Source organism: Desmodus rotundus, chromosome 6, assembly GCF_022682495.2.
Source record: "Desmodus rotundus isolate HL8 chromosome 6, HLdesRot8A.1, whole genome shotgun sequence".
NCBI lineage: Eukaryota > Metazoa > Chordata > Mammalia > Chiroptera > Phyllostomidae > Desmodus > Desmodus rotundus.
Genome location: NC_071392.1, coordinates 118,511,442 through 118,799,799, shown reverse-complemented (window position 1 = coordinate 118,799,799; position 288,358 = coordinate 118,511,442). Strand labels below are relative to the sequence as shown.

The window sequence follows — 288,358 nt, the reverse complement described above, 5'->3', positions numbered from 1 at the left end:
GTGCCGAGGTGAGGCCAAGCTGTGAACTAAGACCTGTGAATCCATCGGCGAAAATGTTGATGTGAATGTTATTCCCCACCCTCTCTATCCTTCCTGCCTGGCAAATAAGAGAATCACTTGAGTATATGCTCCTTTTGCTTTTCTTTTTGAAGCAGGGAAAAGAGACAAACAATACTATGGACTTTGGTGTCAGATGGACTTGGATTTAAATCGACACTTTCCACCCTATGTGACTTTGGAAAAATTAGAAGGCAGGGTAATGTTGGAGGCAAGATAAACATGAGTTCTGGTTCTTGGCCAATGTCTTGACTCTCTTTCTACCAGGACAAACGAGAGTGCATATATAACGTTCACTTTGTCAAAAGAATTTAGGCTCTTAAGAGCAGTGGAGCCTAAACTGCCGGTTGCTAGTATGTCCTCACAGCCCAGAGCTCCAACACACTGCATCTGAGAGGCCTGAATTCACGGGCTAGAAAACATCATTGTTGCTTGCAGACAATAACAGTTTTCTTTGTTTTCAGCCTGTAGCTGTGTCAGCGTGTATGATGCCATCTCGTACTAACCTGGCTACTGGAATCCCCAGTAGTAAAGTGAAATACTCAAGGCTCTCCAGCACAGATGATGGCTACATTGACCTTCAGGTAAGGGCAGAAAGGAGCTGATGAGCGTGGCTGGCTCTGTCTGATGAATTAGCAGGAAGGCCTTCCAGGTGGAGGTTTTGCTAACTGTCCCTGGGGATTAGAGGAAAGAAACCCAGCTCCTTTCAGCCATAGCTGCAGAAGGAGGGACCTTGGTGGAGCTGTTTCAAACCAGTATAAATACTGCTCCTTTCTAAGAATTTTTAGTTGTAACGTCAGAGCCCAGCAATTGCAAATTTTATTTAGTTTACCTGAAAAATAATCAGATTGTGTTGTGTTAGGTAGAGTTTTTTTTAAGGACTGTGTCATTGGTTTGTTTACAATTTAGTCGAAGCCAGTTCATCTTTTAAGGGAGAAACTAACTGCTAAAGCCAGTACATTATGGAAATCTTCCTTCTTTCCTGATGTCACGAGATCCAATTTATTAAAGGTATTCTTTGTGACAAACAGTAAGTAAAATAGAGTATTTATTAAATTTGTGTTCTACCCTAATCATTTCTTATAAAATACTGAATGGCGTAGCATCTCCTTTTGCCCATTTCTCCTTAGAGCAGGATATTTTAGGTGGAACCAGGGCCAAGGAGGAAGTAGAAGGAGTCATCCTTTTAAATATAAACAAATCAATTATTCTTTCTGGTCCTTGGACCCACACTTGAAGGACAGAGATTTTCTTTTTTTTAAAGCACACCTGGAAAGCTTCTAGCCAGTTAGGTCAGATACAACCATGACCCAAACCTCCGAAAGTTTGTTTTTGAATCTTAACCTTGAATTGAACTTGTTAATAAGGCAGGTTACTTGCTCCATGGGGCAGGCAGCTAATGCTTTAAAGAAAGCTGTTTCTAAAACTTTTGACTGTATGCTGACTTAACTTTGAGAGTCAGAAATCACTTATTTTCTTTACTTCCCCCGAGTGTGATGTTCAGTCTTGAATCCCTGTAGATTAGGACAGTCTTCCATGGGCCAGGAGCTTAACAAATACATGTCTAATCAGTGAATCACTATAAAGTGTCTTTTTATTTGTAGGAAAATAGTTTTTTATGGTCTGTGGAAGGAAACTAGAACTCGAAAGAATAACATTCTGCTGGGACTCCTTGGTAGAGAAATAACTAGAGCTTCGTCCCCTGCCTGTTCCTTTCCTTTCTCTCCCAGAGCTGCAATGGGTGGTAAGAGTTACTTCAAGACGCATGAAGCCTTCAGAGTAGTTCTGATTTTCCTCCCTGCTTTAAAGTGTCTGAGCCCTGGTATTGTCATAATGCTCTTCCTTGTCTTTGTTTCTCTTCCAGTTTAAGAAAAGCCCTCCTAAGATCCCATATAAGGCCATCGCGCTCGCTACAGTGCTGTTTTTGATTGGTACCTTTCTCATTATCATAGGCTCCCTGCTGCTGGCAGGCTACATCAGCAAAGGGGTAAGTTGAAGGGTTTGTGGGAATTTGCCATCAGATCTTTAAAATGTGAACCGGGGCTCTATTGTTTTCTATTTGTATCTAGTACAGCAGATTGCACCAGGAAGAAGAGAAGGGTTTGGGGTTGTTTTTTTTTTAAGACTTTGTTCTGTGCTAACAAAACATGTGTTTCTTCCTGTGAACAACAACAAACTTCTCCCACAGTTCCTCTGAGGTAGGTGGTGGCAGGTCAGCAAATTTTCCCTCTGAGATGGGGGGCCTTTTCCTTACTCTCAGAGTTTGGAGCAGCAAAGCAACGCCTGGCATCGAGGACTCCTGAATGGTAGAGGCTCTAAAAGGAGTAGTGTGCTATCGTTGGGGCTTTGCAGTGCTACAGACATACGAGTCTGGGGAGAAGCAGTGAGGCTTATGAAAATCTGGAACCACTGACCAAGCCAGGACTTTTGTCCCATGAATCAGAGGCTTCTTATACTGGGTTTGGTTGCAGTTCCTTTTGGGCTTCATTGTGATACTTTAGAAACCTGAGTGGTGTTTGGTGGGTTTTGGGCTGCATACAGACACTTAAACAATGTCTAAGTTGTTTTGAACTAGTATTGATCATAATTCATGTTTGTTTTTCAACACACACCAGGTGAGGGGATCTGTGGGCATGATTTTTGGAATTGGCAGTAGTTGCAATGTCATAATAAATGGCTGTTTATGGGTTTTAAGAAATGTATCTAATTTGCCTTACTCCTTAGCTATTTAAAACAATTATGTGGCTACATAGGTTTACTTGGTGTGCAGTCTAAGTTTGAACACCTGACTTCAGGACCATGCCTTCAGTTAACTTTGATTGTGTTATGCAGCATAAATCCCAAGGGTATAGTAAGGAGTCTATTCATGATATAGCTTTTAGCTTTCAGCTCAGAGGAGGCAAAAGTGCAACTTTCTTCTGTCATCCCTATCCGAAGTTCATCCAACATGAGCAACCTCCACCATGCCACTGAAATTTGACCCCAACGAGATCAAAGTCGTATACCTGAGGTGCACTGGTGGGGAAGTCAGTGCCACGTCTGCCCTGGCTCCCAGGATCGGCCCCCTGGGTCTGTCTCCAAAAAATGGTTGGTGATGACATCACCAAAGCAACCAGGGACTGGAAGGGTCTGAGGATTATAGTGAAACTGACCATTCAGGAGAGACAGGCCCAGATTGAGGCAGTGCCTTCTGCCTCTGCCCTGATCATCAAAACCCTCAAAGATCCACCATGAGACAGAAAGAAGCAAAAAACCATTAAGCACAGTGGAAATACCACTTTAGATGAGATTGTCAACATTGCCTGACAGATGCGGCCCCGATCTTTAGCTAGAGAACTCTTTAGAACCATTACAGAGATCTGGGGACGGCCCGGTCTGTGGGCTGCAATGAAGATGGCCCCCACCCTCATGACATCACAGATGACAACCACAGTGGTGCAGGGGAGTGCCCGGCTAGTTAAAAATGACAAAGGAAGATATTTCGATTAAAGATCATTTGACAACCAAAAAAAATGATATTATAAAAATTGAAAGTGGAAATGAGATCCACATGCAACAAATACCATTTTACTTTGTGTGGCTGATAAAGACTACTCGATAAATAAGAATAAGATGTTGATTTAAAAAAATCGCTAAGCCCTCGCCAGGTGGCTTAGTTGGTCGAAGTAACATCCTGTATACCTGTAAAAGGTTGCGGGTTCAATTTCTGGTCAGGGCACATATCTAGGTTGCAGGTGTGATCCCCAGTCAGGGTGCGTACAGGAGGCAACCAATCGACATATCTTCCTCACATTGATATTTCACTATCTCCCTCTCTCCCTCTCTCCCTCTCTCTTTAAAATCAGTATCATATACTTGGGTGAGGATTAACAAAAAAAGAAGAAGAAGATCAGTAATAGGTTTTGTTTTGGTTTTTGGTTTGGATTTTTTTCACATTTTATTACAGACATTTCAAATAAAACAGAAGTAGATGGAATAATATAACTTACCTCCATGTGTCCGCCATGCACCATCAACAGTTATAAAAATTTATTTCATCTACCCCTTCCAACTTTTTTCATGTGTATTAAAGCGAACACCAGATTTCCATTTTGCTGGTAATTCTTTTTCTTTTTTTTAATCCTCACCCAAGAACATGCTTACTGATTTTATGCAGCAAGAAGGGAGGGAGAAAGAGAGTGAGAGAAACATTGATATGATGGAGAAACATCAATTAGTTGTCTCACATTCGCCCCAACTGGGATCAGACGAATCCACAACCATGTGCCCTGATCAGGAATTGAACCTGCAACCTTGTGGCACCATGCTCCAACCAACTGAGCCACATCAGCCAAGGCTGGTGGGTAAATTCTTAGGTGTTCATCTTCAGTATGCGTTTCTAACAGTTTTTACATAAATCTAGGGATGCTGTCTTAATATTATTTTCTTGTAAACTGTTAGATTTAAGGACTTCCTTAGATTTGGATTTAATTTAGTTTAATTTTGTTTTAGAAAGAGTATTTCATAAGACATGTTTACTATAGCACATTGATTCTCAAACTTCATTGTCAATCAGAATTACCTTGCAGATTTATTAACACACAGATTTCTTGCTCTCACTCCCAAAGATTTCAGTTCTGTAGGACTAGAGTGGAGTGTGAGAATTTGCATTTTTTAACAAGTTCCCAGGAAATGCTGGTGGTCTAAGGGCTACATTTTGATAACATTGCCATAACATTATGCCCTGGCTAGTGTGGCTCAGTGGATGGAGCATGGACTGTGAAGCAAAGGGTCGCTGGTTCGATTCCCAGTTAAGGCACATGCCTGGGTTTCGGGCCAGATCCCCAGTAGGGGGCGCACGAGAGGCAAGCACACATTGAAGTTTCTCTCCCCTCCTTTCTCCCTCCCTCCCCCTCTCTCTAAAAATAAATAAATAAAATATTTTTTAAAAATTGCCATAACATTACATTAAGAGACATGCGATTATCCTAATTTTTAGTTGATATTAAGATTGATTCCTAGGTTCAAATGTTTTCAGCTAAATTCATTTACAGTTATTTATTTATTTATTGATTGATTGATTTTTAAAGAAGGGAAGGGAGGGACAAAGAGGGAGAGTTGAGAGAAACATCAATGTGTGGTTGTCTCTCACGCACCCCCTACTGAGGACCTGGCCTGCAACCCAGGCATGTGCCCTGACTAGGAATCAAACTGGCAACGCTTTGATTCTCAGGCCTGCACTCAATCCACTGAGCCATACCAGCCAGGGTAAATTCATTTATTATAAACTTCCCCATCACCCTTTACACTTACGAATCTAGTTTTTTCATTTTCTGCATCTATCAGATGGAATACTTCTATAAAGAACTTTGTCAGATTTGCTATTTGGTTACCCTGAAATCCAATGTGTATAGTGAAGTTAGGAAAAATGTTTGATTATTTCTCTATTTTAATTTTGATTTAAATGCATCTAGCAACCTCAACAGGTGACCAAAGAATTATTAGTATCATTATAAACTCATCATTTTTTAAAGTATTTTTGCTTTGATTAATTGTAGTCTATATACTTTTAACATATAAATCATCCCAAATTGGGTCAGTAGGAGCCCATTCAGTTCGCTCTTGTGACTTTAAACCTGACCCGGGTAGCCTTTGATAGCTTTCTTGCTTTCCAGTGCCCCGGGTTGCATACTTCCTGCCCCCTAGCTTGTGAACAGCCATATCTCTAAGGAGCCCTGATTTAGAGACCACAAACTGGGCTTTAATAGTGCTCAGTGCTAGTGGTTTTCATTGTTTCTAGGTCTTTTCTGTGACAGAATTAGGAAATAGGTATCTTTTAGAAAACAAGGGAAAATAATATATAGCTATAGGGAGAGAGATACCATGTAGATATAAAAATACAGATATTTCCAATGCAAACATTTTTGTAAAGATTTTATTTTATTTTTTAGAGAGGGGAAGGTAGGGAGAAAGAGAGGGAGAGAAACATCAATGTGTGGTTGCCTCTCGGACGCCCCGCACTGGGGGCCTGGCCTGAAACCCAGGCGTGTGCCCTAGACCAGGAATCTAGCTGGTGACATCAGATTGAGAGGCTTTTCTAACCTTCCCTCTGTCTTGTTTCTTCTTTGGAACCAAGATAGTTTCCCTGCTAAAAGAGCTAAGGCATGTCCACCGAACAGGCTAGGTGGACATGCCTTCATTCAGTGCTTTCAAATTCTCATTACATAACACCTTCACTGTTATGGCTGTGTGCCAGTTGTCTTATTATTTGCTTCACATTATTCTTTAATTCAGCTCATTCTTAATTTATTCTTTTAATCTTAAGCAATAATATATAACAACTAATGAGTTTGGTGTGTTCATTATATATTTCTTTTCATAATTCACATTGTGCTAAATAAATACCCATTCAAATATTTTTTGAATGTTCCACTTGGTACCATTTAAAATAATCTTGTACACCATATGTAGTGGTCAAGATTCAGGCAGGACAACTGCACACGTTTATTTCTGTGGCATTTTTTAAACAGTATGGGAGAACTAAAAATGCAAAAAGGGTACACTTGAGTTAGCACAGAAATAGTAATTGTATGAAGCAGTTACCCTCCTGAAGGAACAGAGGGAAGAATATGGGGTTACTAGAACCTAGAAGCTTGAAAGAAGAGCCCTTCGGAGGTTAAAACTCTGAGGAGGAGAGTATGCCCAGGCCATGCTGGTCTCTCTGGGGGCCTCCTGAGGCTGGTTATGCAAGCATGGGTGTAGAAATGGGGAACTGTGACGACTGCTAGCGTAAGTTACTTTCCCGCCAAGGTCTGGGACCACTGCTGGAGTGACGCTAACTGGGAGAGCAAGCAAATCGGAGGAAAAGTGTCCCTTCTCCTCCCTCCCTTCCAGTCTCCCTGCTGACAGAATGCCCAGCCGCCATGTGCCCTAGACTGGGAATCTAACCGGTGACCCCTTGATTCACAGGCCGGCGCTCAACCACTGAGCCACACCAGCCAAGGCTCTAATGCAAATTTAAGATTAAAATTTTTATATGTGTATGTCTATCGTAGTGATGTTTTATTAATCACTTGCCTTATTCTCTATATAATTGCTTCAAAATAATGATAGTAGTATTAAATTATAAATATAGGAAGGCTGAATCGTGCAAAGTAAGCTTTCATGCACAGGTAAGTTTTCTTTGCTATTCTTTGAGTCCTTAGGATATATGTCATTAGGGATGTAGTCAAAATCCTTTGAAAGATAAAAGAAGGAGAGAAAAGTAGAAAATGTAAAGTAAGATAACAGACATAACACCAAGCATGTGCAATTGTGAGAGTTGTAGACTTTATTCTTTTTTATTTTCAAATAGTTCATCTTTGGCCTGAGGGAGCCCCCTTCAAGTCCTCTTTCCTTATGTTTAAAGGAGATTTATAGATTGATTTAATTCTTTGGGTGAAGGAAATCTTCCTAAACTTACAAACAATGGGAAAAGTCACAAAGAAAGAGGAGGATAAGTTAAACTATAAAACATTTAAAACTGCCTGTAAAAAACCAAGTCAGACAAAGCAGTTTTGTAAAGGTGAAGTCATTCAGCACATCTGTTGAGCCTCTTTTATATGTTGGGCACATCTGGGGATACAGGGATGGACAAAGTCCCTGTCCTAATGGAATTCCCCCAAAAGTTGAAGCCCTACTGATAAAAAGAGACTAAACACCATTCCTCCGTTTTTGACCTACGAATCATGTTCATGGGATAAGGAAATAATCTGGAAGGCCAAGAAAAACACTGAAGTTAGTGTGGTGTTCTGTACAGTCACAGGAAGTGAGAGACAACTAAAATATCCAGCAGCCCCGGGTGGTGGGGTGGATGCATCCATTACAACTGTGGTACATCCATTACAGTGGAATGCTGCACACCATCAGTTGACGTCTGTTAGTTTTGGCCTGGCACAGCATGACCTGTGGCCATGGGACCCACGCCACTGCGGAGGTGTCTGCAATAAGATGAAGCTCATCATCCTGGACCACTATTCTCGGGCTGGTGAGTGCGCCGCCAAATACATCAGGAACCGCATCATTGACTTTAACCCGGGACCAGGCAAGTACTTCACTGGGGAGCACCCCACCTGGCTGCTACAAGAAGCTGATTGAATACTGTAAGAATGGAGACCTGTGCTTCAAACATGTGAAGACCGCCAACGTGGGCAAGTATGTGGATCTTCCTTGAGACCATCCAGAGAGTTACCACTTTTTTATGTGGAGAAACTTCTTCAAGCACAATGACATTCACCCAGAAAACATGGACATTCTGGATGGTAATGCAGCTGACCAGCAGCCTGATAGTGACGCCTTTGAAGAGAAGACCAAGGCTGTAGATGGGATTGAGCTGTTGGAGGAATCAGCCCAGATGGACACATTGCCTTCAATGAGCTGGTCTCCAGTTTGGTGTCCAGGACCCATGTGAATACACTGGACATAAAAACCATGCCGGCCAGGGCTGGATTCTTAGATGAAGATCTCGCCAAGGTGCCCACCATGGCACTGATGACAGGTGTGGGTGCTGTCGTGGATGCTAGAGAGGTGATGACCCCCATCACAGGTGCTCACAGGGCGTTTGTACAAAGCCATCAAGGAAGGAGAGTGAACTATGTGTGGACTGTGCCATGTCTGCCTTCCAGCAGCATCCCCACAGCATGACTGTGTGTGATGAGGATGCCACCCTGGACCTGAAAGTGAAGACCATCAAGTATTTCAAAGGTTTAGTGCTTGTTCACAACAAGTTGGTAGACCCTGTGTACAGTATCGAAGAGGAAGAAACAGAGAAAAGCCAGTTCTAAGAAACCGTGCAGTGATTGGCCTGTGCTAATCCTTGGGCCAGGTACCCCATTGGGACAGGCTGGTCTTTCTGGAAATTGTCTTAAGGAAGACAGAGTTGCATTTCTCTGATCCACTCAGATTGCTCCAGACAAATGGGTGGACGAATATGCAGCGTGGAGCCTCGTCGTGGAGTTTAGCAACAGGAGAAATGACTTGTTTGTAACTAACTCTTAATCAGAAAAAGTAGTTTTGGGGTTTTTAGCTTTTTTCAGCCTCTGACACTGTTCACATGTACAACCCACCGCTGTTAAGAATTTCTGTCGTTGTGTGCAGGTTCTCAGTTGGGAGGAATAGGGGCTTGTTGTATTTGACAAAGCGTCTTTAGAGAGGCCTGAGAGCCCCTTTTCAGCAGGCCTGCCCCATATTTGAGAATCACCGCCACAGACTAAAGAACAAGCTCTGGATGTCTAAAATGAGCATAAGGAGGCAGTCTCTCTGGTCAGTAACAAGTGACACGGAAAGAAAACTGCCCCGTTTCTTTTTTTTTTTCCTCAGTCGGCCTTCCCATGAACTCTGAGGACTCCTTGGGGGAGGATTTGGGAGGGTAGGGCTGAAGAGAAGGCTTTGCTGATGAACTCAGAACCTCCAGGGACCCAGCAAGGTCAAACTCGTCTCCCTCAGGGACCCTCCAGCACGGGGAGGAAGGTGGAAATCCTTTTCCCACCAGAGCCCTGTGTTTTTGTTCCAAGGTCTCCCTGTGGCTCCCCTTTTACACACTCATTGAAAGTAGACAGACCACTGGGACAGTGGACACTGGCACAACTGCAGTGTGGTGTTCAGCCAGAGTGATGGGGCCAGCAGCTCACTTAGGAGTTTAGTCACAACACGTGAGCGACTGTTCTGCTTCCCCAGGAGCTGAGTGTCAAGACAATATGCAAATGATTCTCAAGGTGCCTCCCCTGCCCACCAGCATAAAATACCCCACCCTTCTAACCCTCTCCCAGTGTGTGGTGTGCTCTGGTATTCAGGAAATACAACTCTCTTGTCCCTTTATCCTTCATCCCTATTCACAAAATGAGTCTATTTCACTGCCTTCTTTTACTTAAGGCTCCTCCTTCCTGTTTCAAGTGGCTGCTGCCTCTGTTTCTGAAGATCTTTCAGAGCCTGGCTCAGTCCTCTAAGTACTGTGTTTGCTCCCAGCATGTGGCCTTTACCTCTTTTTCTTCTTTTAAAGATTTTTATTTATTTTTAGACAGAGGGGAAGGGAAGGAGAAAGAGAAGGAGAGAAACATCAATGTGTGGTTGCCTCTCATGCACCCCCTTCTGGGGACCTAGCCCACAACCCTGGCTTGTGCCCTGACTGGGAATTGAACCAGCGACACTTGGGTTCACAGTCCAGCGCTCAATCCACTGAGCCACACCAGCCAGGGCTGCCTTTAGCTTTCATACATGGTTGTGCTGTCAGTCTGTTTTAAGATAATAGATCAGTGGGCTTGTTTGCAGTGTGATGTTTTCTGTTAAATCCAATGTTTAAACAATAGCAACAAAAAAAACCCATTATGACCCTGCCCAGGTGGCTCATTTGGTTGGAGCATTGTCCTAATACACCAATGTTATGGGTTTGATCCCTGGTCAGGGCACATACAAGAATCAACTAAAGGATGCATATAATAAGGGGAACAACAAATTGATGTTTCTCCCTCCTCTCCCTCTCTAAAATCAATAAATAAATGTAAAAACCCATTATATTAGTTTCATGTGTACAACATGATTCAAAATTTGTACTTACTGCAAAATATCACCACCATAAGTCCAGTTAACGTCCATCACCACACATAGTTACACATTTTTTTGTGTGATGAGAATTTTTAAGACCGACTCTTTCATCAACTTTTGGACATACAGCACCGCATTCTTAACTGTGGTCACCATGCTCTACATTACATCTCCAGGGTCTCTTCATTTCATAACTGGAGTTTTGTGCCTTTGACCACTTCACCCATTCCTCCTACCTCCATACCCCACAGTGAAAAGCTTTTAGTCATATTTTGGCAAGATCTTGTTATCAGAGACAAAGAATAAGCCACAGAGTGTGTTCACAACTAAAAATGTTAAATAAGGAATAGAAGCCAGTAAGCCAAAATCTCTGAATGAACATGGATAATATATTTTCCTTATAATTTTAGGTACTTTGCAGGTTTTTTAAAAATTTTATTTATTGATTGGAGAGAGAGAAGCACCAATTCATTGTTCCACTTATTTATGCATTTATTGTTGCTTCTTGTATGTGCTCTGACCCCGGTATCAAACCTACAACCCTTGCGTAGCAGGGTGATGCTCTAACCAACTGAACTACCCTGCCAGGGCAGTCCTTTGCAGTTTTTCTACAATTGATAATCAGGGGAAAAAAAGATGTAAACCTTTGCGCTAGATAGTGTGCTACCCAAAGAAAATACTCTGAAAAGTCTAACATACTGATCTATGGATGGGACCCATGTGTTATTTTATTTTAAAATGCATAACTTATGTGGTACTAATGCATTTGCCTCTTTCTTCCACCAGGGGGCAGACCGGGCTGTTCCTGTCCTGATCATTGGCATCCTAGTGTTCCTGCCAGGATTTTACCACCTGCGCATCGCCTACTATGCATCCAAAGGCTACCGGGGTTACTCCTACGATGACATTCCGGACTTTGATGACTGAGCTCGGCTCTAAGATACTCAGCAGAAACTATGGCTAAAGGCTAAGGAATTCTGCAGTTTGCAGATGTTTAACAAAACCATAGGCAGGTTTATGGGTCCATCCTAAAGACTTAACTGAGCTTACAGTTAGCTAATTAGGGCATGCTCTATTGTTCATCTCCCGGCCCTGACGAAAAGCTGACGGGTTTTTCCACAGGATCCTGTCTGTGTCATGGGAGAATAGCAATGTTAATTGTATGGAAAAACAGGAGGTTATTCTGTAGTAGAAAGTGTTACTGCCGCCACCCTTTTTGGAGCCAACATTTCTTATAAATAGCCTTTATTGTCAATTTGTTCTTGTGGCACATGGAAAAATGCAGTATGTCAAACTTCTCTCTACTAAGTAGTTTATTTTAAAAATATCTAAATATCTCATCCCCTGTGTTCTAACTTCATATTAATGGAAGACCTTGGCAAAATCAAACATTAGTGTGGATGCATTGTGATATTACGAGCAATCAGGAATTTTTTTAAATCTCCGAGCAAGTTTTCAAAATGTAAAGGCTTCCCCTGTTCACCACTCCTTGGCCAGCTCTCGTCTGGTTCACCAACACGTTGGGCACCATATAGTTTGGGTAATTCTATCCTTTACAGATTGAGACATTCTGTATATCATGCCTTTAAGGACTGGACTTATGGCTGTTTTCTAAGGAAAAAGGTAGATACATGGTTGTTATTTAGAGTTTATAACCCCGTTGTTAGCACCTTGTATTATGATGTCATTCTGCTGAAAGTTGCAAGATTTGGCCTGGATCCTTAGGGGCTACATTGCCTTAGTTTGATTCTGTTACCTAGCTTGTAAAAAGTGACTTATGTTCAAAAGAAATTAAAATGTCAAAATCTAAATCCTATACTCAAATGAGTTAACTTCAAACATATTTCAGAAAAGATTTTAATGACTATATGATATCACAGATGCCAATACCCAGGACTGCTTGCATTTGTAGATAACTACTTTCATTTGTCAGACTGCTTTCAGTCATGCTTCTACTCTGGAGTTGTGGGTTGCTCAACCAGAGGCCTGGAAGTGCCGTTAGCTGCGATTTAGACGGCTGTGGATAGAGCAAGTTTACTGGGGAAGGTGAGTTCAGCTTTGGATGTGTTAAGATTTTTCCTAGATTGTATTTACTTATTCTTAGAGAGAGAAGAGAAAGAGAGAGGGAGAGAAAAACATCAATGTGTGGTTGCCTCTTGCACGCCCCCTTCTGGGGACCTGGCCCACAACCCAGGCATGTGCCCTGACGAGGGATTGAACCAGTTACCCTTCAGTTCACAGGCCCGTGCTCAATCCACTGAGCTACGCCAGCCAGGGCAAGGATGTGTTAAGTTCTAGATGTCTGCTCGAAATCCAAGTGGAGCTGTTGACTAGGCAATTGCAATGTGCAAGTTTGGAGTTCGGAAAGGGAGTCTAAGCTGGAGGTAGAAATTTGGGAGTCAGTGTTGGGATAATATCTAAGAACCATGGGACTGGATGAGATCTCCCGCAGAGTGAGTGCACATGGGAAAAAAAACACTAAGACTCAGGAAATGAGGGACGAAAAAAGGGACCTGAAGCAGCCTCCAAAACTAGGAATGTTTGTTAATGGGAGGATAGGCTGGGGAGTCCGGCAGACTAATGAAAGTCCTTGGGTCTTGGCAGTGAAGACGTGAGGAAATATATAAAGCTTTATTCTGGGCAGTGTTTGCAAAGCAAAGCTCAGGCCAGAAGGTTTTGGCCAAACCAGATTACTTGGTCCTTTTTATAAGGTTAATCTTGCCAGTGGTAAGGGGGTGGGGGGAGTGGACACAAGGGTACACAGTGAAAAGTAGGCATTTGGTTGGTATGAGTAAACATTTGCTCCCCCAGCCCATTCCCCAAGGTTCTCTAATTAAGTTTCTTATATACCCTTCCACCCTTCCAGAAATATTCTAAGTGTGTGTCCTTAAAAAACAAAAACAAAAAAACTTGGGGTCCCATTATATAGTTTTAAAATTTCTTTTTTCCCCCCTATTTTGTTTTGTATAACTTTCCATACCCAGAGAGATCAGCCACATTTTCTACATTTAAATTACAAGTACAGTTTTTCATGCTGTGCACGTAGTCACTGGGTCCTAAGAGCAGAGACCGTAGAAGTCAGGTGCCTAGGGCAGGAAGTCTCTCTTGGGTGTCCCCTGAGGAACAGCCCTTGCTGTTCTGTTGGAACATTGAGGCTTATACTCTCATTGCATTCAGGATTGTTATAGGAGTATTGTTTATTAATCAAAATCAGAATCCCTATAACTAGGCATTGACAACTATTGCATATTCCGGTGCTTTATAGAAAATATCCAAATCTCCATAATAATAGTGAATGTTCCTTTAACCCTTTGCCCAATTTTGTGCCAAGCACTTTCATTATTGTATTGTATTTCATTTTATTCCTTGCAAAAACCCCAAGTTGGGTAAGCTTCTTAGGTAATAGGTTGGATATTTGCAATCAAAATTTAGGAAAACCCTGAATTTACTCTTACCAGGTATGAAAGCCAAATGCCTTTAGGGCTGGGTAGGTAAAGAAAAGGGAGTGGGACATGGACTGGCGTAGTAGGGATGAATGTATGTTTTACCTAAAAGCGGCTTCCTCCCCCTCCCCTCTACCCCTGGCCTTTATAGTGTTGGTCAAATCACGCGCCCTAGCCTTGTGAACGTTTTCTTATTTGCAACAACTATTATGCCACTCAAGTCCAAAAGTCCTCCCCAGTTACATCAGCTGTTCTACATGTGATGGCAAGTCCACACCCGTTGCCTCTGGATAAACTTGACCAGATCGATGTACCAGAAGCATATTGACTGCTTCCGTTCTACCAGGAATCGTCAGGTGCCAAAGGTAAACAGGAAAAGATAGGATTTGGTTAGTGAGGAGCAGCGTTTTCAAACTAGTGGCCACAGATGTTGGCCTGCATTTTTTAAAAAAATATTTATTTATGTATTTATTTTATTTTTAGAGAGAGGGGAATGGATGGAGAAAGAGACGGAGAGAAACATCAATGTGTGGTTGCCTCTCGTGTGCCCCCCACTGGGGACCTGGCCTGCAACCCAGGCACGTGCCCTGACCGGGAATCAAACCAGTGACCCTTTGGTTTTTAGACTGGCACTCAATCCACTGAGCCACACCAGCCAAGGCTGCATTTTGTTTTTAAAAAACAGGAAGGTTCACATGATCTTGATTTTTGTCTTTCTTCGTTATTGAGGGGCTATACCCAACTGGAGCAAGGGGGTAAAGCAGCTTTAGCTGGGCAGAATTCTCTAGTTCACTGCAGTCGCCACCACTGCTTATTTACTTTTATACACAACCTGCTAATTTTCTTCACAAGGACAGAGAGTGTCTGATGGGCCCACAGAGTTTAGCACAGTGCTGGGGGTCACTTAGGTGTATTGAATGAAGAACCAGAGTGGGGTGCATTTCCACCCCAGACACTTCCTTTGGGACGTGAACAGGTGGGCTGGTACCATTCGATTCAGACTTTCCTGAATGGCCCTCTATCACCTGCCCGGCAGTCCAGCTACTCTTTAGAGTTGGTGCTACCCAGTGAGTCAAGTCCAGTGAACCCAGTTCACAACCACCTGGGAGTCCCCTCCTCTGAGGTCCTGCGATGTCCCTGCTAGCTGGCACAGAAGGACCTGTTATCGGTGTGCTGAGGGAAGCTGGTAGAGGGACAATCATAGCCTTGACTTTTTGCTGGCCTTCAAAGACTCATAAACCAAATTAAGCTGCCTTAGTTACCTTGCTCTGTCATCTAAATTCCTGTCCTGAGGCTTCTCTCCTAGATTCAGTCCCACAGATTGGTGACCTCACAGGTGTGCAGTTCAATCAGGGTTTAGTGCTGTGGTGGGAAGGCACAGACTACTTTGTAGTAGCTATGAGATACGAGGCAAATTACCTCTGGAGCCTCAGGTATCTTAATAGAGTGGGATACACTTCACAGGGTAATTGTGGGGATTAAAACAACGTGGAGGGTGCTCTTTGAGAAAGTGAAGGTCACACTTTGACCTCAAGGAGTAGTGCCTGGAGTGAAGCTTAGGAAGAGGGGAGAGCCCGTCAGTTATTCCCGAGGCCACACTGAGGAACCTGCTGTTCCATGGAGAAACTATTCCAGAGCTAGGGGCCCGAACCAGCCAAGGCAGGGCTGCCATCCTTGACAGAACCACCTGCCAGAAGGTGTGAGGAGCTCACCAGCCCCTGGACTTCCTCCTCCTCTGTGCAAATGGGCCTGGGACCTGTGCACTCCAGTCCTTCTCTGGAACAAGAGGGGATCAAGGAGAACCAAAGCACTCCATTGTAGCCAATACGTGGGCCACAGAGGTCCCTGCCCCAGGAAACCCTGCAGGGAAGGCCGTGAAGACGAGGTGATGCCACTGGAGCTCCATCAGACCAGCTCTCCCTGGACCTTGTTCTTCCCTCTCTGTTCTCTCCGTGGTTCCCATTTTTACCTTTTTCTGCACTTCCTCTCCTCAGTCTTGCCCCGTTGCTTTCAAAGTGTGGTCTGTGGACCAGCGGCATCAACATCACCTGGGAACTTCTTAGAAATGCGGAATCTTGGGCCTGCCCCAGCTCTGCTCAGTCAGAAACTGCACTCAAACAAAACCTCCAGAGAGTGGTCCATTGCATGTCACTGTCTGAGAAGTACTGGTCTGGGGTGCCCTGCACCTCCTAGTCCATTTCCTCACTTTGGACCTCCTGGCAATGCCCGTGGCCAAGGGTGGGAGGCACCCTGAAAGTCCCTAGAAGGTATACCCCCTCCTCCATCTACCTGTACTGTCCAGCTAAAACAGTAACTCTTGGGGTCTTGAGGAAGTGTCACAGAAATGGTGAGGAAACAATGCAGGGAGCTTTATGAAGATCGTTTTTGTGAGCAGTGAGAAATCAAAACAGAAGCCGCACCAGCAAGGAAGGCCCATGGCCGGACTAGAAGCACACTTCGGTGCTCTGAAGGCCAGGGGAAGGGAACAATGTGTCGTTTATGACCCAGGGAAAGGCAGGATATCGTTTCTCTTGGTTTCTGTGGGAGGCAGGTCTGGTGGCTCAGGAGTTTAGCTCACACACTGGAGGTGCTGGCTTCCCTCCCTGTCTGACTCTCTGCCGCCTCCCTTTGCTCATTTCTCTCACTAGAAGAGCCAGCTAGAAAATACCCCAGTCTGAAGGATCAAGTTTCTTGGCCAAGATGCTAATCCTTCAAGAGGGTTTTCTATAGGATTAATACCTGCAGAGCTGACACTGAGACCACCACCCACATGGCCAATATCCGCGCCCCCATAACTGAAAAGATGACAGCAACAGAATAACCAACACAGGAGGGGGTGCGGCCTGGCAGAGTTGAGAAAATGACTTGCACCAGGTGAGAGGAGTGGCCGTGACGAGCTGGGGTAAGTCCAATCTGTCCCTGGAGCTGTGATCTGAACATTTTAAGATCTACTGACAAAGGACTTGCTGAGAGTTCAAGTTTCCCCTTCCTGAGGATGTCAGAAAATGCCAAGTGTTTTCCCCATATAATGGTGAATGAAACCACAGTGAGACCAGAGGAGCCATGGACTGATGCTGGCCCAAGATCAAGGACTCCTGCTCATTCTGAACACCGGCTGGAAGTAAGTCTTCTATTGTATTTTGCTCCCAGGTGTTTGCATCCCACCTCCAGCAAGGGACCAGGGAGTTTTCCCTCTCCTTTGGTCTTATCTCATCCATTGGCAATAAAAGGAGTTAATCTGTCAAAGGACAGAGATTAGGGTTTTGCAATCTAGAAAAACAAAGCAGGCACAAAGTCTATAAAGTCACATAGGGTGTTGGCAGTGGGGACCCGCATTTACTTACAAAGGCCCAGGACACCAAAACTTGACACTAGAGAGCACTTTGGGGGCAAACTATCTCTTTATTAAAACAAGCCAACTTAAACATTAACCAAAAAGGTAGACCACAGAGATTTGGAAGCAGCTCTATCTTGGTACAATTAGGTCCTCCACATGTCCTAACATTATCAATAGCAGCTTTCATCTAACCTTGGTCTTATGTTTAGACTTTGATCTTAATTTGTCTGGTATTTCACCTTGAATTCTACTTTTAAGTTCATCCGCGAAACATTTTTGGGGCACCTATTCTAGACACAGCACTTTGCTGGGTATCAAACAGGAATCATCCACTTGCCCCAGAAGTTTGTAACTTACTTGAGGAGAAAGATCCATACTGAACTCGCTAAACAAATGTAATAAGTGATATTAATAAATGAGTAACTTAGGAAATTGTTGCTCTCCTGAGTGGACTGGAGAGGAATGGAGGATTAGCAGGCTCTGGAAAGGTCTGGCTGAGACAGGGCTGGAGGGGGAGGGGTGCGGAACCTGGGCTGGCCCCAAACTGGTAATGGGGTGCTGTGGTCTGGGCACCCCCAGGCTGGGCATTGAGAGTTGGCGATTACGGTTTCCTAGGTGACAAGTCCTAGGTGCCTGGGTCCCTCACATCTCCCATAACTCACATACTGACAGCCCCTCCATTTTCTCCATAGAATTGGGTCATTTTAATTGGGTCAATATTAAATGTTGGCATTACTAAGAATTTATATAAACCCTACTGGCAGCTAAGCCAGACATATACCGTGACTTACTTCTCACTTCTGGCACAACTTGTAGTTTTCCCTGGAATGAACAATCTTGTTTTGTTTGTTTGCATGGTTTTCTGTGTACCCATCACTAGTTCAAACTGCGGCCAATTGTCTGTCTCCCAGTATTCCACCCACTGCATCCTGCAGCTCTCTCTCCAGGGCCTGCCGCCCTGCTCTCTCTCTGCTCATCGTCCCTGAGAAGTGAGGATGTGATGGCAGTGCCTTCAGGCTTCCCTGTGATGTCTGTGGAGATGCTTGGTGCCACTCTGCAGGTTTTTCATTTTACTATTAGTTTTGTCTAGATGCTTATAGGAGTTTCTTCAGTGTCCTGAAATTGCACAGTGACGTGTCTTATTGTTGCCCTGTTTTTACTTAGCACCCATTACCCATTTTGCCAGGTACTCTGGGTCTTCTCAGTCTGGAAACTCATGCCTTTTGGTGTTAGGGGATTTTCTGAAACTAATGTCAGTGATAATTTCCTTCACTCAAACATCTCTGTTTTCTATAACCTGAATTTTTGTTTTAAATTTATTATTTAAAATTTTTTTTAAAATTTGAAAAAAGATTTTATTTATTTATTGTTAGAGAGAGGGGAGGGAAGGAGAAGAGAGGGAGACAAACATCAATGTGTGGTTGCCTCTCCAATGCCCCCTACTGGGGACCTGGCCTGCAACCTAGGCATGTGCCCTGACTGGGAATCAAACCAGCAGCTATTTTGTTTGTAGGCCTGTGCTCAATCCACTGAGCTACACCAGCCAGGGCTTGAAAATCTAACTCTTAAATTGACTTTAAGCAAATCTACTCCTGCATATTTCCCCTCTACCCCCACTTTTAGAGGTACTGGGCATCGCCAGCTTTTTGAGTTTTAGCTGGAGTAGTTCTATATTATAAAACCATGTTGCTTCTATGCTTCTCCTCTGCAACCAGGATTCATCATCCTCTAGTGTTTCAGAGCAAGGTCAGAGTGGGGAGGGTCGGCCCAGTGTACTTGTCACTGAGCAGATGAACTGATCTCCTAGGACTGTGCGGGTCCTACAGTCTGTATTGGTCCTGGGTGAAAGGGTCCTAGCTGTCAATGCCACAGCAAAGCAATACACAAATGGTCTTTTCTCTTTGCATCTGTGTCACAAATAGGATGGAAAGGTGAGTTATGACTTCAGTATCTGAGCCCTGATCGTGTTCTCTTGCTTCACCCAGTCTTGTTTTGGCCTTGTTTTCATAGATCTCCTTTCTGCTCTCCTGCATAGATCCCCAGCACAGGCTCTTTGCTGGTACCCATGTTCCCTTCTCCCCTAAACTCTTCCAGGGCCTAGATTCTGCTGAATTCCCACCACCCATATTTAGATGAGCTTGTATCATCAATAGTGTCATTCCACTTGCTACTTAACCTTCGATGACCAGTGCCCTCTCTCAGGTATTACACCTGGTTCTTTGCTCACACTTCTGCTGACCTAGCCAAGTTAGGAGACCCAGGCACTACCTCACTAATTGACTCATGTACCAAAAGTGCTGGATAAATACATTAAGTCCAATTGCTCTTGAGGTTCTTAGAAAGCCCCTGGAATGTGCAGAGTCAGACCTGGCAAAAATTAGGTCCTGAGTTCAAAACCCTGTGAGTGATGGACAGTCTGCAATGAGGGTAGAAGACAACAGGTCAAGGCATGGTTGTCGGTGGTCCATGAAGAGAAAACTGCATGTTGAAATATCTCTGGACATAGCCAAGGCTGTGAGAGTGTCTCTGGTCACTGGGGGTCAGCCCAGGGTTTTCCTGCTACCTGGTCATTTCCCAGGCCTTGAAAATGAATAATTTAATTTATTAAATATGGAATTATATTAAGATTAAAATCCCCCCCAATAACAGTTTGCCATTATATTCTTCCAGGAAAAAATGCATAAATAAAAACATACATAGATACTTTCTGAACCCTTTTCAGTGTAAAATATGATACCTATACAGAAAAGTACATAAAACATACATGTATGGCTTAAATAATTATCATAAAAGTGAAAAGTCAAGAAAGGACCTCCCAAGACATGGGCATCTTGGAGAGATGGGGCAGCACGGGCAGCATGGTGAGCGGTGACAAAGCAGTTGTGGCCTGAGAACTGGCTGACCTCTCTATGGCTGGTAGGTTGTAAAAGGAGGGCCTGAGGAGAGAATGTAGGCAGGTAAGATCTTGGAGAGCCCTCTGTGCCACAGGAGAGAGTCTAGCCTATTGGGGCCCCAGCCCTTCTCTTCACTCTCTACTCATTCTCTAAATCTGGTTAATAAGTCCAGAGATAGGATGACTTCTCTTCTCTGTGACTCGAAGATTACAAAGGAAATCTTCCCCAGTCTTTGATCAAGCCCATGAAACCCCTGAAACAGGACAAAAGCGGACTCCTCTGGGTAAAGATGAGAAGAAGCACTTGGATCATAAAAAGATTCAGGGGGAAAAGGGACAATGGGGGAAAATAGGAGAAGGCCCATCAAGGAACATTTATAAAGGACACATGGACAAAGCCAAAGGGGGTGCATTTGAGGGTGGGAGGTGGAGATGGGTGGAGCAGGGGGGAGTAGTGGGGTGAAAATGGAGACAACTGTACTTGAGCAACAATAAAAAAAGATTCAGGAACATAAAAAAAAATTGAGCAGGAGAATTGGAGGAGAGTTGCTTCCAGTAACAGGGGAAATTTGTACAAAAAAAGATTCATATTCATGATGAGATTGGAGGGGGCCACCTGGAGTCTGAGAATACTACTTTCAGATGAAATTTAGGATTCGGGGTAGACACTCAGAATAGATTATTAGCTACAACATTATGTGAAAATCTAAAGCATGAGAAAAGTTTAGAAGTATCATTATATATTTTATAAATCTACTATAACCCCCATATAAAAGCTTGTCCAAATGAATGGGGTTTTTCAAATCCTCACCCGAGGGCATGCTCATTGATTTTAGAGAGAGGGGAAGGGGGAGGGAGAGAGAGGAAGAGAAACATCAGTGCAAGAGAGAAACATTGGTTTGTTGCCTCCCATACCAGGGACCGAACCCACAACTTGGGCATGTGCCCTGACCTGGGATGGAACCCGTGGCCTTTCATTTTATGGGACGATGCTCCAACCAACTGAGCCACCCAGGCCAGGGCTCCAAATGAATATTTTAAAAAGCACACACCAAATTTACTTATGAATATTGATCTTAAAATTGAGAATAAATTCTAAGATCAAATACATCTGTGGATTAAATACAGGCAAAGTCAAAGGTATATTAAGAAAATCTGTTGTGTATTCATTATCTTAATAAGTTAAAGGAGAAAAACTATATGACCCTCTTGATAGATGCCAAAAAGACATTACATAAAATTCAACATCTATTTCTGATTTAATAACAAAATGAATTAAATCTCTCTAGCCAACTTCATACAGCTAGATCTTAACATAAAAAAAAAATGAAGAATCAATAGCAAATGCCAGTAAAATACCAGATGCATTTCCATTAAAATCAGCAAAAAGGTAAAGGTGCTCCCTAACATTCGTCATTCTGGTTAAACAAAGCAAAAGCAGACATCACTCTCAGTTCGTAGATTCAAGTTTGGAAAAAGTAAGGTGTTCCAATTTTTTCTGCTCTTTAAAATAATCCCTCTGAATTTCAGTCATGATCATCATTCTATTAGGAGATTGAAACGAACTCTCTGTCATTATGAGTGTTCCTGTCCTCCCAGTTTGCCATCTCTGTTGGAGAAGGGGATCCAATAGTTTCAAGGCCTCCAGGGAGGGGAAGCATCTGGCTATTGTGTGTCCACACTGGCATTTTCTGAGATGTACTTTTTTTTGTCTAGACTTCAGGGGTTGGTCCATACAGGGAGCTGTGGTGTTGTCCCTTATTTTCAGTGGCACATTTTCATAAGGTGTCTCTCAGCCCCTTTTGCACCCCATTTGGACATATGAGAGCATGAGGTGGCCCTTATGCCTGCCTGCTGGGAGTGTCCAGAGTTCTTTACTGCCTTTGGGCTCCTTCTGGACACTTAGGAAATTATTCTGCTGCTCCCCGGCCCATGATGGGGCATGTGGGAAATGTGTGGGCTGTCTCCAATTCAGCTGTCCAGTCTGCTTATCATAGCCTTTTCATTTCTCAAAGAAATGATAGGATCTTGCTGCTTCCCAGGCTCTACTTAGAAAAAAGGCAGTTTCCCAGTCCGTCAAGGATATCGCTTGTTCTCCTGCTGGCAGCTTTTCCCTCCCATCCCCCACCCTCCATTTATGGTGATGCTCAGGCTCGGAGGGGAAGGGGCACAGGATGCAGGGACAAGCTGAAGTTTTCAACCAGCTTGCTTCCTTCTAACTCTTCTCTTTTCTCTAAATCCAGAGCCTTTTAGTTAATCTAAAGAAGCACCAAACCAAAGCACATTAACTTAAAAAGTTAGCCTAAAGATCAAACAATCTGTGGTGAGGATCCTTTTGTTTTACTTTCAATTGTCATGGATTAATATTTTTGGTCTATATGCTGTTCAGTGAGATGAGTCTGCCAATTGTGCATTTGGATATTGTGGCAACATCAGTTTGCTTTCAAAGTTTCTAAATTCTTGCTCTCAGTATCTGTCCTTAACTCATGAGCCAGTGACAAAGAGCTCACAGACCAGCAGTGGTCCAGAGGTCACACTGAGTAACCTGATATAAAGGCTCAGTCACTTCCTCATCCGCTCTTCTAAATCTGATAAAGACATTCGAAAGTAAACATGCCAAGAACTTGACTTTCTTTTCCTGTGCATTCTTCTGCGTCATTCTCCCTTAAGGCACCAATAGGCACAGAATACTCTAGCTGCTGCCAGACTGGAGGGAAGTGGTCTTGTGGTCAAAGAAAAGAGTGGAAATGAAAATTGTAACAGTTAACACAGCAGGTTTCACTCTTGCTGCAGAAATGGGAAGTATAAAATTGCTTTTTAAAAAAGGAAGAGTGTGAGACACTAATTATAATTTGTAAATAAATAGAAATTATTTACAAAAAGCCAAGAGATTTCTAGTAAGAGAGTTCAGTTGGATAAATAGTAACAAAGTCAAGAGCCCTTCTACTCTACTAGAATAATGATTAGAAAACATAATAAAATAAGGGTCTCATTCATAATAACTATGAAACGAACGACTTGGCTCTCAAATTAATAGGAAGTTACTGAGTAAATTTGAAGAAAATCATAAAACCTTACTGAGACACTTGACTTAAAAGATTTTATCAAACTCGGTCTCATGGTGTAAAGAGGTGTAAATTTGTCTACAAATACAATCGCATTCTGATCAAAATCACACAGGAAGGGTGAGGAGGACTCGACAAAGTGATTCTCTCAAGTTTATCTAGAAAGTAAAGGGATAATAATAGCTAGAAAACGTTTCAAGGGAGACTCTTGAAGGAGTACTTACCCTCTTTGATATTAAGTGGCATTATAAAGCTACAGAAATTAAAACAGGGCTATTCTATACAGGTGTTCAAAGGGAAATCAGTGGAACAGAAAACTGGCCCAAAAGAGGGCTAAAAATCAGTAAAATTTTAGTATGTGATATATGGGCAATTAAAATCAGTAGAGGAAGGATGGGCTGTTTAATAATAAGTGGTATTAGAACAACTGATTGACAAGTGCGCCCAGTTCTCCCAGGATTCCGTTTGTATCGTACTTCCTCATCCCTTCATGCTGGATGACACTGGATGACTCTCACTGGCCAATGAAAAGAGTTCGAGTGATGTGTCACATCTGAGAAGAAACTGTAAGATTCAGACCAAGGAGCTGGGCTCTTGTACTGCCATTCCAGTCTTTGGCTACTGACCAGGGGAAGGGGAACTTCAAAACTTCCAAATACTTCCAGCCCTCCAAGCAGTCCTGTAGGCTCCTGTGTCCAAGGTCAGTCTTCTGAAGGTTGCTGGTGTCAGCCGTCCACAGCAAGGCTGCTGGGAGATGGGTACAAAGAGCTGGTCAAAGGTGGGCCTTCAACAGAGTCCACTGCAGGGGCAGGCATGACCAGGATCTGCTGGGGAAACTGGTGCTAGATGGGCCGGCCCAGGAGGCCCAAGAGCTGGGCAGGGGGAAAGCATTCTACCTTGAAGGGAGCTGCTGCCAGAAGTGCCACACAAAGGAGTAGGCCACAGGTGTGGCACAAGGAATACTCTACTACAAGCCAGGGAGAATGTAGCTGTGGAAATAAGAGCAAAATGTGGTGTTGAGGGAGTCAAGGAAGCCCTTTTCCAGCTTCCCTCATCTTAGTGTGTAAGCCTCCAACAACCCAAGCCTCAGACTGGCCTTGGGCTTGCCTGTCTCTGAGCTGGCAGCCTGATCATCTGGGGTCTGTGAGATGCTCTTCACCCGGGCCTCAGCATAGTCACTGGTGTCAGGCCTCAGCCTGAACCTGGCTCCAGTTCCGTCTCTCCAGCAGCGCCTTGACAGCACCCTGGAGCCTACAGTCTGAGCCACTCAGGCAAGGCCCAAGGAAGGAAGCAGAAGGCCCTCTAAGCTGGCTCCATCTGTGTCCTCTGCCTCCCTCTACAGTCCAGGCGTGTCCAACCTGTGGTCCACAGGCTGCACGCAGCCCAGGATGCCTATGAATGCAGCCCAACACAAAATTTAAATTTACTTAAAACCATTTTTTTGCTCGTAAGTTTTTTTTGATATTTGTATATTGAATGTGTGGCCCAAGACAACTCTTCTTTTTCAGTGTGGCCAAAAATGCCAAAAGGTTGGACACCCCTGGCAGTAGTTGCTGTCAGCACTGTATCCAGACCCTCTCATTGGGTATGTGTGCCCAGGCCTGGCACTTCCCATTCCTTCCCTTGCCTGTGGCTTTCCTGGGAAGACTGTCCTGGAGCACCTGGAGCTGTTCTGGAAACAATGGACTTTACATTCACTTAGTAATGAGTGACAGGAGCCCTGGCTGGTGTAGCTCAGTGGATTGAGCGTGGGCTGCTCAAAGGGCTGTCGGTTCAATTCCCGGTCAGGGCACATGCCTGGGTTGCAGGCTAGGTCCCCAGTAAAGGCCACAAGAGAAGCAACCACACATTGGTGTTTCTCTCCCTCTCTTTCTTCCTCCCTTCCCCTCTCTCTAAAAATAAATAAATAAAAATGTTTAAAAAATGGATGGCTGATATCATTTTAAAAAAATGAGTGATAGTATGGGAGCAGGAAAATCCGGTCCTCTTGCCTGGAGGCAGAGTAACACGGGTAGAAACTAGCAGCAGAGAAGTACGTTATTTAAAATTGTTATAATTACTTAAAATGTTAAGGTTACTTAACATTGTTTTAATAATTTCTCTGTGTGTTGAAAAGAACACAGTTGTTTTTTCAAGTGGGGCATTTGGTCCATCTTGAGCTGCATATTTCATGCCTGTAATAGCCACAATTCTAGAGAAGGAGTCCCTCCAACCAAGATTCTCATCCCCAGGTTAGTCAATCAGACACTAACTGAGGTGCTGCTGTAAAAGCATCTTGTAATTATAATTTAAGTTACTGATCCATATGCATTAAAATACGAGGTTACCTGGGTAGGCCTGATTTAATCACAGGAGCCCTGTACAAAGCAGCAGAAGGAAGCAGAAGAAAGCAGAAGAAAAAGAGAGATTCATAGCATGAGAATGACTTGACAGGCCATTCCAGGTTTGAAGGAATGTGGGTGGCATTAAGGAACTGAGAGAGTGGCTCCTGGTGACAGCCAGTGAGGAACAAGCCCTCAGTCCTACAACAGCTAGGAATTGAATTTTACCAACACCTGAAGCAGCTTGGAAGGGTCCAATAGAACCTCCAGAGAGGACTGTAGCCTGGCCTACACCTTGATTTCAACCTTGTGAGATCTTGAGCAGAAGACCCAGGCCAGCCTGCCCAGATGTCTGATTACAGATGACTGCAAGGCGTTCTTTTAAGCTCTAAGTTTATGGTAATTTTTACGCAGCAACAGCAAACTAATAAAGGCCTCTTCTAAACTTATCTTAGTCCTCACACATGGTTAGCAATACCTTTTTTAAAGGGTATTTATTTATTTATTTTTAGAGAGAGGGGAAGGGAATGAGAGAGGGAGAGAAACATCAATGCAAGAGAGGAACATGGAGTGGTTGCCTCCCACACTTACAGCCAGGAAGAACCTGCAACTGACGTTTTGCTCTGAGGAACCACGCCCAACCAACTGAGCCACACCGGTCAGGGCAGTTAGCAGTAACTTTTGAGCCTTAGGTGTTCACCAGGGCAGGGCAATCAGGTGTGCCAAGACAAAAGAAAATGGCCCAAATGAAAGAACAGTTAAAAGCTCCAGAAAAAATACAACTCAGTGACGAAGAGATAGCCAACCTATCAGATGCACAGTTCAAAACACTGGTAATAGGGATGCTCACAGAATTGGTTCAGTATGGTCACAAAATAGAGGAAAAAATGAAAGCTATGAAAAGTGAAATAAAGGAAAAGGTACAGGGAACCAACAGTGACGGAAAGGAAACCAGGACTCAAATAAACGGTTTGGAGCAGAAGGAAGAAATAAACAGTCAACCAGAACAGAATGAAGAAACAAGAATTCAAAAATACGAGGAGAGGCTTAGGAACCTCCAGGACAACTTTAAATGTTCCAACATCCAAATCATAGGGGTGCCAGGAGGAGAAAAGGAAAAGCAAGAAATTGAAAACTTATTTGAAAACATAATGAAGGAGAAATTCCCCAATCTGGCAGAAGAAATAGACTTCCAGGAAGTCCAGGAAGCTCAGAGACTCCCAAAGAAGTTGGGTCCAAGGAAGCACACACCAAGGCACATCATAATTACATTACCCAAGATTAAAGAGAAGGAGAAAATCTTAAAAGCAGCAAGAGAAAAGGAGACAATTACCTACAAAGGAGTTCCCATAAGACTGTCAGCTGATTTCTCAAAAGAAACCTTTCAGGCAAGTAGGGGCTGGAAAGAAGTATTCGAAGTCATGAAAGGCAAGGACCTGCATCCAAGATTACTCTATCTAGCAAAGCTTTCATTTCGAATGGAAGGGCAGATAAAGTACTTCCCAGATAAGGTCAAGTTAAAGGAGTTTATCATCACCAAGCCCTTATTATATGAAATGTTAAAGGGACTTATCTAAGAAGAAGATAAAAAATATGAACAGTAAAATGTCAACAAAGTCACTACTATTAACAACTGAACCTAAAAAAAACCCAAAAACCAACTAAGCAAACAGGTAGAACAGGAACAGAATCACAGAAATAGAGATCACGTGGAGGGTTATTAGTGGGGGTAGTGGGAGGGGGAGAGAGGGGGAAAAGTTACAGGGAATAAGTAGCATAAATGGTAGGTAGAAAACAGACAGGGGAAGGTTAAGAATAGTATGGGAAATGGAGAAGCCAAAGAACTTATATGTACAACCCATGGACATGAACTAAAAGGGGGGAAGGTGGGTGGGAGGCAGTGTGCAGGGCAGAAGGGAATAAAGGGGGTGAAATGGGACAACTGTAATAGCATAATCAATAAAGTATATCTTAAAAAATAAAATAAATTATACGCTTTCTGTCAAAAAGGATAACTTTTAATGCTTGGAGGGGGTATTTCAAATACCCCCTTGAATGATGATAATGAGATGAGTCCATTTAATGATGGACCTATTCAGATGTGATCAATTATATAAAGGATGTGCCACAGGTTATGAAAGCAATGTGCATGTAAAAAGTGTTTTTGGCTCTGGCTGTTGTTGAGTGCCAGCCTGCAAACCAAAGGGTCACCAGTTCAATTCCCAGTCAGGGCACATGCCTGGGTTGCAGGCCAGGTCCCCAGCGGAGGGGTGTGTGAGAGGCAACCACACATTGATGTTTCTCTCCCTTTCTCCCTCCTTTCCCCTCTCTCTAACAATAAATAAATAAAATCTTAAAAAAAAAAAAGAAGCTTTTTTTGTATCAGGAACACCCGTCAAGAATCAGTACTGTATTCCTGAAGCAGCTTGGTTGAAAACTGGATATTCATCATGAGCTGTCATTTATCGGTAGTAAACTATTACACAGAAATAAAACATAAATAGGTACATTATTAGCTGTTTTGGACCAAGACATAGCTTTGACATTTTCCCAGGGTATTCAATGCCCCCTTTTTCCTGATGCTGGAAGCCCTGTATTTGCCTCAACGCCTTAACTAGATGGGCAATAACTGAATCTATTTGCTAGTCCAAAGCCTTTCCTAAAAACTGTTTTATACTTTCTCTATAACTTTATTTTTCATAAGAAAATAACTTTCCTTTTGAACAAATGATCTAACTTCATTTCAGGAAAAGTAGAATATATTAAAAAAGCAAAAAGGAAAAACATCTACCTGCAATCTCACCATACATAGAGCAATAAACTCTCATGTATAAAAAACACCTTCTTTATATTTCTTTATATCTTCTTCTAAATGAACATATTGCTTATATTCATTTTGTGATATATATATATATCCCCTGTATAAATCTATATATCCTTATGTACATGTTCATGTCCCTTTCTCCATCTCCCTATGTCCACATATCCGTTCCTGAGTCGCATCTGTCTGTGTATTTGTGTGTTCTTAACTTGCCCCTGCTCTGCCGTGAGCCCCGCATAGCCCCGTGATGCGTACTTCCTGAGCCGATGGTCACTAATGGCTGGAGTCAAATATACTCCCACTTTCAATTCTTACCGTCATTTCTGAGGCATCTGAGACTTTTGAGTACCTCCCTGACAACCACTTTGTTCCACTCTCCTGAAAGCAGAGCATCGTCAGCTCCTAGCAAAGAAGGAAAAATAAACAATCAAAAAATCCCATACATCTTCTGAAAGGCTTTTTCTCTTCCTCTGCCACTCTTGCTCCAGAGCAACCAACAACAATGACAAGGAAAACCTGCTATTGTTGTTTGTCCACACAGGACAAAAATCCTTTTATGCAGATATTTGTTGAGTCTTGTCCCACTCACTAGTTAAATACCGCTTTCCACCTGGATGAGTGGAACAACTGTAGTGGAAGAGTGCCACCTGTCACCTGCCACAGCCCTCAGCTCACCTGGAACAGGAACGTGGCAGAGTGGGTGAGGTGGGCTGTGCTCTCACAGTGAGATTGCAGGTGATCAAGATCTTTAGATTCTCTTCCTTCCCTGCATCACTTCCCCACTTTCAGCGGGGGCACCCAGAAGCTTTAAACAGGGGCTCAGATCTGTATCGTTTGTGGCTGAGGACTCTAGAGGTAGGGGCAGGAGATAGGAAACAAAGGGGTCAGTGGGTAGATGAGTAAGTTCATGTCTGCAAGGGGTAGTGAGAGCTGACCCAGGTCAGTGATGTTCTGTCTGAGCCCAGAAACATTCAGAGTGTAAACCAGTGAGTCCCAGGTGCGAGTAAAAAGGAAGGTGGTTCTTTGGGTATGTCTGGGGTTTTGACGTTTTTGTTTTTAAAGAAATGCTCTTTTATGTGCTTCCTGGTTTTACCTTTTCTGGGATTCTCCTGAACTCTAGGAGGACAAAGAAGCATTTCACATCCTTCATCAAGGAAGGCAGTGTCCGCCAACAATGACTCCACCCTGACTGGCTGGTGGAATGGCCCAAGGCCAGTCCCAGCACAGTCAGAAGGAGGCCTGCCAGTGTGGCAATGTGGCAATGATGTGTCATCTACTTCGTTTACTGCCCATGACTCGCCTGACTATTCCTGGGCAGGGCTGTGAGGTTTCCCAGCCTAGGCCTGTGTGGGTGTATGGGCAGAATAGAGCTGGGGCTGAGGGCAGAGACTGAGCAGAATGCCAAAGCTGGGAAACTTTGTGGGCTCTTTCCACTAGATGGTGGCTCCCCTCCCCTCTTGCTCAGGTCAGCACCTGCTTCTCCACTCCGCACAGGGACAGGGGTTCCCGGTGCATCCCACCCACCATCACGGCACTGCCTATTTCCAGGGCAGCTTCAAGCTGACCTACAGTTGTGGCATCTGGCATGAGAGGGGCATGGCCTGTACCCCACACAACTGGTGAGTCACAGCCATGTGGTCCAGACTGTGGGCTGCTCACTTCCTTTCTGTACCAGAGTTTTGCCCCAGAACCCAGTCATTAGACAGGCCCTGAGTTCTAATTTGAGCCCACTTATTCCAGAAGCATCTCCACATGTGTCCAGGGAAACTGGAAAGATGCTGGTGTTAAGGGGCCTCTGCTCTGGCTTCCTGGTCTCCTCTAGGCCCAGACAAACAGGTCATACCCACTGACCCTCCTCTGCCCCCTCATCTCTAAGAGATCATCAAAGCAGCTATGCTGCCTGTAGCGACAAGGGCCATTGGTAACAATGACAAACAGCTAAGGGAGGTGGGTCATGAAAATCAAAGAAATAGAGAATGCTTTGTTCCAGTGCCCCAGAAGCACCAGCCTTGTTGCTTCCGACAGCTGGCCCACCTCTCAGCCAGTGTCTGAGCCTGTGATGCTCCCTTCCTTAGCAGGCCATCTATCTCATTCTGGGGTCATCTCAGTTGGCTAAGAAATTATTCCTCATAATGAAACCAAACTTGCTTTCCTATAATGTTTTCCATCTTTTCATATGTTTACTGGGTATTTGTATTTCATTCACAAATGTTATACCTATTTGTCTAAATTTTTGAATGCATTGCTATAAAGCTGTGCCTAGTATTTTTTTTTTTTCTGGTGATATCTGTACATTGTTCTTCTTACTGCAAATGCAGTTGGGTTGTCCAAAAAGTCTGTTTAGTTTTTTCCATAAAATAAATGACATATTTTTCATTTTTACCAATAACTTTATTGATTTGGATATTGTGAGTATGCCGGCTATATCCTGCTATTGGCTACTAGTGGGTAGAGGTCAGGGGTGTTGCTAAACATTTTCCAATGCATAAGACAGCCCTACAGCAAATAATTATTTAGCTGAAATGTCAATTGTACCAAGAAAATTCACAAATCACTTTTGACATGTTCAATCACTCACAGCACCTTCTCCATACACTGCACGAATCTCTTTTTTTGCATTTCAGTTGAGGTTTTACCTTTCTTGAAATAATAAAGCACAATACACTGAAAATGCTGCATATTTTCTTCCATCTTCAGCATTAAAATGGCTGCGCAAAAATTCACCAATTTTGATAAGTTTTTTACATGCACATTGATATGACAGCTGTCACAATACAATCTAACAGAATTGTTTCAGATGAAGTTAAAGACAACTAAGCACTACTAGAGTCACCATTTGGAAACACTAAACAAACTTGTTGGTTAACCCAATATTTTTATCGTTTCCTTTTTATTATTTGATAATGCTTTTAAAAAATATCCATTTTAGCCCTGGCTGGGTGGCACAGTTGTTTGGAGCATCATCCCAAACAAAAGTTTGAGATTCAATTCCCAGGCATGGCACATACCTAGGTTGTGGGTTCAATTCCTGGTCAGGATGTAAATGGGAGGCAACTGATTGATGTTTCTTTCTCTCACATCAATGTTTCTTTCATTCTCTCTCTCCCTTCCTCTCTCTAGAATAAATAAAAAACATATCCTCAAGTGAGGATTAAAAAAATAATAATTTTAAAAGTCCATTTTATTGTTTTTCTTTCAATGAATTAGCATTTGGTTTGATTGGTCAAATTTATTATTGGGCTTTATTTGTTTCATTTTATTTATTTCTGCTTTTATCTTTAGTCATTTCCGCTTAGATTTCCTTTGGATTTACTGTACAATTCACTTGCTAGTTTCTTAGGTTGAAAAAAGTTCACCTTGTGTCAGTCTTTCTCGTTTTGTTACCAGTGCACCTGTGGATATGTAGCTCTCTAATTATGGTTTGTTTCTGAATATTTTGTAACTTGTTTTTTATTTCCTTTTGAAACCAAATATCATTTAGAAAACTTTTATTAAAGTTTTTAAGTCAGCCCTGACCTGTGTGACTCCATTGGGTGGGCATTGTCGCGCAAAGCGAAAGGTCAATGTTTCGATTTCTGGTCAGGGCACGTGCCTGGGTGGCAGGTTCATAGGCGAGGCAGCCAATCTACGTTTCTGTCTCACACCGATGTTCCTCTCCCTCTCTTTCTCCCTCCCTTCCCCTCTCTCTCTAAAAATAAATAAAACTTTTAAAAACTTTTAAGTTAACAAGTGTTTGGTTAAATTTTTGTTATTAATTTTAAATTCTATTTCCTTGTAGTCAAAGAATACGGTCTATAACTTTTCATTTTTCTATTGAGACGGGAAAGGAAAATCTGCTCTAAGTTCAACATTATGAAGTCAGACCTATGAAGCCAGCATGATGCTCATCAGACTGCAGGGAGCTGGGCACCTCCTCCCTTTTGCCCTGGAGATTGTCATTTTCTTTACATGTCTCAAAGATAGCTTTGCTTTTTCATAGGCCAGGCCCTAAGTTAAAGCCCCAAGCCAGTGTTCCCATACTGTGTTCTATAGAGCACCAGTTCTGTAGATAATAACGGGTGATGTACAGGAAGGGCTCTGCTTGGGGACTGCTGACTCAAACAGAACTGACTACATTTGGTACGTCAGAACCTCCGTATTTTTTAGTGCGTTGATTGACTTTACAAGAGGAGGAGAAAGCACAGTTGTGTTTCTTGAACTAATATGGAATGCAACCCTTCTGTGGGACACAAGGTTAATGTTCCAAAAACAGACACTGTATGCCATGCTGCCCGAAGCCCTATTTTCAAATATACTCCTATGAAGTTGTTTGTCTTGGTCAAATTTTATTTAGCTCAATGGTTAGGGTCATTCCTTAATTCCACCCTCTCAGTGTACTTGTATCCTGAATCTATAATCCAGAGAGTCTGCCATCCCTCTGGTATTCTTACTGTGGCAGGTCAGATCAGCCTGCCTCCTGTGTTCTCCTGTGATGCACCGATAAGCACTTGGAAAGGACAGGACCAAGGACAGAGCCTTGCACTGTGCCTCTGGAATGGCTTACACACATTCCATCCGTGGAATGACTTTGATAGTAGAAGCTGCCTAAGCCAGCACTTGTCAAACTTCCTTGTACAGGTGAATCACCTGGGAATGTTCCTAAAATCCAGATTCTGATCGAATGAGTTTGGAGTTTCTGCATTTGGAGTTTCTGAGATTCTGCATTTGCAACAAGCTCCCTGTTGCTGCCAGTCCTAGGGCTATGTTTCTAGTATAAGGTATTAGAGCACTGTGTTGAGAAGGAATCTGAGGCAACATTTCTGCTCAGTGAGAAAGTGTGCCATGATCCATTAGTAATGTCTGCCGTGGGCAGAGGAGCAAGTTATGAATACATGCCACCTTTACCCTACAAGTCTCCATGTTGAAAATGATTCAAGACGGTAAAGAAAAAAAGTAAGTTACTCACATCATAGAATGTTATGCAAGCATGATCTACATATTCTAGAAGGCATCAATTCCAAGATATAATGTTATATTATTTAAAAAGCAAGGTTGGAGAATAAACTGTACACACTCTCCTATTTGTGTGAAATAATCAATAATCATATATTCTGACAATACCAAGAGTTGATAAAGCTGTAGAAAATGAGAACATCCTGACACTGCTGGTGAGAATGTAAACAGGTATAATCACTTTGGAACGCTGGCATTATTACTATACTTGAAGATGCTGTACTCTATAACCCGGTGATTCTCCTCTGGGTACGCACATGAGAGAAACTCATGGATTTCTCCACCAAGTCTCATGGACAAGAATATTCACAGCAGCATTTTTTTTTTACATTTTATTTATTTATTTTTAGACAGAGGGGAAGGGTGGGAAAAAGAGACGGAGAGAAACATCAATGTGTGGTTGCCTCTTGCGTGTCCCTTCTTAGGGACCTGGCCCACAACCCAGGCAAGTGTCCTGACTGGGAATCAAACTAGCAGCCTTTTGGTTTGGAGGCTGGAGCTCAATTCACGAGCCACACCAGCCAGGGCCACAGCACCATTTTGATGTAATAGTCCCAAATTGAAAAGGACTCAAATGTTCCTCAAGAGGAAAATAGATAAATTGTGGTAAATTCCTAATGAAATGGTACACAATAATAAATGAGAAAACTATGACTATATGTGGTTGAATTTCAAAGCCAGTGCCCTGGGTGGTGTGGCTCAGTGGATTGAGTGCTGGCCTGCAAACCAAAGGGTCACCAGTTCAATCCCCAGCCTAGGGCACATGCCTGGATTGCGGGCCAGGTCCCCAGTAGGGGGCGTGTGAGAGGCAACCACACACTGTTGTTTCTTTGCCTTTCTCCTTCCATTCCCCTCTCTGAAATTAAATAAATAAAATCATTTAAAAAATAGGAAAAGATCAATTATATCACTTAGGGATAGAAATGCAGGGGATAAAGCTTTTTTTGTTTTGTTTTGTTTTAAAGAGAGGGAGAGAAACATCAACTCCCTCTACAGGGGATCAGGCCTGCAACCCAGGCATGTGCCCTAGGCTGGGAATCAAACTGGCGAACTTTGGTTCGCAGGCTGGCACTCAATCTACTGAGCTACATCAGCCAGGCTAAAGCTTTTTTTCTTTAAGGCAAGGAAATAACTATCAAAAGAGTAAGAATTATGGGCACCTAACGGATGAGATTGTTATGACCAGGGAGGGGGACACAGGGAACTTTGGGGAGGCAGCTTCTCATTTCTATTCCTTCACCTAAGTGTTGGTTAGATTTTTGTTAAGCTCCATCCACATACAAAGTTAAAAAAAATTTTCTATATGCTAATATAATATATGCTATATACAACAAATTCATGTATAAATACGTGTGATTGTCATGGAGAATTTTGGGAAGGAGACACAGGAAACTGGTAATCATGATTACCTTATAAAGGAGAACTGGGGTCCTGGCTGGTGTGGCTCAGTGGACTGATCTCCAGCCTGTGAACTGAAAGGTTGCTGGTTCAAATCCCAGTCAGGACATATGCCTGTGTTGCAGGCCAGGTTCCCAGTTGGGGGCCTTGTGAGAGGCAACTGATATCTTACACACTGACGTCTCTCTCCCTCTCTTTCTCCCTCCTTTCCCCTGTCTCTAAAAAGGCAATAAAATCTTTTTCTTAAAAAAAAAAAAAAGGAGAACTGGGGGTTGGAGTATCCAGACAACAGGTTTACTTTTCATTTTATATCTTTAGATCAGTTTGAATGTCTTTAGCAGCTCTATTAAAAACAGATCATTGAAAACCAGCATCTCTCATTGCCTGCCTGTCCTGCAGTTCCATAAATTAAAAAGTAGCATCATTCTACTTATACATGGAAACTTTAACAGAGATTATTCCATCTAATTCTCCTCATGTCTTGGCATAGGGAAGGATTCCATTTCCCATTAAAGTTACACATAACCACGTGACTTGATTTTGCTAATGAAATATGAATGGAGGTGACATGTCTCATATGTGGGGAGAAGCAGTTAACAGTCAGTGTATCCCCTGTTTTCCTTTCCCTCTGTGGTGATGACCAAGAGTGTGACTGATGGGGAATCCCCCATTAACTTAGGTTTCCTAATTCAATGTACATGTAATGTGAGTGAAAAATAAATTTTTACAGTTTTGAGCCACTTCAATTTTAGCATTATTTGTTATTGTAGCATTACCTAATCTGTACTGACTAAAACAGAGCCCTTGTTTTCCCACGCACAGTTTTGTGAGGGCTTGAGCTCCAAGGTCATTTTCCCTTTGATGACCATACTGACATACCTACCTTTTAAGCTATTTTCTCTAGGGCAAGATAAATTAATGATAAATAATCATGGTGGGTTTTTAGGTATCTAAAAGATGAAAGTCAGATTCCTCTGAAGTTTAAATCAAGTCCAAATGGATCGTCATCTGCAGAAAGGACTGTCTTACACGTTTTCCCATGGGTGAACTCTTAGGTGGGGAGTGTGTCTTCTTGGGTGGAGGAAGAGAGTGGAGGTTAGAAGAGGAACAAAGGATGCTAGTGAGACCTACTTAGCCATGAAGAGATTTTTTTTTTCTTGCCTCCTTGGGGGTGAGGTCGCTCTGTGTGGCTCACAGACCTAAAAATCTCCCACCTCAATATTTTTCAAACTTACCAGATGATTATTAAAAACTCATTCCTGAAAATTACTTTGCTTTTTGTTTATTTGTTTGTTTTTGTTGTTTTGGTGCAGGGAAGAGGACAAATGCAGTCCCCCACTACCACAACTTATGCAGTTGAGTTTCCCACATTGGGGAAATTTTAGGGGTCAGCACATCCAGTGTGCAGGGGGTAAGCCTCGTCCTGGGAAAAACCACCTTTGTAATCAAGGGATCTCCCCTGCAAGGTGAGTTGGAACCTACTTTGAACCTGGTATTCAAAAAGCAGTAAAGAAGAAAAATCAACAGGCCTAAGAAAAATAAAACTGGAAAAGGGGAATGACTTTGAGGAGACTCAGAAAGAGCCCAACTGGAAATAGATGCGTGATTCACCAGCAGCTCTATTTGTGTTACACGTCGCTCTCCTGGTTGTAAACTTGAGCAGCTTAAGAAAGAAGAATGATTTTTCCTTGGCATCTGGCTTAATTTATTCATGCCCAGTGAGGCCCTCCAGCAGTTTTCAATAGAAACTTAAGTATATTATAGTAATATTAAATTCAACCACATAAAACAAAGATGAGGAATATATTTTTTAAGTAATTTCTTAATTTGTGGATGCAATGACATGATTTCTGGCCTTTGTTTTACAATAACTCAGTGGGGGAAGACTATATGTAAAACAGAATTGACCCTGAATTAATAATGTTAGAGATGGATAATGGGGGCTCATTAAGTTATTCTCTTCATTTAAGAACAAAAACCTCACCACTTTTATCTATTCATATGATGCTACTCATTCACTGAGAGCTGCCTTCTAAAGGAAATGACCATAGAATCTGATGATGTAATGTGTAAGTAATTTTCACTAAAATTGGCCATCACTATACATAACTGCAAAAAGCATATCAAAAAAAAATCCTTACCTCATTCTACACTGCCCTTCCATACACCTCTGTACTTTATAAAGTAAATAGGAATTAATAAATAAAAACAGTTGTTTAAATGCTAAGTTAAAGAAATATTCATAGATTAATATCAATACAACATAAATAGTAAGCATTGGTGTTGTAGTCAAACCTATACTGTATAGTATTTGGGTCAAATACATTTAAGAAAGTTTAGTGCTGGCTGGTGTGGCTCAGTTGGTTGGAGTGTTGTACCATAACCAAAGGGCTGCAGGTTTAATTTCCAGTCAGGGCACATGCTCAGGTTGTGGGCTCATTCCCCAGTTGGGGTGTGTGCAGGAGGTGACCAATCAGGATTGGTGTTTCTCTCTCTTTCTCTCTCCAATTAATGTTTCTCTCTCTCTCTCTTTGTCCCTTCCCTTCTCTCTCAAATAAGAATAAAATAAAACTTAAAAAAAAGAAAGAGAGGTCCTGGCTGGTGTGACTTAGTGGACTGAGCACCAGCCTGAGAACTGAAGGATTGCCAGTTCAACTACCAGTCAGGGGACATGCTTGGGTTGCAGGCTAGGTCCCCAGTAGGGGGCACGGGAGATGCAACCACACATTGATATTTGTCTCCCTCTCTTCCTCCCTCCCTTCACCTCTGCCTAATTATAAATAAATAATCTTTAAAAAAAATTTTTTTAAAAGAAAGTTTACACCTTGGGTAGCTACAACTATTTCTTTAAATGTTAATTGATATAAATATTTTACGCTTTTTCATTGAATCCTAGTAAAAGTGTTACATATAATTCAGTGCATAAACATTCAAGTATTAATTATTTTAGTATTAAGTATTTAATTATTAAGTATTTAATTAATACTTTTTTAATGGATTTTTTAAGAAATAAAAGGAAGAGGGAGAGAGAGAAAAACATCAATTTGTTGTTCCACTTATTTATGCATTCATTGGTTGATTTTTATATGTGCCCTGACCAGAGATCAAACCTGCAACCTTACCACATTGGGATGATGTTCTAACCCAGGGGAGTCCAACCTGTGGCCCTGGATGGCTGTGAATGCAGCCCAACATAAAAATCATAAATTTACTTAAAATATGATGAAATTTGTTTTGTGAAACAACACTACAGTGGATGAAGCCTAGAATCAAATCAATGATTTGGCATTTTACAGTGGAATTTTACAAGGAACCTTCAGATTGAGCTTTAATCAGCCTCTCAGGGCAAAGAAGCCAAGCCACATAGTTGCCATCTGTCTTTGTCTGAAGTACCTATAAGTTTGGGTGGATTCCTCAAGTTCTTGAGGTCCTCATAATGTCATGAGCTTCCTTCATTGCCGTCTCTTAGGGAAGCAACCTTTGTTCCTTACCTGGAAAGACTAGTGTGAAGCATGTGACCAAGCAAGCTACCAGGCCGTTTCTCCAAGGGGCTCTTATTTGCTTCAAAAGTCAATCTTAATTCCTTAAGGCTTTTTGGTGGCATCCAGAGTCCAGGCATGACTCTTTCAATTATGACACTCTAGAAACCACATTTGGAAACTGGTGCTATTATAAAGAGAACAGATTCTTACTGGGTTTATGCAAATGAACACATTGCCAAGAAAATAATACTCATAAAGAGTTGCTGAATTCTGGAAGGATTAGGTAGGGAGAAAAATAGAAATGTTTCAGTATTCGTATGCGAGTATCACTTACAAATTGTTCCAGGGAAAAATCAAGTTTTCTTATATCAGTCGTTGGTCGTGAAGATGGGTGAGGAGGAGGCTTTGCGCAGAGTCTGGAGAGATAGAGGAGGATTGGAATCCTCTCTCCAAACCTCACAAAGACAGAGTTAGAGGGTTAGCGCAGGTCAACATTCCGCTGCCCACTGCTCCTCTAGTTACAAGTCTCAGAATGCCAGAGAAGAGGGAGAAATAGAGTGTTCCATGTATGGGCCACCAAAATGTTAGGGCAGTTGGTGACAAGGGCTGTGACAGAATTCACAAAGAGAAGAAAGTGTTGAGAGTAAAGATTTTATTCTACTCTCCAAGAAACGAGAGGGGCATAGCATGGAGAGATACACCAGCCAAGGTAAATTTTGTTCTTATTGTTATTTACACATGAAGAAATTGAAGCACAGAGAAGTTCAGCTACAGGCCCAAGGCTCCACAGCTAGTAGGCATGGAGGTGTAACAGGGAATATTGCAGTCCCCCAAAATGGGGAAGTTCCCCCACTAACCTGGTTGGGGGGAGAGGAAGTAGAACAGAGTCACTGAGAGTTACTTTGCATATCTAAAGAACTTGGCCAGTGTTTTAGTAACGTTAAATAGCTGTGCCTGCTCTCAGCAGGGAGATGGGCATGACTCTAACCCATGATGCCATGTAGCAGAGGGGCTTTCTGCACCCACTCAGGTGGCTTGGAGGCAGTTCTTATGTCAAGGGGAGATGCCTGCCTAGACTAACAATGGCAGCTGAGAAAGGTGGAAGAGGCCAGACTACTGGCAGGTGTAACCCAGTGTGGGAGGAGTTGGAAATGGCCTTATGGAGGAAGATCCGCATGGGGTTTTAAACCTAGGTACGGGGACAGCCAGGCTGGAGCTCTGGACCATGTGGGAAGGAGAGTAGGGGAACCATGAGAGGCTCTCCCTCTCATACACTCTTGACCACACAGCTTATAAAGGAGCAGAAAAGCAGGATGTAGCAGCTGTGCAGGGTCTTGCAAGGATGTGGAAGGACCCCCACCAGCCAACCATGAGAATTGGGTTTTGGATTAAGCGCAGGATCCTAGCTCGCAAGAGCACAGACAACTGGAAGCAGCCAGAATACAGATGGGAATCTGCCCAACTAAGCTACAGACTTCTATTTCTTTTCCAGAGAGATGGTACCTCTGACTGGCCTGGTTTGGCAAGGGGAGGCAGGACTGTGTGTTTGTTGGTGTTTTTTTTTAAATAAAGAACATGGGATTTAATGGCAGAATTTGGCCATTGTTCTAAGCCATGTTCTAAGACCTTTTGAATGAATAGTTCCTTTCCTTTACATAAGACTCCAGCATTGGGAGTTATAGTTCTTATCAGCGGCAGGCAATAGAACCCAGGGGTTCTGTTACAGAGACAGAAATTGAACTCAGGCAACCTGGTACCAAAATCTAGCTGTCAACTAGGATATACCACTGCGTCCATGGGGCATTGAAACAAACAGGAGTAAATCAAGAGTTAGAGATAAGGAAACCTGGATGGAGTGGCTCAGTGGAATGAGTACCGGCCTGTGAACCAAAGGGTAGCTGGTTTGATTCCCAGTCAGGGCACATTCCTGGGTTTTGGGCAAGGTCCCCAATAGGGGGTGTGCAATAGGCAACCACGCACTGATATTTCTCTCCCTTTCGTTCTCCCTCCCTTCCCTTCTCTCTAAAAAATAAAGAAATACAATCTTTAAAAAAAGGAATATAAAGGAAGTCTTTTTTTCTATTGACTTTATTTGGGTGGCATTGGTTAATAAAATTATATAGGTTTCAGGTGTACAATTCTATAACACATCACCTATATATTGTATTGTGTGTTCACCATACCATGTCAGGTCTCCTTCCATCACCATTTATCCCCCCATACTCTCCTCTACCTCCCCTTCACCCCCTTTCCTTCTGTTGTCTGCCTATGAGGGTTTTTTTTTGGTTTTTTTGCTTAATCCCTTCACCTTTTTCACTCGACCCCGACAGCTGCCAATCTGTTCCCTGTATCTATGAGTCTGTTTCTATTTTGTTAATTAATTTTGTTAAGGGAAAAACTTTTAGAGCAAGAAAAAGAAAAGCAGGGAGAGGAAGAGAGAAAGTCAGTGAAAATAAAGGAATAAGGTAGATCAATAAATGGCAATGTTTTAAAATGGAAGCCATAGAAGGCAAGAATTAAAAGCAGAAGATTATAGCTTAAATTTCTGCAAAGTAAGATTAAGGGTTTTAAAAAGAGCTATGGCTGGTGTGGCTCAGTGGATTGAGCGCCAACCTGCAAACCAAAGGGTCACCATGCCTGGGTTGTGGGCCAGGTACCCAGTATGGGACACATGAGAGGCAACAACACATTGATGTTTATTTCCTCCTCTTTCTTCTTCCCTTCCCCTCTCTCTAAAAAACATATATATATATTTATATATATTTTTATATATGTATATAAAATCTTAAAAAATAAATTACACAACTTTAAAAAAAGTTTTAAAAAGAACAATCAGTCAAAAAAAAAAATCAGGGGAGAGCGCAAAGCTATAGCACAGTGAAAGAAGGTTTACAAGGGTAGAGAAAAACAGGAACCAGACCCAAGCCTAAAAGATACTCAGCGAGGAGGTCAAGGATGGAGAGAGGGTAGAAAGTCTTGCTAGAGGCAGCTGAGGAGGGACTGAAAGAGGGTTTTGTGGATGAAAAGAGACCACGTACCAAACTTGGCAGGGTCAGGGGAGGCCTGCAAACTCAGAGACCTAAAGTAACCACATAGGATGGTCTGAAATTAAAAACTATTTTTTACTAAAAGCAGGTCAGGAGGAGCAGTCATTGTCTTAGGCTAGAATCTTCCCCGACAAAGTCCATCTTTACCTTGAATGAGCCTGTTTGTTGTCTTTTTGCCTCAATGATAACATTCCTTTCGAATGTCAAGGTAACTTTCCAAGCCCCTGGGGCACAACCACCACACCAGAGCAGAGACCACGAATCCTCTCATTGTTGTTCATTGTTGACTGTTCACTACCCTGTACCCACCTGTGCAAGAGAAGCCTGAGTCTATCATTTTACTTTTTATCCAATCCCAGACATTTCCCTGCTTTGCTTTCTCCTGCCTCTCTAATCTATCACCAGTGTATTTCATGTCACCTACTTACATCTCCTCTTTTGATTGTAGTATAAAAAATAAAGTGCAAAACTGCCATTTTCCGGAGCATTTCCTCAATCCATTGAGGTCTTGCTTACCTGCAATTGCCCTCAGTTTGGCTCAAATAAAGTCACAAAAACTCTCTGCAGGTTCAAATGTCTCTTACATTGCCGATGTTTAGGACACGTCAAGCTCCTAACCTGTCCTAAAGTAGATAGGAAAGCTTCAGGAACTCTCCTCATCTGCTGTCTCCATTCTCTGGGGCTCCAGTCCCCTTAGCTGAGCCTCTTACTTCCACCTCAGGAGGCCTGGGACAGAGTTCTCTAGAACACTGCTTCTCACAGTGGGGTCCTTGAACCAGCGACATCTCACCACTGAAGCTTGTTAGAATGCATAGTCTCAGGCCTCACCTTGGGCCCTCTGACTGATTCAGCATCTGCATTTTAACAAGATCCCAGGGGATCTGCGTGTCCATTAACATTGGCAAAGTGCTGCTTTACAAGAAATAGCACGTTTCTTTCTTTGATTCTTAATTCATGACATTTTAAATATTCAAAGAAGTATAAGAATAATGCAGCAAATTCTTAGGAACTTACACCTCAGATATTACAACTGTTAGCATTTCGACAAATTTACTTCAGATCTACCTTTTTTTCTTAAAACAGTAGAGGTGTACTTGACTGGTGTGGCTCAGCAGCTTGAGCACTGGCCTGGGAATTGAAAAGGTCGCTGGTTCGATTCCCAGTCAGGGCACATGCCTGGGTTGCAGGCCAGGTCCCCAGTTGGGGGCACGTGAGAGGCTACTGATGACTGTATCTCTTGCATGTTTCTCTCCCTCTCTTTCTCACTCTTTTCCCCTCTCTCTGAAAGTAAATAAATAAAATCTTTAAAAAATAAAATAAAATTTTATCCAATGCTGCTTCCCGCTCTCACTGCCCCCTCAGTTCTTTTTCCTTCCCTGGAGACGGCTGCTGCTATGAAGTTGGTATGTTTCCTTCCTTCCCTGTATTTGCATCTTTATTGCAAATGATAGAACCCATAAACACAGAATTGTTCTGTGTCATTTCATCTTCTATAAATAGTATCATACCCTATAGATCTTTTTGCAACTTCCCTCTTTAACTCAGCATTGAGTGTGAAAGATTTAGTCATTGTGGATGTGTACAGGCTGAGTTCCCTCATTTTAATAGCTGTATGGAATTCCTTTGGCTGCATTTTTTAAAATGTATTAATCAGTTCTTCTTTTGAGTAACATTTAGTCTGTTCCCATTTTTTTTTTTTTTTGCTATTACAACAAGAAAAAAAACAAGCTGAAATGGACATTTTAGGTCTCTGTGCACACACATGAGAGTTTCACAACTGCAAACATCTAGGAGAGGGTAATAGGTTACCCCGTATTTAGATTCACTGGATATTGTCAATTGCTTTCCAAAACGGTTGAGCCAAATTACTCCTGCCAACCATGTGCAAACTTTCTTCCATTTTCAAATCTTCATCCACACTTGATTGTGTTGGTGTTTTAAACACTGTGGGCCGACTAACCAAATACCCATTCTAACCCTTTCTGTGTGGATTTCTTCTATTACAGATATTGGAAAACTAATGTTGATGTGAGAACATCCAAACTGGTAGAGAATTTTTGTAAGAGTTTATTTGAGCCACTCTGACTACAATTGCCAGGAAGCAGGATCTCAAATGCTTCCAAGAAATGACAACATGCAGTTTTTTTAAATGCATTTGGAACTAAGGACTGAATTTCGGGAAGATTATGTGAAGATGGGAGAAAGCAAGGTGGGGATTGGATTACAGGATGGTTAACAGATTATATGCTCCCTGGAGGATGGTTATGCCTCAGCCTCCTAGGGGTCTGAAAAAGAGGATTACTCTGGCAATTTCAAAGGTGTGTTAACCTAGAAGCAGAAGAACAATGGACAGGGCTTGCTTAAAAACCTTTCACTAAAGGTATCATCCTGAGGTGTGACTACCCACAACGACCTGCCAAGTTAGGATTTCTGATCAGATCACCCTGTGAGGTTACTTTCAGTTTGATTTATTACAGCACCCCATTTTTATCCACTCTATTTCCTTTAATCTGGGGTGACCATGTAACAGTTCTGGACACACTCTCTTTCATGCTTTATTAAAGAAAAAATTAGAAGCAAAATTGGCCAAATATCAATGTTACTGAAACCAGAAAAACTGGTGTTTGTGCTGCCTGTCACCTACCAGACCCAATAAGCAGACACAGGGACTGAATCTTTATGGGCACTTTATTCAGATGGTCAGGGATCTGAGAAGACAATGGGTTTGTACCCTAATAGACCATCTTAAATTCCACTTAAAAATGGCCCTTTTATAAGGAGAACAAAGAGTAGGTAAATGGTTTGGAATTCAGGGGAAAGTTATTTGGATAAAAAAACTGCAGCATTCTCACCCTGAGTGGTGGTCATCTCACCTGGAGTACAATGCCTCAGGTACCATCTTGAACTGCTTGCAGTCCTCCTGAGGGACAGAGGTGGAGCTGCTTGTGGTCTCCTGGAGTCAGGGTGGGTCACATCTTCAGTTTCTGGAACAATAGCTTTTACACACATTGACTACTAAGTTAATTAGCTATTAGTTAAACTAAAATTTTCCAACTTTTGAGTCTCCCATCATTATGAATTGATTGTACATACTCGCACATAAATGTTGAGTTATATCATTTTCTGATGTTTGAAATACTTTGTAAGGCAAAATTTGGCTGGAAGGATTTTAAAGCTTTTGCTTTTCTGACCAAGACAATCAGTGCATTCGCTTTGATCTTTCTCCCCTGATTTTGGCTTTAAAACTTGGTGAGATGCAGGAAGGCTTATCAGCTACTTTGCAATCATGTGGTTGAGCTATTGAACTGAAGCCCAGTCACCTCCAGACCTCCAGACTTCTTGTTTTGTGAGAAAAAGAATCTTGTGTCTGTGAGTCATTGTTACTTAGGTCTTCTGTTACTTGTCGCCTAATGCTTAAAATATCCAGGTTTGCTAATTTTGTCAGTCTGATGGATGCAAATGGTTATCTCCTCCTTTTAATATGCATTTCCCTGCTTACTAAAGATGAGCTTCATTTTATATGTTTATATGTTTCACATGTTTATTGGTTATAGAAATCATTCCTTTGCCTATTTTCTTTTTTAGGTTGTGTGTCTTTTCCTCATTTTTTGTGGATTTTAAAAATATTTTGGATACCTATTATTATTCATGAAATACATTTCAAATTGTATCTCCCAATGTGTAATTTCTCTTTTTTGGGTTTTAAGGAGAAATAATTAATATATATCACTGTATACATTTAAAGCATACAGCATGGTGGTTTGATTTGCCGATAATGTGAAATGATTACCATAATAGGTGCCGCTAACGTGAAAGTAATCATAAACATAATTCAGATGTTCAGCTAACATGTAAATAATCCTCCAAGCTTGCTCTCCTTCCTGGGAGCAGGGCCACATCTTTCTTTCCTTTCAGGCACGCATCTTCTAAACTGTAAGCGTCCCCATGAGACTTGCAACCAGGGGAGCAGTAGGCAGCGGCAGCTCACCCGCAGCTAACCCCTGAACCTGTCTCCAAGGTCCCCTTTTCTCTGACTTTCTAGTGAGCCTCTGGCTTCTTCTATTCTAAGCCCTTTCTCATTTCACTGTCTGGAGCTTTAATAAACATATTCTCAAGACAAAATATTAAAAAAGAGATAATCCTCCAATATTTTCTTTTGAAAGTTTACTTTTAATATTAATTTGCAATTAATTTTAATATTTAAGCCTTTGAACCACTTGGAATTTGTTTTGGGTGTGCTATGAGCTAGGGATCTGATTTGTCCACTCCTTTTTCTATATATTTGGAACTTGGCTCTTTTACATACTGTGGTAGGTAGCCTCTTAATGGACCCTCCAATGATCTTGCCTTCTGGTATTCAGGTTATTGTGTAGCATAGCTTTCCCCCTTGTGGATGGACTAGACCTAGTGACTCACTTTGAAGGAATGGAATATGGTAGTACTGGGGCTTATGTCACTTTTGAGATTGGACTATTATGAAAAGATTGTGACTTCCATCTTGGGCTTTCTGTCTCTCTCCCTTTCCATATCACTCACTCTGGGGTAAACCAGCTGCCATGTCGTGTAAGCAGCCCCATCTATGCACAACCCCCCATAGTGAAAAACCGAAGACTTGCCAATGGCCAGGAGAGGGAGTTCAAAAGTGCATTTTCCTCCCTTCATATTACTGCAGCCTTGGCCAACGACTTGCCTACAATCTCATGACAGACCCTGAGCCAGAACCATTCTGCCACTTCTCGACCCCTAATCTTCACAAAGTGTGTGAGATAAATGTTTGTTGTTTTTGCCTGCTAAAATTTGGGATGACTTGTTATACAGCATTACTAACTAATCATTCCATATGGTAAAATTCTCCAGGGTTTTCCCTGAAAACAATGATAACATCTGCAGGTAATGACAGGTTTTTGTTTTGTCTTCTTTCCAAGTCTTTCACTTTTCTTCAAATACTTTCTTGTTTCAAACAAAAGTACGGACAGGCCATTCTTGTTTCTGTCTTTAAAGAGAATACTTCTAACAATTCACCACTAAGAATGAGAGTTTGTTTTGTTTTTGGTAAAAAAATTTTTTTTAAGATTTTATTTATTTATTTATTTATTTTTAGATAGACGGGCAGGGAGTGAGTAGGAGAGAGAAATATCAGTGTGTAGTTGCCTCTCACGCGCCCTCTACTGGGGACCTGGCATGTGCCCTGATTAGGAATCGAACTGGTTACCCTTTGGTTCACAGGCCCATGCTCAATCCACTGAGCCACAGCAGCCAGCATGTTTTTGGTAAAACTCCTAACAACAAAAAGTGGGTTAAAGGAATTCTCTCCTATTTCGAGTGTGTTGAGTATGCCCTTCCCATATCTTTGACCATTCTGGGTAACTGGGCCCACATTCAAATGCCTACTCTGTGTCTCTACACCTGAGGCCTCCCCAGACCCTTTCAAAACCTGGGCAGTCTGCTTTGCCCCAGTGAAGGGAAGGCTGGATGTGCTTGGGAACCATAGCTCCAGGATCAGTTCTCAAGCTATGACTTTCTCTAGGCAAGTGGAGTACAGATCCCGCAGCTCCCTCACCCCTCTGGTGGGATAATTGTGAGGGTCTGCTTCCAAGGGAACCCAAACAAGAAGTCTAAGTGTTTTCACAAAATGGTTGCTGAATTTGAACTTATCATTTGTTTGTTTCTGAGCCTATTGAGATGACCGTTGGTTTTTGCTTCTTTAATCTTCAGCTGAGTAAATTATATTGCTGTTTTCTAGTGGTCAAATGAATGATATCCTTGTCTTCCTGAGATAAACACTGCTTGGTAGTATTTGTTTTCAATGTGATATCAATAACATTGCTGCCATTGTTTAGCTAATGGTTTATTCATAATCATTACATCTATATTAGTGAAACTGAGCTATCAGTTTCCTTTCACTGTCCTTTCTTGCTTGGGGTCAGGGTTACACTAGCAGTAGCTAGTGTCTAGCCTCTTACAAATTACTGAATCTTGTTTCTTGGTTTGGGTCATATAGAGGTTTTCTCTTTCTTGAAGGTGATAAAAGTGCCTGTGAGGATAACTGGGCTTGGTGAAGTAATCTGTGGCTAAAATTTCTTATTCTAATTCAATTTCTTTATTTTTTTAAGATTGTATTTTTTTTTTGACAGAGGGGAAAGGAGAGAGAAAGAGAGGGAGAGAGACATCGACATGTGAGAGAAATATTGATTGGTTGCCTCCCCAAGCCTCCGACTGGGCACGTGCCCTTTGGTCTGCAGGCCAGTGTTCAATCCCCTGAGCCACCCCAGCCAGGGTATGAAATTCAATTTCTTTAATGTATAGTAAGTCTATTTGGGTTTTTTATTTTGTGAGCAATTTTTGGTAGTTGTTATTTTCCAGATAATTTTCTACTTTATGACATTTTCCAAACATATAGTTTAACATACAGAGTTCAAAGCTTCAAAGGAGAGCTGCTCATCTGTCCTCCTATGTCAGAACTGAGCAGACATGGAAAAGTGCAAAGAAAAAAGATGCTTTTATTTGCCTCCAATGAGCCCCAACTTCAAAAAGACACAGGGGAGGAGTTAGTCATTTCTTAAATACTCCTAGTTACACTCATTAAAGACTTTTCATCATAACTTTTTAAAAAGTATATTTTATTGATTATGCTATTACAGTTGTCCCATTTTTTCCTCCCCTTTTTTACCCTTTGCCCTGCACCCACCATCCCACCAGCATTCCCTCCACTTAGTTCATGTCAATGAGTTGTATATATAAGTTCTTTGCTTTCTCCATTTCCTATACAATTCTTTTGTTTTAAATATTTAATTAATTTATTTTTAGACAGAGGGGAAGGGAGGGAGAAAGAGAGGGAGAGAAACATCATGTGCAAGAGATACATCAATCAGCAGCCTCTCACATGCCCCCAACTGGAGACCTGGCCCCACAACCCAGGCATTTGCCCTGATTGGGAATCGAACCAGCAAACTTTTGGTTAGCAGGCTGGCACTCAATTCACTGAGCCACACCAGCCAGGGTCCTAAATTATTCTTAACTTCCCCGTTTCTATTTTGTACCTACCTTTTATGCTTCTTATTCCCTGTACTTTCCCCACCATCCTCCCTCCTCTCCTTCCCCGCTGATAACCCTCCGTGTGATCTTCATTTCTGTGATTCTGTTCCTGTTCTAGTTGTTTGCTTAGTTTGCTTTTGTTTTTGTTTTAGGTTCGGTTGTTAATAACTGTGAGTTTGTTGTCATTTTAGTGTTCATAGTTTCCATCTTCTTTTTCTTAGATAAGTCCCTTTAACATTTCATATAATAAGGGCTTGGTGATAATGAACTCCTTTAACTTGACCTTATCTGAGAAGCACTTTATCTGCCTTTCCCTTCTAAATGATAGCTTTGCTGGATAGGGTAATCTCGGATGTAGGTCCTTGCCTTTCATGACTTCAAATACTTCTCTCCAGCCCCTGCTTGCCTGAAAGGTTTCTTTTGAGAAATCATCTGACAGTCTTACGGGAACTCCTTTATAGGTAACTGTGTCCTTTTCTCTTGCTGCTTTTAAGATTCTCTCCTTATCTTTAATCTTGGGTAATGTAATTATGATGTGTCTTGGTATGTGCTTCCTTCGGCCCAACTTCTTTGGGACTCTCTGGGCTTCTTGGACTTTCTGGAAGTCTATTTGCTTTGCTAGATTACGGAAGTTCTCCTTCATTATGTTTTCAAATAAGTTTTCAATTTCTTGCTCTTCCTCTTCTCCTACTGGCACCTCTATGATTTGGATGTTGGAACATTTAAAGTTGTCCTGGAGTTTCCCAAGCCTTTCCTGATTTTTCTGAATTCTTGTTTCTTCATTCTGTTCTTGTTGACTGTTTCTTTCTTCCTTCTGGTCCAAACCGTTGATTTGAGTCTTGGTTTCCTTCCTGTCGCTGTTGGTTCCCTGTATATTTTTCTTTATTTCACTTTGCATTGCCTTTACTTTTTCTTCTATTTTGCAACTGTACTCAAACATTTCTGTGAGCATCCTGATTATCAGTGTTTTGAACTGTGCATCTGATAGGTTGTCTATCTTTTCGATGCTTAGTTGTTTTTTTGGAGTTTTGATCTGTTCTTTCATTTGGACCATTTTCTTTGTCTCAGTGCACCTGTTACATTGTAAGGGGAAGAGCTTTAGGTATTCACCAGGGTGTGGCAACCCAGGTCACTGCGTTGTTACCTAGTCTGGGTGAATATTTCTTCTTTAACTGCTTGGTTGTCAGACTTCCATACAGTTCAATTTTCTGGGAGTTCTGGTTGTTTTTGTTTTTAAATTTGTTGTTATCCTTTGGTTGTGCAAGGAGGCACAGTATATCTACCTACATCTCCATCTTGGTCAGAAGTCTCCAAGACTTTTCATTGTAACTTTTAAAAAGCTCATTAAATAGCACAGATGTTCTGAACAAGTGATCAAAGGTCCTCAGGCCAGACAGGAGCACCAAAGACGATTTTAGGCAAAGGTAACACCAGGTAGGCAGAGCGGAGGTTTTGGGGGCTGGGCTCATAGATAGGGCAGGATGCTCACCTGGCACCAAGGCCAAGGCCAAGTGATGGAGACCTGTAGTCAAGGAGGTAGAATTTTATCCTGCAGATACCTGATCTTCAACTCTTGGTCAAATGTACCATTTTGGAGACAATTATAGGGCAGAGGAGGAGGAAGAGACATAAACATTTTCTTACTCTTTTTTTTTTTTTTGTACATCCTTCCCAGAAGTACTGCTTACTGGGTCAATGTGTGGAGTGGACTCAGCAAGCTCCTATGCCACCTCCCTGCTCCAAAAATCCATTTCATATGTTGTCTTCAGATAGAGGATGTACCAGATATTATACTGATAAGAACAAATACTACGCTTGATCTTAGCCAAAAGGCTGAGGAGAGATTCTTGCTACTTTTAAGCCCTGTTTTACAAGGTTGCTTGGGAGTAAAGGAGAAGCAAGGACAAGGAAAGGCAGTAGGAACAGTGTCCCTGGAGAACCTGAGGCTCAAGTATGACCAGGGCATGGAAAGCCTGCAGTTAAGTGGAGGCTTTGGCTTGGGTGTTGGGAGGAAAGGGTGTGAATGTGGCATTGAACCAGAATACCTAGGAGGTTTGGGGAATTCAGGACTTGGCAGCTCTGTGGCCTCCGGCAAATTACTTAATTCTGAAAGCCTTGGAATACCAGAATGTGGCATCTGATTTTCAGTTGAGTTCTGTGGAGTTTTAAATTCCTATGGCTTGGCCGTGAGACCTGGGGATCAGTTGGTAGAGGGAAACTTAAGGGTCCTATCTCCCAAAGACCCTTCTTCAACTTCAGTAGCACCCCTGTTCTGTCTCACTTGTATCCTGTGCATGGGTGATCCCAGCAATAGCACTGTGTTTGGGAAACTGAAAGATTCTGTAGTTGAGAAAGTTAAACAGCAAAAACGAGCCGCCGTGGGTATTCAACAAACAATGGCATTTCTTAAACAGGAGTCTTCCTTAGCATTCTAGAAAAATAAAGGCCCAATGATGTGTAAAATGAATTGGGGGGCGGGGGAGAGACTAAAACTTCTCTCAAGGAATGGTCTGTAGATCAAGAATATTAGCATCACCTGGAAGCTGATGAGAAAGGCAGACTCCGGAACTGCACTTAGTTCTTCAGTTCTGCTGAACCAGAATGAATATTTTTTTTAAAGATTTTATTTTTTTTATTTTTAGAGAGAGGGGAAGAGAGGGAGAAAGAAAGGAGGAGAAACATCAGTGTGTGAGAGAAACATCAGTTTCTCAGAAACATCATCTTGCACGTCAGTTTGTTGTCTCTCACATACCACCAACCAGGGACCTGGCCTGCAACCCAGGCACATGTCCTGACCGGGAATTGAACCGGTGACCTTTCGGTTTGTGGGATGACATCCAAACCACTGAGCCACATCAGTCAGGGCAGAATTAGCATTTTAACATTAGGCAATTTAAGAATACTTCAATGAGGGCCCAAATCAAGAGTTTCAAAATTCAGTCACCTGCTAGGACCAAGGAGGACTTAAATTAATAAATGAATGAAGGGTCTCCTGTATGGGATTGGCAAAGGGCAGAATGGCCCAACCCCTGACCCCTGTGAGGGTGAGACCCTCAGCTCCAGCCCTGAAGATTCTGGTCATGCCAGAACAGAGGCATTGCCAGGACTTCTGATTTTTCAAGGGAAGCATGAAATCCAGATTCTAATGTGAAATCTCCTTTTTAATCTTGACAACATTTTGTTTTCCAGCATCCAAAATCTTTTTAATAACAAGGTAGGATCTGGGGTTAGATTTTGTAGCCGCTCTGGCCTGTCAGCCTCCAGTGGCCTCGAATTTCCAGCCCTTGGAGTGCAGGTAGGGTTTGGTGTGGTTATGAGGGGTTCCTTGGGCCTTGCAGAAGCCTATACACACCTTTCAGCTCTTTCAAGGACCAGAAAGCAGGACTGTGCCAGGGACAGTGTGGGCACCTTCTACCTGTGCATGTCATTGATTATAGTCCCCACAAACACAGTGATTTTGCCCTCTGGCCAGAAAGCTTTACCTTCTGGGTCATCCAGAAAAGGGTCAGAGGCAGCCAGTGGGTGCAACGCATAAACAACTCTTCAGCCCCACTTGTTTGAAGGTGGAGTTGTCTCGGCTGGCTAAAAAACTGTACAGTGTGACCTGTACTGTTTGTCATGGCTCTTGTGCTCCTCGCACCAAACCTTTTGGTCTTTGAGGTGGTGGATGTAGACTCCCATGATGGCACCTCCTGCTTCACCAGGTCTAGAAATTAAAAACCAATTTTTTTAATTGGGCTTAATTCTGAGATAAAGATTTGGGTGAAAGTAGTTTGTTTGAGAAGTGAGCTTGGGAAGCACTGAGAAGGGAGTGAGGGAGTGAGAGAGGGAAAGTAGACAGCCAGGAATGGGTGGTTCATTCTACTGCGGGCACCTGCAGCCAAATCCCGCTGAGAAGCTCTGGGAACCAGCAAAGAACTCACACCCCTGAGTTATCCCACTGGAAGGAGAAGGATGGGTGGGGAGTTGGGATGTTAAGATAGCCCCTCTAGAGAGTCTTGGGTGGGGCCAGCTCCTGGGTGGCAGTAATCACCCCTGCAGGGCCTGTGGCTAGAGCTTCCAGCATTCTTCCCCATCTGCCAGGTCCTCAGGCATGGAACCACACTGGCGGGCTGGGGAGTCTGTAGGAGCACACTGAAAAGAATCGGTCCAAGGGATGCAGACATTTAACCCTTTCAACAATCTTGAGACAGGTACTAGCTATGGGACTTCAGGCAAGTTACCCTTTCTGAGCTTCAGAGTCTTCACCTGTCACATAGGGACAGTAATTGTGTCTATGTCATAGGTTTGAGGGTTAAGAGTAACAACTGTAAAGTTTTTGGAACAGTCAGCACCTTCATCACAGTAAAGTGCCCAATAAATGTTACTATTATTTTTCACTATTATTACAATTGACCCATTTCACAGGTTAAGGTATCTGATGCTCAGAGAGGATGATTTTATGTTTGCAAACATTAAATAGTAAAAAGGAACTGCCATGGATATTCTACCTCTTCCAAGCTCACATAGCTGGTTTTTTCCAGTCTGGTGGTATGGTAGAAGGTTATGTTTTTTTCTTGTCTGTCTCCACTGCCATAGCATAAATCTATCACTCTTTTCCAGACTTTTTCATTACTTTCTAAGTAGTCTTCTTCCCAAGCATCTCATTTCCCACCTCCCTATCCTCTACACTTAGTTGCAGTGAGCTTTATAAGAAATATCTTAAATGCCTATGTGGGATATTATGGACACAATCAGTGCCACCCCTCCCCCACCCCAGATGCCCAGGGTCCCACTGACCATTTTTGAAAAAATTAATTTAGTTTTCTTGGAAAAAACAATAAAGCAAAAAAAACCCTGAAAATATATATACATTTAAATATTTTATTTATTTATTTTTAGAGATGGGGAAGGGAGAGAGAAAGAGAGGGAAACATCAATGTGTGGTTGCCTTTCGTGCGCCCCCTACCGGGGAACTGGCCTGCAACCCAGGCATGTGCCCGGAGTGGGAATCAAACTGGTGACCCTTTAGTTCACAGGCCGGTGCTCAATCCACTGAGCTACACCAGCTGGAGCTGAAAATATATATAGTTTTGTTTTTATGTGACTTTATTTCACCCAAAGGACTTCAAGCTTCTTTCATTACCATTGGTTATTTCTGCACATCACTCACCTGGCTTCCTGTGCTTTTGCTTCCAGTGACATACATCTACATTTTCTTTAGAGGACTGTCCTATGTATGTCTCTTTGGGCCACTGGAGCTGCTCTGCCTAAAAGCACAGAGAGGACAGGAGGTTTTTTTTTCTTAAACTCTTTTCTTAAAAAAGATTTTATCTATTTATTTTTAGAGAGAGGGGAAGAAGGGAGAAAGAAAGGGAGAGAAACAATGATGTGAGAGAGAAACATTGATCTTGCATGCACTCCAGTGTGGGACCAAGCCCACAACACAGGCATGTGTCCTGACCAGGAATGTGCCCTGACCGGGAATTGAACCAGTGACCTTTTGCTTTGCAGAAGGATGCCCAACCAACTGAGCCACACTGGTTGGAGCTTATTTCTTAACTGACAGGTGCTGGAGTATGAGTACTCAGTTCCTGTGCTTTGAGTAGGAACCAACTTAGAGATATAATTTATGCTCCAGAACTCCCCTATGGGATCAGGCTGAGTCCTAAAATCACCTTTCTCTTAGGTCCTGCTCCTTTTTTACTAGTTTCTCCTGGGAGTCTTTCCTTTTTATCTGAGGTCTGCTTCTGGGAAATCTGTTCAAAGACATTGGGTCCTAGAGACTGATACACCAGGCTCTCAGGAGTTTGGTCTGACTTCTTTAGTATTGTGGTGCTTGGGAATGAACTATGCATATATTAGTCTTGTGGATTCCTTGGAGAAGAGCAAATTTAACACCAAGTGAGACATCACAGTGTAGAGCAGCCAAGAAACTCATAGTATGGTGCATGGAACTAACCTAAATGCTGTGGAAAAGCAGGTGGGAAGAATCAACCAAAGAGAGAAAGATAACGTGAAGGTTTAAGCATATGTTCTTTGCCACAATGTCAAAACTTCAAATCCAACAAAGATACTAAGAATCACTTACAATGCTACCATTCAAAGACAATTACTATTGATATTGATATTTTACTGTATTCCTGTTAGTTACATATTACTGTACAACAAATGATCTCAAAAAGTAGAGGCCTAAAACAACAATAAACATTTATTAACTCAGTTTTGGTAGGTCAGGAATTCTGGAACAGCTTAACTGGGTGGTTCAGGCTCAGAGTGTCAGGAGCCTGCAGTCAGCAGAAGGTCTGAAGGGGACTGAAGTATCCTTTTCCAAGATGATATAGTCACATCATCTGTTGGCAGAAGTTCTCAGGTTCTTGCCACATGACCCTCTCCATAGGGCTGCTTGAGCACCCTGGAGACATGGCTGCTAGCTTCCCCCAAAGCAAGTGATTCAAGAGAGAGCAAGATGCAAGATACCGTATTTTTTATAACCTAGCCTTGGAATCCACACACTGTCAATCTGCAATATTCTTTGATTACACAGCTCAGCCCTATTCATTAAGGAAGGGAACTGTCGGTACAGTGTAAACCATTGACCTACCTGTTAGCCATTCACAAGAGTATGAATAAATAGTAAGGATCATCGGGGGCCATTTTGGAGGCTGGCTATGACAATCCCCTTCCAATCTTCTCTGTCATCTAGTATTTCTCTTTTCCTGTACACACTCTCTTGTGAAGGAAATAACACTGGTTGACCATCCAACTGTCATTTCCTCTTTCTTTCTTGTTAACACAGCACCAACTAATTCAGGTTTTAATATTCAGCATTCGTAGTGACAGACAACATAATCTAATCTAGAAGAAAGTTGTATAATCACAGAATCATGGGCATAGCTGAAGAAACATAATCTATGGTAGGGGTCGGTAAATTATTGCCAGCAAGCTTGCTACCAATTTTTACCTAAATGAAGTTTTATGGGAACACAGCCATACCCAGTAGTTTACATGTTTCCTGTGCCTGCTTTTACACTATAACGCCACACTAAATAGTTGTAACAGAGACCATATGTCCCACAAAGCTGAAATTGTTTACTACCTGACACTTAAAAAAAAAAGTCAGGATGTACAGTCATTATGGAAAATAGTATGGAGGTTCCTCAAAATATTAAAGGTAGAATTACCATATGATCCAGCAATCTCACTTCTGGGTATCCATGCAAAAGAATCCAAAGCAGGATCTTGAAGAGATATCTGCACATCCATGTTCATTGCTGTTCACTGCAGGTTTATGCACAAGAGCCAAGAAGTAGAAGAAAACTCAATGTTTGTAGATAGATAGATTAAAAAATGTGGCATATACATAAAATGAAATATTTTTTAAAATATATTTTATTGATTATGCTATTACAGTTGTCCCATTCCTCTCCCCCCCTTATTCCCCTCTGTTCTGCACACCCCCTCCCATCCTCATTCCCCCACTTTAGTTCATGTTCATGGGTCATATATATAAGTTCTTTGGCTTCTACATTTCCTAAACTATTCTTCACCTCCCCCTTTCTATTTTCTACCTACCATTTATACTACTTATTCTCTGTATCTTTTCCTCTGAAATAAAATATTATGCAGCCTTTAAATAAAAGGAATCTTGTCACATGCTACAACATTGATGAACTTGAGGAGATTGTGCTGAGTGAAATAAGGCAGCTACCAAAGAGCTACTGTATGATTCCATTAATATGAAGTCTCTCAAGTAGTAGAAATCATAGAAACATAAGGTAGAAAGTTAGTGGCCAAGGGTTGGGAGGAGGAAGAATTTGTGGTCTTTTTTTACATTTATTGCAACTTAATCTTTTCATGTAGCCTTGGTATTTTTAATTATATTTTTTTGATTATGCTATTACAGTTATCCTGATTTTTCCCCTTTTGCCCCCCTCCACGCAGCACCCCCCACTCCCTCAGGCAATCCCATCACCCGTGTTCACGTCCATGGTCATTCATGTATGTTCTTTGGTTCCTCCCTTTTCTATACTTTACATCCCCATGGCTATTCTGTAACTATCTATTTGTACATCTTAATCCCCTCACCTCTCACCCATTCTCCCACACCCCCCTTTCCACCTCTTTATCTTTAACCTTTGGCATTTTAATTATGATGTGTCTTGGGGTTGGCCTCTTTGCATTCATCTTGTTTGGGACTCTCTGTGCTTCCTGAACTTGCATGTCTATTTCCTTCACCAAATTAGGGAAGTTTTCTTTCATTACCTTTTCAAATAGATTTCCAATTTCTCTTTTTTTAAAAGATTTTATTTATTTATCTTTTAGAGAGGGGAAGGGAGGGAGAAAGAGAAGAAGAAAAACACCAATGTGTGGTTACCTCTTGCATGCCCCCCACTGGGGACCTGGCCCAAAACCCTAACTGGGAATTGAAACAGTGACCCCTTGATTTGCAGGCTGGCACTCAACCACTGAGTCACACCAGCTTGGGTGATTTCGAATTTCTTCTTGCTCTTTTTCTTCTCCTTCTAGCATCCCAATGAAGTGAATGTTGGCTTGCTTAAAGTTGTCCCTCAGGCTGCTTACATTATTCTCATTTTTTTAATTTTCTTTTCTTCCTGTTGTTCTGATTGATTGTTTTTTGCTTCCTTACTTTCCAAATCATTGATTTGATCCTCAGCTTCATCCACTCTACTATTGTTTCCCTGTAAATGGTAGTTTATTTCAATTAGTGTATCCTTTGTTTCTGACTGGATCTTTTTAATGTTGTTAAGGTCCTCACTAAGTTCCTTGAGCATTCTTATAGCCAGTGGTTTGAACTCTGCATGTGATAGATTGCTTATCCTCCTTCCCTTTAGCTCTTTTCCTGGACTTCTGATCTGTTCTTTCATCTGGGCCATGTTTCTTTGTTTCTTCATTTTGGTAGCCTCCCTGTGTTTGTTTCTATGTATGAAGTAGAGCCGCTTTGATTCCGTGTCCTGTTAGTGTGGCCTGATGCAGTAGGTGCCCTGTAGGGTCCAGTGGCACAGCCTCCATTATCACCCAAGTGGGGTACTTGAGGTGCATCCTTCGTGTGGGCTGTGAATTAGTGTTTAATGGGTGGAGTTGCAGTTTTACAACATGAAAAAGTTCTAGAGATCTGTTGTACAACAATGTGAATATACTTGACACTACAAATTGTACACTTAAAAGTTGTTGAGTTTGCCCTGACCAGTGTGACATTAGTTGGTTGGGCATCGTCCCACAATTGATGGATGTTTCTTTTTCACATCGATGTTTCTTTTCCTCTCTTTCTCGCTCCCTTTCCCTCTATCTAAAAGCAAGTAAGTGAAATCTTTTAAAAAAGGGGTTAACGTCATAAATGCAATGTTATGTGGGTTTTTCTTAAACCACAATAAAAAAAGAAGTAACAAGATTGCACCCCACACCACACTGAACACTGTAACGCCAAAGGGTCCTAATGCCCCTGCCCACAATCAGAATGTTCAAGACAGGAAGCTGCTGCCACAGCTGCCACCTCCAGAACCCCAACCCCTGAACCATGTTTATACAAGCAAGTTGGTGTTCCTGGAGTCTTAGCCTCTCCTCTGTGTGACTCAGGTTTCATTCATAAGCTCACATGAGCATTTTGATGAGTGGAAATGTTGTTTTAACTTCCAGTCTTCTCAGACCAGGAAGATATACTAGAAAACTAATCCCAATATCAACCATGACTGTCCATCAGCCTCCCCCTAGTCATGTGCCAAAGTTCGGGTATTCCCAATTCAATGGTAAATCCTAAATAGCCTAAGTTAATGGTTTTCAAGAATTCTATTAACCTGGAGGATTTATTAAAACACAGATTCCTGGGCCCCACCCCTAGAGTTTCTAAGTTAGAAAATTGGGGGGGCCCAAAGATTTGTCTTTAAAAAAATTTCTCAGGTGATGGTGATGGTGACCCTTTTGAGAACCACTGGTCTGAGCCACTATTTCCTGATCTTTTCATACCCTGCTCATCTAGATAAGTGGATGCTGTTGCCTAGGAGGGAACAGCCTTTAGGTCCTCTTAGCCTGTTTGAGGGCTTTAGGGACCAATATCTTGACCAACCTGTAATCCACTCAGAGCAGAGGCACACCTTATCAGTGATTGGTTCAGGGTGGGCTAATGGACCCCTTTGGTGTCAGCTGAACTGAGACATGAAGTTCTGATGATAGACATTGGAAGAGAGTTTCTTGCTCATATAAAGATGCATGGGGAGACTTCCAGTCAAGATGGAGGCATAGGTGGACACAATGTGCCTCCTCCCACAACCAAAAGAAGGACAACAACAATTTAAAAACAAAAAACAACCAGAACTGACAGAAAATCGAACTGTATGGAAGTCCGACCACCAAGGAGTTAAAGAAGAAATGTTCATCCAGACCAGTAGGAGGGGCGGAGACCCGCAGCCGGGAGAAGAGGATCATGGCAAGGCAGTGGCTGGTGGACCCAGCGAGGTGGCAGATTGTGGAGTGGGGTAGGCAAAGTTGCAGCTGGCCAGCAAGGCAGCAGCTGGTGGACCGGGTGACAGACTGTGCAACCCAGAGTTCCAGCATGGGGAAATAAAGCCTCAAACCACTGATTGAAAACACCTGTGGGGGTTGAGGCAGCAGTGGGAGAAATTCCCAGCCTCACAGGAGAGTTTGTTGGAGAGACCCACAGGGTCCTAGAATGTATACAAACCCACCCACTCGGGAAACAGCACCAGAAGGGCCCAATTTGATTGTGGGTAGTGGAGGGAGTGACTGAAAACCAGCAGAGAGTGGAGCAAGCGCCATTGCTCCCTCTCGGACTCCTTCCCCACATATAGCATCACAGCGCAGCGACCAGCATTAGCCCGCCCTGGTGAATACCTAAGGCTCTGCCCCTTTACATAACAGGTGCGCCAAGACAAAAAATAATGGCCCAAATGAGAGAACACATCAAAGCTCCAGAAAAAATACAACTAAGCAATGAAGAGATAGCCAACCTATCAGATGCACAGTTCAAAACACTGGTAATCAGGAAGCTCACACAATTGGTTGAATTTGGTCACAAATTAGATGAAAAAAATGAAGGCTATGCTAAGAGAAACAAAGGAAAATGTACAGGGAACCAATAGTGATGGGAAGGAAACTGGAACTCAAATCAACGGTGTGGACCAGAAGGAAGAAAGAAACATCCAACCAGAAAAGAATGAAGAAACGAGAATTCAAAAATATGAGGAGAGGCTTAGAAACCTACAGGACATCTTTAAATGTTCCAACATCCGAATTATAGGGGTGCCAGAAGGAGAAGAGGAAGAGCAAGAAATTGAAAACTCATCTGAAAGAATAATGAAGGAGAACTTCCCTCATCTGGCAAAGGAAATAGACTTCCAGGAAGTCCAGGAAGCTCAGAGGGTCCCAAAGAAGTTGGACCCAAGGAGGAACACACCAAGGCACATCATAATGACATTACCCAAGATTAAAGAGAAGGAGAGAATCTTAGAAGCTGCAAGAGAAAAGGAGACAGTTACCTACAAAGGAGTTCCCATAAGACTGTCAGCTGATTTCTCAAAGAAGACCTTACAGGCAAGAAGGGGCTGGAAAGAAGTATTTGAAGTCATGAAAGCCAAGGACCTACATCCAAGATTGCTCTATCCAGCAAAGCTTTCATTTAGAATGGAAGGCAGATAAAGTGCTTCTCAGATAAGGTCAGGTTAAAGGAGTTCATCATCACCAAGCCCTTATTATATGAAATGTTAAAGGGATTTATCTAAGAAAAAGAAGATCAAAAATATGAACAGTAAAAATGACAGCAAACTCAGTTATTAACAACCACACCTAAAACCAAAACAAAACCAAACTAAGCAAACAACTAGAAGAGGAACAGAACCACAGAAATGGAGATCACACGGAGGGTTATCAACAGGGGAGTGGGAGAGGGAGGGGGGAAAGGTACAGAGAATAAGTAGCATAAATGGCAGGTAGAAAATAGACAGGGGGAGGATAAGAATAGTATAGGAAATGTAGAAGCCAAAGAACTTATATGTATGACTCATGGACATGAACTATAGGGGGGGAATGTGGGAGGGATGGGGTGTGCAGGGTGGAGTGGAGTGAAGGGGGGGAAATGGGACAACTGTAATAGCATAATCAATAAAATATATTTAAAAAATAAATAAATAAATAAAATTTAAGAAGAGGGGAAAAAAATGCATGGTGAAAGTAGTCCCTCTTCTTAACCCAAAGGCATGTTACACCTGGTCCCATGGAGCCATCTTGCAACCACGAGGGCAGTTAGGCTGATAGGTTGATGAGACAGGATGGAAAGATGAAAAGAACTTGAGACGTGAAGGGTGTCATCAAACTTAAACCCATCCTTACCTCTGGACTTCTGGTTAGAGACAAGATACATTTTTCTTACCTCCTTAGATACTTTATTCCTTACACATAAATAGGATCTGGTATTCTTTGTTTTTCTCAGCCAAAAGTAATCTAATTTATGTACATTTTAATCTGCTTGTGACTTAGATTTCATGAACACCTTTTCTGTTATTTAATATTTTCCTACATTATCACATAAAATGGCTGCATAGCACTTGTACTGAAATGTATTCCATGATTTCCCTGCTCCTTGACATACAGGAGATTTCCAATACTTTATTACTGCAAACTATGCTGTGACAGACCTCCATGTCCATAAATCTTTGCACACATCTGCAATGATTTCCCTAGGATAAGCTTCTATGGGCAGATTTTTTTTTTCAATTACACTTTACAGTTAATATTATTTTGTATTAGTTTTAGGTACACAGGATAGGGATTAGACAATCATGTACTTTACAAAGTGTTTCCGTTTGACACTCCCAGTACGCACCTGGCACTGTACGTAGTTACCACAATGTCATTGACTATTTTTCCTACGCTGTACTTTACATCCCATGGCTATTTTGTAACTACCAATCTGTATTTCTCAATCCCTTCACCTTTTTTTATCCTCACCCAAGGACATGCTTATTGATTTTAGAGAGATGAGAAGGGAGGGTGGAAGGAAGAGACACATCGATGAGAGAGAGAAACATTGATCGGTTGCCCTGACAGGAGATCGAATGGGCAACCTTGGTGTATCAGGATGATGCTCTAGTCAACTGAGCTACCCAGCCATAGTCAAAACAAACTTTATTAACTAAAGTATCTGGTCTTATTATTATCTTGCAATGGTCTTTTGATGCCCCCCAGGCACCTCGCCTCATCCCTAGCTCAAGATGTCTTACACACCCATGTTCCCTTTCTATCTCTGAACCTCTCCTGCATGTGGGGTCTCTGACTTTCTCATGTGTGCAGGGCTCCCACACATATGTATGTATTAAAGTTGGTTATTTTCTCTTGCTAATCTGCCTCATGTCTATTTGATTATTAGATCAGAACCTTGAGGGTAGAGAAAAGTTTGTTCCTCCCCTACAACATAATTATTTTTTGTTTACTTGCTGGATGCCATTTCATGTCTTAGAACACAGGCCCACCAAGCACTTGGAGCCCTGTCAGATACTGGGTATACAATGATTTCGCTTCTGTTCCCTCATACTTACCAGTATGCAAGCTCAGTGGGGCAGGTGAGATGAGTTTTTTAATCCATCATTTTGTCGTTGGTGTCTACACCTTTGCCTGCCAGGTAGCATGTGACCAGTGAAGAGTGGCTGTGCTAACATCAGATGAGTGAGTGGTGCAACCAACAATCTGGGCCCAAAGACCTGAATTCCAACTGACCTTACATAACTGGAGATCTTATCTAAAACAAAGGAAATGAAATTTAATGCAGACAGAGTACAAACATAGTCTAGGGGAAGTCTGAGTATGTGATATTAGGGCTTAAAACAAATTGCAGTTTCCATCCTACAACCAGATTGGGCCTCTTATACTAATACCTTGTATTTGTAAAGCACAATGAAAACGTTTGCAGAAAGCATGTTCACAGTAATTATATCTTTTGATCCTCACACCCACCTAAGTCGTAGGTGGGGCAGACAGAATTATCTTGAGTTTGCATATTAGGAGAACTACCTGCAGGTTGGTTAAATGATTTCCCCAAGGTCACCCAGCAAAGCAGAGGTGGGGCAGGGTACCCTATGCCTTTCCTCCAAGGCTGTGTGATACGTTTGTTCCAGGACCAAAGGAATATTCAAAATTCAACTTTCACATCCTGCAGTATATGCATCTCTGTTTCCTAAAGTGCACATTCCTGGAGACAATTACTTGGACCAGTTCACCTCCCTGTGCCTGATCTTCTGTCCCAGGGTCTATTCTAGACAGGGGTTTTATCCCACTTCTGGAGATAAGTCATATCATTTAAAACAGGGAGCACCCCCCCTGGCCAGGTGGCTCAGTTGGTTAAAGCATTGTTCAGATATGCCAAGGTTGTAAGTTCAGTTACCAGTCAGGGTACATATAATAATCAACCAATAAATCCGTAAGTTTGTGGAACAACAAATCATTGTCTCTCTCTCTCTCTTCCTCTCTCTCTCTCTCTCAAATCAACCAATAAAAAAATTTAAAGAATAAAACAGGGAACACCCAACTTATTGAATATAAATTTGTTCTTTGGATTTTTTCTAAGTCTAGTCTAAGTCTATTTGCATTTACTTAATAAAATTAATTTGTAGTATACATATAGAAACATGCACATATCGTAAGTGTGCATATTAATGAAACCTCACAAAGTAAATATGACCAGGTGCTTGGCACTCAGATCAAGGCATAGAGTATGACCAGCTTCTCAGGAGACCACGTGGGCCTCTCCTTAGTGATATCCCCCCACATGGTTGCAGTATCTTGAATTCCAGTAGCTGGGATAGTTTTGCCTCCTTTCTACTATGTATAGTTACTGATGTGGCTTTTTTCCCCTAAGTCTAAGTGTGTCCATGAGTTTCTAGGTTTAAATGCCTCCTTTATTGAATAAAGCCCCATTTCTTTACTCTGGTGTTTGAGGCCTTTTGTGTTTTGCCTTTAATCTATGCTTCCCCCTTGGCTTCCAATTATCCAGGAACGTGGGAGTTAATTCTGTGTCTTTCTTTACCTCCTCATCTCACCCTCCATCTGTGGTCAGGCCATGCTAGTTCAGTCCAACAGCTGAAATTATGAAATTGAATATTTACTGAGCATTTACTGCGTGATAGGAACTTCGTGAAGAGCTCTTCAATCAAGCTCTCTGCCCTGGAAGAGCTGATAATTAGTGAGGCAATTGGTGAGGCAGGACAGAGAGACCGAGACACAAATAGTTTGAATATACAGTCATACCTTGGTACTCATCAGCTTCAGAACTCATCAAACCCTATACTGGTCGCATTTTGATGAAGAGAAAAAATGTTTCGGCACTCCGTGCTTGCTCAAGACTTCTTGCACTTGCTAGAACTACAAGTCACTATGTTGCTCCGCAGGAGAAAAATGCTTCACTCTTGCTTGTTCGGGACTCATTGGTTTCAGCACTTGTCTGGAGTTCTGGAAGGAACTGTGATGAGTACCAAAGTACCACTGTAATTTCATTCTAAGTGCTAGAAAGTACCCAGGATACACTCACACCAGCCTAGGAGTTTAGGGCAGGTTTCCAGGAGAGGCCAAGGGGAGATGTAAAGGATGGGTTAAGGATCATCCAGAGGAAAGGTTAAGGTGACTGGGCAGAAGGAACAGTGAAGGGCTTTGAGGGGAATGGACAGAGCCACACTCTCTCTGTGTTTGAAGGGGGCAGGAGAAAGAAGAGTGTGAGAAGGAGACAGCAAAAACAGTGTCAGAGAAGCAGAAGAACCAGTGGAAAATGCAGCCACAAAGCCAAGGCAGGAGAACCTTTCCCAAGAAAATACAGCATCAACTGTGCCACATGCCTCCAGAAAGTTCCAGTAAGATGCTACAGAAAAGATCCTCTGGATTGTGCAAAAGGCTAACATACCTAGGCGGTTTCAGAGGAAGACAGAGACAGAAGCCCGATGGCCAAGGGATAAAGAGGGGAGGGATAGGAAGAGACAGAGACTGAAGCAGAGCTGAGAAGGGAAGACAGATGCAAGAACTGGGGCAGGAGGGGGGATACGGTTTTCAGAAACGTGTGGCTAGAAGGAGGATAACGGAGGGAGAGAGATCAAGGGACAGAGATCTCAGAGGGATCATCAGTCCAGAGGGGTGAGGAAAAGGCAGACGGTACAGAAGGAATGCACCTCTCATGAATGGTCTCCAGGAAGCAGGAAGCAAGTAGGGGGAAATGGGTATGTAGGAAATTTAGGTTATTTGGGGGTGAGGGGTAGGAGATATCATGAATTGCACACTTTAAAATGGTTAAAAGGGTAAATTTTATGTTAGGTATCTTTCACCACAATAAAAAAGAGTGTAATACTGATACACACTACGACATGATTAAATCTTAAAAACATAATGCTAAGCGAAAGCAGCCAGTCGCAAATGACCAGATATTATATCATTCTATTTCGAAAGTGGCATTTCCTTTAATACCAAGAGATGGTATGTGGAAGCCCTTCCCCTCTGCTCCCAGCACTTTCTCAGAAGAATGACCTTAAGATGAGCATCATTTTACTTTCTTCTATCATTAAGGATCTATTAAAAATTGGTCCTCTATTACCCTGAAGAGACAACCCAAAGCGAGGGAAGTTATTATGGTTTCGGTCCAGTGTCAGCAAACTTTGCCCCTCAGCCTGTTTTGGTAAAGGCTAAGGATGGTTTTCACAGGTGAACATTTGCGACCAATTTGATGACGAGACACTGACTTTGAACTCCAATTAAGCAAAATCTTATCCCCCTCCCAATTCCATTTTTTAAAAAATTAGTGGCCCTGTACTACCAAAATATTATATTCAACTATTATTTAATATTATAAATTTCATCAATATAAATGTGTGGAAATTTGTTTTCTCTAATTACATAAGTACCTATGCAATGTCCTTGATTTTTGCCTCTTGGCCCACAAAGCCTAAAATAATCACTATCTGGCCCTTTACAAAAAAAGTTTGCGTAACTCAGTTCCAGACTCCAGAGAGATACTGGAAATAAATATTGTAAAGAAAAGCACTGCGTGAAGATGGAGTAGCCGCAAGCTACAATTACCTCTCAAAAATAACACAGCCTGGAAATGACAGAAATTTCAATTAAATTATCCAGGTCAAGAAATGGTCTTGATATATTCTGCTGATTAGTTTAGAGAAGTTAAGGTGAGGAGGAAGAAACCCTATTTGTATCAGCTGTAATAGAAATGGAAAATGAGTAGGACATGAAAGGAAAAGAAACCAAATAGGAAAATCATGCATTTTTTGAATTGATAATGATAAAATAATTACATAAAAGTAAGGACATTGATTGAACACTTACATATTCCTTTTTGTTTTTTTAATCCTCACCCAAGAACATGTTTATTGATTTTTAGAAACAGAGGGATTAAAAGAGAGAAAAGAAAACATTGATGTGAGAGAGAACCATCGATCAGTTGCCTCCTGTACTCACCCTGACAGGGGATGAAACCATGACTAGGTATGTGCCCTGAGTGGTGGGGCATACAGGTGGGGGAGCAAACCCACCACCTTTTGGTATAAGGGACGGCACTCCAACCAACCAAGCAACCCAGCCAGGGCAAACACATACGTATTCAAGCACCGAATAAGTACTTTATATAAATGACCTCATTTCAGTCTTACAACCTTGCAGGCAAGGTTGAAGCCAGGGTCATCCCCTGACACCATAAAAGTAATATTTTGTCCAGAAAAAAAAAAAAAGAAGCAGCTGGAGACTAAACAGTGAAGGGAAATGCAGTTCTGAGAAACAACCCAAGTTCTGCTTCTTTTTACCCCATTATTAGGTAGACTGGGAGGACCTGAAGGCTTTCCAGAGGGTTGTGAGGTGGTCAGTGCTATGTTTTGGGAAGATAAGAATGGCTTTGAGCGATAATTCTTGAGGCCAAGAGGCCAGAGAGGGGCTTTTTCAACAACCCAAGGAAGAGCAAGTAAGAGTCTGGGATAGTGAGTGTAAAGAAGAGAATTTCAGACACACTTTTCTGCTGCAGTTGGTCATAGGTGACAGACTGGACATGGGGGCTGAGGGACAAGCAGTCAAAGTCGACTTCAAAGTTTCTGGTGGCAAAATGAGAGAATCCAGATAAGACATAAATCTGTGGGAGGAGAATAATGAGTTGAGTAGTGGAGATGACGTATTGACAATTCTTGGATACTATCCAGAGGAGTTTGTCTAGGGGACAACTGGAAATGTGTGTCAGAGAGAGAATTAGGAACCACGAGGAGATGGCTGACCTTCAAAGGAGGTTCGAGAAGGATAGACGAGGGAAAGATGGAAAGAAAGGAGATAAGGAAAACTAACATTTGTAGAGGTGAGCATGAGCAACTCACACATCACTGAGAGGAAAGTAGAGGAAGTGTAGGACAGTAAGCAAGACCCGGTGATATCACTAGGAAAGTTTTAAGAAGGAGGGAGGAGTTGCCCTGACCAGTGTGGCTCAGTTCATCACACATCCTCCAGAAAAGTGAAAAGTTGCAGGCTTAATTCCCAGTCAGAACACATACCAGGCTTGCGGGGTTGGCGTCCTGTCAGGACTCATAGGACAGGCAACCTATCAGTGTTTCTCTCTCACATCCATGTTTCTCTCCCTCTCTCCCTCCCTTCCTCTCCCCTCTCTCTCTCTAAAAATAAATTTTAAAAATACTTTTTAAAATTTAAAGAAAAAGAAGGAGGGAGAAGTCAATGGAATGTTACAGAGCCATCAAAGAAGAAAAAGACCTTAACAGGCAATTGGATTTGACAGTTAGAAGGTCACTATTGACGTCTGAGAAAGCAGGGAGTAATCTTTCTCAGGGGGAAGGAAAAGAGGCATGAAGGCTAAAGGCTGGGACTTGGGACAATGGAATTTTTTTTTTTAGGCTAGGGAAAGTCTCTAATACCTATGGAGGGAGAGGGAGACACTGAAGATACAACAATTAGCTCCCAACTTCTACCCACTGGCTGAGCAGGACACATAGTACTCAAAAAAAAAAAAAAAAAAGTTTGGCCGGAAAACCCTCTCGCTGCTGTAGCAGGATAGTGGGGATGTTAGATGTCGTACAGGGCAGGGCGAATTTTTCTCTAGGTGCCAGTCATGGCGTCTTCATCTCTTATAGTGTCCATTTTCAATGGAGATGAAAACACCCAGCTTTACAGTGTGTATTGAATTTTACCAGCCAGTTTTCATATATATATACATATAAAAGATTTTATTTATTTATTTTTTAGACACAGGGGATGGGAGGGAGGTAGAGAGACATCTAATGCGAGAGAAACATTGATTGATTGCTTTTTGCATGTGCCCTGACCAGGAGTCCCACCAGCGACCTTTCAGTTCTCAGGACGATGGCCAACCCACTGAACCACACCAGCGAGGGCGAGCCAACTCTCATATTTTACTAATACACGTCATTGGAAGCGTAAATGGGATGACATATTATTGATTCTTGAAGACACAGACCCACACTTACCTATTTTATAAAATTCCCACAGTTTCAGGTCACGCACAAACACTGAGGTGTGTGATATCTGTAATGGAGTCCCTCAGACTGTAAAACTGGCAGAAAACTCCCGTGATAAAATCTGCTCCTCCCCATGTGAGGTCAGACACCGTCCACAATCCTTTAGCTTTCTCAAGAGTTGCTTGGGAACTAGTCAGTTATCATTGGGTTGCAATAGCAACCACACAGTGGTTTCAAGATGGAAGGTGCTATGACAGTGCTAATTATTAGTGTTTTTGGGGGGGTGTGCACTACGTATTCTGATAGTGTTGAACAGTGGCTCGCTAAGGGTGATCCCCAGAGAGCCACAGCATCTGCACCACCTGGGGATGCAAATTTTGGAGCCCAGTTCCAGACCTCCGCCTTTGCAGACCAGGGGGTGGGCCCAGTGTTCTGCATCTTAATGAAACGCTCTAGGTGAGGAAGCGACGCGCTAAAAAGGTCCAGGGCTCCTGCTATTCATGCAGCCTTTCAGCTCAGCGGCATCACCTGGGGGTATTTTAGAAACGCAGCATCTCGGGCTGCACCCCAGAGCCCGCACGATCGCCAGGGCATTCGAGGCTGAGACCCCTCGGTCTTTATGACCATGTCTGCATAATGTAACGAGGACCTCTTCGCCAGTAAGCTAAAAATCCTGGCAGCCTAACTGGGGAAAAGGTGAAATTGCCTTAAAATATCCAACCCACTGAGCCAGCCCAATGCCCCGCAAACTGCTTGATGATCTTCACTGAGCGCTGACAGAGCTCACTGTCAGGCAGGGTAAAAAGGGGACACCAGGAGGGGGAGACTTTGGGAGAGCGCTCTGCATTCCAGGTGGGTCCCAGGAGCAGGTGTGACGCCAAGTGGGGGCAGTTTCCACGCAGGGGAGGGAAATAAAGGAAACGTAGTGGGGGGCGCTCAGAGAACGCGGCTGGAGGTGGCGGGGGCGAGAGATCCGGGATGCCTGGCGGCGCGTTCCAGGCTGAGGGGGCAGCCTCTCTCTTCGGGGGGAGGCCGGAGGGCTGGGGTCCGGGGCGGGGAGGGAGGTGGGCCCCAGGCAAGCGCGGGGGCGGGCGGCTTCGCGGCTCCCCGCCCCCGGCCCGCCCCTCCGCGGCGCCATTTTGCAGGCGGCTGTCGCGGGGACCAGAGGCAGAAGCGGCGGCGGCGGCGGGCACTGCGTCGGGGAGGCGCGGCGGCAGGACTCGAGCCCCGCGAGCTGCAGCCAGGTGAGAGCAGGGCCGCCGCGCCCCGTCGCGCAGCCCGCAGGGCTGCGCTTGCCGGTCGGACCGCGAGGTGCCAGCTGAGTCCACGAGGCCGGCCTGGCACGGCCCCCGCGGGCTGTCACCGGCCCCCGGCGCGGCCTGCGCGCCCCAACCCCGGCCCGTCGCCGTGGGGTCAGCGGATGCCTGGTGACCTCTAGTCCCCGCCGGGCCTGGCCGGGGCCCCGGACGCTTAACGCTGCCCGCCGCGAGAGCCGCAGCGCGCTCGGGCCCTCAGGCCGCGCCGGGGGGAGGCAAGTGGGGTCCCCCCCGGGACTGGGTTGGCCGCCGCCGCCTCCTCCTCCCCGGCTCTCGGCCCGCCCGTCCTGGGGTCGCTTTCCCCTCGCTCCTCCGCAGGAGGTGCGTGAAGGCCCCCCGGCCCCCCTTCCGTCCCCGGAATTCAGGGCCATCAAGAGGGGCGGCGAACGGCGGGGGTTGGAGGGTGCCGCCTTTTTCATTTTTGCTTTCTTCTCTCCTACAAAGGCTGCGCCAAGTAATTTTAGAAGCAGCCGCTCCGACCCCAAGCCCTTTCCCTCTGGCCTGTCCCCCGCGGGTCGCGGATTCCCCTTGTTGCCACCGTGCTGGGAAGAGAAACTGACATTTTCGAGTGTGACTACTTTAGGGCGCAGAATTTTCTCCTTCCTTTGACTTTACATGTCCCCTTGGATGGATAGCTGACGGGAACTGGGCCTGCAGAGGGTTTTAAGCATGACTGATGGGAAATTCTTGATTATCAGGGCAGAGGGTAAATGAGGGCAGCTGCAGGTCGAAGAAAGTCACTCGTAAGGCATTTCTGGGTTCTGTGGCGTTAGCAGGAGCCGCTACTTGTATTCTGGTCGTGCAGGAGACGGGAAGTGAAGGTGCTGACATTTGGGTCATCCAGTGCAGAGATGGCCAGGGATGTGCGAGGAGAGGGATCCGGAGTCCCGAGACTGTCTGGTTTGAGCTGTCATTAGTTGGCCATGTGACCTCCCTCCGCCAGTTTCTTCCTCTTTAAAGCCCCAGGCTAGAACCTGGAGTGTCTGGAGCATTTTTATTTTGTCTTTGCATTTGAATGCTGTTAGGCAGGGGGGCTCACGATTTCCAGTCGTCTACACCTGCCCTTCTCACTTGACTTTGCCTGCCTGGCCTGAAGGAGTTTGATTCTAGTGAGATTTATAAAGGGCTTTTCAGCTCGGAATTTCTGTGCTGGGTTATGGTAGACTCTACCAGCGTCACTTGTGAACCTATCACTACAGGTCTCTTTTCACTCACCTAAAATTTAATAGCTTTTGGGCACCGACCTGTTAAAAGGCCAGCGGTGGCCCTGCACAGTTTGAAGCCCTCATGGCACGTCCGCTAGTTGAAAGGAGGCAAGTGGGTGTGCCCAGCCCGCTACCTGTTTCACTTGACAGCCTGAGCAGGAGTTCTCTGATTTATAGACTGTTGCCTTTGCCAAGATGGTTTCTTCTCTTTGAATACTAGGGCAGTTTTCTTTTGGTTTCTTTGCTTGGAGTGGGGCGTGAATTTTTTTTTTTTTTTTTTGGTTAAACTAGGTATTTCAAGAACTTTTCATATTGACAGTTTCTTTTAATTTTAGATGGTTCAATGGCAGATGTGTTTTCTAACTGTGACACAGGTAATTAAGCTGAGGTTTAATGTCTGTTAAGATGCTTCAAAACTGCTCATGAAAGTACCTGGCTGGAATACTGACGAGGGTTTTGCCAGGTGTCATGCAGCACTCCCTAGCCTGTTTGTGTAGCAGTCTAGTGGATTTAGCATTGCAGAAATGAATTAGATGGCCCAGGAGTAAGCGCCCGTAGCCTTCTATCAATCTGTGCACTAATTTGGTGCCGGGTGCGGTTGACCAAATCATTGTTGATAAAACCCAGTCTTTTTTTAAAGGATTTTATTTATTTTTAGAGAGGGGAAGGGAGGGAAGGAGAAAGAGAGGGAGAGAAACATCAATGTTCGAGAGAGACAGTCTCTTACACATTGCCTCCCCATGCCTCCAACTGGGGACCTGGCCTGCAACTTAGGCATGTACTCTGACTGGGAATGAAATCTGCGACCTTTTGGTTCGCAGGTCGGCTCAATCCACTGAACCACAGTAGCCAGGGCAAAACCCAGTCTTTTGCCCTCAAGGAGCCTAATGTCTGGTTTGTTGGATTTTGGAAATTCTGAGTTGACTTTTGCCGTCTTCTTCAGTGTCTCTAAAGACACACCTGGGATCTATTTAGGGACTAATTTCTGGCACCACTGGTAGCTTAAAGAATTTTCCCATTTTAGTTAAGGGAATTAAAAGTCAGCAGCTCTAATTTACAGTTATATAGTGCTTTGTACTTCTTAATGAAAGCTTTTAAAAAATGTATTTTTATTTAATCCTTTTAGGCTTTTTAAAATTGAAACATTTTATGGTTCTTTCATGATCTGTTTCCAGGCCTTTCCTGTAAAACTCTCAACACACTAATCCCAAAGCCGGATAACCTCATTAATTCATTTTCACTCCCTGCTGTTCTTCCAGCCCTTCTCTCCTCCAAGGGCCGCATGTCTGGGCTTTCTTTCTTTCATGCTTTTGCCAGGGAACATTCCGGCTCCAGGTTAAGCTGTGCATTACTACCATGGGGGTTAAACAAGTTCTTTGTGTTGCTTTACGGCACTCTCTTCATTTTCTCCCTGGCTTTGCTATTTCTAGCCTGTTATTTTGTCACAGGTTCTAGATTGTTGGCTCGCCAATAACTGAAGTCTGCTTGCAGCTTACACTTTTCATAGGCCTTTCACACATTTAATGCGTTTATTGAGGGGCTGCTGCGTGACTGGCAGTGTTTTCAGTGCTTCGGATGCTGCATGGAGATTCCCTGCCCACATAGAGCTCACACACTGGTGGGGAGGCAGACAATGAGACATTGTGTTCCGAAGTAGAATCTGGCAGGTTTGGTGGTATTGAGTGTTGGGAAGGGAGCTGAACTTTTGGGAAAGGTAGCCTGGGAAGGCCTGAGTCATTCTTGAGTGAAGAGGTAGAGGAAGTGAGTTATAGCTGGGGGAAGAGCATTCCCTGTGAGGAAACAGCAAATGCAAAAGCCCTGAGGCAGGTGGAAGACAGCATTTACTTTGGAGGTCAGGGAGACAATGGGAACTGGGTTATGTAAGGCCATGTGGCATGTGGTAAAGGCCTGTAGATTTACATTGAGAGGCGGGTCGGAGCCATTGCAGGTTTCGAGTTAGAAGAGTGACGATGTGGACTGACTTAGCTTTTAACAGAGACATGCTGACTGTTGCTGTGTGAGAGCGGACTGAATGCAGGGAGGGCAGGATAGGGCAGCAAGGCTGCCAGCTAGTGCAGGGTGGAGGGTGGTGAGTCAGACTGGGAAGCCTGGGGAGTGAGGATGGAGAGACGTAACAAGTGATCTTCTTCTGAAGTGGGCCTGAGGGGATTGCTGATGGACTGGATCTGAGGGGTGAGAAGGAGTTTGAGGACAATGCCAGGGTTTCTGACCTGAGCACCTAGAACAAAAGCAGTCATTAACTCAGAAGCCTGTGGAGCAGTTTTAGGGCATGTTAAGTTGTCACCCCAAACTGACATACCCAAATGCAATGGTAAAGGAGGGGGCCGATATGTTGGAGAGGTCCTTTTCCACAGAAATGTAAGTCTTGGGAATGTCTCATTGTCCTTTGTCTTAATTTTTGCCTCTGACCTCAGGCAAGCCCCTGACCTTGGGTCTAAGTGTGGCTTCTAAGGCTTTACTTCATGGAGAGTTCCACCTACTCATTTATTCATTAATCATTTCTTGTACTATTTAGTGGAGTTACATGTTATACAGGCCTAGAATCTAAGATAATACAAAAAGCAGAAATCTGGATTTATTAAAAATGCCCCTTGACAAGTTCCTAAATCACATGAAGTGTGATAGACATGATTTGAGAATATGCTCTACAAAGAAATATCTGCCCTGGCTGGGGTAGCTCAGTGGCTTGAGTGCTGGCCTGTGAATCAAAGGTCGCTGGTTCAATTCTCAGTCAGGGCATATGCTTGGGTTACAGGCCAGGTCCCCAGTAGGGGGCGTGCAAGAGACAACCATACATTGATGATGTTTCCCTCTCTTTCTCCCTCCCTTCCCTTCTCTTTAAAAACAAACAAACAAAGAAAGAAATATCTAAGTATTCAAGTGTAATGAATGCGGTAATGAACAGGGTATAATTTCATAGAGGATCTTAGTGTTCTCACTGCTGTGAACTTTTCATCAACTTTAGATTGTAGCTTACAGCCTCTTTCTATTTGCCATTATTTTGACTCAAATTTTTCCTTATTCATTGTTTTCTCTCTACAGCTGCAATGAGCTTTCTGTAAAAGATTTTTAATTTATTTACTTTTATAGGGTGGGGAGGGAGAAAGAGGGAGAGAAACAACAATGTGGAGAGATACATCAATCAGTTGACTATTGCACACCCCCAACCAGGGACCTGGCCAGGAGTTGAACCTGTGACCTTTCAGTTCACAGACCGGCACTCAATCCACTGAGCCACACCAGCCAGGGCTCGCTGAGTTCTTCAGTAGGGAGAGACCTCTGCCTCACCGCCCCAAACCACAGCTTTCTCTGGTCAGTGTTCAGGAAAGCCGTCTTCATTCATGGGCTCTTTGCATAGGTGTCTCCCAAAGTAGCTGATCTCTCAGGCTTGCTTCTTTCAGTTGTCCTGCGGCATCTCAAGAAGTGCCTGGAAAAGGCTCATCCAACTAGAAGGCCACCTCTCTCTTTCTTATGTATGTAAATCTTACAGAGTTGAATCCCTATGTCTTCTAAGTTGTATGTGAGAGCAATATAAACGATGCAATTTTTTTCCCTAGGAGCCTTTCCGAGCAATACACAGGACCTAAAAAGACCAGACAACTCTCCATGATAGGGCCAGTGCAATGATGATGGCCCCAATGGGCATAAGTTGTGTGGGGGGCACTTGAGATCATTGTTGGTTGTTCTAACAATCTGCAGTCAATGTGGGTCTGGTCTGTATTTTATCAGTGAAGGAACAGAACTTGGTTAATTTCTCTAAGTTAACTCCTGAGTCTTGCGTTATGCTCTTAATGCTCCAGTAATCCATGGGGACCTCAATGATAGAATGCTATTTCCAGGTCTTGTCAGGGTTTTTAAGTTCTTGTTGGCATAGCAGAGTGCAGAGAAGCTAGCATTAATAGGTGGGTGCCAGGGGCTCTGCTGGCACTTTTGTGTTCACTGAAGTCGTAGAACTACCCCACAGCAGCTCTGTGGAGTAGTCACACTATTCCCATTTTCCAGCTGAGGATGCCGAGGTTTGGTGAGAGGGCAGCCCCTTGCCCAAGGTCATAGTACCACCAAGTGGCAGAGTCAGAATTTGACCCCAGGGTGGTCTGATTGTCAAGCTCCAAGTAGATTTCATGTTCTAGGATGCTTTTCAAAGACTTGGGATTGAGGGCAGGGGTTGGACTGGGGAAAGTGGGAATGGAATTCCAGATGGAAGGAACAGCATGAGCAGAGGTGGAAAGGCATGTGAGAGACGTTGACTATGTCAGGATGCTTGGAGGGAGGCTGAGGGGGTGGTGAATGGAAAGGGTGTACAGAGCATAAAGGTCCTGTGACACTGTATTGTGGGGCTTGAATCTTGCCTGGAAGGCCACAGAAAGATTTCTTGAGGGGAGTGTGACCTGTTAAGATGTGGGTTGTAGAAAACTCTCTGGGGCAGCTGGAGGGGTGCATTGGGAGGAGGCTGAGGGCTGAAGGAGAGCAGCACCCTTCTCTCTCCTGCCTTCCTGTTATCCCATCTGTTGTTCATTCCTGGCTACAGTGTTTGCCTCTCTGCATCCTCGTTTGAGTCCTTTGTTCCTTTATTTTGTTCCCCCTTTTGTTCCTGTAGGAACCTTCCACAGCCTTCCTCTCTAACACATTCACCTCTTTCACACTGTCTTTCTTTGAGGTGGCTTTTCCTTGTTCAGGCAAACACGCACCACCAGCTTCAATTCCACCCACCTTAACGTTTTCATAGTGGACTGTCACTTCACAGAGGTCTTGGTATCATGACTCTTTGGCTGGTCTTCTCCCCATTTCTGATGGAAAACACTGCTGGAAACTTGATTTCTCACACATTCCACTGTAGTTGGGATTTCAGCCTCAAATGTGGTTTGGTTTTGTTGTCCCCTTTGCAGTGCTGGCTCAAATCCTTTTCTGTTTCCATAGGCAACTCACTGGGCAGGGGGAAAAACTCTTCCTTGTCTAACATGGCAGATCTCAAAGGAGAGTTTCTTATTCAGGTCTGGGGTAGGGCTTGGTAATTTGATTTCTATCCAGTTCCCAGTTGATGGGGATGCTGCTGTTGAGAGAACTCCCATCACCTGTTACTGTAAATTAAGTTTTATTGGAACACAGCCATGCTCGATCAAGAGATTCATTTGACTGGCCAGCCTAAAATATTTGCTATCTGGCCTTTTATAGAAAAAGTTTGCTTAAAAAATGTTTGTTTACCCCCATTTCACGGTAGTGTATGTGATCAGTGCTATTTTATTATCAAGAGCTCTCATATATTAAGACATTGCTTCACAAATTATTCCACAGAAGTATGCTTTAGGGAAATATATGCATAGTTTGAAGGGTTAGGGAGTGTAGTAAGCATGCCACTTCTTTGTCTTTTACCTAAAAATAATGTAAATTTTAAAATTCTATTCCAGAAACATCAGTGCTTGGTTTAACATGAAACATTTTTCCTCTTTACCCTTTGCGTAAAGTTGGTGCTGTGAGATATGTTGTATTTGATCCTGCTTTCACTGTGCTTGAGAAATTTGCTATTAAGATTTGCATTTTTGGTAATAAGTTACAAATATTTGTTCTGTGCTTTGAATTCACATCTGTCAGTCTTGGTTTCTCATGCCTTCTCTACCCCAAGATTTTAAAAATATTCTATATTTTCTCTTGGTTTTTTAAAAAATATTTGTCTACAATCTATTTGTATATGAAGTAAGGATTATTTTGTCCTCTGTGTTTATTTCAGCACCATTTATTCATTGTAATTTTTTAAAAAGACTTTATTTATTTATTTTTAGAGAGAGGGGAAAGGAGGGAGTGACACATGATGTGTGAGAGAAACAGGGATCAGTTGCCTCTCTCATGCCCCCAGCTGGGGACCTGGCCCACAACCCAGGCATGTGCCCTGACTGGGAATTGAACGGTCAACCTTTTAGTCCACAGGCCATTGCTCAGTCCACTGAGCCACACCAGCCAGGGCGTCATCTTTTTCTATTAACTTAAAATAGCACTTTAATCATGTGCTGAATCTTTAGATCTGTCACAGGACTTACTGCTTAATTTCATTTATCTGTCTACTTCTTTATTCCTTTGCCATGACCTTGCTATTTCATCATTACAATCACTTCACAGTGGGCTTTCCTATCTATTTGATATTGCCTACACCAATTTTTTTCCCCCAGTATTTTTCAGTTTAAGGTTTCAAGATGACTTTTAATGGATAATTTTATTATATGTTCAAGTTACTTTGGGGAGACTTGTTATCTTTATAATGTTGAATTGTTCAGTCACAAACACATATTTTGATTCATGCAGGTCTTTTATGTCTCTCATTTTTCTAGATTTTTCCTAGTAGGTGGTCTGCGGTTACTTATTGCTGTTTATTTAAAAGTATTTGGTATTTAAAATGAGATTATTTCCCCTTGCTCCTTCCTTCCTGCCACATACACTGTTTTCTGATTGGTATGTATAAAGAAATTATGCTGCTGGCACCCATCTACCGTATAATTGACCGTCTGTATTATTCAGGGTAGTTATGCTAGCAAAATCTGTGTCTTAACGAAACATAAATTTATTTCTTGCTCACAGTTTTCTAGGTGATTCTTCCCCTAAGTGGTGAGTTGGGGAACTAGGCTCTTTCCGCCTTATAACACAACTGACTGTGGCCTCTTGAGTTTGCCCTGGAACTTTGTGCTGGAAGATGTTTCTATGTGCCAAGCTTGGAAATAGTCATATTTTCCTCAGTCTGTTTGCCCCATCCTAGATACCAGGGGGATGGGAAACGGGGTCATTCAGTGTGTCCATGAGGAAATTGAAATAGCACTCTCTGCCATGCCACCTAACTAAACCCTGTTATTCTCGTTGATTTTCCCCGAGTTTCTGAGTAATCATAATAATTGCAAATGATCATTTTGGGTTTTTTCTTATAGTTATGTATTTCTTTTTCTTATTGGGTTGTAAAGTACTTACAGAACATTTTTAAATGTGACAGTGGTTCTCTCATTCTCAATTTTTATTGGAATACAGTATGTACAATCTTTAATGATATTGAAGAAGTGTCCTATTTTCAGTATCTTTTCCACTAAATTACAGTATTGCACATGGTGTTTGGAATGAACAAACTTTGCCACCTTGACGTTGACCCTGGCATTTTGTATAACACACAAACTCTTGGTAGCATTTGTCCCTGTTATTGTGGTAATTTTCCAAATAAGTCCAGTTTCTCTGCTGGTTTTAGGATGATTTCAAGTTTCTTGCCAGGAAGAATTGCAGACGTTATGTATCTTTCCTTCAGGTTCCTCCCAAAGGCTTCTGTTTTCCTGCCATGCTATCAAATTGTGCAGCCGATGGCATCTTTTGCATCAGGGATTCTTACCCTCAGTTGCTGAAAGTGTTCTCTCCCTCAGAAGTTTTGTGGGTTCTTTTTTCTCTTCCTTTATTCTTTCATCCCTGTGAAAATAAACTGAATCCATGTGCAATACTGATTTGCCCCTTTTGTTAATGTTCTCTTTACACCTGCTTCTTGACACCCAGCGTGAGGTCGGGCGGGCCCTGCATTTCTAGGCTGCCCGTCCTGCAGCTTGCATTTCCCTCTGTTTTGGATGATGGCTGCAGTGTGGCGTTTGCACCCTCCTCTCTTTGGTTCCCAGTTGGATCTGCTATGGATAAGCACCAGCAGGGGCCCCGAATGTGGTGGAAGCAGGGAGTTCCTCTTTGTCTCTCAGATGCCCTGGGAGGTACACAGGATAGGGAATCTTATTACTTCACTTGACCAATAGAAATGGACATGGGGTCTAATTCACTTTTTCTAGTGTTTAGTTCAGTGCTTAGGGGGATGCTCCAAACTGGCTTCAACTTATTTTCAATTTCTGTTTTCAACTCTGAGATCTTGTACTTTTGTTTCTTGAATAGGTGTTGGTCAACTCCTAAAATGTATTTCCTAGGGTTTGTTTTGATCAACTCACTTTTGTAAAAAGATTTTATTTATTTGTGTATTTCTAGAAAGAGGGGAAGAGAGGCAGTAAGAGAGGGAGAGAAACATCAATGTGTGGTTGCCTCTCACACACCCCAACTGGAGACCTGGCCCACAAACCAGGCATGTGCCCTGATTGGGAATTGAACTGGAGACCCTTTGGTTTTCAGGCTGGCACTCAATCCAGGGAGCCACACCAGCCAGAGCTAATTGACTCACATTTCATGGACACACACACACACACATATCAGTGTGTGTCTTAAAGAAAGTTCTACAAAATTCACACATAACCTTATAAGCTGTTTATTCTGATAATTTCTATCCCTATTTCATGAAAAAGTTACAGTAGTTATGCTACTGTAAATTGAATGAACAAACATTTTTGCGATCCTCATGAAATACAGGGTTCTGAGGTAAAGCATTAGAGATGGAAAGGTTATCTATCCCATGGTAACCTCAAAAAAGAAAAAAGCTTTATTGAGATACAATTCCCATATCATAACATCCACCCTTTTGTATACTCTTCACTTGTTTTTAGTATATTCACTGAGTTCTATAATCATCACAGTATCTAATTTCAGAATGTTTTCTATCACACCTAAAAGAAAGCCCATACTATTAGCAGTCCTTCCTTATTCTTTCCTCCCCTCAGCCTCTGGCAGCCACGACTGTACTGTTTCTACGGATTTGCATTATCTGGTCATTTCATATAGATAGGATTGGTATATATTATCTGTATTGATTGGCTTTTTTACCTAGCGTGTGTTTATGATGTATCCATGTTGTAGTATGTAACAATACCGTATTTTGTGTAGCTACTAATCAGTTGATGGACATTTGGGTGGTTGTTACATTTTAGCTGTTATGAATAATGCTACTGTGAACATTCATGTCCATGTTTTTGTCTGATCATGTTTGCACTTAGGTAAATATCAAGGAGTGGAATTACTGGGTTATATGGAAATTCTGTGTTTACCATTTTGAGGAACCGTTAAACTTTTCCAAAGTGGTGCATAGTATATGATGGTTCCAAACTCTCTACACTCTCACCAACAGGCGCTATTGTCTGTCTTTTTGAGTATAGCCATTCTAATGGATGTGAAGTGGGCTCTCGCTGTGGTTTTATTTGCATTTCCCTAATGACTAGTGAGGTAGAGCATCTTCTCATGTGCTACTGGCTATATGTATGTTTTTGGAGAAGTGTCTATACAGAGCCTTTGCCCATTTTTTAATTGGGTTATCTTTTTATTGTTGAGTTGTAGGATATCTTAATATATTTTACATACCAGTCTCTTATCTGATATATAATTTGCAAGTAATTTCCCCCATTTTATGGGTTGTCTTTTACTTTCTGATGTCCTTTGAAGCTCAAAAGCTTTAAATTTTGATGCAGTTCAATTTATCTACATATTTTTTTTGTTGCTTGTGCTTCTCATGTCATAGCTAAGAAGCCATTGCCTAGGCCAAGGTCACAAAGATTTATCCCTGTTTTCTTTTAAGAGTTTTACAGTTTTATCTCTTAGACTTAGGTCTTTGATCTATTTTGAGTTAATTTTTGCATGTGGTGTGAGGTCGAGGGTCCACCTTCATTCCTGTTCTGTAGGTCTCCAGGTGACTCAGCATCATTTGTTGAAGAGACTGTTCTTTCCCCCTTGTCAAAAGCCGTTTGATCACAATCGCCTGACATAAATGTTAAGGTTTAGTTTTGGGCTCTCAATTCTTTTTCATTGATCTATTTGTCTTCTTATACCGGTAACTACACTGTCTTAATTACTATAACTTTGTATTAAGTTTTGAAACTAGAAAGTGCGAGTCCTCCAGTTTTCTTCTTTTTCAAGATTGTTTTGGGTGTTCTGGGTCCTTTGCATTTCCATTTGAATTTTAGGATCAGTTTGTCAATTAATGCCAGAGAGGCAGATGGGATTTTGATAGTGATTGCATTGAATCTCTAGGTCAATCTTGGTAGTGTTGCCAAGAACTACATGTTTTTAACTGAATTTTCATGAGGCAATATTCACACTAGGAGCAGTGCATTCTGATATTTTCTTCTAGTCTAGTCTGCTTCATCCCATTTATTTATTTGTTTATTAATTAAAAAATTGCTGATCCCAGCCCACCAAGTTGATTTCTCTATTCAGTCTCATGGGTTATTATTTATTGTTCGAAAAACATGCTTTAAGTCAGTGTTCCTCAACCTTGACAGCAACTTAGAATCATTTGAAGAACTTTAAAAAAAACTCCCTGCTGTCATCCTAGAGACTTGGGTGTAGTTGATCAGCATAGCCTAAGCCTTTTTAAAAGTTTCCCAGGTAGATTCCAGTTTGCAGCCAGGGTTGAGAACCGTTGCTGTAAATGAGCTACAATGCATTTTTAAAGCCTGTGCATAGTGGACTGAATATATTACAGGATGGAAATGTGTGTACTGCTAGCGATTGGTCCTCCTGTGTGAAATGTTTGGTCACTTTGGTGAAGAATGTATTAGAGAGTTCTGTGCAATTTCTCTTCATTTAATACCAGGGGGACCCCCAATGCCCCCTTCCCCCAGAATTTATTTGCAAAAATCTGTGTGTTTATTTTTACATGTTTAAACTTCAGTCACCTTCAAAGTACTTTCCATTCGATGCAACACACCTATTGAGACATTTTTCCCACTGCTCAAAGGGTTTGAACTTGTCTATTTTGATGCCTTTTAGTGCTTCTGCCTTTTTGTTGTTGTTGTTGTTTGTTTCACCTCTTCCACTTCCGCAGTGTTTCCCTTTGAGGACTTTTCTCATAGGGGAAACAAAAGAAAGTTGCTGGGGTGAATAGGGAGGGTGGGGCAGTGGGGTCATGCCGTTTTTTGGTCAAAAACTGGTGAACACTCAGAGCAGTGTGGGCAGGTGTGTTTGTGCTTTTGCCCATCTGGAAATGGGCAAAAGCGTTGAAAGAATCTTCAAAAAAAAAAAAAAAATCACTGAAGCCTAACCAACAAGCTCAGCTAGTGCACTGATACAGACGAATTCCTAGAACATTCGCCTAGCTGGGGAAGCCTGTACTACAAGGCTCCTGCCCTTCAGAAGATAATTCCGTTGTTTTTTTTTTTTTCACTGACATTGTTCTCCTGAGAAATAAAATAATTTTGCTGTTGACTTTCTCCTGGTGTGTGTAGTTATCCCTAGTTCGTAATGAGAGCAAGGATGGAGCAAAGTCCCTGGAGACTGTTATTTCTCAGGAATTTTTTTGTCTTATGGCTTTTTGCTTATAGGAAATGGAGTAGTTTGAGAAAAATATGCAGGAAATTCACAGCTATTTTAGGGATTGTCATATAAAGAACACTGAAGCTATTTGGTCAGAATTAAGATTGGAAATACTGAAAAAATATCTAGAAGTGGGACTGGTGTCCTGTATTAGACTATTAAGAATATTACGATTATGATGAAAATGCATATAAAATAGCTTATTTTACTCATTGAATATTCTTTGTTTTGTTTACTCGAAAGTAAAATTTCTTTGTATGTATATATGCATATATATGCATATTTGTATTTTTTTTATCTTCTTTTTCTTTATTTTTATTGTTGACACTATTACAGATGTCCCCATTTCTCCCCCTTTTGCCCCCGTCCCCCTTCCCTCTGGCCATCAGCACACTGTTGTCTGTGTCCATGGGGTATGCAGGTATGTTCTTTGGCCAATCTCTTCACCTTCTTTCATCCAGTGACGACCTCCCCCAGCCCCACCTCTGACAGCTGCCAGTCTGTTCCATGTATCCATGCCTCTGTTTCTGTTTTGTTCATCAGATTCCATATATGAGTGAGATCATATGGTATTTATCTTTCTCTGACTGGCGTATTTCATTTAGCATAATCATCTCCATGTCCATCCATGCTGTCGCAAAAGGTAAGTTTCCCGCCTTTTTTACAGCAGCGTAGTGTCACATTGTGTAAATGTACCATAGCTTTTTTAAATCCACTTATCTACTGATGGGCTGTTTCCAGACCTTGGCTATTGTAAATAATGCTGCTATGGATATAGGGGTGCATATATTCTTTCTGATTAGTGTTTTGAAATTCTTAGGATATATATCCAGCAGTGGGATCACTAGGTCAAAAAGCAGTTCCATTTTTTTATTCTTGTATTATTATTTATTTTTTAAATCATTTTTTATTGTTGTTCAATACAGTTGTCTCCATTTTCCCACCATCACTTTGGGGCCCCACCCATCCCCACTCCCACCCCCACCCTCAATCCTAAAACCCCTTTTGGCTTTGTCCATGGGTCCTTTCCTTTATACACGTTCCTTGAGGACCCTTTCCTTTTCCCCTGTTATCTCCCTCAGGGCAAAAAAACCCCCTGAAAAAATACATATTTAAATATTTTGTTTATTTATTTTTAGAGAGGGGGAAGGGAGAGAGAAAGAGAGGGAGAGAAACATTAATGTGTGGTTGCCTCTTGTGTGCCCCCTACTGGGGACTTGGCCTGCAACCCAGGCATGTGCCCTGACTGGGAATTGAACCTGAGACTGGTTACTTTGCCGGGACAGCGCCCATCCAACTGAGCCACCTGGTCAGGGGTATTTTGCTTATTTTTTTTTTTTGATAAGTAGTAACATTTCTTTATGAGATTTTGGCCATTTGTACTTATATTTTGTTTTTGTCTTATTCATGTTTACCAGTTTTTCTAGTTTTGTATTTATCTTTTTCCTAGTGATTTATAATACTTTTCATATCAGGAATAGCGATACTTTCATAAATGTTATAAATGTTTTCTCTACTTCATTTTATAATTTTTATGGTTTATTTGAGAACTAAGATTTATTTGTAGGTCATTTTTCTTGCAGTTTAGTTTTCAAAATGAAAATCTCATTTTCAAACTTTAAAGTTTCAAAGGACACATTTTTCTAAGAAATGAATAAAAGTCTTATCAGAACTTGATTGTGTAAATTTTTTTTTTTTAGATTTCAAATCTGTTTTTCTACTAAAATATGCCTGGAATAATCAGCTGCCACCTTTGAATTAAGAAAATAGTAACTTTAAAAAAACATTTTATTTATTTATTTTTAGAGAGAGGGGAAGGGAGGGAGAAAGAGGGAGACAATCATCAATGTGTGGTTGCCTCTCACACGCTATGCCCCCTATTGGGGACTGGTCTGCAACCCAGGCATGTGCCTTGACTGGGAATCCAACCAGCGACCCTTTGGTTTGTAGGCCAGCACTCAGTCCACTGAGCCACACCAGCCAGGGCTGAAACCAGTAACTTCAAACTTGAAGATTTTTCGTATCATGATCCCAGTGAATGGGAACTTTAAGTAGGATGGCCTGGAAGTTGGGTGTTCTTATTCTAAACAGTCAGAACGGGAAGCTAGATGTCATTAACAAGCTTTCCTCTCAAATTTTAGTCTTGGGTACCTTTGGTGTTTAGTATTTTTCCCTTTGAGCACATATGATGGTTCTTTTAGGTTGATAGAGCTCTTGTGCATTAATTTCTCAGTTTTTTCCAGTAGAATTAAAAAATAAAAAATTGTATCAAACTCAGAGAATAGCCTTTAGTGCTTCTGGATTTCTAAGCCCTTTGTGTTCTTTCTCCCGCCCACCTTTATTGAGCACCGTACTCAGACTGGATGCTGGGTAAGACACCTGGGCACAGTCTGGTCTGCCTACCTGGAAGTCTGGCATGTCCATCTCCAGGTCCTCCCTGGTTCTGAGTTCAAAGTTCTGACATCTAGTCACTCTAATCTGATTCTTATCTAATCATGGTCACTCCTAGACATTTTGGAAAGATTTTGGAAATTTTGAGGTGAGCATAGTTAAAATAGGCCTCTCAGCTTACTTGTCCTCAAACAGTGCATGTTTACATGCTAAGGCACAATTTATTAAGGGGAAAATGGAACCATTTCTTTTACCAGGGTTTCACTTACTACCACTGATAATTGTCATTGGGTTGCAGGTTTAATTTGGTCATTTGCTGGGAATATAAGTCACATATTACTCTTTAGAACCTCAGGTAATTAGGAAGATTGGTGAAGCCCCCATGTTTCTTGAATTCACTGTTTATTAACCCATTTGTAATGTGGGATTAAATATGTTAAGTGAAGGAAAGGCATTTTAGATTTTTTTGAGAAATTTTTTTAAGTTGCAACTTAAACATGTGGGCAGAATTCTTTTTTAGTGATTTGTTACTTGTATATATTTATGAATGAATTTTTTTTCCTAATCACAGATACGTGATATGTTCATTAGTACTGTGTAAAACGGAAGAGCATGAAGAAGTAAGACGTCATCTATAACCTGACACCCAGGGAGGGTTACTCTTTAACATTCAGGTGTCTAGTTTGCCTGGCTTGCCAAATAAGTGTCGTTTTTATATAAAAATGGAGGTGTTCTTCTTTTTATTTTCCCACTTAGTAACAGATTCTGGCTTTCTCCATATCATCAGATAGTGTACTATAGAATAGCTTTGTAGTATTTTACCATAAAGTATTTTCCTGTTATAATTTAACCAGTCCTCAAATATTGGACATTTACTTGCTCTACAACTAAAGTGACACACACTTATACTTACTTATTTTCTTAGAGCAATGATTTTATTGGGTATGCATTTTAAAAAAGATTTCATTTATTTTTAGAGAAGAAGGGAGGGAGAAAGAGAAGGAGAGAAACATCAGTGTGTGGTTGGTTGCCTCTCACATGACCCCAACTGGGGACCTGGCTTTCAACCCAGGTATGTGCCATGACTGGGAATCAAACTGGCGACCTTTTGATTCACAGGTTGTTGAGCCACACTGGCCAGGCTGGATATGCATTTTTAAAGGCATGGCTGATAAACATTTAAAAATGATTTTGACCTGAAACATCTAGCTCAAAGTGATGCTGAATATTCCTCTTATCTTGGATCAGAGAGGGCCTTTCAATGCACAAAAGTAATAGAAGAGATTGCCAAAATGTAATTAGATTTGACATCAGAGAGATTTAAGTCAAGATGTCATTCCTTGTGCGTCAGATTAGCACAAGTTAAAAAGAAAATCTAGGGATGGCAGGTGAGGGTAACATGCAGTGTTCTTCTCTTGGGCGTTCTTTGCTGATGTCTCAGTTTTGCCGGAAGGAAAAGGGAAGGTCTCCCCCTCCCCATTTCTTACTGGAAAGGTTAGGGAATAACTGGCCTATGAGTTTGTCTCAGCTTGGCACCTTTTTTGAGCATAGTTCCTTGCTTTTATAATTCTTTAAAAATTCAAATGTTATATTTGTTCAAGCTTTCAAACAATAGTTTTCCTAAAAAAATTGCCTTTTCACCAACTTTTGAAATCCTTTAAAAAGTACAAACTAAATGTAAAAGCATGATAAGTACAGGGCATTCGTGTTTGCCCTTGTTTTCCAAAGATGTTCTTTGTGATATTCAGCAAGTATCATTTTAATTTTCACTGAAAAGGCTTTTTGTTTTTAAAATCAGGATTAGGTGTTTTTGTCAGCCTTTTTGGCATCTGAATTGATGTAAAGATACATCCTTCCTGTTTCTGAAGTGTTAACATCCCTTTTTAAGGAGATGTTAAAATGCAAACATGATATAAATAATAAATAAGTAATAATCTGGGGGGAAATAATAGATTTTTTTAGGGAATGTTTTTTCTCTATGAAATAAAAATTTGGGAACCACTGCATATAGTAGTTTTGAAAACCCCAGTTAATAAGCAGCAGAAGTACTGTGAAGAGTTTCTTCTAAGTTCAGAGTGGCCAGTCTGGGGCAACTCAGGGGGTGCCTCATTCTGCTCCAAGGGAAGTTTCCTCTGACTTGCTCAGGGGGCCTGGGCTTTGATCTTAGCACGTAAGTAGCCTTGTATGCAAAGGGCAGGGTTTCATGCTTCCAGCGTGTGCTGGAGTGTTTGAAGGGGAGTGGCGCTCCAGTGGCACTGTGGCACTGGTTCAAGGATGCTCACTGATAACCCAGGCTTGTTTTTGTTGAGTGACCCCTCCTGCCTAATTCTTTTCTCAGAGTAGAACTTCTGACTCAGTTCTGTGTTTTGGTCTGCAGTAGCTGTTCAGTGCAGTTTGAAAGCAAAGCTAGTCCTACCAAATACTCACCTTACCAGTCAGCTTTAAAAAATACTTTCTAAAAACACATTTTCGTGGGGTCATTGACTTCCTTATCCTGTCAGAATTTTTCTATGATTTGTAGCTAAAATGACATTTGGTTAATTTGCAGCTTTGCCTTTATGAAACCTTTTGAACAATTAACATTTTACTTTAAAGGATTTACATGTGTAAATCATACACGTGTTGGAAAATAATTCTAACTTGTCAGAATTGTATGAAGCAAATTTCAAAGTCACACCAGCTCTTACACCCCTACACTTCCAGGTGGTTTGATGTTTTTACTTTCTAATCCTTTTCTGTGTCCACAAATATGTACTATATAATTATACTTTTAATAAAAGTGGGATTATACTATACATATTGTGCAATTTGTGTTTTTAAAAGAATAATATATATGATTAGGGTTTATTTAACAGAAAATAAGCTGTTCTCTCAAAGCTTTTTGTTACTTTTTTTCATGTTCTTTCCATTATTCCTCATCCTCCCTGACGGATATTGCCTTTGTGCCTCCCTTCTGACTCTGTAAATTTTTAATAAACATAGCTTAAAATAGATTGATGGTTAGGGAAATTTTATTTTGGGGAACAAGTTGTCTTTATTTTTTATTTTTTGCCTTGCATGCAAAAATATGTTTTAGAAAGAGAAAAGCAGAATTCTCTAGTCATATTCTAATCATTCAAAATGACTAGTAATGTTTTTTGTCCCAAACAGCACAGACCAATGTTTAGTTTCTAAAATTAAAAAATATACAGGGTCACTGGAGTTTCACTGAAAGAAAGTCTGATGGCATTTAGCGCGTGCTTACCGTGGGGCCGTTGATGAATGGGTGATGCTAACGCACCCAAAGCAAACAGCGGAGGTGAAAGATTCACAGCATAAACATTTCCTAATGAGAAACTGTCATTACCTTGTGCTGTTTACTTTATCACGGGAAGGCAAGGCTCCTGATGCCTGGCTGGCTGTTCTGAAGACAGCTGCTGGAGTCAGGCTCTGTGTTTTTTGTTTTTTGTTTTTTTAATTGGGTGAAATATATACATAGGTGCAAGAGCGTATAAACAGGTTCATTTAATAAACAATAAAATGAACATGAGTCCTAGTGATAACCCAGCTTAAATAGAATGTGACACAGCATTTTTGGAAGCACCCTATAATATATTAATACATTTTAAAGAGGTTTTAAAAGAAGATGATTTTTGAATAATTAAATCTTTGCTTTCCCCACAAATGCGGTACCTTTAGTTCATTCGAGCAGTGGCATTGGAGGCAGTGTAGGGTTATAGTTAGAGGAGCGCTCTGCTGCCATAGTCCTGATGGGCTCTGACCCCTGCACTGTCACATCTCTTTTTTTTTTTTAAAGAATATTTTATTAATTATGCTATTACAGTTGTCTCATTTTTTTTCCTCTTTATCCCCTTCCACTCTCTACCCCCTCCCCCTGCAGCATTATCCCTACTTAGTTCATGCCCATGAGTCATACATATAAGTTCTTCGGCTTCTCCATTTCCTATACTATTCTTAACCTCCCCCCTGTCTATTTTCTACCTACCATTTCTGCTTCTTATTCTCTGTACCCTTTCCCCCTCTCTCCCTCTCCCACTCCCCTGCTGATAACCCTCCATGTGATCTCCATTTCTGTGATTCTGTTCCTGTTCTATTGTTTGCTTAGTTTGTTTTTGATTTTGTTTTTGTTTTAGGTTCTGTTGTTAATAACTGAGTTTGTTGTCATTTTACTGTTCATATTTTTGATCTTTTTCTTAGATAAGTCTCTTTAACATTTCATATAATAAGGGCTTGGTGATGATGAACTCCTTTAACTTGACCTTATCCGAGAAACACTTTATCTGCCCTCCCATTCTAAATGATAGCTTTGCTGGATAGAGTAATCTTGGAGGTAGGTCCTTGCCTTCATGACTTCGAATACTTCTTTCCAGTCCTCTTTGGCCTATAAGGTTTCTTTTGAGAAATCAGCTGACAGTCTTATGGGAACTCCTTTGTAGGTAACTGTGTCCTTTTCTCTTGCTGCCTTTCAGATTCTCTCCTTATCTTTAATCTTAGGTAATGTAATTATGATGTGTCTTGGTGTGTTCCTCCTTGGGTCCAATTTCTTTGGGACTCTGAGCTTCCTGGACTTCCTGGAAGTCTATTTCCTTTGCCAGTTGGGGAAGTTCCCCTTCATTATTTTTTCAAATAAGTTTTCAATTTGTTGCTCTTTCTTTTCTCCTTCTGGACCCCTATGATTCAGATATTGGAACATTTAAAGTTGTACTGGAGGTTCTTAAGCCCCTCCTCATTTTTTTGAAATCTTGTTTTCTTTATTCTGTTCTGATTGAATATTTATTTCTTCCTTCTGTTCCAAATCGTTGATTTGAGTCCTGGCTTCCTTCCCTTCACTGTTGGTTCCCTGTATATATTTTTAAATTTCACTTCCCGTAACCTTCATTTCTTCCTTTATGTAGTTGCTGCACTCAGTGAGTCTTTTGAGCGCCCTGATTACCAGTATTTTGAACTCTGCATCTGATAGGTTGGCTGTCTCTTCGTCACTTAGTTCTTTCTCTGGAGTTTTGATCTGTTCTTTCATTTGGGCCATCTTTCTTTGTCTTGGTGCACCTGTTACATAGTAAGGGTCTCAGTCTTAGGTATTTGGCAGGGTGGGGCAACCCACATCACTGTATTGTGGTACTGTATGTGGGGGAGGTGTCAGAGAGGGAACAGTGCCAGATTTCAGTCACTTCCCCCACTATCCACCAGCGAATTGGGCCCTTCTGGTGCAGATTCCCTAGTATGTGGGTTTGTGTATGTTGTAGGACTCCGTGGTTCCCTCCAGTGGACTTTCCTGTGAGACTGGGAGTTTCTCCCATCACTGCAACCCCCACAGGTTTTTACAGACAGAGGGTTTTTTTAGGCTTTATTTCCCCACACTGGAACCTTGGGTTGTGTAGTCTGTCTTGCTCCCTAGTTGTTTCCCCCAGTTTATCCACACACAAATGTAGGACCCCAGGTCTGCCAGCCTCCACCTCACCCGCCCTGTCTGCCACCACCTTGCCACGCTTCCTCTTTGCCCGGGTGCCCATCACCACCCCTCCTACCAGTCTGGATGAATGTTTCTTCTTTAACTCCTTGGTTGTCGGGCTTCCATACATTTAGATTTTCTGACTGTTTGGTTGTTTTTTGTTTTTAAATTGGTTGTTATTACCCTTCTTTTGGTTGTGTGAGGAAGCAAAGTGTGTCGACCTCTGACTCCATCTTGGCCAGAAGTCACATATGTCTCTTATAAGCTCCTGGACCTTGACCAGGAGGCCTCACTTTTGGGTTTCTTACCTATAACGTGTGGGCCCAGTGGCTCCCAAGGGTTGTGGTGAAGATGAAATTATGCATGTTTGAAGCATAGCACAATGCCTGGCACATAGAACAAAAGAAGCCCTTAACTTATTTTTTTAAAATCAAGGCTCTGTGGTAGAGAGTATGCAATTTAGAAATTGTCAAAGTAGAAAGACCAACTGAGTGAAAACTTGCTTTTTCCAGGTGTTGTAAAATACCACCTTTAAAATGCATTGTGCAAATGGAGAGTTGATTTTTAAGGGACCAAATGCATAGTCCGGGATCCTGCCCAGGGATGGGCTGGGCCTTGGAGGTGTTCATTAGAAGTGAAGAAGTAACAGAGTTCTAGGAGTGAGTATTGGATGCCATTCATGCAACATGCCTCCTGCTAGTTTTACTATTGCTCTTTATTTATCATTTGTTTTTCTCTAGCTAGGTCTTGACTCTGCTATCCAGGACTCCCTGTGTGGTTTTGAGCTTGGACCTCGACAGCACAAGGAAATGGAGCTCAGCGGCATGTAACAGAAAGCATATGGACAGGTCCACGTCCTGGCATTTAGGTGCGTCTGAAATACAATCTTGCTTGTACTACGTTTCGTAACAGAGCTGTGCCTACAGCCTGTAGCCTTGTAGTGTTAGAACTCCTTTGTGCTTGACCTCACCCTTTGCTCGTCAGCAACGTCTAAATGCAATTCTGGGAATAATTGTTAGGTTAATGCTGATGATAAGGTAATGGATTTCTTTAGGCCACATTCCACAAAGATTAAACTAGAAAATAAACAGGCCCAGTCTTGCCACTTATACTATTTACAAGGGAAAAGATAAATATTTTCATTTTATATGCTTTTGTCTTATTTTTATCAGCAAACATTTGTGTACCCGCCGCTGTTGGTGCTTCCAGTTCAGGTCACAGGTATGAACCTGGGTGTGAAGACACTTAAGACACATTCCTTCACTCTTTCTCAAGCCTTCTGCGACTTAAGTAGTGAGGCTCAGCACACATAAATTACCAAGGAGCATTCCTTTAAAAAATTCTTTCTTTCTATCCTCTCCTGCATCCAAAGCTTGATGGGCATTTTGGTTATTTAAATTTTTTTTTTTTTCTATTTGAAACAATACTACAGTGAAATTTCTTGGACATACTTTGTCCATACTGAATTCCTGGCAGTAAAACTGTTGGGCACAGTGCATAAGGCTTTTCAGTTTTTACATTTTGATAGATATTGGCAAACTGTTGTACAGAGAAACTGCAATAACTTGCACTCTTACTAATAAATATTTTTTTACTTTGTCTTGTCAAAACTAAATTTATGCAGTATAATGGGTGTAAAACATTGTTAATGGTATTTTAATTTAATTTATGTAAATTTACTGTTCAGGTGTACGGCTATAAGAGCTTTCACAACTGCTTAGAGGGGATCATTCCTTTTAAAAATATTTACTTTTCATTTTCCAATGAAGCCTGCTTGATATTTATTTATTTTAAAGATTTTATTTATTTTTAGAGAGAGTGGAAGGGAGAGAGGGAGAGAAGCATTGATTGGTTGCCTCTTGTACACATCCCGTTCGGGACTGAACCTGCAACCGAGGCATGTGCCCTGACCACGAATTGAACCTGTGACCTTTAGCTTTTGGAGACGACACCCAACCAACTACCCGCACTGGTTAGGACAAAGTCTGTGCTTGCTATTTAAAAAAGTAAATAGAACCTGGGAAATTCCAAAAACTAGGAAGAAGAAAATAGCCTTGATCTCACCCCCTAATGACACCACTGTGAACATTTTTCCATATTTTAATTTTTTTGTATTCTATGTTAGCCTTTTTTTTAAAGCTATCATCATCAAATTGTGTTACATTTTTAAAGTAATATTTATTAATGATGAGAGAAGTGAAGGGAAAACAATTTTATGCGGGGATACCTGCAAAATAGATAGTCTCCCAACTCTTGGTTTCACTTATCACCCTTAGGTTTCAATTTACAAATTTTTCTCTGCTCTGTTATTTCACAGAACTTCTCTCTCATATCTCTGGTGGTCTTTGGTGGTCACTTGTCAAATGGACATGCCACGACCAGCTCAAATTCAACATATCCAGACCTTGGTCATTACATGTCTCATCAAGCCCATTTCCTTATTTCTGAAGAGGACACTCTTGTTCTTTTCCTAGAGGTCATCTTTGACATCTTTGTTTGTTTCTTTGATATCACTCCCTCTGTCCACCCCTTTTGCTCTTTGTCACTTCCGTCGTGCCAGTTGCCCAGATCCTTGTACTTGGATCAACACAGTAGCTTCTTGATCCTCACTTTATCCAGCTGTGGGCTCTTTCTGCTCTTATCACCTTCCCAGAACTCAGATTTCCTAAAGTCGTGTTGCCATTTACATTGGACTTTTGAGAGACCTTTGAACCCTGCAAGGGGTTTTTCTTCCTCTACCTCCCGCGCTGTGCTGTGGGTAGGCTGTATTCATGTCCTGAATACTCACCATACTCCTGCCTACCTCTGGACTCCATAGTGGCCTTCCACTTGGGATTCTGTATCCTTTCAGCCTGACCTTAGGTTTCACTTCCCCAAGGTCATTTCTGAACATTTCAGGCCCAGTTGAGTTCTTTTTTCTCCAAGCTCTCATGCACAGTTCGATGATTATCATGTTTCTGTAATTCACTGGTTGTCCCAATCTGTCCACTTAGATGCTAAATTGCTTCACGTGTATGCCATTTCCACCTCAGTGTTCCCACTCTTTGTGGCGGTGCAGGAAACTAGCCAAATGATTGGTTTATTCCGTTTTCTCTGACACTGTCAGTACAGGTCCCAACATATTAAGCTTTTACTAAACAAAAGTGAAGGCTTGCTAATTCCATATTTGTTATCAAGAACATACAAGATGATAGTTAACTGCCTGGATGCTCATGGCTGAGAATATCAGCTCTGCCCAGTGTCTGGACCCTGGTGCCTGGTCCTGGTTTAGGCTCATTTTAGAAGTTGATCCGCACATGCAGAGGGACTCAAATATAAACTGGATCAAAAACTTTTAAGGAGGGAGAGGAAATATCTATTTTATTAGCAGCTGATTTCCAAGAGGCTACCTGGTAATTCTGGTGTTTTTGTTTTACAGACTGTGGGCTGTTGACATGAGCGTCTCAGTTTCTCATTACTAAACATGTCATAAAAATGTTGTTTATAGTTGGATCAGTAATGACAAAAGAGTTAAATATTTCTTGGGTAGTTTCAAAACCCTATGTAAACACTGATGACTACGGAGATTATATAAAAAGGTAAGGAAGGAAGGGTTGTGTAACAGTTACTATGAAGGTGATTCCAAGCATATTAGAACAACTCCACCTTTTACAGGTGGGTATGTTGGATTAAGATCAGATGTTTATAAATTGTCTGAGTTAGCTGACTTTCGTTTGGTACAGGAAAATCTCGCCAATAACTCTGTCCTGTTTCTTCTATGATAACTCTTTTTATGTACAGGCTTTACTTTGTTTTAGGTTTGCCTGCATTACCAGGACCTGCAGTTCAGTAGTTATAAAGGCCCTCTGGATTTGAGTAGTGTTTACCCTTGGATGGACCCTGTGTTTTATTTAGATTTCTAAGTGCTGGTTTTAACCTTCCAGAGAAGAGCTCCTACTCCCTTTATGATCTTCCAGTTTGCGCTTGTTGTTGGCACATGGACTTTTACTTTGTCCTTTCTCACATCTGGCTCCCTCCTTCCTCCTCCCAGTGTTGTGATGTGAGAAGTTTATGGCACTGGCTCCTCTCCATCGGAGTGTGGGCTGCGCAGCCGCTTGTGTAGGATAATAATGTAGGGTGTATTTGGATGTTGGGCTAAGACATATGGCCTTGCCTGTGTCGTATGTGTGTTTCTGAAGTCAAAGTATCAGAACATGTTCTTTGGATGGAGTCTGATCGTGATTACCATGGTTGTAAACTCTGAAATAGCGTTTGCTTTTCTCTTTTCCTGGCATCCTGTTACTGGACCAGTGCTGTCCAGTGCAATTGTAGTGGGAGTCACATATGTAATTTTCTAGTGGCTATATTAAATAAGGTAAAAAGAAGCAGTTAAAATAATTTTTAGTAATATATTTTATAACCTAATATATAAAAAACATCATTTCAAGTGATCAATATAAAATCTTTAATGAGATATTTAACTTTCCCCCCCCAGTAGTAACTCTTTGAAGACTGGTATGTATTTTATATGGCTCATGTCAATTGAACTGACCTCATTTCAAGTGCTAAGGAGTCACGTGGGGCTGGTGACACAGCTCAAGGCCCACATGGCTTTATCTGCCGCTGAGTAGTATGTTCATAAGCTTTTGGATTTTGGGGTATGTCATAATGTAAGCCACTTTCATTCACGAACTGCTAATAATATGTACTCATAGTTGAATGATGCTTCTATCTGCTTCCCTTTTTTCATTTTTTTTCCTGCCAAATTGAGAGGTTTCCCATTGCCTGGAAATGTTTCTGATCTAGTTCAACAAGTAAATGGATTGATAGGCAGTCTTTCTAGATGTTACTTCATTTATTCTCTGGCTTGAGAAGAAAACAATTTCTTTAAAAAAAAACAAAACAAAACTTTATTTATTTTTAGAGAGAGGGGAGAGAAGGAGAAAGATAGGGAGAGACATCCATGTGCAAGAGACACATCGATTGGTTGCCTCTTGTACACCCCGAACTGGGGACCTGGCCGGCATCCCAGGCATGTGCCTTGACTGGGAATTGAACCAGCGACCTTTCGGTTCATAGGTCAATGCTCAATCCACGGAGCTACACCAGCCATGGCAGAAAAAAAAATTCTTAACATTTAAAATATATATAATTTTATTTTTAAAGTAATTTTCTCTTTTACCCAAGAATCACAAATATATTTTGTAGCTTGTAATTGTAGACATGTTAATGTTTAGGGTCCAATGAATATTTCTCATTTTTTTTAAAAAAGAAAAAATGGATGGCCTAGGAAAACAGCCATCCTGTGAAGAAGCACAGCTATTGTAAGATAAAAACAGCCTTGGGAAGAGTTGAGGATAAAAGGATGTGAGGAAATACAGGTAAATCAAGAATCCTTGAACACACTGGTTTGCAGAACATTAAGAATGCCTGCCTTGTGACCACATCTTTGGTTGGTTACAGGCTTTACTCAGGAGTCAGCAGCAAGTCCTCAGAAATAAGGGACTTAAGTATCTAGTTACAGGGGAATGCTGACCCCCTGCTGCTGTTTGGGGGGAGCACACTGACTGCATCGACAAGGTGTGTTTCTTCAGCGCTGGTTTTGAGTGCCTTGTAGTCTCCTTGTTTGTCTCGTCTGCATATTTATTTCAGTAGTGTTCTTAGGCATTGACTTCGGGTTTAGAGATTAAAGTGGTATATACATCATCACTAAGTTGTTGGCTCTTCCAGCCTCCGAACCCTCCAACCCTTCACACGATCTTTTCCAGGGAGTTTTACTTCCAGTTCACGTCAGCTGTCTTGGGCCTTGTCTTCTTCCAGGTGACTGTTTCGGGATCTTGAGCTTGGAAAGTCTCCTCTCTGCACACCGTCTGTCCTTCCTTGTTCTCATTTCTTCTCCAGTGGTCCTTATTCCTTAGGCACCAGTGTTTTCTGGCTTCCTGTTGCCTCCCTCACCCTGTTTAATTGCTGTGGACTTTACAGGGAGTCATGTGATTGTCATCTTAATCAGCATCTTGATTTCTTCACTCTGGCCCTGTAACTTTGCCAACCTTCCTCAGTGGCACAGTCCTATTTAATTTTTCTGGTTTTTTCCTCTTTAGTTGCAGTCTGCTGGAGAGAAACCAGACATCAGGGTGACTTTTTCTACTACACATTTACAAGGACTCAACTGGAACCTTGACTACTTTTTTCTTTCTTTATGTCATTCTTTTTACTCATTCTTTCCCCAGTCTCATCCTCAACCTCCTTCCTCTCCACCATGATTTCCACTTCTTAGATCATTAAGAAAATAAGTCATCAGATAACTGCTCCCTCAACTTCCTGCCTGCTTACCTCATCGAGTATTGAGAAATAGGAACTATTTGTGCACACTTCTGCCCACTTGATTCCACAGAGGATATGACACAGTCACTACAGATGGTCATGTGGAACGGTTGTGATAGACTAAATGTTTTCCTACCAGGGCTACAGGAGAACTGCCAGTCGCTCCCTGTGGCATAGTTAGAACTTCTCATCTCTGGTTTATGAAGGTATGTTTGCGTGTTAGAATTGGTACAACCCTTGGAGAAGGGCAGGTTAAATTACCTCCCAAGAAGTCATTGCTCATTCTTAGCACAGCCAGGGCTGGAATCTCCATTGTGGCCTTGTCTTAAGTATTAAAGTAAAAATACTGAAGGCAGATTTTTTTGGGGGGTAGTTAAAGTTGATAATGGGTGTACATGGAACAAAATCTGAAAGGTACATGAGGACAGACAGAGGGAGTTAAGTCTCCTCCCACTATCTCATCCTAGTCCCCCCTCGCTGGAGGCAACTGCTTTTACCAGTTTTTGTGTGTCCTTCTAGTAATTGTCTTTAAGTTTGCATTTAATTGTGAAAATCCCAATATAAGGAAATGAAAGAATAAACACTCATATGCCAGATAACCAGGTCTGATAAATTTAAACATATTGCCTTTGTTTTAGGATTTTTTTTTTTTTAAAAAAACCATCTTAGATATCCTCTTTGCCAATCTCATTTCCCTCCCTCTCTCTCTCAGAGCTAACTTTAGTCCATATTTTGACTTTTGTATTATTACATGTTTACATATCCAGAAACTCACATACAATATTGCCTGCATGATTTAAAACCTTAAAGGTCTCATGGGATGTGTGTTCTACACCCTGCTTGCTCATTCAGGAATGTATTTTCAAGCCATGTTGACCCAAGTGGCTAGAGTTCATGGTTTTAACTGCTTTTTTATTTCATTGTTTAAACATACTAGAACTTATTTATACATTCTGTTGATGTGTTAGGTGCATACTATTAAAAACGGGGTGGAGTAGGCTAAGAAATGGCAATGGACCGTAGTGCACACACATCTTCAACATGCTAGGTGTTACCAAATTGTTTTCCCAATTATTTGGGGACTATTTACATTTCTGACAACTGAGTGTGAAAATTTCTGTTTATGTACAGCCTTGCCAACACTTAGTATTATTGAACGCTTTTATTCTGGCCTTATCTGATGGGTGTGGATTGATGCCTTTGTTAAAAGGGCTATGTCATAGTTTGTTTATTCATTAGTTAAAGGTTGTTAAAAGTGTTGTTCCCAGGTTTTGGCTATTGTAAATAAAGCCACTGTAAATATTTATGTACAGATTTTTGGTTTTTACATAGCTTTCATTTGTCTGGGTAGATACCCTAGAGTAATATTGCTGGGTCTTAGGGTAAATGTTTTAACATTGTAAGAAACGGCCAGTTTTTTTGTAAAGTGCTCCTGCCATTTTACATACCCACCAGGCGTGCGTGACGGTTCCAGTGGCTGTGTCTTCATCACACTTGGTATTGTCTAAGCAGTTTTTCTTTTTTAGTCATTTTAATAGGTATGTCATGTATTTTTATAGACAAAAAAAGTTAAAAATTGATTGTTCTTTTAAATGATATAAAGTAGTTGATTTTTATCTTCCTTGGTCTTGAATGATCTCTTTAACCCCCTTCAATTCAAAACTCAGAGCGTTGTGTTAGGGCAACCAAACAGTGATAGAAAAGTGGTATATTGCAGTGTAACATTTGCAGGCTGCTGCTAAAAATTCGAGAAATGTATTTTTCTTGCTAGCATCAAAGTTCACTAAGCTATGGAATCTCTATTTATTTATTTAATTTTAGAGATTGGGGAAAGGAGGGAGAGAGAGAGCGTGCAAGAGAAACATCAGTTGGTTGCCTTTCACATGTCTCAGCTGGGGACCCAGCCTGCAACCCAGGCATGTGCCATGACTGGGAATCGAACTGGCAACCTTTTGGTCTGCAGGCCAGCGCTCAATGCACTGAGCCACACTAGCCATGGCAGAATCTTTGATTTACTGGTTGGATATTTTATTTATTTCTGGAAAATATGTATTAAAATTTTACAGCAGAAGAGTATTGAGTCCACACTTTAATGACATCATCCACCTATTGCATAATTATTCCCCCCTCCAGGCTTTCAATAAGATTTAATTTATCCCTGGCTGGTATAGCTCAGCAGATTGAGTGCAGGCCCGTGAACCAAAGGGTTGTTGGTTAGATTCCCAGTCAGGGCACATGCCTGGATTGTGGGCCAGGACTCCCCGCCCCCTCAGTAGGGGGCGTGCCAGAGGCAACCACACATTGATGTTTCTCTCCCTCTCTTTCTCCCTCCCTTCCCCTTTCTCTAAAAATAAAAAAAATAAAATCTTGGAAAAAAAGATTTAATTTGAGGATACTTGTTCCATTACTAAAAACAGAAGTGCAAAAATCACAGTCGTAGGCCAACACCGTTATTTTGCAGTGCAAGACACTTGAGGCCCACTGGGTAGTGAGTTTCCTGCACTTAACATCACCGTGCATTGTCTATAGCGTGGACTTCTAGATTCCCAGTGCAGTGCCGTTTTTCTACTATCCCTGGTATTCTTTTGCATGGTGCTGACCAGGACACCCTGTAATGTGTATCTTAAGTTTGAAGGATGCTGTTCCCAATGGATTTGCTTTCAGAGTTGGATAAGCTTGTTTGTACTTTGATTGCTGAATTCTGGCCAGTGCTGTCAGCACACATTCTGCATTGTGCTTTGAGATTGTGAATGAGTGGCCATCCTTTAAGTGTCTGCCAGAGAAGCCAATTTAATGAGTCTTTGATAGTCAAGGTGAACAGTGAATTTATTCATCTTACCCAGATGTTTACCCTTTATTATGGTCCTTCCATTTCATGGAAAATAACATCAGCTAGGTTAGAAACTGATCCATTTCTTCTGAAAATTCAGTAACTGGGGTTATTCCAAAAGTGTTTTCTTACCAGACTGTCTCTCTCCTTTTTTTCTTCCTGTTTCAACATTACAGTGGGAAGAAGGAAAGGAGAGGGCATGCTTATTTTAGTCACATTCCACTGGCCAAAACTTAGTCACATGGCCATATCTAGCTGCAAGGGAGGCTGGTAAATGTTGCCTGAAGTTAGTTGGTCATGTATCAAATTAAAATCAAGGGTTTTTATTATGTTAATTTTTTAATAAAAGGATTTTATTTATTTATTTTTAAAGAGAGGTGAAGGGAGGGGGAGGGAGAGAGGGAGAGAAACATCAATGTGTGAGGGAAATATCTGTGGGTTGCCTCTTGCAAGGCCCCTACTGGGTACCTAGCTTGCTACCTAGGCATGTACCCTGACCTGTGATTGACACCAGTGACCTTTTGGTTTGTAGGAGGATGCCCAAGCCACTGACCCACACCAGTGAGGGCTATTATGTTAATTCTTAATTGAATGGGAGAAGACCCTTGGAGACACCTAGTGCTCTCTGGTACTTCTGTTAATGAAATAGGGAAGTTGCCATGTGTAGTCAGAAATAAGTTGGATATGAATGAAAATGTATTCTAATTCTGTTTTTTAGTGCTTATAGTGCTTATAGAATTTTATTCCCCCCATGTTGGTTTATCACAGAATAGTTTTTGTTCATCCAGTAATCCTAAATCTCCTTGTTGATTTGTTTGGAAAGGCAGAAACAGATTATCACCAAATGTGGATGATTTTTTCCTTTAAAAAAACCCATGGTTTATATTTTGCCCTTAAAGGGAAAACATAGATCAGAGATTGTATTAATCAAATTTGATATTTTCAAATGCATAATTTATTTCTGAAGAATTAAACTGTTTTTTCTGTGTTTGGCCAAGTTTAGTATTTTAGTTGTTTTACCTTATTTTTTTGTCCTAAACTTACCAACCTTATACAGATACTAAGAACTGAGCCACTGCTAGTTTTGCTCCCCAATACAATAAGAGGGACATAACTAAAATTTGGAAAATCACATGAACACAAAGTAAAAAACAATTGTAATCTCATTTTACAGAGAAGACTGCTGTAAACTGCTTGGGGTGGTACACAGTCTGCTTTCCGAGCATACTTGCACATGTATGTATGCAGTACCATAGGAAGGGGGGCACCGTGTGAGTTAATGCTCCCATGTGGGATGTTTTTTCTGTATTCATTTTGTAACTGGCTACTTTTCTAAAGTATCTTATTCTAGTGCTTTATTATTTTTTTTTTTTTAAGAAAAACTCATTTTTAAAGTAGACAGAACCATTACCTGTGAATAATTCTTTTGTCTTCCCTTTTCCAGTATTCAAACTTTAAAAATCTCTTGTTTACTATATTAGTTAGAACTTCCAGAGTGGTCTTCTGTAATGGAGGCCCTCAGATTCTCCTCTGTTTCTGGCTTAAATGGGCTCCCTCCGGGTTTTTCAGTGTATGAGTATCTCCTTAGCTATTGGCATTGGTAGGGATTCTTTTTGAGGACACTTTTCTTCTGTGTTGGAATGTACTAAGGGTTTTATTCAAAAATTGATGTTCAGTTTTTTCATATGCTTTTCTGGTTTTCTTTGATTTTACATTTTTTCTTCCTTCTTGTAGCACAGAAGCCCCAAACCAGGGAGCTACTTAAGCATTCACGATACTCCAGAAAACCCACCTGGTGCAGACATGCAGTTTATTATTCACATTACAGGGGAGCACACTGACGGTGGCGGGTCGGTGCGAGAGAGGCTGTGCCTCCTCCAGTCTGAGGCTCTTTATTAGCAGTCGCAGAAAAAGGAGGCACATGTCCTACGCGTGACTCTAAACTACGTTACCTCAGTGTGTAAAAGGGTCCAGAAGCAGTCACAGGACAAGAAGTTGCTCCCAAAAGGAGGTAAGGAGGGAGTTAGAATCCATTCCCAAAACAGTTCCTTCTGGCCAGTGGCCATCTGGCTATTGGCCCTCTGACCAGCCCTTAGTCCTGGGACAGGGAAGGGCCATGTCTCTTGATCCCATACTTCTACCTATTGATGTGAGTTGAAATACACAGTAGCTTTTTTCCTTCTCTTGTGCTTTGTTAAATTTGGAAGCAGGATCATGCTAGATTTCTGAAATGATTAGCAAGCTTTTTGTCCTTTTTCTGTGCTTTAGAACTGTCTGAATAGCATAGGAAGTAACTGTTCTTAAGGCTTGGAGATGTTTGCCTGGGAAACCACCTGGGCCCTGTGTAGTTTGAATGGAAAGTCTCTATCCTCCGTGGCCTTGGGAGGTTTAAGAGCACCCTTGGATGCATTTATCAAATTTGTCAATTCTGTTGCTTATTTCCTAGCTGATTTCTCCCTCTCTTTAATTTCTTTTTACTTTTGCCCTGGCCGAGTAGCTCAATTGGCTAGAGCATCATCCTGATACACCAAGGTTGCAGGTTCGATCCCTGGTCACAGCACGTACCAGAAGCAACCAATGAATGCATAAATAAGTGGAACAACAAGTCAATGTTTTTCTCTCTGTCTCTCAAATCAATTTAAAAATTTTTCTTTTTACTTTCTTTAGGGTATTTTTGTTGCATATTCTTTCTTGTTTAATTGAAACAGTATTTTTATAGTTTCAGTTCTACCTTTGACCCAACAGTTATTTGGGACAAGGGCTTAAAATTGTGAAATCGTTAGGCTGTCTTGGTTGATAATTATTTTTTCTCTTTTGGCAATAAAGTCAGGCAATGAGAAATATAAATGTTCCTTTTTTTCGGGGCTGAAATTTTCATTTGGCATGATGGTCACTTTCTGCAAATGCTCTTTAGCCATTGAGAACAGCTTTGTTTTCTGTGGGGTGCAAAGTTTGACACCTATTTATGTCAGCCATGTACATAAATTGGCCAGATTCTCTAATGGATGTAAAATAAAATTAATGTGGAGATCAAGTCTGCGCATAGCCCTCTTGCTCCTCACGCCCTTGGAGACAGGCGCATTTATGAACTCTTGGTCATTTCTTTTATACTGCCAGCTGTTATGGTCCTTATTTCAATGAAATATAACATTCAGAACATAAAAATTGGCATATTTCTGTTGTGAATTTGTACTTTTAGTAGTATAAAATGACCATCTTTTCCCCATCTCATACTTTCTGGCAGGAATTCATTTTGTTTAACACTCAAAAAATAACAGTAAAGCAGCATTAATGTTGCTTTATCTTTTATTGTAATGATTATAGAGAAAAAGGGAGGGGGGAGACAGAGAAACATCTATTTGTTATTCCCCTTATTTATGCATTCATTGGTTGCTGCTCTTTATATGAGCCATGACAGGGTGGTTGGACCCTCAACCTTGGGGTATCGGGACAACTCTCTAACCAGCTGAGCTACCTGACCAGGGCATGTTGCTTTATCTTGATTTTACTTTGTGAAAGGTCTGTCTTTGGGCATTTATTTTTTGATACACCTAAGAATATTTTTAGTGAACTAATTTACATGTTTAGTTTGTTTTCTGTAGTCTCTTTTAAATTCTAATATTGGTTTTCTTTAAGTAAAAAACATTTTTCTCTTATTTACTTTTTTGTTTTAAGTAAAACAAATAAAAATAGAAATCCTATTTCTCCAGTTGTCAGTACTAAGATCTAATGGTATTTTTTCATTCCTGTCTGTTTGGGAGAGAGGCTTTAGCATCTTATTCCCTACCTTCAGTCTTTATTATACTCTTGCTTGTTCTGCTTTATTATTATTATGAATTACCAATTTTACAGTACATAGCATATGCTTACAGAATAATTTGACACATGCATTTGGTTTGGTAACTGCATTTAGGTTCCTTATTTAATTTTGTCCCAATCTGGATGGTTTTGGTTGGCATACGTTATTTGCAGCCTTGTGTATTAGTGGCCTTTCTGAATCTTGCCTCTATGGTTGGAGTAAGGCCTCAGTCCCCCTTCCTCCCTTTTCTTTCTCATCCATGCATATCTGACATTGCGGTTTTTGGCTTCCCCACAGGAAGGCCAACTTGTCTGGGTATAAAATTCTTTGGGAAAACCTTTTCTTCAGTTCTCTATAGATCAACATTTTCTGTTGACTTCTGGCATTTAATTCTGCCTTGGAAAGTCCTGGGGCTCATCTTAATTATTGCTACTGTTCAAGTAAACCAGACATTTTCTCTCCCTGAATATTTCTGTGACTTTTTCATCTTGTTAAATTATTTTGCCAGGATATATCCAATTTATAGGTTTATTCTCTCTGATTTTGTGTGAATGTGGTGTGCCCCTGTAATCTCTATACTCAGGTTTTTCTTAATCTCAGAGTAGTTGTTGTTTTTTTATTCTATACTTTTGTATCTTTAAGTCTATTCCATTTGTTTTTTATAACAAAGTTTTATTGAGATATAATTCACATACCATAAAGTTCTCCCATTTAAGGCGTACAGTTCAGTGGCTTCCAGTAAATCAGACTTGTGCAAACATCACCACAATCAAATTTTAAAACATTTTTTTCATCCCATAAAGAAATCACAAACCGATTAAAAGTCACTCCCCATTCTGGCCCCCCATTTCCACTCCAGCCCCAGGCCACCACTAATCTGCTTTTTGTCTCTATAGATTTGCCTCTTCTGGACGTTTTATAATATAAGTGGAATCATACAACATGACGGGCTTCTTTGTTGTCTTTCTGTTTAAGTCTAGTTAAGAAACACCGATTATTCATGTCTTGGCTTTGCTTTTTGCTTTCTTCCCTCCAGGGTTCTCATCTCTGAACTGGTGCTGCCTTTCTGGCAGAATTGGAGTTTCTCAGGCTTGTCTTCCACCTTTCAGTTCTCTGCTCTTTTAAGTTAATTCAGTTTCCTTACAATTAATTCTTCCCCACCCCAGTTTATTGTCTCTTGGTCCCATTTGCTTTATCTAATTGTCTGATCTTGTTTCCTCCTTTTTTAAAAAGCAAAACAACCAACTTTTGTTTTTTCTTTTCTCCTTTGTTCTGACCTGAAATTATCTTTTGGTTTCTGCAATAGAACCTTTCTGAGGTTAATGACTTCACAGGACATCTTTGGTACAGTTCCTCTGTTTAGAATACAGAAACTCAGTATTTTTTTCATAGGAAAAAACCCATGCTGGGTTTTTTCTCTTGGCTCACTTAAGAGCAAGGGGTATTCCGGTCTGCCTGGGCATGTTGACCCGATGGGTTGGGTGTGTCATGTGTGGCCTGTGTTCTGGGCACTTGTGGTGGTGAATCTCCTGCCCCTGCACAGTTGACGCACTTGGCTTTCAGCCGTCTCCCCAGCTTCTCCTCCAGTTAAGTCACATCTTCCTGTTATGCTCACTGCTGATTTCCTTAAGTTTTATTCACGAATAAATAACACTTAGAGCTCTTTTTCTCTCGGAGTTGTCCTGGTTCCTCTTCTGCCTTTGTCCCAGAGACATCTTCCAAGATATGCTTTGCTGCTGGTGGAGCTTCTTCTGCCTGTCTGTTCCTCATTGAGCCTGGTGGTCCCTGTCTGGATTTGGAAGTGCAGTCTGGTGTTGGGGAGATGGAGGCAGGGATTTGTCCTCACAGCACATCCCAAGGGGCAGAAGTGCCCTCTCCCAGGTTTCTGGCAAACTCTGGCCTTGAATCAGGACTGGAAAGGGCAAAAGTCTGATTACAGGTGTGGCTTCTTCCCTCTTACTGGTATGAAATTGTCGGTGTGTGCGCCTTTTTATGCATCTTTATGGGCACTTTTACTCTTCATTAGGGCCTCTGTTGCTGGTACCTGCATATCAGATGCCATGTCCAGTTGGGATCACAGTGATTTGTTGGCTTTTTCTGTCATTTAATAGATCTCATACCTTGAGATCTATTTTTAATCTCTGGAAGTCTTTGAGCTTTGAGCTTGTAAACACTTGTCTTTGGGCCCCCAATTGGGGAAATGAAAAATTACCCGGGAGTAAAATTAATCGCCCCTTGCACTGAAGCAGAAACCAGTGTGGGTGGACTTGTTTGTCTGAACAGAAGGATTTGGAAAGATAGGTTTTAACTTTCCTTATTTGTGTGGGTTTCAGAAATGTAACCCCAGCCGCTGTTTGGTTTCCACAATAGAATATCCAGCCTGCCCTGTGGAGACAGAGACGTGGTAGGCAGCCATGTAGAGGCATGCAGTAACCACTTGTAACCAGGCGGTGGCTGTTGTGTAACACAAATAGATAGCATTGCTGACCAGGTGGTGTGGTTATACAATTTTGGTAAGTGTGTGGGTTATAAAAGCCGAAATTCCTTCAGCACCTGAAGTGCCTCATACTGAACATTAGAAAGATCCCAGCCTTGCAGAGATGCCGGCACAAAATTAGTGGGTGGGGTGCTAATTAAAGAATATTTTTGTGGATAGGGTATGATTTCGCTCTGCAGGTAAGACCATTTCTTGGTACATAAGCTCTGCTTTGGGGAATTAGTGTTTTTGTGTGTGTTTCTGTGCATCTGTGACAACGTGTGCTCCTCTCTGGGGCCATGTGTCTGGTGTTTTGCAAATATATGGCTTCTGTGTGTGTCTGCGAGGTGGGTAAGGAACCCGTGGCTCAAGATTGCCCAGCTGGGCTAGCAGAAAATCTCCGAAGTCTTTCTTGGTGCTGTCAGGCATTATTTAAATATTAATAGCTGAACATTAACATTTACGCACCTCTTTGAAAGCTGTGGCCCTCATTAAATGTGGGAGAAAGAGTGATGATAAACACCTGATCTACAACAATTAATAATGTCAAAATCAGTAGTGTTCAGGTGCTCATTTACCTTGTTCCCTGAGTGGGGTCCAGCCCTGGGACTTCCGATGTTCTGTGTGCTTATTTACATTTTGTTCTATGCAGAATTTTAAGGGTTGGAGGAAAAGCAAAAAGGAACATAGATTAAACAAACTTGATGGAGAGCCTGGAGTCTCTTAGAGTTGAATACATCTATTTTTAATCTTTTTAAGTTTTGGGGGTTGTAAAAATGTCAGGTTCAGACAGCAAAAAAGGCAATACATCTGTGGCACAGGACTTTTAAGTGATTGCCGACTCTATATTGGACGGATATACACACACGCACACACATGTAAATTAAGAGGAACGTGCTTCTTTGTAGAAAAGAGTATGTATAACATAGAGGTGTGGGAAGTTTATTGAAGGTCAGGGAAAAGATTGCTTTGATCGCTGTGCATCTGGTGTTAGTCAGGGGAGTAATTACAGTGTCGCAGCCCAGGCAGTTGCAGGGCAGCTTAGGCAAACCCACTCTTTGGCCATCAGGTAATCCAGCAGGGGAGGTGAGATTTCAGCACTTCCTTTTCCTCTTCTTCGGAGAGTCTGCCAGGAGGAGATGGAACCCTTGGTAGACTGGACTAGGGGGCAGTGGGGTTGGGGTGGGGAGAAAAAGGGTGTTGCAGAACAGATTTGCAAATGGAATTTCTTCCAGACAGTAGGAAGAAGGCAGGTGGTTGAAGAAGTAAGTTAAATGTGCCAAAGTCCAGCAGAACTGAGCAGATGTATTAGGTACTTAGGAAATAAGGGAAAGATGGAGCTAGACCTCTCTCTTTAGGTGACAGAAGGAAATTTGGCATTGGCACTTGGGGCAGAGGAAAGGATGAGAACATGCCAAAGAGCAACGGTGTGATGTGAAGAATAATTCAGGGAGAGGGCTGATAGTACAATGAACTTGAGGCATGGAATGAACGATTATTTGAAATGATTGTCCCAGCACATGGGCAGCAGTGGCAACAGTAGCTGGAGGTGACCAAGGAGCCATCAGCTAGCTGTCTTGATGGGAGGATGGAGCCGGGGCAATACAGAGGGGAGCCCCAGGTTAGCAGGGCAGAGCCACCCCTTGGAAGTTACTTTAGCACCCTGGGCATTCCTTGTACTGGAAAGGGGGGGGCATCAAATATCAAGGGTCATTTGGAAATGGGGAAGAGGAGAAATCATCTTTCTTTCTATTCCCTGACAGTAAATGGGGACTTCCCTTGGCTTCTTCCAGCATGACCTTTAGTCATGACCTCTCATGCCTTATCTGGTTGCTCATCTTTAGAGCCTCGTTCTGCTGGTCCTGAGGGAATAGGAGCAGCTTTCGTGCTCTCAAAATGATTGCTGTGTTTGCCACTTGCCCTTGGCTTTTGTCCAAGGGTAAATCAGCCTTTCTGTCTCCACAGGGCAGGACTTGATAGACTTTAAAGAAAGCCACTGTGGGTCCATGATTCTGGGTGCTCGTTCCATTGTTATGGAGGGGGGATATTTATTTTGTTATTAGCGTCAATTACCTTTTCTACTTTGTCAAATAATAATAATAATAATAATAATAATAATAATAATAATAATAATAATATAATAACAGTTTCAGGATCGAACCCACAAGTTGGATATGTGCCCTGGGCAGGAATTGAACCTGTGACCTGATGGTCTATGGGATGACACTCCAACCAACTGAGCACACTGGCCAGGGCCACTTTGGCAAATTATTCTTATGGGTTTGTTAGTTTTAAGCTCAGCAAATAACCTGATTTAAATTGGGTACTTGGAATATGCCTTTTTTGTCATTGGGCAGAACATTAGTTAAAGTGACTTTTAGGCTTTATTTGACTGACCCATAGTAGTACAGAGCATTTTACCTTGAAACTGGGTTACCCCTGTTAGATGTGCTCTGAAGGTTTTTTGTTTTGTTAAATTTCATCATTTTAAAAATTCTGGTTGAGATCCACTAAGTTGATTTTATGGCTCACTAGTGGGTAGTGACTTGCAGTTTGAAAAACAAGTTCTTGGGAATGTTTGGAAAAGGCCATAGGAGGATTGTTTTTTTTTTCAGTTACACCCTGTAAGCATAACCACCATCACAAGATCGAACAATAACCATGCCTTACAAGTTCATTCATTGCTGCTTAAATGGAGTAATGATAGAGCCAGGATCAGCATCAGAAGTGTAAACTCCCTAAAATGGGGCCCAATGTACTGGGTTGGCCAAAACGTCCAAATGGTTTTTATGTAAAATAAAAGACACATTTTTCATTTTCACCAATAACTTCATTGGTTTGGGTATTTTGAGTATGTCGGCTGGCTCTTGCTATTGGCTTCTAGTGGGTAGAGGCCAGGGGTGCTGCTAAACATCTTCCAATGCATAAGACAGCCCCACAGCAAAGAATTATTTGGCCTAAATGTCAGTTGTACCAAGAAACTTCGCAAACCACTTACGACAAATTCAGTCAGTCATAGCACCTTCTCCATACACCGCACAAATCTTTTTTTGTGTGTTTCAGTTGCATTTTTACCTTTCTTGAAATAATAAAGCATAATACGCCAAAAATGTTGCGTATCTTCCATCTTCAATATTAAAATGGTTGCATAAAAATTTACCTATTTTGATGTTTTTTTAAAATGTATGCTGATATTACAGCTGTCACAGTACAATCTAACAAAATTGTTTCAAATGAACTTAAAGACAACTAAGCACTACTACAGCCATTGTACAGACAAAACTAAATGAACTTTTTGGCCAACCCAACATTAGGCAGTCATTTAAGCACATACATTTAAAGGAAGTACGTCATACACAAATTGGTGGTATTTGTTCCAGTAGTCTTTTTGGCATGGGTTAAAAGCGTTAGGTCAACTGTTAGCGTTGAACAGCATTTAATGGAGCAGCTGCAGTTCAACTATAATCCCCTAATGATGGGATTTAAGCAGTGAGCCACAAATTGGCTTTTAAAATGTGCTTTATCATTGAACCTGGCCAGTCTGAAAGCTCTTGTTTGTGTCTTGGTAAAGACCAAAGTGCCACTTGGCAAGCAGAGGTTTTCGGTTTCTTTATCCCAAAGTCTTCCTTCTTAGTCATACTCGTATCTGTCTCATTAGGTTCATGCAAGCGGAGAAAATACAATAGCTGTATCCTACCCCAGGGTACCCATCCAAAGGTGCAGGTGACCTGAGGACCACCAGCATCGGAACATTTGTGCATTTGGTAGCTAAGCAGGTTCCTGGGTTACAGTGCAGGCCCATGGAATCAGACTGTGGGGGAGAGGATGTTTTTTAAATTCTTGTTTTTCCCTTCAAAAATTGATTTTATTGAGGTATATTTTTACATACAGTAAATGGGTATACGTACAAATGGAGCCATCAGAATCACAACCATGATACAGCACACTTCTGTCACTCTAAAGATTCTTTCTCTGGCTTTGGAGACCCACCCTCCCTCCCTCCATTCCTGGGCAAGGTCACCACTACCCTGCTTCACACCTGTGGCTTAAGGAACCAGGCCTTGTGACTGGCTTCTTTCAACATAACATCTGTGTGATTCCTCCATGTTGTTACCTACATCACTAGTTGCTTCTTTTTCATTGTTGGGTGTTTTTCGTGTGGACCCAGCATGGTTTGTGTGTCCATTCACTCGTTGATGAACCTTTGGATGTTTTGAGTGATGGGCTATTATTTAAAGATAACTTTGAACATTTGACTACAAGTATTTGTGTAGAAGACACCCACATTTTGAATAAGCTTCCCAAGTGAGCCTTACGCACATGAACTGCTGATTCTTATACTCTCTAGTCTTTTCTTTTTTATTCTTCTTGCAAAATTTGCATTAATGTTTTCTATAGTTTCACTTAATGCCATCTATGTAGGGTAAATGTGTGTCTCATTAGCATTTACTATCTATGCTGAGAACTGGGATATAAAGATGAATTGTACTCTGCGGGACTCTACCCTTTGGGAGGACTCTTAGTGATTCATTCATTCAGCTGTTGAGTGCTTTGGACTAGGAAATACTAGGTGCTCATGATGGGAGGGCACGTTTTCTTAGGATTTGGTTACATTTCCAAGAAACACAGAAGGTCTTGGCATTTAATTTCAGGAGCAGCTCAGCCCTTAATTTTTCTTTAAATAGGCCCATCATACTTCCAAGTCAGGTAGCCATGGCCAGCCACAGGAGGGAGTTGACACATTTCTGGACAGGGGACAAATGGTCAGACAGAAAAAATTAAGTGCCAGAGAAATGATCACTGGCTGAATAGCTGATGAAATAAGTGCTAATTAAAAGCTGTTATTCTGCATTTGTGTCTGATTATTGGTGGTTGGAGAGCTAGTGGTTTAGTTCAGGAAATTGAACGTGTGTTAAAGATCTGAATATTCTACTTATAGCAGAATATCCCAAATTGCTGTTTTTCACTCCGTCAGGCTTACATTTATTTGGAGGTTGGCTTTTTTTTGAAGACTTCAGTGATTTCCTCCTTGCTCTAAGGTAGTGATTTTTAACCATAGCTGCCAGAGAGCTTGCAAACATACTGAGCTACAGAGACCTATTCTGTCAGGCAGTCTGGGTGGGGACCCCAGCAGTGGTATTTTTAAAGTTCTTAGGTGGTTTCAACGTGGAAGCAAAGTTGAAGGCCACTTCCTTAGGGCAGGGCAGCCTTGGTTGTTGGACACCTCCTTTACTGCCAGTCCCCCTCGCAACCTGCTGCATTCAATTTGCAGAACCTTGACTTTTCTCCATTCTTTTTCAATAACGGAAGTTATTTTACAACTTTAGCCATGAGGACTTTATTCCACACTTCCCTGTAACTCTAGAGCGGTGTCCTGACCTCGAACAGAAACAACTGAACCGCACGTGTAGTTAGGGGGAACCAAACCACTCCTGTTTTTGTTTCTGAAAGGTGGGGAAGAACTGGGGTGCTGATGTGTGCGTCATTAGGCTCTTGAGGAAGAAAGTGGGCATATCTTTCATTGTTAAGTAATAGTTTAGAACATACAGAGGAGTAAAAAGAAGAAAATAAGTCCTGTGCTGTCCCACCAATCACCATTTTGGTTAATATTTTGGGATTAGTGTCTGCGCACATGCACACACTCCTATGTACGAAGGGGGTCAGTTCTATATGTACTGTTTTATTTATTGTATAAATTACCTTTAATTCGGCCCTGACTGGTGTGGCTCAGTTGGCTGGGCGTCCTTCTGCAACGGGAAGTGTTGCTGGTTTAATTCCCAGTCAGAGCACAGGCCTGGGTTGTAGGTTCGGCCCCCATACAGGGCATGTATGAGACGCAATCTATCGATGTTTATCTCTCACAGCGATGTTTCTCTCCCTCTCTTTCTTCCTCCCTTCCCCTCTGTCTAAAAAAATAAATAACATCTACAAAAAAATTACTTTTAATCCTTTTCATTCATTGCCTCATTTCAAAAATTGATATTTTTATTATTATTATGGTAATAACATTTAGCCTTAGATCTACCTTCTTAACAAATTTTTGAATGTGCAGTACCGTATAGTTAACTGTAGGTACAATATTGCACAGCAGACCCCTACAACTTACTCGTCTTGCACAGTAAACTTTATACCCGTTGAGTAGCAACTCCCCATTTCCTCCTCCATCCCCGCCCTTGGCAACCGCCATCCTGTTCTCTGCTTCTGTGAGTTGGACTATTTTAGATACTTCATATAATATTTATCCTGCTATGACTGGCTTATTTCACTTAATAAATTTTGTACATATTATTTTTAACCTGTTTCCTATAACATAGGATGAATGCCTTTTCATGTCAATAGTTATTTCTGTGGCATCTTTTTAATGACTACATGGTGTTCCTTTGTGGAAACATACCACACAATTTTACCAGTCACTTTCTTAGTGTTGGATCTTAGATGTTTTTCTAGTTTTTGGTCTTATTAATAATGTTAACATGCTGAACAACAATAAAATATAAAAATAATAAAATAGGAAAAAACCCAACTATGATATATATGAACAATTAGTTATGGGTAATAAGAAGACACTTGTTTTATTTATGTGTTCAATTTTTATATTTTTATAAATTCTCGAAATAATGAAAAAAAAATAATGTTAATATGCATAATTTTTTTAATCCTCACCTAAGGATATTTTTTTCATTGATTTTGAGAGAGAGAGAAACAGCGGGGGGCGGGAACATCGATGCAAGAGAGAAACATCGATTGGTTGCCTTTTTGTGTGTGTCCCCACTGGGGCTCAAATCTGCAACCTGGGTATGTGCCCTGACCAGGAATTGAACCAGCAACCTCTCTGTCTATGGGACAATGCTCCAACTGAGCCACACTGGCCAGGGCAACACGTATAATTTTATAGCTAAATCTCTGTGTGTCCTAATTGTTACCTTAGAATACCTAGAAGTAGCATTTCTTCAGGACGGATATTAGGAGTGAATATGAGTTTTTATAACTTTTTGATACATATAACCAGATTGCCTTCTCATTAGCAAATTTATTTTTCATTAGGAGCATGTCTGTTTCTCTACCACCTTACAAATCAAGGTATTAAAAATAACCAAGGTATTAAAAAACAAAAAGATTCTTCATTTCAGTGTACTTTGATTTAAAACAAGGAACAAACATTTATATTGTCATTTGTACTTGGCAGGGAGATAGAAGATTAGAAGCTTGTAAATTTTACCCATTTTTATATTAAGGATTTTTGTTTTCTGTTTATTGATTTGTAAGAGCTCTTAAAATAGTAAAGATATTAAGCACTATCTATGTATAATGTCTTTAAATTTTGTGTTATTTTTCTTCATAGAGAAATCTAAAATTTTAAAAAAGATTTTATTTATTTATTTTTAGAGAGAGCGGAGGGAGAAAGAGAGGGAGAGAAACATCTGTGTGGCAGAGACATCGCCTGGTTGCCTCTTGCAGTCCCCTAACGGGGCGCCTGGCGCCTAACCCGGGCAGGTGCGCCAACTGGGAATCACACAGGTGACCTTTCGGTTCACAGGAAGACACTCAATCCACTGAGCCACATGAGCCAGGGCTAAAAATGTTTTATACTACAAAATGTATTAGCTCCTGGTCTTTTTCATCTTTAATGCTATGCTAAGAAAGGAGTCCCCCAGCCTAACATTATATAGTCATTTAGTGGCCGTATCATTTTTAAAATAGTGAGCTGGTTGTCGTGGCATATTGTGTTGAAAAATCAATACTTTGTCTTAGGATTTGAATGGAGTACCTCCCATATCATATATTCATTGGTTTGTGGGTTTTCTGATCTTTTTATTTTTGTGCCTATATTGAACTTTTCTGTTTAATACAGTTTTATGAGAGTGTCCCTATCTGATAGCTCTGGGGTTTTTTTCAGATATTTGTGGCTACTCTTGCTTATTGTTCCACAGAAATTTTAGAAAGCCTTTTTCCTCCTCTTTTGGGATATGAATTGGCTTTTATTAAGCTTATATACATTGTGTTTATGGGAAAATGTATACATTTATAGGTTTCTTATTGATGAATATAGTCTGTTTCTCTGATATAAAAATCTCTTTTATGCTCCTAGTAATAGTTTATAGTTTTATTCATAAAGGCCGTGTATGTTTTTTGTTAATTGTATTATGCACTTAGCTGTTGTCATTTTAAATAGAATTCCTTCATCTTTTTACCTTTTCTGTAAATATCTTAGATTTTGTGGACCAAATGGCCCCTGTCGTTTGTTCTTCCTTGTTGTTTATAAACCCTCAAACACGTGAAAGGCGGTCTTAGCTGGGGGCAGTACAAAACCAGGCGAGGGGGCAGTTTGTAGCTTCTGACCTAGATGCTTATTGCTGGCGTCTGGGAAGGGTTTCTCTCCGCACTGAAGGAGGCTTGCTCATCTGTTTTCTACCTAGCCAATTACCTAGAGGTTCTCTCAGATTTTCCTAATTCTTGGATGGTTATAATTCGGTCTTTCCTTTCAAACCCTTCTCTCATCTGTCAGTTGACTGGTAGCAGCAGTGTTGGCACCTGCCTCATTCCTGACATTAACGTGTCTGTTGTGTTGCAGATATGGTTGAGGTCGGCTGTTAATTTCTTTCCCAGTCTAGTAAGAGTATTCAGCAAGAGTGACTGTTACAGTATACCAGGTACCTTTATTTTTTAAGCATCCTTTATTCATTCCACAAATTTTGGGGAGCCTTTAATACAGGTGTCAAGTTCGGCATTGGGAGCTGGGGGGTATGTAGTCTGTGGCTATAACACAACACACACACCCCCCACCCCTTGTTCTGCAGCTGTCTGGCCGGGCCGGCAGACACTGACTTGCTGTGTGGTTCCCAGACACCGTGATGGGGTGTGAACAGAGAAGCACTGATGGGAGTTACCCCAAGGGAAAGGGTGCTTATTTGGGAAGGACTGCATGTGCAAGACCCTGAGGGCTAGAAGAGGACCTAGTACCTTCAGAACCTGGAAGACAGAAATGACAGCCCAGTGGGGCCAAGCTCACACAGTGACCCTTCTTAGGAATTTGGGTGTCTATTCCCAGGCTAACTAGGACACCATCAAAGGGCATGCTAGTTTTTATAGCATGGTTGTGCTGGCAGCATTATGGACAAGTGGTAGGTCCACTAAGGTGGAACAAGAAAATGCCAAGAGGCTGTCATGCTGCTGATGAGATGATGGCTTGTGCTGTGGAATGACCGGACTGCACAGATTTGGGAGCTCTCCGTCTGCGGAGGGAGGGCTTTAGCAGTGCTGGCCTCTCCGACCTCCCTGAAGAATCTCTTGCAGGGCAGGAACTAACCGCACAGCCGGTCAGGCAGAGACAGTGCTCACAGGCCCGCTGGCCTGGGCTGTATTCTTCTAGGGAGGTTGGCTGTAAATTGAGCATGATTTTATGTATTGTTTATATAAACATTGTTAGGACAGGAATACTGATTAAAGTGTCAATCTTTCACTACTTACAGCTGTGCATCCTTTGGTAAGTTACTTAACTTCTCTGAAGCTCAGTTTCCACTTTTGCAGTTAGTGTGCAAATCAAGCAACACTGTGCTTACTAGGGAGAAATCATTCCATTGCATAATGACAGTGAAGAGATGTGCTTGGCTCACGTAGGTGCTTAGCTGGAAAACTGTTGTACTCTCATGTCCTCATCATTTTCATTATTGGTGAACCTGACCTTTCATCCCTCAGCCCTTCCTTTCCCATTTGCCTTAAGGTGAGGGCCAAGATAGCAGTGACCTTGCTTATTTTTCTTTCCCAAAGAGTGAGAAGAGGGTGATGGGGGATTGTAAGTGACTTGCCCCCTGTGTCAGACTCTCTGGGGCATCTTGCCTTTTGTTTTAACACAAATTCTAGCACATACCCTAAACTCCACTCCCCTCCTTCTGTATCTTTTGCTGTACTTGTCTCTGAGCCTTGGCATTTCCTCACACAAAAGTTCAGCCCGAATGAAACACTCTGATCTCTAGTTAGTGGGTGGTTTCTGCCCTCGAAGTTGTCTGCCATTGAGGTTGTTCCTGAGTACTTAGCTGTGGAATGCTCTGTCATTTTGGGACTTCTAGATTCGTTCACCGTTCACTGTCTTCTCTCCTTCCTCCTCTTCTTCCTTCCATCTGTCATACCCAACAAGGGTGTCTGTCTTTCCTAGGCTTTGCAGCCCTCTGCCCCGAGTCCTTCTCAGAACATCCTGCCTGCATTTTCTTGGGTCTCCACCTCTCTTGTGCTCATTTGGGTTTTCAGGGCGCTGTATGGGTGCTGCTGAGGAAGAGATGAGCAAAGCGAGTGGGTAGGTCCCCCCAGTGAAGCTTGTGAGGGTTAAATGTCTGGTAGAGAAAACTGTACTTGGTGGAAAGTGGTCTTGTCAGGGTGGAACTTGTTGCCCTTTGTGCTTGGTGATGGGGACAGTGGGGAGGGACGTCCACGTCTGAAACAAACAGGGTAAAATGAATCTGGGAGAGTGTGTTCTATGTTAAGTAGTCCTCATTCCCTTGGCGTGAACATGGGTAAGTGCAGGTGGGAGAGCTCTGCTGGCGTGTGAAAGGCCATGGGGCTGGACGGCTCAGAGAGCTTGCTGGTGTCTGACTGTGACTTGCATGGAATGCGGCCTCGTGAAAATCCAGCAGTGTTGCCCCGTCCTTTCTGCCTGACATGTCTTTTGGAAAACATAGGCTCCTGGCTATGAAGGTAAAGGTCTGTCGGGGCTGCTTCAGGCAGATCTTTTTACGTATGTTCATTGTCATGCTGTATTTTTTTTTTATCCCCCAGACGTGGGGAGGTTTTGAGTGGCAGTGTCTAGATCACGGTGTAGATTTTTTTTTTTAATTGTTGTAAAACACTTTAATTAAAAATGTAGGAAAATGGTTAATTCTAAATAAACATACACCATCTCTGTTAGGGCTACAAGTAGAGCCTTTAGGGTTTTGTAAGTGATATTTATAACTTCTCCTTTGAATATAGAAAGTCCCCACTTTTATTCAGTGCATACTGAAAACTGCATAGTAATGTGGGTCTTCACATCCCCTACATGCAGCAGAAAAGATAAGGAAAAAATACAGTGATCCATTTGCCCCTGTTCTTGAAATAGGAAAGTTGTTTGAAAAGTCACGAAACTAGGGTAAGTCCCACAGACTCATTCCTTTATGGGCTTTGCTCTGCTTGGTGATGTGCATGTGCCTGCTTCGTAGACTGGCACGTGTTTCCCCTGGGGGACGTGACCCTTTGCCGAGGACCTACGTGGCGTATTTGAGATGCCATTTTTAGGGAGGAGGGAAATAAAGGGTTTATATTTAATGTAGTATTTCTCTCCATGGTGGTGTTACTCAGTTAATATAAAGGCTTTTTTAAACATTAAATCTCCTCTCCATTTAATGTCAATATAAAGTATTTATTTTTTACATTAAATCTTTTCTCCATTTCAGTATTAGGTACTTTGAATATACTTTTTAACCACCTCCCTCCCCAAAGAGATACAGTTTTAAGTTTTCACTGGCTGTATTTGATGTAATACTAAGAACAGTATTAACTTGGGCAATAACAAGACAAAAATCTAATAAAAATACGGAGAAAGGACTCTTCAGCGATGCAGAAGGCAGTGCTTACAGCTGAGCAGCGGTGACCTCCAGGGATTCTGGGCAACAGTTTCCTCCTTCCAATTTCATGTGCTTTGCGAATTTTGATACTGTGAAATATTACTTACACAAATTTCAGCCAACTTCTTTGACCCTCTTTCTAACTAGCAAATATAAATTATAGACTGCATTTTCAATGCATTATCTGTTGTGGAAAAAAACCCATTTTTTCCATTTAACATGCATGTACATCAGTTTATTCCCATTTTTAGGGAAACAACTAAGAATATAAAATTATCCTATTTGCTGTTCCTTGGGAACTTTCAGACACCAAAGCTCAGTTTTTAACCTGAACAGCACAAATGTTTCTGGGGCAAATGTTTCAGGAGCCCCTTCAAAGTCACACCTACGCATTTCTCTTTTGTGCACGTTCCCTAAACAAGCACAGATGCCTGTACTGCAGAGCACCAGACCCAACTAGAGTGATCGTGCCTCTGGCTCCTACTGCTTCAACAGGCAGCACCAGAAGCAGTGAATTGAGGACTAAGAACAATTGTGTGGAAACTGAGGTTATGATGTTGGGACCTTGAGATGGCTGGATCTTGAGCACCAAAGGTTTCAAAGAAACGATATATGTATAACTCTGACTTGAAATCCTTCCTGGAGCTCTGAGTGCTGAGGCTAAGAGGTTCTCTGTGGCAGCACCTTCCAAGAAGCACCCATTACAGGAATGACCAGGAAGGAAATATCCTTAAACCAGTGACTCTCAGTCTTAGTGCTGCTGATATTTTGGGGCCAGATAATTCTTCATTGCGGGATCTGTTCTGTGCACTGTAGGATGTTTAGCAGCACCCCTGGCCACTACCTGGTAGATGCCAGTCACTCACCCCCCAGTTGTGCTGACCAGAATGTCTCCAGACATTGCTAAATGTCCCCTGGAGGGAGAATCACTCCTGGCTGAGAGCCACTGCTTTAAACAGACATGGATATGATATGATCAAGAATGTAAAATGTGCATGGACATTAAAGCAAAAGAGCCACCTCAAAAAAAATAGATGAGTGCACCCAGCTCCTCTATTGCGTTGAGGCAGAACTCACTGTTCTGGCAACTATTTTATTTTTTCTTTTTACGCTCTAACTATTGAACTCCCGAATTTGGTGTAATTCTTTCTCTTATTTGTTTATACTTCAAACTTTCCTGGTTTATCCAAAGTATTTGTCGAATGAAAAGTGTCCTTAGCAGAACTCCTTGAACATGAGGAGGGTTCCTACTTCTCTATTTTTAACCTTCCTGTAGGCGTGTCTTTACATTTGCTGGACAGCTTGGCCAGGTTTATTCATTCTCAGTGGGAAATTAACTGGTTCCAAGAACTGACATCATTCTAAACAGAGTGCTAATGAGTGTTCTCTGTCCTTTCTCACCCCCACCTGCTGTGCTGTTTTATCCCCCATAAAAATGTAGGCACACCTAGGCACGTTTTACTGTACAGTGCCAACCCTTGCAGGCATCTTTTGTGCCTTTTATTTTTGAAGCCAAATTCTCCAAATGCTTGTTAATCATTGGGTGGATCTCTTTTATTACCCCAGTCATGCTTTTGTAGTTTAAAATTGAGGTTTTAATTTTCTCCTTCACCAAAACTTGGAGGTATAGATTTCAGTAATTTCCTGGTTTTGACTTTTGTTTGGGTTTTCTCTTAGCTTGAAGCATTGCACTTTTCCTTGTTACATGATACCAGGCTCTCCGAGGCTCTCTGAACCTATCAGGTCCATCTTGGATCTAACAGTGTTGGTCTCCTTCCTCCCCCTCCCTTACCTTCTAAACCCTCACTATTTTACCTCCCTTTTTTATGGGGCAGAGGCAGGGGTGTGTGGGGGGGGCGTGCATTTGGATTCCTTTTTTTATGTTTATGTTGTTATTTTATGAATGTCTTGACTTTTTTGTGTGGCATTCTAATCCTTTTAAAGGAATTAGAGTGGCCACCTACCTGGAATTCTGTGCAGCCACTCAACCCTAGATTGGTTTTCTCTTTTTAGTGCTTTGAGTGCCTTCCCCTGCCTTTAATTGGGCACCAATAGGGAATTTACCATCTTAATATCCAGCGAGTCATACACAGTAAATTTGCTATGACTGCACTGTGTAGTGTGGTTGCCATTAGCCACAGGTGGCTATTGAAATTGAAATTAAAATTAGACACAATTAAAAGTTCACTTTCTTTCTTACACTAGCCACATCTCAAATGCTTGGTAACCTGTGACAATTAGGTTAGACAAGGCAGGTGTGGAATATTTCTATCACTGCAGAGTTTTATTGGGTAGTACTGGGCTATAAGATATAGAGAATAATACATGTCAAAAATACTTATTTTTTTAATCCCTGGTATTCTGATATTTTTGACGAGATACGGTCCTCCTCTCAGGGGATATTCGGAATCACTGAGTGACTGTAAGTGCAGAGGGGTAGGGACTCAAAAAGTAATTAAGCAGCATGATTTTGGCATTGGGGTATAACTTGTGCTCTGAGTTTTCCGTGCAGAAAACGCGGTGGTGACCATGGGTCCTGTGTTGTTTGCATGCTTGAGATGATTTGGCTGCGTTCTCTTTTCCTAGGTGCTAAGAGATGGTGCTCGTGGGGCTCATCTCTGCCTGAGAATCAGGTGCTCCAGGTGCTGGAAAAGCCAACTCTGATCCTGGGCTCCCTGCTTGAACAAGCCTTCACTTCCAGCCACTCCAATCCAACAACCAAACAACTAATTTTCTCTTAATGATGGGTATTGGTAAGAACACTACGTCCAAATCCATGGAGGCTGGGAGTTCAACCGAAGGCAAATATGAAGACGAAGCAAAGCACCCTGCTTTTTTCACCCTTCCGGTAACAGCATTCCCAGTCTTCCTTTCTTCTTGTGTCACGCTAAAGTAGTTTCTGTATTGCATCTACATAGGATTGGCTTTATTTATTTATTTGTTTATTTATCAATTTTTTTATTGTTGTTCAAGTACATTTTCTGCCCTTTCCCCCCACCCCTCTCTACTACCCCAGCCCTCCCCACCTCCCTCCCCTGTTTCCACCCGCCCTTGTTATTGTCCGTGTGTCCTTTATAATTGTGCCAACATAGGATTAGCTTTAATACTCATGTTTTCAGTGCCGATTAAGGCACTTGAAAACCGAATGCTTTTCGCCCGTCTGTGGGAGCCCTGTGGCTGTCTGGTTTTGGCCCTCCTCTCTGCCTGGAATCACCTGATGGGATTAACTTCAGGAAGGAAGTGTGCATTGCTGTGAATGCTGTAAAGCTGGCCCAGTGCTTCCTCTACACTGGAGGATGTTGAAGGCTTAATTTTATCTCCAAAATATGTTCTTTTGAAATAGCTTGTAACCCAACTTCAGACTTGTATTCCAAGCTGGGAGATTGAATGAATGACTTATGGTTTGGAACCCAAATGTCCATGCTTTGCATTATGGCAGCAGCATCCAAGACAGAGGTAGTTTTACCCGGACAAGTGATATTAGTCAGATAAGGCTGATGACACATATTCATTATATTCAGTGCTAACCTTCTTCCAGATGTAGGGTTATGACTTGATGGATAAGGTTACCTAAAGTGTAGGTTTAAAAAAGAAAACCCCTCGTTAGAGAGAGCTTACCTCCAAGTGTTTTTGTTTAATGTTGGAAATGAGGTTAATTACAAAGATGCTGTTCTAGGATTCCTTAAAACATGGCCCTGGAATTTGCCTCACTGGGTGTTACTGCGGAAGAAAAGAAAAATGTGAGCATGGCATCTTTAAGTGCATTGGTTGACCTGACTCACATTCACATTTTGATTTTTACCCTATTAATTCACAGAGAGATGTTCTACTGACTTTATAACTGACATTAATGTTTTCTTTGTTCATGTACAGTGAATTTTGAACCTAGATTTTCTGTCATATTGAAGGCTTAAGGTCGACACAGGTTTTCTAGAGGAAGAGGCAAGTCAGTTGTTCCAGTTTAAATTAGATCATCTTTGAAAAGTGAACAGTAGTGTTTCATGCCTGAGTTTTGACTTGCCTGTGCTGTACCGATGAGGTGTGGAGGCTGGGCTGGGTAGCAAAGGGGACGTGTAGGGAGTGGTTGCTGAGGTAGGAGGGGAACCAAGGAAGCTTCATCCAGGCAGCCAGTGATGAAGACATAGTGAGAGCAAGCTGGGTGAGGAATAAGGATGGACTGCTGGATTTAGCCAGGGCTAGGTCTTTTTGCCAGGTGACTGCTGGAGGACCACGGTTGGGGTTTGGGCAAGAGTGATTGTAGTGATGCTGCCTGGGCCCTAGGTGCAGTAAGGAGGGAATTGAAGCTGATGTGTAGGATCTGGGTCTCCAGACTGTGAAAGTGCATGTGGGTCAAGGGTTTGGCAGACCTGCTGGGTCAAGAAACTGGTGTCTTTGGGGGTATCTAGTAGGAAAAACAGGCAATGAAGCACAGGGTAGCTTTGAGAGGTGGTGAAGGAGTAGATTGACCTGATTTGGTGTTGGGTTGCATGTGGATGATGAGGTACAACAGAAGTCAAGATGGGCTTGGGATTGGGTACCTGGGTGTATGGTGGCATCTGATGATGGAAATAAGAAAGGCAGAGACAAAACACAGAGTGCTTATTTGGTTTGTTTTTAAGTTGGTGTGGGGAAGTAAAGAATTGATAGAATATAAAATTAAAGGTTCTGCTCTTTCGTGCAGAACCTTTTTGTCCATTTAGTCAGGAAAGCACTGATTCTTTTGCCCCTAAGGAGGAGCCTTCCCTGTTGTCTTCTCAGCCAGGAAGCAGATTTCCTGCTTTATTGCTGAGAAGGACCAGCTGAAATCAAATGCGAACACTATTTACATTGGCATCTTCTAGCACAGAAAATAATTTTCTAATATATCCATTAGAAAGAGGTTTGTAAAGCAGACGTATGCAGGCATGATAACGCTTGAGTTTCTGAGGCAGTCCTGATTTATGCCTGATGTTCCAGTACATTTGTCCATACAGTTCCCCTGTATGCTCACAAGGGTCCTGGTTTGGGTGATAAATTGTATGGTCACTGTAATTACAACCAAATAAGCATATGAAATAGCTGAAAACATTTTCTTTTTTTTAGTTCTTGCAGAGGAACTTTTTGAAAAATCTTATATATTAGATTTACAAAAAACCACTTTCTCTGATTACAAAAGTGATGCGTGCTCATATTAGGAAATTTGAAAAGTAAAATAAAGCACTTAAAAGCCAAAGAATATATTTGAATTGAATGGCTATGGAATTGATCAGAAGACACAGTTGGGTCCCTTACCTTTCACCTTCTGTAGTTACTGCAAATGAATTTTCCTCTTCCTGTAAATTTACACATTAAATTTAATGCCAGAGCAGACTAGTTCTATAATGCAGCAAGCCAGAGAAATGTAGGGCTTTCCTTGGTCACTATTAATGTTTGGGGGATTGTATTGTCATCAGTAGAGATACTGCCCCCTGTCTTTTGAATTGTAGGTAAAAGAAGGAAAGTTAAATGTTAAGTAGTTAATAAAAGATAGTGCTGGATTGTGAGAAAGTCTATAAAGAAAAGAAAGTAATCACAGCCAGAAAAAGAGGCCTGGCCCAGACATAAGAAAATGTATGAAGAAAATGACCCTGGCTGGTGTGGCTTAGTGGATTGAGTGCTGGCCTGTGAACCAAAGGGTCATTGGTTCGATTCCCAGTCAGAGTACATGGCTGGATTGCAAGCCAGGTTCCCCGGTGGGGGGCACATGAGAGCAACCACACACTGATTTTTTTTTACCCTTTCTCCTTCCCTTCCCCTCTCTCTAAAAATATAAATAAATCTTCAAAAATATCTATATCTATATATCTATAGATATAGATATCTATAATATATATTTATAGATATATCTATATATACCTATAGATATATAATATAGATATAGATATCTATAGATATGTATATCTATCTATCTATCTATCTATCTATCTATCTATTTAGATACATAGATAGATAGATAGATATCCCTGGCTGGTGTAGCTCAGTGAATTGAGTGCCGGCCTGCAAACCAAAGGGTCAATGATTCAATTCCCAGTTGGGACACATGCCTGGGTTGCGGGCCACTTCCCCAGTGGGGAGCACGTGAGAGGCAACCACATACTGATGTTTCTCTCCCTTTCTTTCTCCTTTCCTTCCCCTCTCTAAAAATAAATGGATGATATCTTTTAAAAAATACATGCATGTACATACATACATGCATGCATATATATATATAAACATGCTAACTCAGGAGAGAGAGAGAGGTTTGGAAGGAGCCGGGATAGAGGAGGGGTGGCCAAGAGTTTTAAAAAGAAGAGGGAGCTGCCCACCTGGAAGAGACCTGAGACCTCAGGGACAGTGGCCTGGTGGGTACACTCTCAGGTGGGAGGTGAGCAGCTCAGAGATGTGTCCTTGTAAGAATGCAGCCAGGGAGGCAGATGCTCTTCTCTTTCCTCTTCCCTTTATTTTCCTCTCCCTGTTCTTCCTCTTCTTTCTACCCCTTTCCTTTCCTTTCCTTCTTTCCCTTCCCTTTGCACGTTGTAAGAGAAGTTACCGTGGCAGACATAGGGGGAGGTGGGTAAAGAAACTATATAATGGTACTCTTGATTTCTCTAGGCCCCTGACTCAGTGATGGAACATTTGAACGTGCTCATCCTCAGCAGTGAAAAAAAGGCACACGGTTTTTTTGGGTGCAAATGGCCCTGTTTTCAAAACCAAGCAAGGAGAGCCCTAGAACACATCCTTGTTCTTATAACTAATTTAATACCAGGTTCTGAGGAGTTCCTTCTTGTACATTCATAAATAGAGTATTCAGAGTTATTAGATCTTAAAATCAAAAGTCTCAGGTGGATGATAATAGTTTTCTTGGAAAATGTTCTCTCTCTGTAAGCATAATTAGATCTTGGGGTCAACAGTGTGCGATTCTGAGCAGGGTCTGAGGATGAGCATGTGTCCTGGAGCCTGTCCAGAGAACTGGTTTAATTCCCTCCTTTCTGTGAGATGAGAGCTTGAATCTACTGCACAGTGGTCATGACTTAGGGCCGGGGATGCTCTTGATAGTCAGAACCAAACAGCCAAGGTGAACAGCACTTCTTTTAAAATGTTTAAGTCAAGAAAAAAATTTTTAGAAAAGAAATATGCTGATGTACGTTTTCAAATAAAAACATTGAAAAGATGGGATGCAAATGAAGATTTTTATGCATAATAAGAGGTTCCTTTCCTCGCCTCTTCTTTCTAGAGTTTTTAACCTTAAAAAGTAATTTTTCTGCACTGGTTTTGAGGTTACGCATCGTTGCTTATATTGAAGCTTACTTTTAGTTTGAATAGAGTTTTGATAGTTTTTAAAAAATATTTTTAAAAGATTTTATTTATTTTTAGAGAGGGGAAGGGAGGGAGAAAGAGAGGAAGATCAATGTGTGGTTGCCTCTCGCACTCCCCCTACTGGGGACCTGGCCCGCAACCCAGACATGTGCCTTGAGTAGTAATCAAACTGCTGACCCTTTGATTTGTAGGCCGGCACTCAACCACTGAGCCACAGCAGCCAGGGTGAGTTTTGATAGCTTTAACTGAAATGCGAATGGAGGTAATACAAAATACCCATATAACGGGACACTTGGTACGAATGATCAAAAATGATAGAGCTGCTGCAGTCACTTCCCAGAGCAGGTTTACAATGTTGATCCACATTGCAGCTGATAATCCCTTAGCTACGGTCACAGACTCTTGGTCCTGGAAAGGGCCTTCAAAGACATCTTATTCATTCTGCTTGTATCCAGTGCTTGCTTTGTGCTCCGAACTGTATCAGACATGACAGGAACACAACAGAAGTGGTTGCCCAAGCTCCCCGCCTTCCCCACCCTGTGAGGCCCACTCTCAGCACCCTCCCTGCTGCCACTGCTTTCTTTGGGTCATTTCTTGTCTAGATCGTTATGACAGCCTCTAGATGGTCTCCCTGGCTCCCAGCCTCACTCCTTTACAACCCCTGATTGTCACTTCTGCCTGTGTCTTTTGCATTCCTAGCCTCAGTAAGACTTCCTCTTCTTCTAAGTGTAGATACCTGCTGAACCTCTTACCTGTAAATTACCCATTCACTCCTAACCTGTGTTTACCGAAGCTAGGTAGGCAGGCTCCTGACCTTTAATGATTAGAGGAAAGATATTTCAGATAGGTTTCTTATAATGGAAGCATAATCTGTTGGAGGAATAGCTAATTTCCTGTTGGGATTTGATAAAGTAGTCTAGGAGAAAGGCAGGCTATGGGAGGTTCTATGATAGTAGTAGTTACCCAGTGGTTTCTGTGGCCTCCTTTAATTTTACATGTTTTAAAGCACCCATATTTCTCCCTCGCTTCATGGTACATGTGTGTTGTCACAGTGAAGTGGAAATAGCAAGAAGATTGATGTGTTCTTTCACTATATCTTTTTAATATTCACATGTATATCTTTCCTTTCATTATCTTATTATTGGTATAACTTCATTTACAAAAGAAATACATTTACTGCAGAATTTAGAAAACAGAATGCTAGAATGAGGGAAACATCCAAATAATTTAAAATCCTGTCGGCCAGAAAAACAACATTCTTATATTTTGATGTATTTCTTTCAAGAGATGAAACAAATGGTGTTCTTTTAAGGTGAGCTTTGGAAGGCTCTGCAAAGAAGCATTTCAAATGTGTGTTAACCTAGATGCACAGAAGCAATGGACAGGGCTTGCTTAAGGCAAAGGTAAACCTTTTGCTAAGGAAGTCGTGAGCCCAGGGTGTGACTACCGACCGTGACCAGCCTAGATACGAATTTATGATTCTATCACCCCGAGAGGTTACTTTCTGTAGAACCCTCTTTTCGCCCACAACTGTCTTTGGGACCTTGGGTTGTTTCTCATTCATTAATATAATAAACAATAACCTAGTGTAATGTAATCTTATTGCAATAGTTTATATTCCCAGTAGCTCTGGAGAGAGGACCCTCCCCCACCAGTAGTAGATATTAGATGTAGAAAGCAGCAATTTAATAGTGAAAGACTGGTGTCTAATTGCTTTAGTTTTGCATTTTAAAGAGGCAGAGCACTTTCATTCCTGTGTTTCTTGGCCTTTTATATTCTCTCCTTTGTGAATATCTCCCCTTCCCTCCTCCCCATTTATTCTGTTGAGCTGTACTGATCATCAGCAATGCCACAGAACTATTAGAAGTTACAATTGCAGAGAAAATCCCTGGGTCACATAACGGTCTGAGGGAAAGCCTGTAGCAGAGCCAGCCTTGACAGAGCCGTGCCTGTCATTACCCACAGCCCCAGGCCCCGTCTGTGGAGAGCAGCCTCATGTTGAGGGCTTCGCTTTGGGGCTTTAAGTGTAAGTCACAATTTTCAGCCCCTCAATACCCGTGTGAACCTGTGCACTTGCTCATGCTTGGAGTTGCAGAATGTTTGAGAAGTAAATGAGATCATACATATCAACCACAGATCATGTACACAGTAGGCAACTAACCAGTGTTTGTTCCACTTCCCAGTCCTGCGTCTTCACCATGCCCCTCGAACCCAAGAACAGTGATACGGAAGGGCTCTGTATCACACTACCTAGGGATCTGAAAAGAAACTAATGCCATGACTTTCATACAGATGTGACGGGCTTTGGGAAATAGTCCTGTCTGACTCCTCCGATAGGCTTCTTCCAGGGCTAATAAGTATGTGAGCCATGGGGGGGCGGGGGCAGGGAAGGCCATATGGGGAGTAATTATCTAGATATTTTTTTAAAGCCTCAGGATCCTGGAGGAAAGAGCGGTGAGGTCTGGAGTACTTAAACTTTCTGGCCATTAGTTTTCCACATCTGTAAAAAGGGACTAAACATAGCATCTGTCTGAGTCTTGTTACGGGATTAAATGAAGAAATATATGTAAATTTATGAACATGGTACCTGGCACATAGGAAATATGCAATAAATAAGAGAGTAAGTAGAAACTAGTGGTTAGTTTAGCTAATGTTTTGACAAAACTTTCTGACGAAAACATTGGAAGTCACATTGAAGTGGGAGAGAATCTTTTTCTTCATCCCCTTTCCTTGAAGGAACTTCCGTGTAGTCATGTTCTAAAACCCAGAAAAGAGAGCGATCCAGAGGAAAGGGGTCTCGCCGTCAGGCTCGATACCGTGGTGTGAGGGTCAGGAAAAGGGTTCCACACGATGCGTGGCTGGGAGGCAGAAAGCACGCTTCTCCGGGCATTCTGTGTGTTTGCTTCCATGGGCTGGTGCTTCTGCAGACGGTTCTGGGGCCTGCTTCATCGCATGTAACAGGGCATCCGGGGCCTTTCCCCAGAAGGCTCAAATGTGTTTTCCTCATCCTCCTTAGCAGCAGCCTGGTATTTAACTTAGAGGATGTATCATAATTTTGTTAATTGTTCCTCAAAGGGAGTTCTAGCTTTACATTTTTATTTTTTTTAACACTAGATAAAATATTACTGTGATTCAAAATTTAAGAATATAAAAGGTGTAGAGTGGAAAGTCCCTTGCCTGGCCTTCTACACATCAATTCTCCCCACACAGCACTTTTCAGAAATGGCTTATGACTGTGTGTGCAAACACAACATTTTCTCATCTCCTCTGGCACACACGTGCCTGTGTATCTAACTGACGTCTGTAGCTCTGCTTCACTTGCTGATACACAGAGTGGGGCGGAGGTAGGTTTGCAGTTGTGAGTATGTAAAACAGTTTATTGTATTATTGTATTATTTTACATATGAACAACTGTAATTCTATTTTTGCCTACCCCTATATAATGGATGGTGTTCTCTACATTCCCTATCAAAATATAGAGTGCCCTGTTGTAATGCAGGAGCTCCAAACTGGGGAGCTGCTCAAGTGTTAGTGATGTTCTGGGGAAAACCACCCGGAGGACCAGCAGATGTGGACCCGCCAGTTATTACTCACATTACGCGGGAATGCACCCAGACGGCAGCGGGTTGGTGCGAGAGAGACTGTGCCCCATTGTGTCTGAGACTTGTTTTAAGGTGTCCCGGACAAAGGAGGCACGTGTCCTATGCTAAACTACTGTACCTCATTGTGTAAAGGTCAAGAAGTAGTCACAGGACAGGAAGCCACTCCCAAAAGGTGACGAGGAGGAAGTTACAATCCATTTCCAAAACAATAGACCTTCCTTCTGTCCCAGGGGTCTGTCTGGCCAGCCCTCAGTCTTGTGAGGGGGGAAGACCACGTATTGTGCCACACCTAAACGATGTCTGTCTGGAAAAAGTTCAGTCATTGTTAATAGAACAAGAGCAGTTTGTGTAACATCTATGTAACCTGGCAGCAAAGGAGAGTGGACTGGAATGCGCATGAGTGAACAATGACGCATTCACTGGACCAGTCAGGTTGGGGGGGTAGACACTGTTGAATGAGCATGTGTATTGTGTGGCCATTGTATTCAAAATGACTGAGCAAGTACAGTGATGAATCTGCATCCAATTTTGCATTAAGCTTGAACATTCCTCTGCAAGAAACTATTTGGATGATTCAGAAAGCTTCCAGAGACAATGCAGTGAATGCGGTGCAAATAAAAAGTGTGGCACAAATACTTCAAAGGTGGTCAAGAATCTGTTGAAAGTGATCCATGTTCTGGAAGGCCTGAAACAAGCAGAACACCTGAGAATGTTGAACATGTACAAGCTGCATTCAACAGAGCTCAGACTGACAGTGCAAGAACTAGAAGCCCATCTGGGGATACCAAAAACTACTGTGTCCAAGATCTTGACTCAGGATCTTGTCATGAAATGTGTCGGGGCAAAATTCATTTCACAGCTGCTTCTGTCAGAGCAGAAGGAACATTGTCCTGCAGTTGCTAATGACTTGATTCAAACCACTGCCCGTGAACCAGACTTCCTCAAGAAGGTTATTATATCTGGAGATGAATGGTGGGTCTGCGCCTATGATCTGGAAACAAAGGCCCAGTCATCACAGTGGAAGTCACCTGGTTCTCTGTGTCTGCAGAAGGTGCGGCAAAATTGCAGCAAGATCAAGATCATGTTAACTGTGTTTTTGATTGGGAAGGTATGGTCCATCATAAGTGTGCCCCTCTAGGCCAAACAATTAGTAAGGAGTACTACCTCAATGTTCTTCATTCGTTGAGAGATGCAATGCAACGAAAATGGCCACAGCTATGGGAAACTGGTGATTGGCAGCTTCATCATGACAACATGCCCGCTCATGCATCATCACGTCTTGTACAGAGTTTTTTGGCAAAACATCAAATCACCCAGGTGACTCAGTTCTCCCACAGCCCAGATTTGGCACCCTGTGACTTCTGGCTTTTCCCAAAACTAAAATCACCTTTGAAAGGGAAGAGATATCAGACCATCGATGAAATTCAGGAAAATACAATGGGGTAGCTGATGGCGATCGGGAGAACTGTGTGAGGTCCCAAGGTGCCTACTTTGAAGGGGACTCATTGTCCTATGTACAATGTTTCTTGTTTCTTGTATCTTCCTTAGTAAATGTCTCTATTTTTCATAGTACATGGCTGGATACTTCTGGACAGACCTCTTATACTGCAGAGCATCTATGGTATGAATGTATCATAATTGATTTAAATATTCCCATTTGATAGATAATCTAGATTGTTTCTAATATTTTGCAACAGTAAATAGCAGTGAATAACCTTTCATATAGGTTTTTTCACTCAGATGTAAGAAGAGCATAAGTTTCCAGGAATGGGACTGTTGGGGCAGAGGGTGTGCCTTGTTAAGTGAGGGCACCACCAAGGGCCCTCTGTTGAGATCATTCCATTCCCATCAGCAACATGTGAGTGCCAGTTTTCCTATAGGCTTGCCAGTGGAACGTAATTGGACTGGGGTTTTGGCCAACTTAGTAGATGGAAAAAGTTTTCTGTTGTAGGCTTTTTTTTCCTTTAGATTTTTATTTATTTATTTTTAGACAGAGGGGAAGGAATGGAGAAAGAAAGGGAGAGAAACATCAATGTGTGGTTGCCTCTTGCAGGCCCCATACTGGGGACCTGGCCCACAACCCAGACCCATGCCCTGATTTGGTTCACAGGCGGGTACTCGATCCACTGAGCCACACCAGCCAGAGCAAACCTTTTTATTAAAGAACAGAAAACAGTGAATTTGAGGAAGTTATTACTACTACGAAAATCATTGTTTTAGTATAAAATGGTTCACTTGGCTACCAGACATATGACAGTGGTTGCCGAATTACACCAGATCCTAAGTAGATGATAACTGAGTTCTGAACCCTCTGAGCAGAGGCACGGAGTTTCCCCGGTTCTTGTGCCCTTCACCATACAGGTGCCCACAGCCACGGGTTCATTTTAACTTCTGAGTAACGCAGGCTCATTCCACTGTCAGTTAAATTGGCGTTGCTGTGACACACATTCAGCATGACACCCCCTCACTGTTGCTCCTGTCCTCCTGTTTCCTGCGCATTTGGCCATTTTAGGATTACTGTTCAGAAGCACATACTTGAAGCATTATTGTCTTAGCTTAGAAATAAAGCAGTAAGTATAAGGCAAAGGTGCTGTGTTTATTGAGCAATAGGCACATTTCCATATCCAAAGGCAACAGCCCTGCATTTTGGAGACAAACAAAACCAACTGGACAAAGTCAGACAGAGAAAACCTGCTTTCATAACTGATTGAGTGATTGTACGGTATTACTTTAGGGGGGAAAATATAAAGCCACAAGTTTGGTTTCAAGTAATTTCGAAGGGGAGAAAGGACATGTTGTTTGTTCCCAAAGGATTTTTAAATAATATATTTTTAATAAAAACTTGATCAGTTTCCTGAGATGAAAGATGTCAAGATTCCCCTGTTATCTGTGATGCTGTTAATGACACAAAAGAAAATCCATTTTTATTAAGTTCAGAAAGCTTTCCAAGACATGTTTTATTTCCCAGTTGAAATAATATTTAGAGGTTCAAAAATGTGAAGCTTTGATAGTATCAGGAACATCTTTTTATAAAAAAGTCAACACCTAAAAAAAAAAGTCAACACCTTTTTTTAAAAACTGATTTTAACAGATTTTTAAAATTAAATTCTATTTTTTAAAAAAATAGGCCATCAAAATAGCTAATTTAATAAGCCAAAGGAAAAGCAGTAGTAAAATTTGTCTTATCCCTGGTGCCCTGTTGTGTCCTGAATTCAGTCAGTGGGTACCATTAACCTGGCCCCACCCTGGGTGGCACAGGGAGGGGTTGTGTGGCAGGACTGCATCCTCATTTCCTGGACACAGCGGGTGCTCAAACAAGGTTTGTTGAATGAGTATGTGAGCCCTTTCCTAGCCTTGAGAGTATCTGCATTTTATAGTATTTATTTAATTGTGTGTGTGAATGGAAGTCAGGGAAGGAGAGGGAGTTGCCAAAGTCTCCTCTTTGGAGCCACATATACAGATTAAAAAATTGGTTTTGAGGTGACACACGAAACTGACAATTTAAAAGTGAACAATTCAGTGACTTTGAACACATTCACAGTGTTGTGCAACCATCACCTCTGTCTAGTTCCAAAACATTTGCATCATCCCAAAAGGTAACCCTATTCTCATACAGCTCCCTGTGGCAACCGGAGATGAATGTGGATGAAGGTATTAGTTTTAGCTAGGATAGGGTGTCAAATCAGATCTGGGTTTCTCTGATATCTAGTAACTAAACATTGTTGTTTTAAGACAGTTCATCCTGAGTGTATGTTCCTCTTGGCTTCTCAGTGGGTTGAGTGCTGCTGTGTGCACTTGGAGAATGGTTCTAATAGGAAGTTAGAGTTTCTTATTGTGGACTTGAACTTGGCCGGGAACGTGTGTCCTGCTGACAGGTTGTTTTTCAGGCCAACAAACTCCACAAACCCAGTTGCCTTATGTAAAAAGCTATAGCATGTCTTAGAGTTGGTTTTAAAAGAACCTCTTTGTTTGATATAAGAAAATTTGCGCTGTAAGAATTATATACCACTTAATCGAGATCTTTGGCATACTTTAAAACTAGCTTCAGACGGGGTTGTAATCTATGTGACCTTGAATGAGAAATTAAAATTTTCTCTGGCCCGATTTCTTCAACTACAAAAATAAGTAGATTAAATCTCTCTGGACCTCCTCAATCTAAGATACATTGCTTGGATCTTTTGTCTTTTTAATTTCTTCCTGTTGTAAAAATTAATTGTCCTCATTAGAGAAAATTACCGACATATATAAAGGGAAAAAGAAGGTAAAAATGGCCCAACCACTGTTAATATTTTGGTGTGCATCTTTTTTATTACCTGTTTTAAAAAAACAATATGCAAATAACATGAACCTGATTTTAAAAGATCCCAACGCTAAAAAGAATGGTTGGGAGTGAAAAATGAAAGGGGCCCATCCTTATTCCCTACCCCTTGGGCAACCTCCATATCGGTGTGTGACTTTCTGGTTCCTTTACCAAGCATCTAGACAGGAAGGTTATTAAAATTTTATTTTATTTTTAGCACAATTGGGATAATTCTATTGCTTATTGTTTTGTGACTTTTTTTTTTTACAGTATTTCTTGGAGTTCTTTCCTTGTCAGTACATCCGTTTTATTCTTTTTTTAATGGTTGAATATTATTCTCGAAATGGATATAGCATAATTTAACAATGTCTGTCTGTTTGATGAGCATTTAGGTTGTTTCCAGGTATTAAGCATTTTAAGTAATGCTGCAACTGTCAACCTTGAAAATGTATACCACTTGCATGGATATTTTTGAAAAAAAGGATTCTATGAGTATGGTTGCTGGTCCTAGAAATGCCTGTTTTAAATAAATCCCAGTGCTAAGTTACTCTGCACAAAGGCAACTTCGAGTCTCTTTTCTCTCACATCCTGGTCAACACCAGGTACCCCTTTAAAAGTTTTCCCCTAATTTATTTTTTAAAAATGAAAATTTATTTTAGTTGTCATTTCTGTAATTTTAAATGCAGTTGAATAGCATTTTGTGTGTTTTGTTGGGTAACTTAATTTTTTTTCTGTAAACTTGCGTACTCCTACCCTGTGCCCATTTCCTTTGGATTGCTTGTATTATGGATTTGCAGGTGTTCTCTTTTTTCCCCCCATATAAGCTTTTTTAATTTTCTAATATTTTTTTCACCTGCAAACTGTCGCAAAACAGGTTTTTTAAGGATACATTTTGCAGGTATTCTTTAGGACATTTTCATGCTGATTCTTTATGTGTTGCACTGTATTTTCTCTTGTGCTATTACTCATCTTTCACTTTTCTTTATTGTAGTTTACAATACCAGAATTTAAACGTTTTTATTCTTTGTCTTTTTGTCTGTGTTTTAAAAATGTAGTTGTGCTGTTATTCATATGTACAATTATTTTCAGTATTATTTTTCAAGACAGGCAGCCAGGACTGAAGGCCACTGTGTTGTAGCTCTCCAGGGCAGGCCTGAAAGGGGGTCTTTACTGCATTAGGAGACTGTAGTGCACCAGGGCTGTGAGTAGCATATTCCCTCCTGCAGGGATGGCACATTAGAAGTCATTATCTTTGCTTGGAAAGGAATCTTAACCAAGGCAGTTTCCTATGCCTCTCACCGGCTCAGACATTGGCCCCTCAGCCAAGCCTCCCTTGCCCTGGAGGGCACTGGGGTCCCATGCCTTGTAGTTTTTTTGGATGTTCCATTCCTGGTCTTGCTGAGCTGATCCTCCCATTCATGTAGCCTCACTCTCTGGGACATGTGGTATGTTTCTATCAAAAACACACCCATGGTCACTGATACAGCACGCACTTGTTGGAAGTTTCATTTAAGATCCCCAAACTTGGCTAATTTGATAGGTAATAGGTAAAAAATGCACAGTTTTTGATTCTTAAAGAATTACAAAAGACTTTGGGGCGGGGGGTGCTTCTATACAGCAGAGAGATGTATCATGAAACAGCTTCTAAATGGAGGGTTTCTCTTCAGGTGGTGATGAATGGAGGTGCCACGTCCAGTGGTGAACAGGACAATGAAGACACGGAGCTCATGGCAATCTATACAACAGAAAACGGCATCGCAGAAAAGGTACCCACTTCCATCACCACCCCCACTGCCCCATCGCTGCTGTCGCAGGTTCTGTGCGGGATGCACGTCCTTCATCTGGGGGTTTGTCTCTACCTGCCTGAGTGTGGGTATTCTCTTTATAATGGAAATAGAGGTGATGAGGAATAGAAGTTACTAATTTTTAATTGTCTTAATGGCAGTTAAGCTGAGTCCCTTATAGAGGCCCTTTCCTATATATTTTTAAAAGCCTCAGCCAGCATGCCAGGGAGAAGTGGTTCAGAGTCTGGGTCTGGTGCTCATGTGACTCAGAGCCTGAGGGAATTAAACTCTGGGCATCAGTTGCCTCATCCCTAAAATGGAAGTAAACACATCAGCACTTGTCTGAGGGTTGTTGTGAGGATTAAATGAAATAAAATCTGTGAAGTCACTAGCATTGCATCTGTACCTACTATGTGTACAATGCCTGAGAGAATGAGAGAGACCAGATGGTTTAGGTTGACTGTGGCAGCGCCTTTAATGAAGCTCAGACGGAAGCAGTGGAAATCACTCACTCAAGTGGGAGAATCTTCTTTTGCCCGATGCCGCCTCCTTGATAGGTCAGTCTGTGTGACCATTTTCCTAGAGGCCAGGAGAGAGCTGCCCAAAAAGGGAGTCCAGATGCCTGGATTTCTTTTTTCTCTGTATCATCTGTCACTGCTGAACACATGTGAAAAGTTCGATGCCGTGGCACCTTCAGATTGCATTGCAGCCCTGAGACTTCTCAATTTCATTTGATTTTTATTTGATAGACTTTAAAAATAGATTTTACTTTTGTGGTGAAAATTACTAATTTGATCAACTTACACAATGAGCACTGTATGCTAGAACCCCACTGCATTTTACTAGGCAGTGGATACTGTGTATTCTAGTCACAGACCACTAGAACGCCGGCACATGCAAATATAGTACCCAGGTTGGGTATTAATGCAGCAAGTGTACAGTATAATCACTAAAATTATAAAGAACAAAGAAATTGTATTGGAATTTTTGAATAATCAAATTTTTATGTATATGTGTGGTTTCTTTTTAAAATTTCTAGTCTGGGAGGTAAAAATTTCATTTTTGGTTGTCTTGACCAATATTGCTATTATTTGGTCAAGCTATTATAAATTAGACTAATTAGAGTCAAGCTGAGGTGGTGAAATTCCTGTGGTGTTAGATTCCAAACTGCTTCCTAGTGTGGGAGATGAGAACAGCCACAGTCAGCATGTAGTCTGCTGCCCGCAGTCTGCAGCTGAGACGCAGCCTGCAGTGTGGGGGCCACTGCCTGGCTTCTTGGGTCTCAGTACCCAAGTGGCTCAGCCTCTTGTAACAAAGTGCTTCTGACTTTATAGACTTGTTAGGTTGCATACAGTGCTGAAGTCCTGAGTCTTTAATCACAGAGTCACCAAAATTTCCATGCTGTAGGCTCTTACCATTTTGGGAGTTCCTCCTCCATTATCCAGGAAATGATGGCTGTCTTTTGAAAGGAATAGTGAGGAGCATTAACACTTTGGGGCTTTTCAACATCTGCAGCTGTGCCTTTTACCGATGATGGTAATCTGTTGACAAGAAAAACCGTCTAGCACATTTATGCTTGGCATTTATTTACCTGTATGGGCGAAAACTTCCTTCGCTGCCTGAACACTGGTACATTCGCATTTCCTTAAACACTAGTGAGATAGAATATCTTCCTATTTTACTGGCCCTTTGAGGCTTATATTATTGTTTATTTTTTTTAATTGTTAAAAAATATTAATGGCCAAAGACCTCACAATGAAATAGAAATGTTAAAGTGAAAAGCCAAAGCCTCCTGTGATCCCACTCCAAACTATAAAACCCAATAACCACTAATAATAGGTTGGTGTTCTTCCTTCTAGGCATTTCCATTGTATAGATACTTCCTTTACTTTTGCTTTTTTTAGACATAAATGAGATTATATTCTAAATATCATTCTGCAACCTACTTTTTAAAGATTTTATTTATTTATTTTTTTAGAGAGAGGGGAAGAGAGGGAGAGAAACATCAATGTGTGGTTGTCTCTCACACGTGCCCACTACTGGGAACCTGGCCTGCAACCAGGCATGTGCCCTGATTGAGAATTAAATTGACGACCCTTTGGTTCCCAGGCAGGCACTCAATCCACTGAGCCACATCAGCCAAGGCTGAAGTGTTTTTTATGATTGAGTTTTTGTGAATGTTCATTCAAGCTTGTTAGAAAAGCAGACTCTTCTTCAACCTAGACCTACTGAATCAGATTCTGCACTTTCATACATTTCCTATGTGGTTCACATGTTCACTGAAGTTAGAGGAGTAACTCTGTAGCAGTTTTCAAGAAAAGAGCTGGCTCATGGGAATAAATTCCAATCCAAGAGTAACTGCAGCCCGTAGGCTTGAAGGTTGTAGTTGCTGCCCTCCCATTTTCTCATACTGAGTGTGGCTGTGAAGAAATCAGGCCAGTCTTCTTTTCCCCTTCTTATCAGTATCTTGACCTTTTGCCTGTCTTACAGATTCTTTATTTATCTTCAGTATCCAGTAACTTTTTGAGATAGGTTTTGATACTGACCATTCTGGGTCAGGTTTTTTGGCATTTTTAATATTTAGTGTCAAAGCTCCTGTTACTTGAGGAAAGTTGTTTTGAATTATATCTTTATTTTTTGTTCCAGTCTGTTTTGGATCTCCTTTGCCTTCTTTCTCAGCTATCACTTTCTCTAATGTGTTTTTTCTGTTTTTTCTTGTGTTCTTTCATTTTTCATGATAACTTTCATTTTTCTTTTAAAAAAAGATTGTATTTATTTATTTATTTTTAGGGAGAGGAGAAGGGAGGGAGAAAGATTGTTGTGCAAGAGAAACATCAGTCGGCCACCTCTGGCACACCCCCTCCTGGGGACCTGGCCTGTAAGCCAGGCATGTGCCTCGACTGACGACCTTTCTAGTCGCAGGCGGGTGCTCAGTCCACTGAGCCACACCAGCCAGGGCTTTTTCCGTTTACTTCTCTCCAAATTGTGTCAACTCATGTTTTATTTCCCTTTGTCTTTAAATTGCTAATTTAAGGTCTTCCTTAATACACTTGATTGTTTTATTGAGTTTTTAAGATATCTGAATCTTTTTTATTAACTCACGGAGTACTTGGTGGGTCTTTCTAATTTGTAAACATATCCGTTACTTCTTGGGAATTTTCTTATTTCTTTGATTAATTCATATATATTTTTTTGTTCCATTCTGACTTTTAAAAACTTACTATTTCTTATCCATATTTGTCTTTTTGTTATTTTGGGAGATATTTTTTACTTTCAACCTTTCTTTTGATTTTTTTCTATCTTGTTTTTAGTTTCTAAGACCTCTTTTGCTATTTGTTTTTGCTTTTGTTTACTGACTAGAGCTTTTTAAAATGGCATTTCTTTTCTTCAAGGCTCAATATATTTTTATTTCTGTGAAGATACAGGTTTCTTTTTTGTTTTTAACATGTTTTCTTCACACCACATTGGCCCTATTTCCTCTCTTTGGCTCATATTTTTGGAGCCTTCCCTTGTCCCAGGTTTGTGAAGCAATAGAAAAATAGGATTGTAAGGTTGTTGTATGTGAGTGAAGTTTGTGTTCTGGTAGGAGTTGCCACTGCATAAATCAGGTGGAAAGCTGTCTTGTCACTGTGGGGTCTAGATATCAGCATATTGTCTCTGGAGCTGACCACAATTCCTGTAGGAAAGAATCTTCTGGTCTCCTGTGGGACAAGCCTGGTTTCTGTGACCTGGATCCTGGCATTCTGGTAGCAGATGAGGATCCCACTGATCATGTTTGCCTTCAACCCCGCATAGTATTCCTGAGTCCAACGTCTTTCTGGTTTATATTCTTCAAACAATACATTGTTGTATCTTGAAGGATGAGGATAGCATTAGGCAGCAGGATGTCTGGTTGGTTTGTGGAGTTAGAACCTGCCTCTTGCTGTCATTCTGACTTGTGCCTCCAGGCATGGAACCTTTCTGAGCTTCTGCTGGTCAACTCACTTCTCCACACTCTCCTTCTGTAAGCACCCAGGCTGTCTATTCCTTTCCTCTCCCTTCTGGGTTACAGCTCATGCAAATGCTTTAAATATTTCAGAAGTGTGTTAATCTCATTTATTTTTCATGTCCTCTTTTGTCCTTGCAGATTTGTGTCATATTCCTTCTATGTTTTTACGAGTTAAAGGAAATGATATTTGTGGCCAATTTACCATGTTTAACTGGAATTCAGAAAGATGGTTCTTTGAAAAGACTGATGAAATTGATGTTTGATGGACCTGAGTAAGGAAAAAATGAGAAAGTGCAGATATACACTGACAATATGAAAGGAGATATGAGAAAAATATACAAGAGAGTATTAGCCCCATGCCAAGGTTGAGGGTTTGATGCCCGGTCAGGGCACATATAAGAATCAACCAGTGAAATAAGTGGAAGAACAAATCCATGTCTCTCTTTCTCTCTCTCTAACCCCTCTTCCTTCCTGTCTCTCTAAAATCAATAAACAAAAATAAGGGAATATTAACTGTGACTTTATGATAATCAATTTGAAAGTCTATAGCAAGAGTTGACAAGCTACATCCTGCAAGCCAAATCTGACCCAACACCTGTTCTGATAAATATTTATTGGAACACAGCTGTGCTCACTGGTTTCCATATTGTCTAAGGCTCTTCAGCATTACAGTGGCAGAGTTGAGCAGTTGTGACAGAATCATCATGGCCCACAAAGCCTAAAATATTTACTATATAGCCTCTTACAGAGTTTGCTGTTTTCTGCTCCAGAAGAAATTATTTCCTAGAGAAAACGAGACTGCAATTGATCCCCAAAGTGCTGTACTAGATAGATAACCCTATATGAGATTGGAAAGGTTATTAATGATCTTAAGAAGGCTCCAAACAGAGAGCTGAGTTATGAGTTCATTAATCTTTGAAGGACAGGTAATTTCCTTGTTCTTTATGGAGAAGTCTTCCAAATGACATTATTAAACTATTTATGTAGTCACCTTTTAAAGAAACCTTGTTCTTGGAGGTTGTTGTTACTGCAGTTTTTAAAATGGTCTGTATTGTCCTTGCAGTGATAACTGACTGTGGCACCATAGCTTCTACGACCGAACACACTGCTGTCTGAATGAGGGGAGCAGCATTTGTCTGACAGGGTTAATTGATCCCCTTGACCACACAGTTCCCTACCCATGTCATCGTCATACTATTTGTGGACGTTTACATTAGCCTCATTCCTGTGTTGTAGAGCTACCCTCATTGTTACAGAACGGACCCATGGGGTGGGGACAAGATACTGTTACTGAATAGACCCTCCCCTCTCCCGGGCACCCCCTGCTGTCGGAATTATGGCTCTCAGTGTCAGGGTTTGGTGAAAAGGAAAGGAACTATGTATTCAAAAGTTATACAGACTTAGAGTAATGACTTAATGTCTTCATTAAAATCCCAAAGTCCCTTAAAACACCCACAAACACACGCAGTCCTTCCTTCCCCCCTTTGCCCAGTCCAAGGTACCTTATCTCAGGAAAAGAAATGGAAGACTGTGGCTCAGATAACTCCCCGGTCCTTCCCAGTCCTTGCTGGTAATCCGTGCTCAGCTGGTAGGCCTCCTGCGGTTCCCAGCACCATCAGCTGTGTCACTGCCGTGATTTCCAGTTCTTAATCTAAAAAAACCACGTGGCACCTTCTCATGCCCACTAGCAAGAGTCCTTTCACCCCTTTCCTTCCCACAACATCTCCTGCATTCTTCCAAACTGCTAAGAGCGAGCTCTGCATGACTGCTACATCTTCTTTCCTGCTTCCTAAGCCACGTGGTAAAGGGAGTCCCAGAACCAGGTGTTCCCCCCACACCACCTGGTTCTAACCCACACGGCTGCCGCACCTGGGTTTAAATCCCAGTGTGAATCTTCCTCTGCATCCCCCTTTCCAAACCCTCCCACAGTCAGCTATACCAGCTAGTATTCCCGTATTTTTACAGCTTTTCTGGGCTGCCACTGTAAGTCTGGGCAGGCGTGGCCCCTTGGCATGGAGCCAGTCAGCTCTAAGCTCTCACACAGGCGCTGTAACCAGGGGTAGCTGCCTCCCAGTTACATTATTGGTCAAAGTCACTCCTAAGTCCCATATCTATGAGCCTAACCAAAAGTTATAGATACATTGAATAACCATTTTTGCAGTTATTTGCAAAACTTTTGATATGCAAAATAACTCAATGGCCCTGTTCCATGTGTCCCACCCCCCAGTTCAGACTTGTGAACAGTATTTTTAATATTTTCTGGACACCCTGAGTTCTGGACCCAATTACAGATCCCTCTTGGGGGGGCCATGGCTGCACCCTGTTATATCATACTAAGAAGACTTGAGAGAGAGGGAGAGAGGAGGAGAATATTTGTGTACATACATGCATGTGCACCTCTTAATCCTAGCCTGCCAGGCCTGCAAGGACAAAGTCTTTTCATTTCTGTTCGTCAAAACAGTAGTTAAAACGGTAGTTAAATCAAAACTAGTTGTTTTGGAATCATCAGAAAAATATTACTTATAATATTACTGTAACAGATTGTACTAATCTAGTGGTAGTGTTGCTGTACTTTCAGGTATTTCTCTGTTACTTTGTGAGTAGTAACACTCCCCACTAGGAGACTATAGATAACGTGATGGTGTTACATTGTCCTTTTTATAGCAAGTCTAATAGCCATAGTTGTATCCTGTCAGCAAAATGGTCAGCTGAGTTTAGAGGTTCCTGAATCGGGCTCAGTGATTTGCGAGGACTCAGTTCAGAAAAGCTGTTACACTCACGGTTATAGCATATTTCAGAGGAAGGGTACAGATTAAAACCACTGGAAAAAGGCACCTAGGGAAGGGTCCGGGAGACACTAGCGCAAGCTTTCAGTTGTCCCCTTCCAGTGGAGTCATGTGGGCAGTGCCTAATTTTCCCCAAAACAATGTCCGACAGCACTCAAGGAGTGTTACCAACCAGGGAAGCGCACTGGAGCCCTGGTATCCAGGGTTTTTATTGGGGATCAGTCTTGTAGGTATGGCTAACCACTGTGTGGCTGACCTTAGTGTCCAGTGTCGCCAGAGGTCAAACGGATGCCATGTACCCAAGGCCCCTACCATAGATCACATCATTAGCACGAACCGTGTTTGGGGCTGTCCAAGGCTTCGGGTAAACAAACGCACTCTTAAGAGGCAGGGTGTTCCATGAGATCAGAGATTACCTCCCACGTGCCAGGCAAGGGCCAAACCTTTCTCTGAAATGGACATGGTTTGGACATGCCAGACCTGAGTTAGTTCTTCACAGCACATCACCATGTATCAGATTCCTCACACATGTGTACTTTCTCTACCAACAAACTCTTTAAGAGACACACCTAATCCATTTTAATTCTTTCAACAATGTAAATCTCCCATTATCCATTGTGTGGATGGTAGAAAAAGTTCTCTCAGAAAGGTCATATTCAAGTCACATTTGGATTAGATCAAGTGTAACTTACATCAGACATTTACCTTTAGGCTTTAGAGGGTAAGCCTGAATTACATCCCTTGTTTTGCTCCAGGGTGTTTGGCCCCTAAATCCCTGTTGCCCTGTGCATGGAAAATTGAGTAATAGACACGTGGTGTCAGAGTCTTTCTGTGGACCAAATTCATCTGATGAGAGGCCACAAACTAGGCTAGATATGGTCAAGGGTCAGAATTTCATTATCTGGGAATGTTGGACTATAACCTGAAGTGTCTGGTCTTTGTGAAGATTTTGGCACAAAAAGCATGCAACAACTAACATTAAGAAAAATCTTTAGTAGTGGTTGGAGGGAAAAAAAGAAAATTGCCCCCTAACCTATAAGTACATTTTTAGTCTTGTTTTAAGTAAAATGTGAGTCACATATCTGTATACTTTTGAAGTTTGCTCTTTCTACTCTGTGTTGTGTCTGGGCAGCAGTGTTTTGGTAGAGGAACGTAGGACCTTGTTTTTAGGCACAAAGTTCGTTCTCCTTGCAGGGATGTGGTGGGGTAGGAGTGGCAGATTAGTACTTTGTTTGAAATGGTTAGCATTTTATATTATCTCTTCATTCTGGCACCACCCAAGGACTGCTCATGCCAAGGTTTTACTTTGTAATCTCAACCTGAGAGCATATTCTCCATGCAGTTGGTCCCCAGGCTTGGAGACAATCTCTGAGCAAGCTGGGTGCTCTTGGGGATGAGTCGAGGGCAGCAGATACCGGACCCCCAAACTCTGAAGATCTGAGTATCCCACTAAGCCAGTGTGCCTGAGCGTTGTGTCAAAGGTAGCCACGGCTTAATTCTATGAGAGAGTGGCAGCCACTTTACAAAGTTGTTTTTCAGTAACGGGCCTGTACTAAGCAGAGCTAAGTTTAGTCCTTGTTTTATTAAACAACTCCTTTGTCCCTCTGGCTCACAGAGCTCTCTGGCCGAGACGTTGGATAGCACCGGCAGTCTAGATCCCCAGAGATCAGACATGATTTACACCATAGAAGACGTTCCTCCCTGGTACCTGTGCATATTTCTGGGGCTGCAGGTAAGACGATTCCTTTAGGATGTAACCACCGGCAGATAGATGCTCAAATTCTCTGAATGTTTTTTAGATTCAATTTTGATTTTTATTTATTAATGACTTTGTTATAAATTACTCTTTTAAGAATGATGAATGGAAATTGACAACATCAGTTTTATAATAATGAAAGGAAGAAACGAACAGGCTTAGTAAATTAACCAAGGAATGAAAGAAGGAAAATGTTCATGGAATAAGCAAAAGAAATGACGTAAAAGGAAGAGCAGAAGATTGTAGAGCTGTAGAAAGAAGGAAGAGTAGAGGGAGGAGAAAAGTAGAAGAATAGAGAAAGAACTAGTTTTCGTCCCCCATTCCTGGCTTGGTTAACCAATCTATAATCATGGTCAACTCTCTCATGAAATACAGGTAACACTGAGAAATGCTACGCTGGCCCAGACAGAAATGTCTTCTTTTTAAAGGAAGACAAACTTTGCCGTAGTGGTAGTGGCTTTGTCTGCTGCAGCTTCCAGGAGGAGCAGGGCAGGGAAGCTGCCAGGGTAGGGGAGTGGGGCTGGGCAGGGCTCCTACATCTCTGGTACCTCCCCTTCATCTCTCAATACCTTTTCCCACTAAATGATTGAAGTGGGGCTTTAGGAGAAGGGGGATGAGACAGGAAGCTCTTTTCTAGGACCCACACTGCTGGCCTGTGTTTTTCTTGGTTATTTTAGCCTGGACTCTGTTCTCAGGTCTGACTTTCCATTCTTCCTTTTTCAAGTTTGAGGGATCAGTTCAATCCCGGGGTATTTCACATGCCGAGAAAGTCCGTCTCATTGCCTAGACAAGTTTATTCACTTGGAGGTGAGACTGTACCTGCCCTGACAGCTGACAGTTTGGTCCAGGTTTCCAGCACTCCCCCTCGCCTTTGCCCCACTGACCCCCTTTAGGTAACCTAGACTGAAAGGTGTCTAATCAAGGAGGAGTCCTGACCAAAGGAGCTGGCAGATAATTTTCCGTGGGTTGAACATTCCGAAACAGATTCAGGAAACCTGCTTTTTGAAATGTTTATGTTATAGGTGTTTCTAGAAGAAGTCTTCCCTGGTCAAATGGGATTGGGAAACCCTGCACACATTAAGCCCTTCTTGACAATACAGTGTTCCTGAGCTTGTGAACAGCTCTGAGAAGTCCTGAATGTAATGGAAAGGAAATATGATTTGGTATATGATACAAGTGTGTACTTAAAAAAAAAGCTTTTTTCACATGGGCTATTTTTTAAAAACAATGGAGGGGTGAGTTAGGATGAAATAAGGACAAAAAAATGAGGAAGGTTAACTCTTCCCCTTCTGGCTCCCTGTCACCCACAGCACTACCTGACTTGCTTCAGTGGTACGATTGCGGTGCCCTTCCTGCTGGCCGATGCCATGTGTGTGGGGTATGACCAGTGGGCCACCAGCCAGCTCATTGGGACCATTTTCTTCTGTGTGGGAATCACAACTTTGCTGCAGACGATGTTTGGATGCAGGTGAGACTGGGGTACTAAGTTTGGATGCTGAAGCCCCTGTGAGGAAGGCATTGAACAATACCATTTACCTAGGGCTGCTTGGAAGGACAGACGGGCTGGGGCTGGGGGTGGGGCAGGGGATTCTTCTGGTGAGTCTTGACTCCATATAACCCCCACCAAGTTTATTCTCTTGGTGGATGGCACCATTTCCCACCCAGTTGTGCAGGCTGGAAAGTCTGACTCTTAGCTCCTTCCATCCCACCAGCCACAGGACAGGCTCTCTCTCTAGTACCCCCTCCTGCCCACATTCCTTTAGTTCAGACCTGGACTGTCCCACGAGGTTCCTAGTTGGTTTCCTTGCCTCCAGGTTTCCTACTCTCTTTGCCTCATTCTGCACCTGCCCCCAGTGCTGTCTTTCCAACATCGGCATCTTCCTTGGAGCTGCCAGGCTGCAGCCCCACTCCCAGTTTAAAACCAGATTTTAAAAACCACTTTTTAAGCTTCTCCCTTGCTGTCTGTCCCACTGCCCTTCCAGCCATGCCTCTGGACCCTGCTGTCCCCTTCCCTGCGCTCACCCTGGGCTGAGCCCCTGCCTGAGCAGCCCTGCTGTTTCACCCTCCTGTGCCTGTGCTCCAGAGCAACCCTGTAAACCCTGCTCATCCCCCGGCCTGCCTTGTCCCTCCCTCTCTGTGAAGCATCTCCAACTCTTAGAAGCTGCCTTTGTTCTCTCTGAATTCCCACACGTGCATCTTGTGTACGTTCTTCTAATGTGGCTTTTATTCCACGGTGTCCTTTTTTCGTTTTTGTGTCCTTTCCCACTGGATTGTGCTCCCCTCCTTGATGCCAGGGCTCTGGCTTTGCATCCCTGCTCCCACCTTAAGTGGGTGAGGAACTAGCAGAGGAAGGAAGAGAGCCTGTCTTTCCTGCCTCCTCCCGCAGGCTTGCTTTGTTTTCTCCTGTCCCCTCTTGCGCCCTCTTCATACTACAGCCTGTTCCTCTACCCCAGGGCTCTGCTCACAGGACTGTCCTCAGGGGAGGGGCATCTGAGTAAGCTTATGAGTTCTAGTTCTGTCCGTTGCTTCATGAGAGAGAATCTGGAAGGGCTCTGCCCTGCCTGCTCAGGGAATGAGAGGGGATAGTACAGAGGTGGCTTGGGAGCCATAGACTGTATTCTGATGATTCAGAATCCTCAGGGACCTGGAGAGGACTGCCCTTACGGGAAAGGATGGAGGGGGGACAGGAGAATATGGGGCAAACCATGAGCAGTGTTAGGGCATCCTGGTTGGCGGCGCAGGCAGTGCCCTGGGAAGGTGAATGGCAGCTCCCTTGCAGATCTGCTGATGGAGGGAAGCAGCCGTGCCGACTGAAGGCTGAGGGGAGGGCCGGGGGTGCCACTGGCCTGCTAGAGGAAGGAGATGTGTTCCTGGCATTCCAGGGAGGACTTGATTCATTTTCTTAGCTCCAGGTAGTGAAATTTGGCTGGCAGCATCTCTCATTCTTTTGATACAGCATTTCAGGTTCTGTATTTCAAGTCCAGAGTGGACTAAAAAGCTTTTGCTGGCTGGCTTGTGAACCTTACCTTGTACATAAGGTACTGGTTCTCTGGGGAAGTGTCCCGTCCCCCACTCCCCACCATCAAATAAATAGCTGACTCATCAAGGAACTTGTAGCACAAACTATCTGTGATTTTGGGCAGTGCCTATAGTTGAGAGTTGTTGGTTGATATGAAGATTCTTTATTGTGGTAAAATGTACACTGTGCGCAGCTGTGCCCTGGTCCCATGCCATGGTCAGCTGTAGTCAGCCACATTGCCAGTGCTGATTAAATCAGTTGTTGGATATTTTAACGATAAACTGTAAACTCATGGACACTCAGAACCTGCATTTCTCACTGTAAAGCAATAGCTTAGACAATATGGCAAGTGAAGATTTCTTCTTCATACATGGGGGAGTAGAACAAGCAAGCATGAGAGCTTGGAAGGACCTTGGGTAGATGACTTCTTCAGCTGTGTCTCTTTTTGTGAAAATGAGAGGATGCTCTTCCTGAGGTAGATGACATTTCGCCATTATTTTAATGGACCTATTGTGTTTTCGTGGATTATTATAAACTTCCTAAAATACGTTTAGAAAGTTACAGTGCATGAATAATATGAAAAGCCTTTTAATTATGCTAAATGCTCACACAGACCCTCATCATAGGCTATGAATGATCATTTTAACAGACATGCATATTTACTTCTTGGTCACAACAGGATCAAATAAATAGATGAAGCCATTGGGGCGGAAGGACTGTTAGGATGGGACGATGCAGGAAGGAAGTGCTGATGTAGCCAAGAGTAGTGCTTAATCCCAGCATCACAGCTGTAGCATTGCAGATGGCTGTGTATTTGTTTGTTTTATTGGCAGGTGGGGGAGGGGGGCGGGGATAGTTCAGCACTTAGGCTTAGAGCAGCAGAAGAAAAAGTTTTTCCTGTTCAGCTTTCATGATTTCTTAAGATGGATTTTCAGACTTTTCCAACTCTGGGTGGTTTATAGGACTGTGTGAGTTCTGTGTGCCATTTTGTGTGTTTGCTAGCCACCTGCTGAGTACTTCTTACTCCAGTGCACTAGATGCAGCCAGTGCCTGGGACCTAAAGACCAATCGTGGTCTGCGTTTGTGAGCAGGGGTCCCTTTATTTTGAGGAAGCTGAGACAGCTGCAGGACTAGCTCAAAGGAAGAAAGTGTAAGCATCCGGACTTGTGGGCAGTGGCCAGGCCATCCCCATCCTCATTTCACATGGGCGCCCGGCTGAAGAGGGCACACTGTTCCTGGACACCTGTGTAATTCCATAAAAATAATTGAAATCGATAGGGAAACAGCAAAGGGGTCATATGCCTCTGCAGACCTGAGCACGGACTCGCTCTGTCAGCTGTGAGATGTCACCATGTGATAACTGCTTCTTTGGAGGCATGTTTCCCACGGGCTGGGCTGAGGCCACACACAGTGTGTCTGGTGCAGTGTGGGCCGCAGACCCTCCCTCGTTTATTGTCCATGTCCCCTGGCACAAGAGTAGTTCCTTCCCTCTGCAGACCATGGCTGCTTTGAAATGGAGGTTGTGGGTCCCAGGCCCAGTTCTGTGACTCCTGTGGCTTTGGTGCTTCCCAGAGCTTCTGTCTGCAGAGCAGTGGGCGATCTGTGTCATGTCTGCTTCTTTCCCCTTCTGCTCCCTCCTTTCCCTTTCCTTCTTTCCTTTGACCTTGATCTCTTGTGCTTTGCTCTCAACTATGCCTTCATTGAGTTTCCTTGAGTAAGGTTTAAACGTTCCCGATTCCGTTTGATTTGTGATGTCAGTCCCAGCCACCCCTTGGACTTGTTCCAGGAATTAGTACAAAGTCTTGAAAATCCTGAGAGTTCAGGGCAGGGGTGTTAGCCAGCTTGCAGCACTCTCGCCTCCCTGGCTATGGTGAGGACTCAGCCACTGTTTCACCTTGGTTGCTTCTGCCTTTCCTAACAGAGCAGCTCCTAGTTTCCCACTGCTCTCCACCCCACCCTACCACCCCTGGGTATCAGTGCAGAGCTTGGGGTGAAAGAGGGCCCTTCAGCACCCTGCTGCTTGCCTGCCACACTGACCTTCCCTGGCCTTCCCCAAGGTGTGGCAGGCTCTGTGTTTGGGGGTCACCTCCAGCCTTTTGCTTCAGGTGCCTTTTGGAGGCATCACTCTGATCTCTCCAGCAAAAGAAAAGACTGTGGGTGGGGTGGCCCCTCCTGGAGGAGCATACCCTGTTGTAGGTGCACAGAACCTTCCTTTGCTGAGTAAAGATGGGGTTTTGGCCAAAAGTGTCATTGTAGCTGGTGCTGTTGTCTGCCCTGAGGAGACAGGAGCTTTCTTGTCTTCCATCTCCTTGGGCTCCAGGGGCCTGTATAGACAGTGTGCTTACTGTAGACAGGGATGACTGCGGGATACTTCAAGGTCTCAAGTGCAGGCTTTGAACTCCACTACTGATAAAACTTAGAAGGATCAAGGGGTGCAGTGCTTAGAGTGAGGTGGGGAGATGGGTTCCCCCCACATTCTCTTTCTGTATACGTAATTTGTGTGGGGTGTATGTGCATTTTTTTTTAACTGCTTGAAAGTAAATTTGCAGACGGCATGCTGGTTCGCCCCTAAAAATCTCCTACCAATGACGGTTTCTTATGTAACCATTTTCAACAGCCATTCTACCATATTATCTAACATGCAGTCCATATTTAATTTCCTAAGATGTCCTTAAAATGTCTTGTATGGCTCGTCCCTCCACCTCCCTGAACCAGGACCCAGTCAAGTTCATTGGTGCATTTGTTTGTTGCATCTCTCTGATCTCAAACAGTCTTTACCTTTTCCCTCCACGTCACCCCCATTTAGAGAGTCCAGTTGTCTGTCAAGTATTCTGTGGTCAGAAGTGGTCCGATTGTGTCTTCATGGTGGTATTTGATTTGTACTACAACCCAACTCCCCATGTTTGTCCTAAGGAGACAGAGCTAGGGGGATGGTGATTCAGGGTGAAAATTTTGAGAAAATTACTACATGGGTGACTTGACATTCTGTCATGTTAAGCTGGCATATAGTAGTAAGTTGTAGGTTTTTCCCACCAGATTAAAAAAATTACTGTTCACTTAACTCCAATTTTTAGATAGTACATGGTAGAGCAAAAGTAGGTTTGCAGTTACGAGTACAAGAAACACAGTTTATTCTGGGATTATTATTTATTAATTATTGTATATTCCATATGAATGACTGTAATCCAACTTTTGCCCCACCCTGTATATTAAAGAAATGGGGGCCAGTGGGAACCTGGAGGAAATGACCTGGGGGGAGGGAGCTTTGCCTCACTCCTCTAACCTGCTGTGTGGTGGAAGCAGAGGAGGCTTTGACTATAGAGGTGGCTTTGTTGCCATTCCACCATTTTCATGTGACTTTGGGCAAGCCACCTGGTCTTTCAGAGCCTCTTCTGGTTAACCCCGGGCACTAGTCTGCACTTGCCTGTGGGTGCTCACTATTTTAGTGGGCCTTCTGGGAGGGAAGCAGAGGGGTTGCAGTGGCTGGGGGGGGTGGGCTGGGACATCTGGCGGAGCAGTCTGACTTTTATGAGTGTGGCAGGTGGTTGGGTGTGCTCTGGAGCCACACGGCCATCAGCTTTGCTACTTCAGCTCTAGCTTTCTTGGCTGGTCTTTCCCTTTCTGTTAACACACTGTTTCTCTGTTAATATTTTTGATGCTTCTGGGACTAGGAGACTGACTGAGTCCTCAGAGTATATGTGGGTTAATGAATTTAGTTCTTTACAGTCTTTTTTTTTTTAATCTTTGACCATCACATCTCACCCTGCACATTCATTCCCACAGCTCTGAAGGACTCTTCCTTCTCCTCATGGCCTGCTGCCTCTCCCCTCTTAACCTTCCTTGTCAGCCAGGTGACTGTCGTGGCAAAACCTGTGCAAGGAGAGGCCTAGAGGACAGAGCTTCTCACCAACTACCAGGGGGAAGCTCTTTTCTTTTCTAAATTTAGTGGCTTTTTAAAAACAATTTAACATAACTCAGTATTTAAGGAATGTGTTGTCGTCCTTCCATTTCCATTCCTAGAAAGACCCTTAACTTTGTAGATATAATTTAAATCATATCTATTGAGATATAATTGACATACAATAAAATTTACCCCTTTTGACATGTACAGTTATATGAGTTTTTACCCATGTGTTCAGCCATCTAACCACAACCCATAGAACATTGCCACACTCCAAGGAGTTCTCTCGTGCCTCTCTGTGACTAATAAGATCTTTAAGTACTAGAAGTATTTTAGCCTCCCAGCCCTTAACCTGAAATCACTGATGTTGTCATATTGGAAAAGGAGTTATCAGAATCATACTCAGCCAGCCCTCCGGAGTTCCTGTGCGCTCTCTGGACGGGGCCTGCCGCTGTGAGCTATGGCCCCGGAAGGGACAGGTGCTAGTCAGCTGCGTCCTTCCCACCGAGGTTCCCCAGGGGTGTCTCTAGTTGAAAATGCTGACCACAATAGATCATATAATTTTTAGAATTTATCTGTAAAACCAGAATAACATGAACTTGAAGATAATGGTTACACTTGCTTTTAATTGAGTTTTCTTTGAATCAACTCAAAATGAACTATAGATCCAAATGCAAGAATCATGAAAACTATGTAAGTATGAGAATGAAATGAGTGAATTTCCTTTTTAATTAGAATGGGGTTTTAAACTTAAAAAGAAAATTCTATTTATTTATTTATAGAGGGGGAAAGGGAGGGAGATAGAACAGGAGAGAAACATTGATCAGTTGCCTCTTGCACGCCCCCAACTGGGGGACCAAATCTGCAACCCAGGCATGTGTCCTGACCGGGAATTGAACTAGCAACCTTTTGGTCTGCGGATGACGCCCAACCCACTGAGCTAAACTGTCAGAGTAGATTTTAAACTTTTAAACCAGGGCTCAAACTCCAGAAATAATTAAAGGGTGGTAAGTTTAATGACCTTAAATATAAAAACATTTTTTAAACTTCGCAGTGTAAAAGTACTTCATAAACAAACAAAAGTGACAAACTGGCTGGTTAGGTTCTTTTGCTGTCCTGGGGTTAGAGGCCCCCGTGGGAGCGTATCATGACAAAGCTGCTCATCTGCTCAGGATTTTTCTCACTAACATCTAGTGACACTATTAACTGTAAAAACTTTGTTTTGCAAAAATCCACCACCCCTTCACATATTTAAGATACACTTTACCATAGACAAAGCTGGCCAACTTTTTCTGTAAAGAGACAAGCAGTAAATGTTTTAGGCGCTGGGGTCTCTGTTATGACTGGCTGACTCTCCCGTTACAGCTCAAAAGCAGCTGTCAGCACCTCATAAATAGATGAGGGTGGCTGTGTCCCAGTAAATCTTTACTCATAAAAACAGGTAATTTTCTGGACTCGGCTCATGCGTCCGTTTGCCAACCCCTGGTGTAAGGAGGGCACAGTTCAGTTTGTTTCCTTTCCAGTTGTTGGTAGAGAATAAGAGCTGGCAGTCTTGTCTGCCTGAGGAGCCCGGGGACTGAGGTTTAGGTGCTAGTGTGAGTGAGGTGCAGAGAGAAGTGCCCTAGTATTGACCAGCGTGACACTGGGAAAGTGCCTGAAAAAGCCACTGTATCAGATGAGAACATCAAGTGCTTTAGCATACTCAGTCTCTCTCTTGGAAAGTTGGCTCTGTTGCTTGTGATTTAGGGAAGCTCCTGTTTAATAGTCACATGCTCTTGTTGCAAATTTCCCTGAGGGTAATTCAGTGAAGCCACTGAGTTATGCTGCCGGTAATGGAGGCCACACGTACCTGCTGCGGTACTGACTGCTGCTTCCTGCAGATCGGCCGCTTGTCTTTCAGACAGTACTGCTGCAGGCGGGCAGCATGTGGCCAAACAGTGAGCACGTAGGCCGGCATGTGCAGCTTTTTCCGTATCAACCTTGGGAGACTGGGGCAGCACAGATGGGAATTTTCTGTTGTCACCGACTTTCAAAGGAACTCCGGGTCCTGGTTGTTTGAAATTAGTGAGCTGCTTTGCATCAGTGGTCTCAGGGCCTCTGGTGGGGGTGAAGTCATAAAATTCTTGCCCTGAAAGTTGTCCAGGCAGTGATCAAGTGCAGACTGAGGTTGAGTATAGCTCACGCCCCCAGGAGTGGAGCCCAGAGCCAGTCTTCACTGTCCCACATCCGTAGTGTCACCCGAGCAGTGTTGTCCTTAGTGTTCCCCAGGATGAGCTCTCTACGTGCAATCTGTGTTACATTGTCCTAGGGTGCATCGCTTGAAATCTTAAACGGGGGCAAAACAGATGCTGTTTGGACCATTTGACAGGACATCCATTTCTAACTAGATGCTAATCTCCTCTTATCCTTTCTGTATATTCCTGAAAAATTATGCTTAAGGAATTTGTCTAAATCAAACAGAGCTTTCTCCTTTGATAGTCCCACGTCAAGTGACCTTCACTTCCACTTTTGACAGTACTATGCTCTGGGCCCCTCCGACAGATAATTACAAATGGATGGTTGGTGGAGGGCATGCCCATGTGACCAGCTGCCAGCTGTGCATCTGCTCTGCACCGTGCAGCCTGCAACTGTGTCTTAAAGCCATCAGCCTGCCTACTCTCATTTGACTTCATTGCATGATTAAAATGGACAAGAAAACAAGGAATCTCAACCCTTATCTGGCTCAGAATGGTGTGTGTCAGCTCTGCACTTGTAAAGCAGCTGAGTGTCCTTCAGCCAGAACCACTCTGTTTTTCAGCCCAGTTACTGTTTCAGTCAGGGCAGGACATGCCATCAACTTGGGGAGGGCATGCTGGGGTCCCGTCCCACTGGCCAGGACATTCCTGCAAGGCTGCTTCGTGGTATTTAAGAAGGATCTGGATATCTGGGAGTTCCCAGCCCTGCAAACGGGAGCCAATTTTATATTTTACCTTGAAAGTATATTAAAAATAGGGATCAAATACTCATGTTAGCCCATAAAGCCATCTTAATGCAACTGTAGCTAAATGTTTTACATTTCTATATAAAATGGCAACATCTTTTGAATTTGAGTAGCTCAAGTGTTCATGAAGATAATATGAAGAAGTATCTAAAATGTAATTGAATGATGGCATCTGAGTATCTCTGCATATAGTTGGCAGGAGATTTTATGGAGAGTCTGCAAGTTTTCTGGGTCCTTTAAAAATAAGGTTTAGAATACTTGAGTCTTTATGATTAAGGAGAATATTATATCTACTGTTGATTTGTAACTTACAGCTTTCCTTTTCCTCAATAGATATAGATACTAACATGATTTTAATGTTTATCCTCTGTGATTTAGGGCAGTTTTTGACTTACAAAATGGAACAACAGAGGAAGATAAATTTTTTCCTATGATAACTGATAAGAATTTGAAAGGGAGGAAGGGAAGGTGGGTGGTGAAGTAGAAGATACACACTGATGTTTAATGAGGAACTTATAAGCTCGGCAGGAAAGGGAGACTCCCAAATGCCCAACGTTCCCACACCTAAGGGGAAAGGTCGCGTTGGCAGGGACCTGTATTGGGCTGCTGGTGCTAATTACAGGGCTACCCCAGGGCCCATCCTGAAGCCGTCTGGGGGAAAAGCAGCAGGAGGGGAGGACGGAGAAGCCAGAGGCCCCGGCTGCATGGCAGAGGAGATCTTTGCAGACCGGGGTTCTTTCTTCCAGGTGTGCCTACATTTACTCATATGCTGTTTGTCTGTGGAAAGACTGTTAAGCTGTCAAATAGTGAACTACCTCGGTAGTTCCTGATGCCGTGATCATGGTTTTGGTCTCGTTTCTTTTAGGTTACCCCTGTTTCAGGCCAGTGCTTTTGCATTTCTGGCCCCTGCTCGAGCCATCCTGTCTTTAGATAAATGGAAATGTAACACCACAGGTAATTGCAGTTATTTCCACATATGTCATGGGGGTCCGTTAACGCAGGTGATAAAAGGGAGGCCTGGACACGCTGCCCTGGGCAACGTTAAATCCTTTCTGGAATCAGGCACAGAGCACACAAACCAACAAACAGCTCAGAACGCCCCAATCTGTGGATCGTGTTTCTGTCTCTCTCTATCCACCTGTTCATCCCTAACTGCAGAGCAAGTAAGGACCAGAAGGGACCGCATTTCTCTGTGCCAATGAAATTGATAAGTATGGGAACAAAGAGAAAAATATTTGTGCTATTTTTCTGCCTCTTTCTTTCAGTGGATTTTATGAACCACCAGTAGTCACACTCTCTGCTGCGTCAGCATCCCTTCTCTGAAACATCTCTGCTTTTTAAGGATCTGGCTGCTTTGGTTTTCCTGCAAATGACTTTCATCCCCCTCCCCTCCTTAATGATTACAGAGATCCTTAAGTAATCTGATATGGTCAGGAAAAGATAAAATGGCGAGATTTGAGAAAACCAGACCTGTAGTACTCTCAAAATACTGTTCCATTTTTAGGTTCTAGGAGCAAAGTTTTCCAGCTTTCATTTCCTTCCTTGCTCCTAGGAGTTACTTTGTGACCACTGATTGGCTCTGGGACTGGAGAAGGCCCTCTGTTTTATCTAGGTTTTTAAAACCATAGGCAGCCTTCTTATTGGGCATTTCAGTCAGCTGCTTGCAAGGGTTGGTCTTTGTGTGAGGCTGGCACTAGCCACATGCATCACCAGTTAAGTCAGCTTTTGACAAGCTGGGAGCTCTCTGTCAATGAATAAATTTGGATAAATTAGCACTGGGGGGATCCAGCTTTCAGTATGGTAAGCCATACTGTTGAAATTTATACAAATATGTTTAAAACAGGGAGGAAATTCTTTTTAAAAAGTGAAATGAGTGTGTCCTGTGATACATCATTGTCACTCCAAGAAAAATTTTGTCTTTGTTTTTGTTTTCAAGATGTCTCAGTTGCCAATGGAACAACAGAACTGTTACACACGGAGCACATCTGGTATCCCCGGATACGCGAGGTAAAAGATGAGCATCGCCTACTCGTGGCTTCTTTGTGTTCCCTCTCAGCCTCAGTGTTGGCTGTGCCCAGGAAATGTAGTTGCTTGCACCAAGCCCTCCTTTTCTTTTCAGCTACTATGTTTATTTCCGTCGTGAAACCTGTCATTCACTCTAGATGACATCATTGTAAAATAAGACATGCAGAAATCATTGTACAGCCAGACAATGTGGTTTCTCACCCTTTTTTTAAACTCTGTTTTTATTGTTGACAGACACTATTACAGATGCCCCCCCCCCCGCCGCTTTTCCCTCTCTGCCCACTTCCACCCAGCCCCCCCCCCCCCCCGTTGTTTCTCACTCTTCGTTTCCCCCTCCTCCTCCCCTCTGGCGCACCCGCAGACCTGCACACTTGCACTGTTCGAGTGTACCCAGCCGAGGGGTAGGGCTCCTTTGGAAGGAGCTACAGAGGCTTGTCAGCAGGCAGCAGAACTATCCGTTCTAGTTTAAGTGTTTGCCTATATTTGTGAAAAGAACTAAAGGATAATTGTCTATACAGTGCACTCGAACAGGACACGTTGGGGGAATGCTTGGACATGAACAGTGGCTGACAGTTTGTCTAGATAAAGTTAGAACCTGTAAGATATTCACCATTGGTTCAGAATCAGTCCAACCATTCTGTATAACAGAAAACACTCCTTTAGAATTTTTGTCAATAACACCTTTTTAAATGTCCTTCAGGGGCTCACTTTTTAAAGTCAAGAACTGCAGGTTCCTTTGAGGCTGGTTTTGAATACTCTGTGTCCTAAGTAGGAATTATAAATTACGTCTGTTTTCATTTATCAGTGGTAAAGGCAAATTGGCTTTGCATCAGGTGCCTGTTTCTATAATATTCTTACATCGGTCAGGTTATATTTAAGCTTGCTAGGCCCCAGTCACCCCCCGGGAATTTTCCAGCCATGCTGTGCCTATTAGAACTTGATGTATTGCAGAATTATCAGTTATGGTTGTAAGTGGCATTGGAGTATGTGATGTAAGCAGCTTACTGTACCCTCTCTCATTCCAGATCCAGGGGGCCATCATCATGTCCTCACTGATCGAAGTGGTCATTGGCTTTCTGGGCCTGCCCGGCGCTCTGCTAAAATACATTGGCCCCCTGACCATTACCCCCACAGTGGCCCTCATTGGCCTCTCCGGTTTCCAGGCGGCAGGAGAGAGAGCTGGGAAGCACTGGGGCATCGCCATGCTGTAAGTGTTCTGAGACCACTCGCTGTAGACAGTAAAAATCTCCCCTCTTCCCAGCCGAGGGATAGCTTCTTAGAACTCACTCTGACTTTAGGAGATAAGTTTTCTTTTCTCTTTCTTTTTTTTTTGAAGTCAGAATAGTCTGACAGTTTAAAATTTATTCACTTTGTGCCAGAGAATCATCGACAGGTTTTTCAGAGCCAGAGGTTGGAAAGTGACTTGCAGTTAAGGTATGCCAAAGACAGACTTGGCTGCGATGTGTAGAAGAAGGGTTGTAAGATTTCAAACTTTGGGAGGGCGGAAGATGGTGGTTCCATTAGCTCTTGACTTCCAAGGTCATGCCAGGTCTCCTATGCATGAATTGGAATAGCTAGAAACTGAATTCTTTAGATGAGACTCAAAAATACATCCAGACTGGTGGGAGACAGATACTGCAGGAGGCTCTCGTGGCAACGAAGGAGACATGGCCCCTCAGGCCAGGTGGAGCTCTGCACACCTGTGAGGAGGCCCGAGTCCTGCTAGTCATTGCCAGTCCTTTTGCACAGAACTTTAAGCCCATTAAAAATGTCACTTATCCCTATAAGTAATGTCAGTAAAGACATCCAAGGCTTTGATAATAATGTAAGATTGATTATTAATGAGAGCCACAGAATTCTGTACACCACAAACAGAACCCACTTCCTCTTGTGTATCTATAGAGCATATATAAGAGTTGACCACGTAATAGGAAAAATGGTCCCAAGACTGGAGTTTTACCAACCAGTAGAATTTCTAAAACAACAAGAGGCTTTCCGGTTGTTTTTTTATGCTGTGTGAAATATCCTGCAATTATTCCACTACAGGCAGCACTTACTGAGACTGTGCACCAGTGCTATACGTAACCCTGTACCTATTATAAGTTAAGGTAGGTATCAGTGTTGTCCCCATTAACAAAGCCAAGGCACAAAGATGCACAGTTAGCTGCCTCGGATCACACAGATAGAAGTGGCTGGGATGATTTTCAAAACCCAAATAGCCTGAGTGGAACTTAACCCATAACCCTTAATTCTGCCTCTCTGTGTCAGAACATGGTGCACCAATACAGTGAATCCTTGCATAATCGTAAGGATTACAAATTAATGTATGTGAAATATCTAGGATTGTTCTTAGTTTCCTCATTTCATTGTAGGTCAGCCAGTACACTCCACACCAGGTTTGGTGTGTAGAAGGCATGTAAGAATGCCTATTCAGTGAAGCACAACAAGTTCCACAAGGGAGAAACTGTATTTACCATTGTACAGTTAATTTAGAAATCATTAACAAAAAGGTGAACAAAACCCTCCAAATGGCGTAGAATCTTTAAAAAAAGAGTTACAAATAACTTGCAGTCAGGTTATTTATAACTTACTTATTGAAACTTTGGAATTGCTAGTAATTTTTTTTTTTTTATAAAAGAGAGGGCAAGGGAGGGAGAGAGAGGGAGAGAAATATTGATGTGTAAGAGAAACATCTATTTGTTGCCTCTTGCACATCCCTACCCAGGAACTTGTCCTATAACCCAGGCGTGTGCCCAAACCAGTCATTGGACCAGTGACCTTTCGGTCTGCGGGACAACTCCCAAACCACTAAGCCACACCGGTCCAGGCAGAATTGCTGATAATTTAAAGAATGATGATGGTAATGGCACTGAGCACATTTTATAGAGTAGTCAGAGTTGTTCTTGAGAAAATTCATAACCTTAAAGGCAAATAAAACACATGAACAGAGCTATCTTCAGAAACTAGAAAAACAGGGTAAAAAATGAGCCCAGTGAACGTGGCGGGAAAGAATTATAAGGACACAAAAAATATGAAGCAAATAGAAGTGATAATTCTAAAAAGTACTTTTTTGGAGAATGACATGTAGCTAGAGTCCTGGCAAGGCTATTAGATGAGAAGGCCATGCACGCACAGGTAAAAAGGGTAAGACCACAGATCCACGGAGGATAAGTTCAATCCGTGCTTCCTACCCCCAAATTAAAAAAATATATAATCAAATGGGTGGTTTTCCAGAAAAGCATAAATAAGCAAAATTGACTCCTCTTCACTGTAACATCTAACCATTGGGGCTCCTCTGAATGTGGTCCTGAGCCCCTTCTCTCCACATGCTTTTCTCCTACATCATCTTGTCCCTGGTGTCCCTGTGATGCTGGTGACTTCCTTGCAAACCTGGAGCCCAGACCTCTGAACTCCAGACTTAGAGATCCAACCCCTGCCTGCCCTCTCCATTTACTGTTACACTAAACATCTCAAACTTTAATAGAAAAAAGTTCCAAAGGTTTGATTCCCTGTTTGCCCCCCCAACCAGCTCCTTTTCCTTTTCTGCTGCTTCTCAGTCAATGGCACGATCCTGCACCCAGTTGCTGAAGCCAGAAATGCTGCAGTCATCCTTGATTCTTTGCTTTCCCTTTTTCCCACGGACAACCCATTCTTCCATCCTACCTTCAGAACAGCTTGTGGGTCTGTGCTTTGGGTGGTTAGAGCCACTCTCAGCAGTTGCTTCCCAACTGGTCTTCAGCTTCTCTTTTGCTCCCTTCATTCTCCATTGTCAGTGCTGTTACTGTGTTATTTCAGGAGCTCAAGGATGGTTACTAGGACATTTATTAATAAAATCCATTATGGGTCTCTGTGGATTTTATTAATAAAAACGGTGGTTAGAAAAAAAAATCAAGTTCAACCATATATCCATGCTGCAAACTGTTAGCAATATGGGAATGGAAAAATCTTTTATAAATAAGATTTTAATTAAAATGCCTCATTCTTTAATGGTGAAAGAATTAAAGCAGGCCTGCCTATTGTAATCAGAAACCAAGATAAACGTACTTGTTACTACCATTATCATTTAAAGTCACCCAAATGTGCTTACTAACCAATGCCTAAGACAAGAAAATGAAGTAATTTAGATCAATACCAGAAAGGTCAGGGAGAAATTAAGATACATTCCAGAGCTTAATAGCAATGCTGTGGTCCTGGGACAGGAATGACTTTGGTAGAGTAGAACAGGAGGGGTAGAAATAGCACCAAGAAAAAAAATCATATTTAGTATAGGATGCAGTCATTCTTGAAATCAATGGGAAATGGAAGAATTGTGTAGGAAAAGTTAGATAATTATTTGGAAAAAGTTAGACTCCTGGTTTATATCAAGTTATATTTCAGTTGAATTAAGGCAAATTGTAGAAAATGAAACTATGAAGAGTATTAGGAGAAAGCCTACATAAACACCAATCATAAGACAGGGAAGATCTGGCCCTGGCCAGGCGACTCAGTTGATTGGAATTTCATCCCTTCCACCAAAAAGGCTGTGTGTTCTATCCCAGGTCAGGGCGCATACGAAGGGCATTTATTTATAAACACAAAAAACAGCATTTATTTATTAAAAACTGTGTTTTATTCTTACACGTTTAAACTTCAGTCACCTGCAGAGTACTCTCCATTCGATGCAATATACCTATCGAGACGTTTTTCTCTACTGCTCACAACAGTTTTTGAACTCATTGATTTGGATGCCTTTTAGTGCTTCTGCTATTTTTTATTTCACCTCTTTCATGTTGGCAAAACATTTCTCTTTGAGGACTTCTTTCATCCTGGGAAACAAAAGTTGCACTGGGTGAGATTGGGTGAATAGGGAGGGTGGGGCACAGGGGTCATGCCAGTTTTGGACAAAAACTGCTGAATACTCAGCACAGTGTGGGCCGGTGCCCTGTAAATCACCCGTCATGAAACGGGCTGGTTTGATCCCTGGCGAGGGTGTACGGGTGCACACACCCTTCCCCTGTCTCTAAGACTCAACACACATATGCTCCGGTGAGAATTAAAAAAAAACAAAACAGGAAGATCTGAAAGCAAATAATGAAAAGAGATGATGGATGGATTTTACTTCCGATGCACTTAAAACTCATATCAAACGACCACTGGAACTAAATTATGAATGAATCTGGGGAAAGATTTATAACAAATTCTACAAGAAAGGCTAATGTCTCCAATTCATAGTATTTCATTAATTAGAGTCCCAGTGGAGCAGTGGATGAAGGATATGTGAGTAGTCATGTAACAATAAAAAGAAATACAAATAGCCAGTTAATGTTTTAGAAGGGTTACCCTCCCACCCAGTTATCAAAGTGCACATCCAATGGGGGCTCCTGCCACAGTGGGGGCAGCGGTGGTGGGTCTGTTGCACAGCACGGCTCCCTAAAGCATTCCAACAGAAGCAGCGCTCAGACACGTTCTTAGGGAAGGGTAAATGTGGTGACATTTTTAACACCATGCTTAGGTCCTTGATGGGAACTGTATTTTTCTTGAGAAAACGTTTTGTTTACTTTTCTTAGAGATCATTTCAAACCTATGCAAAAGTAGAAAGAATAGTGTAACAGGCCCTCCTGTACCATCCCCAAACACTCAAGAGAAATTTCATTTTATCTATGTCCCTGAAAACATTTGAGTTCTAACCATTTGAAGTTTAACAGTAATTAAACAGGGAAATTTAAGATAATTCCCCAAACAGGGAATAAGGTACAGTAATCCCCATCCTCAAAAAAATCTCATGATTAGCTAGTAAAAATTTAATATTCTTTCATATTTTTTGTTGTTTATGTAAAAATACAAACATGTACATATACAGCTTTACCATTATATTATTTTACAATTTGATTTTCATCCCAGCATTTATTGTTGGGTTCGTCTTTCCAAGACAGTGTGTTTAGATCTATTTCAGTCTTTGTAAAATGACACATTGTTAAATAGTATGAAATAATCTATAATTTATTAAACCCTTCCCCAGTTGATATTCATAAATGTTATTTAAAATATTTACTGATGTAAACAATGTGGAACTAAGTAATTCATTTGTAAAGAATGAATGTTAAAATAAATAATATAAGGTTTTTAAAATTGATAAAATTGGCAGAGATTTAAAGGTATGATAAGACCCTGCGTTAGAGAGAGTAGCAAATAAATGTTCTTGGTCCCTGCACATTTACCCAACTTTTCTCTACGTATTTGGCAGTTTGTTTCAGAAGCTTTTAAGGAAGTTATTTACTGTTTGACAGATCCATTATGGGCCTAGGAACTTATTGGGAGATACTCAGGCAGGTGTGGGGGGCGAGCAGTCCATCAGTTTCTGTTGCTCCCAGGGCCGCACGGAATGGTAATTGTTAGACAGGACGTGCTACGTCTGTGAGACGGAATGCGGAGCAGCCACTGAGATGCTGGTGCAGAGCTCCATCTGTCCGGTCATGGCAGTAATAGGGGCTACAAGCTGGTTGGGAAGCGGCATGGAAAGCACGATGACACTTTGGGTCAGATGAGGACCTATTTGTGCTCCGAGGGGGAGGGTGATGACAGGCAGTCCTGTCTCCCTCTCCAACCCCAGGATGATCCATAAATATCCCCAAAATGGGAGCCGTTTGGGATTAACAGACCAGAATGCTGCATGGTTGTCACCAGTGACGGGGGCGATAAGTAATCGTAAGGATCTTGTCTTTCTTTTTGCTTCACTTCCCTGTGTAACTTTCCTGCATTTTAGTATGTATTTCTTGAATAAAATTTGTAAGGTAAAAGAAAGGTCAACAAGCAAGCAATAGGTAAAAATGAAGTGGAAAGAGCTAGCTGTGGTGGACAGAGCCTGGCCTAAGGCTCTGGAGCTCAGATACTGGTCCCTTTTCGGGTCAGTCAGGGTGTGTGAACACGGGCACACTCCCCATCTCCTGCCTCTGCTGTGGGACTGCCTGCCCTACCTGCCCCACAGGCCCCTCGTTTTGCCGTGTATAACGTGCTCCCATGTATAGGGCACATCCACATTTTGGGCCCAAACTTTCAGGAAAAAATTCTTTCGTTTTAATTTTTTAATTATATTTATAATTAAAAACTTTTTATTTATATTTAGATACTTGCTATTTTTTGTCTTATAAAGGAATTTTAGCATTTATTTTTGAACACATTATGGTACAAGAAATTTTATGTAACAATAATTACAAAACACAAGAACAGATACAAGGTACAAGAAATTTTTTAAAGAATTAAAAACATTTTTATAGATACAGAATTAGCAGTACCGATGTATAATGCACATCCTTATTTTTCCCTCAAAAATTTGGGCAAAAAAGGTGTACATTATACACAGCAAAATATGGTATATTTGAGGATGAACAGAAATTAGAAGCAGGTGGATTTAACAGTGGGAAGAAAATGGAGTGCCCATCTGTCCAGTCCACTTACTTAATTTGTGCTGCCAGATCTGGGCCTGAGTTCTGTGTATATCCCTTGTCGTTTTTTAAACGTGCTTTGAAAAGTTCACACCACAGAGCAGGTGTAATTGTCAGGTGGGTTGTCACCTGAAATAATGATAAAAATAGCAGACTTGGGACCTTTATGGATCTCAGAGTGTTCACTTTGAAATAAATCAGTAGCATTTTTGTGTATATTTTATTGATTCTGCTATTATAGTTGTCCATATTTTTCCCCTTTGCCCCCCTCTGTCCAGTACTCCCTTTCCCTCCAGCACTCCTCCCTACTCCCAGTTCTTGTCCATGGGTCGTGCACACAAGTTCTTTGGCTTTTCCATTTCCTATACTGTTCTTAACATCCCCCTGTCTATTTTGTACCTGCCAATTATTCTACCTAATCCCTGCACCTTTTCCCCCATCCTTTCCCTTCCCTTTCCCAGCTGATCACCCTCCAAATGATCTCCATCTCTATGATTCTGTTCCTATTCAGGTTGTTTGCTTAGGGTTTTTTGGGTTTTTTTTTCAGTTGTTGATAGTTGTGAATGTGTTGCCCTTTTAATGTTCATAGTTTTGATCTTTTCTTAGATAAGTCCCTTTAACATTTCATGTAATAGTGGCTTGTTGATGATGAATTTTTTAGTTTTTCCTTGTCTGGGAAGCACTTTATCTGCCCTTCCATTCTAAAAGATAGCTTTGCTGGATAGAGTAATGTAGGTCGTAGGTGCTTTTCATCACTTGGAATATTTTTTGCCAGTCCCTTCTTACCTGCAAAGTTTATTTTGAGAAATCAGCTGATAGTCTTATGGGAACTCCCCTGTAGGTAACTCTCTTTTCCTTTTGCTGCTTTTAAGATTCTTTCTTTATCTTTAGCCTTTGGCATTTTAATTATGATGTATCTTGGTGTGGTCTTCTTTGGGTCCAACTTGTTTGGGATTCTCTGTGCTTCCTGGACTTGTATGTCTATTTCCTTCACTAAATTAGGGAAGTTTGCTATCATATTTTTTTCCCAATAAGTTTTCAATTACTTGTTCTTCCTCTTCTCCTTCTGGCATCCCTATGATTCAGATGTTGGCATGTTTGAAGATGTCCCAGAGTCTTCTTATACTGTTCTCATCTTTTTTTAATTCTTGTTTCCTCTTTCTGTTCTGCTTGACTGTTTATTTCTTCCTTATGTTTCAAATCATTGATTTGAATCCTGGCTTCCTTCCCTTCACTGTTGGTTTCCTGTAGATTTTTCTTTATTTCACTTCATGTAACCTTCATTTCTTCCTTTATGCTGTTGCTGCACTCAGTGAGTCCTTTGAGCATCCTGATCACCAGTGTTTTGAACTCTGCATCTCATAGGTTGGTTATCTCCATTTTGTTTGGTTCTTTTTCTGGGGTTCTGTTCTGTTCCTTCATTTGGGCCATATTTCTTTGTCTCCTCAATTTGGCAGCATCCCTGTGTTTGTTTCTGTGTATTAGGTAGAGCTGCTTTGACTCCTTGTCTTAGTAGCATGGCCTATTGCAGAAAAGGCACCTGTAAATTGTGTGGGGTGGAGCCTGAGGATATCACCAGAGCAGAACAACCTGCTTCACCACTTTGTGGCTCTGTGTAGGAGGAGGACTAGGAGAGGGGACTGTGCTGCTGCCTAGCTTCTGGAGGTTTGCCTGGCACTGACCCCATTTCCAGTCACTTTACCCACTACCCTGTATGTGGCTAATGCCCTTCCAGCTGTTGCCTTGGTGCTAAATCCAGGAGTGAGTGGGTTTGAGTACCTTCTAAGATTGTGCAGGCCCTTTAAGGGCCTGACAATCCAGCACTTTCTTCCGCCACCCCAACCCCCACTGATTTTTATAGACAGAAGTTATGGGGGTTTATCTTCCCTGTGCTGGAACCCTGCACTGTGCAGTCTGGCCTGGGGCTGGGATCGCTTGCTCTCAAGATATCCCTCCTGATTTTTATCCACCACACGTGAATGTGGGACTGCCTGTGTCTGTTCTGCTGCCGGCTCTCTGTGCCATACCGCGTCTCCTCATCTCTCTGTTCGTCTCCTTGTCCCTACTCCTTGTACCCGTCTGGATGAATGTGGCCTCCTTAATGTTGGACTTCCATACAGTTCGATTTTCTGGCAGTTCTAGGTATTATTTTTTTTTGAGATTTAGTTGTAATTCTTTTTGTAGTTGTGCAGGGAGGTAACGCATGTCTTCCTACACCTCCATCCTGACCAGAAGTTTAATAGCATTTTTTAAAACATGAAAATTTCATGTTGGTCTGAGTTTAAGCCACTTTTAGTGTCTCTCATTGTTATGCTGTTCTTGTTGTTGTTGTTAAACTTTACTGCCCTAGGGAAATTGGAGTAACTTGAGTACTATTCATGTTTTTAACCTCGAACTGGTACTGGCCTGGTAACTTTGTGGTAGGGCAGAGACCCCCCATCACCAGGCCTGCAAAGCACCCAAGAGGCAGGGAGACAGCGGAGCAGTACAGGCCTGTTCTCCAGCTGGCCGCAGTCTGTACTTCATTAGGAATGTGTCAGTGAAACTTCACTTGACTGGCTGTCAATGGAGCTGATAATTCCTTCTCAGCAGTTGGAACTGTGCCTGGGAACAATTAAGCTTAGCTCTGATGTAGGACCCACTCTTCTGCCAATTCTACCTTGGGTTGTAAGTGAAAGAGTGTGTCCCAATGGATGATGAAACACGTTATGGTGTTTATTGTGTTATGCCTTTATTGTTTCAGTGATGGGAAGCCCTCCCACTACTGCCACACTCAGGACACTGAACCAATGAGCATGTGTCAGGTCCTGCTGTGGGGAAGTCATCTGACATCACTGCCTCCTGTAGCCCTCACTGCAGCTGGGTCAGGGGAGTGGGGCTTAGGGCAAAGGGACTTCTGAGCCAGCCCAGGCTTCCCAGCACTTAGGACCCATATCGCAAAGGGGTTTGGAGTCCAGGCTGTAGGGCTAGCCCCCGGCCCACCTACCTGCAAACTCTAGCCATGTGATCTCGGACTGCGGGCTTTGTCTCTCTGAAGTGGATGATCACAGAAGCCACTGCAAAGGCTGAGATGACGGGTGGGAAGACCTTCACATAATGTCTGACACACAAACCTCAGGAATGTTATTATTAATATTGAATTCTACCGTATATAGCTTTCTTAAAAATTGAAGCTTTTTTCTTTTTAAAGTAATTTATGTTCTTTATAAGTAAATCAAAAAATACAGAAAAGTAGAAGAAAGTTGCATGTTATATTGACACTTGAGGCCAATTCCTGTGAGCATTTTGGACCCCATCTTTACTGTTTGCACGTACATGTGTGCGTGTGTGTGTGCACGCACGCTTGTGCGGTAGTTGCTTGTTTTTAGTTAATTTGTAGCTGTAACTATACTGCTCTATGTAGTATCTGACAGCTTGTCCTTTTCTGTTACAGAGCATGAGCTTTCCCCATCAGTGTGTATATCCTTTGGGTTTTCTTATTCTATTAAGGGACATTTAGCCAAAACATTTACATGGTAACTCTCATTTCTGAATGAAGAAATGCTAAGGAAAAAGGTTCTAATATTTTTTCCAAAAATGGCATTTGCAAAAGATATGATTTCCCAAATAATAGTTAAGAGGACTAGCAGCTTTCTAGAGAAATCAGTTGAACATATGTGATCACTTTGGCATAAAAGCTTTGTGTAATATTTTAAAATGCAGACATACAGCTTTTAAACTAGTTTATTTTCTTTTTCTCCTCAGGACAATTTTCCTAGTATTACTGTTTTCTCAGTATGCCAGAAATGTTAAATTTCCTCTCCCAATTTACAAATCCAAGAAAGGGTGGACTGCATACAAGTTGCAGCTTTTCAAAATGTTCCCTGTGAGTAGTTACATGTTTTTTCTCCCAACAATATTGCTCTTAGTTCATGATGTAAAATGTTTATGTGAAAGGAGGGTTCTAAGCAGGTCTACCGGGGTGGGTGGAGGGGGGACCATGTCTGTGTGGTGACGTTGGGGTACTAATGACCACCCACATTGTTGTGGATTTCAAGTTAAAGTGGTAGAAGCTTCTGACTCTAAAATCCTTTAGGAGGACATTGACTGATCCTGGGATGGGGGAGCTCTGCAGGCACCTTGTCCATTATCTGTATTTTACCAGCCAGACTTAGGGTTAAAGTAACATCAGCTGCATGAAACTGCTCTCTAAATGTGCTTTCATTCGAGGAATGGGTTTTCAGCAGATCTGTTACGGGTTTTTTGAGTGCAGTACTAACAATGGTGGGTTCTGGGGTGTGGTACTCAGACTGTAGAAAAGGCATGTGTTTTGCCAGCAACCACCACCTCTGTAGCCTGACAGAGATGTTTTGGTTTTTTTTTTTTTTTTGGACCACTTCAGATCATCCTGGCCATCCTTGTGTCCTGGCTGCTCTGCTTCATCTTCACAGTGACAGATGTCTTCCCTCCTGACAGCACCAAGTACGGCTTCTATGCTCGGACAGATGCCAGGCAGGGTGTGCTTCTGGTAGCCCCGTGGTTTAAGGTCCCGTACCCATGTAAGTATTCTGGGGGCCAGAGCAGGCAGGAGCTCACAAGGGCAGCTTAGAGGAGTTGGAAGGTAGCAGAAGGCTCTGCAGCAGGAAAAGCCTTCCTTGTCCCTGCAGGTCTTACCATTCTGGTCGTTAGAGCATTCAGCCCCCAAAGAGGAAGGGAGGCCCTGTCACTGGAGGGCCATGATTAACATGCAGAGACAAACCAGCTCCCTTCTCAGATTAACTGGTTGGTTCTTTTGGTTCCACTAGGGTGAAATCCTGGACGACAGGTCTCTCGTGGGGTTTGAGGTCAGGTGGCTGGGATTTAAGGGCAGCAGCTTAGAAATGCAAGTATAGAGCTACACAGGGCTCAAGCACCCAACTTGAGTGGGAGGGGCCTGAAGATTAGCAAGCAAACTGCTCAAGCAGAATGAATTTGTATAATCTTTTAATGGGGAGCTGTAATCTCTTTTTAAATGTGGTCACAGCTATCAAGTAAACTGATATTCACAAATGGGTGGAAGATGGATTTTAAGATTTAAGTATTGGCTAAGTCTTGGTAAAGTGGGGGAGGGCAGTCCCCAATGAGGTATCATTTGGATTCACATTTACCACCTTCTAGATTCTTCCCCCAAAGTGACTCATGTGAACTGAGTGAGTCATGTGACTCATGTGGTTATTGATGCTTGCTGGTTCTGTTGTGAGGACTCTCCTCTGGCATTTGGGGGTTTTAATTAGAACTGAAGCCTGAGCTTAGTCAGGTTGTGCTAATTTATGCCCCTGTTTAGTGATCACATCTTCACATTTCATAATAATGAGGAGAGAAAGCAGGAAAAGCCAAAAATATTAAGATGGGGTCAGAGACAACTGTTGTAAGCATGTTAAATGATGGTGACATTGGCAGTTGTCCCTTCCGTTCCTGACACATTTACAAACACTTTAAAAAGTGTAGTCTTTCTAATAAACACTCTCCTTGGGTCACACAATCTAAGTATGTATTTATGTCTACCTCTTCTTTTTTCAAAAAAATGCATAGTTCATAAATATACATATAAACTGACACAAAATGAGGTTAAAGTCAATTATTGAAGCAGTCAGGGGAGGCCTGGGCAGGGAGACGGGAGGAAGCCCCACAGTGTACGCTGGACAGCCCTCCGCCTGGGCGGGTGGCTCCTGAGATGAGCACACAGGGCAACGCAGGGGGCCCCCTGGAGAGGCAGCTGTGCAGGCGCTGAGAGACTGTGCTGCTCGCCCCCACCCATGACAGCCCTTCGCTGCGTGAGCTGCTCTGGTACCAGAGCGCCCCTGGGAACGGCTACCCCAGAAAGCCAGGAGGATGTAGTCTTAAGTACTCCGATGATTTGGCTTAATTTGGAGATCAGTTTTCATATATGTCTCTGTCATTAGTATGCTAAGAATTACTTGGGTTGGTTGTTAAAATACAGATGTGGGGCCCAAAATGTCAATAGTGCTGAGGTTGAGAACCCCGCTGTAAAGTGACAACATGAATTAAAGGTTCTAGTTAAGGGGAGAGAGATGAAATAACAGTACACAGAGAAGGCGGAAGCCAGCGAGGTTTTAAATGTACATGTAATCTGAAGAAAATGGGCTCTAAAATTTAGAAGATTACACATTTAAAATGTCGAAGTACAATAGATGGAGAATAAACATTTGTATAAATCAAAATTAAGGATGTCAGGCACAAGGGGGAAAATAATAGAAAACGGTAAGAGTAAAGAGACTAGGAAAGTAAAAAACAGTATCTGAAAATTAGTAAATGGCAAATTAAAATAAGAATCCTTCCCCTAAATCAAGACACTAGAATGAAGCCACAACATGACATCAGCAACATGGTAGCCATATAAAGGATTATTTAGAAACTACAAAATGTTGTTTGTTAAAGAAATCACCTGCATGAGAAAAATCCATCCCAAACCCACCTGGAGATGAGATGTTGACTGAGCCCGTCGCTGGTGGACATAGAGCTTCCTGAGCCCTTGTCCGTGAACGCACATCTTGATCCTCTGGCTGTAAGCCTGTGTCCTCTGTCTGCACCCATGGGGTAAAGTGGCCTCAGGTGGGAGCAGTTCTGCTCTCATACACACTCCAGGCATGAGTGTTCTGCTCATCTTTATGTGTTACCTTTTTCTTAAACCTGAGGTTGCTCCCTTTTACCTATGAGACAGAAGCCAAGCGCCTCTTGGTGGCATGTGGAGCCCTTCCTAAACCTGCCTGCCCCGCGCCACACGGGCCCTCTGCTGAGCACCAGCCCATCCCTGTGTGGGTTCTGCCCTCCCGCTGATGCTCAGGCTGCTGCCTGCCCAGGACGCCCTGTCCCCTCAGCTCCTGCTCTCCAGCCCCTCCCTGGACAGGGACTGTCCTCTTCCTGACTTGCACTCATTGTGACCCACTTTGGGTTGCCTTCCTAAGGGGTCTCACCATTACACTGTTCCTGATCATCCCATGTCTGTTCCCAAACTGCCCTGCTGGCCCCACACAGGAGAACACTTTATCTATCCATCTTCCTTTATCCACTGTGCTTTTTAACACAAATGGTTCAGGGGAGGAAGGTCTAGGTACTTTATCAATGAAGTCTGTTCACTTTAACAGTGACTGTTCCTCATGCTACTTTTATTAAATAACGTCTGTGGCTTTGGAAGTCCAAAAGAGAGGTTTTTTTTTTTCTTTAAAGGTACATCTAATGAAGAATTAACTAAACCCAGATACTCAAAATGAAGCTGTTTGGGGACTTCTCTTGGCTTTCTTAAAGGAAACTATTTAATTTTCCATTACTTGGTTCACTAAATGTAAAAGGGCTGCTGTAGCAGTATAGAAGGGTTACCTATACGTTGTACAGCACTTTACTGTTGGGGTTTAAATTTAGCTGGTGACTTTTCACTGTTTTTTTTTAATTTAATGCCACCCCCAGAGCAAGGGCACCAGTAGTTTGTACCACAGTTTTCACAGCAGGGTTAAAAATCCTCCTACAAATTTCTGTCCCAACACAACAGGCTGTTTAAATTGTAATTTAGACACTGGCTTTGAAGCAGGAAGAGAAGGACCAGCCTCTTTCTGCCATACGATTTCTTTTAAATTAGGATGTAGAGCAGACCAATCCTGGTTATGGCCAGTTACATCTGACTCAGGAACTATTCCCAGGCATCCAGCCATTGGGGATGAAGGTTTAAATAAAGTATCCATGAGCTTCAAAATCGGAGTGGATCTTGTGGAGTCCTCAGACGTCCTGAATGACTTAGTGTCTGATAACTTTTGCCCGCCCCTCTAAGAAAGTGAGGATTTCACGTTTGACTTCCTTTCGTAGTTCAGTGGGGACTGCCCACCATCTCCGCAGCTGGTGTCATTGGCATGCTCAGTGCTGTTGTCGCCAGTATTATCGAGTCTATCGGGGACTACTATGCCTGTGCAAGGCTGTCCTGTGCACCACCGCCTCCCATCCATGCAATCAACAGGTACGTTCCCGAGAAAACGAGTTTTTCATCGGGCCCAGCACCTCATTACTCTGCTCTTTGTTTGTCTGATCTTGGAGAAGAAACCAAGAGTTTCGACATAGAGGCAGCCAAGCATCAGAGCTCTTTGTTGGCTCTTTGTCTTTAGATAAGTCACTCTCCTCATTTTGCTCGTTTGTAACACCAAGCAGAACTCTCACCCTTTCTTTCTCATGGTGACAATCATAGTAGACCCTCTCTGAGGCCACTCTAGACCTTAAACTCACCAAAACACATGCCAGACACTGCTGTTGTTCTTTGCTTGGTTTGGGGTCATGGATGAATATCCCCTCTATTTTTTATTTAAGATTTTAATTATTTTTAAAGGAGGGGAAGGGAGGGAGAAAGAGAGGGAGAGAAACATCGTTTGGTTGCATTTTGCATGTGTCTCGACCAGGGATTGAACCCATAACCCAGGTACATGCCCCAAATGGGGATCGAACTGGTGATCCTTCGCCTGTGGGATGACACCCTACCAACTGAGCCACACCAGTTAGGGCTGTCCCCTTTATTCTTGTTTCCCTAACTGCTCTAAGGGATAGATGCTGTGTCATCTATTCACAATTACAATTTATGTAAATAGATAAGAGCAGGAATTAATGAAGTCTTCAGAATCTTGAGGAATTGAACTGTGGCGTTTAGGTTCTCAGCACGCCTGGTCTTTAGTTTCTGGATGCCAGGAGTGAATAGGACTCTGGAGTCTGCAGAGAAGATAAAATGACACAGATCATCCTCACCACCTCGTTCCCACCCAGCTGCTGCCCATCCAAAAGGGATTGCATGCGATGAGATCCAGTGGGCTGGTTTCTTAGCATTTCTTGCATTGGTTCTATTAGGGTTTACAGTCACGCTTTTCTCCAGTTGAGCTGTCGCACATCATTAAAATACTTGTACGTTGATTTCTTTTTAAGAAGTGTCAGTGTTTACGGAATTACAAAGCATGTCCTTCCTGATGGAACTATATATTAGTAGCAAAGGAATCAGATCAGTAGATGGTCCATGTTTGTCTTAGATCCCAGCAAATGGCTCTGTTTCTGGCTAAGATCCTTTAATTTGGAATACTGCTTAAAAACTGTGCCTAATGCATGGTTCATAGAGGTGCTTTCCATAGCTGAGTGAGCACGGTGGTCTGGAGTGGGGCCTGAGACTCTGCATTGCTAACCCCTCCCAATGCATGTGGAGGTGACATATCTGTGGACCAGGCCTTTGGGTCACAGCCATTTAGAGCATATTCCAGAGTGTTCCCCCATTGAATGAATGTTCTTTTTGCCCCATTCCTTTACATTTTAGGGGGATTTTCGTGGAGGGTCTCTCCTGTGTTCTCGATGGCATATTTGGTACTGGGAATGGCTCTACTTCATCCAGTCCCAACATTGGAGTTTTGGGAATTACTAAGGTACAAAACTTTTCTAATTAAATGGTTGGGCCACTAAGTGTTGATCCATTTCATTAATTGGTCTGACCACCTGAGTTCCTCAAGGAAGCCCTACAGTTCTGAGATCGTCTCCCTCATCCCCTTTTTTTGTCGATGGGTATCGATGGGTGGTGGTCTCTGCCCCCTCGGGGCCTGCGGAGGCAGGCACTCGCATGCTAGCCTGCCTTCCTGCATTCTACATGTTTTTATTGGCCACCCCAACCCTGTGCCAGCCTGCTGTTTCAGGCACCTGGGGTACATCCATCAGTGCATAAAAAAGAAAAATACCCCCATCGTTGTGGGGTTTACATTCTAGCAGGGGGAAACAAATAATAAGCAGTAAGCATTCTAAAATGATAGAAACATGGGGCAGGGTGGGAGGATGGGGAGTGAAGGTGAGTGTTAAATGGGGTGGTCAGGCTAAGCCCAGCTGAGACGATGGCCTGGAGCCAAGGTCTGAAGGAGGCAAGGGCAGGAGGGAGCTGTGCAGATGCCTGGCGAGCGGGTGTCAGGCACGGGGGCTGCCAGTGCAAAGCCCTGTTGTGGTAGCAGGCTGGCACGTTGTCGATCAGCAGGAAGGCCAGTTGGGGGCAGGTGGGAGCAGATGGCGTCCTCCAGGTAACTGAGGACCAGGTCACAAGCTCTGGAGGAGGCCAGAGACTGAGTGGAGGGTGTTGCCCAAGGTGGAGGCTCTTTGATCTGGTTTTGTTTTTGTTTCAGTTTTAAGGATGACTTTGGCTGCTATAATGAGAGTAGACCCTGGCAGGTGGGGGAGGAGGTGGAAACAGAAGACCAGTTAGGAGATGGCATTAGTTCTAGATGAGAGATGATACCACTTGTTAGAGAAAAAAAAAAAAATTGATCTTCTAGTAAAGAATTGGTTTTGCACCAAAACCCTTCTCTGTTACGTTTCAGTTGTAAAGCGAGTGGATTAGACAAGCCATCCAAGTTATTCAGGTTGAATGGGGCCTGCGACCTGTTGCCCCTTCTCCTCGCCCACCTTCAAACACAGACACGCGACCCTGGGGCTCCCCACCTCACACAGTTCAGCCTCTGTGCGAAGGCACTTGCTTCTAGGCCTTTCAAATGTGTTACTAATAAATAAACTTTATATCCCTGTCGCTTTAGGGCAGCGATTTTCAACCTTTTTCATCTCATGGCTCATATAAACTGATGACTAAAATTCTGCAACACACCAAAAAATACATATTTTGCCAATCTGACCAAAAAAATGGGCATAATTTTGATTCATTCACACCAGACAGCTATTGTTGTGTTTGCTGTTGTCATTTTTTAATTTGACAACCTAAGGGAATACAGGTCAGTGCCTCTGACTAAATACAATTAAGTATTGCATGTTTGAAAATTCTTGCGGCACACTGGTTGAGTGAAAACCGCTGCTCTAGGCCAAAGTGTGCTGTTCGCGGGATTTCAGTAGAGCAGCTTGGCCCCTGGCCCTTTTACGCTGTGCAGCTAGAGCCTATCAGAGTGGGTTCACCGTCCTGGACACCTGCATGGGTCACAGGTCTCCCTCACCTGAGCCCTGTGTCCTGAGATCTTCGGAGTAGGCTGGAGCCTTCTAGAACCGTTTCACGTCTGTGAAATGAGAAACCCTCCCCCTAGGTCTCTGAGGCTCGGTAGCCAGATAACGAGAAACCCAATACTAACTAAGTTTGGTTAATGTTGGCTCTAAATCCAGGTGAGAGGGAGCAGGTCACCCACAGCACAGGCCTGAAGTCGGTTTGCCAGTAAGCTGTCGGTGCCAGCACAGAGCTCAGCCTCGGGTGTGCAGATGGCGCCACCTGCTGCCTGGTACTCTGGCACAGGGCACGTGAGGGCTGCTGATGGCACCTCCTCGGGTCCTGTTGCTGCTGGTGGTGAGAACTGGATGCTGAGAATGCAGAGTGGGGCATAAGCCACTTGCTCTTTAAGCAGTCTGCTGCATGAACCTGTAGACATGTGACTGATGTGAAGTAACGTCAATGTAAAATTGTTGGAGATAGAGGGGCTCTTAGAGGAAGACAGTTCGATAAGCCAGCTCCCTTTCTGCGCCCCTTTGAAACACGCCAGGGGCAGGGTCGCTGTAGGGAGTAAGTGGTGCTGCTCACTGAAGTTCCCTTCTAAAACAGGACCAGGGTGGTCTGGGAAATAATTATTTTTATTTCAGTTTGAATGGTGCCAACTTACTCTGAAAGGCAGCCTGCCAGGGCTTTTTAATGAGCTAAATTGATTTTCCTTCTGAATCCCTTTGGATCCCTTTCCCCAAGCAGAGGCTGCATCCATTGGGGGCATTGTCATCCCTGGAATCAGTTTTCATGCCTTGTGCAGATGGTGTAACCCAGCCATTTACACAGCTGTGTTGGGTGGGAAGTGGGACTTGGAGCAGAAATTTCTCAGGGTCCTGGGCCATGCAGCTGGTGGGAGATCCTGTCCAAAAGAAAGGCACGAGTTATGGGCTGTGTTCTGCCTCTTGTCCAGCTGAAGAATGTGGGAAAAGTCACTTTCTTGAGTAGAACTGAGGTCTGAAATCTGACAGATCTAGAGCTAGATCTGTATTGTCCAATACGGTAGTCAGTAGCCACATGTGGCTCTTTAAGTTTACATTAGTTAAAACAAAAAATTTATTCCCTCAGTCACACTAGCCACATGTCAGGAGCTCCATAGTCACTTGTGGCTAGTAGCCACCATAGATCAGCAGGTACAGGATGTTTTCATCAGTACAGAAAGTTCTATCTAATGGCTCTGGCATGGGTCATTATATCAGAATTCCCAGAGCATATGGAAAGAGGGTGATCTGTGGCTCTTCCAGAGAATCTGCCTCCCATTTCCTGGCACCTCTCATCTTCGCTATTCTTTATCCAGTTGTGGCATTCTGTGTCTGTGGAACTTCTAATCTGCTTGATCAGGAGTGCAGGCAGCTCACCCCACTGTGTTTTGAAGTTCTGAGGGGTCAGACTGCACCTGCAGGGCTTCTCTGCTGCGGGTGTACCAGTGTCTGTCCCACAGAGAGGGGCAGACCTGGGGGAAGTGGCCACTTGGGGTTCCAGCCCTGGCTCCATCACTTTCTTCCAGTGTGACATCATGTCTCCAAGGCTCCATGCCCTTGTCAACAAGATAGCATGCAAGGCATTGGAACTAATAACTTGATATGAAGCACTTAGCAGAGTCCAGCATATGGTGGGTCCTCAGTAAGCTATAGATATCATCTTCATATGATATTGTCCAATGAACTCAAAAAGAGTTTGGAGGCTTTGGCTGGAAATAAATGATAAAGATTTATTCAGGGGTCTTAGAGTTTGCAAAGTAGGGATACAGCTAAGCAAAAACCCAGAAGCTTTCTAAAAAAGAGAAAAATTAAGAGTTCTTACAGTAAAAAGTACAGCCTTGGGAATTATCAGTCCCGCTCCCCCCACCCACCCCCAGTGGTCCAAGATGGTTATCAGTCAGATGGCAGGAAGTCAGAAGGTGCCAGAGGGCACAGTCACACCTGATGGTCAGGAGAATGGATGTCAGGTGGTCTGAATAGGAGTCCTTCAGGGCGTAATCAGAGGGTTGTCTGGAGGTCTGGTGTATGTCCAGATGCATATACTGGCATTGACGCAGCACTGAAAAGTTCAAAAATTTAAGTTCCTGGGCTAATTGGAACAGGAATAGAATCGTTTTCCTCGTGCCTCAACAAACTTGATTTTAGTAATTTAGCAGGTCAACTATTGTGGCTGCATTTTATTTCTTCATCTATTCCTCAATGCTTAACAGTAAGTTTATTTCTAGAGAGTAAACACCGTGTCCCTGGCTGTAGATCTCCTTGGGGGTGTCTAGAGGAAGATCATCTCCTCTGCTGCATCCCACACGTTGATAGCCTTTGGGAAGTGAGAAACAGTGGCCCTAGAAGCAGAGCCAAAGTTCAGAAAGGAGGTCAGCAGGGACTTGGGCAGCGGGTTAGGAGACACAAGGCTCCGGTCAGCACTGGAAGGCAGGGGTTTCAGAGCTATGTTTGGAACATAGGTGTATAGTAGGCACGCGGTTCATACTCCTTGAACACAAGAATGGCCTCATTGCAGCTTGTGTTTTGTTGTTGTTGTTGTTGTTGTTTGGGGGGGGGGTTTTGACAGCACCTAAGGCAGATCAGCCTTCCATGCCTGGTTTTCATACAGGATTTGTTGTTTCAGGCATCCCTGGGACCATGCCTGGCTCTCCCCCACACACCGAACAGGACTGCCTGACCCTGCTGGGAGGCGGTCTTTGCAAAGGTGTTTCCCTCGGGCTGTATGCTCTTCCTCCAGTGAGCCCTTTTTTTATCCCTCAGACCATCCCTGGGACCCCTCTTCAACTCTTCCGCTTCTCTTCCCACTGGGCTCTACACAGAGTAGAGCAATCGCAAAAGTACAAGAATTTCATCATAAGCTTATGACTTATTCATCTTTGTATCTGCCTCCCATCCCCGATCTAACAAGTGCTGGTCACATAGTAGGTCCTTTAAAATGTTTGCTGAAAAATGAGCCATTTAGAAATGAAAGGCTTCCTTATCATGTAATACAGCCAAGCATAGACCATTTTTACCGGATTTGCCAGTTTCCTGGTCTTGTTCGCCGCTTCCCTGCACTTGGTGCTGTGTGGGAGGAGCCGTGGGTGGAAACAGTGGGGCCTGGGTGCCAGTCTAAGGTGACGGATCCTAGCCACACAGCAGTCTGCACAGCAGGATTCCCAATCAGCTGATCCTCAGGTCCCTAGAGAAGCTGCTGGAAGGACGCTCTAGACCAGCCCCATCCAGCAGAACACTGTGCAGTGGGGTACTTGGGTGGCCCCACATGGGGGCCACCAGCCACAGGTGCATGTGGAGCACTTGTAACGTGACAAGTGCAACTGAGGGACTGGGTCTTACATTTCATTTCACTTTAATTGACTTAAGCGTAAGTAGTCATCCTCTCCTCACTGTAAGTCATGCTTAAAGCCCTGTGGACACTCACTCCCCCAGACATTCTGGAACCTCTTTTATGTCCTTTGGATGTTTTCCTGGGAAAGACAGCACAAAGTGGTGGCCAGGATGCAAGATTCTTGAACCCAGTGCCAGCTCCACCTCCCACTACCTGGGTGCTGTGGGCTGGGTGGAAACTTCTAGAAGGTAGGGATCAAGTTTAACAGATACAGTTGAGACAATGTTGAAGTGATGAGTGCTGCTGCTGAAGCCCGGAGCAGGGGTGGGGGGGGTGGGTGTGGGTTGCGGGAGGGGGATGTAACCTTAGTATCAAGGAAGGCTTTGCAGAGGTCGCATTTGGATAGTGGTTTTTTTTTTTTTTTTAAGATTTTATTTATTTTATTTTTAGACAGAGGGGAAGGGAGGGGGAAAAGAAGGAGAGAAATATCAGTGCATCAGGTTGCCTCTCGCATGCCCCCTACTAGGCACCTGGCCCACAACCCAGGCATGTGCCCTGACTGGGAATCAAACAGGTGACCCTTTGGTTCACAGGCCATGGGTAGTGTTTTGAAGGATGTGTCTGGGAACCAGCAGGAGGGGGATGTGGAAAAGGGTGTTTCAGACAGACAGGCCTGGGCCTGCCTGGTACCTTGAGGGACAGGCAGTAAGCCCCCAGCATGACTGGGGCAGGGCAGGGAGCTCACCGGTGGGCTTGGCTCCCTCGGGAAGAACCTGAGAAGTGTGTTTTAATTCACAAGCAGCAGGGGACTTATATAGAGAACTGACCTCCCAAATCAGTGTGTTAGAAAGGTCCTTCTACCATAGGATAGATGGACCAAGGAAAGGCCAGAGGCAGCAGGCCCAGGTGGGAGGCTATCAAAGAGCCTCATGCATGTCAGGTGCTGTTCAAACTATTTTATACGTCTTCCTATTTAATCTTTAAAGCAAAACTGTGAGGTTTAGAGTTACAAGGATGGGGATCCTGCAACCCAGAGAGGTTAAGTAGCTTGCCAGGTCACGTGGGCAGAGGTGGAGTGGGGATGCCAGCCAGGCAGCAGGGCTCGAGCATTCTGCACCTTGTCCTCTAGGCTGTGCCACCTTAATGGGAAAGACACCATGAGGAGAGGAGGTTCCAGAAACATTTGGGGGTTTTGTCTGATTCGGGGTCTAGGGAAGATGGAGTATTGAGGCTAACGTGCATTGGGGTGAGTTAACTTGGTGAGTGAGGGGTGATGTCAGAAACCCAGAAGAGAAGCAGACACAAAGGGTAGCTTTTGCATCTTGCGTATGAGACACTCGAAGGTCATCCCAGCCAGTGACTGCAGGCGTTAAACCCGGGACCTGAGTGCAGGAGCAGGTCCACACTGAGGTGACAGCATTCAGGGCTCAGAGAAGCAGACTGAGTCCTGGCCAGGCCCCTTTTTCCCCCAAGTCAAGGGGAGGAGAAGGGGACCAACAGGAATGAGGAAAGGTGATGGGAATCTTTTTACTCTGGGTGCTTTATAGTAATTTATAGTACTCGTGCACTGAGATCGGTCCTCATCATGAAATGAGACTGATTCCTCTTAACTAAAAATTTTAAAAGTAATAGAGATTTTGATTGAGGGTTTTGTCACATTTGCCCTGAAAGGCCTGGAGAATTCGTGTTCAACTGAACCTCTGCCTCTGGTGTGTCCTGCAGGTCGGCAGCCGCCGGGTGATACAGTATGGGGCGGCCCTCATGCTCGCCCTGGGCATGATCGGGAAGTTCAGCGCCCTCTTCGCCTCCCTTCCGGATCCGGTGCTTGGTGCTCTCTTCTGTACTCTCTTCGGTAAAGTTCCATTTTCCTCTCAGGCTCATTTTATTTCTTCCCGTTTGCTAATTTTTCATAGGGATTATGGGTTTTTGCTAAATCTCTTCAGTAAGATTAGGGGTAACAATTTCTATTTTAAAATACAAAAGGAGCCTGATGCCCCCTTTCATGGTGCCAGAGACATGCCAGGTCAGGGCGTTTGCAGCAGGGCCGAGACCTCTAGAGTCGGGACCTGGCCGGGCGGGGTGGGCCAAGGACCAGCACCTCCGACCAGTGCCCTCTTACACGGTCACCAGGGAGCAGAGGCCAGGGTAGCTAAGTGTCGAGAGCGCCGCACTCTTCTGCAGCCTGGACTTTGGAGGGTTTGGGGGTAGATGTAGGGTCGAAGGCCTCTCCCTTTAGCAGTTCAGGGGTCAGCAGGAAATTCAGAACCGCAAGATGTTTGGACTCAGCAGGGCTGAATCTGTTTCACCCAGAGAAGAGCGGGTGGGCCCTTTGGCTGAACATTGCTGAGAATTGCATACATATGCTTATAAACTTTACAAAGCTACTCTAAAAAATAATACAAAAGGATGGGCCTTCAAAACATACAACCCTACGTTACTCTCTCAGTTGAATTTATGTTGTAGGTACAACCAAAGGTAAAATATTTGGTCTAGGAAACATAAGATGACATGTAATCTTTTAAATTGGTTTTCAATTGGTGATTTAACTCAACCTATCTTACCTTCTGAATATAGCTGTTTAAGACAGACCATTTTTACGACGGGACTCTGTTCTGTCTCTGTGCCACTTAGTTGTCATCATCAGGGACCAGATATTTGGGTGGGTTTCCCAATTTAATAGAAATGTTTGCATAGAGGTTTCAAGGAGGAACCAATATCCTTAGTTTTTTGGCTGGTCTGGAGAAAGCCTTACAGCAGTGTGACGCTTATGCCCCTGAATAAGCCCAGCAACCCAGGTGGTCCCATCCGACACCCTCCTGCCACTTGTACCCCCCATCCTGTCGCTGCACTGGTCTTCTGACTTGTTTCTGGTGGGAGAAAGGACACTGTAGGGAGTCTGCCTTCGACAGCTGTGAGTCATCCATCATCTCTGAGCTCATCCTTGTGTGTTATTGGAACTTGCTATCTGGTGTTTTCTCCCCAGGAATGATCACAGCGGTTGGACTCTCTAACCTGCAGTTCATTGATTTAAATTCTTCCCGGAACCTCTTTGTGCTTGGATTTTCAATCTTCTTTGGGCTGGTTCTTCCAAGTTACCTCCGACAGAACCCTCTTGTCACAGGTAGGGACACGGACCCTGAACCTCGGGGGGGTAGTTAGAACCACAGCCACCAGTTTCCGAACAGCTCATCGCCAGACAGAGGGGATTTGGAACTTCAGGAATTGTCTTGGTGAATGTTCATCTGTGTGTTTCATTTGAATCTCACTTTGCTGCCATTTATCTGGAGCCTTTTGCACTCCCACGTGAGCTGGCGTGTGTGTGTAACATGGGTGTTCAGGTCTCTCTACCTCTTTCCTCCCACCAGGACCTTCTCCTGCAGGAGAATGCCTCTGTGAAAAACCTTTTGACTTCTCAGACTAAGGCTGTATTAAAGTGTATAATTTCTTGAAACTCTATAGACTTTGAAATACTTGTTTTTCTACGGGGATTATAGCTACTTTGAATTCAAGGTTAACCTTTTAGACTCCCTCTTTTAATTCCCCAATGTCATGAAGAGTGAAAAAGGGGGAACCATCTTAAGAAATAGCTGTTGCTGCTGACATTTTATGTAGAATTGGGAACCATTTTTTGAAGTGAAATTCACATAACATAAAATTGACCATTTTAAAATTCAGTGGCATTTTAGGACATTCACAATGTTACAACTACCACCTAATGTCTAGTTTTTAAAACAATCTCATTACCCAAAAATAAAATCCCATAACCATTAAGAAGTTATTCCCTATTGTTCCTCTTCTCCCAGCCCCTGGCAACCACCAGTCTGCCCTGTTTTTACGAATTTAGCTGTTCTGTATATTTCGTATAAATGGAATCCTGTAATGTGCGAGTTTTTGCGCCTGCCTTCCTGCACTCAGCATAATGTTTACAAGATTCACCCATGATATAGCATAAGTATTTCATTCCTTTAATAGGATGAAGTGAAATTCTTGTAATGTTAGAGTTAACATTCTCTTATATGTATATATCAAGTCTGCTTATCCATTTACTCATTGATGGACATACTGGTTGTTTGTACCTTTTTGACTATTATGACTGGTGCTATTATTAAAATTGATGTGCAGTACAATCAATTTTTCTTTAATTTTTTTTTTTAGCCCTGGCTGGTGTGGTTCAGTGGATTGAGCTCAGGCCTGTGAACCAAAGGGTCACTGGTTCAATTCCCAGTCAGGGCACATGCCTGGCTTTCGGGCCAGGTCCCCAGTAGGGGGCGTACGAGAGGCAACCACACATTGATGTTTCCCTCTCCTTTCCTTCCCCTCTGTCTAAAAAGAAATAAATAAAATCTTTAAAAAGAATTTTTTTTAATTCACTTTACACATTCAATACAATCAGTTCTCATTCATGGTAGTTATGTTCCTGACCTGTTGCTCCTGGGGGACGATGGCCACCAGCACCATAACTGATGCCTGAATGAAGTTCATCTAACAACTGTTTTCTCTGTGAGGCACATCGTGGACTTTTTGCAGTTAAGAACACTAGACAGCCTTTCAGCACTACACTTGGGGGCCATTTTAAAAAGTGAAATCACCAACAAAACACAGAAATGCAAAAAAGGTGGTACTGATAGACCGCTGAAAGGATTATAGTATTAGCTGCAGCAAGAAGGCAGAGTGCCATCTTGTCTGCCCTCAGCTGGGAACAGCGTGCTGGGTGACGCAGGGTTTTCACCACCCTGGGCATGTCCCTGAGCGACTGAGAGCCCCGTGAGTATTCGTTTTGGGGTTTACAAATAAATTTTAGTGTACAGGCGAATTTGCCAATAATGGGGATTGGCTGTATTGGTTTGAGTAACTGTGTTTTTGGGAGGTGAGGGGGTACACACCTTGGAGTAGAATTGCTAGTTTTATGTTTTAAATAGAGAATGTATGTGAACTTTTAATAGCAAGGAGATTCTTGTTGCTTTTGACATTTTTATATATTGCATTTGTGTGAATACATTTTTATAAATTCAGTTGTGTGTGATTAAAGCTAAGCACAGACTAGTAACTCAGGATTCTGGAAAACCTGTTTGCAGATACCACAAGTATTTTTTTTTTGTCTTCTTAGCTACTGTGTAGTTTTTTTCTGCCTCACGCAGTCATCTTTTATATTATTTTTTTAATCTGCAGACAACAACCCCCAGTGGGTTCGTGTTTTATTATAGGTAACTTCACTGTCAGATTTATCGTCTATGCAGCAACGTTAGGAATTTCCCTTTGATTATTGTGTCTGCTTTGTAGTTTAAACTGTTACTGCACACTCACCACAGGAATGTATGCTTGCGTGCACTGCGTTGACGGGCGATTAGTGCCACCCCAGGGCTCTTTTCCAAGGCAAGGGCAGGCCTGTCCTGGCTGGCAGTGACCCCATTGCTCTGTTCTGTTTTTAGGGATAACAGGAATTGACCAAGTGTTGAACGTTCTTCTCACGACTGCGATGTTTGTAGGAGGCTGTGTGGCTTTTATTTTGGATAACACTATCCCAGGTATGTGTTCTGTATCACACGTGCTCACTGCTTATGTTGAGTTATTTTTTTGCCCAATAAATATAGGAAGCGAGAAGAGTGAGTCAGTTCAAAGCCATTATTCGTTGAAACTGTCTTTTCTAAAGTGGTTGAGATGACGCTTCCAACCTTCTTTTATGCATCAGTTTTTCGCTAATAAACTTATGGGGTTGTTTTCTCTTTGTTGAGTTGCTTTTCAGAAAAAGCAGGCAGACCCCTTGCATGTGGTGAGATGGCAGTGGGATGCTTTGGGCACACGCCAGCCTGCCTGCTCTCCTTGCGCAGCCTTGCCCAGCGCCTTACGGTTTGGTTTCATTGGCTTTTTCACACCCTTTCTGAGCCAGCTAGTAATAGCCTCTGGCACTTCTCTGCTTTCGGAGCCTGCCTTTTAAACGACTCCTTCCCAAGGCAGCCACCAGCCAACTAAAACCAAGTGTGAGTACGGTGGGCACAGGCTGCTGCCAGGATCAGTGAGTGGCCGAGGTAGGCAGGCAGCATTTCTCCAACACCCACAACTCTTGTTTCTCAGCTGGGTTGTGCCAAGTGTCAGGTGATGGAATAGGATGTGTTGTGGGCTTTGCCTTGTTGCCTTCTCAGCTTCCTACAGGAGGCTGCTGTGTACCATTGTCAAACACCACAGATACACTGATAGATTCATCTGCCATCAAGGAAGGGTGATGCTTATTCTTGTGCTTAAAGGTTGTATTGAGGTTTCCCTCTCCCAGTCAAGAGGTTGCTGGGGAAACTGAGGATGAACACATCTGGCAGAAGGAATCATATAACATGAATAGGTGGAAGATGTTAGATTTATAGGGGTCAATAACTGATGTCCTCTTTTTCTCCTAAGTCAACCAATTAAAGGAGAGGCATTAGAGAGATGGAAGTTAAAGTCAGCTTTGTTACTAAAATATCAGTGGGGCGGGGGTCATACCTTAGATCTAAAGAGATAATGAGGATCTTAAATATTGCACCGTAGACTCGAACTCGTCACCCAGGCTCGGCACAAAAGTGTATTATGAGGGGTCCTGTTGTAGCTAAGGTTGGGTGCCAGTGCGCCTGTCTGCACCAGGGAGATTTGTAAAGAAAGTCCAGCAGTTGCTGAGAGATCTTTCTCCCTGACCTATCTGTCAAGGTGCAGAGTAGCTCCGAGTGTTACACCAGTAGAGGTTCATCCTCACAGGAGCACAGCAAGTGGGGAACACACGACGAGTGCAGTACACTCACACACACACACACACAGAAATAGAGAAGGCAGTATAAAATTGGTGTGTCTGGATGGGGGGTTGCCATGACCAATTGATGACAGACAGCACTGTATATGGTATGACAAGTACTCTGGGCCCCATCTCGCAAGATCAGATTTCGCTTTAGAGGGAGGGTTTTGTGTTGTCACTGTTGTTTGTACAGTGTTTGAGAACAAATTTCGGCAGCGGGTGGTGAGATGGAAGACCTGACAGCCAGGTAAGTAACTGATATAATGACGCTGGAAAGCGATGGCATGGCCTGGGCCAGACCTCAACGATAAAAATTGAGAATGTGCATCACGTGGAAGGGCAGGCAAGAGGCAAAGGCATCAGGATATCATTCGAATGTGCAGCAAAAGGAGCAAGGACGGGGTAGTGATTGTTAGGTGTCCGGTCCAGGCACCGAGAGCTGAGTGCAGGTGTGCTTTGCTGTCATCCCGGCGGGTTCCACCTGTGCACAGCATGTTCGCCTCTCAGTTCTGGGTGGAACCGTTAAACTGAACACTCCGATCTTTTCTGACGTGTGTGTCTTCCATAGGTACTCTGGAGGAAAGAGGAATCCGGAAGTGGAAGAAGGGTGTGGGCAAAGGGAGCAAGTCACTTGATGGCATGGAATCCTACGATTTGCCATTTGGCATGAACATTATTAAAAAGTACAGATGCTTCAGCTACTTACCCATCAGCCCAACCTTCGTGGGCTACACGTGGAAAGGCTTTGGGAAGAGCGCAAACAGCCGGAGTTCAGATGAGGACTCGCAGGCCACGGTATAGCCGTAGCTTGCCCTGTGGCCCAGCCGCAGTGAGGCATGAGTCTGTAGTTCCTTGCTGAGTAACAAGCAGTAACATATATGTTTGTATATCTGCATTTACATTCTGCACCCCAGAGCTAAGACAGATTGCAAATAGCTTTTTTTGTTGTGGGTGGTGATTGTGTCTAATATGGTGTCTCACCTATCTCCTTATTTAAGCCCTGACCCCTTGCCCTTGAGAGTGTCCACTGCTGGCTGTGGTCACTGAACTTGAAGCTCCTGCCCTCCTCTGGGAGTAGATGTTTGAAGTCCATAGCAATTCTTTGTTTTCAGCCCCCCTTCCCCACCCCATGCTAGCTTTCTTACAAGCCTCCAAGGTCCAGGGGCTTTCTGTCCCGTAGCACCTGGACTTGGTTGGTATGTTTTACTACACTTGATCTTAGCCAAAAGGCCGAGAAGCGATGCTTGGTATATTTTAAATTAAAAAAAAAATTTTTTTTGTTTTAATTTGACCTCAGCCTGAACCACAGAGGCCTCCTGTGGTCAAGGGGCACCAGTGTCCTCGCATTGTCACAACTGGTCAAATGTGATTCTGTGCTCCCTGATTCTCCTGTAGGAGGAGGCCGTTGACCTGACTGCAGACAGTGACACGGCCACCCTGTGCACCGATCTGTGCAGGGGTAAGGTCTGCGCACGCAGGGTCAGAATGGGAATTTGTCCGGGGGGCAGGAGGGGGCGGGAAAGTACCTGGAAGTCAGTATCTGATTCTCAGCTGCTCCATCTCGGTGCCACCCGGGCCCAGGCTGGGCCAGTGCATTTCACACTGGCCTCTTTTTCACCAGTAGCTGAGACACTCTATCTGGCATTTCTCACTCTTGTGGTGTGACGGGTATAGAGTGCCGTGCAGGGGCACCACGCAGGTGTTTATGGGAGTCGTGGCTCTCCTGTCATGTGGATGTCAGTTTTCATCACCTGTGTCTATAAATACAAGCTTTTATTCCTATTTGACGTTACTGACTATAGCAGATTTTTGAAATCAGTGTTTTTCCACGTGACCCTCTTACCTTGCATCCTTATTGCTTGTGTCCCACCCGCTCCCTCCCATTAAAGAAAGAACCAGCATTTGTAAAGCTGTGGACACCATCAGGGAAGCTTGTCGTCGTGGCTTTTGAAGGCCACTAACCATTGCTGTGGTTGTGTTTTGTATTGCTTGATACCATGAAGGTGTAAATACTGTAATGCTTAATCTATTTATCAAAACTGACTACTGGACCAGAGCCCAGAAACCACGGGTTACGTTATATGTGAATTTGTTTTGTGAAGAAGGGAAGCCGGGGCAGGTAACGAACAGCTGCCTTATTGAATGGTCCGGCACACTGGCAAATCCATCACTGCGGTTCTGTTGCTAGTCATTTCTGGCAACCACGGCTTACGGAGACTGTCTCTGGTTGCCGTGTTGCATGCCCACTGGTCTTGATTTTGCAGAGGGGAAGATTAGATCCCCTGGCCAAATGCTGCCATTCTTGCTTAAGTTATCGCAGAAGGTAGTGGTGAGAAAGGCAGCCAGCAGGTCCCCTCTGTTGAGCTCTAATTAAATTAACACTAAATTCTTTCTGGGAGAAAAATAAAAAGACTTCTGTTGAATTAGGTTTGAAATTTTTTCAGCCAAAGGAAAAGCCTGAGGCATAAAGTAGTATCCTTGCTTCGTGAGGTCGTGCTTCCTAAGTGTTCTTTGACCTGGTTGAGCCTTGGATGGCAGAGGGCGTCGCTGTCTCCAGCAGCAGGACGTAGTTCTGGTTCTCCATGGCCTGTGCCCACAGGGTGCGTTTCCCGCCCCCGAGGCTGCCTCTGCTCCAGCGAACTGGGGCGTCTTTGGCAGTGCAGTGTCACTACAGCTCCGTGACTCCTGGCAAGTTTGGGGCTTCAAGGTTTGTTCTGGCAAGAACACTCCAGAGCCACTTCATTGTTTCACCAAGAGCTTATTGCAGGTTAAGTAAAGAATTCAGATTGTATTAACTTTGTATGTTACTTTTTATTGAAGTGTATTCGATGCTAGTTTCTTTTGAAGCTCACTGGTTAACGAGTTTCAGCCTTTTACCTTGGTGAGCCCTCAAGGCTGACAGCCCTCCAAGTTGCTCTTAGTTTCTTCTATTTGTATTTTTGCTCAGCCTCTACAATTTCTTGGCTTTGAAAAATGGGGAAAACTTACACATCCCAAAGATTTTCAGTATTCTGGCTCTGTAGGTGAGCAGAAGGACCCAAATACCCAAATAAAAGCATCTGAACCATCAGTAATTCAGAAACAAACAAGTTCCCTTCAACTAATGTGACTGCTCATCTTCCGCCCAGTGGGTAGCACTCAGGGTATGTGCTTCAAGTGTCCAGAAGCCCACTCCCTTCTGAAACCCCTCCTTGGGTCCCATTTTATTGCCAGGTTTCAAATCTGCTGGTCCGGGGGGCATCTGCAAGCATTCATGTGTGGAGGGAGGACCTGTACCCACATTGCCTGTTGCAAAGAGGGTTTTTGCCCTTCTTGTTCCATCGGGGCCAATTGAGAGTCTCTGTCCAAGGGAGGGAGTGAGGGGTGGGGATGGGAGATGGGGAGGAAGGAAGGCAGCCTGACTGGAGGCCCCACTGAGTCTGGTACTTGCTGCACAGCCCATGAAATTCACTGGTTCTAGTGATTGAAGCCTCAGGTTAACTAATAAATCTTGCACGTGCAGCCACACCAACCATTTTACATTTTAGGAAGCTGTCCTGCTAGCAAATATGCAACAGAATGAGTCGAATTGAAAGAGAAGGTGTTCATCTGCTCCTTGGGTTTAAGCACATGAACTGCAGGGGAGGTTCGGGGGACTCAACATGGCCTTGCATGGTCTGTCCTTGTGAACCTCCCACTTATGCTGTTGGCTGGCCCTGCTGGGGCCACACACCTGCTTGCTTTGTTTGGCCAATAGAATGTTTTAAAATATTCTATATGTAAATGTCCTTGGGCGGGGCATTTAGTTTCCAATTTCCACAGTGACCACCTACCCACATCGTCACATTTACATGAGCCATCCTGATAGGATAAGTAAGCAGAAAGTATTTCTAAGAACAGTAGATGCTGCCGTATCCCAGTGGAGTGGGTAATGGACACTCCACCACTGGTTTTGATAAAATACCAAACATGGTTCATAGAATAATGGGAAGTAGCTCCAGTCTCTGTAAGCAATTTTCTTTCTCATCCTCATTAGGGAATTGAACTTAGATTCATTGGTACTGAATCTGAGTACCCTTAGAGGGTGTCATATGTACCTCTTAGTGAGTTTCTTGTGATTGATCAGAACTAGAGAAGTGGCTTAACCAGCTCAGCTAGAATGAAGCATCATGGGTCCTCCTGATGGTTACTCATTTTCACGGCAACAAATTCACACACGGGATTTGCTTTATACTGTAGATTCCTAACTTTCATGACAACTTGGTTTATGCATGAATATTGCAGTATTTCCATATAGTAAAATAACATTTCTACCCAGGATAATAGTCAGTTTTCCAGGGAGGGAATGATATAATTTTCATGACAATGTCATGTGATGATAGAATTTCTCCATTGATGAATCTCTAGTATGTGTGTATACTTTATTTACCCATGCATATATTTTATGACTCTGAGCTAAGTTGTTGTTACTTTAATTCATGTCCCTGCTGAAATACTGGTACTAGCAACCTAGATTTGAAGTTGGCAACTATAATCTTCCTTCACATTGGTGCCACAAGAGTGGCCAGGCTAGAGAGAAGGTGAATAAGGAGCTGGGGCGGGAACCTCATTCCGGAACTTGTCTGGCATGAGCAGAGGCAGCACCCTGCAGATCGCTGTGCTTGCGTGTGTGCACGCGGCTGCAAACGCCAGGCCAGGCCTGGTGTGGCGGTCACCAGCTGCCTGTTGTGCGTGCTCGGCCACACCTCCTGGACACTGTGGTTGTGCGAACGTGCCTGAGCGTTGGCAGATCCCCGTTCTCCAGGAAGCTGCCCCTTGGCTTTGGAGAAGGGCCTGGATTCTCACATGCTGCACGTGTTGTGCTCTGTCCCCTTAGGGCCTAGACACGGAGAACAGGACATCTCCCCTGCCTCTACCCCCCCTGAAGTCACAACCCAAGCAGTGTGAGACCACCCTTTTTTTTGCCAGCGTTCAGTTTCCGCCCATGGACCCAGAAAGCACATTAGTGCTGGGGGGTCCCTTAGCAGCAGCCTCATACACATTCCTGTCCTTCTAGGTTGTTCTTGACTATGCCTCGTCGTCGCCCTACATAAGTAACTTCCGGCGTCCTTAGACTTGCTGTGTGTTTCCTGGCATTTAGGACCCCCTTGCCAGCGTAGCCATCTCACTGACAATTCAAGTTCACACCGTTTCGTTCGTTCATAACCGCCTGTGTTTGGCACGTTAATAAATTTCTGACTGTTCTTAAAACAGAGGGGGTGCCTATATTTTCCTTGAGTTTTTGTGACCGACTTTGGCTATGTACCTTTTTGGGATTTTGTTTGTTTTTTATTTTGCATACTGAGGGTATTTAGGGTGGGATTGTTTTTTGAGATGTGTAATTCTTTTATGGAGTTTTTAAAAAGAATTTTCATATTGTTTTTCTAACATGGCTTCATTAAACGTTTAAGTATTTTAAAAATATGTAATATTTGGACCAGATGTTGTGAATAATAGTAGAGATAAAGCTATTTTATTCTGTATTTTTAAAACCGTTCCGTACAAATAAAAGCTCTCCTGGACGCAGTTCTGCCGTTCACGTGCTTCCTTTGGCTGGTCTTCGAGAAACTTGTCATCAGTTAGAGTCATTCCCCTGAGGGAGGGAAATCAACTAACAAAAACTTCAGTTCAGCCCTGGTTGGTGTGGCTCAGGTGGAGCGTTGTCCTGTGAACCGAAAGATCATGGGTTTGATTCCCAGCCAGGGCACATGCGTGGGTTGTGTGTTCGGTCCCTGGTCAGGGTGTGTGCCAGAGGTGGCCAATCAAAGTTGCGCACTCACATTCATGTTTCTCTCCCTCTGTCTCCCTCCCTTCTCTGTGAAATCAATAAGCGTGTCCTCAGGTGAGAATAAAAAAACAGTTCAGTTGATTAAGTTCACAGCCATCATCACTGTTGGGTACCTGCGGGATGCCTGGAGAACCATGATGGGCTCCTTGGAGGATGCCTAAGGGGGCATGGAGACCTCAGGATGCACTACAGCTGGACTTCGATTGAAATTATGAGTCTCTTGTTAAGGCAGCAACACTTAGAGGTTGAGGATGTTTTAGGGACTGGTGACCAGAAAGGCTGTCTGTCCACATGGTGGAATCCAAAGCTCCAAGAGCAGCCTGCGTTGCTTCAGGCCCACTGAATATTTAGATGAGCAGGAAATGAGCCAAGCCTAAGAGCAGTCTGCTGGCTCAGTCTGAGGCGTGGCTCCCTGCTGTGGTGAGAAGGTGGGTCCAGAGGTGCTTCAGTGTCCTTCCTAATTTAGAGAAAACTTAGAGTTCCCCATTCCCATCTGTATCCCTGATTCATCCCTGGCAGCTTGGGCCACGAGCGACCCCACAGCTACTCCCGTATTCCCAATGTCCTGACCTGTGAGCCATTGCTAGACAACCAGTCACACAGTGAAATGCTTAACATTATGTTTATATACATGAAAATACACGTGTAAAGTATTTTTTAAAATAAAAAACACCCACGTCCCCACCCCCAGCTGGGACAACAGAAACAGCTGGGACATCACCAACACTTCAGACAAGCCCCGCCCCCATGGGCCTCTCTCCTGCTGCCTCCCTATCCCTCACAAAGAGAGAATGACAGCCTGGACCTTGGGTTTATTCATTCCTTGCTTTTCTTCACAATTTTGGTATGTATACATATCCCTAAACAAATTACTACTAGTTTTTAATTCAGCATGTTTTTGAACGTTACAGAAAAGGCATGAGACAGTGTGCTTTGCCATGTTCCACTCACTGTTGGGGTTCACGTTGCTACATACCCAGAGTGCACTTTATTCATCTTCACTGCTGGTTAGTGAGATTTAATATTCACAAAAACAAAGATCATTCTGGAAGCTTCCAGAGAGAATGAGCAGAAGCAAGGCCTGAAGAGTTGGAACCAGTAGGCACCAGGTTTTCCAGCAACCCTGTCTGTGGAGTTTCACATTCAAGGACTGAAGGGAAAGAACTTTGAACTTAGAATTCTCTGTCTGGCCACTCAAAGGCCCCACCTACATACTTCGGAGGAAGTACTTAAATGTGAGGAGAAACGAACCTAGGAAGCACCTGGTGGGAGATAACTGAGGGAAAGGCGAGCAAGAGATATCTTGGTAAACCTGGTATCCTGGTCCATCTGTCTGCCATCACAGAAAACCATAGTTTGGGTGGCTTAAAACGGTAAACATTTCTCACAGTTTCGGAGGCTGGAAGTCATGGCACTGGCAGACTCGGTATCTGGTGAGGACCCCCTTCCTGGTTCATAGACGGCCATCTTCTTGAGGTGTCTTCACAGGATGGAAGGGGTCAAGGATCCATCTCTTGGGACCTCTTCTATGAGGACTAACCCCATTGATGAGAGCTCTGACCTCATGCCAAAATCAGCTCCCAAAGTCTCCACCTCCAGATTCCATCATGTTAGGGATCAGGTTTCAACACATGAATCCGGGAGGACACAGTCTGTAGCACCTGGTCATAAAAAAGAGGAGGGCCGAAGGAGAGAAGAAAATCCGTATCTCAAAGTACAATTCAAGGCCACATCACCTTGGTGACAGGGAAAGAGAGGAGACCTACAGAGGTGAGAGACATGGGCCTGAGTGTACCAAGAACTATAAATGGACAAACTTGCCAGTTAAAAGGTAGACTGTTAGACCAGATGGCAGAACAAAATCCTGATACATGCTGTGTCAACACTGGTGTTCAGAAGTGTGGCTGTGACTGTTGAAGGCTGTGGCAGGGATGTTCACAAGCTGAGAGTGTCTTAGAAACTTTTAAAAGCTTTATAAAATTTTCAAGGCAACTTGACAGTTATTTTATGTGTGTTGAATCTAATGCTAGAATACCCAGCTTGTACTTTAACTTTACTAAAATAAACTTCCAGAATGTTATTAATTATTTAAAAAATATTTTACAAAAGTCTTAGAGCCTATAATAGATTGGGAAAAACAAAAAAAAACAGCTGCTCCAAAAAATAAAAATTAAAAAAAACAGCTGCTCCTTTACCACAGCTGGGTTGAGGAGCCCTGGTTCACATAAGGATAGGTCAAGTTGAAAGTAGAAGGATAGGGGAAGAAATCACACGGGCAAATACTAATTATCTCCTGTTATTTTCAGACAAACTATGTCCTAAGACAAAAAACACTGTTAAGGATCAGGAGTTCCTGATGTAATGATACAAAGGTTCAATTTTCAAAGAAGAGTATTTTTTTAATGGAACTGACTTTTGACCCGGTCATTCCACTGCTGGGATTATACCCTAAGAATCCTGAAACACCAACTCAAAAGAACCTGTGCACCCCGATGTTCATAGCAGCACAATTACAATAGCCAAGTGCTGGAAACAACCTAAGTGTCCATCAGTACATGAGTGGATCAAAAAACTGTGGTACATTTACACAGTGGAATAATACGCAGCAGAGAGAAAGAAGGAGCTCCTACCCTTTGTGACAGCATGGATGGAACTGGAAAGCATTATGCTAAGTGAAGTAAGCCAGGTGGTGAAAGACAAATACCATATGATCTCACCTATAAGTGGAACCTAATCAACAAAACAAACAAGCAAGCAAAATATAACCAAAGACATTGAAATTAAGAACAAACTGACAGTAACCAGAGGGGAGGTGGGAGGGAGTAATGGGTGGGGGAGGGAAGGGTCGTTAAGAAGCATGTATAAAGGACCCATGGACAAAGCCAAAGGGGGGTAGAGTTGAGGGTGGGAGGTGGGGATGGCTGGGGTGGGTGGGAGTGTGGGGGGGAAATGGAGACAATTGTACTTGAACAACAATTAAAAAAAACAAGGGTCCATTTTTATTTAAACCCATGTACCCAATCAGACAGCCTCAAACTTTATGCTTTAGAAATGGATAGGACTATAGGGAAAAAATTGATAATCCACCTACCAGTAGGAGATTCCTACACTTCTCTTTTGATGTCAGGCAGGCAAAAACTAAGCAAGGTTTAGAAGTGACCAAAGGGCATGTTTAGAACTCTGCATCCAAAAATTAGAGAGTACCATTCTTCTCAAGCACTTGGAATGTTTCTGAAAGCTGTTCTGGTTGTAGGCATGAGAGCAAGCCTCAAAAGATTTTAAAAATAGGTATCACATGGAACACATTCCCTAACTATATACAATTAAGTCAGAAGTTAATAATAAAAAAATTTTAAATCTTGGCATGTTTGGATGTATAGAATATGGCTAAGCAGCTCATTTGGTTAAAGACGAAACCAGTAAGAAATGTTCTTTAATGAAGGTCCTTGCTTGTCCTCTGTCAGTTCTGTTCGCACCTCCTGGGATTCTGATTTTACGTTCACACTGCATTTCCTAGGTCTCTTCTCTAAGTTTCATACAGTTTCATTCATACTCTTTTCCCACTTCCTCTAAGATCTGGGAGAATTTCCTGAGCAATAATCTAAAGTACTGACGTTTCCTAGAATACCGAACCCCTTTCTCATGTCTTCTACTGCAATTTTTAAGCAATTTAGGTCATTTTCAAACACACACAAAAGTAGAATAGTGTAATAACCCCTCCCACCCTGTGCCCATCACCCAGCCTAGTATATCGACTCCTGGCCAATCTAATTTCATCCTCTCCCCTCAGCTTTCCTTCCCTCGTTGTTGATGATCAAATCCCCGACATCTTGCTTCATCTATAAGCATTTCAGGTGTTACCACTAAAATACAGCTTTTAAAAAAACGAATCGCCATATCTTAAAAACTTCACAGTATTTATTCAATGCAATCAGTTATCTAGTGTTCAAGTTTCCAATTGTCTCATAAATGTTTGAAACAGGATTCGCATAATGTCCGTACTTTGCCACTGTTATCGGTTGATAAGTCTCTCTTTCTCTCTCTCCTTTGCAGTTTCTTGAGCAATTTACTTGACCTGCAGCTTCCTGCAGGAGGTGCTGTTCCTTTGCCCGAATCGGGTGGGGGGAGCACTGCTTTCTAAGTGGCTGTGCGCTTCTGTCAGGGGAGCTCGCGTTCCCTCCTCTCACGGTGCTTACAGCCACGGATGCTCAATTCCCAGATCCAGCAGTTTCTTAGGGGACATTGCATTTGTAAATCTGGCTTTGTGATTGTGTTTCAAATCATAATCTCCCACAATGAGATCTTTTTCAAAGATGCAATATTCTCAATTTCCACTGAAAATATATCTTAGGGACTTTGTTGAGAAGTTTTCTCCATTTTGTAGGTTTGTTTCATTGGGGAGTATTTCTTCCAATTCCTCAGAATAAACCCTTCTTTTGGACTACTAAATGTTTTCACACATTTGGTGATTTTTTTTTTCCTACTGCTTATACTAAAGAAGGAGGTCTGTGTTCGCTCAACAATAGGGTTTACTGTGCGTTTGACTGGGTACTTTCCCCCAAATCTCATGAGTTGAAATTAAAATCCTCTAGACCTTTTGAATTGGCCTCTCCTTGGACTTTCTTCAGTTTGGTTCCATCTGCGTCCATTCACCAGACTCTTGTTGATTCAGCAATAACTTATCATAGATATTCTCCTAACATTTCAATTGTATTACAAATATCTTCATAGTTATGTGAATGTTCACTTAAAGGGAAGTAGTGGAGAGGTACTCCTGCCTCTTTGGTCATTATCTTTGGGGAGTGGGGTTACAGGTTACGTTTAGTCCTTTTTTTCTATCTTTTTATTTTTGTGTATTTTCTAACTAAATACAAATTACATAAGTGTGTGTTCAAAGAAGATGAAAATTATAAATACTCAGTAATATTGCAATTTAAGAAATAGGAAAGTCCCTGTCCTTCTCTGATACTAACATAAAACATTGTACTTCCTCAAATTATACTTGGCATTAAAAATAACAGTTGTAGCCAAGTATATCTCAGCAAAAATATGAAAGTGCTAAAATGACCGTGTATGTATGTGCTACCTTTGGTTCTGTACAGGAATGCTTTGCCTAATAAATGACATAGCTTGGTGGGTGAAATTTTCCATAACATTCCATCCTGGGGGTAGGGACCTGGGGGAGTGCAGGGGAATGACTCTCAGATGGTGGGATTTAGACATCTCCCTCTAGGCTGTGCTCAGAAGTCCATAGCGGCCACCCCTGCACCGCCGCCCACCTCCCAACATACATGCCAAAGAGACAAGACAATTTCTTGTTAGAGCCCCAGTGTTCCAAACGCTGCAGAGGTGGTGCGCCTCAAAGTCCCGATTTCTATCACCTATGAGGCAATTGCCTTTGGAGACTCGAAGGTGCCAGAAGGCCTTTGTGTGTGTGTGTACACATACAAACACACGTACCATTTATATGTTTTGCTATGTTTTACCTCTTGGGCAGTAAGTGATCCACTGTAGCCGTGGGAAAATTGCGGGAATGAGTTTGAAGGAGGAAGAATGCCCTTCAGAAAGCTCCTGCTAGGAATAAACTTCTTGCCCAACAGAAAAAGAAAAATGTTTTACCTCAGGCAGCATCCTGACTTTTTTGTTGTGGTTCAGTGATGAGATAAGGAGCTTTGCAGGTAGACAAATCCACGCTTCGCTCTCGGAAAGCCCTCTCCCCACCGTAGCAGAGACCACCGAGGGCCCCCAGGGTCTAGTCTCCCATTCTTCCGAGGCCATGGGATTTTAGAAGGGCACAGGACACACTTCCCAGCCTTGCTTGCAACTGAGTGTGATGACGAGCAGTAACCGAGGCTGAAGGTTCAACTTCTGGGTCGTATTCTTTTTTAAAAAATGTATTTATTTATGTATTATGTAAAATGTATTTATTTTTAGAGAGAGGGGAAGGAGAAGAGAGAGGCAGAGAAACATCAATGTGCGACAGATACGTAGATCAGTTGCCTCTTGCATGCCCCCCACTGGGCACCTGGCCCACAAGCCAGGCTTGTGCCCTGACTGGGAATCAAACCAACAACCTTCTGTTTGCAGGCTGTCACTCAGTCCACTGAGCCACACCAGCCAGGGCCTGGGGTGTGTTCTTAAAGGGTACAGGCTTATCTTCATGCTTGCTTCTTTCTTGCCCCTCCCATTGCTGGAAAGCAGACACAGTGACCAACTGATTTGGTCCGTTTAGAAAAGGGCAACGCTTGGGAGGGGAGAGAAATACAAGTGAAAGAGCCTGGTCTCCTGGTGACAGAGAGCAGCCCAGGCTTTGATGTGAGAGGGAAATACATGTGTTTAAACCATTATCCCTGGGTTTCTTGTTGTAGCAGCCAAAACTGTGTCCTAACTATTAGAGATTTTATAGATCAAAAAAAGCCTAAAATTAGACTAGCAATTTATACTCTTCAACCTACCAATTGACCAGCTATATAGGCTTCAGCATGTTACTTAACCTCTGGTCCTCTGTTTTCTTCTCTAGAAACTGGAGGTAACACTTACCCAGAGCATTAGAATGGATTATAGGGGTTAAGATTATGAGCCTCAACAGCTAGGTTCCATTCCTCCTCAGTCCTTCTCCAGACCTGGCAGGCACAGACAATCACGTTTGCAGGAGCCACCATCACCGTGCACACGCTTTAACTGGGAGCACGGGCCAGGCCCCAGCTGCTACTTGGGTGCGTCAGTCTGTAGATGAGGGCCTCATCTAGTTCCTCTTTGTTCTCTGGACTACCAAATCCTAAGTGGCCCAGACTTTTCAAAGGACTTTTGTGGGAGATGAACCTCAATTCCCTCTGCAAAAGGGACTCCGATGTCTACACACATGTGAGGTGGACTGGGACGGGGTGGCAGGTGGGATGGGGTCCTGGGCTACGTTCCAAGCCAGGTGTTCAGGGAGGAACAAAGAAGAGAGAAAGAAGCTCATTACTACTTTAGTTTTTGTCTCTAGAGATAATGTGAAGCTATCAAAGTAATATGTGCTTATTGTGACAAGCGAAATCAATACAAAGATGTGAAAATTGAAAACTGTCCCCTCGCCCACTCCTGTCACAGGATCTCCTTGTTCCACAATGTACACCATCATGAATACACACGTACAAGGGCTGCGCTATTCATTTTTACTGAAATAGAACAGTAGCACACGCCACTTTGCAACTTGCTTTTTTCACTTCACAATATGGCATCAGCCTTCCTACAGATGGGGAGACACAGATCTGTCTTTTCTCGCTATTTTACGCGCCGAGATACAATTTAACATAAACGAGATCTTATAAACACTGATTTCTTTTTAGTGCATTCTTTTTTTTCACATTTTCTGTTTGCTTGCCTCTCACTTTCATTTCCCTCTTTCTCTGCCCATCCTCTTCATTGTTCTACTAATCTGTATTAGCTACCTGCTTTGTGTCATTCATATGTTTCTCCATATCCCTGGAACCATGTAAATATCTATTATCTCTCTGTGATCTATTATCTACCTGTCCACATACATATATGCAGAAACTCCACATATATGTATATGTGTGTGTACACACACATAACACACACATATTTATATGTACATATACATACATTCATGTATATACATATATATACATATATTTGTGTTTTGTCATTCTTTGCTGTACAAAAAAAAAATGGATCACCTTATACACACTTCCCTGCATCTTGCATTGTTCTCTCAACAATATCTTGTGGAAATCCCTACAAGTTAGCCAGCATTATTCTAATTCACTTTTTCATAATATTTTTTTGCTGAGGATTCACCAGAGCTTACTCAAAGTTGAGGGATATTGGTATTTTCCATTCTTAGCCATCACATAGCTACAATAAACATGTTTGTACATGTTTTAACAAATGATAACATACATTCCCTGGAGTGAGATTTCTGGGCTAAAGAGTACGTATATTTTAGTTTTTAAGAGATGTTACCAGATTGTTTTCCGAAAAGCTATAATAGTTCCATCTCCAACAGCAAAGCGTGAGTATCCCGTATCCCTCTCCTCATCCCTGCGTCCCTGCCAGCAAAGAGTTTACCTTCCTGTAAATTTTTGTCAGTCTAAAAAACTATAACATGATATCTTGTACTTTAATTTGCCTTTTTTGCTCACTAATATATGTGAACAGCTTTTTTATATGTCTGTTCATATTCTTTGCTTGTTTTTGGTTTGGGTTGTTTATCTTTTATTTTGTGAGAGTTCTTTTTGTATTACAGATATTTCAACTCTTCAGCTGTATTGCAATTTTTCCCCAAATGTATTTGTCTTACTAATCTTGGCAGTAAATAGCAGAAACAAAAATCAATAGACAAACAGATTTTGGGAAGAGACTTGCAGTACAGAAATAGAGGTAAATATCCATAACATATAAAGAGCTCTTAGTAATGTGTATGTAGTTAGGTCTATCTGTGTCTGCAGGGCGAGTGTGTTTTCTGTTTGGGTTAAGATGGTTTCCACACCCCAGGTTGAATGGGTAGCCCAAGGTTTCACTCTTGATTTTTATTTAGTGTTTCACATTTAAATGTTTAATGCTTCCTGAATTTATCTTTATGCTTGGTTATTCCATTAATCTATTTGCCCTTATTACAATGATTAAGGCAAATCTATGCCTGCTGTTCTTTTCCTTATTTTTCTTTTGCTTTTCTCAGGTTTTATTTTATTTAAAAGAAACTACATTGTCTTATTGCTACCAGCAGGAGTAGCCTGCGTGGGCTGGTGGGAATGCTGGGCTCAGGGTAGACGGGTGGGCAGTGAGGGGATGGTGACTGGGGAGCTGGAAAGGAAAAGGCTGTGTTTGGAGGCCAAGGCTCTCTCAGATTTGCCTCTGGGAGTAGGTAGGCATGATAAAGAAGTCATGACAAGCTATGGCCATGCTTCTCAGAAATTCTCAGAAATCTAGCTGCGCATCACAAGGTTGAGGGTGCATTTCTGCATCATGTGGTCAAGGCCACCAGGATCTTTCTGGCTCTTTGTGAAGACAGCCAGTTCTGTTTTCATGAAGCTTAGAATTTGTACTTGGAGAGTCTGCAATGTTACCACCGTTTCCAGCATACTCTGGGAGACAGCGATCAGGGACTCAGTACAAGATCAGCCTCTGCAGGACTGGAGACTCTTGTCGAAGTCGAACTAGAGGCTGTGACTGGGGAGCAGGGCAGAGAGTGTTGGGTGGGCCTCAGGTGTTTATTCCTTGTTATATTGCATTAATCGTAGCTTATCCACTCCCTAAGAAGCCCTGTTAAGACTCTAACTAGAATTACATTTTTTATACAGTTTCCCAATAAGGTATGTGATATCTCCTTACATTTGTTCAAATTCTTGTTTTTAACACCTCCAAAAAGATTTTATAGATTTCTTCATATGGGTCTCATGTCTCACTATATTTATTCATAAAAATTGAATAGTTTTGTTGCTATTTTACATGGAATTTTTAAATTTGATATCTATTTCTTTACATGTATCGTGCAGATCAGATATTCTTATGTGAGGTCTGTCCGGAGAAAGTCCAGCCGTTGTTAACAAGAACAGTTTGTGCGACATTGATGTAACCTGGCAGCCAAGGAGAGTGGACTGGAATGTGCCTGCATAAACAATGACCACTTCACTGTACTAGTCAGTGGGGGTGGTAGACACCATTGAGTGAGCATGTGCACTGTATGGCCATAGCATTCAAAATGACTGAGTAGAGCAATGAATTTGCATCAAATTTTGCATTAGTCCTGGCTGGTGTGGCTCAGTGGATTGAGCACCAGCCTGTGGACAGGAAGGTTGCTGGTTCGATTCCCAGTCAGGGCACATGCCTGGGTTGCAGGTCAGGACCCCATTTGGGGGCATGTGAGAGGCAACCGATTGGTGTTTCTCTCATGCATTGATGCTTTTCTTCCTCTCTCCCTCCCCACCCCTCTAAAAATAAATAAAAATGTAAAGATATCTTGTATTAAGCTTGAGTTTACCTCTGCAGAAACTATTCAGATGATTCAGAAGGCTGCAGCTATGGGCAACTGGTGACTGGCAGCTTCATCACAACATGCCTGCTCATGCGTCACATCTCGTCCAGAGTTTTTTTGCGAAACAGCAAATTAGCTCCCCTACAGCCCAGATTTGGTGCCCTGCGACTTCTGGATTTTCCCAAAACTAAAATCACCTTTGAAAAGGAAGGGATTTCAGACCTTTGATAAGATTCAAGAAAATACAGTGGGGTAGCTGATCATGATTGGGAGAACTGTGTGAGGTCCCAAGGTGCCTACTTCGAAGGGGACTGAGACGTCATTGTCCTGTGTACAATGTTTCTTGTATCTTGTATCTTCTTCAATAAATGTCTCCATTTTTCATATTCCATGGCTGGATACCTCTGGATAGAGCATTTCTTTCCCAGTGTCCCAGCTCTTTTTTTTTTTTTCTGGCCGAACTAGAGTTCCAATGCAATGTTGAATAATAATGGTGATGCTGGGCATCCTTGTGTAGTTGCTAATTTAGGTTGAGTGTCTGTTTAGAAATATTTTCTATTGGATTTTGGTAAATAGTTTTAATTATATATTTAGGAAATTTGCAATTTTATTTAGCATTTTAATTAGGAAGTGACTGATGATTTTATAAAATAAATTTTCAGCATTTATTATATAACTTTGTCCTTTAATTTCTTGTAATAAATTACATTGTCAGAATTCCTGACTTTGAATCAGATTATCTTTCCTGGAACATATAACACAAGGTCACAGTGTCACACTCCAGGTACATGGCTGGGTTCTATTTGCTAACAATCATCGAGGATTTTTATAGCCATATTCATAAGGGCAATTGATTATAGTTTTCTGTTTTTGCACTGCCATATCAGAGTTGAGTTCAAGTTTTGTGGCTTCATAAAATAAGTTAGAAAAGTTTATATTGCTTTCCAAGGTTCAAGATAATTTAAATAACATTGAAATCATTCCTTCTTTAGAAATAAATAGAACATACTTACGAACCCATCTTGTTCTACTATCTTTTTCCAGTGGTAGATCTTCAATCACTATTCTCTTTAGTTATAATTAATTTGTGTATTCAAATTTCATATTTTGAGTTGGTTTTGCTAGAAAATTATCTGTTTTCTCTAAGTTTCCAATGTACCCATATAGAAAATTAGGTAAGTATTATTTGCTAATTTTTATTTTACACTTTTCTGTATTTCCTTTATTCATTTATCATTTTTACCTATTAATTTACTGTTCCTATTTTTTGCTTTAGTTTTTTGCTCTTTTTCTGATTTTTAAAAATCAATTACTGTATTTCTTTATATTTTTATTTAATAAGGAAATGTAAGGCTATGCATTCTATATTTTCCTCTGAATACAGTTTTTGCTGTTAATAGGTTTTATGTGTTCTTCCCAATTTTATCATCATACTCCTATTTTTTGCCTGCAACCTTGTGTCATCTTTTTTAAAGTAGTTTTTTATTGTATTTTTTTCCATTACCATTTATCCCCCTTATACTCTCTTCCACCTCCACCCACCCCTCCCACCCACCCTGCAATCACCACACTGTTGTCTGGGTCCATGAGTTCTTTTTGTTTTTGCTCAATCCCACCATCCCCCCAGTTCTCCCCACCAGAGCTGTCCTCCTGCCCTCTATCTATGAGTCTGTCTCTATTTTGCCTGTTAGTTCAGTTAGTTCATTCGATTCCACATATTAGTGAAATCATATGGTGTTTGTCTTTCTCTAACTGTCTTATTTCACTTGCATAATGTTCTCCAGGTCCATGCATGCTGTTGCAAAGGGTAAGATTTTCTTCTTCTTCTTTTTTTTTTAAATTTCACAGTCAGGTAGTATTCCATTGTGTAAATATACCATAGCTGTTTTATCCACTCACCTGTTGATGGGCACCTGGGCTGCTTCCAAATCTTGGCTATTGTAAATAACGCTGCAATGAACATAGGGGTGCATATATTCTTTCAAATTAGTGTTCCAGGTTATTTGGATAAATTCCTGGAATTGGAATCACGAGGTCAAAAGGGAGTTCCGTTTTTAATTTTTTAAGGAAACTCTGTACTGTTCTCCACACTGGCTGCACCAGGAAGCACTCCCACCAGCAGTGCAGAAGGGGTCCCTTTCTCCACAGCCTCGCCAGCGCTTGTTGTTTGTTGATTTATTGATTGATGATAGCCATTCTGACAGGTGTGAGGTGATATCTCATTGTGGTTTTAATTGCATTTCTCTGATGATTAGTGACACTGAGCATCTTTTCATATGTCTATTGTCAATTAGTATGTCCTCTTTGGAGAAGTGTGTATTCAGGTCCTTTGCCCATTTTTTAATTGGATTGTTTGGGGTTTTTTGGTGTCGAGTTTTATAAGTTCTTTATCAATTTTGGATATTAACCCCAATGTATCAGGCGAATATGTTCTGCCATTCAGCGGGTTGTCTTTTCATTTTGTGGATGGTTTCCTTTGCTGTGCAAAACCTTTTTAGTTCGATATAGTCATGTTTGTTTATCTTTTCTTTTGTTTCCCTTGCCTGGGAAGATATATCTGATAAAATATTGCTATGAGCAATGTCTGAGACTTTCTGTCTATGTTTTCTTCTAGGATTTTTATGGTTTTGAGTCTAACATTTAAGTCTTTAACCCATTTTGAATTTATTCTTGTGTGTGGCATAAGGTTGTCTAGTTTCGTTCTTTTGCACATATCTGTTCAATTTTCCCAACACCATCTACTGAATAAACTGTCTTGTTTAATAGCCATTGTATATTTTTTTGTCTCCTCTGTCAAATATTAATTGACTATAAAGGCATGGGTTTATTTCTGGGCTTCCTATTTTGTTCTATTGATTTATGTGTCTGTTTTTCTGCCAGTATCATGCTGTTTTGATTACTATGGCCTGAGACTATAGTTTGATATTAGGTAGCATGATTCCTCCAATTTTGTTCTTCTTTCTCAAGATCACTGTTTCTAGTGGGTCTTTTATGGCTCCATAGAAATTTTTGGAATATTTGTTCTAGTTCTGTAAAATACATCATTGGTATCTTGATAGGAACTGTGTTGAATCTATAGATTGCTTTGGGTAGTATGGACATTTTAATGATGTTAATTCATCCTATCCATGAAAATGGTATATGCTTCCACTTATTTGTATCTTCTTCAATTTCTTTCTTCAGTGTCTTATAATTTTCCAAATACAGGTCTTTCCATTCTTGGTTAAATGTATTCCTATGTATTTTATTCTTTTTGAAGCAATTGTGAATGGAATTGTTTTCTTAATTTCCCTTTCCGAGAGTTCATTATTGGCATATTAAAATGCAACTGATTTTTAGATACTAGTTTTGTATCCTGCCACTTGGCCAAATTCATTAATCAGTTCGAGTAGTTTCCTGGTGGAATCTTTAGGGTTCTCTATGTACAATACCATGCAAATAATGACAGTTTTGTCACCTGCAAATAATGACAGTTTTACTTCTTCCTTTCCAATTTGGATGCCTTTTATTTCTTCTTCTGGTCTGATTGCCCTGGCCAGGACACTCAGTACTTGTCGAATAAGAGAGGTGAAAGCAGACACCCATCTTGTTTGGGATCTTAAGGGGAACGCTAGTAATTTTTGCACATTGAGTATGATGTTGGCAGTGAATTTGTCATATATGGCCTTTAATACATATAGGTATGTTTCCTCTATTCCCACTTTGCTGAGAGTGCTCATCATAAATGTTTCTGGATTTTATCAAACGCCTTTTCTACATCTGTTGATATAATCATGTGGTTTTTATCCTTCATTTTGTTTATGTGGTGTATCACATTTTTTGATTTACAAACATTGTACCAGCCTTGCACCTCTGGAATAAATTCCACTTGATCATTCCACTTGATGTATTGCTGTATTGGATTTACTAATATTTTGTTGAGGATTTTAGTATCTGTGTTCATCTGAGATATTGGCCTATAATTTTCTTTCTTCGTAGTGTCTTTATCTGGTTTTGGGATTAGGATATGCTGTCCTCATAAAATGAGCTTGGGAGTCTTCCCTCCTCTTGAATTTTTTGGAATAGTTAGAGAAGGAGATACATTAATTCTTCTCAGAATGTTTGGTAAAATTCACCTGTGAAGCCAGCTGGCCCAGGGCTTTTGTTTGTTGGGAGGTTTTTTTTTTTTATTACTGTTCAATTTTACTAGTCATAATTTGTCTATTCAGATTCTCTGATTCTTCTTAATTTAGTTTTGGAAGATTGTATGTTTCTAGGAATTTATCCATTTTGTTCAGGTTGTCCAATTTTGGGGCATATACTTGTTTGTAATATTGTCTTACAATTCTTTGTATTTCTTTGGTGTCTGTTGTTATTTCTCCTCTTTCATTTCTGATTTTATTTATTTGGGCTCTCTCTCTCTCTCTCTCTCTCTTTTTTTTCTTGATGAGTCTGGTTAAAGCTTTGTCAATCTTGTTTATCTTTTCAAAGAGCCAGCTTTTGGATTTGTTGATCTTTTGTATATATTTTAGACTCTATTTTGTTTACTTCTGTTCTGCTTCTAATTATTTCCCTCCTCCTACTCACTTCGGGTTTTATCTGTTGTTCTTTTTCAAGTTCTATTAAGTGTAAAGTTAGTTTGTTTATTTGAGCTTTTCCTTGTTTCTTGAGATAGGCCTGTAATGCTATGAATTTCCCTCTTAGGACTGATTTCCATGTGTCCCACAGATTTGGGGTCGTTGTGTTCTTATTTTCATTTGTTTCAAGGTATCATTTGATTTCTTCCTCCATCTCATTGTTAACCCATTCAGTGTTTAATAACATGTTATTTAACTTTCATGTCTTTGTGTATTTTTCAGTTTTCTTCTTGTGATTGATTTCTAGTTTCATTCCATTATGGTCAGAGAAGATGCTTGATGAGATCTCAATCCTCTTAAATTTATTGAGACTTGTTTTGTATCCTAACATGTGATCTCTCCTAGAAACTGTTCAATGTACGCTTGAAAAGAATGTACATTCTGCTTTAGAGTAAAATGCTGGGGAGATATCAATTAAATCCACTTTATCTAGTGTGTCATTTAAGGCTGCTATCTCCTTCTTGATTTTCTGTCTGGAAGATCTACCCATTTAAGTTAATGGGGTGTTAAAAGCCCCTACTACGATTGTTTTCCTGTCAGCCTCTCTCTTTATGTCCATCAGGACTTGCTTTACATATTTAGGTGCTCCAGTGTTGGGAGCATAAATGTTTACTAGGGTCATATCCTCTTCTCGGATTGTTCTCTTTGTCATTGTGCAGTGCCCTTGCTTTTCTGTTACTATCGCCTTGTATTAAAGTCTATTTTGTTGGATATAATAAGTACTGCTAGTCCAGATATTTTTCTTTTCCATTTGCATGAAATAACTTTATCCATCCCTTTATTTCTAGTGTGTGTGTATCATTCTGAGGTGGGTCTCTTGAAGACAGCATATATGTACGTTTTGTTTTCTTATCCATTCAGCGACTCTATCTCTTTTGATTGGAACATTTAAGCCATTTACAATTAAAGTGATTGTTGATAGATATGCATTTATTACTATTTTATTTTTTAACTTCCTTCTTCTCCTTCTCCTTCTTCTTCTTTTTCCAAGCCCCTTAACATTGCTGCAATACTAGTCTGGTGGCAACAAATACCTTTAGATTTTTCTTGACTGGGAAGCTCTTTCTTTCTCCTTCAATGTTAAATGATAGCCTTGCTGGGTAAATTAGCTTTGGTTGTAAGTTCTTGCTTTTCATCACTTTGCATATTTCATACCAATCCCTTCCGGCCTGAAATATTTCTACTGAGAAATCAGATGACAGTCCTATGGGAGCTCCCTTGTAGGAAACTGCTTTTCTCTTGAGGCTTTTAAGATTCTGTCCTTGTCTTTAAACTTTGTCATTTTCATTATGATGTGTCTTGGTGTGGGCCTCTTTTGGTCCATCTTGTTTGAGACTCTCTGTGCTTCTTGGACTTGTGTGTCTTTTTCTTTCACTAGGTTAGGGAAGTTTTCAGTCATTATTTGTTCAAATAGGTTCTGAATCCCTTGCTCTCGCTCTTCTCCTTCTGGTATCCCTATGATGTGGATGTTATTATGCTTCATGCTATCCCAAAGGTCCCTTAAACTATCCTCATTTTTTAAAAAATTTCTTTTTTGCTGCTCTGTTTGGGTGTTTTTTCTACCTTGTCTTCCAAATTTCTGATTCGATCCTGTGCTTCATCTAACTTACTGTTTATTCCTTCCAGTGTATTATTTATATCAGATATTGCATTCTTTATTCCTGACTGGTCCTTTTTTCTATGTCTTTTTTCATGTTGTTGAGCATCCTTATAATTATTACTTTTAAACCCTGCATCTGATAAATTTCTTGCCTCCATTTCTTGCTTGCCTCCATTTCATAAAGCTCTTCTTCTGAAGAATTCTCTTGTTCTTTCATTTGGGGCTTATTTCTTTGTCTTCCCATTTTGGCTGCCTCATTGTGTTGTTTCTATCAGGTAGATCTGCAAAGACACTGTGCAGATTTAGGTCAGATACTGCCTGTGACTGGCCCTAGGCAACCTTTTTGGAGCTACTAGTGATCTACAGCTTGTGGCTCCCTCAGCTGGGTCAGAGGGTGTGCACAAAGAACCAGGGTATGCACCAAGGTTGGCTTTTATCAGCTCTGGACCTGGTGGAAAGCCAAATAATGTCTCAAAGCACTCAGAGATCTGCCTCAGCCTGCCAGCTCTCTGTTAGGCTTAATGACAGAAAGAACTTCCAGCTTTATTCATCAGGGCTTAAGGTGCACAGGGTCAAGTGAGATGGATTCCTGCAGGTGAGGCTACTGCTTCTCCCTAGGCTGATGTTGCATGGAAGGGTGTACTCTGCCCAAGAAAGATGGCTTCTGCAGTACGGGGAATGACTGAGCACAGGGATTCTGGCAGCTGACCTTCAGCTCTCTCCCCAGAGCCACCAGCCCCAGAATCTCCTCATGTGGCTCTAGTCCACTCTGCCCTGTCTCTACTGGGGCCTAGGGTAAGTGTCTGCCAATAAGTTTTAATATGAATTGTTCTTTTCATTGATTTCTGGATAGTTTCTAATTGTTTTTTTTATATATATCCTTGAATATCTAGAATTGGTTCCTTAGTTTCTAAGTGGTAAAGTTTTTTGTTACTTAATTATTTATTGCTAATTTTATTGAATTGTGATTAGAAAATGTAGCCAAATATATGATTAGTTTGTACAAATGTCATATAAAATATACATATGCTACATGACTTATGGTCAAGATGGCAGCATAGGCAGACATGGCTCACCTCTTCACACAACCACATCAAAATTACACCTAAAATATAGAACAACCATCACACAGAACTGACAGAAATCTAGTTGAATGGAAGTCTGACAACTATGGAATTAAAGAAACTACATCTGTCCATACTGGTAGGAGGGGCACAAATGCAGAACCGGCTGGTCCTACATCTGCATGTGGTGGATAAAAATTCGGGTTGGATATCTTGGGAGTGAGGAGTTCCAGCCCCACACTAGGCCCCCCAGCCCAGGGTTCTAGTGCCAGGAAAATAAGTCCCCACAACTTCTGGCTGCAAAAACCAGTGGGGATTAAGTTGGTGGAAGAAACTCTGGACCCCCAAACACTTCCTCTTAAAGAACCCACAGATGGACTCACCTACTCAGACTCACTCCCTCTGGGTTCTGGCACTGAGGAGGTTGCTTGAGGGGTACCAGTGGTACGCATGGGAAGTCTGAAGTGTATAGCATCAAGGCAAGCAGAGACCTTTGTCCCTTTTCTGGTCCCTCCTCCTTCAAAGCTGGCAGACTGGTGCCATATCTAAGATTCCACCTACCTGGCTAACATTTTTGGACTTGCATTGGAGATCCCCAGAGACTCTACTACACCCAGCTCAAGACTCCACTACACCCAGCTCAATGTGCTTTTCCATATAAATGGATGGTCTTGGCTCATGTTTCACAACTTCCTTAATCCTCTCAAACAAGCAACAGCTGGCCTCAGTGAGCCTCAGGCCTGGAACTAGCTCCTATATTCACAGGTTGGCTTCACCTGGAAATCTCCATGCCCAGCACAAGTTGCAGCCTTCTCAGATTGCTTTGTAACTTAGGCAGAGTGACCCCAGGCAAAACACAGGTGGGGGCTGACCTTGGCCTGCACCACCTGGGGAAACCCCAAGGCCAGTGCACCCAGTGGACAGCTACAGACCATGTCAGAGAACCACCACCCTGCCCCTGCATAGCTGATCCTCCACGGAGGGGAGAAGCTGGTGGTAAGTGGTCACAGCCAATCCTTGCAGCTGCTGACTGGACTGGGTAAATCCCTCCCATTGATCTGCCAACAGCAGCCAAGGCCCAACTACAAGAGGAGGGTGTACTCAGCCCACATGAAGGATATACTTCAAGTACCCATCTTGGGTGATAGGTGGACCCTAAAGGACACCTACTACATTAGTGGACACTACCAATACAGGGACTCATAGCATCTCTACCTAATACATAGAAACAAACACAAAGAGGTTGCCAAAACAAGGAGAGAAAGAAACATGGCCCAAATGAAAGGACAGATCAAAACTCTAGAAAAAGAGCTAAAGGAAATGGAGATAAGCAATCTATCAGATGCAGATTTCAAAACACTGGTTATAAGGATGCTCAAGGAACCTAGTGAGGATCTTAACAGCATTAAAAAAAAAGATCCAGTCAGAAATAAAGGATACTCTAATTGAAATAAAGAACAATTTACAGGGAAACAACAGTAGAGTGGGTGAAACTCAGAATCAGATCAATGATTTGGAACATAAGGAAGCAAAATATAATGAATCGGAACAACAAGAAGAAAAGAGAATCCAAAAAAATAAAAAATGAGGATGTGTGAGCAGCCTGTCGGACAACTTTAAGCAACCCAACATTCACTTCATAGGGTTTCCAGAAGGAATAGAGAAAGGGCAAGAAATTAGAAATCTATTTGAAATAAATAATGAAAGAAAACTTCCCTAATTTGGTGAAGGAAATAGTCATCCAAGTCCAGGAAGCACAGAGAGTCCTGAACAAGATGGATGCAAAGAGGCCCACCCCAAGACACATCATAAAATGCCAAAGGTTAAAAATAAAGAGAGAGGAGGGGTGATGTGGGAGAATGGGTGAGAGGCGAGGGGATTAAGTACAAATAGGTAGTTACAGAATAGCCATGGGGATGTAAAGTATAGTGTAGGAAAGGGAATAGCCAAAAAACTTATACACATGACCCATGGACATGAACAGGGGTGACAGGATTGCCTGAGAGAGTGAGGGGTGCTGGGTGGAGGAGAGCAATGGGGAAAAATCAGGACAACTGTAATAACATAATCAATAAAATATAATTATATATATATTCTACTCAAAGGATTTAAGTATGTTGATTGTATTACACAGTTTCTCTGTCATCTTTATTTTACCTTTATTAGACATCAAAAAAGTTGTATTTAAATCTTTGACAATAAACTTTAAAAAAATACTCACCCGAGTACCTGCTTACTTATTTTAGAGAGAAGGGGGAAGGGAGGGAGAGAAACATTGATGTGAGAAAAAACATCCATTGGTAGCCTCTCATAGGTGCCCTGTCTAGGGACTAAACCCACAACCCGGGCATGTGCCCTGACTGGGAATTAAACCCACCCCCTTTCAGTTTATGGGATGATGCTCCAATCAACTTAGACACACTGGCCAGGGCTGTGACAATAAACTTTTAAATGGAATTACACTTTCATTTACAATACTTCCTGCTCTTTATGTTTCCTTTCATGTTGTTTGGTGCTTATATGTATATAGCTGTTATATCTTCTCTATGAACTGTGGCTTTTATCATGATGACCCTCCTTATCCTTTTTAGTTCTTGTTTTACATGTTTATAGCTGCAATATGTTGGAATCGTACTTTATTCCTTTTAATTGCTGAAGAGTAGTCAATTATTTAACTTGTCTATCAGCTGTTTATAGACATTTGGGTTGTTTCCAGTTTGGGGCTATTAGAAATAAAGCTGTGAAGAACTTTCTTACACTCATCTCTGTACAACAAAACAAACAGGCAAGCAAAAAATAACCAGAGTTACTTAAATGAAGAACAAACTGACAGTAACCAGAGGGGACGGGGGAGAGGGATAATGGGGGAAAGTAGGGGAAGGGTCTTCAAGGAACATGTATGAAGGACACGTGGACAAAACCAAAGGGGGGTAGGATCGAGGGTGGGAGTGGGAGTGAAATGGAGACAACTGTACTTGAATGACAATAAAAAAATATGGATTTCTTTTGAATGAACACCTAGGAGGACAATGGCTGGATTATATGATAAATGTATGCTGAACCTTTTAAGAAACTGAAAAACTCTTCTACAAATTGGATGTTTATATATTTCCAGTAGCAGGAAATGTGAGTTCCAGTTCCTGCACATCTTCACCAACACTTGGTACAGCCCATCCCTGACCATTCCAGTGGGAGGGTCTCTCATCTCACTGTGCTTCTAACAACTAATGATGTGGAGCGACTTCTTTTTTTCTTTTTAAATTTGTTTCTTTTTTAGTTCTTTTAATTTAAAGTTTGATATTTAATATGCAAATTATCAAACTTACTTTATTATTAGTAGTAGTAGTAGTAATATTTGTATCTAATCAGCATCTTTTTACACATCCTTTTCCTGTCAGTCATTCTTTATCATTATATATACTGTATTATTATATACTGTATATATATTATCATATACTCTTTCCTGCGAACAGTATGTAACTAGCTTTTACATTTTAACTCTGTCTGACTTTCCTGTCTTTTATGGAGATAATTTATTCTATTTGAACTTACTGTATTATCTTGATTATATTCCTTTTTCATTTTACTTATTACTTTACTTTGTTGTATCTATTTTACCTTTTTAAAGGTGACTAACTATAAAATTAAAAATTTATTTCAATTATAGTTTATATTTGATATTATTCTGTATTAGTTTCCTGTGTACAGCATAGTGGTTCAACAATCATCTACTTTACAAAGTGTTCCCCCCACCTCATATTTTCAGTACCCACCTGTCACCATACATAATTATTACAATATTCCTGAGTATATTTCCTATGCTGTACTTTACATCCCCATGATTATGTTGTAACTACCAATCTGTACTCAATCCCTTCACCTTATTCACCCAGTCCATCAACCCCCTCCCCTCTGGCAACCATCAGTCTGTTCTCTGTATCTATGAGTCTGTTTCTGTTTTGTTTGTTCACTTATATTGTTGTTTAGATTCCACATATAAGTGAGATCATACAGTATGACTGACTTCTTTCACTTAGCATAACACCCTCTAGGTCTGTCCATGCTGTTGCAAATGGTAAGATTTAACTTTTTTATGGCCAAGTAATATTCCATTACCCACTCATCTATTAATGGGCATTTAGGTTGCGTCCATAGTTTGGCTATTGTAAATATGCTGCAATAAACATAGGGGTGCATATATTCTTTCAAATTAATGTTTTGGGTTTCTTTGGACATATACCCAGAAGGGGAAACACTGGGTCATAAGAGTTTCCATTTCTATTTTTGGAGAAACTGCCACACCATTTTCCATAGTGGCTGTACCAATCTGCATTCCCACCTGTATAGTGCATGAGAGCTCCCTTTTCTTCACATCTTCATTAACATTTGTTTGTTGATTTATTGATGACAGCCATTCTGACAGGTGTGAGGTAGTATCTATTCTGGTTTTATTTAGTTTTTTAATTGTCTTATTGTGGTTTTAATTTGCATTTCTCTGATGATTAGTGACATTGAGCATTTTTCATGTCCCTTTTGACCATTTCTATGTCTTCTTTGGAGAAATGTCTGTTCAGATCTTTTGTCCATTTTCAAGTTGAAGTGTTTGTTTTTTGAGATTGAGTTATATGAGTTCTTTATAAATTTGGATATTAACCTCTTATCAGATGTATTATGGGCAAATATATTTTCCCATTCAGTGGGTTGTCTTTTTATTTTGTTGTTGGTTTATCTAACCTTTTTTAAACGTTTGTTAATTTGATAAAATTGTTTCATTTCCTTCATCTATCTCCCCCTTCTCTGCCAATTAGGTAGGGAATATCATTGACTTTTCCCCAGATTTCATAATTTAAAAATATGATTATATTATAAAAAGAGGACACCAACCATTCCTCTCACTACTCCATCTTCTCCCCTCAATAAGTTGAGACAAACATACTTTCATTTCCCTATCTCCCCAGATGAGACATTTAGAAAGATTTCACTTCTGAACCCCCACCTGTAGCTCTGTAACTCCTAAGTTTTGCACAGATAGTTAATATTCTTCATTCCAGCTGATATTTGAATTTCTTTTTCAAAGTCTCTTCTATTTATAAATGTTTACTTAGTGTTTATGCTACATAATTTCACACAGTGTTTTATTCTGTTAGATTTAACAGTGTGCATTTTGAAAAGTCCATTGCTCACCACTGTTTCTTCTTTTCTGTACCTTCTCTCCATTTGAAATCTATACTCTCTTCCAGAATTCCCAGGAGGATTGAACCCTAGTTGCCAACAGTGGTAACCTGTTACACATGCCCCATGTTGGTGTCCTTCATTTCCCCACTTCCTACCTCCCAGCTAAGCAACTTGCACTTGAATCTATGTCTTGGGGGGTCTTCATTTGAAAGAACCCAAACTGACACCCACCCATCCACAGTTCTCACTGAATTTAATAGGTGCCCCGTCCTAGAGATGTGAAAATTGGGAATTCCACAGTACCCTGAAGCTTCTACAAATAATTTTCCCAAAACAAACAATAACAACAACCATTTTCCAAGCAGAATTCAACAATTCCTGTAAGCCTCTCTGAACTTCTTTGAGTGAGAATTTCCTCTCATGTGACAACATGGTGCCCCTTGAACTTAGTTAGATGGGGTCTGATGTCTTTCAGGGTTTGTGTTAGGGTGTGGGCTGAAGGAAAGAGGACAGATTTCTCATGGAGTCACAGATTATGGCCACAAGCAAAGCCTTTGATAAGCCAGTGACTGGTCATTCTAAACCCTTACCCAGACCTTGTATCCAAGTTCCAGACCCTAAAGTCAGCTGCTTACTTGACATCATCACATGATGCTTCTCAAACTGAAGGCATCCTCTTCTCTTTCCATGAAATATACCTCTGCCCCAGCCCATTGCACTCACTCATGATTCCTCCTACTCTATCACTCCCATATCCAATCTATTACCCAACCCTGCGGGTCCTGCCTTACAATCATCTACTGAATCTCTCCTTTTCTCTGCACATCCACTGTTATCTGTTGTCACACTGATTAGTATTACTAAGTGTTACTACTGGTAACACTGAAAAGTGATCATATCACTTTTCTCAATTCTTTACCCACCTGGAGTCCATACCCTTTGATATATGACTCTTCCTGCTAGAGGTGGGGTATATTTCCCTATGCTGTCTTAGGGCTCAGTCATGTGACCTACTTTAGCCAATGAGATGTTTGAAGACCTGAAATGTGGTAGTGTGGGGAGGCTTGCTCTCTTGTGCCTCATCTATTACCATGAGAAGAACATTCCCTGGCTAGCCCACTGGTCTCTGGAAGATGAGGCAATGTAGACTAGTGCTTAATTTTTGCAGCACGAAGCAGAGCTATCCCAACTGTCCCCACAAATAAGTGTTTTCAACCCTGAGTTTGAGGACTGTTTGTTACATGGCAATATTGTGGTAATAGCTGACTGATACACATCTGTACTCCATGTGATTACAGTTTTGATCACAATAATATCAACTCTCATAATAACCTCTTAGCTGGTTTACGTGTTTTAATCTTACCCCTTGCTAATCCGGTCCCTAAACAATAGCCACTGTGATACTTTTATTTGTAAATTAGATCACATCTTTTCCAGATTTAAAAGCCTTCAATGGCAAAGAAGGTCCTGGGTGACTGGACGTCCACTCATCCTTGGTGCAGGAACTACCTGGTCCTGGGCCTTGCTGTTTTGTTTTTCTCTGCTTCTAGACCTGAGCTCTCTGCTTCAACCATGCTTCTCCAGATCCTCTGTCAGGCCAAGAACCATCCAAGCTTGATCCCCCTCCTTGTGTTTATTGGAACCAGAGGTACTGGAGCAGTGCTTGCATATCTTATGTCTGGCATCTGTCCCAACAGATGTCTGTTGGGACAATAAGAATAACCCAGAACCCTGGAATAAACTGGATCCCAGCGATCAGTACAAGTTCTACTCAGTGAATGTAAATTATGGAAAACTGAAGAAAGAAGGTCTAGACTTTTAAATGAATGTTTCTCAATAAATCTGCTTAGAATAAAGGTCTTCTGGAAGCCACACCCGCAATTTTTCACTTAACCAGGATATATTTCCTCTCCAAATGCATGAAATCATGTGGTGTATTGTGTTGGAGTTTACACTGATTAATAAATAAATAAAAGTTTAAAGCCTTCAATGCTATCCCAAAGCAATTTTTTTCAAAGATCAAGTAAAGCACTTTTAATTACAGGGTTTAAGTGTGCAGATCACAAAATGATAAACAAAAGACAGATGCATTTGTGAAGAAGGAATGCAATAAAAATTGAGACCGAAGAAATCCTATACTATCACTTCTACAAATAGTTTTTAAAAACAGCATTCAGAAACAGTGCTAAGTTTATTCTAGTGCATTTGGAATATTAAACAAAATCAGCATTTGAGAAAGCTCTGAATTTATGCTACACCCAGGTCTCTGTTTGGGACTCTATGGGAGCTTGTACTGTGTCAACTCGGCTAAGCTGGAATTACACTTCCCAGAATTCCCTTCACTATACAGGCCCAGATCACAAGAGAAACTTGTGCAAGACTTGGAAAAGGACATCAAACAACAGCAGCAGATGTTACTCTTGGAAGATGGGTACCGGGTCCAGGTGTCACTGCAGCTGCTTCCATCCTGGTCCCTGATATGCCAGATGGACTCATCAGTGGGTGGGGACAGTTAGGCCACCAGCTCCTTGTCCTGGTGCTGGATTCCCTACACGTGCAGCTCTGAGGTCAGTGTGCTGGCTTCTTCAGGTCACGCATAGACTACGAAAGACAGATGCAAGTTTCGGTTTGTTTGCTCCTGGGTTCTCGTGTGTCTTTGTGGGTTCCCATTTGTCCTTTCTGTCCCCCACTTTGTGTCCAACTTTCCTTTTCATCCTACACTGGCTGATGCAGATTTACCACTGAACACATAGGCAACAACCTTTTTGTTTATTTCTTCATTATTTCCTCTGCTTTGTGCTTCCGGTTTGTGACTTTTTTCTTATCTCCGACAGTCTTCCTCCAGATATTACCTCACCAGCCTCTCCCACAGGGGCAGAAGGTCTGCTCACTATAATAAACCCATCATAAGGGCATCCCACTGCTATATGAATGCAACCCCAAACTTCTCACCATGGCCTACAATATAGGGCATGACCTGACCTCTCAGGCCTCATCTTGTGCCATCTCTCCCTAACCTCCTCCCTGCTTGCTTGGCACTATTTCACCAGAACAAGAGCCAGTTGGCTGGATGTTGGAAGTTACATTCTCTGTTCAGTCACTTAGCTACTTCAAGATGGCCTGGGTCTGGGGAGGAAGAGGTTAAGGTTGTTGGAAGGCCTGGACAGCCCAGGCCTGTTCTCAATCAGGGGCACAGCAGGAAGGCGTGGAGCTGCTTGCTGGGCCAGGGAAGTCTCCATAGCAAAGTGATTAGGTAGAGTGTGGGAGAGAACATGCTGAACTTTCATCTCAGTGCATGGAGAGGGTGGGGTGGGCCTGGGCCAGGAAGAAGGGGTGGTCAAGGTCTCAAAGTGGTGACATTGGGTGACAGCCTTGAACACTGTCTTTGCAACTGCAGAGATTTGGCCAGCTCTGGGCAGAGAGTCAGTGTCTCACGAAGCCTGGAAGTGGCCGATGGACCAGTCCCACTGGCTTGGCTGTCCTGCCCTCCCCTTCTTGGCTCCTTCCAGAGGTTTCTTGGCCCAGGAATCATGTCTGTTCTCCAAGAAACTTCCCCCAGCTGGCTCCTCTCAGCCGGCTGCATCTCCATGAGAGAGGTGGTGTTGGCTCCCCTCTCCAGCTCTGCAGCTTGGACAACCTCCACATGTAAGGAGGGGCAGGACAGCTGTGTTCCTTAAACACCACAGGAACCGGGGACCTCAACTGGTCTTGTGTTTTGTTTTTTGGCTGTAAAAGTGGAACACAAAACCCCTCTAACCTCCCACCTTCTGTTCCAGCCACAATGAACCACACTGTTCTCTGACGTGGACAGGCTTTTCATGGCTTCAGACTTGCTGTAGCTCTGCCTGGAATGTCCTTCTCCATGTAAAGCACTGCTGCTCAGTCTTTAAGACCCAGATGTCACCTCCTTTCCAAAGGCTCTTCTTATACACTTAGTCCTGTCTCCCTAGGCACTTCTGTACAGCACCCGAAACTATTAAAGAAAGAGGTCTCCCCCATTAGCACACACACAGAATACCTGGCCTTCTTGTCAAACTTGAACATGGCCTGAGACCTGGTTCTGTATTTTTGTCAACTCCCAGGTGATGCCCAGTGCTGCTGGTCCATGGAACACACTCCAAGCAGCAAAGAGTTCAATCATTTCTCTCATTCTCTTATTTGAATTTTTAAGTCAAATACTCTGTTGTGCTACACATGAAACTTTAAAAAATACAAACTAATCTCTACTCTCTACCTTCATTTGGCTAAAAGCAGAAACCATTTTGGTTAATTTGTGGTAAACTTGGTCATTTCAGGTTAAATTCAGTTAGTTCTGAAATGTTCCTTTCTGCCTGCCCATCTCCTTCTCCCTAGGGTCTCCTCTCAGTTTTGCTGGTGGTGGTGGTGGCGTTAGGTTTATGGAACAACTTGGCAGTTGGAGGGCAGACATCTAGTCCTGGGTGGCTGTCATGATGGCTCTGGGTACAGCATTTTCCCACCCTGGCTCCCTCAAGATGTCTGCGTTCCAGCAGAGTCCCTGACATGGCCCAGACCACTGCCTTTTTGTGGGTCCTCTTGTCCCAACTGTGGGATACCCTGTAGCCCCTCAGCGTTCTCCCGTCTGGCTTCTCTGGGGTGCGGAAATGTTGGCTGCCTCCCACACCTTCTGTAGCCCTCAAAGGCTCTCTGGGCTTGCCGAGGTCCCTCCCTTCCTGAAGATGCCCTAGGGAGGCGCCATGCATGGGTACAAGGTTACTCCTTGTGCCTAACAGAAAGTGGCTTAGTTCCTCTCCACTTTCAGATTCAAAACTGTCCTGAAATCTGAGGGTCTTATTGTCCACTACCATCCTTCTGGATATAACCCTATTGAGGAGGCAGCATGCTGGACACTTTGGAAATCTCTACCAGCATCTAACTGACTTGCTCCACTATCAGCCCACCACTTCCTGTATCTCATAGGACTATCTTTTAAAATTTTTAACTAGTTAATATGTGCATATGAAACAAATAATTCAAATAGTACAAAAGAGCACTCAAATTGCTATATAATTTATTTAATCTTCTTGCCTTAAGACAATACTAATTGACTCTCTACCACAAGTGATGATAAAATCAGTGTGCTTCTACCTTATCCCACCTCTCTCTTCTCCCCACCCCTCCTCTCCTCAGTTTTGCTTGGTTATTACTATTGTTAGTTCCAGTGCTTTATTTTTCCATGGGGATGAATGAGTGTGTTCATATGAGACAAATCTTTGCACAAGACAGTTGAGCACTTTGCAGTTTGCTCATTATCTTTGGTCCCAACACACAAAATGACATCAGTGCTGCTCAAGTTTCAAGACCACCAGTGATGCAGGCACCACCCCCCCTCCCCCGCCACCCCCGGCTGAAAACCACTACCTGGTGGGCACATGAACAACTTTATGTCTTTATCACCTGAGCTATTTGCTTTGAACATACCTTTTCATTCTCTTCTTATAAAAAATGAAGAAATCAGGATACTTAACAAATTCCTTCCTTCATTGGTTTTGTAATTTCTACATCATAAGAGTTTATAATATTTATCTTGTTTTAACTTTAATTCCAATTTTCACCTTAACCCCAAACATAAATGTATTCAGTGCCCACTTTGGTGCTTTTGCCTCTATTTCTCTATTCTTTTGTTTACCAAACTTAGTCTTTTACTATTTTCTTCAGGATGGCTGAGTTTCTGTAGTTTGAAAATATTTGCATGTTTTATATTTGAATTACAGTGTGTGATGACATATGGTTCCTGAGTCATGTTTTCCTTCTCTGAGGAACACCATGGTTCTGCTTTTATAGCCATTGATGACATTATCTCTTAACTTTGTTGTTGTGCTGAAGTTTTTAGCCAGCTTGATTTTTTTTAAATGGGTGATTTGACCTCTCTTCTGCGTAACCATTGGAATCTTTTTCCTTGCAGGGTGATAACATTAACAGCATATGTCAGTGTTTGTTGGCCTATTCCTTCAGCAATTCAGTTAAAGAATGTTTATTGGGACCTCCTAGGCATTATTTTAAACATTAGGGACATTGTAGTACACAAGAGGAACAAAAATACCAGTCCCCATAACTCCATAGTTCCATAAATGGACTTATATTCAGATGAAAGGCTTAGGAAAAAAACATATTTATTCTCTCAGAACATAGTGTCTCCTTTCAATCTATAAATTCGAGTTCTTTTGTTTTAGGAAAGTTTTTTAAATGTATATAGTTGAATGCCAATTATACATAGGTTGGATTTCCTTGGTCTTTGTTCTATACCTATTATTTCTTATTTTTCTTTTCAAATTCATTGTTATCCCTCATGTTATTGTGTTTTCTGAAGTCTATCTTTCATATTTTTAGCTGACTTTTCACTAGAGTTTTGCTGCTTCATTGGGTCTTTAATTTCTGTGAGGATTTATTTTCTCTTTCACTTCATTCCTGAGCTCTGGTAATTTATATTTCTCCCTTTTCCCTTGTCTTGGAATTTTTTCTCATGTAGTTGTAAGTTTTCTTTGAATTATTGTTTATAGGTGATTTTTAAAACTTAAGTTACTGAATTCACAAAAAAATCCCTGGTTCCAATTTTTATTTATTCAAGACAAAGTCTTAAGTGTTAGCAAGAAGTCTTCCTCTGGCCCACTGGAAGCTGTGAACAATGTACAAGTGTGTGTATGTGTGTGTGGCATGGTGGCTTAGCCTTTCCTATGTTAAACAGAGCTGCAGAGCCACTAACCTCTCACGGGCTTTCTTTTTTTTCTGTAGTTTTGTTGCAGTATGTGCTATGTTTATGCATTTTTTCACTCAGCACCCATCTCCTCTGCCATTTCCTGGTGTCACATTGGCTCCGGAAGGCTCTTCTCCTGAAGTCAGACCTGTGTGTGTGTGTGTGTGTGTGTGTGTGTGATTAATACTTAAGCATATTACCTCACCACAGTAATATGTATTTACTTCTTTCATTACACTATAATGACTTGACAGGGCTTTCTTTCCTGAGTACTAAGAACACTTCTGGCTTGGTTCATGTTTATGAACTGTGTGTTGAATGAATCAGTGAGTGACAGAGACCTCTATGTCAAAATGAAGGAGAAAATGGGGCTGTGGGGTAGGAGGGAAAGACAGGGGAGAGAAGGCAGGTCACAAGGCCAACTTCTGCTGACCTCCAGCTTTGCCCAGAGTTTGTGGGCATTGCTTGTCACTGAAAAGATTCCAAGGTGAGATTCCCACTGCTTCCAGTGCCCAGCCCTGTACAGATGGCAAAGAAGCAACAGCCCTCTCCCTACCCCCACCTCAGGTACCCATACTCCCATCTATGCCAGCCTCAGGTTCAAGTTTTAATTGAAGCTAGCAGTCTGGGTGAGGATCAGCAAGTGTCATCTGCTACCAGGGCCTGGTTGCTGAGGAGGCAGAAAACATGAGGGTTGAGAGAGGGACCCGAGACGGACTTCTGGGTTCATATTCCAGCTCTGGCACCTGCTGGCTGTGAGCTTTGGCAAGTTAGCCACTCTGTTTTCTCATCTGTAAAATTAAGATAAAAACAGTAGCTCTTCCTAGGGTTGTATGAAAACTGAATGAGTTAATGTTTATAACATGGCAAATAATGTGATAGGATTTATTTTTTCATTTCCTTCATTCATCACATATGTGTTGAGTACTCACAGTGTGGCAGATGGGGAAGGATTTGAACTAATAAATACGACACCATCCTGGCCTTTGGGCTAGTTGTCCTGAGTAAGTGCTTATGGTAGATGTGTTTTGAAACAGTGCTGTGAGAGCACCGAGGGAGAAATGAGGTGGACAGGGAAAGACATTTCAGGGAGGACCCCTCAGTAGAGGTGGCACTTGAACCAAGTTTTGAAGTATGAGCAGGCATTAAGAGCAGCTCCAGAATATGGAAGGGCTTTTGGTAGAGTTCTAGTTAACTCAGGGAACTTGGACAAAGCACCGGATGCTATGTTTGAGTGGAACTTACTTAGATTGCATGTTTAAATTGGGAGGCTGAAGGGCAGAGGGCACTGCTGAAAGTCAGTAAAGCCTTCCCATGCCATCCTTGTGCTGCCGTGGGAAAGACAGTCCAGCTGAGAGGGAAGGCCAGGGCATCTCAGGAGAAGAGAATGCCTGGGCGTACACGAAGGTATGCAAACACATGGCACATATAGGAAATCGACCATCTGGAATGTCTCAAGAATGCATAGGGGCCTGGGTCCCATGGAGAAGGCCCATTACACTTGGCCATGAGACTGGGCTGCCAAAGATGTAAGGGCCAACACGTAGGAGAAGAACACTTTCTCTCTGTCCACCCCTCCCCTTTCTGAGAAACTGACCCATCTCTGTCCTGGCCCCACCATGCTGCTGGCCACAGGTGATGGCCCCCAGAGATTGAGTGAGTTGGTGGTGGATGCAGGATCTCTAGACTTTGGGACCAAGGCTGCCCTCTGGGCAGAAGTTGGAGCAGATATGAAGAGAGAAAGCAATACAATAAGAAGGGAGGAAGAGAGTCAGGGAGCGTGACAGAGAGAAAGAGAATTCTGTAGGTGATACTCTAGCCCAGAAATTTTCAACCTTTTTCATTGCATGGCACACATAAACTAATGACTAAAATTCTGTGGTACACAAAATAATATATTATATATTTTGCCGATCTGACAAACATAGGTATAATTTTGACTCATTCACACCAGACAACTATTGTTGTGTTGCCTGTTGTCATTTTTTGAAATTCGACTATCTAAGTGAAAAGAGGCCAGTGCTCCTGACGAAATAGTCAGGTATTGCATGTTTTAAAAATTCTTGTGTCACACCAGTTGAAAATCACTGCTGCAGCCCACCTTGGTCTTGGCTTACTTCTTTCCCATGAGTTATGCAAAATACTCTTGGTTCTTTAAAAATCAAGCTCTCTTTACTTGTGCTGACTCAAATGGCTTCTGCTTCTTGTAACCAAATGGTGTAGTGAGTTGATTTCTTGAAGTTTCATTTTCTGAGCCCACCAAATGATGTTGTTGGATGAGATGCTGCCTAATAATTTTTTGGCTCCATGATTGTTTTTCTTATCTTTTCCCATGCCTAGCATAACACCTTGCATACCGTAGCTGTCTAGTAAATATCAATCAATATAATTTTGAATGTGCACTCAATTTATGTTATGAGAAGGTAATGCTTTCACACTAAGTAATTAGTATTTCTATACAACCAGAAATGGAAGGGGAGCTTTGATGGAATGTAACCTTGAGGTTAAGGAATCTTGAATGGATTTCTAGAAAAATTAAATAAAATCTCCCATCTAATTGGAAACAGTTTGGTTACCAAATTCTGTTTATAAGCACTTTGTTTAGATGGATAGCTGCCCAGAAAGTTTAGCTCTGAGGCACTTTACCAAATACTTTTTGTGAAAAGATATATTGGCTGGAAGTGAATGAGTCAAGGCCATGTACTTTGGATCCTCTGCTCTCCTTTTTGTCTTTTTACCAGCCCCTGTCTATCTTTAACTGGAGGAAGGAAAATCTAGTAAAATAGGTCTCCTCTTTGGGGCCTGAGACTGATGCACTTGAACCTACTTAGGTACCAATGGTATGAGCTTTAATCCATCCTCCCATCTTCAATGCTGAATTCAGACACTCTCTAACATACATATTTTAGATGCTGTGGAAATTTCTTAGTGGTAGATAAAGTGGATCCTTTAATTTTGATGTTTTAAATTTAAATCATTTTTTATTCTTCAATTATAGTTGACAAACATTATATTAGTTTCATTTCTACATCCCAGTAATTAGACATTGTATAACTTACCTAATGATCATCCGGATAAATCTTGTACCCCTCTGACACCATACACAGCTATTAAAATATTATTGACTATATTCTCTATGCTGTATTTTACATCCCAATGACTATTCTGTAACTACCAACTTATACTTCTTAATTCCTTCACCTTTTTCACCCATCCCTCCAACATCCTTCCCATCTGGTAACTGTCAAGAAGTTCTCTGTATCTATGAGTCTGTTTCTGTTTTGTGTTTGTTTTGTCTTTTATATTAAATTGTTGATAGATAGGTATTTATTGCCATTTTATTGTTCATATTTTTAAATCTTTTTTCTTCTTCTTAAAGAAGACCCTTTAACATTTCATGTAATACTGGTTTCATTGTGATGAACTTCTTTAGATTTTTCTTGTCTGGGAAGCTCGTTACCTGTCCTTCAATTGTAAACCATAGCTCTACTGGGTAGAGTAGCCTTGGTTGTAGGTCCTTGCTTTTCATCACTTTGAATATTTTGTGTTAATCCCTTCTGGTCTGCAAAATTTGTGTTGAGAAATCAGCTGACAGTCTTATGGGAGCTCCTTTGTAGGTAACTGCTTTTCTCTTGCTGCTTTTAAGATTCTCTCTTTGTCTTTAACCTCTTGCATTTTATGCTTGATCTTAGCCAAAAGGCTGAGAAGCAATTAATCTTTTGCATTTTAATTATATTTCTTGGTGTGGGACTCTTTGGGTTTATCTTGCTTGGGATTCTCTGTGTTTCCTGGACTTGTATGCCTATTTCCTTCACCAAGTTAGAGAAGTTTCCTTTCATTTTTTTCCTAAATAATTGTTTAATTTCTTGTTCTCTCTCTTCTCATTCTGGCACCTCCATGATGTGAATGTTGGTATGTTTGAAGTTGTCACAGTAGCTCCTTACGCTATTCTCTCTCTTTTTTTTTTTTTATTTTTTTCTTTTTTTCTGTACTGATTGGGTGTTTTTTGCTTCCTTGTATTCCAAATCACTGATTTGATTCTCAGCTTCATCTACTATATTGTTGGTTCCCTGTAAATTATTCTTCATTTCAGTTAGTATATTTTTTTCATTTCTGACTGAGTTCTTTTCTGTGGATTCCATGTCCTTCTTTATGCTGTTGAAGTTCTCACCAAGTTCATTGTGCATCCTTATAACCAGTGTTGTGAATTCTGCATCTAGTAGATTACTTGTCTTCATTTCATTTAGTTCTTTTTCTGGAGTTTTGTTCTTTTTTTTCATTTGGAACAAGTTTCTTTGTCTCTGCATTTTGGCAGCCTCCCTGTGTTTGTTTCTATGTGTGATGTAGAGCTGCTGCATCTCATGGGCTTGGTAGAGTGGCCATAGGTAGTAGGTGTTCTGTAGGGTCTAGTGGCACAGCCTGCCTGATCACCCAAGCTCAGCACTCCAGGTGTGTCCCTGCCCCTGTGTGGGCTGTGTACACCCTCCTGTTGTAGTTGAGCCTTGATTGTTGTTATCACATCAATGGGAGAGATTTACTCCCAGGCTGATCAGTGGAGGATCAGCTGTGCAGGGAAACAACCCACAGAGCAGAACTGACTTCAGTGGGGCTCTGGTACCCATTGAGTCCACCCTTTGAGTGTGTCACTTATGGAGGTGACTGCGTGGTGCTTCAGTGCAGTTCTGAAGCTGGCTCTGAGGCCTCCTGGAAGGTGCAGGCCAAGGTCAGCTGCTGCCTGTGTTCTGCCTGGGGCCACCTGACATGGGCTACATATTGATCTGCAGGTGGCTTCTACTTGTGCTAGGCTTGGGGCCACTTTGCAAAAGGTATGGGACACCCTCAGGCCAGATGCTGCCTATTTGAAAGATATTAGGAAAGTTTGAAGCATGAGCCAAAGCAGGACATTGATATGGAAAAGCCACTGGAAACAGATTTGATGGTCCCACAAGCTGGGCAGGGTGGAGTCTCAGGGAATCACCAGGGATGGGTGAACAGTGTGAGCCAGGCTGATGGAGACTTTCATATGAATCTGTCTATTAGCTCTGTGGGGGGCAGGGGTCTCAGAAAAGGAAGAATGGCCTCTTCCAGCACTTTTGTCTGGCAGAAAGCTGCCACTCCCCCTCCCGCACCAGCTCTCACTCTGGTGCCAGACAATTCAGTTCCTTACAGTATGTCCTTGGTGCCTTTTGAGCTGTTTCCTCAGCACTGGAGCTCAGAGGGAATCCATGCATAGACCCTTTAAGAGGAATGCCTGGGACTTCAGAAGCCCTCTATCTCACTCAGCCACAATCCCCACTGGTTTTTACAGTCAGAAGTTATGGGGACTTCTCTTCCCACCACTGGAACCCTGGTCTGGGGGACCTGGTGTGGGGCTGGGACCCCTCACTCCTCAGGGGGCACCTCTGCATCTGTGATATTTCCCCCGATTTTTATCTGCTACACATGGATGTGGGACCAGTGTTTTCCATGTCTCTGGCCCTCCTACCAGTCTTGATGTGGCTTCTTCTTTAAATCCCTGGTTGTAGAACTTTCATTCAGCCTGATTTCAGGTGGTTCTGAATGATGGTTTTTCTGTAGTTTAGTGGTAATTTGATATGATTGTGTAGGATGTGAATACAGTGTCTACCTATCCCTTCAGCTTGACCAGAAGTCCTAAAGTGGACTCTTTTAATTAAGAAAGTCCTTTCCCATGAAAGATAAACTCGACTTTAGTGACAAAATCTTTGTTACTCAAATTTCCCTAGGTCTCTGCATTTTACGAAAACAAACGTGGTCACATTAACAGCTGTAAATATAAATTTCATGAGCTCACTGAGACCTCGGCAGTCTGAAAATATCTCTACACTGCTTTGGGAGGTGGGGGTGTGTTCCCAGAGGCATCTCTCAAAAGCCCATGAACAAATCCAGGAGATTCCAAGGTTGTGGCCACCAATACTTGTTCATGTCAGTTTGTTAGGTTTCTTTTTTTCTCTTTGTATTAAAGGCTTTTGTTTTTTCATGTGTTTCTTGCCACCCCCCTTCATTGAGATATAATTGACATATAACAGAATTTGAAGGTGTACAACATGATAACTTCATCTACATATGTACTGTGAAATGATTACCCCGATAAAGTTAGTTAACTCATCCATCATCTCACATAGTTACCATTTTTTATCCTGTTAAGTTCCTTAACAGTTAGCTGCTGCTATATAACAAACTATTCCAAATCTTAGTAGCTTGAAATGTCAATCATCTACTTAGCTTGTGCTTGTATTGGCTGGCTATTTGGGCTAGACTCAGCTGGGCTCCCTCATGCATTGGTGGTCAGCTCTGGGTAGGGTTGGGTTGGGTTGTGTCTATCACAGTTTGTGGCCTTGGCTCTGGGCCATGTGGTCTTTCATCCTCTAGAAGTCTAGTTCAGGCTTATTATTCACATAGCAGAGCCGTGTTTCAGTAGAAAGGGTAGAAGAATGCAAGACTTCTTGAGACCCAGGCACAATATGACTTCTGTCACATGCTATTAACCATAGCAAGTCACAATGTCACCCCAGATTCAAGGTGGGAAAGTAGACGCCACCTCTTTGTGGGAGGAACTGCAAAGTGTATGCAGGGAGGGCAATAATTATGACCATTTTGGCGATTTATCAACTGATAAATCAGTTGGGGTTACCTTGTCAACATACCAAGCCTTTGAAATAGAGAAGCTGAGTGTTGGCATGTCAGTTGCTAAAGTGTTACTTAGCAGGAGATCCCTGAAGCATGGCTGCTTGAGTCCCAGAGTATTCTTGGGGCTTATGAAACAGTCCTTTGACTTGTAACTTAGAGCTTTTTCCACCTTCTCAGGAAGCTTCCCCCCACCACCCACCCATGTATCCAGGGGCCGGTTAGGGACAGCATTGAATGACAATTTCACCTCTCTTTTGTCAATTAAAGCTTTGTTACTGGACCAAACTTGGTTTCTTCTTTCCATAGAATATAAATTATCTCCCAGGAAGGCTTTTTTTAAACCTCTCAAACAAATACATTTCTAGCCAGCCCACTATGCTAGCATGCCAGACATATTCAGATGTTCTCGAGTCCCAGTGGCTGATTTCATTTGAGCTTCCTTACTTATCTCTCTATAACTCATTAGATTCTCACTTCTTGTAGAGCAGGGAGAATAAAGGAGTCTGATACAATAATATAAACAGTCCCACTGGTGTCCTTAGATAAAAACTCTCTCAGAGTTCTTCCTTCCTTCCCCAGCTCTTTCTAATATGACTCTTTGTGGGGAGGTTCTGCCTTACATTCTCTTGTGTTTGGCATGCAGAGGTGGTGCTGCTAGGTCCCCCTGGGTCCGCTGCACAGCGTTTGCTCCAGACCATCCCTTGAAAGCAGAATGCTGAGGGGTGATGGCCCCATTACTGAGGGGCTGCCTGGCACCTATTGCTGTTGCCTGCAGCTTGTGTACCTCATGGTCTGGGTGCTCTATGCTCCTTCGAAGTTCTGCTATGCTCCCTGGCCTCCATGACCTTAACTGAGGTCTCACCAGTGTTCCTTCGGAGTCCCCATCATGTGCTCCTGCCAACCCCTAACCTAGCTCCCAGGGTCAGCATGCTCAATGCATGCTGGATCTTAGACCCAATAATCCATGTGTTCTGTGACTCATCCCCTCAGCCCACTTCTCACTGCAACATAGCAGTGGTGGGCAGCTCCACGCAGAGTGACTAGTCCCACCTCAGGTGCCAATGAAAGCAGCTCCTGCTTTTCTGCCTCTGATGTTTCCTTGAGGCCAAGGCTGTCCACATAACCAGGGAGTAAGAAGAGGCAAGCATTCCCAGGGAGTAATCCTCAGCTTGTGAGGGATGAGAGTCAGCGGATAAATGGCCCAGCTCCCACCTTCGACCTTCAGAGAGGACAATTCTAAGGCTCACTTTACACACTTCCTCAGAGGGTCCCCAGAGGGATGGAGCCCCTGTTGCATACCCTTTATTAACTTCTTTTCCTTGCCTGTCTCAGTCTCTTGCTTTCTAAAATCAATTCTTAAGTAAATTACCTGTACCCATGTCCTTGTCTCAAGTTCTGCTTTTGAGGGAATTCAAAGACAGTACCTATGGAAGGCCAGTGCTTCAGTGTCTAGTTTCCTTCCGAGGCCCGTGGTCCTTGGGAGCAGGTGGGAACTTGTGCAGCATGTCTAGGCTATGCTTGAATCATGAAGTGACCCTAGAAAGTTAAACCCAGGCCCTCCCTCTCTGTAGCCATGGTGACCCACTAAGCTGACTTTAGTGAAGTACCTGAGAACAGGGCAGAGCCACCAGTGTGGCAGGCTTCTCCCTTCCATCCTCCAGAACTCCCTTCACCCCACGACATATATCCTCACTGTGGTCAAAGGTCAAACACTCAGTAGATGTGGCATTTCCAACTGTCTGTGTCCCCTGCTTCCTCCCCTTCTTAGGATCTATCCACGGGGAGCAGAAAAGTGGGCTTTGGGCACCCACTTCTCTGCATATCCTGCTTCTCCTGAGGCATAAAGTAGAACTCAGATTACTGGCAAAAGCTGCCTCCCGAGATGTTATAGGAGGACACGAAGGAATTTGGAAAATCATTTTCTGTCTGGCTATGCTTGATATTCTTGTCACTATTCTGCTAAAGAGATAAGGGAAGTTGGCTGTGAGACTCCGAGCCCCTCAGTGACGTCCTTGCTCCCTGAACGTGTTCAGTCCCAATAGGGGAGCCATTAAGCTACATGCGTCTATTGAGCACTTGAAATGTGACTAGTGGAACTGAGTTTTAAGTTTATGTAATTTTAATTAGAATTTAGATGAAAAAAACACTCAAATGAATTTTGGGGAAACTTTTAAACAAGTTGTTTGGAACAACCTGAATACATGAATGTACTTTTTCAAGTAGAAATTTTATAAAACCTAAATACAGATCAAGTATTTTTGATGAAAATTTAACATCCCAATTGAGATGTGTGTAAATCCACACCTGATTTTTTAGCCTTGGTAGAAAAATAGAATCTAAAATATCTCATGAATAATTTCTTTATATTGTTTACAGATTGAGATGGTAATCTTTTGGATATTTGGTTTAAATGCAATATATTAAAATTAATTTCACTTGCTTCTTTTTAATACTTGTAATGTGCCTAGAAAGTTGTAAAGAACACTTGCGGTTTGCATTGCTTTCCTATTGAAGGGCCGGGCTTGTAAGCGATGTTTCCCTGCTGCTTCCCTGAGGCCAGGTGCCTCCTGATTCCGTCCCTGGGGGTGGAATGCTGCAAGAAGCAGGGCTTGGGGGGTGGGGGGTGGGGGGGTGTCTTTAATAATCAGTTTGCAAAATATTATCCCTGTTGCAAATGTATTGTCCCTATACTGCCTTGAAGGATAAGGGCCTATTCCTTTCTTTCCTGTGACTCCTATATAGGGAAATTGATGAAAAGAAAGAGGTTTCTGATGTCTTGAACTAATCAATCAATTTATTCACCACCATGGAGAGTTAAAGTACAGAGGAGTGGATTTTATTTTAAGCAGAGCATATGGCTAGGGTTCCTGGCAGTTTCATTTGGACAAGGTAAGCCTGCTGCTGGCACGAGTTGATTGGGCATGGGATGGGTACCTGACCCAAGCTGGGCCAATGAGATGCTCTTCTGGGAGATTGCAATAGAGACTCAGGATTTCTAGCTTCACCTGGCTGCTTTCCTCAACAGGGGAGCTCCAAGCCCCAGCTATGCAAGCAGTTGCCACCCTTTGTCATGTGTGTGGGGTGTGGGAAAGGTCAGTCTATGATGTAAGGCCCAGGTGGCAAACACAAGGCCCGAGGCCAAATCCAATCCGGCCCTCCACCTTGTTTTATCCAGCCCGATACCTTGTTTCTACCCTGAGGCAGCGCCAAGCTCTCGCTTAACTGTTAAGGAGTAGTTACATTTATACAGTCCTAAAATTACATTCTGCCCTTTGAAGGCAACCTCAAGGCTGATGTGGCCCCCTGTGAAAATGAGTCTGACACCCCTGATGTAAGGGAAGAGTTGGCCTGTGTTACTGGAAGCCCTCCAGGTTCTGGATTTAACTCTTCCTGAGCTTCCCCTGCAGTTGTGACCCTGAGGCTACAGAGAAACCCCCATGTCCTCAGAATACATTCCTCTGAGGGTGCTCATGTTACCTGCAAAGGAGAGAAGCTTAACTAATACAGAGTAGTGGCTGGAGGGGGGAATTCAGGGAGAGCTTTGTGTTTATAGCTCAAGCGGAAAGAACCAGATGATTTTTTTTTTTTCTGTAGAAAAAATTGGTCAGTGGCCTCCTTGTTCCTGGGCCTAGCTGACACAGTTTTCAGTGTCACCCTACAGCTGCTTTGGGATCAAAAGACTTTTGTGGCTGGCCTGGGAAGCAGATCACCATTTATATATAATATTGTTTCTTTTTTTAATTTTTAAAATTATTGTTCAATTACAGTTATCCCATTTTCCCCCGTTGCCCTCCCCTGCCCCCCCCCTCCCCCAGTCAATCCCCATCCCGTTGTCCATGCTCATGGGTCCTTTATTCGTGTTCCTTGACTTGCACTTTCCCCTTGTTTCCCCATTATCCCCCTCCCCCCTCCCCTCTGGTCACTGTCAGTTTGTTCTTTATTTCCATGTTATAACATTGTTTCTAAGGGAGACACATTCCAAGATCCAAACAATGAATTTAGTAAAGAATGTTTGGCTTCCAGGAGGGACGAGCTGATCCTGCTGTATCCTGGGGGTTGGCTACCCATTTACTGTTAGGTCCCCTTCCCTTTGGCTGGGGACTGACTCTTCAGAATTGGGGTATGTATGCGAAGGGAGAATTCTAATAACAGGGAGGAAACAGATGAACACCCCCTTCCCCCGCCCGCAGCTGGGGTGCTCTAAGGCTTCCTGGGCACTGAGAGCCCCTCGATTTCCAGGGGTGGATAAGAGGGGGAGGTGAGAGGTGGACAAAGACTCTTGGCCTCCTTCACATTACTGTCACGTCTGCCAGCCCGCGAAGTCGAAGGGGCCTGGCTTAGCTCTTGCTCAGCTCAAACCCTTTTTAGAATAAGCCTGAGTGTTGGGAGGGGTGGGGTGGGGGAATCCTACGTCCACTGACTGGGAAATCCGGGGCGTTCGAGGTGGTTTTCCCCAGGCACAGTGACTGTTCCCTGGGAGTGGCTGTCATATCGCGGGGCGAGCCGAGGGGCTAGAGGCAAGACTCCATCCCTGCCCGAGAGGGCAGAGAGAATACAGTGCGGGGAGCCAGTTCATCCTCCTCACCCTCACACTGTTATCCCCTCCCGGCATTCACACCCCTTACCCCGCCTCAGCCCCCCAGCCCAAAAAGGCGCTGACAGCCCGAGCCCCTACTTGAAGGCGGGGAAGTAAGGGACGCGCAGCTACAGCATTGTCTGGGAGGGAGGGGAGAGGCTCCGCCCCCCCAGGGGGGAGGGGAGGGGGGAGGGCGGGAGAGGAGGGGAGGAAGAAAGGCGAGGGAAGAGGGGTGGGGAGAGATGGAGAGCTCGAGAAAGCAGGGGAGGGAGGACGATCAGACCGGATAGGGGGAGATAAAGGCTTTGGGGAGGGCGAGGAGGGGTGGAGGGGGCGCGAGGAGGGCGGGGCGTCTGACCCCCAGTCACCCGGCCGCTTACAACCTTGCCCCGCCGGATTTGATCCCAACCCTCCGACCGCTGACCCAGGCTCGGGCTGGAGCAGCTCCCCACGCCGGGCCGGGCACCCCCCTTTCCAACTCCACGGTCTCCGCCACGCGCGCTAGATGCACCCGTCTTGGAACGCAGGCAAGGCTCTGGGCGCGGGGCGCGGGGCGCGGGAACGAGGCTGCAGACGCAGTATGCGGGACGCAAGGTGCAGGGCACCCGGCGGGCCTCTCTGCCCTGCCCCTTTCCCGCCTCGCCGAAAGTTCTCTCGCAGAGTCCCCTGCCCGGTCCAGGTCAGTCCCTCAGTCCTCACCCGCCCCAGGTCTCCTCTCTTCTCCAGTCGCCGGAGGTGCTCGGGGATGCGAACTCCCCAGTGGCTGCGCGGACTGGAGCCTCAGCCCATCCACCTTCCGGCGGGAGAAAGTTGTGGCTCCGAGCTCGTCCTCCCTCCCCGAGCCCTGGGGGTTCTTCCTTCTCTTTGCTTCAAGGGCGGTGGCTGGAAGGCACCCCTACCTCATCCCCGGGGTCCCGGGGACTCCCTGGCGAGGTGGGGCAGGGCGGCAGGTGCATGGATGGCAGACCCCGACAGGCCTGGTGAGCACCCGGACTTCAATCCGGTCCTCTTCTTCCTGGCTCAATGCACAGTTCCCCAGAGGTGGGTTCCAGCCACCCTCCCCTGTCCCCGCTCAGGCCCCCTCTGCCTTCTCGATGAGGTTGGGTGCTCTGGGGCGGGGCCGGGGCTGGTCCTAGCGGCACTTCCCCTTTTCTGTCTTCCCGCCTGCCTCCGGAGCTGGTGCTTGAGTTCGGTGGAGACCTGGGCTTTTTCTCTACGCCAAAGAGCGGCAGGTGCCTTGGGCGGACCCCAGTCACTTCTGTATTTCCAGCGCTTGCTTTGCATTTGGCTTCTAAGCCGAGAGAGGCCTGGGGACAGCAGAGAGGCGCGGTGGCCTGACGGAGAAACTGAGGGTTCCATCTTGCTCAGAGTTGCTCTGTGGGACCTGGGCTGCTCACAGCACCTTTGCGCCTCGCTGAGCGGAGGAACTGAGCACGAGGCTTCTCAACGCTTCCACGCACTTTATTCCCAGGTGACCGGAATCCAGGTCTCTAGAACGTGTTCTCCCAGAGGACCGAGGCTGTGTCTAGAACGGCCAGGTTTATAGTGAGTACCTTACCTATAACGAATGAATGTTTGAACCAGTGAGCTGACAAGTTAACAATCTGTCCTGGAGCGGGACTCAGTTCCTGCCACAGTTGATCTTGGTACAATGGAAGGAAAGAATTAGAAACAATGATTGTTTTAAACAGCTGCCTGTGAGCCAGAGCCAGGGGCCTTCTTTCAAGAGCATCTGGATGAGGAATCGGGGGTTGGAATTATTTTACTTACCAATCCACATTTACTTACTGGGAACTTTTTCTGCGGCTGTCTGAAAAATTAGAGGCACTTTTCCTGACTAAGATATATTGGGTTGCTTGAGGAGAGCTCATTGTTTTTAGCTTGTGTCCAAAAGCTGTGTCCTAGAGACTGTGTGGAGTGGCCTGTGAGATGCTCATTTGGGATCAGAGACCCTGGAGTGGGGCCATGAGTCTGGGCACCGGCTGTCCTTTCTCCTGTAGACAGGTCAGCTGATGCCTGGGAGCTGGAACAGGTGGGGCGGGGGGGGGGGGGGGGGGGGGGGGGCGGGGGGGGGGAGGCAGTGCTGGGTGGGGAGGTGTGGATAAAGAGGGCCTCAAATGATGGCTGGGTTCAGAAAGGTGGGATAGTTTTGGAAAGAGGGTAGTTCTTGCCCCAGGAGAAGGAGGCATAGCAAGCAGCCTGCTGGGGCACCTGGAGTCTGGGCTGTACAGTTCTGGTTTCTCTGTGCTGGGGAGGCTGGAGGTGAGTCCCACTCCTCCTCCAGAAGATGGGAGAGAGCAGAGGTTGAGTATTTGGGAGATCGGATAATCTTTGGGGGTGAAGTGTAGACATATCCCATGCTCTTCTGCCCTAATTTATGTGCTGGTGAAATCGGTTAGAATGATGAGCGGCACCTTGGGGAACCCGGTTGGGAGGGGTCCAGGGAATACGGGGCCCTCCGTCATGCCCTCCTTCTAGGGAAGGTGGGAGTGTCCTGTCTACACCTGGCCGAGTGGGCCAGGGCATTTGCAGCACCTGCACCTGCTGCACCTCCAGCTGGTAGCATTCCCACCTTCCTGAGGGGGGTCTCTCTCTGCCCTTGGGTTCCAGAACCCACCTCTCTGCATGGCTTCTGTTTGGGGGTTTAGGCCTCCTCTCCAGTTTGTGTTATCTTAGGAGTTGGGAGTGGTAGGTGACCCTACACCTTGTTTTCAGTCCTTCAGTCCTCCTTAGTGTCTGATGCACTGGCCTACCTGGGACTTATCAGTCATCTTTGGTTTTGCTTTGATTTCCTAGTCTATTTCCTGGTGCCCCAGAGCCAAGCTTTGTGTCTGCTTTCTGTGTGTGAGCTGCTTAGGAATGGCTGGAAGAGTGAGCTAGAGAGATGCCCAGGACCAAAGAGCCTGGTGTCTCTGCTGGCGTGCCAAAGGGTGAACCTCAGAGCTTGCCAGAAAAGGGTCCTGTCACCAAAGCACAAGAGGACCTTGGCCTGATTATTGCTTTCAGTCCTAAGATATGTTGGCAGGAAGTGTGCTCACTGCAAGGTCAGGTACAGGATCAGGACCAGATTTCCAGAGAAGCCCATGGAGAGGGTGGGATGAGAACTGGGTGATCCAAGAGCAGTTCTGGGACTTGCCCACGTAGTCTTCTTCTCTCCTCCCAGAGTGAAAAACTGGGCAGCTCTCCACCATGCACTTGGAGTAAAACAAGACATCCAGTCTCTGTCTTCAAGACATAGTTGCTGAGAACGGCTACAGCTGGGTTTATAAAACCAGGGCAGCAGTCCGCTCCCTCCACTGTTCGCAGTATGGTCCCGTGATTTACCCCAATGACACCCTGGCCTATTTAAACACCTCCCTGCCTCTTCAGAAGAATTTTAAATAAATCCTTAAGGTTGGGTAAGCTCCCACAGACCTGTGATTGTGGTTTCATTTATTTGGCCTGCTTGTAGGTTCCCGTGGAGGACATTGAGGGGAGGGGGCAGGAGGCACAGGGAAAGCAGGGCACCATAAACAGGGACAGTCTTCAGACTCAGCTGGCTGGAGGACAAGAGGGTCATTTTTGGTCATCCCCGGGATGGCAGGCTCTGGAGCCTGTAACCACAGATTGATGCCGCTGCTTGGGACGACATCCTGGGGCTGCGGACTCCTGCCCAAGGCGACTGTGGCTGAACCAGAGAGGGCAGTCTGTCACAGGAGAGGCGGGCAGGAAGGGCACTGACTAATTCCCGTGGGACCAGCAAAGTAACTTAAAAGGGCTTTTTCTATTACTTCTATTGATAAAAATTGGCAAAAAGATACCTGTGCTCCCCTGGGACATGTCAACCCAAAGTGACTTACTTGACAAAGTAGGTTTGCTTCACCAGCGTGGCGCTTTACCCATAATTGGTACTCAGTTAAGTGTTTGTTTGATTAATGGCTCATTTCTTTAAGAGTAGTGAGACTAGCTCTGAATTTGGAGTTTGAATTGTACTCTACCGTTTTCTAGCTGGGTGACATTGAGCGATGTCAGCATCCTCCCGTGTGCCTTTGACCTCAACTGATGGCTGATGGGAGAAGGTGCTAAATGCTTCAGCCCCTCCCCTCTTTGTTGGGGTAACTTTGGGGCATGTTCTATGCCGTCTCAGAGGTAACTGGCTTCTTTCACTGGCTGCCTTCCTTTCCTTGTTCACTTTCCGGCTGCCTTCCACTGGCACCTGAACCCGTATCTTAGGGTCAGCTTCCGGGGGCCGCCCCCCTAAGAGAGGCATTAGTCTGTAATTAAAAAGTCATTTGAAGTCTCTTGAGTGTTAGTTGTCCTGAGTGTGAGATGGAATGATAACGATCTCACAGGGATACTGTGCTGTGTGCTCAGCCCAGGGCCTGGCAGGCAGCAAGCATGCAGGCGAACACTTGCTGGCTCACTGCTGAGTGTGGAAGGGACTGTGACGGGTGTAGGAGTGAAAATTACGGTGGACCACGGAGAATCATAGTGCTGTCCTCGGGCCGTGTGACCTGCTCATGGCTTTTCCATCTAGATTGTGACCTGTGATGTTTACCTACCTGGCTCTGCAGGGAGGAAAAGGCCCTGCTTTGTGATATTTGCTAGTTTCTTTGGTGAAAATACACCCACTGTGGCAGATTGCAAGCTGCTACATGGCATTACTCAACACTGAGTTGGGCCGTGATGTGCTCGGTCAGCTCCTGAAGCCAGCAGGAGCCAGCCTCAGCACATGTCTGGTCGTGTCTGAGCTGGGATGGGACCTCAGGTCTTGGTTTCCAATTTTGTACACAGGAAGGAGGAAAAAAATGTACTAGATGTCAAAATTTGGGGTATGTTCAGCTCTGCCCCAAGCTGGTGGGTTCACTGTGGGTGAGACACTTCTGGGTTCGTTTGAAGATTATTGAAATGTTTCTGCTAAGTCTTTCTGGGCCTCAGTTTCCCTCTCTCTGAGCAAGGGGTTAGATGACCCCACTAGTCCCTTCTAGCCCTAGGCCTTTTTAGGAAGAGTCCGTTGCATTCTCCTTCTCTCCACACAAGAACAAACCTTTAACAAAAGAAAACCCTTCATGTGTCCACACTTATTTTGTCCACTGTAGGGCACCCAGCACTGGACCATCCTAGTGCTTCGCCGTAGTCTTTCTGCTGGCACTGGGATCCAGTGGGCATTAACCCCGTAAAATTCTGCCTTCCTGGTGTGCCAATTTCACTTCATGACACAGGCATGGTGTGTCCCCAGGGGAAGCGGGGGAGTGGGGAGGAGGGGGTGATTTCTCATGGAAAGGACGGTCCCTCCTTCCCTGAACTCTATGCAACGTCATAGACACCCAAGTGGAATCCAGGAACAGTCCACATGGGGAAACAGACTTTAACAAGACGGAATTCAACATCCCTGCTGCGTTTATTTTGTTGACGATCTTCCCAAAGGAGTCCCTGGCTCAGCAATTCCACCTGGAGGAATTCTTATCCTAAGGATACAATTGGACACACGCAGAAGAAAATGTGCACAGGGATGTCCCCTGCAGAATTATTTATGATAACGACCATCACAACAAAAAAATGCAGACTAAATGTCCACTAGTAGTTACTTATGGTATATTAATTATGGTATATCTATATACTTTGGGATACCATGTCGCTACAAAAGATATAGGACAAAGATGTTTATCTATTAACATGGAAAAATAGGTATTTCTAAAGAGCAGGTAACCAAACGGTATGCTATTTTTATAAAACGTATCATCCATTTACTTTGCCTCTGGAAGAATACATGGCAAAATGCTGTTAGTGATTGTCCCTGAGTGGTAGACTTCAGGGAGATTTTGATCTCAATCTTTTTGTATTAAATATTTTTGTATTTAATTATGGTACAATACACATAATGGAAAATTTACCCTTCTCATCATTTTATTCTTGTATGTGCCCTGACAGGGGATTGAACCTACAACTTCGGCACATTGGGATGATGCTGTAAGCAACTTAGTGGCTGTCTCATTTCTTTGGGGCTGCTATTACAAAGTACCACAATCTGAGTAACTTATAAACAACAGAAATCTATTTCTCACAGTTCTGGAGGCTAGAGGTCAAGATCAGGGTGTCAGCAGGTCCGATGAAGGCCCTCTTCCAGACTGCAGACTTCTCATTATATCCTTCCATGGTGGAAGGGGATAAAGGGCTCTGTGGGGTCTCTTTAATAAGGTCACTAATCCCATTCATGAGGGCTCCACCCTCACGACCTAATCACCCCTCAAAGGCCCACCTCTAACATAGTTGGCTGTCCGTATTTGTGTGTTCTACATCCTCGGATTCAACCACCTATGGATGCAAAGTACTCAGGGGTTGGGGAGTGGAGAAATGTTACTGTATTTCTGATGTGTTCTATGTAGTTGGGCCTACAATGGTTGTATCTGTACAGAATATTATTCTCTAAACCATACAGTATAGCACCTATTTACATAGCATTTACATTGTATTATAAGTAATCTAGAGATGATTGCAATTATATGGGAGAATATGTGTAGGTTATATGCAAATACTAGGCCATTTTATATAAGGGACTTGAGCGTCCAAGGATGTTGGTATCCATGGCGGTCCTGGAACCCACCTTCTGAGGATACCAAGGGATGCCTGTACCATCCCAATGGGGGTTAGGGCTGCAACATACGAGTTTTGGGAGGACATCAAACATTCAGATCACAGCCTTAGCATTAAATGCATTCACAATATTGTACAACCACCACCAATGTCCATTCCCAGACCTTTTCAATGATCCCAGACAGGAACTCTGTACCCATTACACTAACTTTCCACTGCCCCCATTCCCTACCCGCCCCCCCCCGCCCGCCCCAGACCCTGTTAACGTCAATTCTACTTAATGTCTGTGTGAACTTGCCGAGTCTAGGTACCTCATGGAAGTGGAATTATTCTTTTTGTGGATCATAATCTTTTTGGTTACCTATATTTAAAAAACTGTTTGTTTTACTTCTGTAATAAAAAGAAAAGGAAAGAGAAAGCTTGGAAGAGAGTTGTAGTGTTTGGTCTCAGTGGTTTTGCTTCAGTCGGGCAGGGTCACAAGGTCTTGGCCATCTTCCTGCCCCTTCTGCCATCACCTGGGGTAGGGGTCAGGGCTTGACCTGTGTCTCAGCATGGCAGGACAAAGGCAGGTGGCCAGGGGTTGATGAGCAGCCCTGTCGGCCTAGAGATGACCTCAGTTGTGTCTTGCTGGTCACTGGCAATTGGGCCTTGAGCCCCAGGCCCACTGCTGCCACGTCGTCTTGTCCCAAGGTCTTCTGTGTGGTAGTGGGATTGAGAGGGTTGCTTGGGGTTCCCAGCTGCTCTGCAGTGAGTGAGGCCCAACAAGCTGGAGTGGGTGGTTGACACTATGTTCCTTGAAGATTGAGAACAAGAGCCTCAGCCTTTCTATTTCAAGCATTCTTTGTGTGTTTCAAACTCTGCTAAATACCCATACAGTGGCTATGGGTATGGCTGCTGAGTGTTTGATCTCTCTAAGAGGCTCCAAGTATGGCTGGGAGATGGGCGGTAGCCTCAGATTATAGGTTCTCTCTTCATAAAGCTCTATGTAGGATCTTACAATTGATCATAGGGATGTTTGGGACAGGGATTGCTCTGTTGTGCATGTGAGGGGTTGTGCATGTGACGGGGTATCAGGCACATGGTGTAGTGGGGGGGGAAGCAGGAGAGGTGGTGTGCATGCTTCAAGTCGAGTCTGAGGTGACAGGAGTTTGGGAAGCTTCTGGACCCAGAACTGGGAAACCAGGTCGTGTGGCTCTATTCAGGGGTCACGGGAGTGGGTCAAGTGGCTTTGCCCTAGGACACCTAGTCCTGTGGAAAATGCTTTAAGTTCCTCATTAGGTGAGCTCCCAGAAGGGCCTACCTGGCCCTCCTCTGAGTTGATGAGGGAATGTCGGTCTGGGAGGGGCACATATACCCACTGAGCTGTCCAGAATGTTCTTTACCTGGCTCTGTGTTATGTCTGCCCAGTAGGAGCTGCTTTTTTAGTGCCAGAAAGTTGGGGAACTGTAAAGAGTTTACAGAGATGGCCCCTGAAGGCCATTTTGAGGAGAAGTTCTGCTTTTTGTGGTGCTGGTTTTCTGTTAGAATTAGTCAGCTGGGTGCATGTGGTTTTGTGGAAAACTTCCCCTCAGCTTCCTGGAGATGTTCTGGAAACCCCTGGACATGCCGTCTGTCCTGGCAGTATGAGGGGGTAAGAGATCATCTGTGTGAGGGTGAATTTCCCTGTGCAGTTGCAGGGTGTTAAATGAGGTTAAAGGGGGGTGGATGTAAGATGCCCCATAATGGCTGTGCCAGGGGAGGGCGCAGCACATGGGGACCCTTCCTTCACTGTCCCCACCGGACTGCTTCTCCACTACAAGGAACCTTCACTCTGGCCCTGGAGGAGGCCAGCGATCCTGGCTCCTGGGTTTCCAATTCTGGTCCCAGGTAACAAGGAGGGGAACCCCCAAGATCTCTGCACACAAAGAGTGTCAGGCTACAGCACCAAAAAAGGAAGAACCGTTGGGGTTCCCCAAGGAAGGGGATGTGAGGTCAGAGGTGGGTAGAAATCACTCAGGAAACAGGAAGTGTGGCCAGGAAGAAACCTGTGCTTGCAGGAGAGGGGGAAGTGGAGGTGGCCCTTCCTCAGCTGTCAGGAGAGGTCAGCACGTCCCTGCAAAGCTGAGACACTAACCCACAGACAGCCAATTGGAGTTCTAGAGCCCATGGGAAGATACAGACCTTGGGCTCTCCTGGGGCTCCACTTAAATCCTGTAATTACTGGGCTGGAGGAAAGATTAATTTGCCCTTCCCTAGTTAGGACGCGGAACTACCCTTTAAAATAGCCCTCAATTTTGAGAAATGCAGGTCAAGGAATGCTTTGTCTTATTTGCCTTATTAGGGCCAGTTGTTGCTTCCACCAACTTACCATTCTTTCCTCTGAGTCACACAGAATTTCACACTTTGCTGGCTGTCAGCCTGTGAGGGGTACATCTTGCCAGGGCCCCTTTGGTTGCAGGTGATGTAGGTGCTGCTTTAGGGAGGCAGATGTGACTGCGCCCTTCCCTGGGGGTGCGTAGATATTGGAGGATTAACTTCTAGGTCTTTGGTTTCTCTAAGCCAGAGTCCTAATTGTACACACAAACACACACACACATTCCATGCAGTCTCCCTCACACACCCATCCTTATATACACACCCATCCTTGTACACACACACACAGCTTTTTCTGTCTGGAGTTTTTACTTCCTTTAGACCCTTTTTGGTCTCATGCAAACACCCCAATTCTCTGATATGAGGCTAAGAGCCTTTGGGTTTTCTTCTAACATTCATCCAGGCCAAAGGCTTGTGGATGCTGTTGGGATTTCTCTATAAACAAGTAGCTGTTCATCTGGGCCTGCGAGGCGATCGTTTGGGTACTTCTCAGTAGTGACTTCTCAGGTCACTGACCGGGCCACCCTCCTCTCCCGCTGGTGTGGGAGGAGGAGGTAGACCTTTCCCGGTGGAGTCGCAGGACCTTTTCTTCAGAGCTTCCCCAATCCCACTGGGAATTCAAACCCAAGTGTGGAAAGCCTGAGCTGCCACAGAAGACCTGAGCAGGAGCCGCCCTAGGAAAGAGCAGGGGCTTTGCAGACCAAACTGGTGCGTGGATCCCAGCTCGGCCAGCTGTTGAATCTCAGTTTCTCATCTGGCAGGTGGGCCGGGCTAGGGCTGCCTTTTGAAAGGAGAGTGAGGTTTCTTGTCAGCAGGAGCCTTGTACCTGTCATCAGTCAGGTCCCCAGGCTTTTTCTGGATCGGGGGACAGGTAGTTTGTGGGTCCCATGAGTGTGAGGGGTAGTTCATTCTTTAGACAGAGGGTGAGACGTTTCTGAGGTACATGGCTCTGCAACATTGTAAGCGCCCTGGTCTCTGAGTAAGTGTCTTCATCCCCGGCCCCTGAAGGATCTGCTTTCCCTGCTGCTTGTCTATTAGGCTAGTCATTCAGCCACCTGCTGGGGCTGGCCGAGGAAGCTGGCTGCACCCACCTGTCCTGCATGGAGCCCGCATGTCCAGTGCTTAGCTGGGACACTGGGGGAGGAGTTCATGACATGGGTTCATGTCAGCTCTGTGACCTGGCATAAGTCACCTAATCTCTGGGACCTTCTGTTTCCTTACCTGTAAAGTGGTAAAAATAAAGCCTTCCCTGTGGGTTCCTGCAAGGAGTAAGATAAAGCTTCTAGAGTCTGGTTACCGGCAGCACCAGCATCCACCGGGAGCTTGTTAGAAATGTCTGCTCTCAGACCTCACTCCAGAAGTACAGAAACCGAAACCAGGGGGAGGGGATGGCAGAATCTGTATTTTAAAGAGCCCTTCGGGGGATTCTGATAGGTTCTCAAATGGGACAACCACTCTGAAATGACGGTCAGGTGCTTTTTAGGTGAGAGCGCTTCCTCTTCACTTGCCCAGAAGCTGCAGGAAGTCGGGGTCTGCTTTCCTGAGTTTGCTCCCCAGCTTTGCCCCTTCCTGGCTGTGTTTTTGGCAAGTTACTTCAATTCCTTTGTGTCACCTGCAAACTGGGGGTGTTGGGGTTTCTTTCTTTCTTCCTGGGGTGGTTGTGGGGATTAACTGAGTCGAAGCAGGTGATAGCCCGTGGTGAGCTCGCATTTGTGGTAGCTATCTATTGTTCACAATAATAATACTGTGATTGTTCTGCTCCTGATTTTTTTTGGGGGGGCGGTGCTGTGGAGAAAGGTGTCCAGGGCCTCTTGCAACTAGTCTTCTGCCAGTTCTCTTGAGCTAAGCCCTCTCCTAAGCCCTTACCTGCTTCTAGGCAAGTGCCATCTCTTTTCAGGCAGGGCAAGCCAACCTTTTCCACTTGCCTTTTCCTACCCTCTTCTATGATACTTAACATTCTTTGGGGTAGGGAGGGGCAAAGCCTTTTATTCGTAGCGACAGCAAAGCAGAGAAAGAGCAGCACACATACTCAGAACACTTGACCTTAACTTTCCCGTTGGTGGTGTTTGATGCCTAGACCCTTTCTGGAGCAGACTGATTGGGAGAGCTGTGTGGGTAGGTCTCGGCAGCCCAGGCACCCGGGGTGGGGAAGGCGATGGAGGTACATTTAGGGAAGTGAGGGTCAGGGATCTGTGGGGTGAACAGGTCCCAGAGAGGACCCGGGCCTGGCCAGTAAGTGAGCCTTTTATTGGATGAAGCATGCAGGCAGGGGCAAAGTGCGCCCCGTTTCCTTCCGGGGCAGCCCACATTTTGCCCATATCCAGGACAGGCTCAGGTTCGGAAATCAGGAGGTGGAATCTCTTATAATCTCTAGATCTTGGCAGGGCTCCAGGCTCCAGCTCAAGTCTCATTCCTCGGGTGGTGCAATAGAGCTGGGGTTTCCTGTTTGCCATCTGCACTTCTTCCTGCCCCCAGTTCAGTACCAGGGGACTGAACTACAGAGGGGTCAGCACGGTCTCCTCTGTCAAAGCTGCTTGGTTGCAAAGCAGAGTCCTTCAGAAGACACGATGGGACAGTTTTTAGCACTGTAGTATGAAGCACTTTGTCAGATACCTTTTTTCTCCAACCCAGGAGCTCCAGATTGTCACCAGAAGGCAGGGCAGTGTTCAGAGAAGAGGTGGGGACAGGCCCCAAAAGGGGAAGTTGCAGGCCTCGAGTGAGCATTTCCTTTGCATCTGGGGCCCAGGGCCGGCTTCCTGGCTTCTGTGGTGTGGTGCCTTGCTTTGCGTGACGGGCCCTTTGGTTGGCTCTGCGCCTGCACACCCTGGCCCTCTGGGATGCTGCACAATTGTCCCCTCATTACTTTGAAATATTAGTTATGGGGAGGGGGGCACTGAAGACAAAACTCAGTTCGCTTTTAGAAAATTCTGTTTTCTTCATTCTTGAAAAGCCGCTTTGCGAGGTATTTGTGGGTGTCCTCAGTCTCTATTCCTATCCGATTTCACGCTGTTTCTCAGTTCTGGTTGTACATTGGCAACCGCCTGGGGAGGCTTTTAAAATGGTCATGCCTAGGCCCCACTCAGAGAGTCTGATGCAATTGGTCTGAGTTACAGCTTGGATGTCAGGAATTTTAAATCAACCTCTCTCACCACCCCACCTCCCCCCCGCCCCCACTCTTGGAGATTCTAAAGAGCATCCAGAATTAGAACCTCTGAGATGTCGCGTGGTGTCTCAGGGTCAGCCGTTCCTCCTTCCCCGTTGGGTTTCGGCTGAGGCCCTGGGCACTGCACAGCCCTCTCCCCAGTCCGGGGGTGGCTCTGCGGGGTGGCCCCCTGGATAGTTTTTTGTGGAAAGCCCTCCACTCCCCTAGGAAAAGCCTGTCTCTTTTCCTAGCTATCCTTTCTTAGAAAGAGGTTGTCCTCCATTGTCTGTCCTATGCTGGGAACTGAGGTGGGAGTGCGGAGGGGCCTGGCCCCTGCTCTACAACCAGGAAGACCAAAAACAAATAAACCACTGAAGGTGGGGAGGTCGTCATCTCACCTTGGACTTTCCTGCCAGGATTTGTCCCCCTCTTCTCCACGGACTTTGCAGTTGATAAGTCAGCTGAGAGACACTTTGTCTCTAGGCTGGAAATGTATAGCAATTAGCCCACATGCCATGGATGCTCCAACACCCAATTAAGCACCTTGGGTTATCTGGGCTCCCTGACAGAAAGGAAGTGAGGGCTCTGGAGCTTGGAGGAACCAACAGCCAGGAACAGAGGAGATTCTACTCTGTTTGGAGTGAGCTTTGGATGACTTTTTCCACCTGCCCCAGCTTCTTGAGGATTTGATATTTGCCCTCTTTGCAGGAAGCTGAGCTGGTGAATTTTGTTTACTTGGGAGGCCTGGAGTCGGAGGCTGGAAACACCGGTGAGTGGGAGGGTCTGTGAAAAGGAACAGGAAGGGGTCCTTCCTGCAACAACTTCAGGATTTTGAGCGGTCCAGAGCTTGGGCAAATCTGTCCCCACTCCTACAGCTCAGCCCTGCACTGCACCTGGTGGTCCTGTGTGAGCAGCTGTTTCCCCCCAGACAGAGGGTGGGTGGGAGAGGGGGACAAAGCCAGGAGCTGCTTCAAGCCCAGACATGGGGCAGGTGTAGTGGGCGATGCTGGTCCCCACCAGGATCCTCCTTTTCTGTCATGTGTTATGGGTGTTGACTGTGGAGGGGTCTTAGCCACTCCCTAGTCCTGAGAGCTGCTCTTGCAGGGAAATGCCTGGGATCTCAGGCCCTCCTCTGAGGGGTGGCAGGGGGTCAGTGACTGGCTGGCACAGAGGTACAAAGGCCGGGCCTGCTGGGCTCGGGTGGGACAGCTCTATGGAGTTATCCACACCATGTGGCTCCCTCGGGATCGAGCTGTGGCTGGACTCCAGCAGGGCGCTCGTCACTCCCAGTCCTGCTTCCCTCACTCCCATAATGGGCTTCTTCTGAAACACTTCCTCAGTAACCCTGTGCCCGAAAATCGTTACTTCGGGCTGTGCTTCGAGGAATCCCCAGACCTAAGACCCCAGGTTAGCTTTCCTTGGGCTGGCTGTTGAACCAACCCCTCTTCCCCAAAGAAATCATGATAATGAGAATATTTGGGGGATAAAGACCCAGTCTGGGAACTGACAGGTCCAGAGAGAAGGGGCTCCAGGTCCAAGAGGGAAAAGAAACACTAGACGGATGGCTTCTGTGTGGGATTCAGTGCTGATGGAGGACAGGCTGAGGTGTGAGCTCCCTCCCCCGCCCAACACTGCCCAGGGGCAGCTCCCATTTGTGGGGAGAGCCAAGTTTTGGCTCAGGGTCCAGAGAACATGTGAGTGTGCTTGGGTCTGAGGAGGAGCATGGGCACGCTCACAGAGCGTGAAATACAGGCCCAGAAAGTTCTCTGTGACTGGGATGTCATCGTGCTCAGTGGCTTAGGAGTCTTCTCTTTGTGCTTTTAGGGAGAGTCATACCTCCAGGTGGTCTTTGAAGCAGGCAGGAAGCATGGACGGGTCTCCCCGTGGGACATATTAGGTTCCACTGACTGGCTGGATGGCATTGCCCAGGCATATAACGGAGCTGAGGAGAACCTGAAACATTCTGCCAGGGCGTGAAGTCAGTGCCAGAGACTGACTGGTTGGTGGCCCCAATGTGTCTCCACCGTGAGTAGGGATTGGGAGGCTCACCTCCTGACTTGGTGCTTGTGAATGACTTTTACAAGGCGTTTTGGAGTCCAGGTAGGGGCTGTAAATTCTTTTTATTGTTTTAATCCTCACCTGAGGATATTTTTTTAAAATTGATTTCGGGGAGAGAAGAAGAGGGAGAGAGAGAGAGAGAGAGGGAGGGAAAGAGAAACATCAACGTGAGACAGAAATATCTATCAGTTGCCTCCTGTACACGCCCAGACCACACCCCGACTGGGCTCAAACCCGCAACCTGTGTATGTGCCCTGACTGGAAATAGAACCTGCAACTTTTTGGTGTACAGAACGATGCTCCATCCAACTGAGCCACCTGGCCAGGGCCAGGGCTGTGAATTTTTAATAGTGACAGAGAAGGCAGAAGAGTTGCAACCAGCCAGCTGAGCGGATCCCTCTCTCCGAGGCTGCAGATATTGGCAGGCACCCTCGGAGGAAGTGTCCTCCACATTCCAGCACCATCTGTGGCTTCCTCTGACTCTTCCTTGTGTGGGAACAATACTCTGTTTAAGGAGTGTGGGACCAACCTCTAAACTTCCGGCCCATTGTCAGCTCTGCTGCTGGGCTTGCCTTAAAGTGTATGTAAACTTATCTGGCTTTTCTTTTTCTGTTTTCTTCCCCCAGCTGGCTGGAGGTAGCCAGTGATTCGTGGTGATGGCTGGGAAGTTCGTGAAGAGAGATGCAGATGTTGCACTTGAGGGAGACGAAGGAGGTGTTTAGAGTCAGTCACCTGTAATTTCAGTTCAACAATGTGATAGGCGATATAAGTATTTTCCTAACACTTTTAACCCAAGAGATGAAAAGGTAGGAAAAAAGATGGGGAGAAGTGAAGCTAAAGACAAAGATTGGGCAACGTGAGCCAGTAGGTCAGATTCATAACGATGGCTTTGGCCAACAGGTTGAGAGTGACCAAAAGTTTGGAGAATTCTCACGTTTGGGCCATCGGACTTGATTTATGTCTGTAACTGAGAAACGAGTTCTGTCCGTCTCCCTCTGTAGACAGCTGATTGCGCTGACAACGGAGTGCCCTGGAGGAAAGGGGTGTTTATTAGATAGTGTGACAGCATGGAGAATGGGCAGTTTGCACTGGGAAAACCTCGATGGTATAACAGGCAAGGGGTTTTACAGAAGAAAAGTCACCAGTAATCATGAGTGAGGGGTTCAGGGTCCTGGACTGTAGTGATCGGTCAGTTCTTATTCCAGCTTCTAAAATCTGACTTATTCAGCTCCTGGGGACTTCCTGTTTGGGTCCCTGTGACGGGGGCCAGGTAGTCTCCAACATAAGGAGAGGTAAGAAAGAAAAGAACAGACCAGACATTTCATGCTTCGCAGTGCACATTCTTCTGTTACCTTGAGCTGCACGGGCAGGCCTACAGGCCCCAGGACAGGACCACGTTCCAGTGGGGCTATGACTCTCAGAATAATTTTAAGTAAAAGCTAAATTCTAACATATCTAGTATGTTATGATTTGTTGTTGGCTTCATATCAATTGGAAGTAAAAATGCAGCGGTGAGAAAGATTTCATAGTTTATTAGCTATTTGTGTTCATTTTTCTGTGAATTATCTGTTCATGTCCTTTGGCCCGTTTTCACAGAGTGTAGAATCCTTTTCCTATTGATTTATTAAAGCCCTGTACATATTAAGGACATTAGCCTTTTGCCATATATATTGTAAATATTTTCCTCAACTTGTCATTTGCCTTTTGACTTTGGGTAGGGTAAATTTTTTTTTAAACGGAAGTTTAAATTTTTTACAGATTGGTATCAAATATTTTTATTATGCCTTCTGGGTTTTGGGTCTTTTTCCCCCACTCCTGCATGCTCTTCCCCTTGGGCAGCCATCAGCTTGTTCTCTGTATCTATGGGTCTGTTTCTGTTATTTTTCATTTATTTTTTTATTTATTTATTTTTTAAATTCCACTTAAAAGTGAAATCGTATGGTGTTTGTCTTTCTCTGATTCATTTCACTTAGCATAGTACCCTTTAGGTCCATCCATGTTGTTGCAAATGGCAAGATTTCATTCTTTTTCATTAACGAGTAATATTCCATTATATATATCAGTCACATCTTCTTTATCCATTCCTCTGTTGGTGGACACCTGGATTGCTTCCATATCTTGACTATTGTAAGTAATGCTGCAATGAGCATAGGGCTGCATCTATCTTTTTGGATTAGTGGTTTTTTCCCCCCCAGATATAAACCCAGAAGTGAAATTGCTGGATTATATGGCAGCTTTATTTTTTATTTTGTGAGGAACTTCCATGCTGTTTTCTGTAGTGGCTGCACCAATTTACAGTCCCACCGAGAGTGCAGGAGGGCTCCCTGTTCTCCACCTCCTCGCCAGCACTTGTTCTTTGTTGATTTATTGATGATAACTTTTCTGACAGGTGTAAGGTGGTGTCTCAGTGTCGTTTTCATTTGCATTTTCCTGATGATTAATGATGTTGAGCATCTTTTCCTATGGCTATTGGCCATTTGTATGTACTCTCTGGAGAAATGTCTATTCAGGTCCTTTGCTCATTTTTAAATCATTTGGAATATTTGGGATTTTTGTTGCTATGGAGTTATATGAGTTCCTTAAGTATTTTGTATATTAATCACTTACCCCATATATGGTGTGCAAAAGTTTTCTCCTATTCTGTAGGTTGCTTTTTCATTTTGCTGATTGTTTCTTTTGCTGTATTTTTATCTTGATGTAGTCTCACTTATTTTTGCTTTTGTCGCTTGTGGTTTCGGTGTCACATCCACAAAATTGCTGCCAAGATCAATGCCAAGAAGCTTTTTCTCTGTGTTTTCTTATGCTTACAATTTCAGGTTTTACATTTGAGTCTAATCCATTTCAAGTTAATTTTTGTAAGTGGTGTAAGATAAGGGCCCAGTTTTATTTTTGCATATGAGTATCTAGTCTTTTCCAATATTAAGAGACTGCTGTTTTCCCGTTGAGTATCTATGCATGGGTTTACTTCTGAACTCTTAATTCTGTTCCATTGGTGTCTGTGCTGGCACCATACTGTTTTGCTTACTAGAGCTTTGTAGTGTAGTTAGAAATCAGGAAGTTTGATGCCTCTGGATTTGTTCTTTTTTGTCAGGATTGCTTTGCCTGTTTGAGGTCTTTTGTGGTTCCATACAAATTTTAGGATTTTTTTCTGTTTCTGTGAAAAATGCCACTGGACTTTTGATAGGAATTATATTGAATCTAGAGTTAGCTTTATGTAATATTGACATTTTAACAATATTCTTCTGATCCGTGAACATGTGATATCTTTTCACTTATTTTTGTCTTCTTCGATTTCTTTCATCAGAGTTATATACGTTTAAATGTACAGAAATTTTAATTCCTTGCTTAAGTTTTCTCCTAAATATGTTATTATTTCTGATGCCATTGTAAATAGAATTGTTTTCTTTATTTCTTTTTCAGATAGTTTGTTGTCAGTGTGTAAATGTGCAACTGATTTTTGTATGTTGATTTTGTATGCTGCAGCTTTACGGAATTTGTTGATTAAGTATAACAGTTTTTTGGTGGAGTCTTTAGGATTTTTTATATATAAGGTCATACCATCTACGTACAGAGACGGTTTTACTTCTTCCTTCCTGATTTGGATGTCTCTCACTTATTTTTCTGGCCCGATTGCTCTGGTGAAGGTGAGAGTGTGTACCCTTATCTGATTCCTGATCTTAGAGGAGTAGCTTTGAGTTTTTATCATTGAGTTTCCTGTTAGCTCTGGGCTTGTCATATCTGGCTTTTATTATGTTGAAATACATTCTTTCTGTACTGAATATGTTGGAACTTTTATCATGAAAGGATGTTGAATTTTATCAAAGGCCTTTTTTGCATCTTCCAAGATGATCATATGATTTTTATCTTTCATTTGATTAATATGATGTATCACATTTATTGATTTACGTATGTTAAATCATTCTTACATTCCTGGGATAAATCCCACTGATCATGTTGTGTGATCCATTTAATGCACCGTTGCATTCAGTTTGCTAGTATTTTGTGGAGAATTTTCGCACTAATATTCATCAAGCATATTGGCCTATAGTTTTCTGTTTTCTAGTAGTGCCCTTATCTGGCTTTGGTATCAGGGTAATGCTGGTATTGTGAAATGAGTTTGGGAGTGTTCCTTCCTCTTTACTTTTTGGAAGAGTTTCAGAATGATTGGCCTCGATTCTTCTTTAAATGTTTGGTAGTACTCACCAGTGAAACAGTCTGGGCCTGGGCTTTTCTTTGTTGGGAGGTTTTTGATTACTGATTCAACTTTCCTTGTTATTGGTCTGTTTAGATTGTCTCTTTTTTTCACAATTCAGTCTTGGTAGGTTGTATGTTTTTAGGGATTTATCTATTTTTCCAGGTTATCCAGTTTGTTGGTATACAAGTTAAAGGTTTGCTAATTTTGTTTATCTTTTCAGAAAAACAGCTCTTAGTTTCATCGATCTTTTCTATTGCTTTTCTGGTTTCTATTTCATTTCTTTCTGCTGTGCTCCTTGTTATTTGTTTTCTGCTAATCTGGGGCTTAGTTTGTTCCTCTTTTTCTAGTTCCTTGATGTGTGTAAAAGTAGGTTGTTTTGGGTGGACCTTTATTTTTCATTAATGTAGGTATTTATTGCTATAAACTTTCCTCTTAGAACTACTTTCTCTGCATGTTACAACTTTCGGTATGTTGTGTTTCAATTTTGTCTCAAGATATTTTTGACTTCCCAAGATATTTTTGACTTCCCAGGATATTTTTGATTTCCCTTTTGGTTTCCTCTAAGGTGGGTTGTTGAATGGGTAAAGGCGTGTATAGATGGACAGACGTGTGATAAAGTGAGGACAGTAAATGTCAAGGGTATTCTGCCATGGCTACTCGTTGTCTTCTTTCTGCAACTTTATGTTTGCAAACCTTCAACTGGACAAAGAAAAGACGAGAGAAGACTCAAATAAAATCAGAAATGAAAGAGGAAACATTATAACAGATGCCAGTTTATGTTTGAAAATTATCATCATAAAATGTGTGATAAACTTCGGGCACTACTGTTACCCAGGGACAGCCAGCTTTTCGTTCATTTATATGCATATATGCATCTCATGTGTTCTCAAATGGGGCAGTTGAGCTCCCAGGGGACACTTGCTAATGTCTGGAGACACTTTTGATTGTCATGACTGGGGAGGTACAGCTGTTGGCATCTAGTGGGTGGAGGCTAGGGATGCTGCTAAACACCCCCCAATGAATGCACAGGATGACAAAGAATGATCTAGTCCCAAATGTCGACAGTGCTGAAGTTGAAAAATCTTGACATATATATGTATACACACAGACATGTATGACACTGTACACACACACTCATACAGCAGGCTCAGATAATGTATTTCATTCGATGGCATTCTATTATAGTGTTGATGGGAAGCCTTAGGAACTTAACTTTCATTTATATCAGTTAACCTGTGGTAAAATTGGTTCATTATACATGTTTTGCTTAAATTCACAGAACCTATCGATAACAGTTGGGCCTGACTATATGTATGTGTGTCTATATGCATATATGTAATTGAATATCTGAATATATGTTGATTCAAATGAATGTGTATATATACATATTTTATGCTTATATACATTTTAAACATTAGTGGACTCGTAGGTTTGTAACCTATATTTTCATAATGTATTGTCATTTTCCCAGTAATTAAATTGCCTTCACAGTATCATATTTTAGAAGTCCAATGCGCTATCCATTGCGCGACGGAGCCACCTCACAGTATCATATTTTAATGGTGATTATAGCTGTGTATGCTGCGATTCATCGTGCCCAGCATTACTTGGGCATTATTAGGTGGTTTACCAATCTTTAGTATTCCTCGTTAGGGTCCGAGCTGCCCCTGCCAGATGGATCTGTATTCTGTGTTGTGGAGGTTTCTTCACAGAAGACTCGCTGGTTGTCTTTGGAACCAAGTTGGGTGTCAACATTCTCTGTGGCTAGGGCACTTGTTTGGGGGCTGTCTAAGGGTTGTCGTCTTTCCTTTGGGTGTGTTTTTGTTTCCTCGAGGCCGTGGCAAGCAGAGCCAGCAGCCAGCACTAGTCCTGGGTCACCATGGGGCTGCTCAAGCTGTGGATCTGGAAAAGGGACAGAGAGTCATGTGCCCCTGGTCCCGGGCCCAAGTTCTGCTGATTCCTAAGGATATAACGCGACTCTAACCTCTGTCTTCTCCTTTCAAATACAGGTCTCTCCTTCTGATGAAAAGAGCAAGGAAGAATGGACTACAGCCACCAAACTTCCCTAGTCCCATGTGGAAAAGATAAATACATTTCCAAGTAAGACTTTTTCTATAGTGTGGTGCCCCCAGTAGCCAGTCCCGTGTGGATGGACACTCCTGGCAGAGATGCCTCCGCTATACGTGAGAGAGCTGGGGCTCTCATGTGTGAGAAAGAGCTAAGTAAGCAGCTAAGTGTGGACAGTAAGAGCCTCAGCAAGTTGCTGCTCTAGAAAACATGTCCCCAAAGCCTGGCCATAGAGAGTGAGGTACAACGGGCCTTCAAGATATGGCACTTCTGAAAGATCAAAAGAGATGGTTTCCTGGAGGGCTTCCAGGAGGAGGAGTAACGGTGGCTGCCCACTGTCCTGTGTGTGGTATCTCCTGGGGAGTCCCCGCTGAGTGGAGGACCTGTGCTGCTGCGGTTCTGGTTAAAATGGGCACAGGTGCCCCCTGGCAGGAGGAGACAGTGTCACTGCTTTGTAGGCACTAAAATCTCTTGAAGTCAGCTTTTTGGTAATGTGACAGGGCTGAGCCAAAATAGACTCTTTTGAATTATAAGTGTCGGGATATATCTTTATATCTAGCACAGGGATGTGCACATACTGGCTGCTCTCTGTCTTTCTAAATGTTTAACCTTCCTGAGTCCAAATTGTCTTATTATTTGAGATGCCTTGGCCACCTACAGACACACGGTCGGGGGAGATCAAGGTCATTCTCTATCACCTCATGGGTGCATTTCCCTGGTGACTTCTCCTGTGTGTTCAAAAGTACCAAACAGTTTTAGGTTTAAGTTATTTGGAGCTACATTTTTTACTAATTCATTTTGGCTTGCATAGGATTATTCCAGTTTGTCTGGGTCGAGCTTGTCAAGAGCTTCTTAGAATTTCCAGCCAGGGCTTTGACCTCTGGCATGGCCCCACACACCCCCATGGAATGGCTGGATTCAGGAGGACCCTACTCATCGCCGCTGTCTGAAAACAGGCAACAGTACACAGCAGCCTCCTTGAGCTTCCCCCCGCCAAGTCCTCATGCACACCACACATTTTAAACAAAACTCGATCAGACTGTTCTCAGGTTTAACAAGGGCTCTCCCTGATCACAAAGGGCGCAAGCCCTCTCTCCCCCATGCTCAGTAGAGCTGTGTCCCAGAGGAACACTTGGAAACCAGTACTTAGCAGCTAAGAAGGCCTGGTATCAGGCTTTAGATGGGACTTATAAGTTAAAAAAAACTTTCAATAAACAAAAAGCACCTAGAATAGAATAAGAAGACAAAAGCCCATAGAATAGAATATTGCCAGGGCCCAGAAGCCCTTTCATGCCCGCTTCTAGTCGCTACTCCCCAAGGTGAACCACTATCCTGAATTCAGACACCCACTTTGAACTTTATATGAATGGAGTCATACAATATCTGCTCTTTCATGTCTAGCTTTTACTCAACATAGAATCTGTGAGATCCTTCTACGTTGTGTGTAGTTCATTCATATTCTCATTGCCATATAACCTCCCATTGTGTGACTGTAGCTGCCTTTATTCATCCATTCCACTGTTGATGGGAGTTCATACGTTTTTAAACACATAATAAGGTCATGTCCATGAAGGATGAGTCAGTGGGACCAGACCTGTCCCTTTTAACTTTCTCAAAAGCCTAGAAGTTTCTGAGTCTTGTGAAAAAAGCCTGCAGGGATTGTCCTCTCCTGATTCCCAGCATTCATGAAGGAGGGAAGACTGAGAGGCAGGAGAAACCCTGCCTATGGGTCTGAAGTGTGGTTGCCTCTGTGAACCTGTGGCTTAGTACATAGCTTGCTATGTGACTGCTTACATAGCTTGGGTTTGAGGAGTATCGTCAGAGCTGCCAGCTTTCATCAGCAGGCGAGGCTGCCTTGGTTTTCTAGAGTTGCTTTTCTTTCACCTTCAGTCTCTTCTAGGTGGTGTTTACTCTTGACCTTGATCCTGGGGAAAGGTGGTGATGGGGGTGGCAGTAGGACCCGGTGTGTGTGCGTGTACACACGTGTGGACAAGCACCCAGACTGGGGTGACTGAGGGCCAGGTTAGAGGTGAGAAAAGAAGGAACAACTGCATTATAAGTGGCTTTGGCTAAGTCTCTTATACCTCTCGTATTTCCCCCCGCCCAGGAATGAACTTCTCTTGCATCTGAAGACCTACAACTTGTACTATGAAGGCCAGAATTTGCAGCTCCGACACCGTGAGGTGAGGAGTCCCCAGGGGAGCCTCCCTCATTGGAAGGCCAGCCCAGACTTTGTCTCCATGTTTCTGGGGCCTGAGGGGCCCTGTGTTCTGGGTCCCTGTCCCTCCTGCCACAGTGAGTGGCTTCTCCTTTAGGATATTAACAGGAGATCCTGGTGTTCTTTGGAAGGAGACCCCAGGTCCAAAGTTGTTCCAGAAAGGGTGAGCTTTTCTGTTCCAGAGACATGCCTTGGATATGAGGCTGCGCTAGCACCTGCTCACTGAGGGGAGCTCTCCAAAGGGGGGCTTTTGTGAAATGACCTTTTTGGATGGCTCTCAAGCAGGCTTCTTCATTTGGGCAATTCAGGAACCTAGTCCTCTGTTTACACATTTGGGCCTCTGTTTACACACACAACCACTTAAGCTCTGGTGGTTCCCCTCACTTTTCTCCACAACTGCAGCAGCCTTCCTGAGGTGCCTTCTTGGAATGCCGTTTGTTTTCCAGCTGTCTTTCCCCAGCCCCCATCCTGCATCTAAGCTTACTCATCCTGTATCCATTTCTGTAAAGCCCGTTATCAGATAGGTGGGAGCTGTATAGGAGCCTGGCAGAGTAATTTATACTGAAGTGTTCTTGACTGATAAGAAGGCATGTGTAATACCCTTCTAAACACATTTTCAGGTTATCAAGCTATGGTGACTTAAACCATAGCAAAAGATATCAGATGGTAGAATTTCAGCTACTAAGGCGGACTATTGCGGATAGTATGTGGATGCGGTGACCTTTTCTGTGTCCCTCAAACAAGTCAACTCAGGCAAAGCCCTACTGTGGGTTAAATTCTGTGCTATTAGAATGTAATGTAAGTAATGATGCCAGCCTTGACCACCTAGAAGGCCATATATGCAGTTGGTACTTAAACAAAGTCTTTCTCCCCAAGATCCACAAATGTCCTGAAGTTGCTCAGCTCCTCTCCTGCATTCTTTTATCCCCCCTCCCCCTCTAAGGATGATCTGGGGCTCAGATTGGTTGCCCACCGGTTAGCTATCATTTTCATCCATGGGGCTTGTCCCGAAGATGTGTCCATGGCTCAGGCCTTTTTCTGAGGCTTGGGAAACAAAGCCTGACCATTTTAGGCACTGACCTCAAAGTTTCTACTGATTAGTGGCTGGGCCATTAACAAGATTTTTGTCCTTAAGTAGCTTTTTTGAGGCGTGTCCTATAGAAGAAATTCTCGAAATGCTTGGTGGAAAGAGTTTTATGGTCATAAATGAGATCCGTTTCTCTGGATTATGCAAATGCCTTTAGAAGGGTTTCACATTTACCTTCTTATTAGAGAATCACCCTTGAGTATAAATTTGGAATTCTTGCAAGATTTATTCACCTCTTAGAGAGTCACAACATAGCGCATTAGCTCATTATAGGCTCTGGGGAGCTCTGCTGTTAAGAAGTCTGATCGACATAACATCTCCCAACTCTTGATGACTCAACACCCCTTTTAAGGTGACAACTGGTCGGTAGAGGACTCTGTATTCTCTGTTCTGCTAGAATATTCTGCATATATTGTGTAGAGTAAACTTGGAGAACTATTACTTTAAATCTCCTTCACCCAGCAGGTCACATTGCTGAACATATGTTGTAGCTAAAGACATCATTTTCCATAAAAGAGGAGGGGCAAAAAGCTAATTCTGTTAGAAAGGCTAGTTTCACATTACTTTAAGAGATGTATTCTTCTTTCTTTGAAGTCAGTAGTATAAAAAACACCCCATTTTTATAATTTGCACACGTGTACTTGAATTTCCAGGCAACTTGTGTGCTGACCTGCGAGGTCACCTTCATGGCCTCAGGGTAGTTTACAGTGGAGGGTGTACTGGAGCTGGGTGTGGATATAGCTCAGGTGCGTGCGGCCAGGACCCATTCAGGATGCTGTCAGTGGCCCCCAGCATGGTGCTGGCTTCTGCTGGGCTTTTCTCTTTTGGACTCACCACACCAATTGCTTTGTGGTCAGGAAGAAGATGAGTTCATCGTGGAGGGGCTGCTGAACATCTCCTGGGGGCTGCGCCGGCCCATCCGTCTGCAGATGCAGGATGACAACGAGCGCATTCGCCCCCCTCCCTCCTCTTCCTCCTGGCACTCTGGCTGTAACTTGGGGGCTCAGGGGTGAGTAAGGACTAGGGGTGTCTGGGGCTTCTGTATGTTCTTGAGCGGGTAGACACCACCTTCTTCCAGCCAGCCTTGACCCCAGCTCCTGTTCCTACCTGTTCTGCTCTGAGAAGAGGAGAGAGGGGCAGCCACTGGTGTGATCAGGCTTCCACACCTGTCACCAGTTACTGAGTGACAGTCAGAGTGAGGAGGAGAGACACTGGGTCAGAGAGAAGCACCAAAGCCTGGCGAGCAGTGTCCTGCCTCAAGGAGAATTCTCAAGTCTCTGAGAGGCATTGGTAGCAGCCAGCCAGGCCCAGCCTGCACATTTCTGCCAGGACACCTGATGCCCCAGCATCTTCCCCCTGGGACCACCCCATAGAGAGACCCTGCTCTGCAGACATTGAGGTCTCGAACCTTCAGACCAGAGCTTTCCATGTCTTGGGGAAACCCAGAAGAGGAAGAGGAATATCAGATCCTGTCCGAGCCAGCCAAGCTGGGTGTGTGGTGGTATGACGGTCAGTAATCTGGGAGGTCCTCTCTTCTGAGTCCCCACTGGAAGACCTGTGAAGACAGCCTTTTCCCCACTCCCTCCACTGCCAGATGAGTAGCTAAGTGCATCTAGTAAGGCACACCCTCCTTACTGTCTTTCTGGGACTTCAGTTTTTAGGGTCAAGTGACTAGCCTGTTTCATCTTGAAACTTGCTGATGCTGACTGCCTTCTGACCAGAGCACGGGTTGAGCATGCCAGTCTCTCAGCCAAAACCACAGTGATGATGGTTTTTCTATTTTAAATGAGAACCAAGCCTCCTCTGTTCGCCACACTGAACGTTTTGTTAAACTCCACAGCCAAAGCTATCTTTCTCTGAAGTTGAGAGGAACCTGCATTGTGGCCAAGCCCGGGAGCTGATCTGGTTGTTTTCCAAGAGCATTTAAGGAGAAAAGGCTCTGCCCATCCCACCAGATGCTGCGATGTCTGGCCGTGGCTCTCTGATTTCATCTGTTTTTGCTGTTTTCACACTCTGCTTTGCATTCAGCACTTTTACTGTACTTGATTTCCAATGGGCCAAACTTTCCACAGCCCCACCCGACTCCCAGACGAGAGATGATTTCTGAAACTTCGTTAGACCATGTGGCCTTTGGCAGGGCCTGCTAAAGGGTCCTTCACTCCGCACACTGGTTTCTTTTCCCTTCCTTGTGGCATCAAGCTGACTGTTGGTTCTTAAAACCTGCAAATACTGTGAGTTTTCAGAAGGTAAATAATATTGTCCCAGATGCCTGTTATAATACAGTGAATGCCTGGGCCACTGTGTTAAGAAGGATGCTGAGACGAGTTTCTGCTTCAGCGAGAAAGAGAGCTTCGGACAAAGGAGGAGAGGGTGCTGAGTGTTCGCCATTCCCAAGAGGCTCTGACCAGTTCCATTCTGGGGTCAGAAGTCACAGGTTAAACTATAATAGGAAGTTCCTTTAGATTTTTCCATTTTAATTGTCTTCCCTTACAACTATCATCCCCTGAACATGAGTCCTGTCTATCTACTGGGTCCCAATGAACCCACGCTCTTCTCATCATGGGATGGTCCTCGTTGTTACATGGGGTTCTCCTTTCTGGCCAAATCCTCTGTTGATTTCGGGGGTGTTCCTGTGAGCTGCTCCCATTGCCCTTTTTGGGTTTGAGGAGTTATTTGCCAGTTATTGTGGCGGCAGCAGGTCTCAGCTCAGGCGGCCTGCCTGAGGCCCTTTCTCCAGCGTGGTTCAAGAGCGCTGCTCAGTCCCTGCAACCCTGACAACGCCGCCACCAGTGCCCCTTCCAAAGCCGCCCTGACCCTTGTAGAGCCGACCTATTACTTTCCATTCCTCTTAGATGCCAAAGCAATTTCTGAGTTATTTCTCCGACAGAAGTGGATCAGAACTGGCACCTTGTCCCGAGAAATAAATGGCTATTATTGGGGATTTTCAAATAAGCTACAGAAGCCACGCATGCTTAGAAATTCAGTGCAAGCAACGCATGGGTTTTGTTCTTTGTGGTTCTCTAGCCTGGCCTTGATGAATTGGGTGCTTCTGGGGCTGCAGCTGCAGGGACTGAGCATCTTCTCTCTCCAGACCTCCCCCTCCTCACCCAGTGCTCAGCCTGGAGCTGACCTAGCCTCCTGGGACAGTCAGCACAGCCCATCCAAATCCTTTATCCCCAGCCTGGCGCAAGCAGAGTGCTCCCTGTGCAGAAGTGGGGTGGGGTGGGAGTGGGTGAGTCTCCCCACAGGGGCTGAACCAGACTCTCTTGTCTGTTTTCTGCCCCCAGCACCATCCTGAAGCCCCTCACCATGCCCGACATTCAGATCACAGAGGTGGACACTGCAGCCGAGAGTGACCAGACCTCAAACCCCACAGGTACACGTGTGGTGGGAGGAGCCTCCAGCTTGGGGCCAACTGCTGTATGAAGACTAATGTGGTAGATGTTGTTAACGGTTATTTATTTTCTGAATAAATAAAATCCACATGATTCCAGATTCAAAAATATTAAAAAGAATTTAAAGTTTTCCATGTCATCTATCATATTTTATGCACTTTGTTGCCCAGACTTTTGAGGGCAGCATGAAGATGCACATTATATATGGGCAGCACCTGAAATACTTTGTATCTGTCCTTGTGTTTTATAATTTTTTGTTACATAAAATTTCTTGTACCATAATATGTTCAAAAGTAAATGCTAAAATTTGTTTATAATACAAGAAAAGTATTTGAATATAAGTAAATAAAAATTGAAATGAAAGATTTTTTTAGTGAAAGTGTGGGCCAAAAATGTGGGTGCGCATTATACACGGCCAAGTACGGTCCTCATCGCTGCAGTTCCCTCCATAGAGCCACCTGAAGTCCCGCCTCCTGAGATACTCTTTACAAATAGAAGCAAACGCACACCCACAAACCTCTGTAGTTGGATGGCATTTCTTTCCTTCCCCCTTTTGCGTAAGTGGTAGTGTTTGCACACTCCTGTTTCTATTTATCAGTTCATCTCGAGGAGTGTTCCATACAAATCCACAAGGAACGTCTGCATTTTCATAGCTCTGCAGTATTCCGTCGTGCAGAAAAATGGCCACTTCTGTAATCCTTCCCTACTGATGGATATTTAAGTCATTACCAGTCCTTTGCTATTATTACAGACAAGGCTGCAGTCAGTGGCCTTGCTGATGTGTCATTTCACACATTTGCCAGTATCTGCAGGGTTCTTTCAGGTGGCATCGCTGGGTCTGAGGCCATGTACATTTGTAATTTTGACAGGTAGTCAGTTTGCAATATCTCTCAAGCCCTTGTATCATGCTTATCCTGTGCCTGGCACTGTTCTAAGTGCTCTCCACGAGTTAACTCATTTAAAGCCTCACAACAATCCCATGAGGTGAGGTCTATTTTTATCCCCATTTTATAGATGAGGAAACGGAGGCAAGAGAGGTTGGCATTGTATAGTAATGGTAGAGTTGCAGTGTGAATCTGGGAGTCTGGCTCCGAAGTCTGTGCTCTGAACGTCGTCACTGTATTGCTTCTCAGGAAAGTTTGCGTTGTGTTTCCCCCCAGGAGGAAATACTGATTTTATAAAATATGTTTTTGGGGAGATGGTGGGTGCTGTAGTGTTCGCCACCAAGAGGGCACCATGTGCAAACTGCCACATGCTGGGCCCAGGCAGATGGAGCTCCTTTCCCCCTTCCCTCTCAGACTCCAGGGGCCTGAAGCCCCTGCAGGAAGATACCCCGCAGCTGATGCGTACACGCAGTGATGTTGGGGTGCGTCGCCGGGGCAATGTGAGGACACCCAGTGACCAGCGGCGAATCAGACGCCACCGCTTCTCCATCAATGGCCATTTCTACAACCACAAGGTAGAGGGGACAGGGTGGTGTGGGGTGGGGGACCGCGGGACAGCCTGAAGGAGGGCAAAGCCCCTTCCTAAGCAGCTGCCACTTCAGGGCTACAGACACCTGGGAAGCCAAGTGTTTGCTGTTCAGCCTTTGAGTTGTGGGTGGGCTGCTGGCTCTGTGAGGAACAAGGGATCCCGGGTCAGGAGACGCCCTAGGTGGCGGGTGAGAGGACCCCACAGATGACCCTCGTCAGATACCAGCCAATCCCAGTGTTACTCTCTTACTGCTCCGTGTGCCTCCCAGCTGCTGTGTGGTCCGACTTTTCCATGAACTAAGGGCAGCCTCCCAAGCAGAGCTGTGGGACTCAGAGGAGGGCGCATCAGGAGCCCACCTTCCCCACCCCAATTAGCTGACCCGCCTTCCCTCCTGCTTCCTGGTTCAAATCTGGCCTTAGAAGCAGGTACATCGTGGGAGAGTGGTCAGAGTCCTCCTCGTGTTGAAGTCGCAGTGGAAGGGACTTTGTGCGTGTTTTATTGGAAGAGAGGGCCTCCCTTATTTAGTCTTATTCCCCTGCCCCAACCCTGCTACTTGGAGATCTCAGACCCCTGAGCTGCACAAAGCTGAGGGCTCTTGTTGACATCAAAGCCCAGCGTTTGCCAGGTTATTCGGAGGCTGTCAGGGAGCACAGCTTGAGAGTGATCATCCCTGGGCCCTTTACCCCAGGTAACGGGGTGGGATTCCTGGGTTTTAGCCCTGTCCTTGTCCCCACTCCCACCCTGAGCTGGACTCCTCTGTTGGCAGACGTCGGTGTTTACCCCGGCCTATGGCTCCGTCACCAACGTCCGCATCAACAGCACCATGACCACCCCGCAGGTCCTCAAGCTGCTGCTCAACAAATTCAAGGCAAGTTTCCTCTGCTGGTTGGCTTGGATGGGCAGCACGTGTGTCCTGGGGGCCCCAGAGGTATAGAGGTGGGGGCTGTGGAGAGCGTGTGGTAAGGGAGGTACCAGGCAGAAGTTTGAGTTTTTCAGACCCTGGGCATCAGCATCACGTGGGAGCGTGTTAGAAAAGCAGCTTCTCGAGCCCCACCCCTGAATCAGAGTGGCTGAATCTGAAGCTCGGAGGTGAGGCCAGGGAACCTGCTCACCCAAGCTGGTAGGGAATTCCGATGCCACCGAAGCCTGAGCAGCACCAGCCCTCAGTGCTTTATGGGCCCCTGGAAGGGCCGTGGGCCTGACAACCAGTTTGGGGTCCTGTGCGCAGATTAACTTCTGGAATACAGTTGGGGAACCTACTTTGAAACTTACACATCTTCAGTAGATGTGTAAGTTACGGTGCATGAGTGTTTTAAAAGTCTTGTTACTCTGTGTGTTTTCCACAATCCCCTTTCTATAAATCTTTGGGAGACCAGGTATTCCTGTTTTAATGGAAGCCAGTGTCACCGAGGGGCCTAAGGGTACAGGCTCTGGATTCAAGTCCTCATTCATCACCTACCCACTGGTTGGATGAGTTGGGCAAGTTACTTAAGCTCTCTGTGCTTCTGCTTCCTCATCTGTAAAATGAGGACAACAGGACCCCGTTACGGGGTTGTTGTATTCGGCAAATTAAAATGTAAGGTGTGTAGAAACACCTCACCCAGCCCCATAAATGTTAGCCCTTATCTGTTATTATTGATAACTTAGCCCGCTGCCCCAGTTCCTTATCACTTCTGCGAGCTGCATGCAGATAAATAGCCCTCCCCTGAAAAAAGACTAAAGTCTACTTAGCTTTGCAGTGATAAGGCCGGAATTGCCCAAAGTTCACATGTGTAATACCTGCTTTCAGCAAGCATCTTTTGCTTCTCATTCAGATCGAGAATTCTGCGGAAGAGTTTGCTTTGTATGTGGTCCATACCAGTGGTGGTAAGTCTGAGGAACACAGCGTGCTTTTAAGACTTTGAATTAACTCAAAATAGCAAGTTAAAAAACAAAACAAAACACCCTCTGCCTCATTTGCTTCTCATTTACCGTTTGGAAACTTTCAAATGCTGTTTGTCTGCCAGACTGGTGGAATGTCATGTGTGGTCCGCAAACACATCCTAAAACCTAACTGAAAGGAACTGGGTTTTCCCGAGAGACAGTTAAAACCAATGCTTCCATTGCAGCATCTTCCAAAGTGTTTGAGGCATGAAGTATTATTGTTGGGGAGGGAGGAGACGGAATGGTTGCTTTGAGCTGCACCTATTGAATTGTTTATTTGCAAATCGGTCTCCTGACTTGTATGGCCGCATCTTCTAAGGTGCCTGGTCCATTTGGGCCCCTGAGTTGACCCCTACTTATGGTGACAAAGGCCTCAGGCCGAACTCAGGGCTGCTCCTGGCTGTGTGTGGTTCCAGAAAAACAGAAGCTGAAGAACACCGATTACCCGCTGATTGCCCGAATCCTCCAGGGCCCGTGTGAGCAGGTCTCCAAGGTGTTCCTCATGGAGAAGGACCAGGTGGAGGAAGTCACCTATGATGTGAGTCCTTTTTCAGTCGATGGACTGTACTCAGGGGGGTGGAGGTTTGTTTGAGCTACCTGCAGCTGGGGTATAGCTTGATTTTTGGTCAAGGACAGTGCCCAATTTCATTGCCATTCCTCAATGCAAGATCCTGTTGAAGAAGTAGTGTCCGTGGGGCCAGGGGAGTGGATGCAGAGACTAGGCTGAGGGTGTGCCCTGTGGGAGTTGTTGGAGGAATGTTCAGGCACAAAGTGATTTCCATAGAGAAGTAAATGTCTCAAGCCTTTCTGGGATACTATACGATGGCCGAGAAGTTTCTGCAAACTCTCTCTTAGCAACTCCAAGAAGTGTATTAGTTTCTGTTACAGTAAGAAACGTCCCCAAATTTTAGCCACTGATGACAGCAAACATTTACTTTTTGCTCAGGATTCTGCAGGCTGGTAGCAGCAGCTCTGTTCTAGGCTAGGGGATGAGGGTCTGAGTTGCATGTCTTATTCAGAGACCCAGGCGCAAGGGGCAGTCGCTACCGAGGTACACTTCTCACGGCAGGTGGCTAGAGTGCAAGAGACCAGGCCAAACCGTGTGAGCTCATTTGAAGCCTCTACAGACTTGCTGTATGTCACCATAACATTCCACTGACCACAGCCAAGTCCAACAGGAAGAGGTTGGAGAAATGTACTTCTCCCATGGAGAAGAGTGGATAGAGTAGGGTAGGGGTTCTGGTGGGGAAGGAAGGAATAGTCATTTAACTTCAGGAGCCACCCTACCCCCATAGCCTCTCAGGATCAAGTTCACCTTTGGATGCCTGTTTGAGACCTGAGACACAGTCATCATCCTGAGTCACCGTGCCTTAAATTCTCTTAGGGGAGAGCAGAGAGGTGGATGAAATATCATGGGTTCAGGTCTTTCTCTGCATCACAGAATCAAGACCGAGTGCTATGGCATGTTTGACATCACCTCAGCAGGGACTGGATACATGAGATGACAAGTGGGACATAATGACATGGGTGTCATGTGAATGGAGGGGTCTTCACTGCAGACTCCATGCCAGCCTTGAGAAGAATGAGGCTTGGCTCCTGCCTTAAGGAAATCCTGGAGTAAGGCAGAAGTAGATTTCTGGAGGCTCTGTGTGCCTTACGTGAGAGAGACTCCAGAAGGCATTGGAATGATGCTGGGAAGGGGCATGCACGCCAAACTTACTTCTTCCTCCCCAGGTGGCCCAGTATATAAAGTTTGAGATGCCTGTGCTTAAAAGCTTCATTCAGAAGCTCCAAGAGGAGGAAGATCGGGAAGTAAAGAAGCTGATGCGCAAGTGAGCAGGGCCCCCAGGTGGCTGGGTGGGTTTCCCCTGGGGCTTCCCTGAGAGGGCTCTCTGTTCAGGTGCCTTACGTGGTTCTGAGCAGCTGAATGGGCCTGGGTCTTAGGGACCTTCTTCAGGGGCCTTCCCATCGGTGAATCCACATCACAGTTGGGGACATGAAACTTCAGTGTCTTGGTCTCTCTGCTTCCCATGTGAGCTTCTCACTTTGATGTGGGACATAAAGATGTTCTGGGGGCGTCGGGAAGGCTCCCTCGGCAGTGGCAGGTGGTCTGAGCAGCCACCTCTGAAGTCCCTTCCTCGTACCCTTCTTCCCTTTTTACATTTCTCTGGTGGAAACGGCATTTGGGTTGACAAGTCCAGTAAAACTTCTCTCTAGAGAGGATTTTATGATTTTAATTTTTGCTATACACAGCCATAAAGTAGAACAGTTGATTCATTTTTGCCACTACAGAATAAAGCCAATGCACATTTGCTGTATCAATGATAATAACTAGTGTGATAGCAGTTGACATTTATTGAACACTTCCCATGCGCCAAACTTTAAAAACCGCTTTTGCTGTACAATGCAAAGACCTGCACATAAGGAATGTCCCCTTTAGCCGTGCATAGGGGTCTTACATGGCCGTAGTTCAGGGAAGGGATGGGGATACTGCACTCACCAATGAGCCATGGGCCTCCCTGCCTGGTAGTTGCTCTGGCGTCTTCTGCAAAATGCAGGCACTGATGATTAGATCGAACCACATGAAGCTGTCATTTCTGCAAGCACTCCCATAATGGTCAAATAATGGTAATTTCACATGGTCCGGCCTAGGTGAGGGTTGTACAGGGTCCGGCAGGAGTCAGGCTTACTTGAGCGTGGTGGGGAGGGTGCGTGAATGCCTCGCACGAGATGGACAGCTATTTGAACAGTTCACCTAAAATGTCATACAGCGTGCTTGATTGTGATATCGTTCTGTTACAGAATTATATGCTTATGATTTTGTAATGGAAGATTTTGTTATAAAAATGGGTGTTCTCTGTGTCGGACCCTGTCTTTACTGAAGGACTGTACATAGTGCCTTGGGCGTAGTAAGCACGCAGTTAATGGGACCCCTATTATTGTTTCCGTCGTTATTTCACCCTTTCATCCTTCTTAGCCAGACTTTCTAATTATAGTAAAATAATGCAGTTGGGACTTAGCCTCATCAGTCCTTCTTATCCTGTTGTGGAAACGAACACAGCAGCCAAGTGGCTATAGAGGGCCAGTGGCAGAAGCAAAGGGACGGAGCAGTCACCCACACTGTGACCTGGGAAGCAGGGCCGAGAGGGGGTGTGTGTTGCCTTCTGCTCTCCACCGCAGCTGTTTCTGTCCCCAGGTACACCGTGCTCCGGCTAATGATTCGGCAGAGGCTGGAGGAGATAGCCGAGGCCCCAGAAACAATCTGAGCCACAAGAAGGAAGGGATCCAGACACCACAGGGGCTGCCGTTGACATAAACCCCACAGGAAGCCAAGTGCCTTCCTTCCACAGAAACATTTAAAAGCCTCTTCAGCTCTTGGATGGAGAAGCCAGCAGAAAGCTCCCCGTCCTTGGATCCCTGCTCTTCTCCTTACATTCACAAGGACTTCTGATTTTTGTTATTCGGAGGACCCAAACTGTGTATGTGTGCATGCACACACACGTGTCCACACACGTGTGTGTACATATACGCATCCACGTGCCTACCTGATATATTCACATGCAACTAAATTCTAAGCAACCAGCACAAGTGCCGTGAGGCTGGCGGATGGGCTACTTATGGGCAGGAAAATCAGGGGAGGCACCCGTCTGAGGGGTTTTAGGCTGAAGGAAAATTTCTCTCAAGTGCCTGGGAGCAACCACACATACCTGCCCATGTTTGGAAGGGGGAGAGGGCTCAGTGAACTCCCATTTGGGGTACTGATGTTAGTAGAGATTCTCTCTGTATGCCCAGAAGGATGTGTGACCATGAGATCCTTGGAAATGAACAAGACGGCAGCCCCACGCACTTGGGGCAGGTCTCATGGAAAGAGAAAGATAAACCATCAGTGGGGTAGATGCAATAAGCCCACGTTTTTACACTGGAAACTTTGATTTTGAATAACAAAGATGTATGTGGTCATCTCTGTGTGTGCCTCTAAAGAATGGATTCTGCCTTTGTCCTGGCCTCCGTGGCCACCTCTAGGAGCCAGGCGGGGCACCTAATGTTTTCCTCAGCACGCTGAGCTTCCAGCCCCAACTCTCTGGTGCCTCCTTGAGTTGAAGAAAGGATCTCATGAAACAGGCCTCATTGGTTTGCACTTGGCACTGACTGGGCTTGTTCTGGGGTGTGGCTGGAAAGTGTGCCTCCTTATGGAAGTGTAGCGACTCCCTGCAGACATAACAAGTGCCTGTGAGCCCAGCCCATTTTCGCATCAGCAAGGGGTCTCCCTGCACTTGAAGCTGCACTTCTGCGTGTTTGAAGCCAAGGCTTTATTCTTCCTAAGGCTGGATTCTTGCAAGTCGCCCTTGTGGAGATGGACCCCAAGAATGAGGACTTGGCCGAGTGTGGGGTACAGGGAAGCACTTTGGGTTGCCCTGTGAAGGTGCAGAGGCAAGAGGGAACTTCTCTTTCAGCTTCTCTGAGCAGCCATCTCGGCAATCTTTAGAGCAGACCCCAGTCAGGGGAAAAGGCAGGGAGGGACAGTCTGACTCCTGTGGCCCCCATCGGCAGCTGGATGCCAGTGTGACTGATACTGTTTGAAGAGGGGCAGGCAGGTGCTTGGAGTGGGGCACCTGGCTGTGGAGATCAACAAGCAAGGTCAGGAGCTCTTGACAGCAGGCATCTGTGGGCCTTGTTGGGGAAGGGACGCCCCTCATCTCTTCTCCACCTCTCCAAGAATGGTTTAAGAGCTGGCCAGTTGAGGAAAGGAGAACCATTGATTGGTACTTGCAAGGAAGGTAGATCTTTGCAGTAGACCCGTTCCTGCCCCAGTCTCCCTCCAACTCCCGTCCCACCGCTCCGGCCATCATGGCCTCTTTAGATGGCTCACAGGATTGGTCTCGTTGCTGACTTTCAAAAACATGGCATACTGCCACCTGGCATTTTTCCAGGGGTCTCTTAGCAAGCCTCCCTCTTCTGTGGGGACAGCACCAACAGCCCAGCGGGGTGTGGACTGGAAATCCGGAGGGCCTGAGTCTCAATCAGACACCTCGGTGGGCTTTGCAAAATGCACAGACTTGGGGGAAAAGGGTGGAGGGGAGGCTTCCTTTCTTACCGGTGGGAAAGAGCAGGGTGTAAGTGCAAACATACTTCCTGAGTTTTGCATTTGAGAAAATGACTTGGGAAACTTCTCTTCCAGTTATTTTTATGTTGGACACTCAAAGCCTTGACCCCAATAATTCTCCTTGAAGGGCCAGGGAGAAGAATTTCCACTAAGAAAATACTAACCGCTAACTTTTATTGGACAGACTTTTCTGGTTTGTAAAAGCTCCATTTAATTTGCACTAGCACCATGATAGTGTTAAACGTGGAAATGTAAGGGCAGGTTTGCCAGGCGACTTTCTAAGAAAGTGCTAGGGCAGCCTTGGCTCTTTAAAGATGAGGGGTTGAGATGGAAATGAGGGGAAACCATATTTTATACAATGCGCATTCCGTTTAATGCAGGCTGCGCATTTCCAAACTGGCCCACCCTGTTTGGAGATCACTTCTCACATCCTAAGAACCCAGTCGGGATTATTGGAGTTCTCTGAAACAGCAGCAGCTGAAACAGACACGTCTCCACGGTGTGGAGCAGGATTTTCTCATTGGTGTCAGATGGGCCTGCAGCTTTGAACTTGTCAACTGATTTGTGTGGGTTTATGTAATTGCGTGCAATGAACCTGAAATCATGTGAAGAACAAAGGCCAATTTATAGGATTTTTTCCCTAACTTGTGTAAAGCGGTTATAGCCACAACTGCTTTCTTTTGCCAGGGGCTTATGTTACAAGGTGATCAAATGAAGAAAAACCTGAGTCCATCTGGCCGGGAAGAGTGTCCATCCCTCCAGGTGGTGGTGGAATTAAGCACAAGATCACGTTCTCTGTGATCACATTAGTGGGAGGGAGATGAGTTGAATGGGGGAGGGGGGCGAGGTTATCTGGGGGAGGGACCGAAAGCACAAAGGATGGGCGTGCCGAGTGAGCTGGACTGTGCACACTGGTCTCCAGGCTGGACAGACTTTAGGAGTTGAGATTGAGGTGTGAAAAATGCTGAGACCTGAGGTTGAAATTTTGGTCTGAGACTTCAAGGAGAAGTATTTTCACCCTTCTCCCTACAGTGGGGGGCAGTGGGGAGCAACCTATACTCTCTTCTGGAAATCTCCAGGTAAAAGATATTTCATCATCAGTGTAGATAAGACTTCAGCATGTAATGACAAAATAACTTCTCCGACTCAAAAACGTCTTGGCAGGAATTCTTTTCTGTGGGGGTTATTTCAGAGTGTCAGGAAGGTGGAATGGGCCACAGAAGGGCAAGAAGCTCTTTTAAGAAAAGATCTCTTTAAAAAAAGAAGTTGTTATTTCACAGCTGTGGGGCACAGAGAACATGGTGCCATATCTGTATCTCCAAGACAGAAGTTTCTGTCTGAGTAAGGGAATTTCAGAGTCTCATAGTGACCAAACCATGATGTGGGGACTGGGACAGGAGGCAGAGGAGATGTCCTTGAGCCCCCCAGAGGCAGCAGCATGAATTTTTGAGAATCTACTTAATTTTACACAAAGTCTTGCTTGAATCAGATGAGATAGGAAAATGATCACCTGGCAAGGTAGAAATAAAAAGAAATGTGTCACCTCTTCTTTCGGATGTAATTGAAAGTGTTTACCCTGTCACGGGAGGTTACAGCGCCCCCTGTGTTTTAACCGAGCACAAGGCATGGACACTCTGAAGCAAAAGCCTCCATCTACTTTTGGGTCTTCCAGGCAGATCGCAGGCCTATTTTGCAGGCTGATGGCTTCTGGCCTGTTTTTGCTAGTGTTTCCTAAGGGTTTTCCCACTTGTTTTAGTTTTGTGAAGTGTTCTTTTTTTAATCATAACTTGACTTTTAGCAGTGGTACATGACCTGGTTTAATGTTTGGTTCTGAACTTACAAATGTATGTGTTTAGCTATCTTAACATAATTTGACAAGGCTTCATAGGGAGCCATGAATTTCTGTAACATTTTGATATGTTTTGATGCACCTGACTTAGATCTTGTTAAATAAAGCACTTTCAAAGAGAAGTCTTCTGTGGATGGGTTTGTGCATGTCCACTGGGTGGGGAGCTCTGCGGAATGGGAAGGTGGGGAATAGGAATGTGAAAGTCCACCCAGGAGAAGAGTTGATTTCCTTGGCCTAGAGTTTATGGTTTGAATGGGCTCACACTTGGCTGTAATATTCCAAATAAGTGAAATAAGAATGCCCCTGTGTAAGTTTTGAGTTCAGGTCCCAATGGAAAGAGCTGGGAACTACCTTTTAGTGAGGCTGGATTTTTGTCCTCACTTGTTGGGATGAACTCACTGAGCCTTTATCCAAGACTTGGTTTTCTCACCTATAAAATAGCCAAGGGGGTGTGGGGACCTGGGCTTGCCTCTGTTGGAGGCAATCCCCTAGGAGTCACCGAGTGTAAGACCTCAGACTAGGGTCCAAGTTCCACCCTAGGGTTAATTTTACCTGTCAATTTGGCCAGGCTATGGTACGCAGGTATTTGGTAAAACACTAGTCTAGATGTTTTTGTGATGAGTTTAGGTTTTTGTGACTAGTCTAGGTATTTTTAAAGATGAGATTAACATTTTTTTCAAAGATTTTATTTTTAGAGGGGGGTAGGGAGGGAGAAAAAGAGAGAGAGAAACATTAATGTGTGGTTGCCTCTCAGGCGCCCCCTTTTGGGGACCTGGCCTGCAACCCAGGTATGTGCCCTGACAGGGAATCGAGCCAGTGAACCTTGGGTTTGCAGGCCGGCACTCAATCCACTGAGCCACGCAAGCCAGGGCAAGATTAATATTTAAATCAGTAGACTTTGGGTAAAGCAGATTCGCCTCCACAATATTAAAGGCCTTAGAGAAAAAAGACTGATTCTCCTGATGGAGAGGGAATTTTACCTACAGTCTGCCTTTGGACTTGAGCTGCAGTGTCAGCTCTTCCCTGGGTCTGCAGCCTGCCAGCCTACCCTGTGGTCTGAGCCAATTCCTTAAATTAATCTCTCTGTATATACATTGTGTTGGTTCTGTTTTTCTGGAAAACTCTGACTAACCCAGAGGAGTCGGGTGGCTAATCCAAAACACCTGCACATGTGACTGACAGCTGTCTGCCCGGGAAGCTGGCCACGGACAATAAACGACGACCAGTATGATTTGATCTCTGGAAAAGGTAACGACCAAGACAAGAAGTTCAACAATGCTCTCAAATGATGCTTATATGTTTTCTTTTTTTTTTTTTTTAAGAGAAAAGTTTGGATAATTCACTACTCCCTTAAGTGTCGTTTTGATTTCCTATATTTAGAGTTTTCGCTCTAAGTGGTTGTTTTTTTAGTTGCTGAGTTGATGAAGCTGGATGAAAGGGATGGGCAGACAGTTGACACTTCCAGGGTGGTGAGGTTTCTGTACTGTACAGCACATAGATGTAGATGTACATGTGTGCAGGTGACATAGACAACATGATAAATGGTCCATTTGGGGGCCCCACTGAGACCCCAACTCAAGCAGTAAGTCATATAGAAGTTAGGGTGCCTAAATCCATCCAACAAATGCTAATAGCCTTCTGCCAAAGGAGGCAGCAGTTCTTGGCTTGCTTTACCGAGACAGATTTCATGAAATAATTTTGTGTTGCCTATTTTAGGTAGTGAAGTTTTTCCTGAGTTGAGTTTGCTGTGAGCCCAAGACTTTACTGTGAAGCTTTGAATGCATTTGAATAGATTTGGCTGAGATGCTTAGTTGCAAGCAAACCTATTGAAAGTCAAACTTGGGTAAAATTGACACTGCTCTTTTTATTTTAAACCCATGCAATATAAAAATTCTTATTTATGATTTAAGTATATGTTATATAAATATGTAAGTGAACTTTATATAAGTATGTACTTTTAAGTAATTTAACTTTAGAAGTTTTAAAACTGCGGGCCCATTGGTAAGGGCTGTAAGTCCGAGTCCTGCCGGGACAACTCCAGTGCTGTCTGTTATGCCAGTGCAGTTACCAACAGCACCTCCTCCTGCTCTCAAACTGGCCCCGGGCAGGGGATGAACCTGGGCCCCTGCACACTGGCCAAAAGCAGGAAATCGCAATGTTCATACCTGAGGTTTTTAAGATGAATCCATAAGTTGGAAAAAGCTCAAGTTTTACAAAGTATAAACCTTTATATAACGTTTAAAAAGTTAAGTTTAAACTAGGATCTCTAAACACGTTTTGATGAAAGGCAAATATATTTTATATGCTAAATGTTTTGATAATGCTGATTGAAATGTTCTTGCATTAGAAATCCATTTTTCTTAGTGGAGTTATAAAACTGGGCACATTAGCGTTCATTAACATTCACTGGGGACTGTGACTGTCAGCCTGTCCACGCCCGCGGAGCCATCTAAGGACCGATAGCACCGAGGTTTGGGTCTTTTACAACATCCTCCACTGAGAGAAACCTGGGTTCCCAGGAGGGCAGCTGGTGCCAGCTCTGGGACAGAAGGAACAGGACAGCGTGGGTGTGTTTTGCCAATGGAAAGCTGTTATGTCTCAGAGATGTCTGGGGTATAATTTCAGGAACAAACTTCTGATGAGAACTCCCACACACAGCAAACATTGAATGCATGCGGTTATGGGAAGCCTGGAATTTAAAACGATCCCAAGGAAAGATTCTGAAGGTGAGGGACACATTTACAGAAATGTAATGTGTTGTTCACTTAAATTGTTCAGGTTCCTCAACCAACTTTTGGCCATAAAACGAGTTGTCACAAAAATCAATTTAAGTAGTTTGTCCAAAAGCCTTTGTGCTAACTAAGCAAAAGAAGCAGATTATAACATCCACGACTCATTAAAGGAAACCAACAAGTAAAAGTTGAATTTAAAATGGTCATCAAAATCTAGAGAGGAATTATTAGAAATACTAAACAAATTGTTCAAGGTTGCTAAAACAATGTGACTATATACTATTAGTTTCATTTCTGTATATCAGCAATACAGTTACATTTGAAAATAAATTTAGAAATGGAAAGGTGCGCCTCATTTATGGACTGCAAAGACAACAGCTCTCCCCAAGTAACCCCAGTGAAAGCCTAGTAGGTGTGCCTCCGTTACTAAAACCAAAAAAGCCAAGTAGGACTTTTTCTTCTTTCTTCCTTCTTTTTGTGATGAAGCTATAGGTAAAATACAAAACATAGTCATAAATATTATTCAGCCATTAAGAGTATAATAAAAAGTTCATTTAAAAACTTAAAAGTATTATTACTAAAGTGAGTAAAATGCTCAGTATGACTATAGAACTCTGTAAAAGCCTGTGAAGAGGTTCCTCGGGGTGGGGGGGCTGACATTTTATCTATGTTTCTACCTGGCTTTCTTCCTTTTTATGTTTCTACATTGGCTTTTGGATTCAAATTTCCTATTTAGTACACCCCAAAATTTGAGGTCCAAAAGCACACATCTATGCAAAAACACAAAAACCCCCAAGATTAAAGCCAGCTAGGCCCTTATCTCACTGCTTTGTGGGGTCTGTTTTCTCCAAGTAAAAAGCATCGATATCCCTGGTGTAATAGGAGGCCCAACAGGCAATTGAAATGCAGTCCTCCTGTGCCAAAACCAGGTGTGTGTGCATGTCATGTACACACACACACACACACACGCACCAGAATGGGAGGACCACATCCATAGTGCCAGGGCCCTTGAGAAGACCAGCCGTCCTGATGCCTCTCACTGTGAGAAACTGGGGAATTCCTTGTGTCTGGGCTCAGTCACCCCGGACACCAAACCCCTTTTCTAACTGTATTCTCGGTGCTTTCCAGGCATTGGACAAACAAAAGCTTTCAGAAGGAGAGAGAAAAAAACAAACCTCTTGTAAATTCTGGAAACCTGAGGTTGGCTAGAATATGCCGTCAAATAGTCCAGCTCTCTTTCTTACTGATGCAGTGCCTGCGTGGCTAACCAAGGCTGCACCCTACCTGGGCACACAGGACACTCACTGCTCCCCTATCCTTCCTTGTGCACCTTTAAAAAAGAAAAGCCCAAATGTATTTGTGTAGTATATTCAACACGGGGGCTCAACCAGAGACAACTTAAAAACAGAAACAAAACATAAACACCACCACAGCTTAAGACACGGAGCCCTATACAGAGCCAAGGGAAAACAGACCCTCTAGGGGCGAATGGGGATGACACAAGGAGAGAGGCTGGACTGCCTGGGTCGGGGCTCTGGGCTGGAGCCCTGCTTTGAGTCTGGTTCCCGCAGGTTCTTGTTAAAGGCTGTGAGGGTTTTCCAGAGCTTGGCAGCCTGTATGTTCAAAGGGCTATACGCCTAAAAGACCATACCAATTGAAAAAGATCATAAATAACCCTGAGAAAGTCAAGATATAATTAAAAAGTTGTAAATGACAACAATGCTAAATAGCCTTAAACAATTCTAAACAACTGTATAACCTAAAAAGGTTAAAACCTAAATCCTTAACAACGATAATTAGGCTAAATGATCCTGAGTGAATTTTTAAAACCCTATACAGTAATAAAAGATCCGAAGTGGTCATAAAAGATCCTAAATGATCTTTAATGGCTCCTAATACGCCCAGGGACCCTAAATCTTGAATAAACCTACTCTAAACCTAAAACGCCCACATGATATTCAATGACCCCAAAGTGCTAAGTCCTTATCCAGCCTACTTAGACCTGAATGGTCTCTCCCCACCTGTTCCTGGGACCCCACTGCCCTCAGCCTCCTCGAAGGTCTCTGTGCTTCACACTGAGCCTGCTGTCCTGCAAACACGCCAGACTTTGCAGTCACCATTCTCCCTTTCTGGAGCATTCTCCCCCCGGCGCGTCACATGCTTGGCTCCTTTTTGATGTGGGTCTCAGCACAACTCTTCTTCCCTAGTGAGGCTTTTCCTGAGCGCCCACCTCGGTCAGCTGCCCTGCTGCCGGTTACCCTCTGCTTCAGTCTCTTCAGAGCACTTCCGAATACATTTGTTGATGTATCTCTCTCCTCCACTAGAACCCAAACTCCGTGAGGGAGACCCCAAAACCTAGAGTAAGACCTGACCTTTCCCAGGCACCTTGATAACATTTGTGGAATGGACAAATGAATATCCAGATATATCCTAAACACAAAGACCTCAAAATGCCAAGAACCCCAAAGCTGACAACCCAAGAGTCTTAAAATCTTTATCCTGTAATCCCCAATGAAATAACCTCAGATCATCGCAACCTCTCCAATAGGCCATAAATCACTCCAAATACTTCTAAACCCTTTGTAATCCCAAAATACCTGCAATGGCCTGACTTCAAACAATCTTAAAGATCCCAAAGCGGCATAAATTAACTCAAAATGACTTTAAGCCCTAAATGATCTTCAGTGACTCTAAGTGATGCCAAATGGTATTAATCATCCTTGAAAAGCTCTAAGCAACCCCAAGAGAACCTAAATCTTATAAGTCTCTTAAAGACTTTGTTTTTGAATCCTAAGCTATTTTAATTCCAAATGCGAATATCCTGAATGAAAAAAAATTAGCCTAATTCTAAGGACTCTGAAGAACCCAGTCATTGCAATGACCCAGTGGCTGACGTGGCTGACGACTCCGAAGCCCTAAAGACTGAACACGACCCCGAATGACCACAAATCCTCCTCAAACAGAGGGGTCCCGGGGAAGAGGCTGTCTTATTAAAATGTGAACTCAGATTCAGCAGATCTGACTTGAGACGCTGCCTTACTATCCAACTCCCATGGGACGCCGATGTTGCCGATGCACACACCACACTTTGAACAGGAAGACTAGAAGCTGCATAAACCCGAGCGACCCAAAAAGATCCTAAGAGAACTAACACTACCCTATATTCTATAATGTTCTCAAAGAGTCTAAACAAAGTTAAACTCGGAATCCTAAGCAATCCTAGATATCCTCAAGTTTCTGAAATGGTGTTTAAAACCCCAAGCCCCAAATGATACCACATGACCCTAAACTGACTCAAACAAGTCTAACTGCCCTTAAGGATCACAACACACTGCAAAAGAGTATAAATCTTACATCTCCCTAAAGTGCTTTAAAAATTCAAATTTACTTAATTTTTAAGTGCCTCTAAACCGCAACAGTTCAAAAGAATCTAAAAGACCCAAGAGATCCTAAATACGTTTAAGATCCCAGACTCCCTAAACAATTCAGTTAGATCCAAAATTATTCTAAACCCAAGTTGACCTTAAATGCGACAATGGAGCCCAGATCTAATGAACCTGAATCTCCCAGTCTCAATGACACAAATGCTGACAAGTCCAGGGAACTTAACGTCGATGACCCAGCAATCCCAACATGGAGCAGGTACCGTGTTGGTGGTCTGCCCAGACCCTGATTACCCCACGCCCCAATGACTCAGCATTTATGCTCCAAAGGGCGGGGCTCTGCTTATATGCCTTTAACCCTGAACCAGGGGGGCTGTGTATACTGACCTGGAAGACCCTGAGTCCCCAACAACAATGGGTGACTGACCCTGGTTCCACTGACACTGACGACCTGAAAGTCTAATTGCCATGAACTAATCACCCTGAACTCTAACCTCTGGAAGGGAGATTGGAGCAGCCCCACGTACACCCTGACCAGAACCCTAACCTGATACCCATCCCTTTAATGATGGGATACCTTCACCCTAACAATCCGAATGGCATGAGAACAGTGACGGAGATTACCCTGAGGCTTAGCTGGGCCTGAGCTGGGCTTTGATCCTCGGAGTCAAAAACCCTAATAATCCTGACCTTAACCCTTGAACGACAACAAAGGGTATTAAGATAGCCTGACCGTGGCAGCGACGCCAACCCCCTGGTGTGGAACACCGTAACCCGCACCACCACGTTCCTTGCCTGTGGCTCCACATGCACACCTGTCATCTGAGGAGCTAGTTACAAAATAAGGTCAAGTAATATTCTATAGAAGTTTATTGCACGTTAACCCGGGGCCCAAAAGTCATCTGAGGGCTGGGCACCATGCTCCCCCCACCCCTACAGTGTAATCACTGAAATTCATCCTGAATTAAGATGAAAGTCATGCAGTTTTAGGCTTTATGAAACCAAATATAAGCTGCCCTTAGAGTCATGAAGTTGCTTTTTAGGCCAGTGTGACATTCAGCGTGTTGAAGGAAAGTCAAATGCCCGGAATGCCACATAATGGACAAGCCAGGCACAAGAATCCAGACAGGATGTGGTGAGTGAATCCTGCTGAGTGTCCTGATGTTAACTGCTGTATCCCTCCAAGGAAAATGTTCCCAAAATGCATCCCCTGCCAATTCAAGATCTATAATAATTTCTCGGACATATTGAAAGATAATAATTTGATTTCCATGAACTAGACAAAGGAGCTTAAAGTGCTGGTAATAAAGATTTGTCTCACAGCATGCCATAATTTCTTTACTCAGAATCCATAGAGAGAGTCTAGTAAAGTCCATAGGCCTAGCACAGCATCAGTTCCACTCACTGAAAGTTGGTGTCAAGAAATAACGTTGAGTGGAAACGACTAGATGGTAAAAGATACAGACAGGATGTTATTATTTATGTGTCACATACACACACAAATACTCCACATGTAAACGTATGGAAAGAGGCCGGAACCGTGTATAATTGTTAAAGGTTACCTTTTGACTAGGATGGGCAGTGGCGATGCTGCCTTTTCCTGTGACAGACTAACGTTTTTCAAAATACAGTTTCCCTTTCTTCAGTGATACACATGCACATAATTTAAACAGTCAAAAACCTGTCTCTCCTGCTCCTTCTGGGCCTCACTCTCATTCCTCCCACAACACTGAAGGCATTCGGCCGATTCTTTGTTGTCTTCCACTTTATCTGGAAGTAACACACTGCTGTCGCCCTTTCTGATTTGCTAATCTGGGGTCTTGCTTATCTCCATCTCCTTCCCCACCTTCTTGTACCAATCATAAGTTTTGGTGGGATCCATGTCCGGCCTTTACCTTACATTACAAATGCTTTATAAAGCTAAGCTGTGTACATACCATACTTCTTTTTCCTTTCTTAGCCAAGGCAGGGCTGACCCCAGACCCCTCAGCTCTTAGCACCCTCACCTCTCAGTGAGTATTCCCTCCTTCTAAACAATCTTCAGTCTACCCTGTGCTTATAGGTAATTCCCATAGCAGTGAGTAAACTGTGGAAGCTTCGGTTCTTTCCCCTGTCATTCATTTCACAGTGGAAACAATTAAGATCTCAGACACAGAGGGACAAGAAAGAGGGTGTGTCTGGAGGACAGGGTGTTCCAGGGGAGGAGCCACTTGGCAATTCGGAAGGCTGAGCCCGCTGAAATTTCCCCTCTATGTTCCTGCTCCCTGCCCAAGTGATTGTAGACAGCCTTGGGTGAGTCTCTGTTCTCAGATGACAGCAGATGGCCCCATGTCAGATATTTCACTTGGCTTTTCCTTCTCTAAGGAGGCCAGGCCATTGGGTGTTTGGGGGCAGCTTTGAGTTGCTTTCCTTCATTCTTCTCAGTGCGCACAGCTGTGGACCCAAAGGTACCCTCCAGGCAGAAATAATGGGTGAAGGCATTTTGGGAACACACTGCTGAATTTTCGGACACCTGCCCACATTACAGAAACACTTTGCCCTGTAGACTCCGGGCTTAATTTATGCTCCATGTAGACCAATTCATCTGTTCCCTGGAACACTGGACTTCCTTGAGCTGTGTCCACGGGATGGCCTGTGGGCTCATAGGCGAGGGCACTACAGAGCTCAGGCCAGTGGTTGGGCAGTGCCGCCCCTGGGGATGGCATTTGGCCTTGTCTCTTTTCTTCTGACTCACATTTTGGTTGTGTTCTTGGGGTTCATTTTTGGGCCATACACTGGTGCCCACTTGCTGAACACCCCAGGCCTTGGGGCCCTCCAAGTGAACCTGGCTCTTCCTGACTTCTGCTGTTTTTTCTACCTGTGGCCACAATGCCCTCCCTGGATAACCTGGATTCCAGCTGTCCACCTGTGTAGGCCACTCCTACCACCAGGCCTCAGCTAGCTGCTTCCTTTTCCCTTTTCCTTAGTCTCTGCCTGGAAGTGTCCTTGGGGTCCATCAAGTTGGGGAGCTTTATCCTTCCTCCACCTGGTTCCGCAATGGCTTCCAACTGCCCTTAGAATGAACTTCTGTACAGTCTTCAATGCCATCATCAGCCCCTGGCTACCTCCTCAACCTCATCTCACATACCCACCTTTCTGCTCCTTTTGTCCACATCTGCCTCCCCATGCCCTCGGCACCACATTCTCAACGTGGGCCTTTCGAACACAGTTTCTCTTTCTGCCAAGGTGCTGCAGGAAGAGACACCAGCCATTTTGCCACTGCTGCCTCATTCTTATTTTTCAAGTCTCAGCTCAAATGTACCTTCTGCAAAGAGACCATCCTGATCACCCTAGTAATGTCCTTCTGCAGTCACTCTTCATTACTTAAAAAAAGTTTATTATTGAGATAAAATCTACATACAGTGAAATGCACCTATCTTAAGTATTCACCTTGGAGAGTTTTGACAAATGGGTACGTCTGTGGAGCAATTCCCCCATCAAGACTCAGCCACTCCTGAGTGCCTCGATATCACATCGCCTCGTTTCATCCAATTCACTCAGCTCTGCCCAACACTGTCTTGTTCATTTGTTCGTTTGCTTTCCGTCTCCTCTTCTACAATGGAAGCCCCCATGACACCGAGATCTTGTCTGGCTTCTTCACTGCTGTCTCCCTCATGTTCAAGACACCCCTCTCGGCTGCGCTGACTGAGTAAATGAACGGTCTTCCCATTCGTGTGAGCATGTGACCCTGACTTCAACGCTACAAACTCGCCCCAGGGGTTCTGCGGGTGAGGCATTCCCTCTCCTTAGTGGAAGGGAATTCAAGATGCAGGTACCCCTGAGGTGAGTAACACTCTTACTACCTCTGCCTCTGCGGGAATAAAGTTGGCAGAAATCTTTCTCCTAGCTGGTGCTCTGCTTCACCGCTTCTCCACCCACACCTGCCCATCTGAGAACGCAGTCTTGGGAAATCACAGTCGGGAGGTCAGACTCAGTCCAGAAGTCAATGTCATTCATGGGAACCTTGCAACGTTTGGGTGAAGCATGAGTGTGTGAGCTGGAGTTTGTGTGCATGGAGGATACCTTTGAAACTCGACTTCTGTTTACGTAGAATGTCCTCACAAGTACTTCCCCCTGAGACTATGAAGAAGGTCTTTACAAACTTATCTCCAGGAGGTGGTAGGTGTGGAGGCTGAAGATGAGGTGTCGCCCCCTGTTGGTACCTTCTAGCTCTGTGACTCTGAGCATTTTACACTCACTGTCCCACTCCCGTATTAACCGAGGGCCACTGTCCTGCTCCACATCACAGGCCCAGTCCTGAGAAGAACTGAGGGTCAAGAAAGGACCGTCTTCAAACTGATGGTTAATGAGAATGTCAAAGGCGAGCTCTGCAGAGGACCTTGTTCCAGACGTTCAGGTTCCTCCTGAATCTGAGCAAGTTGGGCCCCTGCTCCTCTGAGTCCGTGGTTTAGGGCGCCCTCTGGTGGTGTACATGCTCTGCTACTTCCATTCTCCCACCTCTCCTGAGCAGTGGCAGGCCTGCACAGCGGGGTGGGAAAAGACTACAACCCCTATTTTAATGGAAATAATGGAATTTTTAAAACCTTAACAATAGTGACATTTTGACCTTGGTGGCTTGTGTATCACGTTGCATAAGGTAAAGGGAAGGGATGCCCTGGGGACGCATGAGAGCCTCTTACCTGGGAGAGGCTGCTGGTGAAAGCTTCCCTGGGCTCAGTGGTTGGTACAGGACGCTCATGCACAGCCCTGTGTGCTCTGATGACTTCCGAGCTGGACTGCTCAGGTTCCCATCCTTGTCCCACTGTTGTGAGCCCTGGATTACTCTCCGCCCACCTCCATTTCGTCAACACGTTAATGGGGAAAATATTAGGACTCATCTCGTGGGGCTGCTGCAGGGATTAGATGCCTCTAGAATGTTTAGAAAAGTGCCTTGGTGGGGCCTATGTGAGTGTCAGCAACTGTTCTTTTCTAGTTTCACTTAGACTAAAACCCCCACAAAAATCCTAGGAAGCTTAACAATTGCTGCAAAAATGTAGGTAAAAAATAATGCAAGTGCAAGAGGTAGAGAAGATAGGCCACAAAAACTACTGATATTTTAAAGTACACGTATATAATATATAAATAAATATCAGCACATATTAAGAATGCTCCCTGAGTGGGTGTCCAATCTGAAAAGCTTGAGTACCATTAGTTCTGAACCTGGAGGGGGACCAGTGACCCCAATAGAGGTATGGGCTTCACCCTGGGCATCTCTCTGGGTCTGCTCAGCTGTCCTTTGGGCTGGCAAGGGCCACCATGTTACATTTCATGTGGGGACACTAAAGCACAGAAAGGTCAGCACCCTTGTCCAAAGATATAGGGTGTGTCCGACAGCGAGGCAGGGCCTCTTCTCTGCAAAGGCTGCTGGTTTTCACGTGCTCCTGGATGCTTTCCATGACAGTAAACCTGTCTTGGCCATCCCCTTCTCCTTGGAGGCTCCAAGGGAAGACCATCAGCCTTTATAACTCACCTCTGGCTACCTTCTGCTTTCCCCTTGCTCCCCTTTTGAAAGGATAAGCAGGTTTGAGACCAGGGAAGTTTAGGGCCAGGCCCTGCACTGAACTTCATACATCCTGCCATGTCCAGGGTAGAGAGAATGCCCTGCATTGTCATCGTCCCCAACAGAGCCATGTCCTGGGCTTTTTCTGCCATTCTGGACCCCAAGGTAGCTGTTGTCATTCTCAGACCATGTCCAAAGCAATCACTAACATGCAGGTGTGAAGTTGCACCTGATTAATAGAAGACTCCATCATTAAGCAAGTTTGTCTGTGTCCGAGTCAATCTCTAGAAAAAGCCATTTCTGAAAATCTAACCGCCACGATGGTTTTATAGGACCATTGCTTGGGCTCCAACATGGATTTTTGGTTCAGAAGTTCATTCAAATGCATAATGAGGGACTGGTAGTACATCTGTCACTGCCAGACACTGTTCTAGGTGCTGGGGATCAGTAAAGATAATAAGACAGACAAGTTCCTTGATTGCCCAGAGGTTACTTTCTAGTGGAGAGGGAGAAATTAAAATATGAATCACAAGTCAGTGGAATGACTGCCCTGGTTCTTCATCCCTCCATGCATCCATGTGCCTGCCTGGACTTATTATGTGTTGAGGGCACCCCTCCACTCCTTGACTTTGGGCTTGATCACAAGACTTGCTTTGGCTAATGGTATGTGGGTAGAAGTGACAGTCTGTCTGTTGGTTTTGAGCCTAAACCTTAAGAGATGTCACACATTTCTGCTGGCCCTCTTGCTCCTCTGCCATTGACGTGAGAAAATATGCCCAATCTGGTCCCAGCAGGAGGACAATAGACATGTGGATCAGAGCTGCCCCTAACCGACCCTCAGCCCTCCCATGAGGAGCTTAGCCATCTAGCTGAGCCCAATTTAGAGCAGCTGAACCCCAGCCAACCTGTAGATGTGAGTGATAATACAGGAGTGTGGTTTTTAAGCCATGGAGTTTTGAGGCGCTTTGTTACACAGCAATAGCTGGCTGATACAAGTGCTTAGAAGAGAAACAAGAACCTGGGATAGATGCAGCAGAAAGGACCTACTTTACACAGAGTCATTTGGGAAAGTTTGGTGAGAAGCTGACATGTAGGCTGACACTGAAGGTTGAGAATGAAATTCCCACATGATGGAGAGGGGTAAGAACAAAGCAAGCCCTGACGCTGGAGAGAACTTGCGTTTCAGAGCTGACAGAAGACTTGAGTGGTTGAAACAGAGTTAGTCAGGGAAGGAGGGGCCAAGATGAAGTTAGAGAGTGGTACAGAGCTTTTGAGGCCAGGGCAAGGAGTTTGAATTTTATTCCTGGTGCAACAAGAAGCTTTTAAAAGGAGCTGTGGGGCAGGGGGAGGAGAGGCAATGTTTTATGTTTTTAATAGACCATCCTTGTTCCTGTGTGAACAGAGGCAGGAATACCAGATAGGAACCTGTTGTAGACACCCAGATGAGACGATGGCCACCAGGACCAGGCGGTGGCAGTGGCAATGCTGAAAAGTGAGTGGATTAATAATGCATTTTTAGAACAGGTATTATAGGACCAAGACTTCTGATTTGGGGTATGTTGAAAACGACCATCAACTACCAATTCCCCTCCCCGCAAAACTATTCCTGGGAGCTCAGAGGAGAGAAAGGAAGGTAGATGAAGGATATGTATGTGGCATTTGGATGAGAATGCAGAAGCAATAGCGGCCTGTAGTCACTAATATTTGTCGAGTACTTCCTATGTCTTAGGCACTTCCCTAAGCACTTGGCCTTCTCACACCAACCCCATGAGGTAGGCCATTATCTGTACTTTACAGATGAGGAAACAGAGACACCACAAGGATCAGTGACTTGCTCAAGGGCTCACACAGAGCTGGTAAGAGGAGCAGAGGGATCTGGAACTCAGCTCAATCTCTGTGTTGGCCATATCCCCGGGAAGAACCCCAGGAAAATGGGGTCAGAGTCACCATTTTAAGGCTTTCAGAAGTCCCTCATTCAGATCTGAGCAATGGCCCCTCTACACTCTGGCACTGTGGCTTGGATACTGGATCCTCAAGGCCCCTGAGTACCTCACGAGTTGTCTCGTGTTCTAAACCTTTCAGGGTTCCATAGCCCCGCCCCCAGCCCCAACCTGCAGACTCATCTTTGCTCCCATCCTGGATCGGGGCTAATTCACTTGAGAAGCCTCTTTCTTGGCTAATAATGTTAACATACAAGAGTTCACTTTTTTTGTATTTGTTTTTTTTAAAGATTTTATTATTTTAGTAAAAGGGAAATGGAGGGAGAAAGGGAAGAAGAGAGACATTGGCCTCTTGTACATGCACCCTGACCAGGGACTAAACCCACCACCCAGGTACGTGCCCTATTGGGAATCTAACCGGCGAGTCCTCGCTTGGCAGGATGATGCCCAACCAACTGAGCCACGCCAGTCAGGGCTTTTGCATTTGTTGCTTGCTTTTTAACATGAGTTTTGTTTAAATACATATTGAAAAGGTCAAATTTTTAAAACTCTGCTTTAAATCCCTTCTGAGAGCTGAAAGTCAAATTCTGGGTGGAAGCCTGGTTTGGTGGTGGCAACACGGGGCTCTCTTGGGCATTTAGGCACGTCACAGGCAGCGGCTGTTCTCACGCTGGTGGCTCCCCCCCCTACTATGAGCTCCTAGGCCAGCTGTAACTGCTCCCCAGGCAACCTTTCCTTCTGGTTCTTTGTTCACCCGGTTTCCCTTCCTGCCCGCTCCCATTCTTCCCACCAGCAGGAAGAGATGACAAAAACCGGAGCCAAAGCTTCCTTCAGCTGGTCCCCACGGAGTCCTGGACACCTCTGAACCTTGCAGAGAACAATGGAGCTGTCGTGCTCAGGAGAGCCTGTGGGTCTGCTACCTCCGGACCACCGTCTTCATCCTCACCTGCCATTTTTGCTGACTGAAGCTGTTCCCATTCATTCTCATGGACCGTTGCCTGTAGGAAATGCCTTAGAAGGGGGTGGAGGTGAGGTTCTCCTGCATCATGGCAGTGTAAGGAGAGGGACAGTGCACTGAAAAAGGGAGAGATGTCCATGAACTTGACTTGCTCAGCTTCTATGGCTCCCTGGTTCCTCATTTCCTAAATGAGAGGGCAGAGCTCAAGGCAAGCCAGCTCTTGCTTTTTCTCCCTTGTGTCTGTGGACCTCTCTAAGGTCCCTCACAGTGTGCTCTCAGCCCAGCCTGGAAGCCACTGCTCAGGGTCCATCCTCCCACCGCCCGAATTTTTTCCAGTTTGAACAGAGCGGTGTGAACATCCTTGTGTCTTTTGGCGGACCTGATGCTCCTTTCTCATGGGTGTCTGCTGAGGATTGGAACTGAAGTCTGCAGGAGTTCAGGCTCAGTTAGGCTTTCTGTAAGGCAGAGGGAGAGTCAGGCTGGTTCACAGCTGGATGAGCGGCTGCTCCTAAACCCCAGCGGCCCCAGCCTCATCGGTTTAGTCAGTGTCCAAAGAAGATGCCCCAAGAAGGCAGGGGCCTCCTTCAGAGCTGCAGCAAGTGCTTCCTTCCCAGTGAAGCAGCCCAGTGCACCCCTCAGCCAGGCTGGGCGGAGGTCTCACGTGAACTGGAAATGCCTAGATGAGAGAAGGAGGGGCCATGGGGGGTTTTTTTTGGCCTGAAAAAAAATGGGGTAAATAGAAACCGAGAGGAAAGTCAGGGGACCAGGCAGGGAGCGGGACTGTTTATATAACCCATAAGCAGAAAACATGATTGCCGGCCCCAGGATTTCCAAAGCTTTGGTGCAACAGCTGGGACCAGGAATGCCATCCCCACGTGCCTCGCTTTGGGTGGGTATTCTGATGATACAGAGCTAGGAGGATGCATGCCCCTCCCCCTGCCCCGACATGAGGGCCATGGCTCCACGGGATGGGCTTAGAGATGCCTGAGAGACACAGTGCCTTATTCTCATTTTTCAAGGAATGTCTGATTTATTCCCATTTTGCAGGTGCGTGTCTTTCCCATCGATGTAGGAGTTTAACTCCTTTCTTTTCCTCCAGGGAACATGGTACCCAGCTGAGACCAGGTGATCTGCCAGCAGCAGGGATAAGAGAAAAACGAGCCCTGTGCTGTGTCCAATGGCATGGTCTTGGGGTAGAGAGAGCTCACACCTTGCTGGTGTGAGCTAGGCTTGCCAGAGGCCAGCTCTTCAACAGAGCTGTGTCTGAGCTTTCAGTTGGGGAAACTGACACTTGTCATGATGCCATACCCGTGTGTCCTCTCGGTCACTCGCCCAGCATGTGTGGTCTGCCAGTGTGTTAGCCCTGCCCACACGAGGGCACATGGATCCTGCTGTCAGCCTTTCAGTTGCTACCCCAGCAGACTCTGCAATGTGCTGCGCAGCAGCACGTGGACATCTTAGGGTGTCTCTGTCCAGCCATATGCAACACATGAAGAGAAAGCGTTGGGTGGAGATGCAAGATGTGTCCAAACTGCAGATCCGAAGAAGGATCGGGGATCCCTGACCTAATGGGCCACTGTCCCAGTTCAGTCACTTATTTTCAGAAAGCTTGAGGTAGTGTGGGCGGTTCAAGATAAACGAGTGACCACTACCTGGGACACACCTCACCAGCAGCAGGGGGTGGGATGTCTAAGTGTTCCCAGGCACATCCTAAGCAAGGTGGGGCTCCAGGGGCTCCAGGAGATGCTGGTTCAGGGGAGCACGGGCTACTTTAACCAAGTGCGCTTGATCCACACTCCTTTCGGTCTTCATGACTGGCAAATACTTGCATGTGTAATTTTACTAAAGATTCATTGAAAAACTCAACTTTATGCCTCCCCTGGCCATTGGGGATTGTGGAGTTGTGCAACCACACCCCCCTCTGATCAGGGAGGCTGCACACACACTGCCTGCTTCCCAGGCTTCTCATCCAGATGTTTTGGGCCAAGGACCAGATTTAAAATGGGAATTGCTCACAGTTTTAGGATTTTCAAATGGTCCTGTGGTCAGAAATTACTTGGGAAGAGTTCAGTGTGTCACCTGCAAGGGGGAGAAGATGCTCAAGCAGCGCTTGCAGAAAAGGCTGCTTTTCTTACTGAAATGACTTAGCAGCTCTTCCAGGCTAATGCCATACACTGCAGGTGGCACCGGGAACTGCTCTGCCCTGTGAACATAATCTAGTCATGTTGAGAAAAACTTAAATTAGACTCAGTTTTGTTCCAGAAATTCTGCACGCGAAAATCTATTCCACAGAAATAAAAGTAAGATTACAAGGTTGCATGAACAAGGATGTTTATTGTTTGCAGTGGTGGAAAACTGGCACAACCTGAAGGTCCAACTAGAAAATGATTCAATTGACAGGGTCCATTAGTACTGTGGAATATTATGCAACAATGTAAAAAGGCAGCTGTTGAACTGGAGAGAGATTCTGGATGCAGTGTTAAGTTACAGAGGCAAATTGCAGAAAAATAAATGTGACATGTATGATTATAGTATTTTTAAAAGAAGTAATCAAACAAAAAACTCTTATATTTGAGCACAATGAAAGTGCAGAGAAGGAAGGAAGGAGGGGTGTGGTTGAGGAAGGTAGAGGGTGAGGCAAGAACACAGAAATCATAGGAAAAATGAAGAAAGCATACGATAAGGTTGACAAAAAAAACTTTGGAATGTAAATGCTCACTTATATAATTATTGCAAATATGTACATTTATATATGCAGATGGATAAAGGCTGGAAGGTTATAGAGAAACTAAAAACACTGACTTAATCAGATGCTAGGATCGGGGGCAATGTTTTGTTTGGATTTCTGTTGTAATTTTAATGTCACAATAAACTTTAAAAAAAAATCAACACTCAGGAAGAACAAGAAAGTGGTGGTTGGTGAAATTATTTACATTTAAAATGACTCTTTCATGAATAGTTCAGAAGCTCCTCACAACACCTTACACAGAGCAGGCACTCGGCCTGGCGTTGCCAACGTGCAAAACCAGACTCACGCAGCCTTGACCTGGCCTCACGATTCGTAACCATGCGCAAGGATGTTCAAGCGCATACAGGCTCAATTAAACGCTCCATAAATAAAATCCGCATCTGAGTCACCACGTACAAATTCACTTCACGCCCCGCCTGAATCTGGTTTCTGGAACTATTAAAGAAATGAGAAATGACAAGCCATTTCAGAAAACGTACTGCACTGTGGACTGTTTTCACAGCAGAAGTGAAGTCATTTTGCTTATGTGGCTGTGTGTGCCCTTGTAATTAAACTCAGAAGAGCCGGGAGCTGAAATGTCAACATCAGTTTGTAAGTATTTGTTCTTTCTGTCTGCGTTGCTATTGTTGTTACTTAGAAAATAAAAATTAAAAATTGATATGTAAGAAATAACTCCCATATGATCTGTACTTGAACATTTTTCTGTGAAAGAATTCAACAGGCCCCTGGAAGTGGGCGGGGAGAGGGGGCTGGCAGCAGCATCACAGTGGAGACCACAGAGGAGGGTGTCCTCCGTGCTGTTTCAGTGCAGGGTGGGCGTCTCCCGTGGACCCAGGGGCAGGCTGCTCCCCTGGGCTGCCCCGCCCCCACGTCCTCCACCCTCTTCTATGTTAAAACCTTCCAAATGTATCCTTGAGAAGAACACTGATAACAGTGGAGGCTCAGAACAAGAGGTACCATTATCAACATTGATGTTTTAAAATATTTCAGATAAAGCGTCTGACAACACACTTTATTTTTCTCTCACAGACTCTCTTTATGGGAGAATTGATAATCGTCAGCAGCTGTTATCTCCAAATACGATTCAACAACCCCCGTGAATCTCTGGGGTTACCCAAGAGCGCCCGCGGGGCATCTTAGAGTATTAGGTTCATTACTTTTATTTAAATGTACTTATATTGTGTAATATTTATTTTTAGCTCCAATTAACAAATAATTTTTTGTAATATATATTTTAACTACTAATAAACAAATAAGTAGTGTATCTATTCTTGCTTATGGTATAGATGAATTATGGTTATTTTATTCTTCAATGACAGTTCACATTCAACATTATTTTGTATTAGTTTCGGGTGCCCAGCATCGTGGTTAGACAATAATGGGCTGTACAAAGTGGTCCCCCAGTCCGTTCAAGGGCCCCGCCTGGCTCCGTGCACGGCCATGACAGTATCACTGACTGTAGCAGGGCATGGGGGGATTGTTCATTAGACCTCCCTAAAGACACTGTTCCTTTCTGGCCAGGAGGAACTATTTCTTTGTAGTGATAGGTGGTCCACAAGAATGATGGCCTGTCCCCAAAGTGGTGGTAAAAATACTGCTGGAGACACGTGGAGTCCCGGGTAAAGGAAGCATGTGTAAAAGATGCTCCTGTGCGTGTGCCTACAGGCATGCACAAGGAGTGAGGGGGACGTTAGAAAGCAAGCATGTCATTTAAAGTTATTTTCTTAAACTCGTGGACTGTTTGAGAGGTGGGAACAGCAAACGCTTATCCTTCTTGTGAACAAAATCTTGTCCCAGAGACACATCCTGCTGTGGATCTAATCTGCTCTGCGAATCCGCGTGGCAACATTTCCTCACCAGATAATGTCCAGGCCTGTGTCTAGTTCTATTTCTATTTTCATTTAATACCTTTATTGTATTTTAGTTTAATTAGAATGAAATAAAGCCTCCCTGTAACCAAGGGGTCAAAATACGTGCCCATCAGCTCAGGTCTTTTCATATTTCTAAAAATGGGATTTCCACAGTTCCAACAGAGATACGTGTTTGGACTTGGCCTTGAGAGCCATCAGAGATCACAGGACAGCTCTGGGATTGGACCGAGCAGACAATCTGGGGTTAGACAAGCCAGGGTTGAGTTCCAGTTCTGCCACTTTCTAGCTAGCTCACCTCTCGGAGTCTCAGTTCAATGGGAATAATACCTACCTCTTCAAGTTGTTAGGAGGTATGGTGAAATGCCTGGCACAGTCCCTGGTGTGTTGTCTTATCTGTTCACCAAACACTTATTATGTAATACAGTGTGCCAGGCACCCCGCCAGGAGCTGAGGATGCAGGGATGAGCACATACCCTCCAGTAGAGCCTGCAGGGATGGATACACAAACAATCAAATTCAAGCAGATACCTGAGTAGACAACTAGGTGTGCTATTTGAAGCGCTGAAGAATCACTGCTCTTTGGTACCCTCAGAACACGTGTGGGTTGGACACTGGTGGAAGAGAACTGGGATAACTCTGGTGTGCTCGCCTGCTCATCTATGTGGCTGCCTGCCTGCTCACAGGCTTATTTCACAATGAACCAAATGAAGACCAGCAGGCAGAGCATCACAGGCTGGTCCATGGTGACCCGAAGTCCTGCTCCCTTTTCCAACCAAAAATCGCAGTGCTTGGAGGAGCAGAGCTCCCTGATCAGCCTCCACAGGATCCGCTGGTGAAGCTTGCCCTGTTTCTCTTGGAACAGCTCCTCCTGGTTCACAGCCTGCGTGGTGTTGATGCAGCTGGTGACAAACTTCTCCTTGGTCACGTTGGCCTCAGAGCAGCCATTGTAGTGGATCCCGTCGGGGAACTGCCAATAGTTGGCCTCGTAGTACCTGTTGCCCTCAGGTCCAAAGTCGATATCCAGCTTCCGGCCTTGCTTGATGAAGGCTCCAGGGCGCATCTGCACCTCCATCCTTTGGGCCTCTGTGACTGGGGAGCTACTAGGCAGGGCCTTCCGGTTCCATTTGATTCTGTGCTTTATGCCTCTTGCCTTGACTGCAGTGAGCTGGCTGAAGAGCAGGATGCAGACAATGGCCAACCAGCATCCACCCAGGTGCTTCCTCATTGTGTCCGAATCTGCAACAGCAAAGGGTGGGGCAGTTCACTTCTCCAGTGGGGTCTGCCAGCTCCCCTGCCCCCTCCCATGTTTAGATTTTAACCAAGGAATGGCATCCTTGCCCCATTTACATTGTCCCAGCAGCACAGTTGCTTTCCCATGCTTAGGCTGCACAGGGTTAAGTCAATACCAAGTTTCTTGCTTTTGCCTGGAACTATATCCGTTCAGGGCGGTGACCCTGGTTTTCTCAGACAGATAAGAAGCTGCAACTGGCAATTATAGAGCCTTTGAATGTGCATGGGAAAATAAAAAGAGTAATGACTTAATACATACAGGTTTTCTTTGGTCCTCCCAAGTCTTCCAAATCAAGGGGTCTCTGGGAGGCAAATACAGTAGAAGAGGTGGAATTGGAGGCTTCTGGGCATAGGCTCTATTTTAAGAAAATAAATTTGTTAACCAATGTTAACATATAAAATGAGTCTATATATTGCTAGTCAGAGCAGCTTACAAAATACATAAGCTATATTTTTAACCTTCCCTCTTTATTCCCTACTGCTCTGAGCCGGCTCTGCCTTGGTCACATTCTGCCATCTGTTCTAAGATGTCAGTGGCTGCTGATTGTGAAGGCCTTCAAGGTAGAGAGAGAGGAGATGGGCTCAGGGTCAGGGGGAGATGGGATGGGAGTACAGGGAGGGTCCCTGCCTCTCCCTATGATCAGGAGTAATCTTTTTATGTTTCGCCTCTAGGGACAGTGTGACCCCATGAGCCTCCCCCAGATAGTTTCTTATCACACGCTTACTATGTGTCAGCCACTGACATTGTCTGACTTAGTTCTCTCATGGGATAGGCATAATATTACCCCCACTTTATAAAAGCTGTACTGGGAATCGGAAGTTAGGTGATTTGCCAAGGTCCACAATGACGGGTTCTGACACTACTCCCACCATGCTCCACTGCCCTTCTGGGCTGCGGGAGCGGATGGTGCTCAAATGTTGTGCTTTTGACTAACTGGGCATGAAGAGCAGCCCGATGGACCCTAAGCTGAGCGAAGAGCAGAGCTTGGGAGACATTTCAAAGGAAATGAAATGATGGAGAAGACAGGAGGGCCTCGGGGAACAACACTGAGGTGACCCTAGGGCTGCTGATGATATCAGAGAATACCCCTTCTTACCAGCCCCCCAAACCAGTAGTTTGTCACATCTGGCTCCTGAAACTACAATAGTTATTGTGGAAATCTACCTCCCAAGGTCAACTGTTTGGGGCACTGAGCACCTGGACTTTTGTCTGTGCAGATCAGGGATGCAGGAAGTTACTATAACAGAGCATGCTTTGGCTGTCTCCTAGATAAGATTTACTGTATGTCCATAAGTGCCAGAGCCTTAGGAGAGTGAAAAGTTAGCATGCCTAGCCCCTACCACACCCTCCATCATCCTGTTGCAGTATTCCTAAAAGTGCTTAGTTCACTTCTGTTAAAATGTTCAACTCCAGTGGGATGCTGGTTTTTATGGAGAGGAACAGCCAAAATGCAACCTAAGTGTGTTTCTAGTCTTCTCGGGCACCTGCAAAGAGGCTTCTGCTGACCTCCATTAACATGCAGGCATCCCCTGGTCTCTTCCCCAGGGAGGGCAGGAATGTGCCCAGCAGCAGCCTGTGCACCCAGCCTTTCAGCACCCCAACCCTCGGGGCCCCCTAACCTCAGTGAGCTCAGAGCAGCATTCTCCAAACTGATTCAAGCAAACATTCATTAACCCCCTAAACCGGGGCCACACCCCATGTCATCAGCCCTTACTCCTTGGAAGGAGCAATTCTTATTTAAAATTTAAATAAGAATAATAACATCAATTACAGGTGCATGAGATTAAATAATAGCATGGAGACCTTGAGAAAGAAATCAGTCTTTCTAGGCAAGGGCTTAAAAGCAATAGAAAATCCACCCCC

The 288,358-nt window shown here is 43.5% G+C and overlaps 4 protein-coding genes, 1 long non-coding RNA gene, 2 other non-coding genes and 3 pseudogenes across 25 annotated transcripts in view; 6 read left to right on the top strand and 4 right to left on the bottom strand.

The window, feature by feature from the left end:
- Nucleotides 1-12,425, top strand: part of TMEM230 (transmembrane protein 230) — a 15,324-nt gene extending 2,899 nt beyond the window's left edge. For both annotated transcript variants that reach the window (XM_024559810.4, XM_045194958.3), the window contains exons 2-4: nt 522-641; nt 1,922-2,044; nt 11,401-12,425. In XM_024559810.4, the coding sequence (XP_024415578.1) occupies nt 543-641; nt 1,922-2,044; nt 11,401-11,541 (363 nt within the window). In that variant the 5' untranslated portion in view covers nt 522-542 and the 3' untranslated portion in view covers nt 11,542-12,425. The remainder of the gene's footprint in view (nt 1-521; nt 642-1,921; nt 2,045-11,400) is intronic.
- Nucleotides 2,830-3,658, top strand: LOC112304167 (large ribosomal subunit protein uL11-like; annotated as a pseudogene).
- Nucleotides 7,650-9,312, top strand: LOC112303610 (glucosamine-6-phosphate deaminase 1-like; annotated as a pseudogene).
- A 23,769-nt stretch (nt 12,426-36,194) lies between the features above and the next one.
- LOC112304271 (U1 spliceosomal RNA) lies at nt 36,195-36,358 on the bottom strand. The gene has a single exon (XR_002974723.1). It is a non-coding gene; the product is annotated as a U1 spliceosomal RNA (small nuclear RNA).
- A 13,745-nt stretch (nt 36,359-50,103) lies between these two features.
- On the bottom strand, nt 50,104-50,293 carry LOC112304275 (U2 spliceosomal RNA). The gene has a single exon (XR_002974725.2). It is a non-coding gene; the product is annotated as a U2 spliceosomal RNA (small nuclear RNA).
- An 18,742-nt stretch (nt 50,294-69,035) lies between these two features.
- SLC23A2 (solute carrier family 23 member 2) lies at nt 69,036-187,965 on the top strand. Of its 4 annotated transcripts, none has more exons than XM_053926103.1 (17): nt 69,036-69,152; nt 90,218-90,345; nt 119,066-119,327; nt 133,363-133,461; nt 141,869-141,985; nt 143,320-143,477; nt 152,775-152,863; nt 153,846-153,916; nt 154,960-155,141; nt 165,100-165,220; nt 165,737-165,893; nt 169,192-169,339; nt 170,666-170,771; nt 177,386-177,515; nt 178,647-178,784; nt 181,093-181,188; nt 182,989-187,965. In XM_053926103.1, exons 3-17 carry the CDS (start codon nt 119,220-119,222, stop codon nt 183,219-183,221), a joined length of 1,953 nt encoding a protein of 650 aa, XP_053782078.1. In that variant the 5' UTR covers nt 69,036-69,152; nt 90,218-90,345; nt 119,066-119,219; the 3' UTR covers nt 183,222-187,965. The 4 variants fall into 4 exon arrangements, with proteins under 4 accessions (XP_053782078.1, XP_053782077.1, XP_053782079.1 ...); XM_053926102.1 differs by having other exon boundaries at nt 69,038-69,152; nt 90,222-90,345; XM_053926104.1 differs by lacking the exon at nt 90,218-90,345 and having other exon boundaries at nt 69,059-69,152.
- Nucleotides 133,356-139,512, bottom strand: LOC123479611 (uncharacterized). 2 transcript variants are annotated; one of them, XR_008427059.2, is made up of 3 exons: nt 138,970-139,512; nt 134,895-137,735; nt 133,356-134,136 (listed from the first exon to the last, which is right to left on the bottom strand). It is a non-coding gene; the product is annotated as an uncharacterized lncRNA (long non-coding RNA). The 2 variants fall into 2 exon arrangements; XR_011651367.1 differs by having other exon boundaries at nt 133,356-137,735.
- Nucleotides 187,966-212,232: 24,267 nt separating the features above from the next.
- On the top strand, nt 212,233-212,518 carry LOC112304231 (cytochrome c oxidase subunit NDUFA4 pseudogene; annotated as a pseudogene).
- Nucleotides 212,519-228,840: 16,322 nt separating this feature from the next.
- RASSF2 (Ras association domain family member 2) lies at nt 228,841-266,154 on the top strand. 14 transcript variants are annotated; one of them, XM_053926672.2, is made up of 15 exons: nt 228,841-229,123; nt 230,068-230,141; nt 241,372-241,432; nt 242,488-242,763; nt 243,348-243,527; nt 248,926-249,016; nt 251,091-251,166; nt 253,146-253,297; nt 255,576-255,664; nt 256,982-257,142; nt 257,923-258,024; nt 258,971-259,022; nt 259,496-259,617; nt 260,814-260,911; nt 262,276-266,154. In XM_053926672.2, the coding sequence occupies exons 6-15, from the start codon at nt 248,958-248,960 to the stop codon at nt 262,343-262,345; spliced, it is 981 nt and encodes a 326-aa protein (XP_053782647.1). In that variant the 5' UTR covers nt 228,841-229,123; nt 230,068-230,141; nt 241,372-241,432; nt 242,488-242,763; nt 243,348-243,527; nt 248,926-248,957; the 3' UTR covers nt 262,346-266,154. The 14 variants fall into 14 exon arrangements, with proteins under 14 accessions (XP_053782647.1, XP_071077883.1, XP_045050646.2 ...); XM_071221782.1 differs by lacking the exon at nt 230,068-230,141; XM_071221781.1 differs by lacking the exons at nt 228,841-229,123; nt 230,068-230,141 and adding an exon at nt 239,028-239,105.
- Nucleotides 266,155-285,708: 19,554 nt separating this feature from the next.
- On the bottom strand, nt 285,709-286,846 carry PRND (prion like protein doppel). The gene is made up of 2 exons (XM_024559740.3): nt 286,754-286,846; nt 285,709-286,440 (listed from the first exon to the last, which is right to left on the bottom strand). Exon 2 carries the CDS (start codon nt 286,427-286,429, stop codon nt 285,890-285,892), a length of 540 nt encoding a protein of 179 aa, XP_024415508.2. The 5' UTR covers nt 286,430-286,440; nt 286,754-286,846; the 3' UTR covers nt 285,709-285,889.
- Nucleotides 286,847-288,358: the final 1,512 nt, after the last annotated feature.

Coding starts and splice junctions, on each gene's coding strand:
- RASSF2 (XM_071221782.1), top strand. CDS start 248,958: ATGGACTACAGCCACCAAACTTCCCTAGTCCCATGTGGAAAAGATAAA. Junction 253,298..255,575: donor TGTAACTTGGGGGCTCAGGG/GTGAGTAAGGAC, acceptor TTCTGCCCCCAG/CACCATCCTGAAGCCCCTCA. Junction 259,618..260,813: donor TGGAGGAAGTCACCTATGAT/GTGAGTCCTTTT, acceptor CTTCCTCCCCAG/GTGGCCCAGTATATAAAGTT.
- SLC23A2 (XM_053926103.1), top strand. CDS start 119,220: ATGATGGGTATTGGTAAGAACACTACGTCCAAATCCATGGAGGCTGGG. Junction 153,917..154,959: donor GGTATCCCCGGATACGCGAG/GTAAAAGATGAG, acceptor CTCTCATTCCAG/ATCCAGGGGGCCATCATCAT. Junction 181,189..182,988: donor TTTGGATAACACTATCCCAG/GTATGTGTTCTG, acceptor TGTCTTCCATAG/GTACTCTGGAGGAAAGAGGA.
- PRND (XM_024559740.3), bottom strand. CDS start 286,429: ATGAGGAAGCACCTGGGTGGATGCTGGTTGGCCATTGTCTGCATCCTG.